The 285,307-nt window shown below is 44.0% G+C and overlaps 7 protein-coding genes across 8 annotated transcripts in view; 2 read left to right on the forward strand and 5 right to left on the reverse strand.

Annotated features, from left to right (window-relative positions):
- Nucleotides 1-11,407, reverse strand: part of LOC117732839 (spondin-1-like) — an 81,365-nt gene extending 69,958 nt beyond the window's left edge. Inside the window, exons 1-2 of the mRNA XM_034536043.1 lie at nucleotides 10,710-11,407; nucleotides 9,625-9,731 (exon numbers count right to left, since the gene is read on the reverse strand). Of these exons, the coding sequence (XP_034391934.1) occupies nucleotides 9,625-9,731; nucleotides 10,710-10,935 (333 nt within the window). The 5' untranslated portion in view covers nucleotides 10,936-11,407. The remainder of the gene's footprint in view (nucleotides 1-9,624; nucleotides 9,732-10,709) is intronic.
- A 91,065-nt stretch (nucleotides 11,408-102,472) lies between these two features.
- On the reverse strand, nucleotides 102,473-181,144 carry kiaa1549la (KIAA1549-like a). The gene is made up of 24 exons (XM_034535509.1): nucleotides 180,794-181,144; nucleotides 149,807-150,448; nucleotides 146,947-147,786; nucleotides 146,310-146,425; nucleotides 141,261-141,483; nucleotides 139,238-139,371; nucleotides 137,911-138,079; nucleotides 134,355-134,414; nucleotides 133,536-133,696; nucleotides 131,624-131,795; nucleotides 129,526-129,686; nucleotides 128,294-128,329; nucleotides 123,681-123,874; nucleotides 117,355-117,500; nucleotides 112,786-112,910; nucleotides 110,962-111,182; nucleotides 110,079-110,220; nucleotides 107,756-107,991; nucleotides 107,452-107,617; nucleotides 106,343-106,440; nucleotides 104,282-104,427; nucleotides 104,034-104,188; nucleotides 103,806-103,875; nucleotides 102,473-102,820 (listed from the first exon to the last, which is right to left on the reverse strand). The coding sequence occupies exons 1-23, from the start codon at nucleotides 181,041-181,043 to the stop codon at nucleotides 103,846-103,848; spliced, it is 4,623 nt and encodes a 1,540-aa protein (XP_034391400.1). The 5' UTR covers nucleotides 181,044-181,144; the 3' UTR covers nucleotides 102,473-102,820; nucleotides 103,806-103,845.
- A 3,556-nt stretch (nucleotides 181,145-184,700) lies between these two features.
- Nucleotides 184,701-209,721, reverse strand: LOC117732600 (homeodomain-interacting protein kinase 3-like). Of its 2 annotated transcripts, none has more exons than XM_034535643.1 (18): nucleotides 209,612-209,721; nucleotides 205,222-206,225; nucleotides 204,820-205,011; nucleotides 204,491-204,672; nucleotides 198,717-198,840; nucleotides 196,921-197,040; nucleotides 196,411-196,497; nucleotides 195,887-196,071; nucleotides 195,574-195,739; nucleotides 195,097-195,211; nucleotides 194,820-194,911; nucleotides 194,541-194,689; nucleotides 194,138-194,278; nucleotides 193,713-194,057; nucleotides 192,698-192,859; nucleotides 192,318-192,595; nucleotides 189,657-189,805; nucleotides 184,701-189,130 (listed from the first exon to the last, which is right to left on the reverse strand). In XM_034535643.1, exons 1-18 carry the CDS (start codon nucleotides 209,634-209,636, stop codon nucleotides 188,582-188,584), a joined length of 4,065 nt encoding a protein of 1,354 aa, XP_034391534.1. In that variant the 5' UTR covers nucleotides 209,637-209,721; the 3' UTR covers nucleotides 184,701-188,581. The 2 variants fall into 2 exon arrangements, with proteins under 2 accessions (XP_034391534.1, XP_034391533.1); XM_034535642.1 differs by having other exon boundaries at nucleotides 194,541-194,692.
- Nucleotides 209,722-211,441: 1,720 nt separating this feature from the next.
- Nucleotides 211,442-218,574, reverse strand: tcp11l1 (t-complex 11, testis-specific-like 1). Its single transcript, XM_034535644.1, has 10 exons — nucleotides 218,245-218,574; nucleotides 217,668-217,821; nucleotides 216,664-216,796; nucleotides 216,452-216,572; nucleotides 216,061-216,281; nucleotides 215,622-215,758; nucleotides 214,946-215,118; nucleotides 214,683-214,864; nucleotides 214,240-214,412; nucleotides 211,442-214,140 (listed from the first exon to the last, which is right to left on the reverse strand). Exons 2-10 carry the CDS (start codon nucleotides 217,810-217,812, stop codon nucleotides 213,917-213,919), a joined length of 1,509 nt encoding a protein of 502 aa, XP_034391535.1. The 5' UTR covers nucleotides 217,813-217,821; nucleotides 218,245-218,574; the 3' UTR covers nucleotides 211,442-213,916.
- Nucleotides 218,575-219,096: 522 nt separating this feature from the next.
- On the reverse strand, nucleotides 219,097-224,076 carry LOC117732424 (DEP domain-containing protein 7-like). The gene is made up of 12 exons (XM_034535359.1): nucleotides 224,010-224,076; nucleotides 223,533-223,718; nucleotides 223,212-223,353; nucleotides 223,021-223,116; nucleotides 222,645-222,829; nucleotides 221,904-222,105; nucleotides 221,674-221,825; nucleotides 221,395-221,580; nucleotides 219,825-219,967; nucleotides 219,580-219,705; nucleotides 219,388-219,463; nucleotides 219,097-219,308 (listed from the first exon to the last, which is right to left on the reverse strand). Exons 1-12 carry the CDS (start codon nucleotides 224,074-224,076, stop codon nucleotides 219,097-219,099), a joined length of 1,773 nt encoding a protein of 590 aa, XP_034391250.1.
- A 2,778-nt stretch (nucleotides 224,077-226,854) lies between these two features.
- LOC117732061 lies at nucleotides 226,855-241,624 on the forward strand. Its single transcript, XM_034534672.1, has 20 exons — nucleotides 226,855-226,899; nucleotides 227,234-227,374; nucleotides 229,360-229,431; nucleotides 229,574-229,645; nucleotides 229,746-229,781; nucleotides 229,963-230,037; nucleotides 231,608-231,646; nucleotides 232,840-232,975; nucleotides 234,163-234,242; nucleotides 234,448-234,570; nucleotides 234,681-234,740; nucleotides 234,916-235,020; nucleotides 236,281-236,391; nucleotides 236,515-236,655; nucleotides 237,129-237,330; nucleotides 237,520-238,913; nucleotides 239,298-239,397; nucleotides 239,574-239,698; nucleotides 240,967-241,037; nucleotides 241,450-241,624. The coding sequence occupies exons 1-20, from the start codon at nucleotides 226,855-226,857 to the stop codon at nucleotides 241,622-241,624; spliced, it is 3,303 nt and encodes a 1,100-aa protein (XP_034390563.1).
- A 22,986-nt stretch (nucleotides 241,625-264,610) lies between these two features.
- On the forward strand, nucleotides 264,611-282,325 carry wt1a (WT1 transcription factor a). Its single transcript, XM_034535145.1, is given in 10 exon segments — nucleotides 264,611-265,091; nucleotides 269,068-269,190; nucleotides 270,719-270,821; nucleotides 275,333-275,380; nucleotides 275,382-275,405; nucleotides 278,350-278,449; nucleotides 280,142-280,286; nucleotides 281,081-281,170; nucleotides 281,589-281,672; nucleotides 282,002-282,325. Coding segments are annotated over 10 exon segments (1,320 nt in total). The 3' UTR covers nucleotides 282,124-282,325.
- Nucleotides 282,326-285,307: the final 2,982 nt, after the last annotated feature.

Raw genomic sequence — 285,307 nt, forward strand, 5'->3', positions numbered from 1 at the left:
ATACGTGTATTTCTGTATTGACACAGTGTGATAACTTGGTGTCACCAACAATGTAGTTTTGTCGGTCGAAAGCAGACACAAACAATTGGCTATAAGGCATAAGAGAGATATCAGGAGAGAGAGAGATACACTATAGAGCTACGGGAAGAGAAAGTGGGAAAAATAAAGCAAATGGAGGGCCTAGGATTAAGGAATAGACGAACAAGATTTTGTGAGAGAGGAAAGTGGAGATTGATAATACTTCAAAACAGAAACGGCACAAGCATAATACTTCAAAACAGAGCAGCTGTTTAGACGAAAAACACAGCTTAATTTGTGTAATGATGCCGTCGACTCAAATGTACATAATTAACATCCAGAGCGATAGAACGAGAGTGACAGCATGCATGAAGAGGAAAATTGTTCTTCCCGTGCTCCCTCAGACTGGAAATTGTCTACCGGATAGCACAGCAGTTTGTTTAATATAATGATACAATTTATTACAGTCAGGTCCTAAATCAAGATCACCGTCACTATATTCCAGTCCCAAGTAAGGCTCCAAGTTAAGACAGACAGGAACATTCTAAATTCAAGACAGACATGTTTGAAGGGAAGGCAGTCAAGTCCCGAGTCAACAGTCAATGAAACGAAATCACAAGTTAAGAGAGGTTATGTCCCTATTGAAGTCCAAACCACTGGGTTCCTTGTCCGAAGAGTAAAATCCAAACTCAAGACAGGTGAGTCCCACATTAAGTCAGTCCCACAAATGGAGACAAGTCGACATTCAAAACAGTCCAGTCCCACCAGCCGACTCAATCAAATCCCAAGTCAAAGCAGTCGAGGCCCATGTCGAGTCCTTAACTCTGACAGTCGAGTCAGATTTCAGGAGAGTCAAGTCCAAAATGAAGTCCCAAGTCGGGACAATCAAATAACGAGTCATGTTAAATTGAATTCAGTTAAGACCCAAGGCAAGATAGACAAGCATATATTAAACATGGCCAAGTCCCGAGTCAACAGGTCTGGACAGGTAAGTCCAAAAGTAAAGTGGAAGAAAGCTGACTCATTGGTTTTAAAGTCACACCAGCCAAGTCCAATCTGAAGACAGGGAGGCCGCATGTCGAGACCCACGGCAAGACAGTCGGGGCAGGGGTTCGAGACAAGTCCCGAGGATCCCAAGTCAAGACCGAGATGTAAGTCCCAAGGTGGAGGCTTTAGATTCTGAGTTGTGAACGCTTTCTCTCTTTTTTTTCATTCCAATTTGCCATCTATTCAAACCTCCTGCTTAAAATCAGTAGCTTTGCCTGCTCTCCCTTTGAGTATGCCATCCATCAAGTCTCCTCCATTTTGGGCTAACGGAAAGATCAAGTCTTTAAGGTCATCAGACTCGGGCCTAATGACTGGAGTCAGTGGTGTTAAAGTCAAAATTGCATTGACAGTCTTTTATGTAAATTGTGTCAAGTCGAGTACATAAATTATAGATAGGTCTTGCTGTCGTGACTTTCAAACAAAGGAACCAGACACCAGCTTCAATACCAAATTTTTTGATTACTGGTAACAGAGAATATGTGAGTGATGGCAGGACAGACGGAGAGAGAGAGACGGACAAAGCGAGGACAAGAGGCAGTGTGGGAAGCCTGGCAAAGGAGCGTTTGTTTTCACTGCAGAGGAGGCTGGCATGTCTGTGTGTGTCCACGGTGTCTCTCTCTCTCTCTCTCTCTCTCACTGTTGAGATGGTAAACACAGATGCTTCAGAGTGCCTGCACAAGCAAACGCAGAGCCCTGTTCAAACAACACACACACACACACACACACACACACATCTCACACACACAAAGAGAAAGAGAGCGGGAGACAGACAATGCAAACCAGAGAACCCTGGAGAAAACTGTCAATAAGAGTGATGTAAGGGTTTGTGTGTGTGTGTGTGTGTGTGTGTGTGTGTGTTAATGTGTGCACACACATTGCAGGTTTGTAATCAAATGCACGGCAGCTACAAAAGGAGTGAATACAGTTAAAACCTTTGGGACCACGGTGCGGAGATGAAACTTTTTCGGAGGATGAAAAACAACAACACAGCCAAGGCGGACTTAGATTGAAGTGTCACGTCGACACTTGAAGATGAGCTTATTTCAGAAAAGTAACAGAGTTCTCTTGCACGATGAAGACCTCGAAGGCACCCGACGTTTCGCCTCGAGCTTTCCATCTATCAAAGCCGCACTATTACTGCAGGACGCCGCCGAGATCTCAGGGCCATCACAAATATTGCATCATATTACATTTTGCGTCTGAGCCACCCGACCACGGCGGCGGTGTCACATATCCAAACATCTCCTCTGCGAAGGAACTGACTGTGTGTGTGTGGGGGTTTATTTCCTCGCAAATGGGAACAATTCTGTGGCTTTTGGCATTCAATTACACAAAACAACATTGCAGGAGAGGGAGCGCATTGTTCATTGTGTCTGTTTAATATCAAAATGACCCCAAAGCGCTTTTTAAAATCCTTCTCTTTTTTACAGCTACAGACACATTTTAGTGCCATGATGCTCCGTAGGTCAATTTACGAGCATTTTCAAAAGGTTTTTATGAGCTGTAATGCTGCCATCTCAGACTGAGGAGCGTCTGTGTTCACGCAGATGAGACACGTAAATGGACTCTCTCTCTGTTACTAAGGTGAGTTCTGTTCCGCCTTTCTTTCAGTCTGCCGTGCCCTTTTCTCATCTCTCTTTCCTCGTGTGAAAGCTCGGATGTTATCGGGGCTTCGGCGTGAAAAGCTCTGACAAAAACAAGACGAGTCTGTCACCTTGACTAAAGTGCACACTCAGTTAACACGCAAAGGGAAAAGACTTTCTATGAAAATTGGGGCTGGCCATTTTTACCACATCAGAAAGAAAGGGCTAACGATGGACGGTGGTATTCATTTATTCATTCATGTTAACAATTTAAACCTTAACAAAACCGCAGGGTCGTTATCATTCTGAGCAAGGAAACTCAGCCATTGTGTGTGTGCATGTGTGTATGAATAGGGTTGACTGTGTGTGTGTGTGTGTCTATGAGTGTGTGTGTGTGTGCCCCGCTCAGTTTGTTTAGCCTATTGTCAATGAGAAACAGCATGAATAACCTAGCCGAGCTCCTGCTCAGATCAAGGCTGAGTCACAGAGCTGTTGAGGCTCCAGCAGTCATACTCAAAACCAAGCGGTGACATGTTCTATGACAGCGGCACTAGGTTTCCATTTTTCTTTACAAATGGCCATGGTTTGTGCACAGACGGCAACCTCCGGTTCTGCTGACTGAAGCCAATGCAGAAGTGTCTCAAACTTGCTTCTCTCTACTGACCAGCAGACTTCTTTATGCGACGGGAGGTGTCGCCCCCTCCCCCCCCCCCCCCCCCCCCCCCCCCAAAACACGAGGCTTCAAAACGGCGGTCCACAAACCAACGGGTGACATCACGAGGACTACGTCTACTTCTTATATACAGGCTCTGTTTGTGCACTGCCCAGTGCAGCAGGGGACTAAAACCGCCCAAAACCTCATTGGTACTCATCTACTGAGCATCAGTGATATTGGTGAGGGGAGGGGCCTGCACAAGGGCCAACGGATAATGGGGTCAATACCCGCCCAAGCCACAGGCTGTATCCGCTGTCGTACCACAGGACTACAGGGCAGGTTCTCTCTTTTATTTCTTCTAGTGTGGCATTAAGGGACTACAACTTCCATGTTGTTGTGCAATCCTGTGTTGCAGAATGGACCTTAAACCTTGAAATAGGCTTGACCTATTGTTCCAGTGGTGCATATTGTTCTATAATTTCAGAAAATACAGCTTATTTTGGCCTTTATTTGGCAAAATACATGGTGACTTTTTGTATTCGTCGATTGAAGGTTGGGATCATTATAAAGTCCCTAGAATGGAGGTCTCATCTTCAGCTATGGTGCCTCCAGCTGGATCATGCTTGCGGCCCATCGAACACAATACTAATTGCTTGGGTGGAAAACCAGTGGGGGATCAGGTCCTAGCTGCTACATTTGTGACTTCAGCTTGTTGTTTGGAGATGACTCATTGGGGGGGGTGGGACCTTTTGGGATAGCATAAACCTGTTTTTGTAAGTTTGGTCAATGATGTCACTGCTCATGGAAAACAAGAAGCTTTTCTGTTGATGAAAATGGAAATGCACTTCCTGTGCAGTGCCAAAAGTCACCAACGTGTTAAGAAGAGCAATTGTGAAAGCTTTGGGTATATTTAAAATATATATATATTAATTTTATTTCAAAGTAGATTTGTCACCTGCTTGTGCAAACTCATTTTTCTCAGCCACTTAAAGAGCCAAAAGTGAATCCCTCGAGAATCACATTAGTGCAATTAGTAAGAAAGAGTGTCCTGACGCTACCAGTCTTGAATGCATTATGTATACGTCATAAGTAAGAGTACGATATTAGAAACCTCAAGCATCTGAAACAACCAGCTTGCCAAGCATCTGAAATGAAGATGTGCGAACTGCCTTCTCGGAGGGTCCTTGAAGTAAACAAGGACATAGTCGTCCTCGTAAACTCCTGTTAAACAGAAAAACAGGGGGGCTTGGGCTCCTGTGTGTCTGGGTACTTAGAGAGGCCATAATTACTTTAGGGTCACATTGGAGTGTGGTTATGCTACATCACGGTCACCATCATTTCCAACTCTACACACATCCTTTTCTTTCGAGCCCTCTAAGCACTACTTTGCTGATGTAATTGCCTCAATTTGCAACCTATGACTTGCCTCTGACACTTTAAACTGATTGGGTTTGTTTATCCCCGGCTAAACTCAGAACCCCAGATAATCCGTGCAGGGGAAGAAAAAAAAGATAATATCTCATGTCTGCTCATCTCTCCCCTTATCTAAACAAGCCCATGTTTGTCTCCCTGAGCAATAACACGTCGCTGGCCTAGATAAATATGACCCACGTCCCACGCTAACGCAAGGAGGGCTGGGAAAAACACACATGCAGACCCACACGTATGCACACACACACACACACACACACAGATATATACCCACATGCCCGTTGGGTGCATATTTAAACACAAAGGCACACATTTACAAGTGCACAAAAGCAGCAGACTAGGTGGGATACAGAGTTGCGCGCACACAGACACACTTTAGGGTCTGACACATTAAAACAGAAGTCCTTTAATGCCCGGTATTGGGGGACAGAGAGCAGATTATTGCTTCAGAAAAAAAAAAAACTAAACAACAATAAGCAGCAACTCTCAATTGTGCCGTTTTAGTGAAACAACCGGAGTACCGGAGAGCGAAAGGAGCGAGAACAGGCGCAAAGGGAACCGCACCGGGCTCGTTTTGCCCTTCTCCCAAAGCACAATAACAGTCCTGACATTGCAAAAGTAGCTGCGTAATTAACTTGCGGAGAATAAGCTGTCAGAAATATGAATTGCTATGTAAATTTATTCCAAGTATTACGATGTAAACCGCTCGGATGAAGAAAAGCAGAGTTTGATAGATTGAGGTTGTTTAAATTCTGTTTCTTTTTAAAGTCTCATGCTGCATCTTCTCTTGGCGGCCCCGGTAATGTGACCGGGACATAACGGAAGGCGTATTTACTAAAAGGCAATCATACTGAAAAGTAATTTCTGTGACCACATCCATCCAAGGTATCCAATGCAGTAGCGTAGAGTCCTTAGAACGATTGTCACATCTTACAGGAGACATCTTATTTCGTGCGGTCAACTTCTTAGAAACCAAAAATATTCTATTTAACGAGCAACTGTACACAAATATATATATTTTATTTTAACTAAATAAAATAACTACTGTGACGAAAATAACATTTGACATTTCTGAAAATCTAAATCATGAAATAAAAGAATGTACACGCCCCCTAATCCTGCCTCTCCCCACTGCGTTTATCCTTTTTATTTTGTATTACTATTTCCAAAACTACTGTGTGGCATTACAATAACAGCACCCTTCGCGTACTGGGAATTAAGCCAACAGCACATCACAGAATCTGGTGAATCAGTGTTAAAGTATTATCTAGCAACAGCAATGGACTTTCCTACACTGTGACGAGAGTGTGTAGATGAAGCATTAAGTTGTTTCATTTGTTTTAATTTAGCGGCTAGCTAACGGTAGCTAACAAATAGCTTGCCAATTCCACCATGTTTTCATGCTAACGTTACACCACGCAGGGTCTCTCCTCCTGGCTATAGTCTCAGCTAAAGGGGAGTCATCAAATCCAGAGCCCCATGCCATATCGCCATTTCCCAAGCTCCTGGTCATATTTGTTGACTCTGACGCAAGGCTTTTGTCGCACGGAGATTCATCTTTGCATTCATATGTAGAATCTGTAGGCCGCTGGAAATGATTTTGGTCTTGGAAGTGTCCTCGATTCCGCTGTAGTCCGACTTGTATTGACAAATCACGTTTGAGCAGTCTTTGGTTATATGCAGGTAAACAAAGTGCAATCTGGGAATCCACCAGCTATTTCTTTTCAAAATGGTGCGGTTGGCAGCGTTAGGCTCCGACCTGGGGGCGAAGTTAAACTTTAAACACTTGGCTGCAGCTTATCTTTAGAGGCCTTCGTTATTTTTACAAACGTGGATAATAAGTGTCAATAAAAACTGTGGATTACGCAACAAAAAAGTGTCCGATGGATTTGCCAATATTTAATAAAACAGATTGTCAACTTAAATTTCAGTTCAAGCTCCCACACGTTTCCAGTTTCTGCTCGCCGCCTTGTACTCCGCCGGGACTCTGAGGTTCGAGACTGGGAGGTTCGAGACTGGGAGGTATTTATTGTGCGGGGAAAGAAAATCAAATAGAGCAGGAAGTGATGAGATGTTTGAATGTTTCAACCATTTTAATCAAATTTAAACAATTTAATTAAAAAAACATTCACAAATCACTCTCAATAGTTTGTGAGAAATGTTTTAAATTGCTGCCTTATGTATGTGTTTTTTCATCCGGTCGCAGTAATGTATTTAGTAATTTGTAAGGCAGTTGTAAAAAACTAAAAGAGGCAGCCAAACAAGCGTGCAGAGACAGGACGATCGACAGCGAATGAAGAAATGAGCATGTCAAGAGCCTGTAACTCTGCCGAGGCTGCAAAATCCTTTGTTTGTGATTGTTTTTTTGATGGAAGAATATATTTAGAAAAGTGCATTTGGATTTGCATAAAAAGACACAAGATGATAGATCATCATGGGATACATTAATAAAAAATTGCCCATTTTGCGATTAACAAAATGACATTTGACTTAGTTAAGTTTAGGCAACAATACTACTTGGTTAGGTTAAGCTGGTTTGGGTTAAAATGACTGGGTTTGTTGTATAAAATAAGTACCTTTGTTACACAACTTCCATTAGTTGCGTTAGATGAGTATGCAGGTTGTGTGAAAAGGAATATAAGTACTTTGGTTTCACACAGGACATGAACAGCAGACTCCTGGGTGAAAGTCCTGTGTTTGTCAACCCAACCCCCTACAGCTGGGCTGTTTTTCTCTTCATACTACGTCACCTGACTTCTTTAGAGGCAGCCCTGTTTTTCCTGGTTCACAATTATGTGGGTAATGAATTATAGTGGATAACTTTCTGTATGTGTACGTACAAACAGTGACAGAGAGCAGCCTGAAGACTGATACAGTCTAATGCAATCCTCCTGCAATGAAGCCCACCTTCATGAAGGTTATAATGTTCTGTTTTTTTGTCAATTAAACTTTGTGGATGTTGTAGTTTGTAGTGCTGTTGAATTTTATCAAAAAAAAGACTGTGATGTTTATATTAATAATATAATATCCACCACATATATTTCCACAGGAATGCCATTGTGACAGTGAAGAACTTCAATGGCAAAATATCCCTGACTATTTATTTGTTTTGGTACTTGTTTTCTTAAAGAGGCTCTGTGGAGTTTTCCTGTAAACCAGTAAAAGTTGTTTTCTTCTATCCTCAAGGGATGGCCAAGTCTAGTTCAACAATTACGGGATCTACTGCCATGAATAATTCTTATATAATATTGTTCCCTCTAGTGCTACCATGATGAAATGCATGCAAATACACATGGAGATGGATAAGCACGGGATCCATGTACAATGTTTTCATTTAATTAAGGGCAGTAGCTTAAGAGGAAAACGCCTACAAGATTTCCCATTTTGCAATCAAAGAAATCCTATAAAATCTTCTGGGTGCACTAATCGTTTCGCCAATAGCTAAAAATGCTCCAAATCTTCTCTCTTTTTTTAACACCCCCATATTGTTTTAACATGATATGGCTCCTGTGTGCAAAGGCCATGAATAATTGATTTTACCATTTTGTGTTTTAGAAGAACTGGTAGAAATGAATGGAACAGCAACTGGGAGCTAGGCCTCATAACCCAACGTCAGAGCCTAACCTCACTTTTGATCAGTAGCCAGGTTCCAAAAGCATAGAACAGAATGTTGGAACGTGCACATTACACCGAGTGGCCCCGTTTATTAGGTGCACACGTTTTGTGTATCATACGCAAAGCGGTCATCATTTTCTACACGTTCTCCCGGGCGAGCCCTTGCAGGGCAGAACCTGTCTAGGCAACAAAACTATTTCGGAAAAAAATAACTACTCTGTCAAGTTTAGGAAAATGTCGTGGTTGCCACCCGCCAACCGTCCAACGGCAGAAACAATCCGAAACCGGCAGTAGGAAAGTTTATGTTTATCTCATTGTGTTTGTGCTTGAACAGGCGGCAACTCTTAAAGGCATGGCACGACCGGTGGTCAAAAACTCCACAGGGTACCTTTAATTAACATGTCCTTGGATTGATTTCATCAAGGGATGTTGATGATGAACCGTTTAACCATTCAATGAAAGAATTTTCGACATATTAATGCTATCAGTATATATTTTAAAAAATATATTGAATTGATTTTTTTCTAAAAAAGCCAAGCAAAACTTGGGAGGGGTGGCACGTCACTAAATACGAAATGCTGGTCCACCTTAAAAAGGTCAGCCCACCTTAAGTGAGCCTTGGCGGGAACTGTTGCCAACTTTTAAGGGGCCTTCACTTCAAATCAGCAGGTGGCAAGCAATACACAGGAACATGGCGCAACTGGGGGTTCGGTGTCTTGCTCAAGGACACTATGACATGCAAACTATGGGGAGAACGGGGGTCGAACCGGCTACCTTGTGTCTCAGGACGACCACTCTCCCCATGAGCTACAGCCGGGCCTATGATGAAGTCGGTGGGCTTCGTGGAAACAAAGAGGCGGACTCTTGCCCGCTGCTGGCCACATTTGAAACAAGCCTCCTGCTCCGCTTTTGGCGAGAGTCTGGTTAGCATCAGGGCGTCGAGACTCAGCCACGGATGTGTGTTCCTGTTTACACTGAGCTGGAGGGTATTGAGGAAGTCTGGCTCTCTCCTCGAGAGCTCTAAGCCGCTCAGCGGGAGCCATGTTACTACTGAACCAAACATCTCACATCTCCCTACTGCTTTCTCCCTCGACTCTCGTGTGTTTATCTCTGTCTTCACACGCCTCCCTTCTTCTCTCTGACCTCCCCTGCTGCCTTCTCCTTCCATTCTTCTCCCGCTGTTGGAGGGGGGGGGGGGGGAGCAAAAATGCCTGACCATAACCCAAACAAATGAACTCATCTGTTGGAACCTTCCCAAGAAAACCCCATCCTCACCTGGAACTGGCCGGTGTAGTCGTCGTCCGTGGTGCCCTCTCTGCCCTCCTTCAGCGCGATGAGGGTGAAACCCCGGAAATAAGCGGGGCTGGTTGCCAGGAGGACCACTGTTAAAGAGGAGGAGAGCGAGTGTGGTGTTTTTAATTCCAGACGGTAGACAGTAAAAGCATCTGCACACATTGGGGTCACGGCGCTTGACACAAGAAAAAACATGAACCCGACAAAATGTGATTGGTGGAAGAGTGAGGGGCGGGTTTGAACCGAGCTTTAGCGTCTCTCACACTAATAACAGAGAGCCTGTCAATCTCACGTGGGGAACAGGCCGGAAAAAGGATTTGATTTGGCTCACTCTTGTGCCCTAACCTTGGATTTTCAAACCAGCCCATTTATCTTAAAATCTGACAGGGAAGATGTCAATATTTTCAACCTCATCCAGCAATTTTTTAAGTGAACTTATTTGCTGCTTAGAGGCTGTGTAATAACGTATATTGTTCTGCCCCTGGGTGTTGTCCTTCACAGATCTGTGATAGCTGATTAAAATGTAGCCTTGGATTGCTAAATGTGGAGTCACATCCCACCCCAACCGCCCGTTTAAATGTTTCTGTTAATACATTTTGGATTTTAAAAATCAGAGAACGTGAAAAGGTTGTTAATGATTGTTGACATTTTCTAGCAGTTCTAAACGTCCCTCTGAGTAGACAGAAGTTGTGTGTTTTTTTCTTGGACAACCAGACAGGATAGGGACTTTTCATTTGTAGGGGTCGGTTTAATTGGAACCAGATCTGTGTGCCGGTCTTCAGTGAGCGTGACCCCCTAGTTTGCAGAGAGAGGAGAGGAAGTGGATATAGGTCAGACAGTATAACACCAAGAAGCCCGATCAGGCCACAACTCTCCCCGCAGGAGCCAGAGGTGCTCATGCCAGCTGGTTGTCTTCCAGGCTGAGATTTTAGATTACTTTACATACCCACGTTTTCTCTTTGAGAATACTGTGAATTGTATTGTGCGTATGCCCTGTTTAACTTGACACACACTTCATGTGGCGCAGCTTTACGCACTGATTGCGCAGACGGGAAATAAAAGTCTACCTCTGTAGGTGCTGCCCGGCAGATAGGTTTCCGGGTCCCCCTCCACTCTGAGCCTGAACTCGTGGTGCCCATCCCTCCGGGTCCCCTGGGTCTGCGCCCGGAGGATCCGCCCGCAGTAACCGTCCAACCTGCCGCCGGCGGGCTCCTCCAAGAAGGAGACGGCGTTGCACACGAAGCTCGAGAAGAAAAAGCAGAGCAAAAACTGCACGTGGAGGTACATTCCCATCTCGGAGTCCGGATATGAGTGTGTTCAACCCCAAAAGAAAGAAAAGAATGAAAAGCACTCAGTAGAAAATGCAAAACAGTGGACAGAGGATCCGCTCCAGCCCCCTTCCCACATGAAGTCCCAACCCGAACTACGGCGGCGTCACAGTCAGTGGTAAAGGTGAAGAGAAGGAGACGAGTCCATCCTGAACTGGAGAGAGAGCGAGAGAGTGAGTGAGTGAGAGAGAGAGCGAGAGCGCGTCAGGGGCGCACCACGGCTGAGTGGGTGTGAGAGAGGAGCTGCTGCTGCTGCTACTGCTGTTCCCAGATCAGTGTGCAGCGTTGACTGAGAGCCTGGGAAGCAGCGGGGTGGGTGGCAGCGGAGTTGGTGGGAGGGGGGGGGGGTGCTGCCAAATAACCGAGCGCGGGTGCACGCGGCTGTCTCCTTGGTTTTTAGGCGAGGGAAAGGTCCAACGCTGGAGCTCCGTACTTTTAATAAGAGCCAGCCAGCCAGCCCTCCCCTGTCTGCCTGTCTGTGTGCAGGTCGCTCACGCGCCTCCTCGGGAAGCATACAAATGTTCTGCTCGCTGTTCAAAAGCGACATTGTGTACCGACATGTGTGTTGTACTTCCCGTACTGTCCCGTGCGTATTTACGCATCGTCTGCGTCGCTGTCACGAGAGTTCAACGTGTATTGTATGACCAAATGAGCAATGGGCATCACTTAGTATCACACAACACGCAGTACTGTTCAATATTCTGAAGTTAAAAATACACCAGAGTACAATATGAGCCGCGTGCCCCATTTATTAACGGAAGAAAACACGTGATTTCATGAACTGCACACTGAACCTAAATTAATTTAATTCGGTTTGGACAAGAGCTCCATTATGAGCTGCTGCTTCTTCCTGTAGATTAAATGCACACTTTTCTCTCTGGACATCTGGCGTACACGACGCTTTCTCCTCACGGGCTGACCTCAAATCCCTCGTGGACACTTTCTCAAGACAGACACGCATGTTTACAATAGGACTTGTGGCCACTAGGTGTCGCCCCACCATCTTTGCGCCGTGGGGTGCTCCAGAGCTACTTAGTAAATGTGTCACTCTCCTCATCACTGCCCCCTTTACTCTCCCGTCTCCTCACGTTTTATTACAGCGCGAGGGATTATGGCGATGGAGGCTTTAAAGTTTTGAATCAGACAAAGCAATCTGTTTTAGGCAGGTAGTTGTTGTTGTTGTTGTTGTTGTTTTCATCCATTTCCTTTTTTGGTAATTTATTTTGTTCCCTTTTTGACGTTTTATTATCCTCCTTGAGTCTGTCTGAATCACAAAGATGAAAAAAAAACTTTTTATTAACTTTTGCCTGAATATTTACTACAATCAAATGGTGCGTGTGTGTGTGTGAATAATAAAACCTCATGGAAATGAGCTGGAGCATGGCTTTTCTGTGTGTCTGTGTGTCTCTGTGTGGGTGCGTGTGTGTGTGTGTCTCTGTCGGTGTGTCTGTGTGTGTGTGTGTGTGTGTGTGTGTCTCTTGTGTCTGTGTGTGTAAACCTGAGCAGTGTTTCCCAACTGAAAGCACAGAGCTGGTGATGGTTAAACCCAACAGCCTGGATGTCTCCGCGTGATGGATCCCATCTGGAGTGGCTGAACTATAAACAGTCTGACGTCTGTTGCGAACACCCTCGACCGAGAAGTGGCGTCAAGATCAGGATGAAAGCAACCTGTTTGCACACCAGCCAATAACATTCCTCCACTTAAAAACATCCAATTCAGTTCGAGGACATCGGCGTTGCTGTGAAACCTTCCAGCTTCCCCCGATGAACAACATGTGAAACAATCAGGAGGAGTCTCGCCGTATTCAGCTGCATGCCTTATTACCCTATTTATTAGTATGCAGATTTAAGTTAGAAAAAGTAACATTTTATATTTTATTGCTTTTTATTATCAAGTATTATTTTCAATACATTTATTTTATTATTATTTATTCATTTTATTGTTTCATTGTCTGATGCTCTTTGCCGATGAGAGTTTATTGACGTTAATACATAAACTACACACGACTAAGACATGCTTTCCATGGTTTTTTCTGTCTGTGTTGTTCATGAAAATATAACTTTTGGGGAGATATTTGTTACTTTTGATAGTGTATTTATACTTACATCTCCAGTAATGATAATACCTTTTTTGAGAAAGAAAATTCACAGCAGTATCAGTATTAAATAAATGTCTGATTTTATGTAAAATCTGTGTTTGCTGCAACCCTAATAACACGTGCATTTGTCTTTAGTCAACTTGCCTGTTTGAATAAAACTTTCATTAAGGGTAATAAGGTTGTGAAGCAGGAAGCGCAGGCCAAAAGGGTGTATTAAATATGAAAATTGCACTGATCTTCGTGGGTGGAACTCATTTTCTCTAATGGAACGGAAAGCCTTTAATATTGTGCTCAAGTCTGCAATAGAAATTCATTTTACAAAGCTTTTCAAAAATATTCTGCTCATACAAGGCATTTGCTTTATTTAGGTTCATATTTCTATCGCAAGTAATGAAAATGGATTCCATGTAATTAATATGTGTGTATTCAAGTTCCTCAACTTGCCAAGTAGGCCTTACAATCAGAGTGACCCTATCCTATGGTTAGTAACTGGAAAGGGTTTAAATGATGGTTGGTTGGTTTATTTTAATCCCAGAAATCTTAACCTGCCAGTCTTGACAATGGGTTTAGTGAAAAAACATGACGATGCAGCACTTTCCTGCAATACTTCAAGGAAGTAGGTGGAAGTGGAAAGGTGCACTCAGTAGCGTACAGATCTCTGTCTGTATGATGTGATTGAATAAATACAACCCAATGGCTCGTAACAAGCAGCGATGTATGCAGCTGTAAGTGTGATGTAAGTGTGATGTAAGCGACGTATGTCGGCTCAAAGTTACTGGGTCACACATTTCATAAAGTCTTGCCAAGACTAAATTAAACTCTGCAGGGTGTGTGCCGGTAGTTCCGTTAGCTGTTAGCCAAACAAACCGTCCTAGTGTGCAAAAAGGTTTCCGCCCTCTGTGTCTCCGGGCCCACAGTCGCTGAAGGGGAGTCAGCAGGCGGTACAAAACAGGCAACAAAAGGGGCATTTTGGAGAAAGTGTGAGTCACCGCGACCACGAGAGGTCCTTGAGCGTGCAGCTTAAACTGGCCACCTGAATTATGACGCCGTTTGCCACAGCAGAATGCGAGACTAGCCGTGGACAGACACAGAGGTGCACACTCACTCGCAGATGCACGCGACTGGTGGCACGAGAACACTGACGGTGTGCCGACTGGCTCACGTACAAAACGTGCACATTGGTCACAGTTTATTCAGGTGACTCCTTTAACACATTACTCAATTTAATAGATGTGGACAGATGATACTCCTAAATTATAACAAATACCTTTGTATGACTCCTAAAGAAAGACTTTTCATTTCGGCTGATATTAACCTCTAACAGCTCTTCTGTGAACTTAAGTTAAAAGGAACATTCTTCATGAAACATTGCCCCAGAAATGTTATTTATTTGATCAACATTTCCCATTTGTTTCCACTGAGAAATTAATTGCTTTCCATATTGACTTGACTTGCTGTTTAGAGCAGGGTGAATTGTGAAAAGTCTGTTCGATAAGTTAATTTACATTTGAAATGAAAAGGTAAGGTCTTTACTCCTTCCTGTGGGAGGAAAGCCTCCTTTAACCTGTTGTTAACATCGGCTCCTTCTCTTTACTCATTCTGCCAACACAATCCAGCGTACTTCTTAATCCATTGTTAGCTCCGTGTAAAGGGAATGAACTCTTCTGCCTCAACGACGCACATCAGACGTAGTCACAGATCTACTGAGTGAAACATGGCGCTGAATCTGGCGGTCAAACTGATAACCAATGACGCACTGCCGTGTAGTTCTGTGCCGTGTAGTTCTGTGCCGTGTGGTTCTGTGTCGTGTGGTTCTGTGCCGTGTGGTTCTGTGTCGTGTAGTTCCGTGTCGTGTAGTTCCGTGCCGTGTAGTTCTGGGCAGTGTAATTCCGTGCCGTGTAGTTCCGTGTCGTGTAGTTCCGTGTCGTGTAGTTCCGTGCCGTGTAGTTCCATGTCGTGTAGTTCTGAGCCGTGTAATTCCGTGCCGTGTAGTTCCATGTCGTGTAGTTCTGTGTCGTGTAGTTCTGAGCCGTGTAATTCCGTGCCGTGTAGTTCCGTGTCGTGTAGTTCCGTGTCGTGTAGTTCCGTGCCGTGTAGTTCCATGTCGTGTAGTTCCATGTCGTGTAGTTCTGTGTCGTGTAATTCCGTGCCGTGTAGTTCTATGTTGTGTAGTTCTGTGCCGTGTAGTTCTGTGTCGTGTAGTTCTGGGCCGTGTAGTTCCGTGTCGTGTAGTTCTGGGCCGTGTAGTTCTGTGCCGTGTAGTTCTATGTTGTGTAGTTCTGTGCCTGTTGTGTAGTTCCGTGCCGTGTAGTTCCATGTTGTGTAGTCCTGGGCCGTGTAGTTCTGTGCCGTGTAGTTCTGTGCCGTGTAGTTCTATGTTGTGTAGTTCCGTGCCGTGTAGTTCTATGTTGTGTAGTTCTGTGCCGTGTAGTTCTGTGCCGTGTAGTTCTGTGTCGTGTAGTTCCGTGCCGTGTAGTTCCGTGTAGTTCCGTGTTGTGTAGTTCCGTGCCGTGTAGTTCTGTGCCGTGTAGTTCCGTGTAGTTCCGTGTCGTGTAGTTCCGTGCCGTGTAGTTCCGTGTCGTGTAGTTCCGTGTCGTGTAGTTCCGTGCCGTGTAGTTCCGTGCCGTGTGGTTCTGTGTCGTGTAGTTCTGGGCCGTGTAGTTCCGTGTCGTGTAGTTCTGGGCCGTGTAGTTCTGGGCCGTGTAGTTCTGGGCCGTGTAGTTCTGGGCCGTGTAGTTCCGTGCCGTGTAGTTCCGTGCCGTGTGGTTCTGTGTCGTGTAGTTCTGGGCCGTGTAGTTCCGTGTCATGTAGTTCTGGGCCGTGTAGTTCTGGGCCGTGTAGTTCTGGGCCGTGTAGTTCCGTGTCGTGTAGTTCTGGGCCGTGTAGTTCTGGGCCGTGTAGTTCTGGGCCGTGTAGTTCCGTGTCGTGTAGTTCCGTGCCGTGTAGTTCCGTGCCGTGTGGTTCTGTGTCGTGTAGTTCTGGGCCGTGTAGTTCCGTGCCGTGTGGTTCTGTGTCGTGTAGTTCTGGGCCGTGTAGTTCCGTGTCGTGTAGTTCTGGGCCGTGTAGTTCTGGGCCGTGTAGTTCTGGGCCGTGTAGTTCCGGGCCGTGTAGTTCTGTGCCGTGTGGTTCTGTGTCGTGTGGTTCTGGGCCGTGTAGTTCTGTGTCGTGTGGTTCTGTGTCGTGTGGTACTGGGCCGTGTAGTACTGGGCCGTGTAGTTCTGGGCCGTGTAGTTCTGTGCCGTGTGGTTCCGTGTCGTGTGGTTCTGTGTCGTGTAGTTCTGGGCTGTGTAGTTCCGTGTCGTGTAGTTCTGGGCCGCTCCAATACTGTGAGGTGACTGACAAACACACACACATTCTTATATGACAGTTCTATGACCAGTCATCAGATATTCATCAGATTTAGGATTGCATAATGGCATAAATCAGATTTCTGTGTCCACACCACAAAACAATGCTTGTTATGGTAACGTAGTGTATAGTATGTATAATAGTGTATAGGTGCACTTATGTGTGACTGTGTTGTAATTGGAAGCCCTCTATAGTCGTATATTAGTTTGGTAAGAATTGTAAATCAACGAAAATTATTACCAAGCAACACATTTAATTTGACATGCGTTAATATCCATAAGCCTGCTTATTATCCAATGTCATTTATTTACACTCCAAGCTTGGATTGAGCTATTTGAATGAAGCTTTGAATGTCTGTTGTAATATTTATTGACTTTATCACCTTTTAATAATGGGGTACACTATGACTTTGTGTTATTGTGGTTAAAGTTATGGTTCTGTTAGATTGCTGCTAGACTGCCCCTTAAATACAGCAGTGGGCCTCGTTGACTGTCCTTTGACTGCTGAGAAAATGTATTTTCTGAAAGGCTAAACGCCAATTAAAGTATGGATTGTAGCAGAATATTTTGTTAGTGAAAAACATGTTCAATAAATTTGGACTGAAGATAGACAATTACAGAGTTGAGGAGCACTTATTCCAAATGCGTTTGAGAGAGAGAATGCTTGACATTTTTCTTTCAGCTGTAACTAATAATTATGTGAATGTCTTATAAATTAAGCTTCGAAGCTTCGAGCTGTTGGGTACAGCACTAGTTAGAGATATGACTTGTATTGTGACATTAAAGGCCAATATTAAACGGAATATGATGCTGTGGTATTGTCGCAACAAGGACAGACACACAGACTTTCAAAATAGAGCTCGATTTTTTTAAATGTTGAAATATTTGAAATATAATGTTCACACTCTTTTCAATATGATTATTTACGTGACTTTAAAATTCAAAGCTTTGTCGAACTTTCCCTGCCGACCAGACCACCGTGTGATTTCTAGAGTAACCATGATTGGACAATACGACCCCCGAAACGTCAAATTCATCAAATACATCAAATATGTCGGGGGACAAACCATGCCATACAAAAAAATAAGAAGTAAGATAGACATATGGAGGTTATAAAATACTGGACATGTGTGTGCAACCTAACTTGACACAGTTTTAAAGCCACGTGTAACTCTGGGAGCTGCACAAACTGTGCCGCAGTGCTCCGGCTGAAGAAATGAGATGGAAATGATTCAGAGTTTGCCCGCTCGCAAACGAGATTGAATTCTTGAGATGCATGTGGAATCACGGAAGATGATGACATGCCAACGACACGCGGCTCGGCTCCTCTGAATGCACACAGTCCAACATTAGTGCCACTTCCTTGTCCTCTAACTGGAGGAAACGTCTGGTCGGCCATGCAACAGTGTGTCTGCTAAGTGCCAACAAATTATAAGGACTAAGCTTCTACAACAAAGTGTCAGTCTGCTGCACTTATCCAAAATAATGTTAAAGCACGGGGCATCATTTACATGAACTTACATCCCCTGAAGCAAAATGAATCATTCATGACAGATTGGTGGAGATATAACAGGGTGAAAGCACAATATTACTTTGATGCAGTCCCCCTGCATGGACATCTCTGTTCCATTTCCAAACCCCTCACTGCCCTGAAACTCACCACAGATATCTGGTCCTGTCAATCAAATTTAACAAGCTACAGATGGAGGGAGGCAGTGTCGGGGTGGGGGAGGAGGTGGGTTAGTCGCGGCCCTCAGAATCCGACAGGGAAAAGACTGGAAGTAAAGAGATTCAGATTCAGAGGATGTGACTGAGAACTGAATGAAAGTAACGGCAGGTAGGGCGGTGCTTAAAGACACCCAGCTGTGTACATTCTGCGTCCACGGAGCCAAAGGCTTTACTTCAGGTTGTCCGAGCCGTCTGATCAGCAATTAAGGACAGCCAGGAGCCAAGTACCACACAGTTGAGTCACTTCACTGGAATAAGTGCTTAGTCGGGGTGGGAAATAATCACCCAGCTCACAGTCCTAATGAGAGGAAAGCGCAATGTTTCAAATGTAGTTCGACCTCATCAAATCTTGAAACAGCATCTGCCCCCGCGTGTCCACAGCAGGACGGAATAATTGTGCTGACATTTGGAGCAGGCAATCATCTCCTCTGTGTTCTGTCCGCTGCACCTTTACCTCCAACTAAACTGCACTCCTTTTAATGCATTCTAAGTGAATGTGAGTCTCTCTTCTTCTGTTTTTTTTCTTCCACTTGCATCCTCTTCCTTGCCTCGCGTCACACTTCTGTTGAAAGGCACCTATTAGCCACAACAGAAGTGTGGCTGTATGGAAGTGTTGGTGGATCTGTCCATCCACTTTTTGTCCATATGGTTTCATTTATTTGGTCCAACAGAAACACAAAGTCCTGCCACTTTTGGTGGACTACCGTTGGATCTTATCTAGGGAGAAAAAAACTTTTTGATCCTGTTTTAATTGTGCCATGAATTACACTATTGATTTGGTCAATTTAACCAATAATTCAAAAGTCAAGAAAGTTGCGCATTTTGTATTTAGAAGGACTAAAACATGCATTCTCTCTACTGACCAGCAGGGGGGACTCCTCTGGTTGCAAAAACAAAGTATGATTGTATAGAAGTCTATGAGAAAATGACTCTACTTCTCGCTTGATTTATTCCCTCAGTAAACATTGTAAACATGAGTTTATGGTCTCAATCTTTAGTTCCAATTCTTCTTAAATACAGCATGATGTTCACTGAGTAAACTATGGTTAATTTAGCAGGGTCTGCTTTAGGGCGGGCTTACTGTGGGTTGATGCCGCTACCAGAGCCGTATATCGCGTCGCTACGTCACTCCTCCGCATTATAAATATATAACGTCCAATCACTGGAAGCAAAAGGCCAAGATGGCGACGCCTTCAAAACAGCAGTCCACAAACTAATTGGTCTCTAATTATTCCTATGGCCTATTATTCCGAAACCCCAATACACCAGAAAAATGTACGATGAGACGAAAGGACTATTTGTTCAACAACCACTCCCTCTGCTACAAACCAAAGCATATAGCTAATTATTTTTGCTAAATTATGTAATACGACCTTCCTAGTTGCAATATTTGTTTTCCAACCATGGGGAAGGCATAATGTGTCTCTCTTTTCCCTTCGATTGTCTTACCTTAATATTCTTACCCTAAACCGAATTTTAAAAAATCAGGAAGATCCAATATTGTAATTTTGCATAATATTTAGCCATTTGCTTATGTTTGTTGCAGGGAGAGTGTGTATTTTTTCTTTTAGAGCAATCCAAATTCACTCAACCCAAAGTGTTGATGATGATGATGGTGCCATATGTGAGCGTAAAGCAGAGCTAATAGTTATTGAGTCACATTTCACTCAACACCACAAATGTCCACCTCAATATGGTGGTGTACAAATAAATGTCTGGAGCTCACCAAACTTGTTTGGACTCATCCTCTGAGACCATGAATGTCTGTACATAATGTCATGGTTATGCCTCCAATAGTAGTCCGATAGATGACCGACCAGCATAGCTCTCCTCTCCCTGGAGCCGGCAATACCGTTAGCTAGAGAAGCAGAACACGATCAAGGGAAAGCTTTGCAAACTAAACCATGCTGGTTTCAAAGACCAGAGCTAATCTCAGTGCCATGTTGGAGAAGTTACATTTTGGAAGTAATGCTGCCCGTTTAACACTTTAACTCCTGTTTAGCTCTGGCAGAGCCGGGCTGACTGACACATGTGCCGTCTTTCTGCAAAAATTGCTATTATAAGTGCCATAATATCTAGCTTCTCCATTGTGTCGGTTTTTCAACGGTAATACAGTGCAGATGTGTCTGGAACATTGCTTAGACTTTTTCATTCAGGGTTGAGACTTTACATCATAACACTTAGATGAGTCAGTGGCAATGGAAATGTTCTTTAGCTTTCTAAGGAAGACCTTACTCTCCACTTTTCTTATCATTCTTTAAGGACATGGTGTTTTTTTTCTTTAAAGATAATGTTTCTTGACCTTCTGAGATCTATTCAATGCTGTTTTAAAAAAGAAATGCAGTATCCACAAAGTCAATGTGGAGGAAAAACAGCACTGCGAATGAATTGCTCAATTGCGGCAATTTGCAACAATTTAGGATGTAGTTAAAACAATTGGATTCACTACACAGTAGTTCCATTGAAAATGTGTACGCAGCCAGCTCTATAGATAAGGATAATCCTGAATACCCGGAGCACTGATGCCAGAAAAACTAAAAAGAGACCTATGCTTTTATGGAGAGATAAGACCAGAAGTTATGTTTTTAGTAACTTGGGTGAACTGACCCTTTAATAAATGTAATTATCATGGCCTCTGCATAAAGACTTGTCAATCCGCCATGTGAATTAAATTATGGCCTGAGGGAACTTCAAATGGATGTAAAAATGACGATACATACCTACTTTGCATATCACGCAGCCCTATTCGATGTCCGTGCCCATAAGGCTGCGTGATATTCTGGAGATTCATAGATTTTGTATACTTTATTCTTGTGACTATATATTTATTTAACATTTTGTGTTTTTATTGTTTGTAAAAACATTACCAGTCATTAACTTTATTGGAAGTGGTCATTACTGTGATGACGGAGGGCAGAACTGCCACCGGAGACCCCGACTCACAACGGACCGGCGAAGGACTCCGACAGACCGGAAAAAAACAATGATGTATGTTTGACATTTATTCTGTGACATATTTAATTAGATTATAGTGCAACGATTCATTGTTGGATTATAGTCAAAAGCGAGCAAGTTATGTACAACAAGGTTATGTTTCACTGATTGTCAACTCAACCCAAACATTTCTGCTTTCAGTGTGAAACTGTGTTTATCAATTTAACTTATACATACATGAACATGAAATCTGTGTAAAATTAAGAATATAAAAAATATACATAAAAACCCGGCAAATTACTCATTCATGTGCAATAGCAGTATCAATATCAATGTATCTATGTGCAATACAAACACTTTATATTTCCCTACCTCATATGTGCAATAATATGTATCACAACCACTCAATCCGATTATATTATATTTTTAGCTTTTGTTGTTTTTTTGCAATTGACCTATTTATCATACCTTTACTGTTTGAAGATGTATTGTAGTTGTTTGGTTTTCTTCTGCTGTCTCTTTGTCCCCCTGTGGGACTAATAAAGGATTATCTTATTTCATAGTGAGTCCCGGTATGATAGCATTGAGGCAGCAAAGGAGTATTAGTGACACGTAGGGGTGTCCCAGACTAATAAATGACTTAGTAAAGTTTCTTTGCTTATTCATTGACGCTGTTTGTTGTGTGCAGTGGACATTTGTAGGTGCAGCGCTCTCCGTAGTTCTGAAATGGAGCCGAGATCTCTGACAGACAGACAGACACAGCACAGTTTCTTAGCCTGCCCTAATTACGTTTTCCCCCAGTGTGGCAATCCACAGAGAGATGGGAAACGTCACGAGAGAGGCAACAAAGAGCCAGAGTGCTCTACAAGCCACAAACAGCAGTTTCCACTCACCTCTCCCTGCACATTTTAATAGAGAATCATCCATAAATAATAATTATACAAATGCTTAATTCATGAGCGAGTGCTGTATTCTTTGATTTTAAAACAGTCCTGCAACTTTCTTTCTCAAAATTCTCTCAAAATGGGGATATTCATACCAAAATAGGCTATATTATGATTTATTGGGAGAAACCAAGCAATTATTTGTGAATCAGATATTTAGAAACCCCCAGACTGATCCTTTGCCATGTAAGCACATTTTTCAGCCGCTGTGACTATTTGGCAGTTAAATCCATCCCCTTTGATCCAATCAACGATTAGTTTACTATTCAGGGTCTCGCCTAGTGTCTGTTTGTCAGGTCTGTGGATACATTTTTTTTCCAGTGTCAGTTGACTTTTCATTCATAACTAAATAGTTTTTGCATTTGTCACAGTGTCTTGAGTGACACAAAGAGACGAAGACAAAGAAAATATGAAAAATCTGCCGCTGCTGCTGATGACTTTTTCAGTTTGTATATGTCGCCAACGCACTTCAAGTTATTGGATGGTATTTTGCTCTTGGTGCCACAAGTAATAATAGCATGAATGATTGAGAGGTGAAGATGAAGCTGGTGGGTTAGTGTCTCTGAAGGTCTTAGGGTTTGTCTACATAGCAGAGTGCTGCTGAGTTCATCCAGGAGGAACAGACAAGGATATGTAAACGGAAAGGTTCATGACAACATATATTTGGTCCAGAAAAACGGGTCTCCATCAGAACTATAGCTGACGCATATACATTAATACACGCACACACAGAAACAGACATGTGGACGCACAAATATTTGTAGCACATTGTCACTCTCTCTCTCTCACACATAATTCCTGTTCCACGTCTGACATAAAAATAATTCTTTTTGCTTGGTCATGATTCTATAAACAGCATTTCCTGCAAGAATGAATGTAAAGATGTTGCAACTAACGGCACATAATTGGTTTCTGGGTAATGTTTGTCGCAGCTCAGTTGATTATTTCACAATCCAGCTGAAACTAGGAATAGCAATCATTGCATGATGAATGGAACAAAAAACAGTCAAACATAAAACAAAAAAATGGAAAAGGTTGCTAACACATAGAAGCAGAAACTTCATAGGAATATATTTTTGGAGGTGGCTCTGAAAAATATGTTGTAAATATGCTGCAGTTGTAGTCTGTGAGATGCACTGTATGTCATAAAACAATAATCTATGCCCTCCTTATTTTGGATTATTGTGTTTTATCGACAACACAAAGCTGTTAAGGACGTCTCCATTAATGTTTCTTTCTTAGGTCGGCAGGCTGAGCCTCTATCTATCAGACGTGTTGCAACAGCATCGTCCCGAGAGGGGGACACGTTCTGGAAAGCCATGCTAGGAAATCATTTGGAAAAGGACTGGGTCAGCAATCTGTGAAAGAGAAAGTAAACTTTCCTTAAGTTGGAATTTTCTTCCTTGCAACATTAGAGAAAAGGGACGATGTGACTGGAAGAGGTAATGTGGGGTCAGTGGCCCATGATTTCAAGTTAAATACACAAATAGGTTAAATGATCACTTTCAGATACTATAGATCTGCCTGTGCTGTAAGTTGACAGTGTGTTATGAGTATTACTTTATATGTACACAACAGCATGTCATATTAGTTTGTACAAGAATCACATTTAGTTTATTTTCCAACCCCAAAATGATGATGTGTCATGGAATTCAAAAGGTGCAATTCATAACATCTGGCCAGAATGTTAGTTCATAACGAACTAAAAAAAAATCATCAGAATGTGAAGAGGTTACCAAGTAAAGGAGTCTCTGGACTGAGTTGCAGAGATATCCTTAGAAATCAGCATGCTAACCAGCTAGCCCCAGTCCCAACCGGTTTGAATAAATACCACTTGCAGCTCGAGGGGCAACAGTCTGTCCCTCGTGGCACAAAGCCACAGATGACATAAACTATATGCCGACGACATAGTGACATTTATAAGATAGCAGTGTTTGTAAGAGTTTCAGCATTGTGGTCACATGTTTGTAATCTGGCTGTGTTGTTAGTTAGTTAGTAGCTATCTTATTACATTCAGATTGTATTGACCCAGTGGTGAAATTCAATTCAATTCAGTTTTCAATTCAGTTTATTTTGTATAGCCCAATATCACAAATTACAAATTTGCCTCAGAGGGCTTTACAATCTGTACACATACGACATCCCTGTCCCAGGACCTTACATCGGATCAGGAAAAACTCCCCAAAAATAACCTTTGACAGGGAAAAAAGGGAAGAAACCTTCAGGAGAGCAACAGAGGAGGATCCCTCTCCCCGGATGGACAGAAGCAATAGATGTCATGTGTACAGAATGAACAGCATTTACAAAGTTACATAAACACATTACATGAATATGACAATGTATGAATGGAACTCCAATCCATGAAACAGAAGGAGGTAGAGAGGAGGGGGGGCGGGGCATCAGCAGGGCCAACGCGGGAGGCCGGCTCACCAGGCATCAGACACCTCCAGGTCCAATGGACCCTATGAGACGTGAAGTCACAGCGACTCGAAATGATTTCCCCCTATTGGTGCATGTGGCTAGGCATTACACAATGCACCTTTGAAGTAAAGTTCCATGGTTTTCAGTCAGACAAACATCTTCCGCTCAGGGAAACCCCCGGGAATTGTGTCCATATTGGACAACGCTTCACCTTACAATGTACATAACATCCAACAACAATGTCCAGTGCCACAGCAGGAAGTAGTGTTACCCTTATACCGAGAGGCAGGATGTGAAATCAGGGGGGTGGATGGCAAGTAATGTGGCTACGTACATTTAATACAAGACATCCTCTGTTCCCTTCCTGTTACACACCTGCAATTAATAGTTCCTTTTCCTCACTTTAACGCTGTTGTAGTCTCCAATGTAGAAAGCGAAACATTGACATTAGACAATATTCAGAATAGTCCGTTATGGAGAACTTTGTCTGAAGACTGGGTTGAAATCCCTTGATGCCGTTACAACATTTTCTAAATGCATTCAAAAAGGATACTTATGGAGACTGGTCCCAATCTGAGTAAATCACAAACATTGCTATAAAGTTCTAATTGAAACTCGTTACTGTAAAGATTCTCATCCGATATATTTTGGATACATAAAAGACATAATATGAGAATAAACCTTTATTGTTTTAATGATCCATAACTCTATAAAAAACACATAATTCCTCAGTGCCCTGTCAAATTCATATTGCTTTCTCTAATGAGCATTACAGCTTGTAGGAGCTGCAGTCAGGTTCCTTGTCTCACAGTTGCACCAGCTGTTGTTGCCCATTGTCGTCTCACAGGGCTGTTGATTGGCAGTCCTTCACCTTCATGAAACTGTTTTCAACTGACAGCCCAGCATTGCCTTCAGGTGAAGAGCTCGTAGTGGCAGCAGAGGCTTTTGCTCCTACGGTTCTGGCTAATGAATTTGGGGCATGTCAGCTTATTGGAGACAGAAATCAAACCTGTGCTATTTTAATACTAATCGCCCTCACCGCAAGCCTGGTAGAAATACACTAAATCTTCACTCTGTCATTACAAATATATCTAATGATCAGTTTATTCATGCCTTGACAACGTTGCTATACCACTCCTCTGATTGCAAAAAGAAGTCCACACTGTAAAATGTAATTGCTGACCTTACTTTAAAAAAATAGTGAGCTTAACTCATGTCTGCTTACTTTGTTGACCATACTTAAAGAAACTTGGTAAAGAACACTTTCTGGTGAGTAAAGTTATTAAACTTATCATCTTAAGTAACCTTTACTTAAAAAAAACGAGTGAGGAGGACCCATTTGCAAAGTTCGGAGAAACTCGGCCACACTCAGCAGCGCTCGACTCGAATACGCATGCGCAGTCGACCACTGAAGACGTTCTTTGAGAGGCGGAATGACGAAGCGGAAAGAAAGCGCCATTGTGTCAAGTTATTTTAAGGTAAGTTTAAAGCTTGATAATAAAGCACTACCGTTCATCTATTTAGCAAACGTCGTCGTCTCTTCGGCGTATTCTTCATATGTTAATTATTGGTTGGATGTTAACTTTGCGTCTTCTATTTCGAAAGCTAACGTTAGCGAGCGTTTAAGCTAGCTAGCCCGTCAAGTCCACCGTGTATAACCATATAACATATAACCACAACTTGTTTCAGCAAACTTAGCGTGCTTATTAGCGGGTGCAATTATTATTGTCAATATTTCAGGGCCACTCTTGAATTCGGTAGCTAAGCATGTCTTTTTTTTTATTGTCGTGTACATGGGTTAACGGTGGAAGGGACCTCGTCGGGAAACAAGTCAAAATTCTAAACCAGTTTATCCGTTTATCAATTTAAAAGTAACGTACTTAACATATAACGTCACGTTAAGCATTTTTTTAATGGCAGACAGGATGTTAGCGGTTATTAATAACCGTGGCTGTGTCACTCGTGTGCACTGAACGCACCGCATTACGGGAGTCGCACAACGTTACTGTCATTGAATGAAGATGACATGTAATGTTAAGTTGAACGAGGAGTAATTCAACAACAACCGTATGACGGCGGACCTCTCGGCCACAGCGAGTGGCACCGTGTCCCAACAGCAAGTGGTACTCTACGTTTTGTATTGTGTAGGTAATGTGACTAAATCTTAAATGATCATACTCTTTCCTTTAGATTCTGGCTGAGTTCTGTCGCTTATCAAGCCAAAATCTGCAAGCAGAGTGCTTCAAAGAACTCGACAAATGCACTCCTCCTCTCTTCCTGGAGATGTCCAAGTCCAAGGAGGGAAGTGGCAGCCAGAAACTTAATGAATACCTGCACAAGTCACACCAGGAGTAAGTTTCTCAAGCAAAGTCATTTTTCTTTATGTGGTTACTAAAGTAGTACCATTGCATGCAGAGCTGTCAATTGATTGTCCTTTAACACTTAGGAATTGAGTGTGTGTGTTTGAGATATTTGTTTGAGTACAGATGTCCTCCGTGGCCTTCCTGTCATCCTTGGAGATGTGAACGCACACTTCTTCAAGACAGGCTTTGTAAGTCTTCAACATTATTTAACTGCCCAATCTATCTCTCTTGATTCACTGATCACTTATCCCTGATTGGGGCCCTTTTTGGTGGTATCTCATGTCTTTCCAGTCGGGTCCAGTTGCAGCTCTCAAGTCGCCCCATTCAAAACCCAAATGCCTTCAAGAATAATTTTAAAAAACTCATATCACACTCAAACGGGTATCTGTACACCGTCACATGTCTGCATGATAGTAGACGGCTTCTACTAATATCTCCTGTTACAAAAAAAAAAAAAGAAAAGGATTTTCCCTTGTAACATTATCACCATTTCTTTGTTGCCTATGCTTTTGGGCAATATGCTCGCTATACTGCAACAGGATGTTCAGGAGTAGAGTGCCAATATGATGCAGGTGTGACAGCTGAAAACAGTAGGCCGCAAACCTGATCAGCCTCCTGTATTTGAGTTTTGGATGGCGTGAAGCTGCGACTTGACCTTACGGAAACACAGCAGATGCCACCAAAGGGTCCTGATCAGGTCTAACGAGCTGTCATTTCTATTTCAATTAGTGTCTGATGCCACTGCATCAACCTGTTGTTCTCAGGCTCTTCTACATTATGTTGTATTTACATTTGTGCTATTATTGTTGTTCCATTCAAATATCATCCTTGTATGTAAATACCCCAGTCCTTGTGATCCATATTCTTTATTAGCTTTTGCAACCATTCAGTGAATCATATGATGAATGAATGAATGAATCAAAGCACTCACTCTGGAGGAGCATCTTCTTTTACTTGATTATCTAATAATATCAGAATTTAGCTTTGTCTTAGTGTCTGTGTCTCTTCAATGCTTCGATTGGTTGATTTTGTGGAGCCCTGTTTTTGCTGTGAGGCACAAATATAACCATTGTGTGTTCTACCATAGAAATGCAAAGTGACATTTGATATGTAATTGTGTTTTTTATGCTGATATTGTTGTTAGGACTCCGGGGACCTTCTGGACATGTCCCACACCTCCATGGGGATCCTGACAGTGAATGCTGAAGACACTGTGGCCTCTCCTCACTCGCTGCACCTGGAGTACAGCTACTGCCATCATTTAGGACGGAACAGTAGTGATGGGTTACCATGACAATCTTCCACATGCCATGTGCCTACTCTTCGGACTTATTACAATATGGATTGTGGAGGTCCGTTCATACATTCTGTCATATTCATTGAATGTTTTGTAACTCTAACGCTGTTCATCTGTACACATGACATCTATTCCTTCTGTCCATCCGGGAGAGGGATCCTCCTCTGTTGCTCTTCTGAAGGTTTCTTCCCTTTTTTCCCTGTGAAATGTTTTTTTCTATTTCTTGGAAGTTTTTCCTGATCCAATGTGAGGTCAAAGGTCAGGGATGTCGTAGTGTACAGATTATAAAGCCGTCTGAGGCACTCAAACATCTACTGATGCAGTAAGGGACTGTCTTCACGATGTGCATGGTATGTGACATGCCGGGTTTTCTGTAGTGGAATTTTGCAAATGCCAAAACTGTGTTTATCATAGTCTGTTACACAAAACTTAATTTGGCAACACGTCAAGCATTTTAAGCACGTTGTTTGAGCTTAAGACAATGTGTGAGGACAAAAACTCAAAAATACATTTGTTTTTCTTATAAATAAACGTTGTCTTCCATTATAACTGTTCTCTATCTTTGTTTCAACAGCTTATAGTAGATGTAGTTCAGCTTACTTGAGAATAATAGTTCAGCTTACTTGAGAATTTTAAGGCAATCGGTTTCCTGATTATTTCCTAGTAATGTGGACGCTTGGACTAGTAAAGATAACTCTTTCTTATTAGTACCGCTTACTTAATATAACTTGGATCTTTAAGTTATCTGAACTGACTATTTATTGTCAACATAATTAAAGATTTTAAGTTAACTTCACTCATATCTTTAAGTTGTCTGCATTTACATTTTATAGTTAACCTAATTAATAATGTTGAGTTAACTATACTAATGTTTACTGCAATTACATGAGTTGCCTAAACTCAGTTTTTTTCAGTTTTAAGAACTTAAAATTATTGAGCTACTTTACTTAGAAATGTTGAGGCAATCGGTTTCCTCACGTTTTTCAAGTAAAGTCAACTTATTACATTTTACAGTGCAATTGTTTAGAAGTTCATGAGAAAATTACTTATTACTATAAAGGGCCATTAACTCAGTAAACATGAGTTTATGGTCTCAATCTGTGGTTTCAAGTCTTCTTCAGTACAGCGTGATGTTCATTTTGTAAATTATGGTCCCATTAAGCCGAACTTGAGGTTTCAAACGGGAGTCCACAAACCAATGGGTGACATCACGACGTCTATGTCCAATTCTTATATACAGTCTAAAACAATGTACGGAAAATGTCATCCCAAACTAAACTGAAAAGTCGCCAGCAATGTTTTGTGGTGTGGCTCGAGGAACGTTTGGGCCCACTACCAGAGGATGAGACTTAGTGACTTTGGAGATGCCGAGTTTTCATCTAGCAGGTCAAAGCTTCCCCATATCCAGTAAAATATCTCATTATCTACTGTCCTGAATAGATTGTTGCAAGATTGTTCAATAATTCAGGTTTCCAAGACGACGGATTCTAAAAACTCCCCTGTGACTTGGTACGGGCACAGAGGCGCGAGCGAGGCTGTAGCCTCTTAAAGAATGAGGCAGCGTGCTGAACTTTGACTCATTCACCTCAGACACATGTGGAAAATAACCTTTCCCCAGCTACTTCTGCTTTCATTTCACAATTTTATACAACACCACACACAATTACCTGAACGAGTTTCATGCTTATTTCTTTTTGAACCAATGTCTTCCCTCTTGTACACAAGGGTCACCAAGTATTTACCATGACCCTGAAAAATGTCTAAATGTCAAATGTGTCAAAATGTTTTGCTAAATCCTTTTGCAGGTGCCGTGTCCTTGAGGAATGCCACAGACACTCCACCATCTCTGAGGTGATTCTTTTGATACCCCTATGGTGTTCTGTTGCTAGGTAATAGTCAGATAATAATGTTTTTAAAGTTTTACATTAACGTCCTTGAAGATCCCATTTAAATCCTCACCGCTAAGTACCTGCATCGTAGTGTGTGTGTGTGTGCGTGTGTGTGTGTGTGTGTGTGTGTGTGTGTGATGCTGAAATAGTTGCAGCCTTCTCCTGGAGCACATATTGTCTTTTATTACCTCTGTAAAGGGCCTTCCAGGCTTAGAGCAGTTACAATAGCTGTGCCGCCCTAAATTGCCTGGTGACAGCCCTCAGCAAACTCATCCGTTTTGCTGCATGTATTATCATATTTACAAAAAGAACACCCAATACACTTTAGGAACTAATTGACCACCTGACAATGAAGCATCAAGGACGTACCAAGACCCCCATCTTCCTTATTTCCGTGAACACTTTCGGTATGGCCTCAAGAACCCATCCACACATGCTCGTCCACACACACACGCACACACACACACACACACACACAGACCTGCTGAAGCCTAAAATCTTCCAAACTCTCTGGTGAGCAGACTTCCCTCATATGTATGTTAATAAATCACTGTCTCAGCAAAACACACCCTTAGCAGCAGGGGAGTTTACAGACCGGGGGCCCTGAATGAACCTCACTGTCCCGGGAGATTCCCCTTCCAAGGCATGCCTCCACACACCGTTCTGAATCTTTTCTCATTCATTCCTCAGCATTCGCAACAACAGGCTTTGTCCAACGCTAACTGCCCGAGGCAATGTGTGGCCTTTTCTGTTTCGTGATGCGGATAGACGTATGTTTGTCAGACTGTGAGCTTTTTTGTCTTCATCGTGACTGACACCTGACACTGTGAGTGGCGGATTTTGCATAACGCTGGCTCAGCGTGATGCCGCCTTTCCAATTCAATGAGGAAAAGTTTTTGGGAAACTCGTTATCGCCAGGAGTAGAGCAACCGTCTTTGTCATTTCACATATTCAGATGGATATAGGCATAACGGGACACTTTTCAATAGGCTACCAACTCAGGGTCAATTGAGGTTAATAGAATTGTCATACTACCTACGGCACAGGGTTTCACAACAAAATGCCAGTTGTGGCACATTTATGCTGCACAAATAAAAGAACGTTTGCGATGGAGTTCGGAGCATCCGTTGAGGAGTCTTAGAGTCTGAGGAAAGAGGCATGCCACTAGTCTGGTGGTACCACAGGGGAAACTGTGGCACTTGCCAGTCGGTAGCAGGGTGTGTATCGTCTTTTAATGTCCTCTGGGTTCTGGGCGGGGACTGCCCATTGTTCTGACAGCCCATGTTTACGAAATCCCAATAGTCGAAATTTCCCATTGGGCTTGAAGCCCATTTGTCTGACAGCACGTTATCCCGAAATCAAGCGACCATTGTTGCGAAGGCGCATTGATCCAGATACGCTCTCCCTGCAACAAGCACAGGCACTTGGCTAGTTTTTATTCATAGTTACGTCATCAAGCCTTCCAGATCAAACGGCGTGTTGATCTTCATTGTCATCTGAATTTACTTAGTTCAAATACGACTTTTTAGTTTCTCAAAAAGGTGGATAAGCTCCTGTGGATGCCAAGCTTGGCCTCAACACGATAACGGTGGCCATGTTTGAGAGAAAATGGTGGCTGTCCTATGAGGCCATTGGAAGGCTCCAATTGTACCTACTTGACCAAGCATCTGTTAACAGATAGCCCTTATGTATTCATAGACTAGCAATACAAAGAATGTGTTACACTTTGCTATACTGTTTTATCACAGTAGTGTACTATCACTTTATACTATATTACACTGAAATTACACACTATTTATACTCTACTCTACGGTCAACTGTGGGTCAGTGGTTAGCAGGTCCGTCTTTCAATCAGGGGGTTGGTGGTTCAATCCCCGCCCTAGTCGTTGTGTCCTTGAGCAAGACACTTGAATTGCTCCCTGTAGCTGTGTCTACAGGGTATGGTTGGTTGTAAGTCGCTTTGGATAAAAGCGTCAGCTAAATGACATGTAATACTATATGTTTGCATACGGTTACCACCACTGTCACTTTTATTTATTTGTTCCTTTTCTAATAAACAACGGATCCTTTAAGATTGTTAATGCTTTTATTTGATTACACAGCGACTCCTTTGAGGGATGGGAGGAAGTTAGACTATTCTAGTTTTAAATGTAGGAGCTTCTTGCCAATGCTTTCTTTTTAATTAGTGTCAAACGCTGCAGGAGAAGAGGGGGAAAAAAAGGAGGCGGCAAAAAAAAGAAGAAGCATGTGGCAGGAAATTAAATCAGCTTGATTAAGTGATTGTTTATGAGCGACCAGAACCATTAAGTAGAATGTTATTTCCCCCCCAATCCTTTTTAAATAACCCTTGTCTTTACACATTGCTTCATATCCTGCTCCACAGCTGTTGTTTGGAGCATCGCTTCAAAAGCTTACGATTATGCGAATGCGTGTTTGACTACGATTTGGATATCTATTGCTACAGATGGGTGTCTTTAGACATGCACTTCCTCTATCCCAATACAAAAGGCTTGATTTCCGCGTTGCTTCGTTATGATGCTTGTTGTTTGTCTATGGAGGATTGCTCGACAAACTCATTATCCAACAGAGGGCTCGTATCTAGTTGTGTTCCTGGTAATGAGCTATTTCCTGCTCTTCCATGGTAGCCCTATACTGTCCACCACAATACCATCTTGGTCTGCATTGTTGATAGCATTGGTATGTCCATTGTGGAGACAACTGGTGGGAGTAAGAACATGTCAATACCCCATTAAAGTATTTTCGAGATGACTCATATAGGAGGCAAAAGCTCATATTTGCTGTGTTTTAATGTATGAAATTATATCTTGAAACCTTTGTATATGAATGTGTGAGGCCTCAAGTGTGACATTTGCCTGTTGAGTGAGTGTGAATTGTTTTACCCAGAAAATAAAAACTGGAGATTATTTTTATTCATTGCAATGTTTTGTGCCTTTTATTAAACACAATTATCACGACAATTTAAGAGATATGAGAGGAGTCAAGTGTTTTAGAAAAAAAGCCTTGTATAGGAATCAATGGATTATGTCCACTTAAAGAGTGTTTTATGCTGAAACAAATATAGGAAGTGTTGAGCTTGCATTATAGCATTATACTGTAACAAAAACATTAGCGGGTAAAATAAATACATAAATAATATGAGCAATTACATTATTGGCTGAATCTGATCTAAACCTAAATGAGTGTCCCTAAACATTACAATCAGGAGAGACTCAACTGAAAAGAGAAAAGTTGAAGAAATATGAGAGACAAATAAACAATATCGTGCCATAATTACCGTATTTTAAGGGAATGGTGATGCCTTGATCTGAACAGGAAGAAGCCCGTGAAGAGTCTGCAGATACAGAGAAGATGACACGTCAAGATTACAGAGGAAGGGAAAGCGAGGCTGATGCACAGCCCCATTGTGTCATCTTTTCCTCGTTTCTGTACCTTGAGTGGAATGAAAAGTAATGTTTTTAATTGGTTGTGACATTGCCATCCAGTAAGTGAATAACGGCACGCATCTACGCGCCAGAAAGTCACACCGGGTCACTCCAATTAGCTTTGATAACAAATGTAAAAGAGAAAGAAAAGTTGCCGCAGTGACAAGGCGTTTGCTGAACCCCAGCAACTGACATTTAAGGGCGAAATGTGTGCGGTTGAGCGACTAAATCAGGTGACTTAGTTGCCCTCGAATCGCTATCACGTAAAAGAACCACCATGAGAAGTTTCCTGAGGCACATTCCTGTTTTTATTCCTCTCCAGGGAGCGCATTTCGAAGGGTGATGCTGTAGTAGAGGAACACACTGCAGATAACCTCCGAAACAACAGTGGAATAAATTAGATCTCGCGAACCAAACCAGAGAAAAGCATTTATTAGAAACACTTTACGTAAGCACTTGACAAATGCATTAAAGCAAGACGATACCTTGGTACCGCTGTAAACAAGAACACACTGTTTGTCATTGTCTCGTACCTGAACCACAGTATATCAAAGTAGAGCCGAAAAACAATTACAGCTGCAATTACTTCTTCTACTGCTTCTTATAAATGCAGCCATGAACACACGCACACACACACACACACTAACATAAACCTAATCCCCAATCAGTGGTCTGTCAGTGGAATAATAAGATGCATTGCCTCCAATCCAGTGTTATTTTTGCCATTCTTTAATTATGCTTTTTAGGGTGCAGTAGAAACACAATATTCAGGCTGCAGGCAATTTGGCTTTGCTTGTTAAACCAGATTAATTGTGTTAGGAAGAGGAAGCGTTTTATTGCCTTGTTTCAGGCCTACTGTCTATTTCCTGTAGCCTCGGTTTACAAAAGAGATTCTGTGTTTCTACAGTACGTAGGCGCCTGTATTTAATGTATTTTTAAAACAGGGCCGCGGCAGCGGAGCTGGTGTCAAACCAGTCACTCAAACACCCTGAATACTTGACGAAATGGCAGCGTGGCTCGAAGATCTTTTTCAATGTGCGACGAAGTCGGCCAATCATCCGACTATTCTTGGTTCGAGTCTCGCCGAGACTCACATGGGAATTTGGCCGAGTTTCAAAGCTCGACACAATTCTCTCTGAAAAGCGATCGAGCGAGGTGTTGCTAGGTTACGGTGCCGGGATGCTGGCAGTTGAGTGGACATCCAGCGGTCAGTTCTTATAAAGGGTCTGTCACATCAAAAATTCGATAACGGGAAATATGCTAATAGGACTTTTGTGGGAAAAGAAAAACTGTCCACGTTCATGTTTATGTGATTGCCAGGTTGGATCAATAGCAACAGCCGCAGCAGCAGCTTTCAGCAGTAGTCTAAATATTTTTTCCTCAAAGTTTAGACTTGTTTAGATAAATATTGAGGAAAAAATATTTAGACTACTGCTGAAAGCTGCTGCTGCGGCTGTTGCTATTGATCCAACCTGGCAATCACATAAACATGAACGTGGACAGTTTTTCTTTTCCCACAAAGTTTAGACTTGTTTAGATAAATATTCCTCGATGGACTGGCGGCCTGTCCAGGGTGTCCCCTGCCTTCGCCCTATGTCAGCTGGGATAGGCTCCAGCGCCCCCGCGACCCTAATGAGGATAAGCGGTATTGAAAATGGATGGATGGATGGATAGATAAATATTGAATATTATAATTCAACGTTTTTCCTTGGATCTATCATGCATCTATAGCCTTCACAAAAACAGAAGATGTATGTACAGTATATAGTAGAGCACAGCGGAACACTAAAGAAGCTAATATTTCCCTCAGAGGGCCACGGAGACCAAAACAAAACTACAGGTACAGCGAATATGGGCAGTCCCTACACGGCACGGCACAAAAGAATATGACATTGAGCTAGTCACGGCAGGTGTTTCATGAACTCAAACAAAATGTCTAAAATCTCAAAGAATAATCTGACGTATTGGCCTCAAACGCATTCATGCTCTGACACATGAGTATTTGCAATCAGATGCAAAAAAAAAAATTTTTAAAAGAAGGGAAAAAAAGGCAAATTGAACAAAACGTTCGGGGTGAGTTTGCACTGTAATATCATCAGAGTAAGAGCCAGGAGACATTTCAGGGAAACAGCGGTTGCAAATGCCGCATTCCGCATACAAATTCTATGCTCCGTGAATTTGCCCCTCAGTGCACTGATTTGTTGAACTTCTTGAGGATTCTTTGTCCACCGTCAGGAAACTAATCTCCACACACTCACCCAGCACATCTGTCCCACTTCATCCACATTAATGAGCCTCCTCCTGCTGTAAGCTCTGATTTACACACCGCCTTGCTGGGAGCTGAGGCAGCACAATTCTTGCCCATCTCCACCGTTTCTGCTCAATAAAACTAGGATAACACGACAAATATTCATCCCAACAGTGTTTTAGCCATTACGGAAAAAAGAGGCAAAGACAGAGGACGGGAGAGGGGCAGTGAAAGAGAGATGAATGGGAGGGTTCAGTATCCATTATGATTGACTACCTTAGTGCTCCCCTTTATTCAAAAATGATTTTTATAGCATCATGCAGTGCTGATGCAGTAAAGGTGAATTGTGTGAATGATCAGGGACAGTCTTTAGAGGGAGGCCGAGACTCCTCACTGCACCTGAGGATACTCAGTAAGCCCACTGAGCAGATGTTTCCAATAGGTGCTGCGGGAGCAAACGGCACCTTCAGGGCCTGAAACAAAAGAGGCGTTCAAGAGCGACTTGCATTTTGCCCGCCGAACACAAGTTGGAACAAGAGGTGTAATGAATCGTTAATATTAAAACCTTTTTCTCCCACACACGGGCAGATAAACACAAGCGCATACTCATCTGCTGAGGGTTGGCAGTCTGTAATGTAACCACAGGGAGAATAATTATGATCCTTCAAGATAATGAACCATGTGACCGTAGCCAGCGGCCTCAGTGGGAACACTGCCCTAGTGTGTGTTAAGATTTCCTTGAATGGATAGTTTAGATGTTTCAAAGTGGGGTTGTATTGGCCGGCAACCTCCGGTACTGTAAAGTGAAGCCAACGCTGAAGAGCTTTCAACTTGCAGCATTCTCTCTAATGGCCATCAGGGGGCGACTCCTCCGGTGTGATTGTTTGACTGTTTAAACCTCAGTAAACATTGTAAACATGAGCTTATGGTCTAAATCTCTAGTTTAAAGTCTTCTTAAATACAGCATGATGTTCATTTAGTAAATGATGGTCCCATTTAGAGTCAAATGGATCATTAATCATGATATGCTCTAGGGTGTGACTACTTTGTGATTGACATGTTGCTACTGCGATCAGACCCATATGTATATGGCATCCCTACATTACTCCACAGTCCAGGTATGGTCACTTCCGGTCACTGGTTGCGAAAAAACAAGATGGCGACGACCAAAACCCAATATCTTTTGTGATATAGTCTCCATGGTCTTTTCTGCAGAGCTGTTGTGAAGCTCAAAGTGGTTGCCTGTTAGGACTAAGCTTAGCCCACCTCTCACTCAAAGCGGCCATGCCATTACATGTCTGACTTTAAGCCTTGATATACCCTAAACTGGTGAGTTTTATAGAAAATCATCCCCTGTACTGTTGTCATGGATGGGGATATTTGCTATAGAGACCGAAACCTTTTTTTATATAACAGGCTGTAAACGTGTTTCATTGTGCGGTAAAGTTGGCTTTTTTAACATGGGGGTCTGTGGAGATTGACACATTTTTGGAGCCACCCTCAAATGGTCCAACTGCAGTTTTTTTGACCTGCGTTGGATAATGCTGCTGTGTTAACTAGATAGATAGAGAGATAGATAAGTACTTTATTGATCCCCTAAGGGAAATTCAGGATCCAAGTAGCTCCAAACAACACACAAACAAATATACACATACACACTATTAAACTATTTAAAAAGATTGTCCAAAAAAATAAATAATTAAAACACACATTACTAGGAGTCCTACAAACTACAAACTACAAACCCAGCCATCCAGTAGTTGTCAAGATATCTCACTGAACCCCAAAATGTCCACCTCATGTCGGCTCTACAGGAACTGTCATGGGATCGGACTTATTGTATGGGAACCATGAATGTCTGAACAAATATCAAACTAAGATTACATTCATCCCATCGACTCCGTCTGAAGGCGCCTCTGCCTGTAGCTGTTAAATGCAATAAATGTCAGATTTAATTTTTTTTCTTGTTAACGAGAGATGTCTCATTTCCGATACTGTTCAAACACTGTTATTACTCAGACAGTCGATTTGTGCGCTGCACTGGTTCTGAGAGTGCTTTTTTTTTTTTAAAGCATAAAAAGCCTGAGTGGCCAGATTATTACCTGCAGTGTTTTAATCAGTGAGCCAAGTTTAAGGGAAGCGGCACGCTGTGTTCCATCCCTACTCTGATTACAAGATCTTTGCATAAGGCCGGTGAAAATAGAAAACAAATTTGCATCAAACATGAGAGGAGTGTGTTAAGCCGGAGGTAGTTATTTGCATTTTATTGTGGAAGAGCAATCTGATTTCATGGTTGATAGTGGTGTAAATCAGACATGGACGATACCTTTCTGGGATAAATGTGGGCGCAGGACATTTTAATGCAACAAACACTCAACAAACCTTCAGGTTTGTCTTGTTTTCTTGTCATCGTGTTGTTTCAGTCAGGGATTGCTATGAGAATTGACCTATTGTACACCCACCCACACACTCAAGCTCACATTATCATACAGAGGACGAGAGACAAATTGGAAACTTCCATCATGCATCTTGTATTTGTCAGCGGGTTGTCATTCCCAGACCTCCCTGGCCTCTGAGGATGTGTGGACAAGGAGCAAAACTGCCTCTGAGACAGTGGTCGGCAACTAATCTGAGAGGAAGTTTTCCTTTCAATCAGTGTGCCATATATCAAGGTTAATTCAAGTTAAACGGTCTGTCCTTCGTTTCGTCCATAAAGACATCGTGCATCGCAACATTCAAAAAAGATATCTTCCTGTCCGCACATTGTAATTATTATTATTACCTCCGCCATGAAGATCATGTGATCGTTAACGTGCGTGCGTGCACCTCTGTGTCTGTCTACCACCAATCCCGCGTTCTGCTGCAGCAAACTGCATAATAGATTGTGAGGCCAGTTTTCGATTCCAAATGCATTGCTTGCATACATCATCGCTTGTTTTTAAAAAAATATTTGAAGTGTGTTTTACGATTGTGGGGTTGTATTCATTCAATCGCAATACAGCAGTGGTCATTGCAGAAACACCTGGTAGAGATTCATTTTTAATTGTATATGAGAGCACTAAACAAGAAGGCTGCCATCCTTATGAAAACATGCAAATCATAAACCCTCCTGAACTTCCACCTAACCTGTGGTGGGACATGGTAGGACGTGTCCCACCACAAAGAATGACCTCATTCAGCACGGGGATTAAAGAGCCCTTCAATATTTCCAGAAAATTCTCATCCGCACTTATTGCTAGCTACAGCAAGAGTTACAGTCAGATTAAGAAGGCATTTCCCGGGATTAGATTTAAATGTGTTGCTTCAAATGCTTACAATGACCTATGCTAGTTATGGATGATTCTTGTACGTCTGAAGCAAAGGCAGAAAGTAGCTAGATGTTGTCAGCGCTGCAGAACGTCTTACGGGGGACGTGTGGGTGGATGCTGTCATCCCATTTCCTGCCAACAGTCAATGTCAGTCTGTTGTAACAATGACCATGCTTGTTCCCCTTTTAAATAGCCTTTTTACAGAGCCCATTGGTGACCCACCCGGAATATAATGTTAAAAGAAACATTGAGGCATTAAATATTAGAGGGGAAAAGTGTTAGTCTTTTTTAAGTTGGAATACAGCGGAGAATAATTAAAACACTGCTGATAAATGAATAGGACATCAGTCCATCTCATGTGGGACTCTTACAACTCTATAGCCTCTCGGCCCACGCAAGCATACGTTTTCGTGATACCACGACGCAAGAACAGTTGTTGACTCCGCCCCACTCTGATGAGAGGGGTGTGATTTGTCCGGTCTTCAATGTGTTTATTCAGTTAGCATTTTTGCAATATGGAGGCACGTCAATGCAATTAGCGAGAAAAGAAATGTGTTGCCAAAGAGCGAAATACCCGACGCAGGTCCTCATATTGTCAGAGAGAATGGAATGCAGTTAAAAGCTCTGAATGCGTTCAACAGAGATCTTGGTCTGGGAGGCAGATTGAACCCCCCCCCCCTCCCTCCCCCCGGGCCCTACATGACATCTGTTTTAATCTGCTCGGCATATTAACATCTGATTTACCATCAAGGTGTTACGGTGCTAGCGATACACAAGATGAATTCACACAGATGTTGATTGCAATATGCTTTGTCATGCCCGGTAAAACAATAAGTGTAGCCGTGATTAATTGCGTTATTTAAAACTGGGTAGCGTCGTCAGATGGGATCACACCAGCTGCGGCACCACATCGGGCCAGGGGAGTGAAGCCAATGGCCCCTTCCCTACCTCCTACCTCCTTTCTTCTCAACGGCACACCTGTGAAGGTTCGTGGCGCTGGAGGGTTTCACAAAATCAGTCAAACAGAAATATAAACACCTTCAAACCCTCCGCTGAGGTAGTTCCTGCTCCAGTAGGTTCACATTTTGCAGTAGAGAATATAATTCTTTTGAGTAACAGATGAGGTGAGACGATAAGGGAAACAATAACTTGTGATTACATTCCTCACAGGCATGAAGGACTGGACTTTACGGGGGGAAAGCCACGTCAGTCTGCAAGGTTTTCGGCATGGACGTTGCTAAATATGACCGTTACGAGAATTTAATTAATTTGTTGCAGGTCATTTTCCTGGCCCCGCAGCCTTTTTGTGCAGGGGGGGGAAAAGACAGTTTCCTTTATGTCCTCCAATGATCCTGGACAGTAGCTTTCTTAAGCTCATAAACCAATATTATCAAAAGCTTTTCTCCGAGCCGAGGATCAATGGCATGAAAATTCCCCGGGTTCAAAGCAAGTCAAAGCCTAAATGTTGAACCAAATCCCTCTGGCTGCATGTGTGCCAGAGGGATTTGGTTGAAACGCCGCACACACACACAGTGACTCCCGAAAAGCCTCAACTTATCTTGGTCCTAATCCATTAGTCAGCTGTTTGGCTTCGGAATTCCTCTCACAGCACATGCTTATTGATTTAAAATCACTCCGAAACCTCCTCTCAGAACTTCTTTGGCTCGATCACTTCTGTCCTCCTTTCCAGAAACATGCACTCATTTGTAAGTGAACCTGATGCTTCAACGTGATCCAAGGTAGGGAGCAGGTCTTATCCCTCTCCCTTGTGCCTAATAAAGCTCTCGGGTGATGTACAGCACTCCCTTAAAAGCCTCATCAGCTCTGGAAACCAGAGAGCAAAGGACATCATCCCGCTGCAGTAAACGTGAAAGATGTTACCGCTTTGCTCTCTCAGTTAGAAGCCCTTTGAGTCACTTGTTATTTCAAAGGAAGAGAAATAAAAATATTAAAGTGAGACGAGAACCCGTGGGCTGTGTTTAGGCTTTGATCTGCAGCTGAGGTATTAGAGCTGGCAAAGTCTCATTAAACAGAAATCAGCACTTTATGAGACAGATGCAGAGTTGAGATACAGTCCTTACAGAAAAGGTACGTTGATGTGAAATGCTGCTATACCTCAGTTTGTGGAAACCTTAAAGATGCACAAATCAATATACAGTAGAACCTTTGGCCATATGTGTCACATGGAAGGATTGTCTGTGGCTTCCAATCGCAGTGGAAGCCACAGACAATCATCGCGTGACTCTGCTGTCATTTGCATCGTTTGGGTTTTCGGTTTTACGGCCCACGACTTTCCAACAGCGGAAACCACTTATGGTGATTATTGTTGCCCATTTTTATTCTGTGTGTTTCAAGCAGATTACCATTTATGACACGAATGCAAAAGAATGAAACAACAGCTTTTATGACACTCGTTCCCCCTCCCCTGTGTCCATCTTCCCCCGACTATCTAAGAGTTCCAAAATGTTTAAAATGCAGTCGCAGCTAAACAAGCAGCAGCTGAGCGATTAGCTTTCATGTATTCGTCTGTTCTTGTTATCAAACTCCGCATGACGTCACCCATGTGACCAGCAGCGGGCGGCTGGTCACCAAACAGCGTTTTTTGCACGAAGGTCTCACTACGTAAAGTACTGATAGCAGAACCGTTGACTCTTGACCTCATCGATACCATGGGTATCCACTGCTATCTTAACAGGTCCCAATTAGAACTGGGTTTAGGGGGACATCACTGAAGACTATATGGAGTTCGAGACCGGGGTTGGGCTTCAAAGAATGACACTTTGGACACGCAATGTCCGACACTGGGTGGGTGAAAGTCCTGTGTTTGTTGGACCTTTCCACCTCCCGACCCGCCCACCATAAGCGTTCTTAATCGATATTTAACACTCGGTCTGACCGGTGCATCGTCACATAGATGCGTTTGATCCCTCGTTTTAGACTCCTAATTGACTTTTCCTTTGGCATTGTTTTTTTATCCGGAGCAAAGAAAAATAGCCAATCCGTGTCCAATGTTCACAAAACCAATGGATTGCATTTCGGGACTATTTGATGACCTGCCGTGACACTGGGCGGGATCAGGTTGGTTGGGCAAACACGTCAGATGATGGAGAGAGCCCCAAACAGCAAAGTGAACTTGATTAAAAGTAGAAGTGGAACCAATAACGATACGCTAATCACTCCATTTGAATCCAGTGCCCCACTCTACTGCAGTGGGGAAAGCAATTTTGAGTAGAGCATACATAAGCTCATTGTAGCAGATCGATACAAATTATGGAGCAAGGCATGGCCTGCTAATAGTTTTTTTTATTTTTTATCAATTACCTAATTAATTGGGTACAGTACTGTGAGGAGTTTACAGAAAACAGTCAGAACACTGTGACAGAGTTTCTTGCTTAGCATCCATCAACAACGGTAGTTTTTCCATTGCAAAATATTACACGTCATTACCCTGACATATGTCATATGTCATATGACATATGCTCCAGGTGTGGCTGATATTACCGTTAGATGTGCATTACATACACGCACACACGTGCATGTGGTCATAAGCTCACAGACTCCATGCACTTCCCCATTGGCACACCCCGGGGTCGATTTACAATCTCCAAGATGACTCTCCAATAATCCAGTGCTCCGGGTGTTGCCCTTCCATGTAATTTGATTTCAGGGAAATAAAAAAAAAACGATTGGACTGTGATTTTGCTCCATGCAGACTACCAATGCGGCAACACACACACACACACACACACACACTCACAGTTACACACGCAAAGCGGTGCTCATAGTAAAATGTGAATCAGTTAAAGAGATGATATGCACAATATTTCTCATCATTTGATGATGTCCCGTCGAAGATTAAGCTGTCTCGTAGAAAAATCTTTCCCAATTTCCAAATGACTCACCAGCAAGGGTTTTTTCCCACGTGGGAGGCAGAGTACTTGTCATGCAGCCGTTGAACTGATGGCATACAGGATGAATTGCTATTAAAGCATGAGCTAATGGATGCTAGCCCATACCTGAATAATACCTCTGTGTCGTCAGGCTCTTTCCGTCAAACGCAAAAAGAAAATAGATGTGTTTTTCCATCTTTTCTCTTCTCTAAGCAGATGTCCTGCTGATTTCAAAAGCCTTCTTTAAGGTGTGTGTGTGTGTGTGTGTGTGTGTGTGTGTGTGTGTGTGTGTGTCTGTGTCTGTGTTCTGGTACTGCATATAGGTGTTCAATGGATTTAGCTTTTGAACTTGGTAAAAAAAAAGAAGCTTTATCTAGCCAAGAACTTGTTCATTTCTTTCCCCTTAGACCGGCTGTACATTATGATTCCAGACAGATTAATGTTCATCCTTTTATTATTGGGAGTTATTATGAGAGAACGAATAATTTCCCAAGTATTCTGAGGGAACTAACTCAATGGAAATCATGAATCCTTTGTTTGAAAATAGTGGATTGGGCAGATGTTTGAAGCGACACGGTGCTAATGGTCCACGACACAATAAGTACTTCATTTTAAGCAAAGTGTGCTAATGTCTGAGCTTGTTCAGCCTCATCTTCAGCACAAAGCAAAGCAATTGCATTAATCTAAAGGCCGAATATGACACTGCTGTGCCCTACCAGCTTCAGTTGTCACATCACAAAATGAGCTGTTTCCAATCAAGTGTCGGGCACATTTTTGAGCAAACTTTTCAAATGTCGCCAAAAGCAAAATGCAAATTAGGCTAGTTTCCATCAACTGGTTCGGAGCAAATTAACTGTGCTCTGTAGTTTCATCAGAAACTTTACGCATGGTTGTAATCTGCCAGTAAAGAGCGGACCGTAAAACAAAAAAGAGAGAAACAAGTTGACTTGGCTCAAAATGTATGTTGCCTTTGCTAAATTTGTGAATTTCCAAAAAGCAAAGATAAGTCTAATCTAAAAGTATAATTTAATGAAGTTTTTTTTTTTACTGGGAAGCTACCCTGGAGTTATTTTAAAATGTTATGAATTGATCAGTATGCATTTGGAATATAAACTTTCTAAAGAATTGCACATTTGTAGGAATGAGCTCTGAAACCTAAAAATGTGTCAGAATTGTTGCACTTCTGGTTCCTTTGTCTCTAAGTCAATGGGTTCTCCGAATGGGTTTTTAGTGAGATGCGAAGTGAGAAGTTCTGTGGTTAACACAAGCTGAGGAGATTTTAAAGTGTTGTGCTACAGTATAACACACACATCCATACGAAAAACAATGGATGTTAACAAGTGGCTAAATGAGACTACTGAAAGCCATCATGGCGACTAGTCCGCCTTTACGGTGACAAGTCCACCTTTACGGTGACAAGTCCGCCTCTCAACAGCGACTAGTCCGCCTTTACGGTGACAAGTCCGCTTCTTAACGCCGACTAGTCCGCCTTTACGCCGAGTAGTCTGCCTTTGCAGCGACTAGGCCGCCTTTACGGTGAGTAGTCTGCCTTTACGGTGAGTAGTCAGCTTTTTTTACGGCGACTAGTCGCCGGAGTCGTTGTGACTTCACGTCTCATAGGGTCCATTGGACCTGGAGGTGTCTGATGCCTGGTGAGCCGGCCTCCCGCGTTGGCCCTGCTGATCGCCCCGCCCCCTCCTCTCTACCTCCTTCTGTTTCATGGATTGGATTTCCATTCATAGATTGTCATATTCATGTAATGTGTTTATGTAACTTTGTAAATGCTGTTCATTCATGACATCTATTGCATCTGTCCATCCGGGGAAAGGGATCCTCCTCTGTTGCTCTCCTGAAGGTTTCTTCCCTTTTTTCCCTGTCAAAGGTTATTTTTGGGGAGTTTTTCCTGATCCGATGTGAGGTCCTGGGACAGGGATGTCGTATGTGTACAGATTGTAAAGCCCTCTGAGGCAAATTTGTAATTTTTGATATTGGGCTATACAAAATAAACTGAATTGAATTGAAAATATCATTGGCTTTTTGTTGATGGAACCAGTTCGATGCTAACTTCAGGGTTTACAAAAATACGTCATCCCTGCAGCACTCTATTGCAGTTATATTTTCATAGTCATAGATTCAGGGTGATGTTTAATTCATTCCCCTTTTGAAAAATCCAAGCACTGTACTTTCTTCGGTGAAATGCAATGTAACCCAAAAGCAATGAGCATTGAACACATCACGGCGTGATTCAAATGCACCATCGTTCATTATACCGCTGTCTGAGAAGGTCTCGGAGAGAGAGCTATAAAAACAGCAGTCAAGGAGCTGGAATGATATCAGTGTCATGGGCTCTTCTTCATCTGGCTGGATGGAAAATCATCATAAATACCAAGCATGAGCCCAAATGCTCAGGTGAAAGCAAGCCCTCCCTGGACCAAAGGCTTCATATTCCACTCTCTTCCTTCTCATTCAAACTTATATTACCTGGCTCAAAGCTTTTGGACTGATTTCTATCATTAAAGCTTGGTTGTGGTATCTGACTAAAGGCTAGCATCAGATTAAATCAGTCTGATGTTCCAATGAAAGCAGTGATAACGACAAAATATCAGCTATGTCTGGTCCCTTTGTTGTTTGTTTGTTTACCTCCCTTTCCACGGGCAATGATGGTGAATCTCAGTTTTATGTTGCAGCCCCTCAGGAGGAGGTTTATCAGATGATGAAGAGATCACATCTGTGAATTTTTGGAGGAATACAACTTTGTATCTATGATGTTGTGCTTTCACAACATCATATCGTTTGGGTGCAGTTCAAAAGCGAATCCTGGTACAATCCAATCAACACAACTGAAACTGTGGTGTGGTTTGTTTGTGGTGTGAAAGCAAACAAAGGATTTTAAATCAGCTATCGGATTTAGGCATGATTTGAGTCGAGCAATTAATTAATTCAGCTGCTTATGTACCGTGTTCAGGAAACGATCTCATGATTTATCTGTATTAATGGCCATAAATATAAGCATGTCATTGCCAGGAAATAAATGTCAACACAGGTGTTGGGAAAAGAAATAAAGGGCCACAGGTGATGGCCAAAGGGAATACCAGACTCCTCGTTTCTTTCCGCACACCTACAAGCACATCATTGCCAGTAATTTCCACGATTGATAGGTAAAAAAGCTGCTCTATGAAAAGGTTTGTGACAGCAATCCCGCAGTCCCGATTTTCGCAATATGCGTTCGCTCACTGCGGTCATGTGAGCCGGCATCCGCGGATACTCTATTCATGGTGTTACGGAACGGAGGCTTGTACGGCCCAAAAGCACGGAGATAGACCCTTATTTAAGCAATATTTTGCCCAAAGTCAAAAACAACATTATTTTGGACATTATATTAAATAATATTTTAATAACATATGAAGTTACACTACTGTACTGTTTTTAATTAAAAGTCAGCTCAAATTCAGTGATTATATTCATAATTTCACAATATTATGTGTGTGAGGCCGTGTCGCTAAAGCCTCTCAGCGTTGAGACGTCACTGACGTCATGCCGTGGTTGAATGAAGATTGTAAAGCCCTCTGAGGCAAATTTTTAATTTGTGATATTGGGCTATACAAAATAAACTGAATTGAATTGAATTGAATTGAATCAGAAACTATGGAGGATAAGTTGATAGTCTGGAAGTGGCCGTTATCCAGACGCAGTTCCTGGAGAAGCTGTACTTGTGCGGCTACGGATTTAATATATAATATTAATATCAGGAACCATACACGAGGGCTTTTGATGTTGCAAGGTTTTTGGGACTTCCACAAGATGTACAAAGCAGAAATAATGGTTATTTTTTCCATGGTGGACGGCGGAAATGAACTGTTTTTATGGCGATAAGCCACTCATCCTCTCCGGCGCGAATGAAAGCTATTATATTAAGTAAGTAAACAGAAGCAGTGTTCGGGGTGTAACGTTATGTGTCGGGGGCTTTTATTGTGAAGGGAATAACGGAAAGATAAGAGAAGTAGCGTTAATGTTATAAGAATAAAGGCGGTAGGCCCACAGAGAAAGGCGGCTCAGTTGACTCAACTAAAATTATAAATATGCTCCAACCGGACACCTCAAAGCTACTACTTTATCTAAGACCGTGTTTTGTAAGAGGTTTTGTAATTAATTTGTGGCGGACCACTGGGCAGGTCACGTGTTTCACAGCCATCACGGGAGACAGCGCCTGTTGATATGGATATTTCTCGTGAAGTTGTGTTTGATTGACAGTTAAGCTGAAGATTCCATGGTTGCCATGGTTCCGACCTATGAGTGACGAGTATCACGTGTGATTCTATGGCGCATTCTGTAAACAGTTCTTCTGTTCACAGAATCATCCAACGTTCACTTATTTCTACGACGACATCGCTGAAAAAGCCTTCAAACGGTTGAGTTTTTCTACTTGGACCCTCCCCTTGGCAACTTGTTGGAAGAAAATTTGAGATTTGTACACTTTCTAGACCACTGTGTTCAATGTGTTTTAACAGAGAGACTTTCTGAACCTCCAAAATACACAACCGTTATGCTAACATTGCTAATATTTGTTAGCATTAGTGTATATTGATCCACTAGGACTGACTTTTGACCGTTGTGGCCACATTTAAGAGGTTTGTCTCAACCAAAGCTGCTTTCTGTCTCGGTTTTATAGAACAGCACTATCCAGCATTAGTAAATACTGAGAAATACTAATAAAACATATCGTTGATTTGTATTAAATATAACTTCCAGGTGATACCAATCACAAGTGATGCAGGCATGACAATATATGTAATCCTTATTGTTTGAACGTTTTCATAATTCACATGTTACCAACAATCGTGTAATGTTTTTCATTTTTGACGATTTGGCTATTTTACACAAAAAGACGTTCATAAATGTGTCACTTTTATGTTACTGTGCCCCAAACATTAACGCGATGAGGAGCAGAATGAAACAACCTCAAAAATATATTTTTTTTATAGAAAAAGTGCCGATATGTTTTCGGAAAGATGGAAAGATTGACATTTTTTTAAATGTCGTATAGTGTAAAATTCACTATGTAAAAAGTATCTGATTGGAGATGTACTCTGTGTAAACTGTAATAAAGCTTCCAGACTGATAATAATAGTAATTCTCTTGTTTGCTGTTTGTTTTTACCCTAAGATACCCAGAAGGTGCACATATACCAAAGTCCGGATCCCAGACCCTTTCTGGCCTGTCATCACACAAACCGACCTCTGGACCACAGGACCAGCCTCCCTGATTAGCTCTGTACCTGTTCCCCTACCTGACTACAACCCTGGCAGCCCGGTTACCGTCAGTGCAACCAGCAGCAAGGTAAGAACCTGAATGCGACATGATCCAAATGATGGAGGATATTGAAACCTGTAACAACAAAAAATGAAAGTTCTAGAAACGGTCAGATTGGCAGTTTGATCAAGTGCTCAGCATCAGCAGCTGTCGGTACTTTCTCTGCACAGAGCGCTTGTTTTTCCTCTCTGTACGACTTGATGGTTATGTAACACCCGTCCCTAACATATAACCTCACTGTAACTCCACTTCATGTCTCTGACCACTTATTCATCTCGTACTCTCTCCCACTCTTTGGAACTGACAACCCTCCCACTCCGTCGCAACATCCGCACCCTCTCACCCTCCTCTCTGGCCTCGTCTGTTCTGTCAGCCCTCCCTTCAACAGATTCCTTCTCACTCATGCAGCCTAACTTTGCCACTGACACTCTCCTCTCTACGCTGTCGTCCTCTCTTGATTCTCTCTGTCCTCTTATGACTCGAAAGGTCCGCAAGTCCTCTCCGGCTCCGTGGCTGTCCGAACCAGTGCGCGCCAAGAGAGCCACTATGCGAGCATCGGAAAGGAAATAGCGAAAATCCAAACACACCAGCGACCTGCTCGCCTATCAATCTCTTCTCTTCTCCTACTCTGCGTCCATCTCTGCAGCCAAAAGTCTGTTCTACCAATCCAGAATCGAATCCTCTTTATCTAACCCCAAAAAGCTCTTCTCAATTTTTTCCAAACTCCTTGACCCCCCTGGTCCGCCCCCTCCCTCCACCCTTCTACCAAGCCACTTTGTTGACTACTTTACAAAAAAGATAGACGACATATGCTCTTCATTTACTAATCCATCTTCCATAACTACACCTCCAGTAACTTCATCTTCTTCCCCCTCGTTTTCCTCTTTTATCCCCCTGTCTCCCAATCAAGTTCTTACCTTGGTAATCTCTGCCCGCCCAACCACCTGCCCCCTTGACCCCATCCCGTCTCACATTCTCCATTCTATTGCTCCTGACCTTCTTCCCTTTCTCACCCATCTTATCAACACCTCCCTCTCAACCGGCTGTTTCCTTAACTCACTGAAGGAGGCAAGAGTCCTAAAGAAACCCACTCTCGACCCATCTGAAGTCAATAGCTACGAACCTGTCTCTCTCCTCCAATTCAATTCAATTCAGTTTATTTTGTATAGCCCAATATCACAAATTACAAATTTGCCTCAGACGGCTTTACAATCTGTACACATACGACATCCCTGTCCCAGGACCTCACATCGGATCAGGAAAAACTCCCCAAAAATAACCTTTGACAGGGAAAAAAGGGAAGAAACCTTCAGGAGAGCAACAGAGGAGGATCCCTCTCCCCGGATGGACAGATGCAATATGTCATGTGTACAGAATCAACAGCATTTACAAAGTTACATAAACACATTACATGAATATGACAATGTATGAATGGAACTCCAATCCATGAAACAGAAGGAGGTAGAGAGGGGGGGGGGGGGGGGGGGGGGGCAGGGCGCATCAGCAGGGCGCATCAGCAGGGCCAACGCGGGAGGCCGGCTCACCAGGCATCAGACACCTCCAGGTCCAATGGACCCTATGAGACGTGAAGTCACAACGACTCCGGGGAGGAAGCAGAGTTAATAAGGTGCAATGGAGAGATGTAAATTCATCCATAAGGAGAGAGAGAAGAGGAGATAGGTGCTCAGTGTATCCTAAAGCATCCCCCAGCAGCCTATAAGCCTATAGCAGCATATCAAGGGGCTGGACCAGGCCAAACCTGATTCAGCCCTAACTATAAGCACTATCAAACAGGAAAGTCTTAAGTCTATTCTTAAATGAGGTGACTGTGTCTGCCTCCCGGACTGAAAGTGGAAGCTGGTTGCATAAAAGAGGAGCTTGATAACTGAAGGCTCTTGCTCCCATCTTACTTTTTAGGACTCTAGGAACCACAAGTAGCCCCGCATTTAGTGAGCGCAGCTCTCTAGTGGGGCAATATGGTACTACAAGCTCCTTAAGATATGAAGGTGCATCACCAATCAAGGCTTTGTAGGTGAGGAGAAGAATTTTAAATGTGATTCTTGATTTTACAGGGAGCCAGTGCAGAGCAGCTAATACAGGAGTAATGTGATCTCTTTTCTTAGTTTTTGTGAGTACACGAGCTGCAGCATTCTGGATCAACTGGAGGGATTTAAGAGACTTATTAGAGCAGCCTGATAATAAGGAGTTGCAGTAATCTAATCTGGAAGTAACAAACGCGTGAACCAGCTTTTCTGCATCTTTTTGAGACAAGATGTGCCTGATTTTTGAAATGTTACGTAGATGAAAAAATGCAATCCTTGAGATTTCCTTCACATGGGAGTTAAAGGACAAGTCTCGGTCAAAGATAACGCCGAGATTCTTTACAGTGGTGTTGGATGCCAGGGAAATGCCATTTACAGAAACCACATCACCAGATAATTGATCTCTGAGGTGTTCAGGGCCCAGTAAAATAACTTCAGTTTTGTCTGAGTTTAACATCAGGAAGTTGCAGGTCATCCATGTTTTTATGTCTTTAACACATTCTTGAATTTTAGCGAGCTGGTTGGTCTCCTCTGGTTTGATCGATAGATATAATTGAGTATCGTCTGCATAGCAATGAAAGTGTATGCAGTGTTTCCTGATAATATTGCCCAAAGGAAGCATATATAAGGTAAATAAAATTGGTCCAAGCACAGAACCTTGTGGAACTCCGTGATTAACGTTGGTGGTCATTGAGGCTTCATCGTTTACAAATACAAATTGAGATCGATCTGATAAATAGGATTTAAACCAACTTAGTGCGGTACCTGAAATGCCAATCGACTGATCCAGTCTCTGTAATAGGATGTCATGATCAATGGTGTCGAATGCAGCACTAAGGTCTAATAATACCAGTACGGAGATGAGTCCTTTATCTGATGCAATTAGGAGGTCATTTGTAATTTTCACCAGTGCTGTCTCTGTGCTGTGGTGTTTTCTAAATCCTGACTGAAACTCCTCAAACTATTCTGATGTAGGAAGTCGCACAACTGATTTGCGACTACTTTCTCAAGGATCTTAGAGAGGAAGGGAAGGTTAGAGATTGATCTGTAGTTAGCCAACACCTCTGAATTAAGAGTGGGCTTTTTCAGGAGTGGTTTAATTACAGCTACTTTGAAGGAATGTGGTACATGGCCTGTTAGCAAAGACACATTAACAATATCCAGCAGAGAGGTGCCAATTAAAGGCAACACGTCATTAAGCAGCCTCGTTGGGATGGGGTCTAAGAGACAGGTAGACGGTTTAGAAGTAGAAACCGTTGAAGACAATTGGTCTAGGTTAATGGGAGAAAAGCTATCCAAATATACACCAGGGCATACAGCCGTTTCCAAGGCCACTCCTCTTGATGACAGATCTGCAGTAGTTGAGGGCAAGAGATCATCAATCTTGCCTCTAATAGTTAAAATCTTTTCATTGAAGAAGTTCATGAAGTCATTACTACTGAGGTCTATAGGAATACACGGCTCCACAGAGCTGTGACTCTCTGTCAGCCTGGCTACAGTGCTAAAGAGAACCCTAGGGTTGTTCTTACTTTTCTCTATTACTGATGAGTAATAGGCTGCTCTGGCATTACGGAGAGCCTTTTTATATGTTTTAAGGCTGTCTCGCCAAACTAAGCGTGATTCTTCCAGATTGGTTGAACGCCATATGCTTTTGAGCTTTCGTGATGTTTGCTTTAGTTCGTGGGTCTGAGAGTTATACCAGGGAGCAAACCTCCTTTGCCTCACCATCTTCTTCTTCATTGGGGCTATCGAGTCTAGTGTCATTCTCAGTGAGCCTGTAGCACTATCGACAGTATGATCAATCTGGGACGGACTAAAGTTAGCACAGGAGTCCTCCGTCACATTGAGACGTGGTATTGAATCAAATGCAGAAGGAATCGCTTCTTTAAATTTAGCTACAGCACTGTCAGTTAGACATCTGTTGTAGAAACTTTTGACTAACGGTGTATACTCCGGAAGTATAAACTCAAAAGTTATGAGGTAATGGTCTGATAGAAGAGGGTTCTGTGGGAAGACCTCCAAATGCTCAATGTCAATGCCATATGTAAGAACAAGGTCGAGGGTGTGGCCAAAGCAGTGAGTGGGTTTCTGTACTCTCTGACAGAAGCCAATCGAGTCCAACAATGAGATAAATGCAGTACTAAGGCAATCATTATCAATATCCACATGAATATTAAAATCTCCTACAATAATAACCTTATCACTTTTAAGGACAAAACTTGATAAACACTCTGAAAATTCAGATGTAAATTCTGAATATGGACCTGGTGGCCGGTACAGTTTAACAAATACTAATGCCAGGCTGTAATGTTTTACAGGTTGGATGTGAAAGACTAAGAACAAGGCTTTCAAATGAGTTGTAGTTTAGTTTAGGTTTAGGATTCATTAATAGGCTTGAGTCAAAGATGGCTGCTACTCCACCTCCTCGGCCGGTGCCTCGAGGTATTAGTATGAGTATTAATATGACTTGGAGGAGTTGATTCATTTAGGCTGACATATTCTTCATTGCTCAGCCAGGTTTCAGTAAGACACAATAAATCAATGTGATTGTCTGATATTAAATCATTTACTAATACAGCTTTAGATGACAGAGATCTAATATTTAGGAGTCCACATATAATTCTCTTGTTTTGTTGCACTTTTGAAATAGTGATGTTAACCTGTATGAGGTTATTTTGTATGACTCCTCTTCTGGTTACTTTTGATTTAATTCATTTAAGTGGCCGTGGGACAGACACAGTCTCTATAGAGTTAAGGTTAAGGGTGGGTAACTGCTCGAATGGAAGTGCAGAGAAGGGTGGAAGACTACAACTCTGCTTCTGCTTCCTGATCTGAACTCTGGGTCATGGATTAAGTCCGCTAATCAACTTGGCCATGTTCGCAGAAATTAGACACGCTCCATCCCAAGTGGGATGAATGCCATCTCGACTCATCAGATCAGAAAGTTTCCCCAGAAAGTCTGCCAGTTATCTATGTAGCCCACATTGTTTGCTGGGCACCACCTGGACAACCAGCGGTTGAATGACGACATGCGACTATACATGTCATCATTGATCAGATTGGGGAGAGGGCCAGAGAAAACTACGGTGTCCGACATTGTCTTGAAGGGGAGGCGACATGCCTCCCCTTCCTTTCCAAAACTCTAGAGCGAGCTATATTTAACCAAGTCTCCTCCTTTCTCCACAGTAACAACCTTCTAGACCCCCACCAGTCTGGATTCAAGGCAGGCCACTCAACAGAGACTGCCCTCCTTGCTGTCTCTGAGCAGCTTCACAATGCTAGAGCTGCCTCTCTCTCCTCTGTCCTTATCCTTCTAGACCTTTCCGCTGCCTTTGACACAGTGAACCACCAGATCCTCATGTCCTCCCTCCAGGACCTGGGTATCTCAGACACCGCGCTCTCACTCTTCTCATCCTACCTCACCGACCGCTCTTACCGGGTAACCTGGAGAGGATCTGTGTCTGAGCCTTGTCCTCTGACTACTGGGGTCCCTCAGGGCTCAGTCCTTGGTCCTCTTCTCTTCTCTCTGTACACCAACTCTCTCGGCTCTGTCATTCGCTCGCATGGCTTCACCTACCACAGCTATGCTGACGACACCCAACTGATCCTCTCGTTTCCCCAATCTGAAACACAGGTGGCAGCACGAATCTCTGCCTGTCTGACCGACATCTCTCAGTGGATGTCCGCACACCACCTGAAAATTAACCCGGACAAGACTGAACTTCTCCTCCTTCCAGGAAAAGGCTCTCCCACCCACGACCTGACTATTACCTTCAACAACTCAGTGCTGGCTCTGACTCTGACTGCCAGGAACCTCGGTGTGACACTCGACAGTCAACTCTTTCTGACTGCCAACATTACCGCAATAACACGCTCCTGTAGGTACATGCTGTACAACATCAGGAGAATACGACCTCTTCTCACTCAGAAGGCGGCACAGGTTCTGATCCAGGCTCTGGTCATCTCACGGCTAGACTATTGCAACTCCCTCCTGGCAGGTCTACCTGCTAATGCCATTCGACCTCTACAGCTCATCCAGAATGCAGCTGCTCGACTGGTCTTCAACCTCCCGAAATTTACCCACACTACTCCGCTTCTCCGCGACCTTCACTGGTTACCGGTGGCCGCCCGCATCCGCTTCAAAAAATTGGTTCCTGCGTACCGTGCTGTGAACAGATCGGGTCCGGTCTACATCCAGGACATGGTCAAACCGTACACCCCAGCTCGTTCACTTCGCTCGGCTTCTGCCAATCGGCTTGTAGCTCCTTCATTTCGAGCTAAACACTCAACAAAATCACGACTGTTTGCTGTGCTGGCTCCTCATTGGTGGAACGAGCTCTCCATTGACATCAGGACAGCAGAAAGTCTCTACATATTCCGTCGCAAACTAAAAACACATCTTTTTCGACTATACCTTGAATAGGGAAGGTAGAGCCGTAGTAGCACTCTAGTAGCACTTAAATGTCCCTTACCGATAGCACTTTGTAGTTTGGCACTTTAATAGCAATTAAATGCCATTTACGCATAGTACTCTGTAGTTTGACGTTATTGAAGAAATTGTACTTGCTTGATTCTTGTTGTTCTGAGTTTGGACTAATGGTTTGATGCACTTATTGTAAGTCGCTTTGGATAAAAGCGTCAGCTAAATGACATGTAATGTAATAATGTAATGTAGCTATTTAGTATTATCTGAATCTGCACGGTGTAGTAGTGCTATGGCGGAGCCCTTGGGTAGTTTTAAACGGGATGGCGCTATTACCTGTTCTTATGAATTAATATAATGATTCTTACAACCGTTCTTATTCTGAAAACTGAAAAAAATGGCGTTGCCTCCAATAGTATTAAGGACGTAAAATAAAAGGTCTATGCCTCTTATTAATCATGACTCACGATTAGCAACACAACATTGTTTTACACTATAACATTTGGTCACAGTATTAAAAACAATAAACAAACATATTTACCTCCTTGACGTCCACACAAGTCCAAACGATAGGATAACTGCTCATCAGCCACTAAGTTATGAAAATTATTGCTCTCATGCAATATTCACGGTTCATTTGTTTTTCTGCATTCCTCGAACACACGATACCTCGTAATATGCTTAGTCTCACCCCTCTACCAGAGAATGAGATTTGTTTGGCTGTGAGTTTCAGGAAAACCAAAATAAAACAAAGAAAACAAAGATTGACATATTACTCTACGAAACAAGTTAGGTTGTTAGACAGAATTCACATGCTGAATCATGTAGATATCACACAAAGTATGCTAATTTGCATGAACTCTAACCTTTGAACTGTAAATACAGACTCTCCTACTTCTACACTTATCCACTTTTAATTTAATTTTTAGAAAACAATTTACATCCTGATGTATAAAAGATTATTTGTAGGGTTACTGACTGAGACAGAGACTGACTGACTGAAACAGTCACTGGCTGACTGAGTAAGAGACACTGTCTGACGAACAGTGACTGACTGACTGAGACAGTGGCAAACTCACTGACTGACTAACTGACAGAGACTGACTGTCTGACTGACTGAGACTGTCTAACTGAGACAGAGACAGTGGCTGACTGGCTGACTGACTGACGGAGACAGCCTGACTGACTGACCAAGACTGACCGAGACTGACTGACTGAAACAGTGACTGGCTGACCGAGTAAGAGACACTGACTGACAGAGACAGACTGAGACAGTGACAGTGATTGACTAAGACAGGGAGACTGACAGTGACTAACTGACAGAAACTGACTAACAGAGAATGACTCACATTGACAGTGACTGACGAACAGTGACTAACTGACTGAGACAGAGCCTGTCTGACTGACAGACTCACTGAGACAGTGAATGACAGAGACTGACTTACAGAGACTGACTAACAGAGACTGACTGACTGAGAGACACACTGACTGACATACACTGGCTGACAGAGACTGGTAAACAGACTGGCTGACAGGAACTGACTGACTGTAACACTGACTGACTAAGACACTGACTGACAGTGGCTGACTGAGACATGGGCGAACTCACTGACTGACTAACTGACAGAGACTGACTGTCTGACTGAGGAAGAGACTAACTGACTGAAACTGACTGAGTAAAGGACACTGTCTGAGACAGTGACTGACTCACTGACTCACTAACTGACAGGGACTGACTGTCTGACTGAAAAAGAAACTGACTAACTGAGACAGAGACAGTGGCTGACTGACTTACGGAGACAGTCTGACTGAGACAGAGACTCACAGAGACTGACTGACTGACTGAATGAAAAAGAGAAAGACTGACTGATAGACAGTGGCTGACAGAAACGGACAGACTGCGACACTGATTGACAGTGGCTGACTGACTGACAGAGACAGCCTGACTGACTGACCGAGACTGACTGACTGAAACAGTGACTGGCTGACTGAGTAAGAGACACTGACTGACTGAGACGAACTGACTGACTGAGACAGACACTGGCTGACAGAAACTGACACTGTCACACTGACTGACCGACCGAGACACTGACTGACAGTGACTGACAGAGACAGTGGCTGACTGACACTGAGACAGTGACAGTGATTGACTAAGACAGAGAGACTGACAGTGACTGACTGACAGACAGAAACTGACTAACAGAGAATGACTCACATTGACAGTGACTAAAGAACAGTGACGAACTGAGACACACAATGGCTGACATAGACTGGATGACAGAGACTGACAGACAGTGACTGAATACAAAAGAGAGACTGGCTGATAGAGACTGGCTGACAGAAACTGACAAACTGAGATACTGATTGACAGTGACTGACTGAGACAAAGACAGTGGCTGGCTGACTGACGGAGACAGAATTGACTGACTGTAACACTGACTGACTAAGACACTGACTGACAGTGGCTGACTGACACTGAGACAGTGGCCGACTGACTGACCCTGACTGACTGAGAAAGAGACACTGGCTGACTGACTGAGACAGAGACTGACTAACCGAGACAGTGACCGACAAACAGTGACTGACTGTCTGAGACAGAGCCTGACCGACTGACAGAGACTGAATGAGACATGGGCGAACTCACTGAATAACTGACAGAGACTGACTGTCTGACTGAGAAAGAGACTAACTGACTAAAAAAGTCACTGGCTGACTTAGTAAGAGTCAGTGACTGACGAACAGTGACTGACTAACTGACAGAGACTGACTCTCTGACTGAGAAAGAGACTGACAGACAGAGACAGTGGCTGACTGACTGACGGGGACAGCCTGACTGACTGAGACAGACTGACTGAGACATGGGCGAACTCACTGACTGACTAACTGACAGAGACTGACTCTCTGACTGAGAAAGAGACAGTGGCTGACTGACGGACGGAGACAGTCTGACACTGACAGTGGCTGACTGACACTGAGACAGTGGCCGACTGACTGACCCTGACTGACTGAGAAAGAGACACTGGCTGACTGACTGAGACAGAGACTGACTAACGGAGACAGTGACCGACAAACAGTGACTGACTGACTGAGACAGAGCCTGACCGACTGACAGAGACTGAATGAGACATGGGCGAACTCACTGAATAACTGACAGAGACTGACTGTCCGACTGAGAAAGAGACTAACTGACTAAAACAGTCACTGGCTGACTTAGTAAGAGTCAGTGACTGACGAACAGTGACTGACTAACTGACAGAGACTGACTCTCTGACTGAGAAAGAGACTGACTAACTGAGACAGAGACAGTGGCTGACTGACTGACGGGGACAGCCTGACTGACTGAGACAGACTGACTGAGACATGGGCGAACTCACTGACTGACTAACTGACAGAGACTGACTCTCTGACTGAGAAAGAGACAGTGGCTGACTGACGGACGGAGACAGTCTGACTGACTGAGACAGAGACTGACTGATAGTTACTGAATGAACAAGAGAAAGACTGACTGACATACTGAGACACTGATTGACAGTGACTGACTGAGACAGAGACAGTGGCTGACTGACAGAGACTGCTTGACTAAAACAGTCACTGGCTGACTTAGTAAGAGTCAGTGACTGACGAACAGTGACTGACTAACTGACAGAGACTGACTCTCTGACTGATAGTTACTGAATGAACAAGAGAAAGACTGACTGACATACTGAGACACTGATTGACAGTGACTGACTGAGACAGAGACAGTGGCTGACTGACAGAGACTGCTTGACTGAAACAGTGACTGGCTGACTGAGTAAGGAGACACTGACTGACTGAGACAGACTGACTGACTGAGACAGACACTGACTGACAGTGACTGACAGAGACAGTGTCAGACTGACAGAGACAGACTGAGACAGTGACAGTGATTGACTAAGAGAGGGAGACTGACAGTGACTGACAGACAGAAACTGACTTAAAGAGAATGACTCAGAGACAGTGACTGACGAACAGTGACTAACTGAGTGAGACAGTGACTGACTTAGACACACAATGGCTGACATAGACTGACAGACAGTGACAGATTGTCTGACAGAAACTGTCTGATAGAGACTGACAAACTGAGACACTGTTTGACAGTGACTAACTGAGACAAAGACAGTGGCTGACTCACTGACGGAGACAGCCTGACTGACTGACAGAGACTGACAGAAACTTACTCAGTCAGCCAGTGACTGTTTCAGTCACTGGCTGACTGAGTAAGTTTCTGTCTGAGACTGACTGACAAACAGTGACTGACGAACAGTGACTGAGACAGAGACTGACTAACCAAGACAGTGACTGACCAACAGTGACAGGCCAAGACTGACTGAGACAGAGAAAGTAAATGACTGACAAAGACTGACTTTAACAGAGACAGTGGCTGACAGAGACTGGCTGTCAGACAGAGACTGACTGTCAGTGACTAACTGAAAGAGACAAAGACGGACTGACTGAGACGGACACTGGCTGTCAGTGACTGAGAAAGAGACAGTGGCTTACTGACTGACTGAGACAGAGACTCACAGAGACTGACTGGCAGTGACTGAATGAAAAAGAGAGACTGACTAACAGAGACTGACTGACAGTGACTGATTCACAGAGACTGACTAACAGAGACTGACCAACAGAGACTGACCAACAGAGACTGACTGACAGTGACTGATTCACAGAGACTGAAAGAGACAAAGACTGACTGAGACTGACTGAGACGGACACTGGCTGACAGTGACTGGCTGACAGGAACTGACTGACTGAAAACAGTCAGGCTCTGTCTCAGTCAGTTAGTCAAACTTTAAATAAAATAAAGCAGCACTCACTTCAACCTGAGGTTGTGAAATTAAGAATATCATCTTTTCATTTGAGCCACTTTTGCTTTTAATTTTCACAAAACCTGTACAGTAAAATCTCAATAGAGAATATACATGAACATAGCAGGGGACCTCACGAACAACACTCCAGTGGAAATAGAATATAACCTTTTAAGGATCTGCTTTAACAGTTATAATATTGTGAAATTATTAATATAATCATTGGATTTGAGCTGACTTTCAATAAGAAAACAGTACTGTAGTGTAACTTTACATGTTAGTATAATATTATTTCATATAATGTCCAGAATAATGTTGTTTCTGACTTGGAGAAATTATTGCTGAGAAATGGGTCTCTCGTCTTGCTTTTTGGGCTGTACAAGCCCTTGTACCGTAATACCATGAATAGAGCTGCATTACATTTCAAGCGGCGGCTCACGGATGCCGGCCCACATGACCGCAGTGTTCGCACCAGTCATCCAGGAGGCATTTGTACAGTCCTGTCTCTACCACTATCCATCAGAACATGTGGTCAATTCTTCCCCAAGTGGGTCCTGATGATCCAAATGATAATCGCCAAAACTGTCCAATCAACGAGTTATTTCCGTCAGTTTAGAGTTGTTTTTTAGTCCCATTGGTTCATTTATAAAATGTTAGAGGGAACAGGAACTGGACTAGAACTAAAATGCAACAATGTATCATTGTATCCCTTTTGGCCCCGACCAAGTAAACCACAGTGCAGGTGTGAAAGCACCCGAAGTGTTCTGTGCCAGTGAACAATAACGGGTGCATGGCTTCAGTATGCAATACAGTCAAAGTCCTCTCGTCATTATCAAAGTACCACAAACGTTTTCTACACTTAATCATGTGACGGCATCATGCAGCTGGCGCGAGTCAAACACATGAGGAGGACTCCCTTAGTTCTCCACTTGGACATCTACAATGTGATCAACAGGACGGAAAGCAACAGTGTTGCGTGAGAGTAGCAGGGTGTGTGGGCCAATTCACCACTACGTTGCTCCTTAATTAAATGAGCCAAAGCTACTAGTCTCGTAACAGGAAGCCTGGGTTAAAATAGGTGGAATTCTTGAGGGTGCAATTATAGTGATCCCTTTTACTGTAATTGTGATGCCGTTTCCTGCATTTAAAGTCAAGACCCCAGGGGGGGCGAAACAGATCTTTTGCCTTTTAGATCTGAAGCTTTTCTTAAACCCAAAGTTTGCCAGTATATTATTGTAGTAAGCAGCTAATTAGCACACTATGCTACAAGGTATCTCTACAAGGCAGTCGACATGACATGCAATGTGCTTGATAAGCACCGCAGCCGGAACCAATTGTTGTGACAGAGCATGACAGGACTACGCAGTGAGACCAGACTGGAATAAAGAAGAGTTTTATTTCATATTCAATTCCTGGCTGGTTGGATGGTTTGATCGATGGGATATTTTTGCATTTATTACACCAGAAGGCTTGGCAGAGATTAGGAGCACTGCAGATTTGGGTGATAATTCCCTGCTGGTTCATCATTACAGGCAACCACAACGGCGTGGCATATTTGAGCAGCTACTGTCATCGATTAACTGTTCTGACTCGTGCTGCAAGCTGCAGGGATGGCAAATCACTTATTTTCTTTCCCTTTTGGCAATTATGATTCATGACCTTTCGTTCCACCCCAGTTCGCAGAATACAATTGTTGGAATCATACGTTTCTGCAAACCACGGATACGTTAAACACTCATGGCGCTTTTGCTTTTAAATTTACAAATTACATTTAGGCTTCAAAACTACTTGATTGGGTTTAGTATAAGAGGACCGCGAACAAAGAAATTCTTAGTTCACTCGCACACATTTTTCTGTATTTTTTTGGGGGGGTTAATTTGTCAATGAAGGTAAAAAATAAAATAAAAAAGTCATTAAAAAACGTGTCGATTATTCACTGAGTTGATTTTATTGAAATGTCTGTAAAGCTCTCTCTTCAAAGGATAACACAAAACCACCACAACCAATCCTGTGTATCCAGACCGTAAATAAGTCATTCAGCATTTGGCGTAACGGCTGACTGTATCCTAAGATTGGGACACGGTTAAATAAGCACTGCAGCTTTACTGTACAGATCCACAAATAACTTTGCATCCTTCAGTAAGCTCCTTGACACAAGCACTGATGAGACTAATTATCAGACTGAATCCATGAGGATTAAGAAATGCACACTGTTTAACACAAGACATCTGAATGAACAGAAGTTCAAGTTATAGTCTGCGGCTGCATTCCAGTACTTACAAGAACAACAACAGCTGTCATCAGGCGTGTGGGAGCAGGAAGGAGTTGAAGTTATAATAAAAAGTTACAAAGGTTGTTCAGTTGACAAATCCATTGAAAAGGTACCCAAATACCAAACACACACACACACACACACCCTCACACACACCCACACACACACACACACACACAGCATTGTGCAAAGACTGGCAGAGAATAGGTTTACAAACTGGTTCCACAAAGAGCCACATCCCCAACACATTGACGGATGATTGAGTTGTTTGGCCTTCAGACTAACTGACATCAACCTATAGGTGTGAGAAAGAATAGAGACATTTAGGAATAATCCACAGACCACAATGTCAACAGTGTTCATATGGATGATAGGAGTATTTCTTTGTCAGAAAGGTCAGTGGTTCCAATGAAAGCTGTCCAAAGCAAAGTGTATGAATTACCCTGAGTAACCAAGACACTAAGTTTGACCTCAAACTCTAAACCCATCGGCTATTGGTCTGATGACGATTTTGCCTCTGGGGCCGACGGACACTATTTCTGGGGATCTGGATGACTGATAACGGACATTTGGGTAAAGACTTCCTCACTGATTACACTCTGATTCGCAATTTGAGACACAAGAATGGAGTTGGGGTCTACAAACGAATTGTTTTATGTTTCAATGCAAATCATTCTGCAACCAAAGCCGGCTCAAACCTGATTGGTCAATACTACTTGCCGTACAAACGGAAAACAGAAGGCTTCCGATACCAAATCCTTTCCCCGTTGCCTATCGATTCAGCGTTCAGATATCTGTTTTATGAGATTAGACTTTTTTCCCAACCTGCATTGTTGTGTTCCTTCTGTTTTGTTATAGTCAGACCCCCCATAGGCTGCTGGAAGATGGACATCTTCTCCCCTGCCCTGCCTGCTATGCTGCGTGTGAAGTCCACCTACAACTCTTTAAGTAGCTCTTTCAATTTCAAGCAGAAAGTAAGGCTTTTGTGTGTGCACGTGAAGCAAACGTGTGACCTGTCTTCTGTCCCTCTGCTGTTAGGTGTCCAACATCTGCTTAAGATCCATGAAATGTTAATGTGAAACTGGCCCTCTCAAAGAACTTTAATTGAATGCTGTGTATGTGTGTGTGTGTGTGTGTGTGTGTGTGCAAATACAAATAGTTTTATTTAAGAGCTTTGCTGCATTAACATTGAATTATTGCACTCTCTCTCTCTCTTCCTCTCTCTCTCACAGCTGTCTGTGACCTTGAGAAAGTGGTATTATTGTTATTCAGCGATGTGCACTGCTAGAGAAATAATTTCCAATCAAGGTCTCTGAATACAAAAGACATAATGTGCACACATCATTCAATCTGAAGGTAAATGGTAAATAGTAAATGGATTGCATTTAAATAGCACCTTTCTTTCGCTTTACAATTGCCTCTCATTCACACACACACACACACACACACACACACACACACACACACACACACACGCTGCCATGTAAGGCGCTGGTTCAGGGTCTCGCCCAAGGACACTTTGACATGCGGACACAAGGAGCCAGGAATTGAACTGCCAACCTTGCGATGAACTCTTCTAGAGCCCTGTCTGACAGTGATGTGCAAAAGTGAAATTAGTGTGACTACTCGACCTTTTGCGGTTTCTAAGCGCTAAGAAGCGTAGCGATATGCAGTACATTACCGTAATGGTAAAAAACAGTATCGGGATTGCCTCTGGGGGAGGGGTGGAACTGAGCAGAGCAGCAGGTGAGAGTGTTTGAGAAGTGTATGGGCTTTTAGTGGCATTTTCTTTGTAGATAATACTTTGATGTTGTAAATAATACTATTAGTATTGCATTCTCAATGGCCGACTTTCCTGTCCCCACAAACCAAAAGAAGGACACTGTGAAAAGAATAGACAGAAGGCCAGCCTGGGACATTAAAAGTGTATTCTCTGACATAAAAGCACTCCTGGATGTGTGAGGAGTGCACGGTTGGGTTCTGTCTCCAGCTCCACCAACATCACAGCGTGTAACATGGACACTGAAAGCTCCAGGAAAAAAGATGTAAAATAGGTTCAATTTCATTCTTGTAATGTAAAACGTTTTATACAAGTTCATTTAAAATGGTTTATAAAGAGAAACCTGATGAAAATTAAAATACGTTTCTTTATTTTTTAGACAATGTTTTCAGGAGACAAGAAAGCCATCACAGATAATTGACTGAGTGAAATAACAATATTTATAATGGACTTAAAACTACTCAAAGTTCTTTATTATCACAAGCACAACAATTGGAGTGAAGCAGTCATTGGCAATGAACATCTTGGATTGCAGGCTCCCTCCAACAACACTCATTTCTAACACAAGCGAAAGTATTCTTGTACTTTTTCTGTAGCTGCCGAGCTATTTGGCACTCCATCACTGTGATAGAAATTGTTGTATCAGAAGGACTAGATGATTTGCCTTTGCATGGGAAAATGTCACAGGGTCAAAGAAAGATGTGAAGGAGAATTTATTAGGATTGAGGAGTAGACAACTGAGATGCTCAGAGAACCCGACTGCACATACACTCGGCTACATAATTACGATGCAGTGGTGCGCGGAGTGATATCGACAGAATAGTTGATCCCTCGAAGATATTACTCAGATAAGCAAGGGCCCAACACTACTGCATTCAATGAATAGCCAATAACTCTACCTAGCTGAGGAGTGGACATCCCCATGAGCCAATTTCAATTAGTGGCCGATAAAAGGGCTGCTGGGGAGTAGCAGAGCAAAATGGAAGATGTGGAGCTTGCTGCTGCTGTATGGCTCACCATGCAGCGAATCCAAAGAGTCATTCACAGGAGGAGCCCTGAAGGCAAACTACTACCGCATGCTTTCTCAGCAATAATGCATCATTAGTTTTTAAAAGGAAAACAAGAAAGGAAAAACTATTCACACTTTATTTAGTCTTTTAGAGGAAAGGAGCAAAATATATGCCACCCTAAACACCCACCTTTGTAGAGATTTATTTCGATGCATCGAAAGACATGCATTTTGTCTAGCGCCTGTTTAGGCCTTCTATTGAGGCTGGGTGCAGTATATGAAGGCCATCCTGGTGGTCGACTGTCTGGCTCATTTTCCGTAGTACACTGTTGTCTCCCGGGTCTCCGATGTCCCACGGACGACCGTGCTCAACATCGCAAGTGTCCTTACATGTGTGACGCAATCATAGACATAGAAGTGGTCCCATTCCATCCGCCATGGCTTCCAATGTCCACAGCCCAGCCTTCAGCCACTGTGATGGAACAATTGATGGATGCCACGTCCGCATCAAGGCTCCCCATGATTTGTTTGGACAAGTTTACCTGAACGGGAACATTTTGCAATCGGTCAAGCTTCAGTTCAGTCAAAGTAAATAAACAGCCTTTGTTTTGACAATAGTTATAGTTGGACAATAGTTGGTCATATCTAATGATGCCGATCTTTTTGTGAGAGATGGATAAGAAACATTAAAATCATTCACTCTCTGTAAAACTAGTGGTCAAAGTATTCTAAATAATAAATGTAGTATCTGTATGTAAAAAGTATTTATGAAAAGGACAGCCTACATGTGCTGCTAGACTCCTTTCTTCTTCTGTGTGGTCATTATGTTTAGCCAAGGAATCTTTCATTTGGCTCCAAAAAAGCAACATCCCTGACTTCACGTCCTTCTTCTTTGTGAAGGCCAACACACCCTCACCAAAAGTGGGTGGGTGGAATAAGTTGGTGGGCATGAACTCTTCATCCTTACTGTCTGTGTCAGATAGGAGGAACATTGGTGACTCTTTCCAGGATGAGGCTGAATGGGCCGCGTCCCTCAAAGTTCCATTCATGAGAACATTTTACCGACAAATAAAGGTCTATATACTCCGAGCAACATTCCTCTTCCCACTGAAGAGCTGATCCAGTTAAAGCCTTTGTTAAGGCTTCTGTGACTGCATTTACTTGAGTTAATGATATTCCTTCCAGTCCTTCCAGTTGGCCTTTGGGTTCTGACATATAGTTTTCAACATCTAAGCATTACCAAGTTATGGCAACGGCAGCTTACGTGATCCTATCAGTCATGATCGTTTGTTTCCGTGAGCCGACGAATGTTGTGTTTCTTCAATTGGACGTGTGGGACGAAATTATCTTGTTTTCTTTTCCTAAAGGATGTATCCTCTGCTAAAGGAGATGAGAAAGGAAGCACTGACACACCTTTACTTAGCATTTAGAGAATTGGAACATTTCAACAACAACATTTCAACAACAACTTTTCAACAACGTTGTCCATTTCAGTGAGGAACCTTCTTGTTGAAACTTTACATATACAGTACTTGCCCAACAATTGTATACTGTATTGATTAATGCAGTTGTTGTTGTTGTTGGTGTTTTTTTAAACCAGTATTATATTCACTTTATTTTTAAAAAGTTATCAAAAAGTTATCAAACTCCTGTGACCAGCTGGAATGAATTGCCTTCACATCGAACAAGCAGAACAAACCCTTCTCAATGTAGATATTTTGACATGTCACAGCAGGAAAAAGCACATCTGTTAACTGGTACCGTTGATGGCTCTGTTCCATTCGGGTGTGCCAGCCAGCCATGGGCGGGAGCCATCGTGCACAATAGCAGGACCCTGGCACAGAGTACCGAAATGGAATTTAGTCATCTTAAGTAATGTTATTACGTGTTAATGTTATACACACATGTCTGTGTGAAAAAGGTCTGTGCGAGAGATGCTTTGATTCATAAATGCTGGCACACACAAGCAATACCAATGTGCAGGTACACACATATATGAACATACATAAAAAACCCAGTATGGCACAGCTGTCATAACATCCGAGCCGTAACAAAGACTATGAGCATAGGTGGTGTGGGAATGGGCTTGAAACCAAGATCTACATGCAAACTTATCCCTGTACACACAAAAACACGTCTCCACACATGTAGGACAGTGACGAGGTTCCTTTCCTGGCATAACAGACAAAATACATTTTCAGTTATTTGCTAAACTGCAGTGCTGTTTTTAAAGGGATGGGTTGGATGTCTTGAAGTGGGGCTATATCCATAGTCAGTGTATCATCTACAGTAGTTCTATCAGGAGAGACTTGTTTAGAGTTTAACAATAATGTATTACCATTGCTTATTTTTGAATAGTGCAAAGTCTTTGGCGATTGGACTCCATCCTGAATTAGGATAAGCAAGGGGTAGTGATGCTGTCCCATTCTCGTAATATCTCACGAATGCTTGGAGTGAGTTCCTTCAAGTTTGGCACAAACTTCCCCTCGCACTAAAAGTCCAACAGATTAGAATTTGGTAGTCAAAGGTAACTGAGACCTCACCAACACACATTGTTGGCTATAACTGGAGGATTCATTATGCAGGTTAAATTTCAAACACATAATATTTTGGACAGAAAACTCTTGTTTTCAATGGAGTCTTAAAATGATATTGATGGTCTAAAATACATTTTGCTGCTCCCATTCACAGCAGTATATTGCTTTGCCTGCATGCTGGTACTTCTGCCTGTCTCTCCAAACTGAAGAAGTACCTCATACAACCCCACTTCAAAATGTTCAAACTATCTCTTTAACATTACTGTAGAATGTAGAGGAGAGCGCTTGGAAACCAGTCAGGCTATAACAAATACAGCTTTTGCCAAATGAGCAGCTGCCGGTCCTGGCTCCTGGTGTCACGACCGGGGTGTGGTGGGGAAAAGGCTCAGGCGCAGAGGAACAGACAGGGGTCAAGGTGAGGTAAAGCAACAATTAGCTTTACTGGGCAGAGTACAAAACAAGGGGAAAAAACGAGGACTGAAAAACGAAGACTAGAAACTAAGGCTTGAAGGCGATGCGAACACGGGGGTATTACAAAGACAATCTGGCAGGGGCCAAGGGAAAGCAGGGGAGACACTGGCTCCTGGGCCCTGCCCCCTGACTCCTTGGCCCTGCTTCCTGCCCCTGGTCTGTGCCTGGCCCCTGCCTCCTTCGGCGTGCCTCCAGCCTCATTGGCCCTGCCTCCTTGGCCCTGCTGATGCCCCTCCTCTCTAACTCCTGTTTACATGTGGTTATCTGGATCGTGGTCCATGCTACTAAGCACTATTCATACATTTCTGTCATATTCATTGACTGTGTTGTAACTCTGTAATGCTCTTCCTCTGTACACATGACATCATTTGCTTCTGTCCATCCGGGGAAAGAGATCCTCCTCTGTTGCTCTCCTGAAGGTTTCTTCCCTTTTTTCCTTGTGAAAGGTTTTTTTTCAGTTTTTTTGGGAGTTTTTTCTGATCCGATCGTATGTGTACAGATTGTAAAGGCAAATTTGTAATTTGTGATTCTGGGCTATACAAAATAAACTGAATTGAATTGAATTTTCCCTTTAAGCATCCTTTAACTCTAATAGATTGCATATTGAAGCAACTGTTTGTCTTTCCATTATATACATTTTTTCTCTTTCTCTTCTTCAAAGTAAGCGCAAAAAAAATAAAAATAATAACGTAAAGCCACTTGCAAGATGAAAAACGTTCTGGTTGCAATCCAAGAGAAAAAAAGATTGCTCCCCAAGGCAGAACATCATCATAAATATAATCCATACGTGTGAAACTTTGAGTCTTAGTGGGAACTTCCATGGCCTTGTGGGGGACATTGAAGCTGATATAACCTGTGAGCATTAATGCAACCCGCAAAGAGAGGGAGACACGAACAGAGGGATGGAGGAAGAAGGAGGTGTGAGATAAAAAGAGGAGAAACTCGAGGCATGCAGAGAGATTTTGATGTGCACAGCTGTCTTTTAGAAAGAGCAGGCTTCTCTTCAGGATGGCAGTCGAAGATGGATCCATTTTGCATCACGTCCATGCTGCCTTTCTCGCGGACACTTTCCTCACAGTGATGAATCACACGGTTTGTTAGTCGGAGAGTAATGCCTATTTCATTTCTTCTTTTTTTATTCGATATTTGTCTTCGGTTTCAACACCTCAAGAGATTCAAAGGCTGTTATTCATTTTTAAGGGCCATATTTTACTGGCATTCTTGCATGGCAAAGAAACAACTTTGCATAGAAAGTCGCAGTTCTTATTTTAATAAAACAATAATAATTGATTGTGTAAAAGAAAAAAAGATGACTCAATGTTTGTGTAATGTGGATGTGTGTCATCGTTTGAGGGATTTATCAACCTGGTCTAATGCTCAGAAAGATCTAGCCACATAAAAGGACATTGGCACTCGCATGACGTCACAAATGACTGCCCGTATGTGCAGCTCATGATTTGATTTACGCCTCAAAAGGTAAACCACGGTCTAAATGCTGAAACAAAAGTAACGGTTAACCTATGGTCTAAGGCAGAATACAGGTCCAAGCAGGACAGAAACACAAGCAGTCAGCCCTTTTTTCGCCAGATAACTGCAATCCTACTTCGTATTCTGCTGTGGTGCCATTTTATAATCAAGAGGCTCATTTTGTCCGTAAAGGGTTCCTCATTCGGACTGGGAAAATAGAGCGGGAGACCGAGGAGAGAAAGTCATGGGCAGAAGAAGAATGACGCAGGAGATTTAGCCACTTCACTATCTGTGGACCGAAAAACACATCAGCACTTAGTGTGGATGTGAGCAAACTTTGAATATCTCATCTTAGATGTCAATCTTATCTGCGATTGTGACAAAAAATGATTGTCTTTCTCTTGCAGTGAGATGGCTGCCCTTTTTAAACTTTCGATCCGTCGTGATCCAGATAAAGCCCACACGGTGGGAGACTGTTATCATCACTTGACATATTGGATGCTCGAAAAAATAAAAGCAGACTGATCCAACATTCTTTGAATCAACATCGGCAGCTTGCCAATTAAAATGCCATGACATCGCAGGGCTCGAAACCCCACCTGCATATTATGTGTGGTAGTGCACGTCAAATCTCAACTGTGGAAGTAATTGCAGGGCTCCTAACTCTTATGTGATTGACACTTTTCACAAGCTCTCAATAAAAACAAAAAATTTGTAGCGCATAACGTCAAGCCAAACGCCGCTTGGATTTCTTTTTAGGATGTCAGAAATCAATAATTGTTACACAGAAGTTGTCTTGTTAAAAAATGTCATGTCAAAAACAAAAAACATTTCCATTCTAGGTTTGCTGAGAAGCACAATGGATTCCTGCTCAAAATGTTCCTATGACCATGTCATGGCGGCCGGTTGGAAGAGCAGGTACACAGAAAAACATATTTTGAGTCTGTTATCATCACACAGTCCTACATATTCACTGTGGGTCACACACAAATTACAGCTTTTATATTTATTCTTCACTGGTATTGTTTACGGCTCTGAATGCACTTGGACTAATGAACAATCTCGTAGATGATGCATTTTCTCCACCATTTGGAATATTTCAAGTAAACGTGAGGATTCACACTTAGAAACGATGAGATTGGATATTCTTGTCTTTCTGAAACGGGCCACAGCCGCCATACGATTCCACCTAGCTCGTAGCGTACAGCTCGCTAGGCTATGTGTTTAGTAGTGCTGGGCAAAGATGAACAAATTTAATCGATTAATCGCATGATTTTCTGTGATTAACAGCGATGAATCGCATTATGCGCAAAATTCAATAATGGTTTAAAAACTAGTGTATTGCACGTACAGGTACCAGAAGAAACATTAGTCTTTTATCAGGGAACAACATTACAGTGTATGTTCAGTAGTTAGGGTCCCTGTTAGAGTGACGTTAAGTGGTCGAACACTAAAGAAAGTACACAGCTGTAATTTACTGTGCAGGGACCTTTTAGTCTGTACAGCCTGTGGATTTACTTTGGAGAATCTCAGTCAAAGAAAGATAAATGCAGGTTGAGCAGTCACCCACAGAGAGTTTAAGTGGACCACAACCTTTCTGCATTTGTTCAGGACATTGTCAAACGCACTGCAATCATATTTCTTGCACTACTAAGTGTGCTGACTTTATTTTTTATCCACTGCTGTGCAACATGAATACAATGTTCCGCACATGTTTCTGCAACATGTCTGTCTTCTGTTGTCATGACAGTCAAAGCACGTGAATTTAGCTCACAGTTCATCACTATAATGAACTCTGAGATAACTGTGTTACCCAGCGATGTCCAGTCGTCTCCAGTGAGAGCAACAGTTGGTGCACGTTGTAACGCCGCCATCTTTGTAGTCCGCTCCGTTTCATACAAATCGACGGTGCGTCTTGAGGCTCATATTTTCTTTGTGATTCTTTCGTTGTCTTTCATTGTGATTCTATGGACGCTCCTCAGACCGACATCTTCCACGACAGGAATCGGCCTGCAGTCCGCTGCTCTCCACTTGGCCGAGGCGTTTGTTCATTTGTCTTGCGTTGGTTTATCTACAGTTCTCCCGCACGCCGCATCCAAAGTAGTCTGACGAAGTTTCGCTCCACTGGTTGTTTGGGTAGCTCTTGGCATCAATACTGTGTGACGCCTTTAAGACGTAGTTCATGCTCGTGGTCCTCCGGTGATGAGATCATTCCAGTTTGCAGTGTTTACAAATAACTTTGCTTTTATCAACTACGCCGTCTGGTTGAGATTTAAAATGAAAATGTCCATTTAAAAGTACATTTCTCCATGTTCTCGGTCAATGTGTGCAGCAGTGTTAAGCCCCTCCCAATGCAAAAAAAATAATGCTGTTAACGCATGATAAAATTATTGTCGGCGTTAATGGATTGCTGCGTTAACGTATTGCGGCGTTAACGGATTTATAACGCGTTAACGTGCCCAGCCCTAGTTTTTAGCTTTTTATACAAATTCTATATTATATTTTGTTTGTTTTGAGCGCGCAATAGTAGCCTAGGTTTCCAATCACGTTGAGTTTTCATAAACACTGCAAGTCACTGAACAAGAGGCCGTGTCTTTTGGTGTGTGATGGAAAAGAAATGTATTAAACTTGGTGTAAACGCAACCATAGCTAACGGATATGTCCAAAGTAAAAGGAGATGGGCTCGGATAATGGAAACTGGTGGAGACAGAAAGCAGATTGATACCAGAATATGGTTATTGTATCGTGTGCTTAAAAAAGCCATTAAAAAAAAGTACTTCTTTACCACAATGCAGATCCGTTGTGTGCATGGCAATACAGCACCATATTACAGATAGCTAGCGTGTGTTTGACCAGAAAATATGTCGACCTTGTTGATTTGTGCAAAGAGCTGTCAGAGGACAATAAGGCTTTGTCAGGAACCACTGTTTCCAATACTCCAGCATGCTATAACACCCATGGCATTGGCCCTCAATTCAGCCACTGCTTATCTGATAGGTTTAAAAAAAAGGAATGCTTTCCTTGAATGCTGATTAGTCTACAAGCCTGCACCTGGATAGAATCCTGAAAGTTTTGCTTCGATTTTATGATGATGAGCTGGGCAGAGTTATAACGCAGCATCTCGCCAGCAGGAAAGTAAATATTGCTGATGCGACGGCCTTTATGCTGGAACTAGGAGAAGTAGGAGACCACAGTCTAATGGTATGTGTTGGAAGCCAGTCATCAGTATTCTAGTGGACAACTGTGCAGTAATAAGGGGCAAGAGGACTGGAGTGGAGACACGATACAGGTAATACCAATTTAAATAGTAAAGGCCAGTTAGAGGCAGGATTTTGATCAAGGCATGCACTAACATCTGAAGTAAAAAGGCTTGGGTACCGGCTCCGGGAGCAGCAGTGAACAAAAGCCGTAAGCAATGAATGAAACCTTTTATTGCCCCTAGGGGGATTTGCTTTGCACGAAGAGCATAAAAGAATATCAAGAGAACGTCAACAAACGTATGCCATAACATAAATCGTTTGGGAAATCGATAAAAGGACATCAGCGGCAATTTCAAAAAAGATGTGCAGAGTTCAGAGTCCATGTGTTCAAAGCTTGTTGAGCAGCTGGATGTTGCGAGGGGAAAAGGATGTGATCCCCCTTTCGGGCTGCACCCTGGCCATGCTAGACCTGGGTCTTTGGCACCTCGCAGAGTTCTCCAGGTTACTGTTTGTTTCTCCGTGCTTTGACATGTATGTCCTCTTCGGCTTTCCTGTTTCATTTGGTCACTCACCTCTCCCTCTCGTTTACGATAACTTTACTTCCTGCCCTTGAGTGTTACCCGCCAGTGTGATTACCTTCCCCCGCCATGATCAGCTTCACCTTCCCGGACTAAATGATCATTTCTTTGTGATTAAAATCAATGAGTTATCTGAACACCAGTCGTATAAGTGGTTGATCTCTGCTCTATGACTGGTCTGTGGGGTGGTGGAAAACACAGGGGTGAGGTCGGATGCACCTGTCGGTGGTTTTCTTGTCCTATTATTGCTATAGCACAGATCAGTAGTTTTTGATACTTCCAAATCAAATTTGACGTATTGCTATAGCAAAGTTGATCGTAATGAGCGCCCATTTAAGTCATTGTTTTTGCACGTTGGTAAATAGTCTTTTTAATTTGGTGGAACACCAGGATCATGTGTGGGCCTTGGTAAAACCAATAGGAACTGTATGTTGGGTGTGCTCGTGGTGTGTCTCCACATTAGGTTTTTCCACCAATTGTTGTTTGCGTACAAACGCACACCTCCGCCAAGTCAAGGATCTCTGTGCCATTCTCAGACTTTGACGAGTTGATAGAATTAATTAACATGTTCAGAGGTATCTTTATTGAACTGTCAATAAAAAGAAATGAATTTGTTTGGTTGGATAGCTCTAAAAGACTTTCAGGGATCCCTCCAGATCAGCCATTGAGGAGCTCCCCTCTGTCAATATAAGACCTATCGGCACCTCCTCAGGAGGCTCGAGAACCTCTTTAGGAGTCCCGTTGAAACAGAGGGGCTTCGCTTACGTTTAAAATCCCAAACCAATTAGAAAAGAGACGGTGCACTTTACCTCTTTTTGTTTGTTTTGTGCAATTTGTCATTGTTTTCATTTTCAATTAATGAATTTCTTCCTTTTGTGAATACTACTTCTCCGAGCCTCCATTTTTAAAACACATGTCAGGCACTTTAAGCCCTCGTGACAGAGACCAAACCCAATCTGGCAGACGTATTCAATTCAAATTCAACGAAGTCCAGTTTGAGAGAATTTCCTCAGTTAAAGGAGGCTTGCAGTTTCATTGACGGCTTTATGTAGTCAACAACTGAAAGTTCAATTGAATAATTTCTCAATATTTATTGTCACATTTCAAATTGAACTGGATGAATTATGAATAAAACCTAATCTAATAATAAATCAATGATCTTCTCTCGTTTCAAGTCAAATACGAGCTGCATTTAGGAATAAATTACATAACAGAAAGCTTTTGAAAAGTGAGAATCTTAAAATAAAGTTATTTAATTTTAGAACAATCTTAACTGATTCAGTTCATTCAGTTGTGAAGTGAAGTCAGTCAAAAAAGCCACGATATTATAATCTTCTCATCTTCTGTAATTGTTGGCTGTGTTTTCTGGACCGCTGAACTCAGCTCCGTAAAGGCTGGGCAGTTTGAGGCCCAGGTCCGGATACGAGGACGTCTGGACCTGGACCCGAATGCTTCAATATGGGGTAGCATGCCACTGCGAGAACAGGGATTAAAAGACACTGATACAAGAAGAATAAAACCGCTTTTTTTTTTACATTAATGACCTTCACCAGGGTACTAACGCCTGATAAAGCTCCACCAGAGGGAATACATTGCAGTTTGTCGTTATTAGCTGTCACACTTCCAAAAAATAGTACACTATCAAAGCCAGTGTGGGATTCTTCATTTTGAAGTTACTTTATCTGTGCGGACACAGTATGTGCTATTTATGCAGTATACGCTACTTATCAGATATGCATTAATCATCCACATCTAAACGTTTATTTGCCTCTATATTAGACCAACACTGCTGAAAGGGGAACGGATTCTTCACAAAGTCAAGACTTTGGGTGACGAGGGGGACCGCTAACAGAGTCCCGGTTCTGATGAAGAGCCGTTCATCAGCAGAGAGGAGGAGTGTTGCACCGACATGCTCACACTCCGTTGCGACTCAACTGCACAATGATATGTACAGACACAACAACACATGGCATTCAAAGTGCAAACACACACACACACACTCAGTTGTCTGATAAACCATTAAAGTGCAGTAGTTCATATCATGACATGTTAATAGACTCAATCAGGGACCTCAGAGGGTCTCTGAGGCCAAAATAACAAACAAAACCCCCACACTAACTGGGAAATGAGAATGTCAACTGGCCTACAGGGACAACCAGTACTGAGCTCCCTAACTAACCACCAAAAAGCAGAGGACAGACATGACTAAAGTAAATGGCAGAGAAACCCTACTTATGCTCCGGGGGGGGAGACCTGGAACACAGAGTCAAGTCAGTGGGCGTAAGCAAATTCATAAATGCATTTCATGGATATCTAATGCTGATTTATATGATACAACAATTATTCAAGTTAAATCTGGGTTGTAACATCTTTATTCCTGGTCAGAATACCTGACAACTGTTTGTCCTCCCACATCTATGAGTTCCACATAAATGTCACTCCTAAAATACACTTGGTGCAGCAGTTCTCAGACAAACCTGATGTTCTAAAAATAATGTGTATATTTGTATCCGACATTTTGGAAAGAAGAATATGAACCAATTGTATAGCATATTAATGTAGAATACCCCCTTTCCTTCAATGATAAAACTAATTAAATACATTACACAAAAAATTACATAAAGACAATTTCAACAGTAATGACATGTTAAGTTGGGAAGTATTTCAAAATGCATTTCTTTTATGGCACACACACACATATCTTTTCATCAAAGTGACTCGTTCGTCTCCCGTGTTAAAAGTAAAGTTGACCCTTTGTCACATAGTTGTAAGTCACTTAATTCGTTAACTTCATTAGTCATTAGCCGCTGGTCACGTGACTCGTTTGTCCCTCGCTAGTCGTGCGAGTCGTAAGTCAATCAAGTTAATGGCATTCAACGCTCTTTTCCTTAACCTAAGTGGTTTTAATTGCCCAAAAGCTAAAGTTCCTGTGAAGGCGCCAGCCGTCCAGAACGGATGCATTGGTGTTACAATGGGTTGGGCTTGACACGTGGAAGTTCGATATTCACTCCCCCTTTAGCTCTGTTTTGGTCTGTACCAACTCCTGAGTAATATATCTTATATTGATCACTTGCTAGATGCTATCTTCACCAACACTAGCTGATGTCTAAGTGTATTCTTCTGCGTGAAGTGAGATTAGGTTAGTAATAACAGTAAAAGTTACTGAGAGTTGCATGATGGAAAATCAAATTATTCAGCTGTCACTAAGTTTTAGATTGTCACATGGTGATAACAGCAGGGAGAAGTGTTATTCTGATGCACAGCTAAACTCTGAATGACGTGATCAAATTAATTTGCATAGGACCAGCCCTTTTAGGCAGTAAAGACCGGCTAAAAGCTGTTTATTTCTGAGCTGATGCAAAGCCCAAGTAATAGTCCCATTGAGGTGAATAGGTATCAGCAGCTGCCATGGGGGCAAGTTTCCTCTTTTAGAGAAAACTGTCACCAGATAGTAATTGCACCAATAGAATCTATTAAGAACATTTTTTATGCCATCCACATCCCAGGCAATTTTTTATAAACATATAAACATTTACAATTGTATCCGTGTCTTGAGGCACATAGTGTCAATTTACCTTTTCTTCCGTACAAATTATACGAGTAAATTATGCAGGATTGCCCCTCGGGGCTCGGTTTTTCCAAATTCCTCAGCCTGCATCCACTAACACCCAGCTCTTTATTGATATGGAAAGTATGAACACTTTCCTGCAGTCACTGAACAATTCAAATTATAGAGGTTGCAGCAGCTTGCCAAGTCCTTTCTTTTTCATTTGAAACTGCTGAAAGCAGCCAGCCTTACTAATAGTGCTTTGATGGCCCTGATATTTACTACGGTTGGTAAAGCCGTGCAGCTCTGGGTATCCAGCCAAAGTCACCACAATGAGAACACATTCTCATGATGTCGAGCGCTTTTATTTTCTCAACTCAAGGCGTTCCTGCAAAAGTGTAAAACACGGGTGTTTGGCAACACGGGGGCGTTCGGCGACACGGGGGCGTTCGGCAACACAAAACGCTTCTCGCTCATTGAAAACAATTCACGCTGCGTGTGATTGAGGCCTTGCTGGGTGAGAGTGGGCCCACTGAAATAAGGTTGCGCTGGTACAGAGGATGGATGCTTTGACTTTTGGTTGAAATACAACTGGATATCAAATGACTTCAGTGAGGGGCTATTTGGCCCTGTTGCCAGCAGGTATTTCTATGGTGAGGTCTGATCTCTCAATAAAGCCATCCGATGGTCTTAATCACCAACAGTCAACGTTTCCAAGACAATCTCTGCGTATATATATATGGTCTTCTGAGTGCCACCATATGAGTATCTAAATGTAGTCAGCAGTTTGACAGGAAGTTTGCTCTGCACATATTCATGCTCCCCAGAGCATCTACAAGCTTTCCTGAACTTCTACTGGTCACCCTTTGTCCAGTTCTTTGTCCAGTTCTTTGCAAAGGACAACCACTGTGTTCATGTGAGCACACTCAATTGTAGAGCCTAGATTGAGTGTTTTCACTTCTGGTTCCCTCGTCTCAAAGTAAGTGGGTTTTTGGTTATGTGGCAGAAATAAGGGCTGCGGTTAACACAAGCTTGAGATATTTCTAAATTATATTTTATTACGTTTTGTTCTAGGACATAAAATATGTCAGTAGATGAAGCTTTTACGTGTCTTTCAAAAGGCAGTGGATAAGTGGATAAGTGAGACTATAAAACATTATCAGTAGTCCTCCTTGTGTATGCTCGCTCTCATGCATACTTTATGATAAACTTGTGTTTGCCACAGATAAACAGCAATAATCCAAAAACCAATGGATGCAGTTCAAGCATTAACAATAGGCCAGAGCCTTACTATGGAGCATTACATGTACATCACAGACATTTGTGATATTTATTTTTTGTAAATAGTGCTTGAAGATGAGGTTTTGTGTTTACAGTTTTGAGAAAATGGGTGACCGTTTCAAGAAATGTGTCTTAGCAATCGAGAAAAACTGTAATCAATGACATGTTTTCTCTATTTGTATTTGATTGTTTACCAGTATGGATGACATATGGGCGACTGTGGGTCAGTGGTTAGCAGGTCTGTCTTTCAACCAGGGGGTTGGTGGCTCAATCCCCACCCTAGTCGATGTGTCCTTGAGCAAGACACTTAACCCTGAGTTGTTCCCTGTAGCTGTTCTACAGTGTATGAATGTAAGTCGCTTTGGATAAAAGCGTCAACTAAATGACATGTAATGTAATGTGAATTAGAGTGCAGAATGTGTTTTTAAGACTGAGAATGTGTTTAGAGTTTTGCTGAAAAGTCTAAGTGAGATCTGCGAATTGTGTTTTACCATGTGAACTAGTTTACGGTATTGACAGCAGACTGCACAATTAGCTAAATGAGTTCAGGCAACTGAGAACTTTGTTCAGCCAATGGGTTTTAGTGTTTTAGCAATTGAGAAAAAACTGTAACAATATGCATGCAGTTAACTAACTGTAACAGTAAGAATGATGGCTACTGAGCCACTGTTGAATGTTCTCAGTGTAACATGCAATCTGGTTGAACCAATGCTAACGTGAACTATGCGGTTACCACGCTAAATCAACTTGAGCTGTCGCAAGTCATTTATACTTTTGTCTGAGCACTGGAGAGTATCTGCCGTCATCCATCATCCTCTCCGACAACCGCAATTAAATCCAGAAATATGCAGACGGCAGGTTTGCGACAGAAATGTGACAGCAGGCCAGCGATCTAATTGCATCCTTGATCGTACGGTAGTCGTGTCCCGCTCTCCCATCATCACGTCGTCTTAGTTTCCCCTCAACCCGCACACCAGTCCAGGTGGCGTCTGGTACGGAGGACGGAGAACAGCATCGGCAAAGTGAGAGATCACAAACGTGACACCATCTGGTCTGGTTTTCACATCTAGTTGTGCTGGATTTGGCATGTTTTCATCTAAGTGCTGAATCACATTATGATGTGCTTTATGTCAGCTACCCGACAGATGGGCGTTCAGATGCAGATCCATCTTTCCGAGCTGTTCATTCACAGTGAGTGTCGACTAAGTCTTGCACAGCACTCCACTCTGCATGCTGATAAGATCTTTATTTAGAGATGACTTGCGAGAAACATTGAGGGAGTACAACTTTTAAGGAGCGAGCAAGTGGTCCTCCTATTCATTATAAAGAGCAATAATTGAATGGAAAGGAGGACATGAAAGCCAGGAGATGTTGATGTGTTGATGTTTGAGACAATAGGTATGTTTAATACACTAATTATTCTCAATGTGTTGGGTATTTTCTACCAATTCTCTTTTTTAAACCATTGTGTAAGATTTAGAAGGATCTATTGGCAGAAATGGAATACAATATTAAATTTGAATGTTTTCAAGAATCATTTTTTGTTTTCGTTTCATTAGAATGACTCCTTCATGTCTAGATAGGGAGCTGGTCCTCTTCCACAGAGTCCGCCATGTTTCAACAGTAACCCAGAATGGACAAACCCAACTCTGGCTCTAGAGAGGGCCTTTCAAGTTTTTATGATGTGGCAGCTGGAATTTGGTGCTTTGCGAAAGCACCGGTTGGAATATGAAGAAATAAAAAATAAATAGGAATAGTGCTTCCTGTTGCTGGCTAAAACCATGTTGTGTTATGTGAAGTTTGAGAACACAAATCCTGACAAATCCTTATCAGCATCGAAGCAAAACATGAACAAGCAAAAACAAAATTGGGACTGGCGACGGCATAAAACAACGATAAACACTGATGAGGAATTTGCTGATGAGGGCCAATGTTTCCGGAACAAACAAACAAAGTTGTTGGTTTTCTGCGCAGGGGGAGGGGGGAGGTCAGAAACCTATTTGGGATCAGGAAAAGACGAATTCCTTCCTCAATAAACACACAAAATCCTTGGTGGTAAGCAGCAGTTACAAGATTCATTCTGCAGCAACTCCTTTAAACTTGTAGAAAGGAACAACTTCCGCACCTTATTACATTCCCCAGAATGCCTTTTGGCAACTTCTAATGAGCCTAGTTTCATTCAAAGGTGGGTGCTTTGTAATGCAAATGTCCACGGCAATCTGATTGTGAACGCGGACCACGATATGTCTTCAGGGTGCATTGCATTGTGGGTGGTGAGGCTGCTGGTGGAGTTAATCGCTATTCTTCTCTGCGATGGATTCCTCTGCGGTGAGACTACGGACATCATCGTAGTGTTTGATTCTCGGGGACAGACACCAAAACTTGACATTTTTACGTCAGGGTTTGATGTTTGTCCACCGCCCGTAGCTGTTAAACATTATTAAAGTGTTCCAGGGGGTTGTCAAGAAGTGATAAGAGCAAATCGACACATACTTTCACACAGAAAACCCAGCGACATGCATAATTAAAGGCTCCCCACAAAGTATTCACTATGAAGTTGTTGTCTATTGACTTTACACACACATATACACACAAACACACAAACGCTATAGATCAAAAAGAAAGGGAGCAAAAAAACAAAACAAGGCTATGCTCTGTGATTTATTGACTCAATAACCAGCAGGACGCTAATTTTTTCTCATTTGGCTGCGTGAGAAAAAATGTATAGAAATAAGTAAATAAGAAATAGTGAATGGAGACAAAAAAGAGTAGAATTACATTATTGAATCTGACCTTCTACCCGCTGATAGAAATGATCACTTGATGGTCAAATCCACAGTGCACATAAATCATGCCAGATGAAAAATTTAAAAAAGGCATTGGGCTACGGAAATGAGGCGGGAGAAAGGTTTTCCTGAAAAACTGCTGAGTGAGATGCAGCTGAAGACATGTCCCCGATGCGTGTACGATTTATGTCCCTCCTTACTCCCTGCATCCCATTCCTTTTATTCATTCTTCGGCCCACTTCTCTTCGAGCTTCACCTTTTTGATCCACCTTCCTTACCTCCCTTTCTCACATAAAAATGAACAGCGTTCTTCCTATGATAATGTCTCACCCTTTCTTAGCCCATCACTCCACTTCTTATACATGAGGTTTTGTAACAATGTCACCTGCAGCGTGACATTGTTACTTTGATTAAAAAAATATGGACTACAGGACTGATTTTAAATGTAAAAATAGATGCATATTTAGCAATTAACAAGTCTGCGGGCCGGTTTTGTCGTGCATAAAATTCAACTTTTCTTATCAGCCGTATTCATTGATGTAACAGTTGTCAACAGAACAAACAACATTGTATTAAACAGTTGCTTTAACCTTTTCGCATCCAGCACGCATGGGGCATTTGGACTATAGTGTGAAAAGTCCACCATTCATTCGTATGTCAACCTTTTTGTCTCCTTTTAACTTTGTTTTGGTCTCCTCTAACTTCCATGGTTCAGTGTAAATGTGTCCGTCCTTTCCCCCAGCACTTTGGTTCCAAACTAAAATATTAAAAAATGTGGCGGCTAAAAGAACCTCTATTACATTTGGGGTCACTGGCGGCTGGGGAAATTATTTTTTGGTAGGGCCATCCAATCAATTCAGCAAATATCCCAGTATGATTCAATGCAATAAAAGTATCAAACAAGATTTTCTACTTTGTAGTTAAATATTTAACATTTATTCCAACACTGACATAATAAAGACATCTTATTCATACAATTCAGTATATTAATATATATATATATATATATATATATATATATATCATATAATAATACTCATTCATCTTGTATATGAATACATGTAAATATACAATATACATATCATAAATATATTATAATAACATATAAATATTGTATAATATGAATCACATATATATATATATATATATATATATATATATAACATATAATAGAACATGTTTATATATTGCCCTCGATGGACTGGCGGCCTGTCCAGGGTGTCCCCTGCCTTCGCCCTATGTCAGCTGGGATAGGCTCCAGCGCCCCCGCGACCCTAATGAGGATAAGCGGTATTGAAAATGGATGGATGGATGGATGTTTATATATTAAGATGCCCCTATGACCCTTGTTAGGGTTAAAGTGTGTCTGTTTTCATCCACCTCCTCATGTATTTCTTCACCTCAATCTTGTGTCCTTCGTAGTGACGTTCACTTTGTCCAATATGGCTGCTTGAGGAGTTATCCATGTGTGTGCTGGTGTTCTCATGTTCTCTTAATTCTTCCAGCAAGTGCTTCGTGTCTCTTACTCCTGTAACTGTCCATGCTGGATCTGTCCCCGTTGATTTTACCGGCTCGGGTCTTGTTGGAACAGAAGTGTTCGTGCTGGCGCTCCCGTTGTCATGTCGGGCCAGATGACTTTGGCCCAAAGTTGAATCTATTTTAGGACGCTGATAGGAAAAATATACATCACTCATTTATATCTTTAATCCGTAATAGGCTAAACTACTTCTTAGACCCGCCTCTTTTGGGCCATAACGATTCGGCCCCAGCGCAGACAGGCAGCGAGGACGTGCAGGAAGTGCAGGAAAAGCATATATTTTGCGCAGATATCCTATTTTACAAATATTACTGGGTATATTCCATACCTCCAAAACACAAAGTTTGACAATTTGTATAATTTATAAATATAATTAATATTATTATTATACTTTTTTGTGGCTCAAGGTGTGTGGGGCCCTGTGGCCCTCTATTGGCCAGCCGCCACTGGTTGGGTTTATATCTATATCAGGATAAACTACCTTCTTAGCCGCAGAGGGACGGAGAAGCCTGCAGTCTAACCCACTCATCTTTCACGTGTTCGACTCTATTCTATTCTATCATATATTCATACTCATCTATGTGGATGAAACTATTCTGTTAACTAGTTCATTCATAACAACAGCGTGGTTAAAACTCAGAGTACCACATGTTCGCGGCCCCAGCAGAGCATCTCTCTCTGTTCCTTCTCGTAAAAAGCTGCAAAAATGGCAGCGCTAATAAGCTTTTAAAAAAGCAGAGGGAAATTAATTCCGAGACACTCAGCTGTTGAAAAACTAAAAAGCCAGATTTATTTTTTTTTTTCTTCTTTCTTTCTATTCACAGGGCATCACATTGTTGTGATGGAAATGGAGCCACGGTGGAAGTTAATTAGCTGACTGCTGCTATACCCTTTCATTTTTTCTGCGTCTTTCATTTTTGAGTTCTATTATCCTGTTAACATTTTCATGCCTTCTTTAGAAACAATTGCCTACTTGCTGCTTCTGTTAAAAGCCGTCATCTTGTCACCTCCGTCACACCACCTCCAGCAAAGCTCAAGAGAAGAAGAATCCCTGACGCTGTATTCACACCCAACGTTAACGCTGTCTGCCTCAATGTATGCCAGTGAGGAAATGTCATGAGGAAATAAAACTGTCGCAAGGGAAACAATGCTGCGACAACGTGGCGTTGCCTCTTTTTTTTGGTGCAAAATCTGTCACTCAAGCTTTAAATTCAGGAAGCAAATAAACCCGCTGTTTAGACGTTAAATATGGTAAGCAGTGGGTGTTTGAGGCAGTCAGTTGGTAGGAAAGTAAGTAACAAAGTAAAAGAGTAAAGACAGGGAGGAAAGCTGTTTTAAAGGAAGTGAACTGTGGGGTGCTTTTTAAACAATGTTTAAATAGGCCGGTCATATGGATATAACAGATTATTTCACAAGGTTAAATGGAACGGTCACGTATTATAAAACTGCCACAATGTTTATAATGTTTAATAGAATTGTCTCATTTATAATGGCAATATTTCCACACAGTTCAATATTACAGTCATATCAAAAACTACAATATTTCCACACAGTTCAATACTACAGTCATATCAAAAACTACAATATTTCCACACAGTTAAATACTACAGTCACATTAAAAACTACAATAGTTTCAAACAGTTAAATGCTACAGTCATATTAAAAACTACAATATTTCCACACAGTTAAATACTACAGTCACATTAAAAACTACAATAGTTTCACAAAGTGAAATACTAGTCACATTAAAAACTACAATAGTTTGACACAGTTCAACACTACAGTCACATTAAAAACTACAATAGTTTCTCACAGTTAAACGCTACAGTCACATTAAAAACTACAATATTTCCACACAGTTAAATACTACAGTCACATTAAAAACTACAATAGTTTCACAAAGTGAAATACTAGTCACATTAAAAACTACAATAGTTTGACACAGTTCAACACTACAGTCACATTAAAAACTACAATATTTTCACACAGTTAAACGCTACAGTCACATTAAAAACTACAATAGTTTCTCACAGTTAAACGCTACAGTCACATTAAAAACTACAATAGTTTCACACAGTTAAATACTACAGTCACATTAAAAACTACAATAGTTTCTCACAGTGAAACGCTAGTCGTGTTAAAAACTGCAATAGTATCAAGACGTTTATTAGAACAGTCTTATTCTTTTGGGAATCTTTGGTAAACAACCTATTCTGTCGTTCATGAGGATGTGTTACATTTGAATGTGTTACATTTGAAAGTCACATTGGATGAAGCCATTGATTTCTAATCAGCAATGTCTATTAATGAACAAGCCACGAGCTTATGTGTGGCTTATGACTTATCACCCTTTATTTGCCATGAACGCAATCTTTCCCTCAACCTAACCATACCGTGGTTGCTATGGTATATTTACAAGTTACAAAATATTTTTGGGGTCCCAAAGTTCTCCACAAGAATGCTTCATTAAGAACTTTTGATTGATGGCTATGGCTGCTTTGTGCTGCATTCATAATGACACGGTACATCATGCTATAATTAGTGTCTTTTTTGATGTGCTACAAGTGTTTCTTTGTGAATTGTATTACCAGCACTAATTGCTATTAATATGACAACTCTCTTTTCATCGCATCTGCCCCACTGCTGTCCCACATTTTGTTCTGCCTCCTGAAACAGTCACGAACCGATGTGACGACGACGTCAAAGAGACTGACGCGCTCTCACCAAGAGGATGCAGCTCGAAAGGGATTGGCCACCCGAACTGAGGAGCAGAGAGTGGGAGAAAAGAGCCGAAAGCACAGAGGGGACAGTCTTTAGAGTTCATGTGGTTCAGAGGGGAGCTGTGATTCACTTAACTCTCTCCAGAGGGATCCATTTACCCCCTTCCTGCAATTGTGGGAACCTTGTTTCCTCTCTTAATCCATCTCGATGTTTGTTTTTTTCTGGTGACTAGAGTGCGCATATACAGATGTGTGGACACACACACACACACACACACACACACACACACCACAAAGCCATTCTCCTCTGTAATGAATCCTTCATTACTGGCAGTAGTGTTTTTTTCTTCTTTTTCCCCTCTGCTCTGTTCTGGCAGTTGGAGCTGTTTTCCCTCGCTTCGCATTATTAGCTTTGTGCTGTGGAAAAACAATATGGGACCTCCGTCACCCCCACAACATCGGGATACAGGGAGGGAGGGAGGGAGGGAGAAGGGAATTACAGACTCTAATTAGCGAAGCAATGCTACTGTCACCACGAATAATAATTCTGCTACAATAATCACGACAACTTACATCAGTGGTGTTAGAGGGCAAGCGTCCTGATGGGAGTTTTACGATGGCAACGTCCGCCATTAAATAGCACTCAAGCAATCTAGTATCGCCCTTACATAAGGAGGCATACTTAAGAAAGATTGGTCCAAATCAAAGCAGCACAGATTGTGTTTGGACTCTTTCGGTTCTCCGTTCCATGATAGATCAGCTTTGATAATACTTTTGGTTTGCGTGGGACTTTTTTAAAGTCTTTGCAGCACAAGCCTCCATCGCCGGGGCACGGAGGAACAAAATGCTTCGATATATATATATATATATATTATGATAGTTAAAACGAACCATTTGGCGGTACACTGCGGGCCACTAGATGGCGCTCTGGGGCTTATTGGTTGAGAATAATTCAGGTTTGGGAATACAATAGTTTGAAGCTTTCTTCGAGGTGGAGATCGTACAACCGCTAAAGTTCTGGTCATCAAGTTCAGTTCCACATAACAAACACACAGTGCATGCAAGTGAGATCAGATCCATGCAACGGCTGAGGTCACGGCTGAGGTCAGAGCAGCTGGTCCTTTGGCAGAAGTGGAGCTTTCTTGTGGACAGTGTGCTCAACAGAAACGGTTATTGGATATCTTGGATAGCTGAGACGCTGCTCTCCCATTTCAAACATCTCCAGAATGAGTGACGTACTACTATTGAAACATTTACAGGATTTATAGGTCAAATCTGGCCTAATTCCAAATGGGAAATATCCGTCAATCACACATTGACCCGTCTGTTTCTGCTCCCGTCATTGAGGGGACTCCGAATCTTATCTGCAGCTGCTCCACCGACGACGAACAAGAGACTGTGTAAACTTCAACTCTGGGTGAACTTGTGGGAACTTTCAGCCGGGCTGGAACCACATTTGACCACACAGATTTCTTGGCTGACGGTGCGACATGAAAGTATTCGCAGCTTCTCTTTTGGGACGTTATCCTTTCAGCGCCGGATGGCACCATCCGATGGATGTTGACGTACATCATGGGCGATTGCTATTACGTTTAATAGAAATGATTTACGTCCTCGAGGAACTTACCTGAGTTTTTCCCTTTGCATGCTGCTTCATGCTTCGACCCGTACCTCGATCCCCTGCGCAATTAGCCACACCAGCTATTCGTCGCTACTCGATCAGTGACCAATCACTCTTGTGCTGCTCACTCCGGGCAAACTGCTGTTGCCGTGGAACGGAATCTGAAACGGATGGCTCCCGTGGGTGCTACAGCAACACCTCTTCCGTCAGCTGTGAGCGCTTTGAACCAACTTTATGTTGATGGTCGAAAGGCAGCGTGAAAGTATTTGGTTTGTTAGTCCAAGCTAAAAGAAAACAAGTTTCATTGGAAGAGGTTTGTAAATTCTTAGGCTGTTTCCTCCTGATAAGATAGTGTGTGTGTGTGTGTGTGTGTGTGTGTGTGTGTGTGTGTGCGTGTGTGTGCGCGTGTTTGTGTGTGTGCGTGTATGTGTGCGTGTGCGTGTGTGTGTTAACAACACAGCAGCGACCTCTCCGGAGTCCTTCTTGACACATGCTGTCCGCCCAGAATAAACTCCACAACCCTGAAACATGATTAAGTGGCTAATGAAAATGCATGCTTTCAAAAGCTGTTTCAATGGTTTTCATTGTGTGTGTATCTGTGTGTGTGTGTGTGTGTGTATGTGTGTGTGTGTGTATGTGTGTGAATGTGTGTGTGTGAATGTGTGTGTGTGTGCGTGTGTGTGTGTGTGTGTGTGCGTGTGTATGTGTGAGTGTGTGTGTGTATGTGTGAGTGTGTGTGTGTCATGTCCAGGCAAGCAGGCGATGGAAGTGAATGATTTGACGCAATTAACGCGATCACACCGCACCTTGTTGTCAGAGCGCCAGTCAGCCTCCAGGTGAGGACGCAGCTATGAAAATAGAGGTGCAGAAAAACGACGTGTTGCACCGATGGATAGATTAATAGATGGTGAAAGGTGAAGGAACGGAGGAGTTGTGTGTGTGTGTTTGGGGGTGGGGGGGTTAGGGGTTTGCCTCATGGGCAAAGAAAGGCCAGTTTAGACGGAGGGAAAGAGTATGTTGTCAGTCAAGGGGGGGCGGGGGGGGGGGGGTAGATTATGGCATTCCATCACAATTTCCGCAACATTCAGAAATCCAAAGTGGATGAAAGTATATCTCAGCTGAAAAAGTCCCACTATATTCATTCAAACATGTATGTTTTATATTATGTCCACGCACAGAGGCGCGTGTTAGCCGAAGCTCTTCCTGTCTCCATCGAGCTATTTTAAGGGCTCCACGTACGTGACAGCTGTCAGCGTCTGGAGCCACTTATCTGACTCCGGGGAAACCGCTAAGAATCATGGGATAATGATCCATGATGCATAGTGTGACAATATGAAAGAGAGTTTTGGGGGGGCGGGACTTTTCTTTAAGTGGTGGTGGTGGTGGTGGTGCAGGGGATTTCTTTCTCCAAGTGTATGACACAGTGCCATCTACTGTCGGTCTCCTGTGATTTCAGCATCAACTTAAAATGTGCAGATGCCCTGAGGAGCCTGAAGGCCACAGCTTTTTGTACAGATGCAGTGTAATTATAATCAAAATCATGGAAAAAGGACTGCAGGGCCAGAATAAACAGGTGGGACTGGTTTCAGTGTATATGGTGCTGTTGTATTGTCCAGTGAAGCATGGATAATTATGAATCCAGCGTGCTCAGCGAGCGTTCCTTTTTGTGAAGGTACAACGAGCACAATGGTTTCAAGTAAGACACATTCTGCTTCAGCACAGCGAGAACAATTAAAGCATTAGAAGGAAGAAATACCCTGACCTTTAGTCGGTAAAATGGTCCCAACTCCACAAACACTTCCCACAATGCACCGTGATAGCAGCTTTTCAAGGTGTTTCGAACACGTTAATCCAACGCATATGAATGTGGAATGTGCGGGTGTCTGTTTGTGAAACATTAGTTGACAGCGCACTGCATTTTGGCACAAGGAAAAGTACAATTTCTCTGTGCTGTCACATCCTCTGACACGTGTCATTGTGGGACCACATCACCCACCAGTACCACTGTTACAAAATAAAGAAAATAAATGTAGCTGCTGTGAGTGATAGCTTTACTGGCAGTACGACAGACGAGAAAGCTCTGGGACTGACCAGCGGGGAGCGTGTGTCAAGCCGGAAGGAGGAAATGAAGTATCTGTCTTTGCTCCTACATCAGGTGTAGACACGGCGGGGGGTGGGGTGATGGGGGTGTGTGTGTGTGTGTGTATGGGGGGGGGGGGGGGGGGGTCATTGGGAGCAGCACAGACTTAAAAACCTTGTGGCTAACACAGTGTTCAAGAGGAGCAGCAGGGTTGGATTGAGTGTGTGTGTGTGTATGTGTGTGTATGTGTGTGTGTGCGTGTGTCTGTGCGTGTGTGTGTGTGTGTGTGTGTGTGTGTGTGTGTGTGTTTGTGTGTGTGTGTGTGTGCGTGTGTTCCTGCCTCAGGGCAGCAGAGGAACAGGGGGCTGCTGGGAGACTCACTATAACCATCAGACCGCGGACGGCCGTGTGAGGAGGAGTGAGGAGGAGGAGCTGGCAGACACAGAGGTTTATTGAGTTCACAGGGTCACTTTTAAGTTCTGGGAACTATTTCTGGTGGGTAACTATGTTTTTATTTTTATTTTCTGCACTGCATTTTTAAGCTGTGGATTCTCTTTCTACGTTCTTCACTGTACATTATTTGGGGGAGAATACACACATTTCAAAGATGAGTTCCCTCGTATCAAAGTCAGTTGTGTTTTTATGGGTTTTTGTGAGATGCCTGAAATCTAACCACATTTCACTGCACACAAGTTTTTAATCATAAATAAATAACAACCGAATGTCTAGTGTATTCAAATAGAGCTTTTAGTTTGAACATATAATTAGAAGGACCCTATTATTAGTAATAGTAATATAAATAATTATACAGATCTGTACAGAAAAGGCAAGGCAAGTTTATTTGAATAGCACATTTCAACAACAAGGCAATTCAACGTTAAGTATCACATAACACATTAAAAGCATCAAAACATAATGCAAAAGAAAACAAAGATTTAGACAACAATTAAGAACATTCATTAAAACATTTCAAACAAAAAGCAAGAAATAGAATAAAAGTTGCAATGCAGTAAAATAAATAAAATGCAGTAGTGAAATGCAGAAATTGATTGATATCCTTGAATCGTGTTCAATTAAAGGCAACAGCAAACAGAATGGATTTAAAGGAGCTGAAGGTCTCAGCAGACCTGCAGCTTTCAGGGACCTTGTTCCAGATATGTGGAGCAGAAAAACTGAACGCTGCTTCTCCATGTTTAGTTCTGACTCTTGGTCCTCACTAAGACCAGGAAAGTGGTCTTAGTGAGGACTCAAGCTGCAGCTTTCTGATTGACTTTTTACAGAGACCTGTGAACGCACCGTTACAGTAGTCAAGTCTACTGAAGATAAATGCATGGCCAAGTTTCTCCAAATCCCGTTGAGACATAAGTCCTCTAATCCTTGATATATTCTTCAAGTGATAGTCGGCTGATTTTGTCTTGATATGGCTGTTCAGGTTAAGGTCTGAATCCATAACTACACCTAGATTTCTGGCTTGGTTTGTGGTTTTTAACATCAGTGATTGAAGCTGAGCGCTGACTCTCGATTGTTCGTCCTTGGGACCAAAAACAATTACTTCTGTTTTATTTTTATTTAATTGAAGAACATTCTGGCACATTTATTTCTTGAATGCATTTAGCCAGCCCCTGTATGGGGTTATAGTCCCCTGGTGATATAGTTATGTAGATGTGTGTGTCGTCTGCATAATAATGATAAAACACTTTGTTGTTTTTCATAATCTGAGCCAGTGGAAGCATTTAGATGTTGAACAGAAGAGGCCCAAGTATTGAACCTTGGGGAACACCACATGTCATCGTCGTCAGCTCTGATGTGTAATCAGCTACAGACACAAAGTATTGTCAGTCTTTCAAGTAGGATTCAAACCAGTTAAGTGTTGTGCCAGAGAGCCCTACCCAGACCTTTAGTCTGTCCAGTAATATGTCATGATCGACCGTGTCGAATGCAGCTCTGAGATCTAGTAATAAAGACTTAATTCTGCCACTGTCTGTGTTTAAGTGGATATTGTTGAAAACCTAAACAAGAGCACTTTTGTGGTGCTAACAAAAGCCGGACTGGGAGACATCCAAACAGTTGGCCAAGAAGTTGTTCAGCTGTTGAAAAAACACTTTTTCCATTATTTCATTTTTTATTTTATAATGTCTTCTAGGCTTCTTTGGTTGATTGAATGAAATTGTCTCATGATATTTGATTGGATGTTATTTAAAGATGGGGAAAACACATACTCTATGGTTGGTGTGCCCCAGTCCGGGTCAGCAGTTCCCCCCCCCCCCTGCTGAGAACAGCCTGGGGTAGACCCTGCTTTCCCTTCGTGAGCCGTCGGATGGTTTGCCAGAACTTCCTTGAGGCCAACCGAAAGTCCTTCTCCATGGCCTCCCCGAACTCCTCCCATGCCCGAGTTTTAGCCTCCACGACCATCGCCGCTGCAGCCCTTCTGGCCCGCCGGTACCCGTCAGCTACTTCAGGAGACCCCTGGGCCAGCCATGCCCAAAAGGCCTCCTTCTTCATTTTTACGGCTTCCCTCACCCCCGGTGTCAACCACCGGGTTCTCGGGTTGCCGCCACGACAGGCACCGATGACCTTCCGGCCACAGCCCCGAGCAGCCGCGTCCACAATAGAGGCTTTGAACAAGGTCGACTCGGATTCCATTTCCCCAGCCTCCCTCGGGATTTGTGAGAAGTTCTTCCGGAGGTGGGAGTTGAAGACCTCCCGGACAGGATCCTCTGCCAGACGTTCCCAGTTCACCCTCACTACACGTTTGGGCTTGCCAGGTCCCCCGCCATCTGATCCAACTCACCACCAGGTGGTGATCAGTTGACACCTCTGCTCCTTTCTTCACCCGAGTGTCCAAGACATACGGCCGCAGATCAGATGATAAGATTACAAAGTCGATCATTGATCTCCGGCCTAAGGTGTTCTGGTACCAGGTACACTTATGAGCCACCTTATGTTCGAACATGGTGTTTGTTATGGACAAACTGTGGCTAGCACAGAAGTCCAACAACAAAACACCATTCGGGTTCATATCGGGCAAGACGTTCCTCCCAATCACGCCCCGCCAGGTTTCTCTGTCATTGCCCACGTGAGCGTTGAAGTCTCCCAGGAGAACTATGGAGTCGGCAGGCGGCGCCCTTTCCAGGACCCCTCCCACCGACTCCAAGAAGGCCGGATACTCCGAAATGCTGTTCGGTGCATAAGCACAAACAACAGTCAGAGCCTTACTCCCCGCAACCCGTAGGCGCAGGGAGGCGACCCTCTCGTTCCCCAGGGAAAACTCCAACACAGCGGCGCTCAGCCGGGGGCTCGTGAGTATCCCCACTCCCGCCCGGCGTCTCTCACCCTGGGCAACTCCAGAAAAGGACAAAGTCTAACCCTTCTCCAGGAGCTTGGTTCCAGAGCCCATGCTGTGCGTGGAGGTGAGCCCAACTATATCTAGCTGGTACCGCTCCACCTCCTGTACCAGCTCCGGCTCTTTCCCCGCTAGTGAGGTGACGTTCCACGTCACTAGAGCTAGTCTATGCCGCCAGCGATCGGCCCACCCAGGTCTCCCGCCTGGCCCGCCGCCCGGTCTTCATAGCACCCGACCCGAGCGCTACAAATGTGAGTAATTCTGTATTTTTGCATTGCGGGTGAACCAACCTTTTACATATAGGGCACAGACAACTCCTCTGGGTGTGCCCACTCCACTGGGTGGGATCCACTGGGGAACACTGGATGATCTGTGGCGTGGAAGTGCCCGACCCAAACCTGCTTCCAAAGCCTCTCTCCTGTCCTCTACTCTCTCTCTCCTCTCCTATACTCTCTCTCTCTCTCCTCTCCTATACTCTCTCTCTCTCTCTCCTCTACTCTCTCTATTTCCTCTCCTCTCCTATACTCTCTCTCTCCTCTCCTGTACTTTTAAAAAGGTGGTTCCAGGGTCTTGGGGAGGTGTTCTTGTTTGTATTGTTTATTTTTGGGCCAAAATACACTGCAAAGAGGAAAACGGAGCTGCAAAGTTGGCCATTTGGCTGACTCGTAAGAACCGGATTGCAGAGTACCGGCAGTGTGGAGCTGGTCCCGGTCCTGAAGGGGCTGCTGAAGGCACGACTGAGGGTGGAGCACACTTATTATAAAATGATGAATAATGTGATGGCTTTCAGCCGTTTTTGGGCGGTAGGGGGGGTTCTCTGCTCTGTGGGGGATGAGGGGGAGCCGTGTGTTAGCTTGTAAAGATGGGGTGTGTTTTGTGTTGTTGTTGTTGTTGTTGTTGTTGTTGTTTTTGTTCTGTGCCTGGTTTTATTATATTTATTTTTTGTTTCAAGGCTGAACTAATATGATGATGTTTTGTGTCTAACTGAGTGAGGAGAAATAAACGGACTTCAAAAACGAAAAACCTGTACTCTCTCTCTTCTCTCCTATACGCTCTCTCTTTCTCTCTCCTGTACTCTCTCTCCTTCTCCTGTACTCTCTCTCCTCTCCTATACTCTCTCTCCTTTTCCTGTACTCTCTCTCTCCGCTCCTATAGTCTCTCTCTCCTTCTCAAGGTTCTCTCTCTCCTCTCCTATACTCTCTCTCCTCTCCTAAACTCTCTATACTCTCTCTTTCCTATACTCTCTCTCTCCTCCTGTACTCTCTCTCTCCTTCTCCTGTACTCTCTCTCCTCTCCTGTACTCTCTCTCTCCTTCTCCTGTACTCTCTCTCCTCTCCTATACTCTCTCTCTCCTCTCCTGTACTCTCTCTCCTCTCCTAAACTCTCTATATCCTTCTCCTGTACTCTCTCTCTCCTTCTCCTATACTCTCTCTTTCCTATACTCTGTTTCTCTCTCCTGTACTCTCTCTCCTCTCCTATACTCTCTCTCTCCTTCTCCTGTACTCTCTCTCTCCTTCTCCTGTACTCTCTCTCCTCTCCTATACTCTCTCTCTCTCCTTCTCCTGTACAAGAGCACTGATCTCTACTCTCTGGAGGATATAAACTCGTTTCTGGATGAAACTTTTAACAAAACAGCTAAAGTGAGCGATTTTTTTGGGGACACCAGTAAATTTATCAGGTCAGTGGGCATGCTGAACAAACTGGTCGGCGTTGACCTGCTGGATGAGAGGAAGCGCTACAGGTTGAAGAAACACATTCCGAATATACGGCGTGCACAGAAGGGGAAGGTTGTGAAGAAAAGAGCTAAAAGGTCATGTGTGTCACAGTCTTTTTTTTTTGCTTGTTACTTCTGGACTGACTCTCTTCTCTGCCACCGCCATGCAAAGTATACAAATAGGAACTCTAAATATCAACGGTGGAAGGGATCGAAATAAGAGGGCGTTGATCTCTGAAGTCTGCTCTCAGAAAAAGGTGGAGGTTTTATTCTTGCAGGAGACTCACACGGTGCCAGCAGACAAGGTGGATTGGGGTTTGTGGTGGGACGGGTCGGTTTCCCACAGCCATGGTACAAATACGAGTGCAGGGGTAGCAGTGCTGTTCAGGAGAACACTGGGTGCCACCATCTTGTCCTGCACTGAGGTGGTGAAGGGTCGGCTTCTTATGGTCAGGGCAGAAATAGAGGGCTCTATCTTCTGTTTTGTAAATGTATATGCACCGAACCAGGGAACAGAGAGCGTAGGTTTGTTCAGCACACTGGAACATGAGCTGAAGAACCACAATCGGGAGCACTTGGTTGTTGGTGGTGATTTTAACTGCACGGTGGAGGCCAGCATCAGGGCTATAGAGGAGGGTCTACATAGGACATCAGAGCAGGGCCTGTCCTCGGAGGAAGGCTGGTGGACCGGGCGACAACAGGGGGAACCCCAAAGACGGAGCAGCCCAGAGGACACGGAGGGGGGTCGGGAGCAGCAACAGGAGGAGGCGGGTGGGGTGAAGCAGGTGAGCACGGAGGGGGGAAGTGGGGTGAAGCAGGTGAACACAGAAGTGGCTGAGGTGGGTCAGCAGGAGGAGGAAGAAGAGGAAGGGTCAGAAGTGGGTCAGCAGGAGGAAGAAGAAGAAGGGGCAGAGGTGGGTCAGCAGGAAGAGGAAGAAGAAGAAGGGGCAGAGGTGGGTCAGCAGGAGGAGGAGGAGAAAGAAGAAGGGGCACTGGTGGCCCAGGGAATGGAGTGGGAGAGGGCAGGTGTAGTACTGCAGGTGGAAGAAGAAGGGACAGGGGCGGCCCAGGGGGGAGCACATATTCAGGAGGACAGCCAGGGGTGCACTGGAGGACAGGTGGAGGTGGGTAGGGGGCAGGAAGGAGGAGGGAAGGAAAAGTGTGGGCAGGACAAGGAGGTCATGGTAGAAGACAGTGAGGTGGAAATAGAGGAGGGTGAGGAGAAGCTTCATCCTCTGAAGAGGAAGGCCAGGGGAGACGAGGAAAGCTCGAAAAAAAAGAAGGGAGATTTGGGCAAAGGGAATGAGTCCGAGTCCAGTACGGATGAGGACTCTGTGGTAGAGAGTGGGTCCTCTGATGACAGTGACTGAGAGTGACTGGAATATAGTCTGGCCAGGCTGAAGTGGTTTCTCAAAGACACGAAGAATAGGAAGTGTGAAGTAGAGAAACACTTCACTGATCTGCCAAAACTTCTCAAATCTATTCGGCTTCACATGAAGGACAAAACAAAGAGGAGTTTTACACGTCAGGAGATTTATAGACTCAAGAAGATCAGGACAATAATAAATAAAGGGCTGAAAGAGGAGCCAAGCACAGGAGGCTGGAGATCCGTAGGATCAGCCCGGAGGAGCGACCCGGAGGAGCGACCCGGAGGAGCGACCCGGAGGAGCGACCCGGAGGAGCGACTCAGCCCAGAGGAGCAGCCCAGAGGAGGAGAAACTTTTACCGAAGCTATGACATTGAAACGGGATCTCAGGACCGGCGGACAGAAGTGTTGAGTTTGTTGTTTTTGTTCTTTTGTTTTGTTTTGTTTTGATGTGATTGCAATGTTCTGTTTGTTCGTTTTTTTATGTAAAATAAAGGTTTTCTAAAAATCAAAAAAAAATCTCCTCTCCTATACTCTCTCTCCTTCTCCTGTACTCTCTCTCTCTCTTTCTCCTGTACTCTCTCTCCTCTCCTAAACTCTCTCTCTCCTTCTCATGTACTCTCTCGCACCTCTCCTATACTCCCTCTCTCTCCTTCTCCTATACTCTCTCTCTCCTTCTCCTGTACTCTATTTAGAACTGTAATTACGGTGTCTTCTTTTTTCTTATTAGCAGATACAACTTTCACAATGGTTCCCTGGAGAGCCTGTCTAAACTTAATTAACGGTGGCTAAACAGCCCCCGCTCTCCCTCTGTCTCTCTCTTCCTCTTGCCCTCTATGTCTCTTGCTTCCATATATACCCCCACCCCTCCCTCCATCTCTCTCTCTATTTGGCTCTCTCCCTCTTACAGTAATAACAATGGCAGCTGCAGGGAGAAGGAGCCGTAGAGAGACTCGTAGAGAGGCCTGTGCAGCGGGTGGGGGTGGGGGTGGGGGGGTAATTTACTCATTGAGTTGAATAGTGTGTGTGTGTGTGTGTGTGTATCTGATTCCTCTGTGCGGTGTAAGCCCTGAAATCGTCCTCTGATCTTCGGCTGAGTAGCCTGCTCTTTTAATTCCCATTTGTTTGACTTAGGGAGATTAGCCATTAATTACTGGCTAGAGGAATTAAGCACACTCAAGACACACACACACGCACACACTATACCTCACGCAGAGTGCGGTATAAAGCCGTTAAACAGTGCTCATTACACCGGCCCTACGGCATGAGCCAAAAAATATATAGAGCTGAGATAGCATTGCCGAAACAGGACTCTCTCTCTCTCACACACACACACACACACACACACACACACACACACACACACACACACACATATACACACACACACACACACACACACACACACAGCTGCTGTGGAAACTCTCGGCCAAAAGATGCTGTTCTGGGAGGAATCTGGCAGGCTTTAGCTGAGTGTAGAACATCAGCCTCGCCGCATGAGAGCGCGAGGGATTAGCGGCGGAGAGACGAGCTGACCGAAGCCCAGACAGGATGGAGACGGCCACGAGCACAAAGCCGGCTGCTTTAGTGCTCTCAGAGCCCATCAGGGCTTTCCTAAAGGCCTTTCCATGACGTTGAGCCTCGCTTCACGTTGTCACAAACGAACAGAATAGAACAGTGACACGTTGGAAAAGATGAATTTAAAGCTGCGCTAATTCAATTTTGTTCAGTGTCACGTTAAAAAAAGGGTGTATATGTATAATTAATATTAATGTATTATTTATATTGCATTATTTGATAATTATTGATTTGATCAGTATCGTCTATCTTGTATTTTGTTTTGTTTTTATGTTTTGTCTAATTGTTGTAATATTATATTATCGTTGCCTCATTTGAGCCATTTCACATCACTGGGGGTAAAAGGTCTCACAGAACATTGGATCATCTTACATGTTGTCCATTTTACTGAATTAGACAACACAAAGTTGTAAAAGAAATAAAATAAAATAAAGGACAAATACTGTGTAGGAAAGTAGTGCCCACCCACACAGTATATGTAACACACTGTATACAAAACAATGATATGAATAGGGTCCATTAACCACAATGACCACTCATAGGGTCTGTCAAAGCCCACATTTTGCCTCTGGAATGTGATTATTCTAACACGTACACTCATCTCAATGATTTCATGTTTGAATGAGTTTGCCTTCCCGATAGTAATCATGTCATGAATTGCGTTTTAACATTTTGAGCGGCCGTATTCCTCCTATAAGCCCTGAACCAGGACTTGTTTGTCAGGGAACAGGTTGTGATGGAGGGGGGACTTCTTGTTACCTCTGATGAAGGCTGAAGGGGGGAAGGGTGAGCTGGGCTCCCTGACAGGCTTTTATTACAGGGGACAAATAACTAATGTATCATCGTGTAGATCGATTGATGTATTATGAAAATGTTCATATGCTATCTGTTTCCAATAATAATAATAAAAATAGTAATAATAATAATAATAATAATACTATCAATATAGTATTCAAACATCAGCCCTCCTTTCTGCTCCTCTTTGTCGACGAGCTAGGACAGGAAGTCGGCTCCTCAGAGACTTCCTCCTCGATGCCTTCTTGAAGTCGATGTCTTTACTTGTACAGATCATGGAGTCCCCCTGATGTGGTTTCGTGATTTTGAGCGACACAAATGAAATTGGATTTGAATGAAACCTTTAAGAAAGCCTGTTGTCATTGTATTGGCAGCTTTTGTCGTTGTATTGGCAGCTGTTGTCGTTGTATTGGCAGCTGTTGTAGTTGTATTAGCAGCTGTTGTAGTTGTATTGGCAGCTGTTGTCGTTGTATTGGCAGCTCTTGTAGTTGTATTGGCAGCTGTTGTCGTTGTATTGGCAGCTGTTGTAGTTGTATTAGCAGCTGTTGTCGTTGTATTAGCGGCTGTTGTAGTTGTATTAGCAGCTGTTGTCGTTGTATTGGCAGGTGTTGTAGTTGTAAGCTGTTGTTGTTGTATTAGCAGCTGTTGTAGTTGTAAGCTGTTGTAGTTGTATTAGCAGCTGTTGTAGTTGTATTAGTGGCTGTTGTAGTTGTATTAGCAGCTGTAGCAGCTGTCGTAGTTGTATTAGCAGCTGTTGTCGTTGTATTAGCGGCTGTTGTCGTTGTATTAGCGGCTGTTGTCATTGTATTAGCAGCTGTTGTCGTTGTATTAGCGGTTGTTGTCGTTGTATTAGCGGCTATTGTCGTTGTATTGGCAGCTGTTGTAGTTGTATTAGCAGCTGTTGTAGTTGTATTAGCAGCTGTTGTAGTTGTATTAGCAGCTGTTGTAGTTGCATTAGCGGCTGTTGTAGTTGTATTGGCGGCTGTTGTAGTTGTATTAGCAGCTGTTGTAGTTGTATTGGCAGCTGTTGTAGTTGTATTAGCAGCTGTAGCAGCTGTCGTAGTTGTATTAGCAGCTGTTGTCGTTGTATTAGCGGCTGTTGTCGTTGTATTAGCGGCTGTTGTCGTTGTATTAGCGGCTGTTGTCATTGTATTAGCAGTTGTTGTCGTTGTATTAGCGGTTGTTGTCGTTGTATTAGCGGTTGTTGTCGTTGTATTGGCAGCTGTTGTAGTTGTATTAGCAGCTGTTGTCGTTGTATTAGCAGCTGTTGTAGTTGTATTAGCAGCTGTTGTAGTTGCATTAGCGGCTGTTGTAGTTGTATTGGCGGCTGTTGTAGTTGTATTAGCAGCTGTTGTAGTTGTATTGGCAGCTGTTGTAGTTGTATTAGCAGCTGTTGTAGTTGTATTAGCAGCTGTTGTCGTTGTATTAGCGGCTGTTGTAGTTGTATTAGCAGCTGTTGTAGTTGCATTAGCGGCTGTTGTAGTTGTATTGGCGGCTGTTGTAGTTGTATTAGCAGCTGTTGTAGTTGTATTAGTGGCTGTTGTAGTTGTATTAGCAGCTGTTGTAGTTGTATTGGCAGCTGTTGTAGTTGTATTAGCAGCTGTTGTAGTTGTATTGGCGGCTGTTGTAGTTGTATTAGCGGCTGTTGTAGTTGTATTGGCGGCTGTTGTAGTTGTATTAGCAGCTGTTGTTGTTGTATTAGCAGCTGTTGTAGTTGTATTAGCGGCTGTTGTAGTTGTATTGGCGGCTGTTGTAGTTGTATTAGCAGCTGTTGTCGTTGTATTAGCAGCTGTTGTAGTTGTATTAGCGGCTGTTGTAGTTGTATTGGCGGCTGTTGTAGTTGTATTAGCAGCTGTTGTAGTTGTATTGGCGGCTGTTGTAGTTGCATTAGCGGCTGTTGTAGTTGTATTGGCGGCTGTTGTAGTTGTATTAGCAGCTGTGTGCTACACATGACCCCGAATGACCACTTGTGACCGTCTGGTACATTCATCCAGTGACGAAGAAAGGATAATAAAAGTCGTATAGTAAATTAAACTATTTACTGAGAAGAAAAATGAGGTGATGGATTTGTAAATAGCTGGTGCACGCCAGTCATGGAAAGCTTTCCTTCATATTGACTACACAAAACAAACTTGGAACAACCTTTATTTTTTTATGTCATTCTCTCGGGTTACAAATTACCATCCCTTTCGGCTGCAATCAGCAGTGCTGGCTGCATTGTGATTCATGGCTGTGTCGTTGTAATTTACCAGAAGAAGAAAAGGCCCTCGGCCGCACCGCAGCCACATGTCGTCCTGTTGCCTAACAGCTTGCACGCATCGGAGGAGCCAAGGTCACTGGCAGGAGGCGGTTATCTGGAGACATAAATGATTCTCCAGAACATGTTTTATTCATAACAGAATGCATTTCCCTTCTTTTGCGTGTGGCTGCCAGCACAGACGGCACAAACATGAACCGACAGGTACTTTTGATCACCTGGCTCCTCCATCGCCAGGCAGCGAGGAGGAGAGGCCTGTGCTGCGTGTGTCTGCTTCCCCCTGGTGGCACATGGGAACCATGACCCACACATCAGCAAGGCGATATCTGAAGCAAAAGAGCCAACGTAACACACAAACAGCAACAACAACAACAAAGATAATTGTAATCTGTCTTTATTGTTTAAATTTCACCAAAAAGTTTTTCTTCATAACTACATCCAACAGCGTTCACCGTTGTCGTCACTGCGACCTCATCGAGGACAGCGTGACATCATCGGCGGAGAAAAAGAACCACTGGCTGTCAGTCCATCCCCCGAGTCCGTCGTCAATAAAAGCATCTCGCCGCTACCCGTGTAAAAGCACAAACATTGCACATCAACTCATAGCATAGCATCAAGTCTCCCTTCTTTAGATCACCCCCCCCCCCCCCCCTTCCACATGAAGTGAAACGAAATGATTGAGTGAAAGGTTGTTTGTTTTTTCCCTCTCGTTTCGGCCACACACGGTCGTATGATTGCAAATATGATAGTTGCTGCAGATCTCCGGCGATGACGAATGAGGATGATTCCAAACACTAATAGCACCGTGTGCGCTCATAATGATACAGCGCCACCATCTCATAACCTCTCATAGTTGTCTTTCCTCTTAATTGTCCATGTCTAATATTCATCATGCGCAGGCTTAGATAAAAAATAAAGAAAAAAAGAGCTTTAAAAAAACAAAACAATTATCTGAACTTCGTATCCATATTAATTTATATGTAAAGGCGCAGGTTAAATGTACGTAGATATTAAAACAAAGGAATTTAAACTTGGAGTCATAAATAGAGGCAGGATTGTAAATAAGTCAAGAGGTCAAAGTTTCCCAATGCAACCCTGTCCCTGAAGATATTTTCTGAAAATGTTTCCTTTTATGTATCAATTGAACGGTCCAAAACGTATTTCTGGAAATTGTATCTCGTTTCATAACTGTCACAATGCTGTTTCATTGCAAGCACTTTTTTTGTTTTATCATTTCACTAGAAATAAAAATAAAAAGGATAATTCAAAACTTTTTCTACTTTGATTTTGATTATGCCTTTACGGTTTGCGGCTTAGTTGGAAGCAAAACTTTTGTAGATTTATAGAATCTGAATATATAGCATGCTGTACAACAGCATATTTGCATTGCTTCTCCTAAGGTTTGGGCTCTTTATAAAAGTGCTCATTTTTATGTTAATAAATTACGCGCACTAATCTATCTTCACTATCTCTCATCATTTCCTATCTAATAAACTCCCATTTGGTTTCATGGGCCTCCTTTTAACCAAACAGTTATTGAAGTTATCGTATGGCCATAACCTCCTCTTGTCCCATCCAAGTGATGAGGAGCCTTACACACAAGTCTGTGCCTTCACAATTCCAGTTCTCCTCAGAAAAAATGAGGGTAAATATAATTTAGACTGTGACATTCTTTGTACTAAAAGCTAAATATATAATTGCTTATTTTCAACTACTATGGCTATTTTAGCTTTGTTTCATAAAGAACACTGAGATCTGCCTTTTTACTGCTGCATGTCACTCAAAACCCTCCATCTGTTCCTTCATATCCAGATGATGTGCCGTCCCTCAGAAAGCCCCGCCCCCTCCATTCAAAAACGCAGTGCAAAGAAAAGTAAGGAAGAATGGCGTCAGAAAAATGTTGCGCTAAGTATTATCCCTCCCCACAGTACTTGCATAAATCTCTTCGTTAAATCATCTGCTATGTACAGTAATACACTTAATCGTTACATATGCGGCTCATCTGAACCCGGCAAAGTCTCTTGAACAGTACTGAACCATAATCCGAAGACCAAATATGCATCCCTCTCCATCAAGACCAAAACAAAAGTCCAAATCCATATACAGTAGAATACAGTAGACACCTTTTCAAGTCAAATAACGGCTTTGAATACTGGTGTGCGTTCACATCATCTCAACAGACCCGAGTCCGACCAGAATTGGAATCGGTTCAAATCCAAGTCATCATGTAGTCTGTGGTTCTTTTTTTGTGTTGTTTCTTTTTTTGTTGTTGTTATCTCTAGCTTAAACTGTGCAGCGGCTGCAAAGCTACAAAAACACACAGCACTGCACTGATTGGCTCCCCCGGTCTGCCTCGTGAGACACCAACGTCACAATCGGAGGACCGACGGAACACGGTGACGTCTTCTTGTTTTCATTACTGAATCGGATGAAGGAAGTAAACAAAGTAATTCTTTTTTTTCTTTTTTTTAAAGTACAGAAATGCCATCATGACCACGGACGACTAAGCCGGCGATTTCTCTGTTTTGAACAATGAACTTGAAGTTTTTTTTAAGTAAAAGGTGAGTGAAAGAGAAACACTCACTACGTCTTTTCTTTTTTTTTTTGTACAGTAATCCATTGATAACAACGCACAAAAGTAAAAGACAAAAGCACACATATCCAAAAACGGAAACTGAGACAGCTCAAGACAAAGTTTGTTTGTTTTTCCTTAAATCATTTTTTTTCCCTCACTTAAGTTTAAAATACACATATTAACCAGCTGTAGAATGTTTACATACAGTAGGAATTTGGATTCATCGACAAAAGAAAAAGAAGAAAAAAAAGCACAGTTTTAAGTCAGTCCAGCTTTCCTGGCTTTAATGGTGGAAATCAGGGTCAAGTCCAGGAGGGTCCAGTCCAGTCCAGTTCCGGAGGACGAGCGGACTTGCTGGCCACGGCACTTATACCGTACCGATAACGCAGCGCCGTGTGCTGCTGGCAAGATGGCAGTTACCGTATGATGATTGCTGGGGGAAGGAGGCCCCCCTGTTCATCCACACTGCACACGTGTGTGCGGCATTATGCAGGGAGGCGCGGCACCAGCTCCACTCGGCTCGGCTCAGTTCAGTTCAGCAGTGTGAGGGGGGGCCTCTTGCTGTACAAAGGGGTGGTCACCACAGAGGGGGCAGTCTACGTAGAGATGGTGACCATCGGCTCCGGAGCTCATGGAGCAGAGCGAGAGAATCATGGGACAGGGAAGTGAAGGGGCTTGTGGGGCCTTTGAGCTGCTGATGAAGCGGACTGAGAGAGGGGAGGTGAAGGGGCCGTGGTGGAGGAAGGCCCGGGCCGAAGTGTAGGAGGGCCGATAAAGCTCCAGAGTTTTTGGTGGGGCCCTCTGCCGATCCAAAGAGACACCTGAAGAAAAAACACACGGAGCACATGAACCTGCTCTTCCATTACAGATGTAGGAAGCTACTATTCCACCCAAATGTCCTGCTGACCAACAGCAGGCCATCTTGACAGTGCTGACCTTTGAGGGGGATGCGAGTCCAAAATTGTTAGCTGTGTTTGGCACATTGTTTTGACGGACCAAAATAGTCCGAAGATTTTTCCATTTGTCCGACGGCCCATTATCCCGAAAACAAACGCCACTGCTCAGAAAATATGTGCCGTGCCTCTAATTGGCTGGTACCCGCTGCCTTCCTTGGTTGGGTTGGTTAGGTTTCGGCGTGAGGAGGGAGATCCGTAAGTATATTCGGGTAAGCTAACCAGAGGCAGAAATAGAGGCGCCATGGTCAGATGTGCTTCTGTTTGTTTCAGGGAGACTGTCGGAGCAAAGGGCCTTCAGAACAATGGCTGTTAGTTTTCAGGCCTTCGGACAAAACTTTTTCTCCGGACTATTGGTGCCCACCAAAGCGATGTCATTTGAACAAAACTATGTGAACATATTGTTCCGTTAGCATCATTGCCCCTGTTCAGAACTTTTCTTTGCAACAGTGGACACAATGCCAGAGATATACATTGAGGACTGCTAACTTTGAAACTCCTTTCAACCTACCAGGTCCACTCCTTCCGTTCATACCTTTCAAAATAAAAACCAGAGACATATTTTCAGGCGAATATTTGTCCATCACGTAATGTCATGTAAAGGCATTAGTCTGGTCATTTGCCTCAATTATTTATGATGGACTGTTGCAGGCTGACATAGGCCAATAAGGGAGGTATATTTTCAGTTATTAAAATCTAACACCTTCACATATGATATCTAATACTCAAATGTTTTCTATATATATATATATATATATATATATATATATATATATATATATATACACACATTATCCACCCGCTATACAAGCATGACAACATAACATAGCAGTTCTGAGATTATATGACCCACCGAGCTATCAGCTCCCACTCAGTGTCACAGGCAGACGACTTCAGCAGATGGTTTCAAGATGACGTGAGTTCTGCGGGGAGAAAGAGAGGAACTGCTTCACACCGGATAGAAAAAGAACAAGAAAAAGCAAAATTGGCAAAGGTAAAGTGTGTTAGAAAGACATCTCAAAGGCGCTGTATGTGTGTGTGTGTGTGTGTGTGTGTGTGTGTTTGTGTGTGTGTGTCTCACCGGCGTGTCGTTCCACTGCCGCGGCAGGTCTTCTGGCTCGGGTGGGTAGGACATCCAGGACGGGCTGCGGTACGAGGACGGCGGTGACATGACGAAGTAGTCTGAGTAGCCCGGGCGGTTGGCAGATATAGCGTAGACTGCTGTTATTGGGTTTCCTGTGAGAGGTGAAGGCGGATTTAGCCAATGACTTTCACTTTCACTGCATCACAGCTGCCGTCTGCGTTTCAACGCCGGCGCTCCGTCAATACCTGAGTAGGCGCTGATGGACTGGTCGACGGTGACGGAGGGGAAGGGCGCCCTGGACAGCGGCAGGTACGGGGCCCCGTTGTGCTGCTGGGCCTGCAGGTCCGAGGCCTCCGACATGCGGGGCTTCAGACTAACGTCGGGGGTGGAGCTGTCGGAGGAGAAGAGAGACAGATGTTGAGCCCGCGTACGGTCATCACACAGCTGTGACATGTACAGCGTCACAAAGCTAAAGCTTCACGTATCCCTCAAACTGAGGAGGAAATGTCTCCGTACGCCCACGTTTCTGCTGCCATGAGGTGGAACAAACAAGTTAAATTGTGTGTGTGGGGTGAGTGGGGGGGTTGCAGTTTAGGTTGAAGTACAGTTGAGGGTCAGTCGCGGTTGAAGCACCGAAGAGGGATTTAAGTGAGTGTTGGAGGTTAATCTCTGAGAGCGTTTTCGTTTGCCTGAAGCAGTTCAGTTGACAGACTCAAGTCAAGTCTATTTCCATAGCACATTTAAAAGGACAGGAGCTCAGCAGAGTGCTACACAAGCAACGGCAGAGTAAAGCCGGTCAACAGAGCACACGACACCTCGAAGCGGGCGACCTTACCGGAAGAAGACCAAAGCAGCTCAGAGGTCATTTAAAAGTAGAACTCGTCATTATCCGATTCCCTTTTTCAACCGCTCCAGTTCCAAAAGTCAATTCCCCATTCATTCACTTCATTGACGTTTTAGAAACATAAAGACATAAAGAGTTTTAAAACGTGGAACCGAGCCAACGACTTGTGAGTTGAATTGAGGACCAATGAAAAAAATGTATTGGAAAATGTAAAAGGAAAAAAAAGTCAAGGGTACTAGTCTTTGTACATCATTCATCAACATCTTTTAAAGGAACTACTCATCCCATAAACCATTGTGAACGGCGACGAGCCGCCTCTAAGACCGACTATCGTCGATCTAAAATGAAGACTTGGGAGTCCGGGAGCCGACCACAGAGCAAGCTCCATCAATCAGATTACACTGTGGGATTGTGGGTAACGTTGTTTTTCTCAAAACAAGGTGCGTGTCCTTGTGGCTTCCACAGGATCACATGCCGTCGTTCCACAATCTCACGGCTCGTGATGAGTCCACCGTGGATCATAACGACGCTGTGACCGCTCATCGAGAACTTCAGCTTCAATGTATATTTTAATCTGCTGCCATGAAAAACATGGTCGTTGACGACGTCTGTCTGGGTAATGAGCAGCAGGATCTCATGTGTACAGCAGGGTATGCTGTCGGACATGTCTACAGTGACAGCTGGGGAGGAAGATAATATTTACTTTCTGGCCTGGTTTAGAAAGTAAAGGATTTTGTAAAGATTGGTATTTTATATGCTGATTCCAGTATATTTAGATCCTTTGTTTTGGCCAACATAAGTAAATACACTGTAGAAATACCAACCAGTGTACATGTAACGCTACGGAAAGGAGGACAGAGGACGGAGGATGTCGGTGCCAGGGCTCTCAGGACCATGATGCACCATGGTAATGATTCACAGTGCATACTAAAGAGGAATTAACATGCTTCCTCCCAGAGGGCACAGAGGAACTGATGTATGACGAGCTGACTTATTAACCACTTACATAGTTCTGTTTCTGGTTTTAAAGCAAGTGTAACAGTCACACACACACACACACACACACACACACAAAAAACCAACAGAGCTGTTTCTGTCATTCTCAGTTTGTCCACTAGATGGCAAACACGTCCCTCCGGGCGGTGGATCGCTCTCTGATAAAGTGCCCAGCAACACAGCGGCATTCAGATGAAGAAGCTGCTCAGTTCAGATGATGCATGCTAACATATGGGATGGGGAGGGAGGGAGGGAGAAAGAGAGAGAGAAGCGTTTCTCTCTCTCTCTCTCTCTCCCAATCTCCATCTATCGCTTCTCCCTCCCTCCCTCCCTCCTTTGCGTTGATTGGCGCAGCGTTTACTCCAACGCCATTATTCCACCTCTAGTCCTCTACCGAGAGCGTCTTCATTTATTCATATTTGTTTGGAATGTTTTCTTTTGTGTACAACGTGAGTGAGTTTGGTACCGTCGCAATGAGGTCCCAGGCGGCAGTCCCGGTCTTGAGGGGATGAGCGGCGGCGGGGGCCCGATGCCCATATCCGGAAGCTGTGTGAACCGGAAGCCCTGCGGGAGGCAGACATGTAACGCAGACACACACATTCAAGTGAAAACTCCGTCTCTTTAATCTCCCTAAAGCTTCTCCCTCGCCGATCAGCCGTCGGCAATTCACACACTGAGAGCACTTTTCTGTCTTTTTGTTGTTTTGGTAGCAGCACTGTTAGCCAACATCAGCGCTACGCTGTGATCCCCGAGTGACGACTACATAAAAGCTAGAACTGAGATATTTAAGAGGCGTAACAGGATGAAGTACATTAACGCAAGTGATACACATTTACCATGTACAACTTTAAAGTACCGTTTCATTTGAGTTTTCTAATGTTGTGGAACATTGTAAAGATGCACTTTCATATATAGACTTTACAAGCAAAGCCCGTGGGAGGGTCATAAAACACCACACCAAGCAAGTCCAAGATAAGATGAGCCTGACACGGACCTGCTAATGGATTTATTTATTCATTTGACATTATAAACTCGTACATTTACTTACAAGCGTCTATAACATTTTCTTTATATTAGCAGTAGATTGTGTGTAGACTGTGTAATCTAAAAAGTGTGGTTGAGAGGTGAACACACAGGAGTGTTTTACTTCCTTTTAGCTAACCGTTTGTTTCCAACTGCACGCAACTGTCTTGTTTGCTTTTGGTGGAGACCAAAACGGAGCTAGAAGGAGGAGCGAACGTCGGACCAACTGAATGCTCATCCTGTTCCGTTTCTAGTGGATCTGTACAAAGGCACTTCAGCCACACAGACCGTATACGGTCCATCATTTCTCACCACTGAAAGATAATATGTCTGTGGCCAAAAATGTAATCCGTAGCTAGTTAATGTACATTTAGGTACATTTTGCTCCTATGAGTAATACTTCAAATGTGTTATTGCCACTTAACTCAAGGAAAGGATTTAAACACTTTTTTTAATTAAATGTTAAGTGTACCTTAATCATGAAAGAGGCATTGGTTTGTATCATATTTAGGAGTACATTTTTACCCCTTGAAACTCCCTTCTAGTGCTCACCGGTTTGGGCAGGCTACACTGGTGCATGTCCTCGTATCCTGCACTCCTCTGCCTGCCTCCACAGGGGTGGTTCATGGTCCCCGGGGCGCTGGTCACCCCGTCGCTGTAGTGGCTGGTGTGGGACGGGTTGTAGGCTCTGTGGGCATGGTGGTGGTGATGGTGGTGGCTGTTGGCGACGATGAAAAAACCGAGGAACATTTCAGTTTGGTTTGAGGCAACTCGTTCCCACACAATACTGTAAACAAATGCAGATGTGCGAAGGACTAAAGTAATCAGTGAAATGAAAGAAAAGAAGGAAGCTCACTTGGTCGGCGGAGAAGGGGGGTCGTGGTCCGGAGGCGCAAGGCTGAAGGCGTTGCCTAGCAACATGTGCATCTGCGTGCGGACCTCATCAATGGATGGCTGGGAGCTGAGTGTGGAGGAGTCGGAGCCGCGGTGAGCTTTCACCCCCAGGCTGCCGGTGCCGGTGGATCCGCCTCCGTAACCCAGGGAGCTCATCAGGCGGTCCATGTTGGTCTCCTCAAACGGCTCCGGCTCGCCCTGCGGAGCACACGAGCGCTCAGTCAGAGAGAACGGGCGGTTAGGAGGAAGGAGAGGGGGGGGGGACGGGACATGGACACCGAAATCACAGGCCTTTCTAAGAAATAAAAGTTTTAACCACCCACTGTTTGAACTTCCGGTTTCCTGAGAAACAAGATGTTCCAAGGGATATACGAGGGATGGAGGAGCTGAAGGCAGCACTCAAAAGAGTTAGTGAGTCAAGATGCAGTCAGGGAGTTGAAACTAAAGTCTTCCCAGATTTCGCTCCCATCATCAGGTAGAATAATAAAACCTACGATCGTTCTGGTGGATGTAGTTTGTGGTGCTGTTGAACTGTATTGTGTTATTTTGACAGTGTTTCTGTTATTTAGTCTACCCTCACTGATATAAACCAGGTGAATAGAATAATGTGAACAATACGGTACAGCAGCGCAAACTAATCCTCCAAAGACTTGAATCTCTGAAGAAAAAGTTTCCACATTTTAACCTTCATAAAAAGGTGGGATTATATTTGATTCATTCTTTTATATAATCTATTTCAACATCGCCAGCAGGTGAAAGCCAAACCCAGATTCAGTCTTGTCCCCGGTTTTGCCGCGCTATATACGTGTCCCGCTATATATTTGTCGCGCTATATTTTCCGCGCTATATATTCCGCGCTATATATTCCGCGCTATATATTCCGCGCTATATATTTTCCGCACTATATTTGCTACGCAATATTTGTCGCGCTACGCTATATTTGCCTTGTTTTGACGCATTTTTGTAGCCTTCCGTCGGATCCCTGCGTTCGATCTGGCACCAACGTTTTTATAGAGGTCGACGCCCCAAACACTGCATAACGAAAAGAAAAGAAGAAAATACAGGTAGAGGGCGGAGTCTCTGCAGATACAGACACCGCCACACACGTGTGCTTTTTGTATGAGTCAGTTATCTTTTACTCATTGTGCTGAATGTTTTCCAAAATGGATAGATATTACATGGTGTGCCAAATGTATGCAAAATCACAAATAATGTCAAACAAATAAAAAAATGTCAATGCATTTATTGTTGATGTACTTTACTTAATTATCAGATGTGTAACAAAAACGTCAGTAAGTAAATGTGTCAGTTTTTAATAGAAATCTGTATGGATTAAGAGAACGTAATCTGTTCACATCATTCCACTAATAATTGATAAACAATAATATAAAATGATTACCCGGCCTGACCCCATTGAAAACCCTGATATACCTGTACCAACGTGAATGCACGGTGTGCTGAGGTATGTTGCATGAAAACTAAAGCAACTGGGTTTCACACTCCTGCACACACACGCACACACACACACACACACACACACACACACACACACGCACACACACACACTCGGCTCTCCCGTGTGCCTTTTGGTGCATCCGAGGCTGTTCTCCGCCATCCCGCCTCCCATCTGTATCTGGGAACGGGCCATAATCATATTCAGAGCCATTGACATTCAGCCGAAGCGCGGCCACTGCTGTTACCGTGGTGCAGCAGAGGAACGGCATAAAGAGATCTCACTCTATCTGCGCCCATTTTATCTCCCCCCTTTTCTTCCATATTCTGCTGTCGTTTGAATGAAGAAATCGCATTTTTTTCCTTTTTTGATAATCCCCGAGGTGTGAGCGCACGGCATCAGAGAAGGCGGGGGAGAGAACGGATTAAAGTTATAAATGCTAGCAGGAGATTATTTTTATTCATTTGACAAAAGTGGAACGGGCTTTACTTCGCCGCACATGATCAGCCGCACATCGTGTAAGCCTCATCACCATCCCTCTGTGTGACTCACCGGGTCAGAGGTCGGACGTCAGCTGCTGTATTACAGTTTGTTACAGGATCCAACTTCTAAATTCCTCAAATGGTCTTGCCGCTGGCTATTTTCTTTTCGACAGTAAATCCCTCACAAACTCAAAGGAAGTGCCTCGAATCAATGAAATGTTTTTATTCGCTGTCTTTTCCAGCTTTTTCTGACGTGCCCTCCTGTGCACCTCTGACCTATATTCTGGTCTGAGAGTTTTAAAAGTACAAGGAGGAACGTGGACTCATCTGAAGGCCTGTGACCCCGCCACGGTACTCACATCATAGCCGTTGTTCCGGATGCCCCTCCTGGATCTTTCTCTCAGCACCAGCAGGTCCATCTCCGCCTCCACTGGGCTCGGGCAGGTCAGAGACTGCCGGCTCCAGTAGGCCGGCTCCCGTGGGTGGGAGTACCTGATAAGACAGGTGTAAAAAAAAAAAAAAAAAACAGGGTCATATTGTAGGTACACTTACTGAAAATGTCAACGCTTGAATTTCAGGAAAGTCAGAAATCTAAAAATTGCAGAAAATAAGAAAGTGTTTTGCTGTCGTCCAAATACAAAACAACAGTCACGGTTTATTACATATTTACCCTCAATTCACTGTAAGGAAATCTTTATTTTGACAAACATTTTTAAGAAAGAAGTCACTTAAGTAACCGGCAGGGTGCAAAAGCAGGAATTAGTTTCACGGAAAAATTCTCATTTTCAATAAAAAATCCTGTGTGTGAGGCGGATGCTGTGGCGCTTCTGCAACATGAATTTTACTCGGAACAGATTGCCTGTTCATAAGTGCTGTTTCTTTTCTGAAAGTATCCATGAACTGTGGAAAAGGTCGGATGTGTTGAATCAGTTGGTGACAAAGAGAAGCAAAACAGACACTTATCTTTATGAACTGTAAACTAGTACCGTGTGCTGACCAAATATCACCCCTAGTTGCTTAGCAACTGTGCTCCACAGCTACACATCTACAGTGGATCTATAATACTTGGAAAGCCTTCCAAGCAGTTTAATAGTTCACTGCTTAAATAAAGATGACATCACATGTGAAAAAAAAGAAGAAAACTTTCATATGCTTTTATAATGAAAATAGGACTTAAGGGAAGTGGAATCCTTTAATTCTGGGACTGTCTAACATTTCTACACGACTCCATACCTCTTATGGCATCCTGCGAAGGAGGCCCTCTTCTCCTCAGCGGTCATCGGCTCCTTGGCCCCGTTGTCGTGCCGACCGTGCCTGCCGTTGCGGTGGTTGTAGCCGTGGCTGCCGGTCTCGGACAGCGAGAACTCTCCGTAGCCCTTCCTCCGGGCCTTCTGCCGCAGTTTGTTCCTGTAGTGCTCGATGTCCGACTTCTGCTTCAGCCCGCCGTGGTTGGCCTGCAAAGCAATCCATTCAAGTATCGAATTCCAGTAATTATTTTGTCCGTTGGCTTAGGGAGCTGCTGCCATTTCTTCTGACGAACTGTAAAGTTTCTTTTTGTCCTTTCTCCCTTGCGCTGAGACGGATCGATGCGCTTCAACAAACATTCTCATACAGCTCGATAGCCAGAGAACGTGCCACAGCCTAAACATGATATTTGTCTGCTAATGCACACTCAAATCAATTGCAGATGAACTGGAGAACCAGAGAGCCTTCCTCCGCCAAGGGGATTTCTTTCTGATCTTATATTAATAGATTGGTGGATAAGTTATCACCAGCTATTAGATATGGAATAAGGAGAAGTGACGCCCCGGGTGGCCAGGAAAGGGACAAGGGAACGAGATTAGAAGGGGAGAGGCCGTAACATAAAGCAGTTCTAGCATAGCGCTGATCAGATGAACTGAAGTACCCCTTCCCCGACACCACCCTTCATACTGCAAATGTTTTCAACCCGTAGACTGTGTGTAAGAAGTGGACGACGTCCTGTAGTATATATATTCCGAGTGACGTAGATCGTAGATGCATACGGGTCTGCTAGCGACCAGTCAAAAGGTAGCCACGCCTCAAATCATACCCTGTTTATGGTCTCTAATTGAACCATAAAATACTAAATGAACATCATGCTGTATTGAAGAAGACTTGAAACTAGAGATTGAGACCATAAACTCATGTTTACAATGTTTACTGAGGGAATAAATCAAGAAGTAGAGTCATCTTCTCATAGACTTCTATACAATCACTTCTTGATGGTCAGTAGAGAGAATGCAGGTTTAAGGCACTTCCGCATTGGCGTAGCTTTTCAGAACTGGAGGTTGCTGCCTGGTTCACTGCAACCTTGGCACTCTATGTGTTAAAGGGACAGTGTGTATGATTTGGTGGCATCTAACTAGCCATCCTCCCCATAATAACACTACTCTAGGAGCCATGGAAGTCCATGGCTTTGCACTCCACGGCTCACGTTACCGCAGTTTCACAATCTTGTTGAAGAACTGCGGTGGTCAAAATCAAGAAAAGCCAGTATTTGGGCCACTGTAGAAACATGGCGGTGCAACATGGTGGAATCTGTGCCCGCCCCCAATGTAGATATGAAGGGACTCATTCTGAGCTAATGAAATACCAAAGACACACATTTTACACACTGGCCCTTTAAGGACCAAAGTTGGGGCAGAAGTGCGGCTAACAGCGAGGCGTTCTGCGCGCTCTACGCAGAGGACGCTCAACCTTCAACAGTATAGTTCATACATGAGCAACTTTTTGCTAATAATGTCAACCGTTTGTCTGGTAATTAACTCATCCGACTCTCAGTCACAGCAACTGGGGCGATATCTTTCTTTTTAAATTGTAATATATTTTGCAACACACGGCCAAACAGTAGGAATGGAAAACATCGGCCAAATACTGCACTGCTAAAATCTGTGTGACTCACGATGTTCTAGTTTTTGCTCTGCCTTGCACTGTCAGTGCTGCGCTCTCACCTCACAGCTGAGTGCGATGAAGCCTGGAGGGTGTGTGTCCATCACGTATATGTGTGTGTGTGTGTGTGTGTGTGTGCGGACTTACCTCCCCGTTGAGGACCACAGAGTCTTGGCTGTGGGATGAGGAGGTGGGGTAGGAGTAGGTTGGCTGAGCGGTCATGGGTTTAATGGTGATGAGACGCAGAGAGCCTGAATGGTCTTCGTACGGGTCTGAGAAGGAGACAAATAGGTCAGCAAGGGTCAGACAGAGGCTTTATCACAAATTCGGTCCGTTCCCACATTATTCACGTAGCAATTCTGTTCAAAACTCTGAGTATAACCGTCAAATTAGGGGAGGGGGAGGCTTGCAGGTGGAGGAAAATATGTATTTTTAGATTTTGGGGTGTAATGTGCCGTTAAGTGAAGCAAAGCTGTGTTGAACAGACACATATGAGCGTGTTGCTGGTCCTCACATGTATGATCACATCTGGTCCTCACATCTAACGCTTCCTTTAATCAATCACGGTAAAGAGACGCGTGTGGCTGCTTTTACGAGTTTTGGTAACTCAGGTATTGTTTCATGACGAGCAGAAAAGGATTATATAGTCATGTACATTCGTGCTGCAAATTTATACACAGCAACACGCACAACCACGCCCACTCCCCTTACACCACTGTCCTGAAATTCCACCCGTTCTCATCTGTTAACCATAACTGTTTATACATGTTTTCTACATGTCTATAAAATTAGAAATACATATTTTTTTCTCTCTCACCTGCTATTTTTCAATCTAGATTGTTTTGGTGTGAGGTGTAGAGACGACGCCTTCTCTACAACAGAATGGAACTAACTTGTTGTGCTCAAAGCTCAACAGCAATGTCTCTTTCCAGGAATCATGACCCGAACTGAACACAATCCACAGACCTTGTTGTGAGCAGTTTCAACTATGTTGTAAAGGAAACATTAAACGCAAATAAAATAATTTAAAAAATAAAATGTGTATTTTAGATTTTGGGGTGAACTGAACGTTAAGTGAAGCGAAGTTGACTGCAGCCTTGTGTTGAAGAGACAAATATGAAAGTATTGTCTATTATTTCCCAAAATGTCAAACTCTGCCTTTAATGAGTCACGAGCAGCATGTGACTGCTTTCACAGGTTTTATGTTTTATTAAAGTAAGGTACAGAACAAGGCATGTGTATTTTTTTTAGCAACCAAACAAGAACCCAACTATGTAGAATATAATAGGATCGCTTGTATGTATCGCAGGTGTGATTGTGTGTGTTTGTTTATGTGTGTTAGAGACAATTTTATGTATCTGTAATAGGATCTTCATGCACAATTCTGAAAGCTCAGCTTGCTTCCTGTTGTTTCTATGCTTACGTTGGCCCTGCTATACACACTCATAATGACATTTGTCTACATCTGTTTGAAATGAAAGTAGCAGGACAACCATCCAAATTAAGATCGGAGCAAAGCTCTACTCATTGTGTTTAGGTCCCACGGCTCAGAATTGTTTCACGTTGTTTGGCTTGATGAGAAAAGCATCAGCTGTGTGGCGTGTGTCCTGCTTCTTACAGTACACAAGGTGCTATGCGTTCACGTGTGCATGTGATGTCATGGAGCAGCAGATGGACAAGAGCAGCGCTGTGCTGGCTTCACTGTGACTCATTCCTCTGACTGACATCATATGGCCGACGGCCTCGTTGTATAGGGCCACAACAGTCTGCCATTAACTCGGCTCCGAAGCCCCCGAAACTGTCGCCATTCGCCCCTAATGCAGCTCAATTTGCTGCCTCCCGCACCGCCGCCCACTAGGCCTACAGTGTGACAGCGAAGGTCGGCACAGGTGGCGCCTGCGAGCGGAAGACGCCGTGACCCCGGATTGGATGCCGCGACGCTGCGTGTTAAATAACGTGCACTCTGAACACCGGCGGCTGCCACGGGACCATTTCAACTCCTGTCACAACAGACGGCGAGCATCGGCCCGTTGTTTGAACAAAACACGCGTTTCCCCGAGACGGCTGAGTGGGGTTGGAGCACATTTGTCCTTGTTTCTAGTTGGCTGAAGTCTGCATTTCTGCAAATAAAATAACTTCATTGTGCATGAACTGTTACTGAGGACATTTCTTTGTGAGTGTTTTCTGTACACAAGGAGGTAAAGTGCCTCGGTGTCCTGGGTGCTTTTTGGGTCTTTATTTACACCCTGAGAGCAACCATGTGTCCACATTTCTTTAACGGCTGATGTTTCTGCAGCCTCTGTGACTGACTGGCGAGACGTGCCATGTCTCCATCGTCTGCCACCATCGATGCGCAAACTACACCGCACAGATGCCGGTGTGATTCAACATCTTAATCAGCGGCGGAGTGGACACCACTTTCATGTCCGTGCCCTTGTTCGCTTTATTTGAAATTGTACATTTGAGCCCAACAAATGAGATGCAGTGTGTTAATCAACAAGCTTCAGAGGTGCTGACATTTATTACTTTATTAAATTTTTTACTAAAGCTAACAAGCTCGTGGCAGAATTATTTTATCGAAAGTGGTATTAGTCGTCTCATCGAAGCTTATTATCCAAAATGTCAAACTATTTCTTTAATTTGGGGCAATAAAATCACAGCGACCGATGCAAGAAAAACTAAATACGATAGACAAGACTAAATGAATGTATAATTTGTTTTTAAATCAAAAACGTAACCTGGCAACGTGTCCAATGTTCTCCTGTTGTATTCATGTTATTTTCTTTTTCTTTTTCTTCTTGTTTACGGTCCTTCATATATTGTTGCACATCTATGCTTCTGGTTTGATGGACTTAAACTTTTATTAATCCGTCATTTTCTTGAACAGCGCTCCAGTCGGCTTTTACCCCGTCTCTCTTTTCATTTCTCATTTCTTTCTCAAATCTGTCCGGTAGTGAACAGTAGTGAGAAAATTAAACAATTATTCATCCTCCCCTCCAGGCATCCGTTCATTTGCTTGCATAAACACTATAACTCACGCAAATTACTGTGAACTTTAGCTTGCTGATGCAAAAGAGATTTCTTTTTTTCTTATGACAGCATCCGAGAAATTGCATGGAGCATAAGCGATGTCGCGGCATCATCAGTGCTTATGCAACCGATTGTGAGCCCGCACCGCTGGGAAAAGGTCTGCTGGGTAATCTGTTGAGCAAGTCATGTCAAAGCAGTATATCTACTGCCACCACTGATAACAGGTGCTGCAGATAAAAGGGAGTAACTAAGTCGGTACGTACTTACGTCAGTACGTAACTAAGTCGGTACGTAACTAAGTCGGTACGTACTTACGTCAGTACGTAACTACGTCGGTACTTACTACGTCGGTACTTACTACGTCGGTACTAACTACGTCGGTACTAACTACGTCGGTACTAACTACGTACGAAACTACGTACTTAGGTCAGTACATAACTACGTCGGTACGTACTTACGTCAGTACGTAACTAAGTCGGTACGTAACTAAGTTGGTACGTACTTATGTCAGTACGTAACTACGTCGGTACTTACTACGTCGGTACTAACTACGTACGTAACTACGTACTTAGGTCAGTACATAACTACGTCGATACGTACTTACGTCAGTACGTAACTACGCCGGTACGTACTTACGTCGGTACGTAACTACGTATGTTCGTAACTACGTCCCGTAGTACATCATGTCCGTAACACAGTAACTACGTTACGTAACAAACGTACTTATTCAAGGTTATATGTTTCAAACTGTTTCATTGGGTCATATATGTTGTTTTGGGAGTCACTGACAAACACCCTATTTTGTCGTTAAGGTTTGCAGAGAAGCAGCATTTCACCGCTCGCCCTGGTTGAAAGTTCACTGATGGTGTAGCTGCAGAGCACACTCTCCACTCAGTCGTGGGCTCTGTGGCACCGTGCGGTGTATTCATTATGTATGCCTGCCGTGTGATCTCTTCTGTTTTGTAATTGCTAATATCCCCACAACCCCAATAATAACGATGGGAGGAACATTCCAGTACTAATTTGTTTTTAATATCTACACAGCGCATCAATGTCTTTTCTCCCAGGATGAGGAGCCCTCTGAGTGTCCCAGGTTTAACGATTCATCATCTTTTTCTGAAGCACTGCTGTGGGTTATATGGATTTGAATAACACCTAATCTGACAGCATGCTGTTACAAATCACCCACTTTCCTGACTTTCCTCTGTGATTCTACTCAAAAGTAACTTAATGCGGTGCGTAAGGCACACGGCACTGCCAACCGCTGGCTTTTATCTCCGTACTACATGTTTAGCTTTGTATCCTGGAAGGAAGGAAGCTAAATAAAAAGAACTAAAAAATGAAATACCTCAAAACAAATAACTGTCACGTCCGCTTTGATTCAGTTAAGACCGATGACCACAACTTGTGTGAGTTTAAAAGACACGTGATGAGTACACGTCTCGTCACCGACCGTTACAAAGATGCAGCAGCGGGCTGAGTCACTGCATGTGTGAGTGTCTTCACTCTGTTCTCATGTTGGTGATTAACTTTGTGGTGGGTACAAAAGGAGAGACAGGATTCATTTCTTACTCCTTTCCCTCTTTGTACTCCCTCACTTACTGTTTCCCTGTATGCTTCCTTCGCTCTCTTAACCCCCCCTCCCCGTCCTCCACCTTTCCTCTCCGACTCCATCTCCCTCCTCACCGTTGGTGCTCCTCTTGTGGAGCTCCTCCTTGCCGTTCTTGCTGCTGCCGCCGGTCGCCGTCCTTCGGGCCGAGGAGCTCTTGCTTGTGTTCAGCTTCCCGGAGCCGCTACTTGACACCGAGCCGTCCTCCTCGCTTGGCAACCGCCTGTGGTATCCATGGCAACAGAGAGAGGCGAGGAAGGAAGGAGAAGGGAAAGGCTCGTGAATCTCTTGTGTGTACACAAGCAGTACATCATCAGTCATTGCTGGAAACTTTGAAAAATAACTTAAAAAATACGACCATGAGTATGATGGATAAAAAACACGTACAAATAATAGAAACTAGAGGCCACCCCTTTTCACCCCTCTTGTCCCGCCCCTGGTTGTCACAAGCATCTCTGGCTCATAAATCCCAGCATCCCATGCTAACTGGACAAACTGTATAACTTCTACTGTTGTACTGTACTGAAGTTCTTTGTAATATTTAGTAGTGATAATAATGTAGGTGTTTTTTTTTATCAATAAAATGGCATGCTGCATGAAAGCACAGAAGATGTAGGGCCAGACAAGGCAAACTGAAAGGACAAGTAGAGCAGCAACAACTCTGATTTTGTCGGGCAGGTTCTTCAACAGCCAAGGGCCTTGACGGAAACAGCTCAGTATGCATGTATGACACACACACACACACACACACACACACACACACACACACACACATACACTCACACACTTGACTCGATAAAAGTCAATACACTCAAGCAGAAACATACAGGTATACGAAAACATAGTTTGTTCTTGCCTCAGACAAACCAGGCACGTAAACCGCGTTCAGGACACACACAAACACACACACACACACACACACACAGCCTTGGGGCATGTAAGCCGCAGCAGCTACACAACGTGACAGGCCTGTCTACAGGTAGTGCGAGATGCACAAATCAGCGAGACCGGACATTACAGAGCCACAGGCGAGGCCAACACCCCGTGTGTGTGAACACACACACGCACACACATACACACCATTTACACAGAGTGCAACCTGAGCAGCATTCGATCGCTGGCCCCAGTCACAAGGTTTAGGGCTAAAGGGAGAGGTAACAGCGTGTGCTCCATGTAAATTTGTGTGTGGGAAGGCCAGAGAAGAGAGGAGCAACAGAATCGATAATCACGCCGCTGGAGAGTAATGCTCATCTTCTCTCTCTCTCTCTCTCTCTCTCTCTCTCTGTGCCTCACACATTGTAGCTCCCGTGGTTAGCATTCAGCCTGCACCTTTCTCTTCCCTCAGACAAGTGAACAATCTGCAGCCCCAGCTGTTGTTTCACCTGCTTGAGGTGCCGATCACATCCCTCCTGCAGGAGTCGAAGGCGCAGCACGGCTGAGTTGACTACAATTATCTTTGTAGGGAAACGTAACTTGTTTTTCATGAGAAATACAAGACACATTCTCATCAAAAGTAAGTATTTTTTGAGAAATGTACAGATGGAGTACCATGATATTACATTATGTCAAGGGCCATACGCTTTTTTGGAAACCATATATGGTTTATATTAAGAAATAAGTGTCCAACATATTGTATAATTTGTCAAAGTTGTATTATGGGGAATGTCAAATCTTGTACTTTTTACTTATTTTACTGTATTTAAATTATTATGGGAAGGTGTGGGAGACATACAGTACATACCAACATATTTAATCAAGAAACGTTACCAAGTTATCATTCATGTATTGCATTAAGATGAATTAATTTGATGATATGAACTATATATAGAGTGGTATTTATGTTTAGGGGACTGCCATTGGTTGCGTATAGTTTCAGGGAACTGGTGTTTTTTAATGCCGACTGGGCTGTTTGATTAGTGCAAAGCACACGTTCATGTCATTAGTAACAGGCTATCTCTGGTTCCCATCCAAATGTATTTTTGAACGCTTGTTTCCATCCAAATGTATTTTTGAACGCTTGTTTACATCCACTGCCAGCATGTGATATGTGAGATAAGCAGGACGGGTTATCAATTATCCAGTCGGAAAACCATGAAACCCAGACTTTGGTTGTAAATATGACATTTCTGTTTCATTTAATAATAAGAGGAAGGTCACATCAGATCTGTGTTGATGAAGAGGGTATTTTAATCTGACGTCATTTTTTCGTCCCTTAGGCAGAGCAGAAGCTTCAGTGGATGCTGTGGAAGTCGCTCAAATTCAAGATTCTTTCACATGTTCTGCCTTTCCACTCATTTATGCGCAAATTGAACATTCAAATTCTACCAGCTTCCGTTCAATCATGTATACGTATCGTATAGCTGTATATATATATTTTGTATTATTAAATAAATTCTGTTTAAAATGGCATGGAAGTATACACTGATTTAAATACAGAGATAATTAATATTTTCTTTGACAGTAATTATTTTGGTAATCCAAAAACTGTACCTCTTTCTTCATCGACAGATTAATATTCCAGTCACCAAACGCCTGTAAAACTAAAAACTACATTCCCATCGGCCTCCACTTTAATGCTCAACATCAAATGTTAGATTCTGAATTCTCTGTTTCCTCCTCAATGCTTCTATTGAGTATCCAACAGGGAAGCTTAATGAGGCAATGAATTCAGCTTTAATTTTGTTTTCTTATCCAACTCATCCGTCTTTACCGCCTGTGGGCGCTTTCCTTTTCTGCCTTATTTAAAAAAATGTGATCTGTTTTCCCTCTTCTGATCGAGCCTGTTTGTCCACGTGGAGAGAAAACACAAAGCCTCACTCTCTTGTTCAGTAATCACAATAAAGTGCAAGAATAATTGCATCCCTTTGTTGTTTTTCTGGTGAGATTTCTCTCCCCCTCTGGTCCCATTGAGCTCCACTCTGCACTGGTTAAAGGATGAGATACCTCCTCATCTCCTCATTAGTGGACACCCAGGTGGTAGAATAACCTACGATGCCTTCTTTGCAAAATGGCTCCCCCATAAGATACGCAGAGTGTGTGCATATATGTATTATATATACATATATGCACACACACAGGTTGGCAAAGCTGATTATTGCAACACGACAGCTCTTCCGGCGTTTTACACCGTCATCATCGTTATGCTGAAAGGCTCCCTCTGGCATGCGCTTTATGAATATACATGTGTTTATCATCTTCCAGAAGCAAAGCGCAGCGAATCCCGCCCCTATTTCCCTTTTCCGTTTAGCGGCGTGCAAAAAAATCGTGTGTGCGTTTCTGAATTGGCATTTCGTGTTACGTCTCATTTATGACTCCAAAACTTTCCCAGAAGGAAAAAGATGTCACTGCAGAATGCGGGGTCCGGTGTGTGTGTGTGTGTGTGTGTGTGTGTGTGTTTTCAGGTTCCCGGTGCCCGTGAGGATAACGGGCATCTGTGTAGCTGACAGTTTAGATCACCGCAAGCATTAGCTCCTTTTTGTTTGTTTTTTGGGGGGTTTGGAGCTGGCAACTGATCGGCTGGCTTGAATTGTGTCTCCACTTTGATAAACAAAACAACTCCAGTATCACTCAGACCACTTTGAAACTACTTCAGTAAAATGAGGCACCTACGCTTGAATAGCGAACACTTCTCGTCTGCCTCCTTATTGTTCATCAGGCTTGTTTCATCTAAAGACAAATTATTGTCTTAAACTCTTTTTTTCTCCCCCCAATATCAAAGTCAGCCAGGGGTGCAGGATTTGGCAGCATCTAATTCCATCTCACCCGCATATGTGTGGGGGTTGAGCCGAGGCTCGGCTGTCATTAGTGTTCAGAGAGTATTAAGATGTAGTGCTGGTGATTCTAATGAGGACTGTTTCCTTTTCTCTTTTTCTTCTTTTATTTACAGAAAATGACGAGAAAAAAATCGTTGATCCAAATTTTTTTATTTAACTAGAGAATCAGGCTTAAAAAGGTGAATCTCAGTGTGTACTTCCCCCGTCTTACACAATCTTGACACACCTATGCAATGCATTACATTACATTACATGTCATTTAGCCGACGCTTTTATCCAAAGTGACTTACAATAAGTGCATTAAACCATGAGTCCAAACTCAGAACAACAAGAATCAAGCAAGTACAATTTCTTCAATAACGTTAAACTACAAAGTGCTATCAGTAAGAGCCATTTAAGTGCTACTAAAGTGTTAAACTACAAAGTGCTATCAGTAAGAGCCATTTAAGTGCTACCTTCCCTATTCAAGGTATAGTCGAAAAAGATGTGTTTTTAGTTTGCGACGCAAGATGTAGAGACTTTCTGCTGTCCTGATGTCAATGGGGAGCTCGTTCCACCAATGAGGAGCCAGCACAGCAAAAAGTTGTGACTTTGTTGAGTGTTTAGCTCGAAGTGAAGGAGCTACAAGCCGATTGGCAGAAGCCGAGCGAAGTGAACGATCTGGGGTGTACGGTTTGACCATGTCCTGGATGTAGACCGGACCCGATCTGTTTGCAGCACGGTACGCAAGTACCAATGTTTTGAAGCGGATGCGGGCGGCCACCGGTAACCAGTGAAGGTCGCGGAGGAGCGTAGTAGTGTGGGTACATTTCGGGAGGTTGAAGACCAGTCGAGCAGCTGCATTCTGGTGCAAGTGCATCCGTAAACGATCTTTTCACTGGAGAAAAGCCTCCGGTGTCCTTCTTTGCTCTTCGACCAACGATGAAATACTCTGATATAAGTGTTCTTCACTTCCGTGTATCTAAAATCTCTAGGGCTGAACCAGTAAACATCTGTTAAAGGTGCTTTAAGGAAGCCTTTCCTACCCACCAGAGAGATGGACCACGGCTCATATGTGAGCCTGTTAACACCTCGGAATGACTGCAGTTATCTATTCATGCTAAAAGCGCTCCACGTGGCCCCTCCGCTTCCCTTTCGCTCCAGCACTGTTGGAACCAGCAGTTGTAAAATCCCGTCGCTTTGCTTCATGTAAATATGCGTGTCAGTAGCGTTTGTCCCCAAACAGCTCCTTGTTAACACTGGACTCATCTTCTCATCGTGTCAGTCTGCTGCGCTGCTTGCTGTCGGCCTCTGTCGGGCTTAGCGCCGCGATGCACGAACAAACACTGATGTCTGGTGCCGACAGTAGAGAAAAGCTCGGGGTGGCGTCGCCGGCTGAAACAGCAGCTGCTCGGGAACTTTGTGGTTCCCTCTCCGCTGGGACGCCCCGGCCAGGAACCGTGTGTCTGATGAGCTCGGGGTGATTTGAACGGGCCTGCTTTGCCAAAACATCTTGGTTTGTATTGAATTATGTATGTTGTCGGCAGTGTGATGGGAGTGACCTCTTTTCTGGCAGTCATCACAGTGACGGTTTGCTGCAAGCCCCCCCCCCCGCCCCCCCGCCCCCCCGCCAACTGTCGATTGATCCGAAACTCTCTTTTTTTTCAGTTTTAGGCCTGAGACAGATTGTGAAGTCTTTCTTTAAATATGCAAATTGGTGTTCTGTAATGTTTCCAAACTAAGTTATTGCAAACAATATTTGGGCCTCGAAGCTGACCCCCCATACCAATGATTTTAGTGAGTAGGAATTTCAGCTGAGCCGATTGTTTCTATATCAATAATAGTTTTAATGAAAGGTGTATTGTGTTGCCCCGTGTCTGCTGGATGTGTAAATAGGCAGCAGATGGCTCCATAACATAACTATAATAGTTGTCATGGCTAATAAAAACGGTCATAGAGTCTACGATTAGCCATAACAACCAAAAGGGTGCAATAGTTCATAATAGCATGATGATTTATCTTTTAATGCCAAACAATTCCCTCCAAAATGAAAAGGTTCACTAACACCTATGGCTCGACCTCGACGACTATCTCTAGTAATGCTAAGTAATATTATGTGTGAAGGGTTTCTTAGCCAATGGATGCACCAATGACACCTTGTCTGCTGTGTGAAGGGACAGCACAGCTGCTATTTGCAGTGATTGCTCAGCGTCGTAATGTGAAGAGCAGCCAAACTGCATTCCTGCCACGCTCCCATTTTAATGGTGAAGAACAAACAGGCATCAGTTAAAAACATATGGACGTTTTGTTGAAGTAGTTTTCTTAGTGTGCCACGTCCATGTGAACATTTTGTATTTTCTGTATCTGCCAGGTTCAGGCAGATGCAGAAAAAAGGCGGAATCATATGTTAGGAAAGCATAATAATAATAATGTGAATTCCACCACAGGAGGAACTTGATTTTAGGTGGGAATTATTATTATTATTATAATTGTTGTATATTGTTATCGGCATTTGGACAAAGTGAGTTGGAAGTATCGACATATATCAGCAAAAAATCAAAAAATAAATGACTTGCTGATATCCAATTCGGGTGCTACTCTACTATAAACTCAGTAGATCAGAAGACATTTCAGCCTCCGGGAACCCTTACCCTCCTTTGTGTATGTCAGCAGATGGAGGCCTCTTGCTGCCGGTCCCGTCCTGGTGGACCTTCTTGTCCAGTGACAGCGACAGCTGAGCGTCTCGTACAGGCAGCCCCAGCACCAGCGTCTCCTTGGTGACGGAGACGGCATCGTCACCGGTTCGGCCCATGTGCTTCTTGGCGTAGTCAAAGCCCTGGACAGGCTGGGGAGGGGAAAAAGGATGACACGCACCAGGGGTCAGAAAAAGGCCCTTAGATTTGTTTACGAGGTCACAGCTACCACAGCTTGGAGATCGATCCATGCAGGAGCTGGACTGTGGAGCGCACTGCCTTTTTTTGGATTGATGGACAACAAGCTGCTCGATGCATGAAAACAAGCAGCGGATTTTCAGGAAATGAAGCACATGCAAAGACAACAAAACACAAGATCCATGTTGCCGTTTTCCATCTTACAAGCCACCACAATGGGCGATAAAGCTGACACAACATATCCATCACTTAGGCCACAATGCATGTGTAGCAAACTGTAGCTAACGTTGGTCAGAGTCTCAAAGCGGTATGCAGGCGCAAGATAAACGCGACAATCGGAGCGCGCGACGGCACACAGACGCACACACAGTGTGAATGTTATTTCCCCACAAGACATTTGTGAGAAAATGGCGTGCGAAAACATTTCATAAAATTCATTTCATGCGATTTGCTGCAGCAGAACATACACATCCATCGTCAAATTCGGTATTACCAAATAAACGGATCTCATTTTACGACATAAAATGCAGTTTAAAAAACAAAACAAAAAAAACGTGAACCAGTAATGCGTCAGTAATGCAGGTGAGGTTATAGCGTGATGTAACGCCTTCCTTCAAAATGAAAATAAACCCGCCGTGTGGCGGAAAATGAAAATTAAACTTTTCAACAGCAGCAGCAGCAGCAGCAACAACAAAGGGATTAAGTCCGTTGTAACTGCCATCTGATCAACAGTGAAGGGCTGGACAGCTGAGCGGATGACAGAGCGGCTTACAGCTAACAGGACTTGGTCTCCTGCATATTAAAGTATAAACCTCCAAGATAAGCGTTGCCTCCATTTCAGATAAAGGTAATTGAATGAACCTCGCTCCACGGAAAACCACGTTTTCTTTTATCGCTCTCCGAACACCACGGCTGGCATAATGAAAAAGTTGGGTGAAAAATAAATAATAAAGCTTAACAGCACCTTTGAAGTCAGGGGTTTTGGCATAAAGAGACAAAGAGAGAGAGAGAGAGAGAGAGAGAGAGCGGCAGCAAACTAAGTGTTTCGCTAAAGCCTCCAAGGCCTGGACACATTCTTTGTATACTAAATGCCTTTCGAATTACGGAATAGAGTAAGAGAGGAGGAGGGGGGATAAAGGCCCTATTTAGGTTACACAACTAATCAGCCGAAAACCAAGATTTTTTATTTATTTTTTTGGGCCTCCGCTTTTCTATTTTTAGCAGCCCCCCCCAAAAAAAATTGGGACGCCTAATGCATTTGATGATGCATGCTAAATTCTGAGTGCGTGTGAGGTTGAGGCAAGCGCGGGCGGCTGACGGCGCCGTTAATAATTCATCAGTCACACACACCGCCGTGCCATCGGCTCGCTCCGACACACGTGGCTGCAGCCGCCTGGACGAGTGTCGGGGAAATTGATACGCGCTCGTATTGGAACGCGTATTGGAACCTGATGCACGCTGCGCATCGACAGGGAAGAGGACGAGCCGCTCAGTGGCTGGCGGGTTTATGGATGTCACGAGAGGGGACGGTATGGATTCTCAGAAATGACAGGGACCGCCGGCCGTAACCTTGAACGGTGCGCCTGACATTTCGCGCCTCGTATGTCACCGAGCACTGGCTCAGGGTCTTTCCTCGTTCCTTTTCTCTTGTCTCTCTCTGTCCCATTTGTCTCTCCTAACCTCCTTTCAGCTTCCCCCACCACCATCCCTCCCTTCCGGTTCCAGCGGCCATCTTTTAACGGTGGCTTTTATCCACCATCTGTTAAGACCAGCGACGGAGAGGAAATAAAAGAGAAGAGAGAAGAGTCCGAGGACGTCTTTTTTTAGCTGCGCGGTGCCACGCGAGGTGACCGCTCGGCGCCGCCAAATTAGCCACGCTCATTTTCTCCGCCCGCTCCGTCAAACAGAAGCTTCTCCTCTCGTCTAATTTTAACTCGGAGCAACAGCCAACAGCAGCTTGATGAGGTACAGCAGATGGACAAGATACGCTCTAATCGCCCCGCGGACATATTGATTTTGATTCAGCATGTTTGAAAAGTGAGTGGGAACATTAAAGAAGTGAGACACAGGGCCGGGTGGCCCGGGGCGCGTGGCAGCACCGGTTCGATAACCTCCCCCCCGGAGCAGGTGTCGGACATGATGCAGCAAAAATGGAGAAAGTAAATACATTGAGGCCTTGAAATGGCAGCCATTGTACTTCCATTGAACAGCTTTACAAATGAAAAATGGATCGCCTCTACTTTTTTTCTGGCGATTCCGCCCTCTATCGTGCTCCACGCGGAAGCCGGCTGTCTTAAAACTTTTAACGCACGCCCACACAAGGAGGCACGGAGGGAGCAAAAGCCATTTTGAACAATGTTCCGGTTGCACAGCGGACGCGCAGAGGGACAAGGTCCGCCGCACTCGACTGCAGAATCACTCTTTGAGGCTTAAACACACATGCAGACCTAACATAACCCGGATTATCGATCAGCAGCTTTAGCTTGTCCTGCGTGGTGACTGATGGCGAGGGCGGGCCGGGAAGGAAGACACACAAATACGCACGGTAGATCAATTTAATGGAGTCTACTAGTTTTGCTTCGGGTTCCGGTCAATATTCATGCACCAGGATTAATTCTGTTTTTTTTTTGCTCAATGATCCCGTTCTGTTTAAGCTTCATGTATCGTAAAAGTAAAAATTATAGTTAAATGGAGAAAATGAAACAGCAAAAGATCCGCTGACTCATGGAGTACAATCCAAGTCTCAGGAGGCAAATTGAAGGTAACACGACGAGTAGCCGACAAACAAATCATCATTTTTGGGGGCGACGTAACCCAACGGCAAGCTGAAAAGCTCCGTTTAAAAGCTGCAAGTCTGTTTCACCTCACACTACGGACCACACCCAACCACGAGTGGCGCCGGGTGTGGCTGAAGCGCAGGTCTTATTTTCCCGCAGCTCAGCTGCACAGAGCGACACAGGAAGAGGGACATTGTGGCTTCTGGAAGATGAAGAGGACTGCGGATTGTTTTGCGCCCCCATAATCCTTTAGAGAAGGGATCCCCGTGCCTCTCCTGGTGGCTGAGGGGGTCTAACGTGCTGACACAGTTTGGGTAGAGCTGGTGGCCACACGTGGGTTCTTATATGAAAACAAGAAAGACGGTTAATCAGGACACTGGAAGTGTTTAACTCCACTTTGCCACATAAGCTCTTCCCAACTATACATATAGCGCTCACTTGCTCATACGTGCCCCTGCTTGGGCTTGGAGGAGGGTAAATACCGCTGTGGATAAGGACAGTGATTGCGGCCTCGCGGGCGCCACTTAGGAAATGTTATACTTTGGGACTCTTTAATATTTGATGCGCTCGCTCGAAAAACACAGCGTCATGTTAAATGTTTACAAAGGACTGTGAAGGCAAACAAAACCTTGGAGCGGGGCAATTTAAATGTAAATGTCCATTAAACTAACGTAGTAAAAGGAGATACAGTGAAGCGGGGAATGTTAGGGACTCGACCGCGGACATGTGTTTGGGGGTGTTTACACCCTGCTGTGCTGTGCTGAGTTGTAAACACCAGCTCTGGAACAGAAACAAGTCCGGCCTTCTTCCATCCATCCTCTATGCGTTATTCGCCTCACTTTGCCTCTCGAGGGATAAAGACGGGAGAGGCTGGTCTGAAATAACCTGCAGATCAGCTGACCGTTTCAGCTTTTTAAATTATTTTTTTTATACATCCCTTCTCTGTGGCCATTGCTCCTGCTTTCGGGTGAGGTACATAAGTGGAGAGCCTCATATATACGAGGTCCGTGTTGGGTTCCTGCTGAGCCAATGTGGGATGAGAGTGGCTTCATCTGAGAGGATTAAACGGCTGGCTTGAAAGGGAAAGGAGCTGGCAGAGAGGCCGTCTGGGCCGATGACACGCGCCTGAGTCACTTTTCATGGCTGCTACACAAATAAAAATAGATTGGTCTGGTTCGCAGGTTTTGAGCTTCATTTCCGCCATTCATGTTCACGAGCCCCCCGGTGTAAAAAAAAAAAAAAAAAAAGGCCTCTTCTTATTTATATGTTTTTACAAGCTAGACACTCTTTGTTAATTCAGCCAATCGACTCGAGCCCAAACTATTTACATCTTTAGGGACGTGCCCCTATGATTGTATGATTTTTTTTACACCTTTCCTCACTGCCCCCTCCTTTCTCCTCCCATTGATCTCCTACAGCCAGTGAGGATGGAGGAATAAGTCATGTTGACAGCACAGTAGCCACATGCACAAGTTTACCCAGCAACAGCGACAGGCAACACATACAGAAATAAGCAGCCAACGACGCGGCAACTCATTCACTCATTAATGCAATTCAGTCAGTCAGTAATCCACCCAGCCAGGGTCCAGTGAATACCTGGTGGTGGTAACTGCCCTCCCTTCGATATGACGTCTACACAGGGAGAGAGTTGGAAGGTCAAGATCATGCAGGGGTTAAGATCATTACAATAGAGTAGAACAAAAGATGACAGGATAGGGTAGATTAGGATAGGATCGTTTTCATAGTGTGATCATCACTCCTTTCTGTGTTAATAACGTTGTACTCACCAAATAAACTGCTGGCATCTGGGAAACGTGCTAACAGATTAACTCTTAATTTACAGACTGGCTTCACTAGTTCAACTTGCCGCACCATACAGACTGTAATAGTTTGAGATTAATAAGATTGGATAATCTGGTGAGGCAGTAGTTGCATGTATATAACTGTCAGTCTTTACTGTCACAATGTTCCCAGATTTGAGTGATTTATTGAGTGCAGTATCCTATTTGACAGAAATGATGGTCAAAACTGTGAAAATGGTGTTAAGGGGAAGTTGATTTATTCATAATATTGAGAAGATTCCTCTGCTGGGTATTAAAGGTTTGACCAACTAGAGCGCGGGTTAATCTCACCAAAACGGAAGTCTAATCATGATATCAAATGTGAAACACACTTCAGGATTATGATCAGAGCTGAGTCACGTCGAGTGCCCCATCAGAACAAAATGGGGTTGGCAACCTTATCGCTTGTTTACCACTTTGCTGACAGGCAGCTGTTGTTCTGGCGCCGCGACCCGATCCAGCCAGCTGGTGGCAATCTATTCCACACACGCTCATTGAAATGATTGATTCCTGTTTAACCTCAAATGAGTTGATGTCGAGTGAGCGCTGTCGCTGCGAAAGGGCCAACATCACCCTAAGGTTCTCTTCCAGTACACTGAGCCCCCCCCCCCCCCCCCCCCTCGGCCGATTAGCCTTCAAAGCATGCATGATTAGCGATGACCACGGGCTATTGCAGCTGGGAGAGAACAAATGAGGCGGGGCCCCGCGCAGATTGGACTGCCCTTTTCTGAGCCCGGAGAAACAACCAAACACGGCCGCTTGGCCTGTGTGACGTGTCACTCATTCGGAAGTGACGTCATACATCACTGCGGAAGTGGCTTCTGGGACACGTCAAAGTGAAGCAGTGCTGTCTGAATGTTTTAAGGGGGGGGGGAGGGGGATTATTCTGAATAGTAAAAGATAATAGAAAGAAGAATAAAAAGAGAACACGAAGACGGAAAGGAGAAAGGGGGTGCAGTCGGGCGAAGCGTGTTTCGGCGGTCTTACCTTGGAGCGCGTTTTGAAGTTCCTGAAGGCGCCAGTTTTGAAGATGACCCGGTTCCTCTTGCAGAGGATGAAGGACACCATGACGATCACCACCATCAGCAGGAAGAGCGGCGTCAGTACAGCAATGATCCAGAGGTTGCTGGGCGGCGTCTTCACCACAGCTACGAACACACAAATATCACTGCTCAGTATGTTTCCTCTGGGGAGTGTGTGTGTGTGTGTGTGTGTGTGTGTGTGTGTGTGTGTTTGGGGGGGCGGATTTCTGTCCCTCTCGCTTTTCTTGTCCCAGTTAAGATTTTCAGTTTCCTTATGCTAAGCTATGCTTCACCAGCTTCATATTTAGCGCACAGGCATGAGATATGTATCAATCTTCTCGTCCAGAAAGCTAATTAACGTCTTTCCCAAAATCTCACAGTTTGTATTTAGAGTGCACAAAAATTGTGTAACACGGACTGAAATGTTATGAAAGAAAACACATTCGTGGACTGTAAATCCACATTCAGAAATAAGCATTGACTGACAACATTAAACAAATTAAAAGGTGCTTGTAGTCAAACGTTTTTCACTTGAATTACTTTCATAAAACATCTTTCTTTGCCAAACTCAGCTTGCCAAGGGGATGTGTTTTCATTGGAAGGGCTAATGCGGTTATTTTCCACAGAAACTAAATGAATTCTACGAGAACACCGTGTTCGGGTCCCGGCCTGAGCGCTGTTAGGGGGAGCCGGAAAGGCCCGCTGGTGGTTGTTGGTGTCTCCAGGTTCTTAATTATTGTTGGGGAAATCTGAGAGAGGAACACGTTGTTCTCATCAGCAGCGAAGTATACACAACTACAATTTTTCTGAACGCAAGTTTGAATTTGTTACGATATTCGGACGCTGGATGGGGAGCAACACCGCCGGGCATTATGGGAAAGTACGGGGAAACGAAACGAGAACCTACGTAATGTCACGGCGAGCCGGGGCGGATAAATCCTGCAGAGCCTTTTCAATGGGAATGTTCTCAGCAGTGTGGTGTCTCCACAATGGCAGCGGAAGGAGAAGTGTGTTCAGTGAGTTGACTGTGCATCTAAAATATGTATGGACCCCTATTTGCATAATGGCCAAATGCAAATCTGTGTAAATCTGTGTAAATATGCAAAAGGGAAACAGAGAAGCGTCCTATTTTTAAGCCTATTCTTTCCATAGCGGGAATAAATCAGCAAGTACGTGAACAAATGGGAATAGAACAAATGTGTATATTTTTATATTGAATTTCAATATCAATAAACCATGCATCCATTTAAAAAAACATTATGAATAACTGATATGAATAAGACTTGGATTTCAAGGAAGAGAACATTTTGGGAAATGTGCTCGTTTGCTTTTTTTAACAGGATGGAACAGGAAGATTGATACCTCTCATATATCTATAGGGGAAATATGGAGCTGCAGCCACCGGCAAGTCAGTTTAGCTTAGCATAAAGACAAACAGACGTTTTGTTTGTTTGTTTAATCTGCACAAACAACAAAATGTAAAAACAAGCATTTGCCGGTTAACAGCGGGTCACTGAGACTGCACCTCCTAGAGAAAATCTTCACGGCTAATAGTAATGTTTTCCATCTGATTAAAGGTTCAAGTATGTCAGATTTAGTGGGATTTATTGGCAGATATTAAATATGATATCCATAACTATGTTTTCATTAGTGTGTATAAAGAGGCAAAGTCCCTCCACTCATCCCCCTGTGAGACTTTATTTTGGAAATAATATGAGGAGGATGAAGCTATTTGTTTTTGCATTTTAAAAGATTTAAAAAGCAATTTTTCAATAACTTTTCAATCAAGAAGGACGCAGTTTTTTGTACGTTTTTCATGGACACACAAAAGAAGGGGCGAGCAAAGGGGTTTTCATTTGGTTGCAAACCAAACTGATGCCACTAAACCCTTACACAGCGCTCCTTTAAGTGCAAAGGCCTGGAAGTTCCCCTTGAAAGAGCTGAATTATTTTTGTCCTGTTAAATGTGTTCATAACCACGTTAATGGCCACTGGTCTCTTGACCTGCTTGGTCCTTCACACATTATGACACATAATAATGTAGCATAAGATAACCAAGCTCACGTTCAGCCTGCACTTGGACGAAGTATCCCAGTGTCAGCGCCATGGTCTGGGAGTCCAGGCTGCTGAGGGTCTTGGCGGCGGCGGATCCAGTGACGGGCGCCCCGTTCAGCTGGGCGTAGTAGGTCATCTCCGCTGGGCTCTTGGGACCCGGCAGCCGCCGCATGCTCACCATCTGGAAGAGCACAAATAAGGTGTCCAACATCTCGAGCCTTTTTGTAAACAAGTGTCTTCGGCATCAATTCCATCTTTTTTGCAAGTGCAACTTTTCATCTGCAGCCAGACTGAAGACGTACACAATCCTTTCTCTCACCAACACACCCACGGCCATATCTACAGTGGCCCAATCAAAATTCAGAATCGGCCCGGCTGCTTTGATCACGATGAACCATTTGCTGCACTTGGGGAAGACACTTGAGGATAACTGAGTCACTTGAAATCTCAATTTCCTTTCATCATACATCAAACGATTAAAATAAAAATTAAAAAATATATATATTTTGACGAACACGGTTTAATCAAGTCTGGTAATTTGATTTTGTCATAAAAATAAATGATGTGTGATATTAAATGGCTGGATGATTCTGCCCCTCCCAGTCTCCTTCTCTTCTGCAGCAATAAAACTGGTCATCTGTGACTTCCCATAAACCCTTGAGGGTGTGTGAGGCATAAAGGCCAGGAAGAGTCAATCGTTGTCTTCATTTACTCAGTATGGACAAGCGGCCGGGGGAGGGGAATAACATACACACACTTTGGGCGTTCAACATAATGCTTATCTTTAAGTGACCGTCCTCTCTTAGAGCGGTACAAACATGTCACATGCGTGTTGTTATTTTCCATGCTGTTCATCGGATGCAAGTGGTTTCTTTTAATAAACAATGAAAATCTACTTGAGATCTGTTTAGCGTGTATTAAAAAAAACATGTTGTCTCATCCTCCACTTTACGGCCACAGCTTACGATCATTTTCATTATCGATTCATCTGCAGAACATTTTCTGAATGAATGGGATGAATTGTTTGGTCATTAGATATTAGAAAAAGGTGAATCATGTACATGGCTATTTAAATACTAGATATTATTATTCTGGCTGCACGGTGGTGTAGTGGCTAGCACTGTCGCCTCACAGCAAGAGGGCCGTGGGTTCGATTCCCGGTCGGAGCGGTCCTTCTGTGTGGAGTTTGCATGTTCTCCCCGTGGCAGCGTGGGTTCTCTCCGGGCTCTCCGGCTTCCTCCCACAGTCCAAAGACATGCTGCAGGTTAATTGATCTCTAAATGTCCCATAGGTGTGAATGTGAGAGTGAATGGTTGTATGTCCCTACATGTGCCCTCGATGGACTGGCGGCCTGTCCAGGGTGTCCCCTGCCTTCGCCCTATGTCAGCTGGGATAGGCTCCAGCGCCCCGCGACCCTAATGAGGATAAGCGGTATTGAAAATGGATGGATGGATGGATATTATTATTCTGTAATATGACATATTCTGTACACATGACATCTATTGCTTCTGTCCATCCGGGGAGAGGGATCCTCCTCTGTTGCTCTCCTGAAGGTTTCTTCCCTTTTTTCCCTGTGAAAGGTTATTTTTGGGGAGTTCTTCCTGATCCGATGTGAGGTCCTGGGACAGGGATGTCGTATGTGTACAGATTGTAAAGCCCTCTGAGGCAAATTTGTAATTTGTGATATTGGGCTATACAAAATAAACTGAATTGAATTGAATTATCTGTTGATCAATGAATCGTTTCGGCTCTAATTATTTTGCAACATGTATAACTAGAAGGGCACTCGGAGGTGAAAAAGGATGTGGTCACTTGTAAAAAGCGCAGGCTGGTTCTTTTAAAGCAGAGAGTTGTACAAACGCAGACCCCGCCATCGCCACTATTAATCACAGTGACACACAAGAATCCCGCTCCCACCCACCTGTACGGTGTAGCTGCCCACGGTGGTGGCCCGCCGAGGTCGCGCCGTCCGAGGGCCCTGCCTGCCGGCCACCAGGAAGAGCTCAGCCAGCCGCTGCTCCATCAGGCTGGCGAAGCTCTGGTAGTTGGCCTCCAGGGAGGAGTTCTCCACATCCTGGATCACTGGGAGCAGAGACGAGAGAGGGAGAAGGGAAGCAGGGTGGGAATGGGAACACACAAAAAAAGGAGGAGACGGGGAGAGAGTGAAGACGGAGGAGTCGAGATAATATTAAAAGGGAGGCATTGATGTTAAGGGGAGAACAAGGGAGGAGAGGGGGAGAGATGGAGATAGACAGGAGATGAGTCAGATATTAGACAGGACTAGATGATCTTCCCTTCCGTCTGAAAGCTGCCCAGAAAGGTCTATTACAGCTGCAGCGACACACACACACACACACACGCACACACACACGCACACACTTCAGAATCATTCACACCCGGCCGTGATGTGATTTGAAGTGATCTCCCCCTCTGCCCCAGTCAGGAAGCCGTGAATTATACATCAATAGGTTTTCCCAGGAACAGAGCAGACACTCCGGGCGCGGAGATCGCAGGAGAGCAGAGGAGTGTGTGTGTTTGGGGTTTGGAGGGGTTGTGAGGACATGGGAATAAAAATGAGAGAGCCAATACTATTCTGCTGAATTGCACAACAACCGGCACCAGGGCTAATTGCTGTTGTGTCCGATCAATGCGGCTCTTGATTACCGCTGATCATCCGGCAGCACAGCGTGTATGCGCGTGTGCGTGTGTGTGTGTGTGTGTGTGTGAGAGAGCTATTTACCTGTTATCACCCAATAGTTCTTGGTCACCATCGACGTGTTGAGATTATGGTATTCAAGGGCTGAAGAGAGAAAGAAAGAGAGAGAGAGCGAGAGAGAGAAAGTTACTGGTATTTGCCGAATTTATAAAACATCATATCGTACACAATTATCTAAAATTCTAGTTTTTAAAGCTACTACGAGCAACTTTCATTGAGTGTTGATTTTTGGCGGTCCCTGTGGACAAAAGCACCAGAGTCCTAAAGTGATTTAATCTAGTTTGAATTCAAATGCGATCCTGTTTCCCTGTAGCACCTCCTCTGCTGCCGTACGGTGAGACTGACGCTCCGCAGCGTGTGGAAGGTCGGATTTTATTTGACCACGACACTTTGTTCGGGTGTTTTGATTTCACAGACGATGAGCAAAGGCATTGTAGAGTTTTATAGCTCAAACACAAGACTCGGGTCGGCTGGAATTGCGGTTTGTGAGCGGAATGTATATAAATATATGTAATCATAGGTAAGGGGCGGGGGGTAATACTATTGAGGGTCCATATAAGTGATATTTGAATGCAGTAATCGCATAATAATCTCAGGTAGTATTTCCTGTTTTGTGAACACATTCAGGATGTGACGGAAAATAAAAAACATATATTAGTCTTCACTTCATCATATTGGCTTTAGCTGAACTTGTAAATGCATTTTTTTTCAAAGAACTGTATTTTTTTTATTATTTAATAGCATCCACATGAAAGTTTGAAAAGGGAAACCACAATAATGTGTTTAATTTAATGTGTGTATTTGAATAAATCCGAGTCAAGTGTAGGCATGATTTGATATTGGTCTATTTATAAAAATTTATTATCTATTATGATTTGTTAATAATACGTTCCTTTGTGTATAGGCGACATATCTGCAGAGAGGGGGGGGGGGGGGGGGGGGGGGGCTTCTTGTCAGGTTGCATTGTGACCTCTCCTTCCTCACCGCTCACCGTCTACTTCCCCCTTCCTCTCCGCCCGCCTCTCTCTCTCTACCTGTTTACCTGTCTGCTCCCTTTCCGTCCGGCCGACTGTCTCCTTCCGTCTTCATCCACCCATCATCACCCTCTCAGTCCATCGGCCTCTCTCTGCGTCCTGCCCCCCCCCCCCCCCCCCCCCCCCCCCCCCCCTCTCTCCTTATTGCCCATCTGCCTGGTTCACCACCGGCCCCCTCCTAACTCCTCCGAGCTGGCGGTCTGCCCAGAGTTGTGTTTCGGCCCGAGTCAATGGCTGCTGGAGTGTTTCTGCTCAAACCTTCCTCGATGCCCTTTGCGCGAGCACATTTACATTCACCGAGCTCTCCTCCTCTTCCTCCTCCTCTTCCTCCTCCTCTTCCTCCTCCTCCTCCTCCTCCTCCCCCCCCGACACTGACGAGCTCGCATGAACACTAAAGGCGGCTGATGTGTGAGGGTTCAGTGGCCTTTCGGAGAATCAGCTCAGCGGGCCGACGAAATCGAACACATTCATTTCAATAATGCTGCAGACGTTGTGGCACAGTACAAATCTAATAATAATCAAATAGAAAAAAGAAATGTTTAAGGCTGGTGTTATTTGTCATGCTGTCAACAAACCAATGATGAATTGTCGCGATACTTCAGCAGCCCTACTTCCTGACTTCCCGCCGCCGCCAAGCTCATTCATTCATATCTTTAAAAAATTGTTGTAAAACATTATAAAACAGCTGGGCTCTGTAGTATTTAACAAATGTTACTCAAACAGGAGTAAAGAGTGCCTTTTTTGCAGTGTACACATTCTCTATTAGGAAGCCGGGAAGAGGGCTGCACGTGTACCGTTTTAGTCTTAATTATTTATTTATTAAACACTGGAGATCAATATCCAGGCGGCTTTCATCGCACGAGAATTGATCACTGGTTGATGCTCGATGCCTGGACTATTCCCCCGTTGTGTACGATACTGTAACCGGTTCCTCACTGTTTCACCTTTTAGTAAAAACCACAACAAAAAAACTGCTTCTTTAAGAGAACAGACTGGGTTTCCGCGGTGATGCCAACTGGGTTTGGATGTGACCGAGTGAAGTGTGGTGTTTTTCGCCCACTGGGTGTTGAGAGTACGCGCAAATAGATACTAATCTAATCTCGCCGGGATAAAATTAGCTCATTCGGGGGGGACGTGGACAACAGATTGCCCACGGCGTGATTCAGATGATAGGAGCCGTGCAGCTGTTTGCCCTTTTTTTAAATCTCGCAGATGGCATTAGAGGCCGGAGTGGAAGATGAACAGAGCTCACGTCTGTAGTCGGTCACTTGGGTTTGTGGTTCGGTCACTGGACCGTTACCACAACGTGCACTGCTGGGTCTCTTGAGCCGACCCATGCTGGAGACAGTCATTATTGTCTTTACTAATTCAACTAATTGCACAACCTACCAACATTTCTTCAATATAAATTATTCGGGAGAATTTCCCAGAAATGTTATCCATGTGCACCTAATGTGCATTATCTTTCTATTTAGTCTGGAGCCCATAATATATTCTGACATCCTTCTATACTATACTATAATCTTGAATTCCCCGCGGGTCAAACATACGAGACGGCATGAATCATGCATTGCTCTGCAGTGGACTCAATGGTTCTCAGGAGCTCTGAACAAGCTCTGTGGTAAGAAAACAAACTGCACCAGTGGCCTCACGACCAGGTCGGGTTCGAGACAAGTTAGAGGGACGAGCACAATGTCGATGTCTCAAAAGTCACCCTTTGGAACAATAAAGGAACACCAGACAACACAATGCGACACATTGCGACTGCCAGAGCCACGTGCCTCGTCCACAGATAAATTACTTATTTTCTTTTCACTTACGGGGCTCTCTGTGACTAATTACAGAGGCATCACAGTTGCCCGGCGGTGCCTCTGAGAAGATGGCTTGGAGGTACATCAAGCGAATGAGTATCAAGCACTCTGACTGGACTTTAATTCGTTGGCCATGCACCATTAATCGCGGGTTAGACGATACCGGCCAAGTCTCTCCGTGCAGCCGTGAGAGCGGAGCGACTCTTTTTTGCCACCGTGACTGCTCAGAAACGAGCGATGAGAGATGAAATGTTCACGAGCGACGTCGCCAACTCATTTAGCTGCTGGCTGCTCAAAATATCACTTGCTTGCTCATTTGCATATTAGAATATTTGTGACCTTTTCACTGTCCTGTTTGGATTCAACATGGAATTTACATTCAATAAAAGTATGTTGACTGCTATTAACCATACTGAGTTGCTATCAAGTGAATTGGAGATCCGAACTTTAACCCTCGAACACTAACGCCGGGTGATTTTCGTTTTGAAATTCTTCATTAACGATTCACTAATTCACCAATGTTTTCATGAGTGGGCGTCCATTTTTTTTTTATTATCGTGCACAAGTAGTAGCCGGGGCGACTTGATGTGTGTCACGCTATTTCACCGATCAACGTTTTTTGCAGAAACGTACAAAGAAACTGTCGAGTAGACATTACTTGGATAAAAAAAAAAAACGAGGATCAGATCTAGCTCTCCACCTTCGGGCCTCAAGGTGCATCGTGGTTTCACTCACGCTCGGCGATGACCATGGGTGGGTAGAACAGGAAGTAGCCCACCAGCTCCGCGGTCAGCTGGTTGAGGAGGCCGCTGGAGATGGTCCCGTTGAGAATGGCATCCTGGTTCTTCACCACGTACACCAGGGAGACGGACGGGGAGCCCGGCTCCTGGGACACGCTCTGGATCTGTGGATGAACGCGTCTTTCTTAGGGGCACATTTCTAATTTAAACATTCATACAGAAATATCTAATGTAACATACCAAACATCTAAGATGCGCCATAAAGAATTCATAGCGGAGCTCGAGACACAGTATGACACTTTCAATGAACAATGGGTATTTTCCTCTTCCGTCGCTCTGGAAACAACATGACTGAGTAAAGTAAAGCAGATGCCGATGCGAGATATGAGGACCTCCCATCGCATTCCTCGGTGAGCGTTAATATTTCAGAGGATGAATTATGAATGGAGCCTATATCGGCCAGCGCTTGCCGAGACCCACTTTATGATTATGACGGTGCGTGCGTGTATGTCCTGCAGTCATGAGAGCACCTCGCCGATCGGAGAGAATAGAGACGGAAAATGAGAAAGAAGCCGGGAACAAAAGGAGTGAAAGTAGCTGGAAAGGGTTTGGACATAAAACGCCACTGGAGAAGAATGAGGACTTTTGATTGTGTCTCTGGAAATAAACCTGCATTATTCCGCTGCAAGTCACTCCCTCCTTTCAGTGCATATTGCTCCAAATGCTTTCGGACTAGTGTGACCTTACATCGAATTATCATTTTTTTGCACTGAGTCGCTGTAATCTAATCGTTTGGACCTACAGCGTTGTGTTATTGGCATTTGCCTGATTGGCCTACATGACATGCGTACATGACACGCCTACATGACACACGTACCTGATACACCTACATGACACGCCTACATGACACACGTACCTGATACACCTACATGACATGCGTACATGACACGCGTACATGACACGCCTACATGACACGCGTACATGACACGCGTACATGACACGCGTACATGACACGCCTACATGACACGCCTACATGACACGCGTACATGACACGCGTACATGACACGCGTACATGACACGCCTACATGACACGCCTACATGACACGCGTACATGACACGCCTACATGACACGCGTAAATGACACGCCTACATGACACACGTACATGACACGCGTACATGACACGCCTACATGACACGCGTACATAACACGCCTACATGACACGCGTACATGACACGCCTACATGACTACATGACACGCGTACATGACACGCGTACATGACACACGTACATGACACGCAGCCTCCGTGAACCCGACAGCGTACCTCCACGGTGAGCCGGTTGTAGGTCTCCAGCACTTTGTCCTGGGCCTCTTCGAAGGCGTTTTCCAGCCGCTGCTCCAACATCTGGACGAAGCTGCAGGAGTAGACGTTATCGGTCGGGCCGACGAACCTCAACACTGCAGGGGAAGGGGGGAGAGGGGAAATTATGTGTAATTGATGTTGAAATGGCATTTGATTTTAGTCTGTGAATAATTACAGGACAACAACAAGCAGGGAAGGAAAGAAAACAAAAGAAACAGACAAAAAAATGTCAACTACTCCCTAGAAATCAGTAATGTAATTGATGCAGTTTTAAAATGTCAAAACCTTAAAATATTACAGCCTCTAATTTAATAAACGGTTGGTTGCTGTTTCCAATTATACCTCTACAATATAAATTGTATTTGTTTTCTAATCCCCATACGGAAGTATAAGTGAGCAATGTAAAGTGTGTAAAGATGCTTGATTTTATCACGATAGACCTGGATGTCTTTTCTTTGACAAAATCGATATTAGTTTTCAGTACATATTACATATCATTATTATTAGTATTTCAAGTTCAAACGGTTTATGAATGTATTCGTAGCAACAAAACAATCTGTTTGTGTTTTTGGAATCAATGAAAGTGTTGCTCTGCGTAACCGACAAACCTAAACCAGGATTATCGCCACTATCTAGAATGAGAACAGATAAGAAGAGGAGTTGTTCGGCACTGAAGGGGGAACAGGGTAAACAATGGAGAGCCCATCAGCAGATTATGGTGGATGTTATTAATGTTGTCTCAGCCCTCCATTCTCTCCCTGCACTCCGTCTTTCGCTGCTTTTTTAAAGAAACTCTGAGAGGAAGAGGTGGAACAATATTCTGACCTAAATTCAAACGCGGTGGTGCTTATGAGCGCAGGACTCTGCCCCCTTCCCTCGTCTCGTAGGCTTCGACACATTGGAGGCACAAACAGCGCTGACCCAGTTGATAATCGTATGCAAATTTGCGCTGTGGATGGTGAATTGGCATATGCTGTGTATTTATGGTTTATGAGCTGAACAAGCCAGAAATGGATTTTTATTCTCGCCTAAAGGGCCCACTTGATACACATCTGCACACTAGCACGGCGATGGTCTTTACGGTGGTATGCATCACACTGAAAGCGATGAAATATCTAACGTGGCCATTTAGAAAACGTTGAGGACACAAAGCAGATATTTATTGTTTCCCGTCGGTGGTTAAAGCTTCCGTGTTTAGGGCTTCCCACTATGCGCTAAAGGAAACTGTAAATGTAAATGTGCATTAAGGTTGCAGGCGATGAAACCGAAACAAGGAGCTGAGAAACACTGCAACGCTCAGTCAAGCTGGGTGATTATTCGTGTACTATACATCATTTAAATGAGTAATGCACAGATGATTATTAATGCAGCTTGAAATACAAATAAATTACTGTATGTGGCTTTAAATTCATTGCAAAATCGACCAAATTCTGTGTAGTGAGCTGCAACGACACCGGCATGATTTAAAAAAAATAATGAATAAGAATACAATTCCTAGTTTAGAAATGGGTTTCCAATCCACGCCTGTATCTTTGAAAAAGCAATGTGTTAATTGCACCGACTTCCTTTCCCATGTTCTCACAAGACTCGACTGAGACGTGTGTGTGCGCACGTGCCGAAGTGTGTGTGTGTGTGTGTGTGTTTTTAAGAGGCTTAAGAGGCTGACTAAATGAATCGACCAATTTGCCTTTGCTCTGCAATCATGGGAGTTTGTATGGGATTTAGGGTATCAGAGAAGAGAGAAGAGTAAAGGAGAGCGGACATGTAATCAGAATTTTCTAATTTTGTCTCTGCTCTACTCTTCCCCTGTGTCTCCCTCCCTGTTCTCTCATTGTGTTTTCTATCTCCCTGCTCTCCATCCGCTCATATCCTCCTCCTCCTCCTCCCTGCATCTCTAACCCCTGCTATTGCTCATCCGTTTTCCACTCCACCTCCGATATGAACACTATCTTAACTTTTTTTTTTCTCCATCAGGTTGCATCACCTGTTTTCAGCTGCAGGTGGATGCTCGGAGAGGGCACCCAGCCTGCCACGGGAACCAGGACCGCCTTGACCGACGGGGTGTGCTGCCGGATGTCCGACAGCAGCTTGTCGAAGCCGTAGACGTGCAGCGCCTCGACCACCCGGGAGGAAACGTAGACGGTCTTGCCGCTGGCCACGTAGTAACCCAACGTCACGTTGTGGGGGCTGCAGTCGTCGTGCTCCACCTGCGACGGGGAGAGTGGGGGTGGGTGGGGGAGGGGAAATTCAAGTTTGTTGTTGTTTTTTTTAAACGTCGCTTCCATCTGTATATCCTAAACACATGCGGATGCTCGTACGTCTCGAAGAAGAGAAATCAGTGCTAGCAGGTGAAACAAGAAAAAGGTGGGGGGTGGGGGGATGGAGTGCATCCGGTTCAAATGCATGTCGTACTCGCTATGGGTTCACTAAGGATATTTATAATATCCTTTTTTCTCCTTTTTTCTGTTGTAATCGGCCTCAAGGGCATAGTTTAGCTTGAGCTAGCTTGAGTGATAAATCGGACTAACTGTGTCCTGGAAAAACACACACAGACAACAATCGGCGGTGAGTCAAGGCTCTTATTTCTGGAAGCATTCACCGCCCACCTGCCTCTACCCTCCACCTTCGTCCAGCTGCAGCTGTTCTTACTATGACTCTTTCCTCTCCTCTCCTCGGCGTTCACATCGCTGTGTTTATTTACGTCTCCATTAACAACTAGAACTCATCCCATGCAGCATCCATGACTGGCCACTGAGCGTTTAATACCATTACGTGTAATCATACATATTTTATTAACCTGTCTGGGAGTTATTTGTCCATGTGTATAAACAGATCCTGTAATAAAAATAAATAAATAATTAACTAAGCCTATATACATGGATATTGTGTCATTTGTTATTCATAAATCACTCGTAAATTAACAGCTAATAAACAGATTTTAAAGAATAGACTTGCATCCGGTGATGTTTCAATCGTAATGCAAAACGTTCTCCATGGAGGCAATTAAAAACAGCATGTATTATTAAAAACCACAATGTCCAATCACACGCTCATGAAGTCATCCACATTCTATCAGCACTCTGTAAGGATTAAACTGCATTAATGGCGCCTACTTAACAACCAGGTTACGACAACAATAACATGTTTGTATCAGCGCATGCATGCGGTTAAATGAAGTGTAGGGATAAGTGGCTGAGTCATGCCCCAGAACGGGCCTTTTCTTTTTCACGTGATCAAGGTTTGCATTGATCCGCAGAGTTATCCAGAGGAATGAGTAAACCTGCTTCCTGTTATAGACCCTGCTTATAAATATAATGAATAATCTATGTCCGACAGTGATCAATAGTTACAGAAGGTGGACAAATCGTCAAAGGAATTGCCTTTTCAAAATAAGGGGAAATGAAGCGTTTGAATTGTTCATTAAAAAATAATTAATTAACACATTTAAGGTGATTTTAAGATGCACCTCAAGACCCATATTTATTCTCTGGCTGTTAATAGTTTGAAATGATGGTTAATTTATACTTCCGTGGAAAAGCTGGCGCAGAGCTCCGAACAACGTAACCCGTGACTCCGTGCCAGGATCCTCAGAAGGTCACCCACCTCAGAGCCTAGAGGTGGGTGATCTCACATCTGTTACAACATCAACAACATCATCAATGCCAGGCTCACAAACTCCCCCCTTCATCGTCCAGCTCTCCCAGAATGTCCTGTTCCAGCCATGGAGTTGCCGTAGGCCAAACCTATAAGGAACTATTGAATCACACCTATCCAATCAATCAGAGACCGCCTGAAAAAGGATTTGAACACCAAAGGGCCAAATCAAAAAGAAGGTGAGAGGTTACCGACAGGGGTATAAAAACCAGGCATAACTTTTGCAGTGTGTTAATGAATCTGTGGCGCTGTCCATGGTGCTGAAGTAGCAGATGAATAAACTGCAACTTTTCCTCTGAGTCTCGCTCCTTCTGCCAGTTTCGCCTTGGGTCTATTAGACCCTGCACCCTGCAGAAGCCGCAAGGTTTTTATTTCACCTTTGTTTTGCATACTCAAATCCATTAAAGCTGAGCAGACCTGCCCTTGGCCCCCCTGCTGTCACTTCTATCTCCCCGCCAACATTTTGCAAGCTGTAAAACTAGCCAATTTTCACACGCAATTATAGTTAACCACATTGTTCAATGATGAAACCCATCAAATACCGCTGCATGCTAATTTCATGCTGTTTGGCGATCCCCACCGCTGCTGAAGAGCAATATTTGCCCATCAACAATGCCTCAAAACACTGCCTGCATATCGTGGCTTTTTCTTTTCTCTGAACATACAATAAATATCTAATGGAGGGGATAAGAACTAAGGAGAGTGAGTGTGTGTGAGTGTATGTGTGTGTGTGTGTGTGTGTGTGTGTGTGTGTGTGTGTGTGTGTGTGTGTGTGTGCGTGTGTGTGTGTGTGTGTGTGTGCGTGCGCATGTGTGTGCGCATGTGTGTGTCGCAGGGGGTAGATGAAAGTGGATGGGAGCTTAGAGACACTGAGTCACTCTCGGTGCAGGCTCACAAACAACTGGATAAAAATAGAAAAAGCAGGCGGATGATAAAGACAGAAGAACAGACAGCGACACGGGGGAGAGAGAGAGAGAGAGAGAAAGAGAGAGAGAGAGGGGGGCAGGTGGACAGACAGAGAGGCGGGCTGGCACAAATAGACAGGCGAGACAGACAGGTTGGCAGAAAATCAATCGACTTAAACCAAGAGAGTGATCCGACCTGATCTGATCCAGGAGTTTAGGGGGGGTGAGCAAAACACTATTTAACAGGTTATTTCTATTCAGACTAAAAACGCTGTCTGCATTAGTCACCCATTCATTTTCCTTACGAGGAGAAAAATTAACCCCAAAAAATATACTGTGAGATATTGTGAAGTGATGACAAACTCAACAGGAGGTCTGCACAGGCGGAGGGCCAACACTGTGGCAAAACTACAATGTAAAGATTAATTTATGAGATGGGAAAGCACTTTTTCTCAGCATAATAAAGCAGACAGACTCTTGATGTCATCTAAAGCTCATCAAGAACTTACAGTCGGGGGTGAGTACATCGAATGCAAAGGTAAAATGTGTGTATTATCAGCACTAGACCTAATGGAGGGCCTATGAGCCCTCCTTTACTAGCCACTGACCTGTGTTTAGTAGCCAATGACCAGTATTTACAAGCCTCTGACTATTTATTAGCCACAGATCTGTGTTCACTATCCGTAGACCTGTGTTCACTAGCCACTGACCTGTATTTACTAGCCACAGCTCTGTGTTCACTATCCGTAGACCTGTGTTCACTAGCCACTGACCTGTATTTACTAGCCACAGCTCTATGTTCACTATCCGTAGACCTGTGTTCACTAGCCACTGACCTGTATTTACTAGCCACAGCTCTGTGTTCACTATCCGTAGACCTGTGTTCACTAGCCACTGACCTGTATTTACTAGCCACAGCTCTGTGTTCACTATCCGTAGACCTGTGTTCACTAGCCACTGACCTGTATTTACTAGCCACAGCTCTATGTTCACTATCCGTAGACCTGTGTTCACTAGCCACTGACCTGTATTTACTAGCCACAGCTCTGTGTTCACTATCCGTAGACCTGTGTTCACTAGCCACTGACCTGTATTTACTAGCCACAGCTCTGTGTTCACTATCCGTAGACCTGTGTTCACTAGCCACTGACCTGTATTTACTAGCCACAGCTCTATGTTCACTATCCGTAGACCTGTGTTCACTAGCCACTGACCTGTATTTACTAGCCACAGCTCTGTGTTCACTATCCGTAGACCTGTGTTCACTAGCCACTGACCTGTATTTACTAGCCACAGCTCTGTGTTCACTATCCGTAGACCTGTGTTCACTAGCCACTGACCTGTATTTACTAGCCACAGCTCTGTGTTCACTATCCGTAGACCTGTGTTCACTAGCCACTGACCTGTATTTACTAGCCACAGCTCTGTGTTCACTATCCGTAGACCTGTGTTCACTAGCCACTGACCTGTATTTACTAGCCACAGCTCTGTGTTCACTATCCGTAGACCTGTGTTCACTAGCCACTGACCTGTATTTACTAGCCACAGCTCTGTGTTCACTATCCGTAGACCTGTGTTCACTAGCCACTGACCTGTATTTACTAGCCACAGCTCTGTGTTCACTATCCGTAGACCTGTGTTCACTAGCCACAGCTCTGTGTTTACTATCCGTAGACCTGTGTTCACTAGCCACTGACCTGTGTTTAGTTGCCATTGACCTGTGCCTACTAGCTACTGACCTGCAGTCACTAACTTGTGGTTAAAGCTTGGGTAGTTTTGGGTTTTTTTTCTGGCATTATTGGGCCAAAATTCCATAATAACCTTTCATCATATAGCATATTGTTATTCAAGTGGTACCACATAATGGCTAAACTATTAGAGATGGAGAGAAAATATTGCCATTGCCAATGAGTATCCTTGTGTAGCTGTGAGCTCGCAGAAAGCTAAGCTATTACCAACATGTTGTCTCAACCCCTGAAACAGAACAGAACTAAATAGAGCCAACATAAATGTCAGAAGGACACTTGAATTACAATAAGCTGAATGACTTTTGGCCTGATGACGAGAAAAATAAAGTGCCTGACTTGTGTTTATTACCCACTTCCACTGATCTGTGTTAGGCGGCGTTGTTTACTACCCATTGAACTGTGATTACTGGCCCCTGTGACTGAAGCCATGTGTCCAATGTTTACCATCCATCGACCTGAATTTACTACCCATTAACCTGTGTTAACTAAACACTGACCTATGTTTATTAGCCTATGATGTGTAGTTACTGGCCACTGACCAGTGTACTACATATTTGAAGAAGCATGATTAATCTAATTATTATGATACAACTGCTTCTTATTATTGACTAATTTATGAGCTTTTTTATGAGCCAATGACGCTGTTTTTTTTCCAACTGCTAACTGGTCACTGAGCCACAGTTAGTACCTGTGGTTACTGTAGCTGAACCTGTGAGGCACACTGACCTGTGCATTGGCTGTGGAGTCATTCAGGGCTCTCTGCAGGGCGTGGCTCAGTCCTTTAGAGAGGTTCTGTTTCAGGATCAGATCCAGGCAGTTCCTACGCAGCTCAATGGACAGAACTGTAAAGGAAAACATTATCAAAATTGGAAGTCATTGACTGTGTTCATATTTGGCTTATTGACCTTTTGTGAAAAATCTCACTTTGACCCCAATTATTAAATAATAACATGGGAATAATATTTCCATAAAATAGGAGCTTGGACGTTGGCCTCTGATCACTTTGTAGCTGCTGCAGTAAAGAGTAAAGGCTTCAGTACTTCACAGTATCACAGCATCTCTGGTAAATGTAATAAAAGGCTACAGTCTCCAGCTTCCTATCGACAGAAGTGTTTATGCTTGAGGAATATCTGACTCTGCTTTTAGTTCTAATTCATTTCTGTGTATGTAATTACATCTTGGACATAAAAAGGTCTATATGAAATGGTATTTCACCTCTATTCATCATTACTTTGTGTCTTTTGGGGGGAAATGCTCTGATGTTTAAGCCATTCAACTCTTTCTCCCGACGACACAAACTATTAGAAAGATGGGCACACAATTACTCCACATTTACTGCAAGGATGATGTTTTAGTCTCGTACCAGTTCTGACCCAGAACTTCTCGGTCACGTTGCATGGTAGAGGACTTTCCTCTGCGCTGGTACTGGACGGAGGTTCAGTGGTCGTGGTGGGAGGCGGCGTGGTTACGATTGGGATGAAGACAGTGGTGGCCGGTGCCTTTGTTGTTGTGGTCGTAGTGGTGGTAGTAGTGGTGGTGGCAGCAGTAGTAGTAGTAGTAGTTGCAGGCGTAGTGGTTGTCGTAGTGGTGGGAAGCATAGTGGTGGTTGTGGTGGTGGTGGTGGTAGGGGGGGTGGTCGTCGGGGCGACCGTAGTAGTGGTGGTGGTGGTGGCAGGTGTGGTCGTGGTGGTGGTTGTGGGCTGAGTTGTAGCCGCCGTGGTCAGTTTGAGGCTTGTTGTTTGCCGGGCGGTTGTAGCAGCAGTTGTTGCATTTGGTGATGCTGTTACAGCGCTCCTAGTGGTCGCCACCTGTGTCGTCATCTCAGCGGCGGTCACGGTAAGAGTGGTCGTCGAGGGCGTCGTCGTGGTTATCGTCGTCAGCTGAAGGCCCTCATTGGTCACAGATTCCGGGCTCGAGGTTGGTGAAACTGTACCGGGCCCCGATGGTGTTTGTGCTCTCGTCGTGGTGGATAACGATAAAGTGGAGGTGGTGGGTGATAGAGACGTGTTTACGGTGGTGGTTAATGTGGTCGCGTGACGTGAGGTGTTTCTGGTGCGCACGGGCATGGTGGTGTTCCACTTGTGGGTGGAGAAAGGGCTGGTGACGTTGGCAGGGAGTGTGACGTCGTGGTCGCCCACTGTGGACAGGAGCGACTCGGGGACAGTGGGGAGATCCCAGGCTGGCAGGCTGCTCACCGACTCCTCTGCAGGGAGGGAAACAATAGGAAAATCAATGGTAATGTCAAGCGGTATTCTTCAGTGTACTTATCTGACATTTAATCCCTTATGAAGACCAAAACCAACAACGAATCGACCCTCAATATGAAACATCTGTGGAGCCTGACGCAGCTTATTCCACTGTGTTGCAGAGCAGCACTGTTGTCCAACACGATCAAAAACACAGCAATGAGTCACGCTGTTGCACTGGATGACTTCATTACCATGAACACACCGCCCCGCCGCCATGAACACTCACGAAACCAAACACGCAGCTGAAAATAGTCCCCAACAAATGCAGCATTTCCTTCCGTTTGAGTAACGTTTGCTACAAACTACAGCTGTTTTGGGAAACCAGTCAACCTGTTTTTAGAAACAAAATGAAGAACTAATGCGTTCGGAAAGTCAGAGCATGTTGAGTCGGTCGACCGAATTGTTGGTTTTGGTCTCCGGATTGCATTTATTGAAAATCATAAAAAGAAACATATCACAGACCTTGTCCTTCAACATATAGAACATGATACAATGTGACGGGTCTAACAACGAAGCTGGTACACAAGCAATAAGTTGTATTGCGTGAACTTAATAAACCCCAATACCCTGCTCCCATCTACACCTAGCTTAGACTCGGAAATCTGGATTCTATAAGAACTTCTTTTTAAGGTGCTAATGCATTCCAGATGCACACGAAGATCCATTTAACATTCACCCATCCTCAATTTTAAGTACATGAGATGAAGAACGCAGCAGTTCAAAAAGGCCCGTAGGAAATGGAAATCCAATTCTGATGTGTAAACGAGAGGAGCATTTTAATGTCAGGGGTTCATTTAATCCATCTAAATCGCCTCTACCGCGGCGAAATCAGACGCATGTCGATGAGAGGCGTGACGGGGGCTGCAGCGAGCAAGGGGGAGGAGATCAATCCTCTCAGGCTTCGAGACATCCACATCTCTTCTCTCACCCTCCCCGCCCATTGCCACACGAAGACGTGTGGTACTCCATGTGACGCTAGCATTTGTTTGCATCGGACGCCAAAATGACACAAAAAGTAATTACCTTGTTGCTGATGTTACCGCTACGGTGGTGATGGCGCAGCAGGAGGTGGGGGAGACATGGAGGTAGTGGAATGGGACGGGACATGGTGGTGAGGACGGCGAGGAGGGCAAAGATGAAGGTGACAACGTGATGACAAAATGATGATGATGATGATGATGATGATGATGATGATGATGAGGACGATGGTTGTTTAGGTGGCTATGATAATGGCGAAGGCTGAAAATAACATTGGGATGACAACGGTTATTGACGAAAACAACGGACTGCTCGCTAAGCCACACCCCCTTTTGCACTGTTGCAGCGCTGTCAAGCTTTTATTTCTCTCTGGAATATATTCAGTTTACAATTACATTACATTTAGTTCTACCATGAAAATTAGCCCCTGAAAGTGCGCCAGACAAATGATCAGACCATAAAGACAGAGTTCAGTGTTGGCAACACAAAACTAGCGACACAAAAGTAGCTTGCAGCGCTAGCTGTCAAGCAGGCGCTTACTCCAGTCCTGCTACAGCCACAGATATCGTAATGTGTCCTTTCACCCTTGATTGCCATCAGGATTTTTTTGAAGAAGATTAGCAACACTGGCTAATTATCCATGAAATTGTGCTAAAAGACTGAAGGCTAACGCTACATGTCCCAGGTAAAAACATTGCTCATTGCTCCTGTGTGCTCCTAATGATTAGGAATGAATGCCTTTCATCACTTTTGCTCTTGTCTTTTTGGGTTGAGAGAGACGGCGCCTCCACTCTCCTCTAACGCGCAGTGCAGCTCTAATTAGAGGCCCGTGTGCATCGTCTCTGCATGTGGAGAAATCAGAGCTTGACAGGCTGCTGCTGCTGCTGCTAAGCTACGGTTGATGTTCGGGGTGGGAGAGGTTTGGCGAACGATTACTGACAATATGAAAGTCATAGTTGAAATTGGGTTAAATGACAGAACAACCGTGCACCATACCCAAACTGGAGCTGTTATTGCTGCTGGAGGAGTTGCTGTTGGCGACGACCAGGGAGACGTTGTCTGGTCTCGCTGTCTGAGTGTCTCTTGTGTTGGCCGGAGAGGAGGAGGTGGAGGAGGGCAAAGAGGATGCCTTTGTTGTGGTTGAGGAGGAAGAGGAGGAAGAGGAGGAGGCCTTGGATGAGGATAAAGAGGTGCCTTTGGTCCAAGCAGCTTTAGACAGCAGCCCTAAAGGTTTTCTCTGCGCTGGTGCTGAGAGCTCCGCCGTCCCATTGGCGAGGGCCGATGAGAGGGCCGCCCGCTCTCTTTGGCCCTCGCCGCGCTGCCCCGGCCAGGCAACCGTGTCCCTGGGCACGCTTGGCATGCCTCCCCCCTCCGCCTCCACGGGACTCCATTCCGCCCCGACTTTAGCCCGGGTCTCCGCGAAGACGGCGCCATCTGCCCCCGCGCGCACCCCCGCTTTCGCTTGGGTCCAAACCGCTGCTCGGGCCATAGCGAAAAGGCTTCCCCCGGGCCAGCGTCTGGGTTCGCCGTCTTTGTCTTTCGCCCCAGCTGTGTCTCCAGTCAGGGGGATGGCTGAGAGGTTGGGGGCCGCCGCAGGGTCCACAGCCATGACAGCCCGTCCCAGTGACTCGTGGTGGCCTCCCTCAGCTGTAAAACATGAAGGGCAGAGAGATGGAGGAAGGGGTAGATGAGGGGAAAAGAAGAAATAGGGTTGAATAAGGAGTTCTGAGCAGTCTCATCTGTGCCACGGACCAGACAATGACTTCAGTCTCAGATCTTCAGCTACTCATCTATCATGTGGCCCTACACATAAGCACACACACACACACACACACACACACGGCTGGAGCCCTCAGTCGTCGTAATGCCACTGCGACTTTCCAACTGCCAGGAGATTTAAAAGGGATCTGCTCTCACACACTCATCATGACGGCATACACACTTCTAGCAAGTGCACACATGTGCATATTCTTCCTCTTTCTCTCCTCTGTGTCAGACACACAAACACAAACACACACTCACACTCACACACTTATCCAAAGGGATTAAATAAAAAACTGCGATGATGGAAAAATAGTAATAATGTCTAAAGTAGGTCAGTTATGTTTTAGAGGATAGAGCATAGGGAATTAATTTAGATGTTCCAGAGTGCATAAATTAGGACACACACACACACACCCTAATCAGCTGTGATTTTGCAGATACTAATCTAATCTGTTAGGTTAGCCATGCAAGCCCCATGGATGTATTATTCCTGGAGCATACTCAACCACTCGGACTCACAGCTCAGACCAATACGGATGAGACTGATATATATTTCACGAGGAAAGTTTGGTCAGAGTAATGCAAATAATGGCAGCTTTATCGATTGTTTTCTTTTTTCTTTTTCAATTTGACATCAAATGAGTCAGGTACATGGAAATGGAGGAGCAAAGAAGGCATCCAATCAAAGCCTTTAGCTTCAGCCTTCATCTCCATTCTGTGAACTGTCTTCATCTTCTGTGTGGCCTGAAGGTTTGGCAGCCTGAGCGAATACATTCGGTCTCAAAGGCACCTTGAAAAGATAAGGACAAAAAATAAGAAGAAGAAGAAGAAGAAACGCGTCTGACCGTCTGACTGGCCGACACGGTTTATCGCATCTGCCCATTTGCTCTGGAGCACAGAGGTTCCAGTTTCATCTGTTCTCAATGTAAAAAACGAAAGCTGGTATTTATTCTTTTTTTTTTTCCTATTGGATTTAAGCGCACACTCTTTCAGAATGGTTGAGTGTGCTCCCCCAAGTCTCCACGGAGGATTGGTTAATTAAAAGACTGATTCTGAGCGAGAGGGGCTTTACAGAAGCAGCTCTGGGCTTATCTGCTCCATATCCTCGGGACACCTGCTATGCAGCATTTTACCACCCCGCTTTTAACTACCACCACTGAGCAGTCCCCCCCCCCCCCCCCCCCCCTGCCGCCGCCGCCGCCGCATTGGGTGTCACATCACAACTGTCATCAAGAGAGGAAAGGAGTGTTGTCTATTTAAATGTCTGCCTTTATTTCCCTGGTCAGCGTTGTGCGTTCGTACCGGCATCCGCAGCTCCAGTCCTCAGTTTGAGGAAGCAGAAAACGACAAAGCTAGAACCGGCAGCGGCGCACCGCAGGGAGAGCACAGTTCAAACTTAACTGTCACATTTCCTTTTGCGGCAATTCATCACGACCTGAACCACGACAGCTTTTATCTGCACCTAGTGCTTCTTTGCTTGGTTGTAAACAGATGGTGATGCATAATAATTGCTGCTCACATGCATTTCATCAATTTTGGAAAATAAATATGCTTCAAGAAAGAGCGTCTGATATGCTGCAAACCCTGGACAACATGTGGACCTCTCTGTAATGTAACATCACTGTGTGTAATCAATGCATCAAAGGCCTCATGTACATGTCACATGTAGTTATAATCCTGCAGAGAGTTTTGATCCAATAATGCCGTTCCCCTCTCCGGGGAACAAACGTTTTTCTTGCGTCAGCATCGTTTCCAGCAGGAACCATTTTCAGCAAGAAAGACTACTTGCTTCCCATCAAGCGCCACAAATATGGTGGCGACTAGCTACAGAACGGAGGGGAGCATTCAGCAGCTGAAGAGTCAGATATTTCCCTCAGGAGTTGGTGGAGACCAAAAGCAGAGCTATAAGGAAGTGAATATTGGACTTTTCAGGCATAAAGAAACAAGACTCCAAAATGAATGCTCATGTGTCTGCTGGATGTGTAAATAGGCAATTGTTTGCTAACATTTATCGTAACATCTAAATGGTGATAGTGTGAGAACGTTCTGCTGCCTACAAGTGACCCCTTTAGAAACGTTTCTTCATTCAGAATATCTCACTATGAAGCAAGGAATCTCTGTGTGTGTGTGTTCTCGAGAATACACTTGGTGGGTGTATTGCGGGGGACCCCATGGAGTGCAGTGTCCAATTTGGACCAACATTACCACGCTTTAAATAAAAAAGGATGCCGATGGCGTTCTGTGCAGCGGTGGGGGCGGGGCTTCAGACTGAGTGGAGCATTTTTGTTTGCAGCGAGCCTTTCCAGGCAGCGGCTCATTGACGGCAGTTCACTTTTGCTGCTGGATGCTGTATCTGCTAACGATACGACTGAACTCTTCCTCACTTCTCGAAGAGATGAAACTTAATTGGTCTCCTTGCATTTCATTGATGCTCCGATTGAGCTTTTTAACTCACACTTTCTTGGATTTTGATCCAAGTATTATTTGTACAAACACTGTACTCGTGATTCTTAGGACCAGCATAAAACATTAGAAATAAAACTGGGTTGATAATGGGGCCCCTCATTCAATAGTCATTAGCTCTTTACGAAAATGAGCATGTGTGTGGAGAACTATTATTATCAATTTGTTTGAAGGGAGTAATAAAAAAGGATGAATGGATAAATGGAGGGATGAATGAATGTGTCGATTGGTGGAAGGACTGCTCCACATGCCTAGCAGGTTAGCAGTGTTTTGAGTGTTTTCTCCTCCGACAGCTAGCCACCTGCTCTGGCTGAGAGCAACATATGTGACTCCACCATTAGACCTCCGACAAAACGCTAGGAGAGAAGAACCTCCACTGAGAACAAATATGGACTGGATGGATGGATGGTTGGGGGAACACAAAGTGTGGATTAAAGATGGATGAATGTGGATCAGGGCAGTACTGACCTGCTTTATCTATTTGGACACAAACACACGCCGAGTTCTGTGTGTGAACACTCCGCTTATAGTAGATTATGAGAATTATTACATGGAAATGGTGGACAAAGCGCTGCTGGCCATTTACAAGGCTTTAGGCTAGTGTCATTTATTTGTATTGACCAATGTGCTCTGTCAGGTTGGCATTGTGCCCACTGGTGCCCTGCCAAATCTCTGTAAATGCCAACACAACCCTGTAAAGCCTTGCCAGGTCACTGCCAGATTTTGGACCATTCAGAATACTAATGCCCAGGGGCCTGTGATAATATAACGGTCAACGTCTATGGTCCATAGACATAGCTTTGCCCTGCTCGGTGCTGTGTAGTGTACGTATGTGCCAAGCAGAGTTGATCCATGCTGCCACCCCGACTGTGAGCAGGACAGGTGGTTAGGAAGTGTGAGAATGGTCCGTAGCCAGCTGGTCCTCAGCTCCGTGAAACTCAGTCAGGAGGGGGAGTCTGGTTGGCTGAATCTGCCAACTAGCCAACCGGTAGGCAAGTTTTCATTCTAGTAATCATCAAACAGGCCAAATATATACATATATAATACACGTCTTAATCTAGGTTTGTTACCAGACTGTCGAGTCTCTTTCACAAGATGTAGCTGCAGCCCAGAAGACGCATGATCCATAATAATGAAGACACTGTCGTTTCACCTCATTAGTCCAAGAAAGGTAGTGGTGCTGGCAGACATTGCTCCAGCCTCAGAGTGGTGAAGCTAAAAGAACACAGTGTGCCAAACAAAATGCACAAAGCTGAGCACACTAACAATGCTAAATAGTTTTTCACCATCCCATTCATAAAGTTATTGAGATGGTGTGAAAATAAGTGTACAGACTAGCGGCATCCTATTCCAAGATTTGGAGTTATTGAAAGTGTCAAACTTTCAGGATCTAAATTGCAGACAACTGGCACTATAGTTGAAAAGTGAAGCTCCACGTCTCATCTCAAAGCCACGCCAGGCGGCTTTGATATCAAGACTGATTTGAATTTTCCATTTCAATGTTGTACGTCCTGTGCTGCATGCGGTGTAAGAGTCTTTCACATGTCTCTCTCTCAGTTAGAATTGACACTTTTTATAAAAAATATATGTTATTTGTAAGATCTTTGGCCACACTAGCGGTATGGCTCTACGGGTGATTATGTTGATCAGCTGGTCAGAACTGAAATATCTTTGACAAATAATGGACTTTGAATTATGACCTGCAAGACTAACGGCATCTTTGACTCATGAGTGTTTTTATGCTAACACACCAAACTAAGATGTGAACCATGGTATACCAAATCAAATACCAGCATAACAAAAATAGATTTCATAAATACATTTCGTATCAGCAGTTGCACAAACGCCCAACGCCATGTGGGTAATTATTAGCATGTGAACTGGAAAAGGCTGCCTATACGTGTATGATTTAATATAGAGCTCATTTCCGAAAGGCGTTGGAAGATGGAGCAATAGGATTCTTTTTACAGTGCCAATGTGTTTAAATGACTATGTTTTACCTCAAAGAAAGCCTTTGTGGTTAGAGTGGGAGTTTCTGGAAGTCAAAGCGATGTAGTACGATACTCAGCGGGAGTAAGGATGGTCCCAAGCCAGTAGGCTTTGTCCAACAGTGGTGATGCTGTCCAACAGGATGGACATATAACCATTTCCTGGAACTATTCGGGGCATCCATCTGTCTGTGTGGAGGCAAGGGCAGGAAGCAATTTGGATCTATTGTCAAATGGATGGATGGCCAGGTAAACAGATCAATGGAGGATAATGAGAGGTCTACGTCTCTCTAGGATTTTGTGAGTTTTCATATTTGCCAACAGATTCCTGTGACCTGGACTGTTGCTCCGACAGCACCAAAGTGATCCATCTGTTTGTGTGAGAAAGAGCGGAGAGTATCCGTCAGGATGGATGAATGGAGTGTAACATCAAACCCTTAGTATTATACCGGAGTGTCTCTGACATTGTGTCTCTTTTAAAAATACTTTGATTTTGTTTAAATAGAGGTATTTTTCAGTAATATTTGTGATTGAGAACATTAAATGGTTCATTCATACATTGTCATATTCATGTAATGTGTTTATGTAACTTTGTAAATGCTGTTCATTCTGTACACATGACATCTATTGCTTCTGTCCATCCGGGGAGAGGGATCCTCCTCTGTTGCTCTCCTGAAGGTTTCTTCCCTTTTTTTCCCTGTGAAAGGTTATTTTTGGGGAGTTTTTCCTGACCCGATGTGAGGTCCTGGGACAGGGATGTCGTATGTGTACAGATTGTAAAGCCCTCTGAGGCAAATTTGTAATTTGTGATATTGGGCTATATAAAATAAACTGAATTGAAAAAAAATAATTAACATTGCAGCATTCAATTCATGCTGAAACCCGACTCTACCTTTTAGGATTCTTCCACTCATCATCCTCTACTTGACGGCATTTCTCTTGGGGCGTCGCTTGGGAGCTGCTTTGAACTTGCCATGGCACTTGGTCTGATGTGGCCCGGACTTGATATTAGAAAGCCTGATGTCAGACTCTGGCCTCACGTTGAGCTCGGTGGAACGCAAATGCAGAACAAACACTTTGTATGCCGCTAACATTACAATGTGTGTGCTTTTATCTCTGGGACGTACTGTCCAGATAACTCCTAACAATAAAATAGAGGCTGTCCTCCCCCCAAAAAAACAAACCATAGGTGATTTGTAAGTAGCTTATTATTACCCATATACCCAGGAGGAGACTTCTAGTGGACGTTGGAATTATGACAGGAGCAAAGGAGTCTGGTGACGTTGGCTGGTATAGAGAGCCGAAAGAGAGCGGAAAGTTCCCTACTTGCTGTTGTCTACATTGTATGACCAGGAGGCAACCTCCCCTTCTGCCGAGTGAAGCCAATGCGGAAGTAACTTAAACTTGCATTCTCTCTCATGACCATCAGGGGTCGACTCCTCCGGTTGTATAGAAGTCTATGAGAAGATGACTCTACTTCTCTCGTGATTTATTCCCTCAGTACCTCCTTCTGTTTTATGGATTGTGGAGGTCCATTCATACATTCTGTCATATTCATGTAATGTGTTTATGTAACTTTGTAAATGCTGTTCATTCTGTACACATGACATCTACTGCTTCTGTCCATCCGGGGAGAGGGAACCTCCTCTGTTGCTCTCCTGAAGGTTTCTTCCCTTTTTTCTATTTCTTGGGAGTTTTTCCTGATCCGATGTGAGGTCAAAGGTCAGGGATGTCGTATGTGTACAGATTGTGAAGCCCTCTGAGACTTGGGCTATATAAAATAAACTGAATTGAATTAAACATGAGTTAATGGTCTCAATCTCTATTTTAAAGTATTCTTCAATACAGCATGATGTTCATTTAGTAAATGATGCTCCATTTAGAGTCAAACAGACCATAAAGCAGGGAATGCTTTAGGGCGGGTTTACTGTGATTGACAGATAGCTGCCACTACTAGAGTTGTATATGCCAAGATGGCAAAGCTCGAGACTTCATAACGGCAGTCCACAAACAATGGGTGACGTCACGATGACTACGTTCACTTCATATACACAGTCTATGGTCCATTTCAGTAAATATCACAATATAAAGGTGCATTTTTTGTGTAAAAAGTAAAAACGTCGGAAGGCAGTACTACGACTCAGACTGCCCATCTTCTAAGAGGTTACATCTCCACCCTGATCTCAAACGCACAGCTGATGTTTGTTTACATGCTTGCTGTTTGGATATGGAGTCCTGATACGGTTGTTGTTGAACTATGACTCATTTATAAAATGAACTTTACCTCACGTTGAAGTTGGGGAAACAACCTGTTTGTGGTTTACGTTCAAAGTTACAGAATTTAATGAACATTTCCTTTGAGCTCAACTTAATGCCCAACAGGCCTGACAAGAATAGAAATGAAAAATAGTATGTTCATTTGCATAAATATTACTGACACGGAGGGGAATGTTTCTGAATAATTGAGAAAGTGAAGCTTGCAATCTTTAAAACTCATTCAGTTTTCAAAGGTAATCAATCAATTAATCCTAGCAGCTCCTGTACGTGAGATTGAGTTTGAGTGTGTGAGTGGGTGGTATGTGTGTGCGTGTGTGTGTGCGTGTGTGTGTGTGTATTGTGTGTGTGTGTGTGTGTGCGCGTGGTTTTTTGGACTAGCATGAGGGGGGTGGTGGAACACAAAAAGTCACAGAATGTCAAGCCGAAATGCCCTTTTTCAGCTGTTTAAATTAGACATTCTGGGCGTTTGGGTCAACTAGTGCCCGAACATAGAAGAATTTGCTGTGTCATGCTCTGTGTGCAGTTTGTACCGATACCTCACAGGACATTTGCCAGGCGCGCATAAAAATGAGGGATGATCGCTCCTTCTTTTGCCTCTCTAGCTTCGGACATGTTTTATGCAGTTAACGAAATAAGAATCCGGGCGCTTTTCGAACCATTCATGTCCTTTGAGACGCTGACAGTGTAACAACACTCCTCCCAATCAAAGAGGAAGAGAAGAAAAGAGGCATCATTTCCATCTCATACACACATCCAGTTGCACAAAACATACTCAATATTAAGACGTAAACCTCATGCACTTATTCTATGACAAGAAACAACGCAGAGATGCATGCTCCTGCTGCTGGCTCTCCACCGTCCTCCGCGGGGATGCTGTCACCGGGGCAACCGTCGCCGCGGACAGCGGGAGAAAAGGGGAAGCAGCGTGTGTCTGCTGGATGCAGTTTCATCAGTGACCTGCATTTGCACAGCTTATCATAAGAGGCGGCGGCGTTCAGACATTATTTTTAATGGCGGGATGTAAACGCATATGAGGGCTTAACACACTGTGGCAACAGCACAGAGATAAACAGGGCCCATAAATTGTTTATTAATCCGTCATAATAAAATGATGATCGCTGAGGGATTGTGAGCGTGAGTTGACTAGGAGACTCAACAGAAACACAAAAAGAGAATAATTGATTATGTTGTAGCTATAGAATTCATGAGTGGGGTCAGTGGTGATGAAAACAAAAGTAATACGAGTTCAGCTGTAAAATATTGAGTATGTTTTTTATATATTTTAAATATTTAGACCTCTGGCTGCTGTATTTCAAATGCCTCTTACACTCTTTCATGTGAGAGGCCAGTTGGCCAGCTACTGAGCGACCCGCATCAAAATAAAATACCTCCATGTTATGAATAGCAAGCCATCATCACACACACAGAGTTCCTAGAGATTCAGACACGTCGACGTGAGAGAATCTTAAATATTCACAGGCGGTTTTCACCATTTTCGCCGCCCTGAGGTGTGGACTTTAAAGACAGCATAAGGAGAGGTGGTACAATATATGACAAGATTAAGTGAGAAGAAAGGAAGAATAACCTGACCTGCTATGAATTAATAAATGCGACACCCGGACACAAACTGCAGTCAAAGTGATTCAGGTGTATTTAAGGTGCGACAGCACCGTTGGTGGTCCAAATAAGCACTTTTGTGTCAAACAGCCGGTGGCAAATTATCATTACACTGCATTTGGCAAGTTGGCAGAAAAGCAATAATAAATTGGCCCTGTAGGCTGCTTAAAAACGTCCAGGTGTCAGTAAGCAAACTAATGCGGGGCGGTCTGTTGGGATATGTATTATTGCTCGGTTGGTATCTAGCTGCCTGGCAGACGGCCTCTGGACTGCTTTGCTTCTTATCAGGCAGTGAGTGTCTGGCAATATGGAGGCCGCCTGGCTGTGCTACCTGCTCCTGAGGCTTTAACATGCCGTCCTGGTGCCCATTAGACTGTGCCCATCAGGAACCTGTAGTTACTCGGTTAGTTAGTGTGTTCATCACCAGTATGTTGGCTCACCGCGGAGAGACGAGGACACTTGTTGCTGATGGCATCAAGAAGGCTGGTATTCATGTTTCATTTTCTTGTTCAGGATTCATATCCGCAACGAATGTCCAACGAATTGCTTTACCATTGTGTCTCGAGATCTTTTCCCAAGATCTTTTTTTTTGCTCCAGAGAATTATTCAAGGAGTGTTTCACAAAAAGTCAAGGTTTAGTTAGTGAAAGCGAGACTAGCGAGACGGCCGCCGCTGCGGCCACAAGTTGTCATTATAGGATAATTGAGACTTGAATTTTCCGGAATTCTCTTTAGTTACTTGCTAAAGCTGAATCAAGCGGCAACCTCCGGTTCCGCTGAATAAAGCCAATGCTAAAGTTCCTTAAACCTCCATTCGCTCTACTGACCAGCAGGGGGCGACTCCTCTGGTTGTATAGAAGTCTGGTTATATAGAAGTCTATGAGAAAAGGACCATACTTCTCTCATGATTTCTTCAATACAGCATGATGTTCATTTAATACATTATGATCCATTTAGAGTCAAATAGACCATAAAGCAAGGTATACTTTAGGGCGGGGCTTACTGTAATTGACAGGTCGAAGCTGCAGTGACTCACTATCTCGTGGTACAAGACATGTTGGGGTCAGAGGCTAGCTGGGTTAGCATTCTCATTTACGTAGATTTCTCTGCGACGCATTGCACCTCAATGTGAGAATTACGGTGGTGTAGTGGCTAGCACTGTCGCCTCACAGCAAGAGGGCCGTGGGTTCGATTCCCGGTCGGAGCGGTCCTTCTGTGTGGAGTTTGCATGTTCTCCCCGTGGCAGCGTGGGTTCTCTCCGGGCTCTCCGGCTTCCTCCCACAGTCCAAAGACATGCTGCAGGTTAATTGATCTCTAAATTGCCCATAGGTGTGAATGTGAGAGTGAATGGTTGTATGTCCCTACATGTGCCCTCGATGGACTGGCGGCCTGTCCAGGGTGTCCCCTGCCTTCGCCCTATGTCAGCTGGGATAGGCTCCAGCGCCCCCACGACCCTAATGAGGATAAGCGGTATTGAAAATGGATGGATGGATGGATGGATGGATGGATTATTATCATGTGTGAAGAACTTCAACCTTCTCAGTCAAAGTGTCACAATATTAGATCGGTCTAAAGAATGCTACGCCAGTAATAGAAAATTAGGACAAACTGATTTAAATTGTTGTAATAGATTTTGTCTCAAATAGACGATGATAAACGATGCACAAAACACGAAACTGGAGTAGCGGAGAACAACTTTAATGTCTAGGATGTTTGATGATTCATGTTTTGCACACATTTTTACCGACGGAGAACCTGAGAACGACACAAGCACACAATAACATCAGTGAGGCAATAGTTATGCAGCCGTGCAACAATTAAGACTAAACACACACACACACACACACACAGGCAGGCAGAAGGCAGCGCGGTGCCTCATCTGTGCTGCTCTGTCGCTGGGTGACTGGCTGGACACAGTCATGTGCCAGCTCCGGGGCACTCGCGGGTCAGCACAGTCTAGCATAAAGAGAACTGGGTTGCTGCAATGCAGACCTCAATTGACCCATGCACTTTCAACACACACATACACACACACACACACACACACACACACACACACACACACACACACACACACAAGCCAGTCGCAGAAGAAGACTCGGGCACTCAGACAGACTCACGTTTTCACTCTGTGATTAAAATAGACCTCTATACTGTTACACACACGCCCACTTTCTCCCTTCACACCCAGATGTAGACAGACACAAAACACCACTCTGTCTCGGTTTTTATTTGTGTGTCTCTCTCACACACACACACACACACACACACACACACACACACACATTCAAATGTTTCAGTTTGTGTAGGAAATCTGAAATCCTTCTCAAAAAGCATTTTGGATCATGTTGAAGCCTCTCAGGAGACCAAAGAGATGAAATGCAGAGAGAGTAGGGGGTGTGGAAAAGATCACAAGGCAAATCCAGGTGTATCAAGAAGCCTATTGATGCAAAAGGCAGCAGCAACAGCAGCAACAACAGCAACAACAACAACAACTCTGGGAAGCTGTATGGAAGGCAGGAAGCTTGATTTCAACGTATTTGATAGCAACAAGACAAGCTCAGACCATACATCTGCGTTATGTATATTCAAATATGTGATCATGCAGAAAGTAAAAGTAACCTCCCTTTGAGCTGGCAGTTTTCTTGAGCCCTCAAAGAAGTATGTACTCTTACAACTAAGAAGTTATTTTCATTTGGATATTAAACACAAGATTTCTCAATTTGACACACTCAGTGGTTTTGCTGCTACAGCCTTAATTGACCCGTCGATGAGCCCCGCCCACTCGAATGCGGACTGGCCAATCATAGCCAGCTCTGACCAGGGCTCTGCTCCACAGACTCTTATGCAGTCGTTTCAGCCCGTCACAGTTAAACTGTGTGTAAAAGTGAAACTCATTACCCGGAGAGGTTGGAAGGAGATATAAGTTTCTAAAACGTTACGTTTCTACGTAAGAAACCTGTGGAGCTAACGTTAGCAGAGTATGTTAGCATATCAATAAGAAGCGGTGGCGCTTCTATACTATGCTAGCTGCTTAAGGTATACTGAATGTATTTTGCTTTTTAAATATTGTAACAGTGAATAAAGCCCAACCCGGCTTCACAGGAACAATGTTGCTACTTAATTTCATGGTCTTCCATCTCGATCACCAGGTGATGTGATCAAATTTGGCTTCTATCTTTATCTTTCTAACTTGTTTACACTGCTGGATCAGTTTCACTTCCTGGATATATCCTTCAAAACCTTTCTGTCTGCTTCTCTCTGAAATCACCCTTTTGTTTCCCCCAAAAATGTGATAATATCTCTTCAGGGATTGCAGTTAGTTACAGTGTGGGCTCCATCCTAATTAGCAGTGAGCTGGTGTTATCCTTTTTTAAACAGATATTGCTCTCTAACTGACATCACTGGGTCACTTTGTTGACTTGATGATGATTTTTATTTGTGCTATTGTTCCACAATGATTTACAATTTAAAAACATCCCATAATTGTATTGTGTGGTCCCAGTAGTCACTGTTCAAACTTATATAGGGCCTACTTTTTTTTTTACTCATTCCATCTTCAAACTCATTACATGTTTTTTGTAGTACTCAAAACCTCCTCTGTAGTAGTTCCCGCTACATTGGGTATCTCCAGGCCCACATTTTGCCACAATGACTGGCACGCTGGTAAAAATACAGCTATAAACTTCAGCTATAAAAAGTCATCGCAAATCAATATGTGAACCTGGTTATCGTGCATAAAGCTGCCGAGCGGGGAAACTGACATAAAAAGGTTGAGAGAATTCTGGATCCTGTTTTTCATACACTCTGAGAGCAAGCAGTCGGGTATTTCTGTTGAAATCTAAATTAAATATTTTATGAAGCAGTTGCCTTTTACTTTTACCGTCCTGGTATCTTAAAAGGCGAAAGAGAAAAAAAAGTCTACCACCCCAAAATATCAACCAGCTAATATTGAAAAAGCCAAGCGTCCCAGCTTGTTGCTATTCATTGGTTTTTGGGGTCATGCAGAATCTTCTACAGTTGTGGGGGCTTACAGACTCTGTCTATAATAGTAGACACCATCAGCGCCTTCACACTTGCTGCCTTACCCAACAACCCCCTAGCAGGAAGGGCTGGATGCACTTGGAAGAAGCAAAAACAAGATTACTTATAATATATATTTATTCAAATGGCGGTGCGGCCCGTGGAGCAGGCAGATTATGGCGCTGTCTCCCTGGACATTTGCAGTCACACTGAGCGAGACTGGAGAGGACTTTTAGAAGAGTTATAAGTTCATCCATCCATCCATCCATCCATTTTCAATACCGCTTATCCTCATTAGGGTCGCGGGAGCGCTGGAGCCTATCCCAGCTGACATAGGGCGAAGGCAGGGGACACCCTGCCTTCGCCCTGTCAGTTATAAGTTCAAGTTTTCTAAAAAGAGAAAACTTTACCAGACACTTTCCTTTTTAAGAGCTTGAGTCATTTTCATATTTTTACACTAAGTTGTATTCACCCATTTCTCCAAACTGGATAGACATATAAATATAGTCAGTTGTTTCACCACATGGTCGCCTGTTCATGAGTAGGTGTGCGTTGGCGAGGAGTGAGCATTAGCATAATCAACACTGACAAACTAGCTACCTGCTCTGCTCTGCTCTATTAAGTTCCACACCACAGTCCTCCGGGTCCTGCTTTCGGAAATCAGCAGCCGAAAACTGCATATTTGGCCGCGACGCATCATCAGAGCAGCACTGAAGAGGGAACCGTTTGACATGAAGTCATATGCTAACAACACATCTCTCTAAAGCAAAATGGTTCATGACTTAGATTGGCCTTTACGTGACAGTAAAATAGATGAATATGAAAGAAATATGCAATCACACATGAGGAGCTGTTACAACATGAAGATCACATGGCACCTGTTGGTGTAAGACGACGGATGCTAACAAAATAGAGCCATGCTAGCATCTCTTTGAGGCAATACTTAGGCAGGGTGGTGCTTTGAGCTGAAGGCTAACATCAGCATGCTAACGTCAGAATGGTAATGCGCTGATGTTAGAGGTAGCTGAAATGTTTACCATGGTCACTACCTAAGTTTAGCATGCTAGCATTAGATAATCAGCACTGGAAACAAAGTACAGCTGAGGCAGATGTCATATATTTTGCGAGTAAAAAAACAGTGTTGACCAAAATGTTGCGTTATAGAGGAAAAGTCACCAAATCAGTGTTCAATCGCCCAATAAATCAGGAATGTCTGCAGACAATTTCACTAAAATGTATAGCTGTTGAGATTGTTAGGTCTGGACCACAGTGGTAACTGACATTGCCACAATGTCACAGCTTAAAACAAAACTAGCAAGTTCATTTTAGCTATTTATTTTCATTTAAGTTGATTTGAACAAACCTAAACTTAAACTTTAGTTGGAGAAATGGAGACTATCTGTGCATGACTCGTACGACGTCCATTTTGAATTTCATTTTTCTCCATCCCGCTGCTAAAAAGTCCCTCGTAATCTACAGAGCAGCACAGAGGCACCATCGTCTCTCATGGAAATGTTACTCACATGGCTGTAAAAAATGGGAGCAGCAGAGGTCAATTGATTCTCTCTGTTATCTAATGTGTTCTAATCCGTCTCTCTGCTGGAAACGCTGCACTGTGGGTCATACGCTTATTGAATTAAAAAGAAATGGAAGACCGTATGTAGCTGTATTTTCACAAACAGCACAACTCCACACATTTCCTTTGTCCTTGCAGCTCGGTGACTGCAGAGCAGCGGGCCAATAGAATACAGAGAAGCCTGATGAAGGTTCAGGATGAAGGATTTCACAGATTTTCCTGCAGCGCGATAAGTGATGTCAGCCTCGATTAGTTATTTGTTTCATTTATTGGCTGTAATGGTTGTTAAAATGCAGACCGCTTGGCCCTCGAAAGAATCCATCTATAAGGGCGGTCTCAGCTTTTCCAGCTCACTCTAAGAATAAACCACAAACACCATCAGATACATCACTCTGCATTAAAGATTACATTTTAATACAGCACTTTAAACAATTAAGGATTATGGTTTCGCTAAGCTGATCACCTTCCTGTCTTTTTATTATACAAGATGCAGCTCATTAACATTGCCTGCCTGCCTGCCTGCCTGCCACACACACACACACACACACACGCACACACACACACATCAGTGAACTCCGGAGCTTTTAGCTCATGTGGAGCGACACACAAGGGGACAAAAACTGTTACATCATCTGCCTAAATCCATTTTCTCTGGCACACAAAAACAGAGAAAGAGCTGCACATACAGTGTCAGGGACAATCAATCATACAGACACACACACAAACACACACATACACACATACACACGCACACACACACACAAACAGTAGACAAGGACAGAAAGCCGGACATTCATGTGTGCAAACAAACACGCCAATGAGCACATCCGAGACATACAAACATGGTAAATACTACTCACACAGGAGCACAGACAGACTTAAAGAAGAAAAAACGCAGAACAGATAACACATTCAAACCTAAGGAAAACACACACACACACACACACACACACACACACGCCAGCTTAGATCCCATCTCTCGCTTCATTTCCCACAGCCAACCTGCTGCTACTGAGGCCTCGCTTGCGTGACAGCAACTCCGTGGCGACAGATGATGACGGATCACTGAGGAAGTGTTCACATAAGTGTATGTTTGTGGGTGTGCAGTTGTGTGCGTACCATAAGGAGAATGGATGGATGTGCCTGAGGTCTTGTTTGGTTTCGAGCAGTTTGTCCTTTTCAGGCATCACCTTGTCAACAACTCCCCCCATCCCAACTTGTCAAATACGGCAGCTTGGTAAGTCGCCCTACAGGTCAGACTATGGTGCTCCAGGTACCCTTCTAGCGTCATTTATGCATGTGCAGGGCTGCCTCCAGTGGCAGTGGTGGTTGTAACGGTAGCAAAGGAGAAATTAGGTTGATAGGTGGGTCGTAGGTAACGTAGGTAACACAGGTAACACAGGTAACACAGGTAACACAGGTAACGTAGGTAAGTCGGGTAACGTGAGTAACTCGGGTAACGTGAGTAACTCGGGTAACGTGAGTAACTCGGGTAACGTGAGTAATGTAGTAACACAAGAAACTTAGGTAACACAGGAAACGTAGGTAAGTCGGGTAACGTGAGTAACTCAGGTAATGTAGATAACTCAGGTAACGTAGGTAACGTGAGTAACGTAGGTAATGTGAGTAACTCAGGTAACGTAGGTAACGTGACTAACGTAGGTAATGTGAGTAACGTAGGTAATGTGAGTAACTCAGGTAACGTAGGTAACGTAACGTAGGTAACGTAACGTAGGTAACGTAACGTAGGTAATGTAACGTAGGTAACGTACCGGACTACCCTGCATATTCAAAAATGACGGTTAAGCAGACTTGACCAGCTGGGGCTCAACACCTCGCTGTGTAACTGGCTGCTGGACTTTCTCAGTGAGAGGCCACAAGTAGTACGTGTTGGCAACAACACCTCGAGCAGCATCACACTGAGCACAGGGGCCCCTCAGGGCCCACTGCTCTTCACCTTGCTGACTCATGACTGCAAAACCACCTACAGTACCAATCACATGGTCAAGTTTGCAGACGACACAACTCTGGTCGGTCTCATCACCAAGGATGATGAGACCCACTACAGGAAGGAGCTTATCCTTCTGACCACTTGGTGCAGAGACAACAACCTCCTTCTGAACAACAGCAAGACCACAGAGATTGTTGTTGACTTCCGGAGAGGCCACACTGAACACCCACCACTGACCATCAATGGTGCTGACATAGAGAGAGTGAGCAGCACCAAATTCATGGGGGTGGACATCAGTGAGGACCTCTCGTGGACAGCCAACACAAAATCCCTGGCAAAGAAAGCACAGAGGCGCCTCTACTTCCTCCGAAAACTCAAGAAGGCAAGAACACCCCCACCCATCATGTGCACCTTTTACTGTGGCAGCATTGAGAGCCTCCTGACTAACTACATCACTGTGTGGGGCGGAAGCTGCTTGGACTATAACAAAAAAGCCCTGCAGCGCATAGTAAACGCAGCTGGACGCATCATTGGTGCCCCCCCCCCCCCCCCCCCCCCTGCAGGACATACAGTATATGACACCCGACTCACCTGCAAAGTGAGCCTCCTGCTCGTACCACCAGACTGTCAAACAGCTACATCCACCAGGCTGTCAGGAAGCTGAACTCTCTCCCCACTCCTCCCACTCCTCTTTTAGACTCATATGTCAAAATGCTGCTAAACTCCATGTCTGACTGCTGCTATAATACAGACTTAAAGTTGTTATAGTTTTTTTATAGTTCTTAATTTACATGTTCTTTGTTGTTGTTGTTGTTATCTGTTTTGCACGTTATTACTTTATTATTATCAGTAGAGAACAGGTGAGAGAGAAATAAAGTGGACTTTGGCAAAGTTTAAATTCTTAAACAAACAGGTTTGCCCATTTAAAAATACCAGGAGAGATATGAGTCATACATTTGGATCCTACGATTTTGCAGCTGTGTACCAATAAAGTCAGGAAACATGGCATTGCGGGCAAAATGAATCACAACTCCAGCAGGCAAAGATTTGGATTAAAAAAATAAATAAATAAAAGCAAATGTAACTTGACAACCAAAGTGTAAACAGGGTATAATTAAAGGCAGGAGCTGTGTGAGAAAGGCTAAGAAATGTAAGTTGCTCTAGAGCAGCGGGGGAAATCTTTAATGAACAGACTGTGGGGAAAAGCAAAGCAGGTTTGAGGGAAGAGTGTGGAGAAAATGAAGCAGCTTTTGAAGCGGAACAAAGAGCTCGGCGTGCTAACCACGGAGGGAAGAGGAGCCCTGGTGCATCACTCCTGTGCATCCTCTGACACGGAATTGTGCAGCACCAGTGGCCATGACGCTCAACAAAGCAACAGACAGGGCCCAGAAACGATACAAGTTATCTCAAAGTTTGGGCGAACCTCAGAGGGGGATTTAGAGCTCATGTGTCGACAACGCAAACATGCACAAAGTTAAATTCAGACTGTCAGGAAGAATGCTTCCTTAAGTTTCATGAGTGACCAAAGAGCTCTCTCTCTCTCTCTCTCTCTCTCTCTCTCTGCTGCACTATAGTCACTGGAACGTGGTCAACCGAATGTGAAGCTACGAATATATCCCGGCTGCATTATTGATTTGTCAGAGTATTGTTTGCTGCTGCACGCTTGCATTATAGATAGCGTTGTCTTGGGGTAGAGGAGTTTGTAAATGTGACATACCTTTTAGCTCCCAAAGAGAAAGAAGCCAAGTCAAGAAGTTTTACTTTTTGCATTGCGTCTTTTTACTTCAAGATGTTGTGTCGTGAAATTTGAAAGGCTTGAGGCCATTGAAGCATCTGGAATCTTAATTTAACAAATGCATAAAAGGACGACGTGTACGAGTAACCCGTAGTGACGAACTCATGGATAATTATCACCCGACTCTGCAGGTCCCCTCAGCTCTACAGGTAGACGGCTTTACAGCAGCACAAATACGGCTCTGTGGGACAGTTAACGATACATACAGTTATGACGCGATTGTAGCAAAAGCAGCTTTGAAAGTCAACATAACTGGAGGCAACTGAGTTCAAAACTGTCTCAAAGTTATTGCGCTTGAAGCGTAGATTGTTTTTCGCTTGTTAACGAGGCCTTCAAGTCAAATTTCTTGAAAGGTGTAAGTCAGGATTTTTACAAAGTGCACATCTCCGAGGTGCAACGGACAGTTCTGACTCACTCGGCTGCGGGAAAACGCGGGCGATGATTCGCAATACCTCGCACAGGTCAACGGGGACCCCCGAAATACCTCTTAGTGGCTTTTAGTGGAGCTCTGCATCCACACAACGTCAAAACGCAGAGCGGCTTGCTTTATTTTTAGATTTCAATTTCCAACCCTGGGAAGGGTAAAATGGAGAGAGCGTGCGTCTGTGAGATTAAGTGGCGTCTGCTTTTGGAGCAGAGATCTGACACTTGGGGGGGGAATTCAATCTAATTTTATTGAATCCAAACAGCAATATGAGAGATGCGCAGTAATTAAATAGTTTAAGAGCCTTAGTTTAATCTCATCAATGGGAGGTGCTTTAATTTTAAAAACTCATAAAAACTAATATATATATATATATATATATATATATATATATATATATATATATATATATATATATATATATATACGGAATTCTGAAATCCATTGAAAATGCATTGTTTTTATGTTTTTTATCTGACGAATTTGCAAAGGTGCTGTGCTAACAGAAAGTGACTGAATTTTATTTTTAATCACTGTTCATATAACTGTATAGTTGTGGAGATGAGATGCTACTTAAGTTGAAGAAAGTGATAAAAAGAATATTAACCGGAACAAAACTGACAGTAACTAAAGTATTTAGGTCTTTTATCAATGTAAAAGTACCAATATCTTAACATAAATGTACTTCATTACATTCAGCACAAATGATATTTTAGTATTAGTATTCTTGGGCTAATTAGGACAAAACGCAACAAGCTGTAAACATATCTGGCGTATTGATTTTAATTCGGTCCAGCTGAGGGACGGAAGCCCCACTATTCACTCTACTTCTCCCTCTGTTTTGGTCTCCACCAACCCATAAACAAAACAAAAGTCTTTGGTACCGAGCCCGGTGGGGTTTTGCTCGACTGACGCTGCCTGACGCTGGTGGAAATGCGGTTGAGATAAAGTGATAGATGATGCTAGTGAAAATAGCTGAAAACTGAAACTAAAACAATGTGCTGTGGCGATCATTTGTTCATTGTTACATTGTTAAACGCTGCAGCTTTAAGAATCTAAAACGGCTCATTTCCAGCAGAATGGTTGCTTTTAGACTGTTACATGACAGGATTAGCATCACGCTGGGTCCCTCAACAAAAAGCCAATGGGAATTTTTTCATTGTTCCTCATTATTGCAGAAAATAAGCTATGCGGCAAACGACACTCACACGTTTTGTTCGGCAAGATAATCTTCACTAATGAAGACCACCTTTAGGATTTTTTTTAAGCGTGAGTGTGGTCGGCAGAAGTAAAAAGCTAACGTTAAGGTGGACGAGTGTTGGCCGTCAGGACGTTCTGTCATCTCATTCAGAGAGAGGAATTATCTTAAGCTCGTGTTAACCACAGACCTCATTTCAGGCAAACCCGCTGACTTCGAGACGAGGGAACCTGAAGCGAAAAAAATGCCGACTCATTTCCGGGATGTAGGACCTCAAGCGCTCTATGAGCCGACGATGGACGCCCATGGGGGCGTGTCTTAGCGCCCCAGGCCTCTCCCACGCTTATCTGCCATTGCCTTTTCTTTATCTTGTACTTAATTCAGGTTCAAGAGGCTTTTCTTATCTTTTATTCTTTCCAGTGTAGAGGCACTCCAGCTTAGCTTCTCTTTAAACGCACAGGAAGGGAAGTTCAAAGCTCTAATTCGCTCATATTTTCCTATTTACTAAAGTGCGCCATCAAAACGGAACGCACTTGTGTCGTCACACAAGTGAACATTCGCTCACTCACTCAGAGACACACACACACACACACACACACCTTAATGCAAGGGCAGAATCAAAGTTTTTAAACATTGTGTGCCCCTGTATGTGTGTATGTGTGTCTCTGTATCTGTGTGTGTGTGTGTGTGTGTGTGTGTGTGTGTGTGTGTGTGTGTGTGTGTGTGCGAGTGTTCAAGGCAGTATTGATTTGTCCAGCAAAACACATGCCAAAAACTGCTGCAGGATGCACCATGTGACTGCACGAGCCAATACGTGAGCTGGGTGAGTTGGATTGGCCCCCGATGGTGCCTGATGTGTGTTTGCCCTTACTGTGTCCCCTGTGGTGTGTGTGTGTGTGTGTGTGTGTGTGTGTGTGTGTGCGTGTGCGCGTGTGTGTTTGGTAAGACACATATGGTGCGAGTGCAGAGTTCCATTTTATTACCGACACAGATATTAATCTGACTGAGCGCAGTCGTCCTCATCCCCGGCCCGGCTTGCTCGCTGCGTTCCATCCGCGTCTCTTTAAAAACTACAGTAAAGAGAATAAAGTCTCCACTAATTAGTCTCTGCCCGTTATGTAACCGTCTGAAGCATGAAAATCCTACTCGGAGTGCAAAATCTCCACCGACAGTTTGTGCCAGTTAAGAAGACAAAAAGTGGGATTTAAAAAAAAAAAAAAAGTTTTAAAGATACGTTTCTCCACCTTTCATCTCAAGGCTCTCGGGGCTCAAACTCCAGGCTCCTGGTTTCATAACGCGTCTGCTGCAAAACCACCTCTGATCTTGCAGGGAATGTCAGATGTGACAACAAACGGGTACATCTCCTTCACACGGACACCCATATCTCATCTGGGCTGCAGAGCCAGTTTACAGCTTCCTAACACCTCAAACTAGGTCTTGAACAGCATGTCTGATTATGTACAGTTATGAATATTTGATGTACATTTTCTTTTTTTCCTCCTTCTTCTTCTTGGGGACGGTAAATAGACAGCGAGTGTGTGCAGTCAGGAGCGCGCGGGTTGACTTTGATTCACCCGGGGGTTCACTGCACCAGACAGACCCTAATGAGGAGAATAAGCTGCCATGTGGAAATGGATTGTGAGATCTTTTTTTTTTTCTTCTTTTTTTAAACAGGCGCATGAGATGGCTTGAAATGCATAAACCTTTCTTTTTTTTTAATGATAAGACTGCCATTTAAGCACTATCTCATTTATGAATATTACTGTTTATTTGCCACGCAAATATGTCGCCGTGGCCCTGAATCACCACGGTTTGGAAAGGCGCCTTAGATATTCGCTGCTATTTAAAATGCAGTGTGCAGGATGATAGACGAAATCCTGGCCGGGGTCACATTTAGATAAGCTGCTTTATGCGTCATTCATGCTGAAGAGAATATTTCAAGCATCACCAGAGAAACGGATGAGAGTCGCACCGAGATAAACACGAGCTTCGTGGGGAAAGAAACGTGTATTTCACCGTACGGTTATACCATCACAATCCGAAGGATTTGACGCCAACACAGGAAGTAGTGCGCCCTTTACGCAGTGAAGATGAACAGCGAGACAAATCGCTAGGCACGATTACGTCGTCGTCAGAAAGATCCCATGTGAGATATTTGGAGGGAAGGTCATTCGATGGGTTTCACTCGGCAAACTGGACGCCAAATGGCAACCTTCCAGTCACAAGCTCCTGTAACCTTTAAGCTCCATTAGCCCAGAACTCAATAGCTCGTGGCAAACTTATGGAAACGGCCAACTTAGATCACAAACACAAGCGTGTATTTAAAACCGCTGCAGTGAATGAAGCCTCTTACAGCCTAGCATTCCTAGAAAAGAGAAACTACAGTTACCGCCTTGTGGTTTTATGCCTCTGCCAACTGGAAAAAGTTGCCGTTTACATCCCACGTGTGTCCAAAATGTCATCACGACATCATTTTGTCTTATTAGCATTTGTGTGAAATGTCAAAATTAGCATATGACCTCTTGAGTTATGGCAAGAAAATGTGTTTTGTGAGAGCGCAGTGCCCTTGACCTTTCAACTTTCGCCACTGAATTCCAATCTGTTCATCCTTAAGTCCAAATCGACGTCTGCGACAGATATGAAGTAATCCCCTCGAGGCGCTTCCGGAGACATCGCGTTAACGAGAACGGACGGACAGAAAACACGAAGCCTCCGGCCACGACTGTCGCCGGCGGGGCGACGTAACAATGCAGCTGTTACCCACACAACTGTGTCTTCAAGGCCACACGTCACACACACAAATGGAAAGACACTTGGACAGATGTCACACACACACACACACACACAGTGAGTGATGGTGTGAGGGGTGGAGGTGAGCAGCTGCAGTGATACATGGCGAGTTGAAGGAGGGGAGGCCAAGCGGCTGTAAATCCTTCTCTCTCCCAGGCAACCCGTTGGATTCAATTTTCATTCTGCTTCTCGTTTTCGCTCCCCCCCCCCTCCTTCTCCCCCTCTCCCCTTCCTTCTCCCCCTCTCCCCTTCCCTCCCTCCCTCTCACCCTCTTCTGCCTCTCTCAGATGCTGCAGACGGAATATAAATCCCTGCCGTCGGCCTGTCGGCCCGTTTGGAGGCTGAAGCAACCTCCTGTGGATGCAAGAAACTCTTCAATATTTAAGTTTTTAAAAAACCATTAATGTTTCTAACAATCATCGCAAGCCGGGTTGCATTTTCTCTTCCCAAGCCTGATGATGATGATGATGATGATGATGATGATGGATGAAAAAATACTGGGATGCTCCATCTGTTAACAACCACGCAACCGACAAGGGTCTCTAATTACTGCTCGCTTTAGAGTGAATTATTGAGTGGCTGTCGTAAAGCGAGTCGTGAATGAGGGAAGGAATGGTACACTATGTATGACATTTATATGTGGTGGTAAAAAATGTGTTGTGCACCCTTTAATTCAGTCTCTGGAAGTGGACCACAGGTCACGTGTTCCAGCTCACTAATCAAAGGATTAGTGGTGAGAAACTGGAGGGAGAATATTTTCATTATTCAATTCAATTCAATTCAGTTTATTTTGTATAGCCCAATATCACAAATTACAAATTTGCCTCAGAGGGCTTTACAATCTGTACACGTACGACATCCCTGTCCCAGGACCTCACATCGGATCAGGAAAAACTCCCCAAAAATAACCTTTCACAGGGAAAAAAGGGAAGACACCTTCAGGAGAGCAACAGAGGAGGATCCCTCTCCCCGGATGGACAGAAGCAATAGATGTCATGTGTACAGAATGAACAGCATTTACAAAGTTACATAAACACATTACATGAATATGACAATCTATGAATGGAACTCCAATCCATGAAACAGAAGGAGGTAGAGAGGAGGGGGGGCGGGGTGTATCAGCAGAGCCAACGCGGGAGGCCGGCTCACCAGGCATCAGACACCTCCAGGTCCAATGGACCCTATGAGACGTGAAGTCACAACGACTCCGGGGAGGAAGCAGAGTTAATAAGGTGCAATGGAGAGATGTAAATTCATCCATAAGGAGAGAGAGATTATTACATCCATGTAGCTTCTCTTCAGCATATAAGCTCAAATGATTGGGTATCTCAAACCTCTGCATTAACCCAGGTACTACAAGATATCACCTGGAAGTGAGAAATGATCTATTTCTGTGTGCATAATTGGAGTGTGTCGAGCTTTTTAAAGAATATCATTTTCCTCTCTTCCCTTAGCGCAGAGGTCCCCTGGTCGACGCACGTGGTGATTAAAACGCAAAGCCTTTCTCTCGTTGCACAACATCTGGAGGGAGGCATACAGATGTCTCTAGTTCTTGCGACATTCCCCCGCAGACGTGTGAAGTTCGTACACACTTTACTATGAAGGCAAATCACTGTCAAAGTCCGAGAGCGCAAATAAGAGGCGCGCGCATAATTTACTTTAACGAGCGCTTTGACATCACTTTTTAAACTGCTCGCTCGCGAAACTTTAACCTGCTCGCTAGCGAGTCGTCTTTTTGACAGAAAGTGGGCGGTACCTGTCACCATTGTATCTCTATATCTAATTGGTTACAATCCTCGTCTTTGGATTGGCTGGATATCACACCCGACAGCCGATTCACGGTCTTCTGATGGCGTGTAGTAACCCAAAGAGAGATATTAAAATGACAAAGAACAGGATAAACTATGTTACACCAATCACTTACTAAATGAATAGGTTTTATAATATATATATATATGTATGTGTTACTTCAATGTGGTCAGCCATGCCTCAGACTGGCTCTCCCGTTTTCTGTAATTATTGGCCGATCGCAAAATAGCTTCGTCCAGCCTACTAGCAACTTTAGTCCAATTAGATGTAGAGATACAATGGTGACTAGCTCCGCCCACTTACTGTCAATAAGAAAAACTGCTCGCGAGCGAGCAGGTTAAAAATTCGCGAGTGACTTTTGCTCGCGGAGTGATGTAAAAGCGCTCGTCAAAGTAAATTACACGCGCGGCCGTTTGATTAGCGTGCGCGTGGCTCTCATTTGCGCTCTTTTTGACAAAGATTTGCCTTCATACTTTACGTACAACGTAAAGTGTGTACAGCGCCAAACCGACTCCATGTTGTTGTACCGCATGAACGCACACGCACACACACACACACACACACACACACACACACACACATACAAGCTTTGAACATGAAAATGATTAACCTTTTCCTAAAACACACCGGGCAAACCGAGTGTGTTTAATTGTGTCTTATTATAAGGATTATAAGAATGTATTTATCCAAGAAAGCTTCAGCCTAGACCCGTGTGATTTGTGATGGGCTGCCATTAGGGAGCCAGGAGAAATATTTTATATTAATATATAATATTCCTCACTCTCTAACACACACACACACACACACACACGCTATTTGTGTTTCACGGAATTATTATGTGCGCGATGGGAGTTGAGGTGTAGAACAGCTCAGATATTCGTCAGCCTGGTTGGCTCGGTCACAATCACAAAAAAATTACAATAAAAAAGCATCGAGATCCAGAGCAGTGTCAAGAGATACCGAGAACCACTAAATGGAGGGCAGATGACCTCACCGTGGCGTCCCTACTCTGGACCCGTTGGCGACAGTACGGGTGTTCAACCCTTTAGGTCCTTTTTCACCAACATTTCTCAAAACTGCGGTGTGTGTGTTCATGGTAATGAAGGAACATGTCACCCTGTGCAAGATTGTGACTTTTTGTTTATCGTTTTTGGACAACAATTGAGCTCCATGGCATAGAGGAAGAAGATCCATCAGGCTTTGACAACCCAGGCAACACCGCACTTGGGAGTGGAATTCATCAAGAGTCATACAAATAGAGACTATCACCAGCCTTGTTCTTTGAAATCATAGACTGCCTTCAATTAATAGAATCCAATCAACCTTATTGTTCCAGCTGAGTCAGGAAAATACAAACCCCGAAAAGGTCCACATGGCATTACCGGAACAAAGACCCCTCAAAGCCGATGCCTTCGTGCTACAGCCTCGACTCTCATATTTAAGTTTACTCTTCTTTGTTGACCGCTTTAATTGCATTTGCAGATCCTTATCTTTGCCAAAGGTTGCTCTGTAGCGTCGCCCCGAAGGGAGCAACTCACACTGGAGGGGGAAGTGGTTCGTCATTGACGACGACAGCTGTGCTGCAGAGGTCATCGAGTGGCTTCTGTTGGCGGCCTGCTATCTTCCCTGCTGTCTCAAAAACCCTACAACTTAATTATATCGAAGCCAAGTGCCCCGACAGAAATATTAAAAACAAGGACGACAAGGCTGACGACGTCTGACAAGCAGGCGAACACTTTAATTAACGACGACTTAAACCGTCGCCCTGGCCTGGGAAACAAACTCCACCACTTTTTAGGTGGTTCTTCTTCTCCACTTCAGTAAAGTATTCGAGTAGATTTGATCCTCTTGATAATCCGATGCAGCCACCAGGTTTGGCCTGCGACACAATCTGGTTTTAAAATCAGCTTCGCCGGTGTAAAAGCTGGATCCCATCAAGGTCATCCGGATCCGACTGACCACCCGCTCTCGTTCTCGCCGTCTGTCTCGCTCCCCGTGTGTGAGGCAGGTAACACCGTCTGACGTCTGACGAGATGCCAGAGAGCTTCTTTTTTTTTTTTTTTAATCAGTTCCACAGAACGAAAGCTCTCTGCGCTCTGATCCTACGTCCTTTCACTCTCGGACACCGCAGGAGACACGAGAGGAGGCCCGGCCACGCTGCACCTAATCAGCACAATCGATCGCTCTCATTGACGACGACGGATAAATGATGATCCGCAAAAAGGATCGCTCAGCGACTCGGAGGCCCGGGCCGTTCAATTGATGAAAACGTGAAGATGGTCTGCGTATCGAGAAAGTCGTGAAATCTGGACTGTTGCAGTTACACAGAAATGGGAAAAGTTAAACTAAATTATTCTGAGAATCTGTAGGTATGTTCATTAATTGCCACGTGTGCTCTAGAGGTGATCTATTGTCTTCAGACGAAGCGAAACAGTAGAATCTGTGAATCTCAACCAGGGGCAACCCCCCCCGGCTCTGAAAAGTGAAGCCGATGCGGAAGCGCCTTCAGGGGGCGACTCCTCTGGTTGTATAGAAGTCTATATAAAAGGACTCTACTTCTCTCTTGATTTATTCCCTTGTAAACATTGTAAACATGAGTTTATGGGCTCAATTTCTAGTGTCAAGTCTTCTTCAATACAGCATGATGTTTATTTAGTAAATTATGCTCCATTTAGAGTCAAACAGACCATAAAGCAGAGTATGCTTTAGGGCGGGCTTACTGTGATTGACAGGTCGCTACCAGAGGCAAAGTCCTAAAAGAAGGTGAAAGCTTTGAGATGTCATGTGACGGCTTTCTGGCTTACAGTGTTGCTGGTCCAGTGTCTTTAGTGAAAGGTTATTCATAGAAGGGGCTCTGATGAAATGCGAGCCCAAAGTTGACAAATGGGTTTGGATTGGATTATTACCTATTCACATAATTCTGGACCTTTTTCTTTTTGTCAAATTATAAATAAATAAAAAGAAGGTTATTATAGAAGCAAGTTTTTACTTTCCGTACCGGAACTCTGGAATTAAGAAAAGTATAATGTTTTGAATAAAACCCAGCCTTATCATTACTTAAATCTTTTTTTACTCTTCATTTATAATGTGATTATTTATCAGGACGTCATTTTGTTGTCTTTCGTGGCCATACAGTCAGACTATTCAGGGGGAAAAAAACAACAACCCAAAAACAGAAAAGCTCCCTTGGCTCCCTTTCCGTTCCACTTTGTTCCAGATTTACGAGAGGACGGCCACGAGAAGAAAAGACAATCTACTATCTCTTGTTCATTTTGAACAAATTAGTTCCTGGCTGCGGCCCAATCCTTTTAATCTTCCTTTCTTCCCCAGAGCACTCTCTGGACAACTCTGGCATACGTCTAAACTACGGCGAGAAATGCCGCCGTGCCACCGGTTGGACTTGAAGTGTTCGTAAAAAGACATTTGAGTACGGGAAGAGGTGGAGGGAGGTGGGGGTGAGGGGATGGGGGGAGCTGGGGTCACGAACACAGATGGCGTTTTGATTCGAAGAAACCGAGAGTTTTAAATGGCAACGAATCTTCCAGTGCGTTCAGCGTGTGTCATCCGACGCTGATTATCAGGCATTATCAAGACTGGAACCTGGCACTTACTCAGATGTTATTTCAATCCCTGACTGACAAACGCAGTCACCCACTGTGAGAAAAGTACTAGCTGCAGATCTGTTCCCATGGTAACACGGACCAACAGATCTCGCTATTGACTGAGGATGAAGATCTCTGTAAACCTATCGGTGGGAAAAAAAACACCTACACACACACACACACACACATACTGTATGTGCCGGCAGACTCTTGCGGCTCACACACACACACACACACACACACGCATCCATAACACACGCACACACCGGCTAGGCGTCAGCCTCCAAAACATCCTCTCTTTTTTGTAGTTGTTGTTATAAATGGAGACGGAGAAAACAATACAATAGAAAGGTTTTCACTCTAAAGGGCCTGAAACGGCTGAATGCTTCAGTAACGGGGAGAAAGTCAAACCTCCCCGAGCCGTGCCATGGAAGGGCTTGCTCTTAAGTGGCACAGCAGCATGATATACGAGGGCATGTGTGTGTGTGTGTGTGTGTGTGTGTGTGTGTGTGTGTGTGGGCGGTTTGCTCAGATTTAACTGGGGCAGGATGGGCAGATGAACTGTCTTTTTAAAAAAAATTTAAAATGTTATCCCAAACCATTTTGTCAGTCGTCTCTCAGCGTTCTGTATCGCTGCTTTCATTTGCTCATTTTTAATACGCTTCCTTCAGAATCACACAACCCCTGTGTAGTGGCGGCGTCTAAGTGTGTGAGTGTGTGTGTGTGTGTGTGTTTTCCCAATCGCCGTTTACCAATCTCGAGAGTCAGTAGGAAAGATTGCCCGTTATCAAATAATGAAAAGAAGGTCAGGAAAGCAAAGCGAGCAGCCAGTGATGTGTGAGTGTGTTGCCATGTTACTCGGCCGGTCCTTCGAAAAAAAATGAATAAATAAGCACCAACTATCCGGAGCGTTTGTATGGAGGCAGGGGACATTGTCGTGTGGCGCCAAATTATGTCTCCCTCCGAAAGTATTATTGGGTTATTGGTCATCCATGAAAGCAAATTATTAATATGGGCTTTTGAAATATTCCCTCATGAATAGATTTGAAGGTACATCCAGGCAGAGGAGAAGAAACCTGAGAGCTACTCATCACTTCATTGCCACTGCATAACACTTATGAAATATGATGTTTAGCAAACATGAGCATATTAACTTAAATGTGATGTTGACGGATAGGAGAATGTTTTTTATCATCTTTATATTATTATTATTTGTATGTCGACAGCTGAGGTATGTACAGACTATAATGTTGTGTTGTTTTGGTTTTATTGGATCATTAAAATGTGGGGAAATAATTATAAAAAAAGAGATAATCTAAAAAATCTTTGAGTGCCATGCATGTCTCACACTGAAGACCTTTCCAGAAAGAAAAGTCCCCAAAAAAAGAAAACTCCTGAAAAGAGACATTTGACATTTTGGGTTTTTTCAAATGTCATCTTCAGTGCAGCCGGCGCCACCATTGAAATTGAAGAAAAAGAAGGAAAAAAATCATATATTTGAGAGAATTGATCTTTGATAGCAAGTTCCATCAATGGATTCCAAGTGAATGTATTTACATCTCGACTTTATGGATTTCTGATTCTTGTAAAGGGCGTTTTATTGAACATTTATTACAACTGAATTTACACTTGGTTTTAATTTGTTTTCCAGAAAGTGTGAAAATATTTTTTTTAATGAAAGCAAACTTGCCAATACAGTCATGGCCTCCTCTGAAGTTAAACCGAATGACAGCGATGCCTCAACGTTTATGGTGGTTGAGGTCTAAGCAGCCATAAAGCTCAGTTAAGCCCCTTATGGTGCTTTAAAAAAACACACACACACACATTATAAACTTTTTCCTTTAATAAAAAACGAAATAACATTTTTAAAAACGCAAAACATTTTTTTTTTAAAGGGAACAAACATACACATTTGTTTTTTGTTGTCTATATTATATTTAACAATTTAATGTTTACTAAAATATAAAAAATGCCCTGTCCTCTTTAAGCAGTTATGCCTGAGATATGGAACCATATCGACTGCTACTATTTTTATGTTTTCCTCGGGTGGCCGTAAAGACGCGGGGACCATCAATTATTGATCTGTGGCCGACTATGAAAACGTCCCATATGGATCTGGTTCGAGGTTGACGAAAGCGGGGCTCAAGGCTCCACGAAGGAATGGATGAAAAAGTTTCCTCGTTTAATGCAAAGAATCGTGCGCGCTGTGGCGGCGGATCGTCTTTTGTCGTGGGGGGGGGTGGGGGGGGGGGGGGGGGTGTAGGGGAGTGGGGGTCGTGACATCGGTGGTTAGGGGCCCGAGTGCTACAACACAGATTACAAAAAAATACCAAAATAATGAATGCACGGACGTGTATTAAGGGGCCGTCAGAACATCCATCCCAGCATCCAAGCACGCGCATCACACATGACATCCACATCGTCTTACACAACACGGCTGCTGCTCCAGCGCCTATAGCAGCTCCACCAAACAAGAGTGTGATGACATCTCCTCATGAACTGGCTAATAAAATAACTGCTTTATTCATATGCTGAATCAAGCCGGATTGAGACTGGAACGGGACTCATGTCACGTGTCTTTGTGTGTGTGTGTGTGTGTGTGTGTGTGTGTGTGTGTGTGTGTTTTGTGTATAATGATAAGGAATACAGGAGTGCTCTTACAGGTTGGATCATTTAAAGATAAAAAAAACACGCATCGCTTTCTTACCGTCGGCGGCCAAGGAGCTCTGCAGCATCAGCACCAGCACCGCGCTGACGGCCACCAACCGCCGGGCCGGCATCCCGTCCGGCGCGCGCGTCCTCTGCCCGTTCATCGGCGAACAGACGGCCGCGGTGCCCGCCACAGGGATGCATGCCGTCGGCGAGGAGGAGCGGCGGTCCCCCGTCTTATTTACCCCTGCGACCCCGGGGCCACTGCCGCCGCCGCCGCCGGAGAGGAGCGCATGTTTTGGAGCCATTGGTCAACCAATTAATCCCGAGCGGAGAACGTCTAACGGCGCCGCTGCGGTGAAAGGCATCCGATCAACCTGCCCCCGGTGCGGACAAGCGGGGATCCGCTCTCCATGAGCCCGCTGGGGGGAGGGGGGTGGCTGCGGGGATCGACAAGCAAACAAAGAGGATTTATAAATTATTATTATTTGTGCTTGTATTGTTCCCTTCGCGTCTCCCCGTTTCTGTTTCTGTGCGTGGAGTCCGATGTCCCTCCTGCGACCGCAGAGCGCTCTTCTCCTCCGCCTGGCTGCTGCGTCAAGACGCAGATGCGATACCGGAATCCAGCTCGTGCCCGCCTTCAAAATAAAAGCGTTGCATTTGTCTGGGAGTGGATTTGGGTTGCAGTGGATAAAGGGGCACGCCACTGCTCACTTCACAGTGAAGTCTGTTCATTTCAATTCAGTTTATTTTGTATAGCCCAATATCACAAATTACGAATTTGCCTCAGAAGGCTTTACAATTCAATTTCAATTCAGTTTATTTTGTATAGCCCAATATCACAAATTTGCCTCAGAGGGCTTTACAATCTGTACACATACGACATCCCTGTCCCATGACCTCACATCGGATCAGGAAAAACTCACAGGGAAAAAAGGGAAGAAACCTTCAGGAGAGCAACAGAGGAGGATCCCTCTCCCCAGATGGACAGAAGCAATAGATGTCATGTGTACAGAATGAACAGCATTTACAAAGTTACATAAACACATTACATGAATATGACAATGTATGAATGGAACTCCAATCCATGAAACAGAAGGAGGTAGAGAGGAGGGGGCGGGGCATCAGCAGGGCCAACGCGGGAGGCCGGCTCACCAGGCATCAGACACCTCCAGGTCCAATGGACCCTATGAGACGTGAAGTCACAACGACTCCGGGGAGGGAGCAGAGTTAATAAGGTGCAATGGAGAGATGTAAATGTATCCATAAGGAGAGAGAGAAGAGGAGAGAGGTGCTCAGTGTATCCTAAAACATCCCCCAGCAGCCTATAAGCCTATAGCAGCATATCAAGGGGCTGGACCAGGGCAAACCTGATTCAGCCCTAACTATAAGCACTATTAAACAGGAAAGTCTTCTGTTCAGTATAAGTAGCCAACCAGGCCTAAACAAAACCCTGCTTGTATAATGCAAGGACGGAGTTATAATATATATTATAATTCAATGTTCTCAAAATATCCCCGTGGTAAATTAATAGACATAAATAGATAGTAAATGGCCCCAGCTTGACAGCTGTAGGTGAGTAGAGGGACCGGAGGCCGTCTGTGTCTATTTCATTACTTTCAAATGTGTCAACAAATGGGGTTATGCGAGTGTGACGTCGGCTTCATCACTGCCGATCATGATCGTTTATTGAAGTGTATGAAAAGAGAGGGTTATTATGGTGTGTGGAGACTCCACATTGCCTATAATAAAGCGGTTCCAAACTGGGGGGGGGGGCTTCACTTCCCTTAACTTATCATTCTGCCATGATCACGTGAGATCACGTGATGATCACGTTCAGCGGGTTGGGGTCGTCCTACAGATACAATAATATAATAATTCATATTATTCCCTAATGCAAACGGTCCAAGATGTCTGTAGCATCCATTTCGAAGCTAGAGCGCGAGTCTCTCTGTGTTTCCACGCAGAGTGTTAATATAAAGGGGCTTTCGATCCTTTAGTGGCAAGACAGTGAACTTTGTTTTCACGGGTAAATTACCTAACTTCCGGTCTTGTCTTGGCTAGCCGCAGCTAGCTTGACGAAAGCTTCTGAGCAGGTAGAAAACGGCTCGCGCGGCGCGTTCTGGTGTAATTATGGGGAAATGACAGCGAACAGCCGGGGCACAGCGGGCCGGCTAACAAATGTAAATAAATACAAACAACGACTCGCTTGTGCCTCTTTTTCGCCTGTAATGGTGCGTGCGGCTACATCAGTAAAAGGACCGACACACATCGATGCCACAGCGCTGCTCTGCTGTGCCGCTTTGGCAGACCTGAGATCAGCAGGAGGCAGGCGGCCCCTGGTGGGCGGAGTCCACGCTGCCTGTGCGCACGGTCCCTGGAGCGGGACGGCATCCACGCAGCGGAAGGGGGAGCAGTCCGGCGAGGGTCGTGGCTGCCGAGGCCCTGACTCTTCTAAAGTGACATTTACTAATATATTAACACAATATCGGAGCGTAAATCACCATTCAACTGGCAGCTTGCACATTGACTACTGATTGATTTTTTATACATATTTCATATCAGCATTCTTTACACACACACACATATATGTACATATTTGATTCCACCAATGTGCCATTGCAATTCATACTCGTTCAATACAAATAGGCTATAAAGCCTACTGTAGCGTATGCATGGTCTTACCTTCACTTGTCAATGAGGTCTATTCGTCCATCCTTCTGGACACAAATATCTATGACTTGTTAAATTCCTCTTTTCTTCTTTTAGTTTTAAAAGTGTAGAAGCAACAAGCATAAAACCCGACCCGGGGGCTCTCGCACGCCCCCTTCCTTGAGGCAGAGGTACTGTTTCTCCAGCCCTTTGTGCTTTTCCACTAGGGGTTTAAAGTCAATCAGCATGACTAAATAAGTTCTACACATACGTGAAATACACTACCGATTCGATGGAAAGAAAGGACGTTTAATTAAAGTGTAGCACGAGAAAGCAAAAGGCACACGCTCGACCCAGTCTGTGAGGGATTGCACAATCTGAGATGAGGCACAGCTCGTCGCCGCCTCACGTGTCTCCTCCTTGTTCATTTGATCATCATGTTTTTCACTTCAGGTATATTCATCTCTAGACCCGTTGTCATAGAGTCCAGGAACAAGTGTTGGTGAGAAACAGCGCTAGATGGTTGTCTGGAGGACTTCCACCAAAGTGGAACTCGACATGGTGACCTTCTGGTGAGGAAAAGGGGTTTTATGTCCGTTGTGCTTCAAATTCAACTTTGTTCTCATGGACAATGTTGTGTTTGCATGTTTCCTATTAAAACCACTGCGCACCGCAGTAATAACACGCCTCTTGTAAATACACTGTTTCACTCAGTTGTCACGTCATAGTTGTGTCTTTGAGTACATTTAAGGCATTGGCAATCGCATGTAGCCTTCGTAGGCATGAAGTCTCCCGCTTAGCAAACCACCAGCTGACCAGAGAGAGCTAGTTTAGCCGTTAGCAGCTGGTAGGGGTCAGGTTGCAACCTGCGGTTCGAATGAAGCCGATGCGGAAGTGTCTTGAACGTGCATTCTCTCTACTGACCAACAGGGGGCGACTGGTTGAAAAAAAGAAGTCAGATTGTATAGAAGTCTATGAGAAGATGACTTCTCGATTTATTCTCTCAGTGAACATTGTAAACACGAGTTTATGGTTTCAAGTCTTCTTCAATACAGCATGATGTTCATTTAGTATAATATGGTCCATTTGAGTCACATAGATCATAAAGCAGGGTATGCTTTAGGGCCGCATACCAAATATGGTAACTTCCCATTTTCAGTTGCAAATAAAACAAGATGGCGACGGCAAAATCGCCAAACTCGAAGCTTGAAAACGAGTACGTCCACTTCTGAGCATCAAACGTTTCAGACCAACACTTGTAGAAGTGTTTAATACCTGGACACGACATGTATTCCAATAAAGACAACACTGACTGAAGCAAAAGATCTTTTTTTTTTTAATTCAAAGTGAATCTTGACATAGTACACCATCAATTCATAATTTGACACTCACCAAAAAGAGTCACCAAGAAGGAACCCGCTTTTTGTGACAAGGTACATAAGGCTTGGTCACATTGAAACTCACTGAGAACTAGAAGGGGGGGGGGACTACCGCAAACTGGTAAGACACACATTATCACATCCAAACAATAATCATTTCCCCAGTCCTCATATTGTTGTATATTGCACAGTGCAGTTTGCTACATGTCAAACTAGTGTAGCATTTAAGAATAAAAATAATTAAAATCAACAAAATTAAAATCATAACGCCACACAGATCTACGCATACTTAGAACAGTAACAGTTTTTCAATTTAACAATCGTGTCTACATATTTGTGTATAAATACAATAACTGTCAACCAGATGATTAGATCGGTGTGGTACAAAAATCAACCTAAAACGGGTCTTAGGAGTCAACATTTTGCACAAGTCATTCCTCAACCCAGATCCCAGATCAGATGTCCAGACCCACGCCTGTTCAATGGGTAGTTTTGTCACACGAGGACCCAGGAGACACAGGCCTTCTTGGTTTTTTGTTTAAAAAAATTAATTAAAAAAAATTCAGAAATAGTTCCTTGTTTATCCCCTTAAAATATGTTTTAGAAGTACTTTTTAAAGAGTCCTAAGGCCTGAGTTGTTATTTAAGGCTGCTTGGCTCCATGTGCTGGTTAAGATTTTAGATCCGGGACCCTCTAGTGACTTGGCCGGGGGGGTTATTCGATCATAAAGTGATTGTGGAAGGGGGGGGGGGGCATCTCATCACAGGTACTGAGCTGACAGACTTGAGCCATCTCGGGGAATCAACGAGAGGCTGCACACCACATGGTTAAAACAACAACATTTTGAGGAAAGAAAAACACAAAAAAAAGAAACATTTTCCTTGAAGGGATATATTACTGTGCCACACAAAACACAGGCGCGCGCACACACACAGTTATAATTCTAGGCGGTTCTGCAAGCTGAACGGTGCACCCTCTCGTCCAAACAGTAGCCTATTCAGAGACCCTCCATTGCTTTAGCGATACAGCAAAACCATTATAATGCAAAACATTTAAGAAGCGCCGTGACAAAAAACTATTAGCATTTCTCCAGAAGCTTTTCTTGTTTTGTTATTTTACAAGATCATTTTTTCGCATGGTTCTTGACATTTTCTTGTTATGACTTAACAGATTATTCGTCAAATTACACTGTAGCGCTTTATCTTGCATTATCCCAAAACAAGTTTTTTTTAAAAACATGTTTTTTGTCAGACATCCGAGCAAACGTTGTTGTTTTTTGTTTGTTTGTTACGGTGGCGGCCGTAGAGCAAAACTTTAGACCTAAACTTTTAAGTGTGATTGACGGATAAAGCCTTTTGAAAGAACACCTGAATGGAACACACAATGATATCTACTTATGGTAATGGCTGCATACAGGAGACTGTCAACATGATGATGACGAGAGACAAACAGCAGCCATCAGTAGCCATCACAAATACAACAAAGTAACTCATTTGCAAACAAAAAACTGGATGTGTCGAGTTCCACAACAACATTCATGTGTGAGGATAAAGCTTTGCATTTGTGAATATTGAGGCCTGATGTTTGTTTGTTTTTCAGTGAGCGCAAGATAACATTCCCTGACTTGTACTTTCTTAGGATTCTGTTAAAAAAAACAAAAACTTGTTTCCAGACCCATTCTTAAGTCTAACAAACAAACAACTTTGGGGTTTTTCGTGATGTGAAAAATAGGAGCTGATCCCCTCCGGAGGACCTCGATCGCGACGAGTGGACGTAATCTGCCGGCCACTCGTTTGAAGAAAGGCACGAGTTGTACAGTACGAAGAGTTGCAATACAGTTGGGAGAAAAGCGATAACAGGCCGGCGACGACACGCCGGCCACAGAATCTAACGGCCTACATTTGAAATACTGACACTAAACGCACCCGCATGGAAACACACAATGCAACTAAAAGCAACGGAATAAAAAAAACTCATAACTTCCATAGTACAGCAGTTTACACTTCAAAAACACAGCCAATATACAGAGGCACTAGCATATAGGAATAGCATTCAATATACTATGTAAGAAAAAAACAAAAACACACACACACACACACACACACACACACACACACACACACACACACACACACACACACACACACACACACACACACACACACACTTCTATTGTATCCGGAACTACAATACAGAGAGAAAATGCAGGCTAGAATGAGTTACTCCTCTAAATTCACAGCTACGAAGTGGCAGATAATCAGTACATAGCAGCTTATTATCTATACATTTCAAATACAATTTGCCCCAAAAAAACAGCTCAGAAAAAACAACAACCTCTCAAATTTTTTTTCTTTGTTTTTTTTTTCTCCTTTTAAATAGAGATTTCACAATATATATATTCCAATGTCGATAACTGCAAAAGTACGCTGGAGATCAAAGGAGAAATAGTCTCGACCGAGCTTCAGAAATGATTAACGAACAGTCTTTGGTGCTGATTTGAAAAAAAAAAAAATACCAGCTGAGGAGACGGTAAAGACGCAGCTCTACTACACACTGGAAAACAAAAACGCAAACAAAACCACAAGGCTATGCATCCACCCTGAAGGAATGTATCAAAACAGACTTCAATACATGGACAAAAAGGTTCGTTTCCACAGATATTTGAAACAATTACACCGATAACACCTCGAAACACTCAAAAGGCCAGCGATGATACTGTAAGTTGATAGGTTATCTTAAACACTGAGAAGCATTTAAAACTGAAAACACAACAACAACAAAAAACACACAAAAAAAACGATCGCGTTTACGTCAACGAAAAACTAAAATGCATCGACGCAAGTCTAGCCTAAATGCCAAAAGATATGTTAAAATACACGGCAACCCAGAGGCCAATCTAGATTGTATTGCAGTTACAGTAAACAGTGACAATACTGTTATGAATTAAGTACTATAGTGAATAGAAATCGATCATCAAAATATCAAATCACTCTTTATGTACATAAAAAGTTCATTCAGTCAAAGCCCTAAATGTGCCGCCGCTAGCTAAAGTAAATCCATTCTCTGATTTAGGAAGCAAACTGAAATCCAACATTTGCCAATATTAATACATGACCGCAAGCGTTAGTTATCCAATGAGCGTCCAGAGTCTAAGTGCTGCAAGCTCCTTTTTATTAAGTTCTGTTTATGTACAATCTATAAGCTCCTGAAGTAACGTCAGAGACTCTGGTTTTTAAGGCACTAGGACGACGGCTGCAGCGAGGCGATGGCAGCGCTCCATCCTGGTTAATACGCTCTACGATGGCTTCAACACACAGATCACCGGCTAGCACATGCTACAAGGCAACAAAGATATAGGGGTAGGGGGGCGGGGGCAACAACCAACGATTTCACCGCCCTCTAATTAGTTTAGAATCTCTGAGCGTTACCCAGTGAGGACGCTCGTCCTCTACGTCGTCCTCTCTCTCGTGACGCTTCCTCAAAAAAAAATATATATATATTTCCGCCGTCTTAAATCAATCGCTGTTTTCTTCGTGCACGATTTTTTTTGCAGGAAGTCTCTCAGTTGCACTGGCAATCTGAATTAATTTGTCCTCGACAACACCATGAAACATCAACTCACATTTTCTTCTTCTTCTCCTTTTTCAATCCCCTTAGATATATCTCTCCTCGTCGTCGTCCTCCTCGTCCTCCTCCTCGTCAAAAGTGTCCGTTTTGTACTCTGCTGCCGGCTCTGCCTGCCCAGGTCGCAGCTCCGGTCCATTTCCCGTGGCCCTTCCTCACCAGAAGGCACTGCTGCGGCCCCGTCCTGCTCCTCAGATATAGGAGAACTGCGGGTGGTGGCTGAGCTTGGTGGGGCTCAGGGGGAAGCCTGTGTAGGCGGCCGGGGAGGCCATGTAAGGGTGAGGGGGCGGGAAGGGAGGCTTGAACTGGTGGGGGTGGTGGCCGTAGCCGGGCTGGTGGTGCGGATGGACGGTCGGGGAGGGGAGGAGCCTGTGCGGGAGGGGAGCCGGGTGGCCCGGGTGGTGGTGGTGGTGGTGGTGGGGGTGGGCACTGATGCCCAGGGTCACCTGGTGCACTATGGCGCCTCCCTGGGGATGGGAGAGGCCGTAGCTGTGCTGCAGGAGAGTTGGGGGAGGCGGGCGGGAGGGGAGGATGGGGTGGGGGTGGTGAGCGGCGAGCGGGGCCCCGGGGGGGTACTGCAGCAGGGCGTGCGGGACGGCCGAGGTGTGCGTGGGGCTGCTGTGCGGCAGGTGGGTGAAGGCGTGCGTGTGGACCGTGGGGGGGATGTAGGCGTGCGGCCGCAGAGACCCATAGTTGCCGTTCCACTCTTTGCCACTGTGGTTCGAACCGTACAGCTGCACCTGAAAAGAAAGAAAGAAAGAAAGAAAGAAAGAAAGAAAGAGAGAGAGAGCGATGGGGGGTGGGGGGGCTCAGTGACCATCCGATAACAACAGGGTTCTACGCAGTCTTGTTGTTTGACAGTTCTTTTTGGAGGAAAACTTTAAATTTGCTTTCTTGCCGAGAGTCAGATGAGAAGTGGGCGAACACGCTCTAGCCGTTAAGTATGACGCGTGAGCAGGCGACCAGCTCAAGCTCGCTAGTGAACACTCAGGTGTACAAAAAAACACCACATGGAGGTTTTATGGAGTTTACAGAAACTTCCTGGAGTTTTCCTGTAAAAACTGATCCTGGTTCTCAGCCTATGTTGGGCTTTAGAGGCGGTGGTGGTATCAATCTTCTCATTTAACTCTCGGCAGGAAAGCGGATTTAAGTTCCTGCTGCGTGACGCAATAATACAAATGTACCTCGCTGCTCTAACCCCAAATAAATAAATAAATAAGCAATTGAATTGAATTCAAGAACTGAATATATAAGAACTGAACCGACCTGTCCAAAGCCCAGAGGATGCTGCTGCTGCCCTGTAACTTGCTGCCGGGCTAGAAGGGGGGCGGAAGGGAGGAGGGGGAAGGAGGAGGGAGTGCTCTGTTGTCCTACGAGGCTGCAGCGCCCTTTGGACCGGGACCAGGACTCTGAGACTGGGACAGAGAGAGAAGGCATAATAATTGAGTCAAGCAGACTCCACAAGGCCTGAAGACAACCAAAAAACAAACTACAAAGACTTCAAACCACAAACAAGAGTGCATGCCAGGAAGAGATGGGATACGGTCGTTCCATAAAGAGTATGAAGGGGGGCTCAGAAAAACGGCACCTGAGGAGCAAAGCTGCTCCTCGGACTCTGATCTGCATCAGTTTAAGATTCACTCCACCATTCAAAACAACATTTTTTTAATCAACATCTGAGGAGAACAAAAAAGGTGAAGCTGATCTCAGATCAGTGCCCGCGGACAACTTTTGCTGCACAGCAAGAACCAGTTAAGAAAGCGTAGGCTCCGACTCAACACCACGTCGTATGCATCCACCTTTCCCTCCGAAGCAGACTCAGAAAATATGTTTTCTGGAGTAAACGTCTTCTGTTAAACTCTTCTTCCGTTGTTTGTCAGGTGTGGAGGGATTTGTTTTTAGATACTTCAAACTCCAGTTAAGATATTGGTTTGAATGGTTGAGTCACTGAAGGGGTTAACAGGTAATTGCTCAACGAGCCGGTTCACTGAAGCTCACATTAAATGTTGCCAGCTTATGCACACAGATAAGAGAGAAAAAAAGACATCTGTGCATGGGTCTAAGCCAGTGGTTCTCAAACTGTGGGGCCGAGGTATTACAGGTGGGGCGCGGGGGGCAGTGCGGAGAACTTCACATATTACAAAAGTACGTGTAAATGTTAACGCTGCGGTTACAGGTTTACAGGCGTTAACAGGTTACGCTTGCGCATGCGCGATCGCGACGTCCAGGCCCCTATGCGACTCCCGTGTAGCTTAGTAGTGTGCTAAATGAAGAGCTCGTTGGGCTTCTGGACAGTTACCTGACAGAACACGGGCTGAAATGGGAGAGTTGTGGGTTCCTGCACAGACGGTGGTCAGACCACGGCAGGGAAAAAGAAGGCAGATAAAGAGGGTCTCTTTAAATGTGCACTGTGTCATACACAGAGAGGGGCTAGATGTGCGTGAACTACACAAGGTTTTGACCGATGCTATCAGCGTGGTCATTTTCATAAAAACACCCCCGAAAACACGACTGTTTTCTGCACTCTGGAGAGACGGGAGCGGAGCTTTCAGCTGCTTCACAGCGAAGCTCGGTGGCTCTCACGAGGAAAAGGGTAGTCGCGAGTCTTTGAGCTCAGAGACATTAAACATCCGTCTTATACATGACCTCATACAGGACAGTACAATACAATTGAACATATATTATTTATAACATTACACATGCATATACTTTGTGGAGTCAAATTTATTAATTTAATTATAATTATTAATTTGCCCGCAAGTTTGCTGATGAATAATTTCTAATGAAATTAGCCTATCAGTGACATATAAGGAAAGCTGAATGAATTAAATCTTCAAGGCAGAGAGCAGCACCTTCCTCAGGAAGCTGGAGATGTGAGTCAGGCGATCAGGGGAATATTGATTCCTTTAAGAATGTGTTGAGTGAATTTGAACTAATACTGATACAACTTGATGGCTCACGCATATCTGCATTAAGTTTGTTTTGCACGTTATTGTTTTGAAAAGATATTTAGTTAAATATTTGAACTTGTTTTGTTTAGTTTTTCACAGGTTGCATTTCATTTTCATTTTATCCCAGCCCTATGTCAGCTGGAATAGGCTCCAGCGCCCCCGCGACCCTAATGAGGATAAGCGGTATTGAAAATGGCTGGATGGATGCATTTATTTTATTTATTGTCATTATCTTGAAAATATATTCAGTGCCAAACATGTTAATTGCAGCCACAATAAGCTATTTGCACAACTTTATAGCAATCTGGTTTAATTAAAAGTGATAGCAATTTTCTTTATTCTATTAATTTTGAAAAAGCACAGATGGAGGAGGAGTCACAAAAAGTTGTCATTTCAATAAAAATTCAGTATGGACCATTTAGTTACAATTTTGTTGGGGCGGTGGGGCACGAACATTTTTCTTCCTCCGAAGTGGGGCGCGACAGAAAAAGTTTGAGAACCACTGCACTAAAAAGGTGAGGAGTGAACACACCAGCTATTTGAACATTTGCTCTTTATTCCTTGGAAACTTTCCTGGAAGAAAACCACTAATTTGATGGAGGGAAAGCCATAAAAACGAAACAAAAAAAGGACTCTCTGGGCAATGTTAGCATTGCCTGCTATGGATGCATCTTTGAGGTGTTGGTACAACGTGGCCAGTTCCATTGGTTTCTCTTGATCACCTGTTAAAGCCTCTATGAGCCACTAGGGGGCGGTAAGTCCCTACTGCTTCCACATGACCTGCAAAAGCAGACACTGCCAAAGTGCAGGTGACAGACCGAATGACAAGGTGGCGAGAAGGACACATTTATGGGAGGGGACGGGGACTTGATAATGACAATATTTTCATGAGAGCATCAATTAAAAAAATAAAATAAAAATGGAGATTTATGCACTAACAGAAATATTTGTTTCCCGTTGTTCTATTCAGACTGACCTGCCCTCTGAACACGCTCCTCTGTCCCGTGGCCGTTGTTGTTCTGCACTCTCATCGGCGGAACCACCATCGTCCTGACGCCGCGGGGGCTCCGGCCCTGCACCGCAGGGGAAGGCAGCGGCGCCACCACGGCGGCCAGGGGCGGGCGGTTGTTGCAGTTGCGGTTGCGGTCGAGGTAACGATAGGGGCTGTTGGTGGGCGGGGAGGTCGACGCATCGGACGCCGGGGAGCCTTCCACTGTGTCGTGGCCACTCTCGTGCCCGTCGTCCTCCGACATGCTGGACACATGGGGGGATAACATGAAGATGACCGGAGGATAAGATTGTTATTATTTTTTTTACATTTCTTCCTCAGTTAAAACACCTCCACGGACGACTGACCTGTTGGGCCTCTTGCACGGTGAGAGGGAGGGGCTGGACTGAAGCGAGTTGGAGGCGAAAGAGCTGGTGCTGAGGCTGCTGTCGGGGCTGCTGAGGGAACACACTCGCTCCATGGACACACTGGTGTTTCGGCACGCCTCGCACGCACACTCCGCTTTACACCTACGGAGATCAAAAGTCACGTCAGCATTTCTGAGCAGAACGCATTTAGTCACATTAAACTTAAGGTTTGGATTTATAATCTGTGGAGGGTGCAATGGGAACGTGAGGTTGGAGTCACGGATCAGCACGGAAGAAAAGAAAGGGAGCAAATGTAACTTTTCGAGATCTCCCATGTTATTTTGCAGCCGATACCGATTACGGATGATCCATATTTTCAGATACAGATCCCTTTCTTGTTTGGTCAGTGTAAACCATCAACAATTCTAAATGTTATCCTTTTACTTTGTTATAGTCACCTCTAGTGTGTTTTTCTCTCAAAGATCATATTTTTATTGATAAAGAAAGTTAAACGGCTCATAATTCCATCTCTTATATCGTTCTATGTCCCCTTCAAACAACTGAATCCAACTTTCTCTACAGAACTACATTTTACGAGATTACATTTGAACAAATCATGATCACGTAATAATTTACCTCTGCCCAAAACTTGTTTTAACTGAACAGAGCTTGAAATCATCACAATGGAACTAAACCTGAAATCGGTGCTGCTGCTAATGTCACAAGCTCGCCTGTCAATTTAAAATAATTTGTAGTTCACAACGTAACATCAGGCATCTGCGAATGGGAGCAGAAAGGCCGATGTCCTGATCGCATATTGTTCACTGAATATCAGCTGATAACGATGGTCAGTAAAACTTTATTGTACACTTTAATGTTGAAATTTAGCAATCCGTATGGATCACAGAACCAAAATGGTCCGTTACACCACTAATAATTCCAATAATCTGCCTATAATCCACAGAGGCTCATTTGGCTACTGACAATTTATCAACCCAACATTTTTACTACTTACCCACTCAGATGGCACCTGTGAGGGTCTTCGTCCTCTTCGTCGGTCAGTTCGCTGCGGATGCTGATTACACTGGCAGCGGGGCTCGGCGTGTCCCCCATCAGGACCGCCACCTCTCGCTGTTGCCGACTGGACAGGTCCAGCTGGCTGTTGGCGTTTGGCACCGCCTCTTTCAAGCAGCTCACTTCCTCCACTGCGTGGTTTCCCTCTGCGTCTGGGTTTTGAACTGCCGGTTGCCCGGTCCCCACCGGCGGCACCTCCCTCTGAGGCTGCTCTCTGAGCGCCACCGCCTGCCCAACGTCGGCCATCTTGGCCGGCATGTGGACGTTACTGGGGTGGGACAGGTTCCTTTTAACAGAGGAGTTAACATATTACATATCAATAAAACGGCAGAGCAGTTTAACTACATGTGAGGAGCAGAACCTCACCTGTTGTGAACATGTCGGTTCCTTTTGTTGGCCGGCTGGGGCCACACGACATGAGCTATGCCGATGTTGATTGGCTGATGGGCAGAGAGGGCCTGCATTTGATTGGCCAGGAGAGGCTGTTGCATGACCGAGGTGTAGTGGCTGTTGGGGGGGGGGGAGACACAATTTCCTGTTAATATATCTCACAAGAAAACACAAAGAAAAGCAGATCAAGAGAAACTTAACGCAGCAAAAACATGTGACAGGAATGGATTACATGCTATTCTGTGATGAAAGCAGAACAATTCATGAGAAGAATTCTAAAAAGTGACCACACACACACACACACGACATGTAACAAGTCGTTGCCATGTAACGGGGAATTTCCGTTCAGATACTCAAAACTGAGGTTTAAGTGACTGACCCCCAGTCGCTGATTCTCTGGGCGGCTGCAGCGTCGTTGGTAAGGGAGGACGGGGGTGGTGGAGGTGGGTGAGAAGGAGGAGGACCCACCGGAGTCATCTGTTGCCAGGCTGCTGGGACGAGGAGCTGCTGCCCTCGGCTGGACCAAGCCTGCTACAGAGACAGAGCGGAAAAATACAATCATCTGTCACTAGGCCTGATTGGGGCGGGGTCAGCGGTTGCCTCGGATACAATGGACACACGCATGTATTGAGAATCCATATTTGGGTCTGCGTCTCACCTGAGCAATGACACCAGGTCTCACTGGTAAGGGCTGTATGGGAGCCTGAGTTACCATGGGAACAGAATACCCTGCTTGTTGGTTAAGGTTGCCTTTCAAAAAAAAAAAAAAAAAAAGGAGGGGAAAAAGGCATCAAATAAAGAATCATGGAGCTCAAAAAGGCTAAATGTAATTATTTTAGAAAAGGTTGAGTAATGTTTTTTTAATCCCTTTCATGACGATGTAAACATTGTTTAAGTATTATGTAATCATTGCAAGCAGTTTGCAGTCTGCATACCTTGCATGGCAGGAGGACAAAGAAGAAGGGCAGGTGGGAAGGAGTCAGTGCACCCAAACTGACCGTTCCCAGTTGTCAGAGTTATCCCAGGATGCAACACTGACTGGTTTATAGCCTGTAATGGAAAAGAGGAGGAAGAATAGTCATATTTAGAGGAAATTAAGCAGAGGTGCAGACGTGGAAAGAATATCAGCGATAACTCGTCTGACAGCGCCCCAAGTGATGGAAACACGCAGTCCAGTATTCAGAGTTGATGTTTCGTAGCACCTTCTCCCCTGAAGAGGGCAACGTGAACAGTGCACAGAAACATCACAAAACACACCAGAAACGTAATACTGAAGCAAAATGGCATTTAAAAAGAACTGACTGTTGTGTCTGTGCATCAAGATCTTTGTCAGGCTGGTATAAATAATTACTGGGGGTTAAGCGGAACGTATCCTGGTAGCAAATGGCAAACACACGGCTTCAGTGTCTCACCTGTGTGTGAACTGGCATGTTGCTGTAGCCCAGAGGGAGGCCAGAGGAGGGGGCGGGGGCTACAAGGGGCCTTGAGAAGTGAACGGTGTTCTCATTCAGAGCGTCAAACACTGCGTTGGCGGGTCGAATGTGGCACATGTCCATGATGTGGAAAGCTGACTGCACGCTGGAGAGAATAAAGAGTAGTGAGGTGAGGGGGAACAGCATTTTATTTCTTTTGATATACGACTGGAATTCAAACAAGGAGAAGAAACAAAGAGCGTGCACTCCGGCACATTAGTTGTTTTTTCAGCTCCAGTAGTGGCGACCTTACTGGTTACTGTGCGGGTAGTCCAGCAGATGGGTCATGGCGAGGAAGGGGTGACTGAGGACGCTGGCGGGGACGGTCCGGTGCTCGGCGTCGATCAGCAGCATGCTCTTCAGCAGGGACACAAACTCCCTCCGGTCGGCCTTCTCCGCTTGCATGTCGCTGCCGTCGGGGCTCAGCACCACGTTCACCTGGTGGACGGAGGAGGGCGAGGCGCACAGGAGAGATGAGGCTTGGAATTCGCACCAGTTGTCGTAACGCTGTAGCGTGCTTGTTGGTTTAGCTTATTTGTGTCATTTATTTATTATTGCCAATATGCCAGCGTTTGACCAACGTAACTGGGATTCATAATATAAAGTTAGATTCATGGTCAACTTTGGATTGTTATCATTTTCTAAATAAATGTTTGTTTTCCGCATAGTACCGAAACAAGGAACGTACTGCACCGTGAATATTGTGTCACACACACAAACGATTTATTTGGCATGGTTGGAGTTCGCTCCAAGTAATATTGATGTGGTTGGACTCACGTGTGCGATGTCATCCAGACAGGTGAAGACGTACTTTCTGGCCTCTTTGGATTTCAGGCCCGTCTCTTTCTCGTGCTCTTCGGTTGTCTGGGGGAGAACAAACGATACGCAGGGGTTTTATTTAAAAAAAAAGAGTTGTTGTTTGTTTCTGTGTGTCGAAAGCTACCACTGGATTTGACATGTTTACATGACAGGGAATGAAAGGTCAAAGTCCACACACGCGCACATGGTTTGGTGTTTGCTGGGAAGCACACGGGCGGATGAACGTTAGGTTTGCGTTCATTGAAAATGTATTGAGAATGTGCTCAGCAGCTAGTCCAAACAGTTTTTCTTGAGCTTGTTCCTCGAGGCATGCTGGATTTTGATCTCGTTTTGAAAAGCTTATGCATCAGTTTTCCTTTCGCTTGCATTTAAAATCGACGTGCATCAATCCGTTTACCCCATCGCCACCATGGGAATCAGCTGATAATGTGTGCTTATTAACATGCGCATCTCGAGTGTGTGGATTACTTTTAGTCTCCAGCAGGCGTAGGGAGAGTTGGACTCTTTGGAGAAGAAACGAGAGGTCTTGGTCCCCTTGTTGAGCAGCTGCTCGGCCGGCACGCCCTGAGTCTGAGAGATGTACCGGATCTGCGCAAAGAGAGAACAGAAAAAGTCAAAGTGGGAGCGTGGAGAAGACAACATCTCCATAATGCGTACTTCAATACACATATGAGAAATATATTTGCCCAGCTAGGGCAGTTGACCTGCAGAGTGACTGGAGGGTTTCAGACATGGCTCAGATGTTAAACTACATGACCCGTAGTGGTAAATGGACCTGTAGAGCGCTTTTCTAGTCTTCCGACCACTCAAAGCGTTTTCACACTACATGACATCATCCACCCATTCACACACTGATGGGAGGGGCTAAGGTGCCACCTGTCCATCAGGAGTAACCAACATTCACACACACAAAATCACACACACTGTAGGAACAGCAACGGAAACAATTTTGGGGTCAAGTGCCTACATTTTCCTACCGATATGTTTATACGGTTTTGTGTTTCAGTTACAGAAAGATTTACTACTCTTAAAGAAAAAAAGGTGTGGTTTCCAGCAACATTTGGTTTGCAAGTTATAACATTTACATATAGTTAATTTCGCAGAAGTTATGGACAGGAGATATGTGCTGACATTTCCCAAGAATTCACTCTGGCCTGCCCCGTCTTGATTACCCCTCTTGAAATTCAGGCACATGAAAACAAGCCTTTTGGCTAATTCAAATGCATATTTGTTTGACGATTGATCAAAGTAAATTGTCCCTTTTCAACAAAAAAAAAGATACTCCAGAAATTCCATGACCTTTGGAAATCCTCCAGTGGTGCGTTTCACAGGCTGTATGCGCGTGTGCACGTGTCTACAACCCAGAACAAACACACGACTGGCCGGAACCTGCTGATGGTGCACTGAACACTCACCGCAGTGTGCGTGCGTATCGTGCGTGCGTGCACATGTCTACCATCGGGCTTATGCTTATAAATACATTTTGCTGTGTAGAGTGGAACTGCAGTGAGCCTTGGCATAGCACGGCATACTTTTGGGGGGCTCGATATGCACACGCCAGAGAGTGTGTGTGTTCTGGCATGGCCCGGTGGTTCAACAGAGCTGTCGGTGCTCAGCGAAGCTCTGTAAGCCCCTATCTTTGATTGAAGATTGTCCAAACAGCTAGCGGCTGCTGGAGGCACAACACAAACCAAAAGACAACAACTCTGAAAACAGAACAAGCAGTCAGTTTATTCAAAAATGTTAATGACGTTTGGTACTGGCGTGTACTATCGAAATGCAGCCAATTTCAATTTTGTTTGGTTTACACGGGGTAATCCTGTACGGGTCTGTGAATGCGGCGCGGGCCTTTTCCCATGCTCCCTTTGCTTTGCCGTTTTTTTAAAGTCCCAGTTGTGTTGCTCGGACCTCATGACCCTGTGGGAAGATCGCCGCACACTGCCAAGAACAATTTCCTGATTCGCTTGGATCAGATTAGCATTAGGTGGATTTCACGCTGCATATGTTGGACTTCACACGTACAGCGAGATCACGGAGCAACAACAAATACAGGTTTAACTACATAATGAACTCACTGTGGAGTTTTGGATAGTGGCAAAGCGGAGGCCGAAGAATTTGATACGTTAAATATGTATTCTGTAATCTCTGAAAAACAATATTTTGTTCTCTTTACTTGTTCTTGCTTGGCCTTAGGGAGGGGTGATTTTTGATCTCTACTTGGTGTGTGTGTGTGTGTGTTAGTTCTTGAGCGTGAAGAATGTTACCTGGTCGTACTCCAGCGCTCCAGGGTAGAGGGGCCAGCCCAAGAAGAGCTCGGCTATCACACAGCCCAGTGACCACATGTCTATGGCCTCGCAAAATGGCAGGCCCAAAATAATCTCTGGAGCCCTGTAGAGAGGAAAGAGAGGCACAATAGGTTATTTTTGGGAGAGTTGGTCTGGTGTTTGGTACCGTTTATATTTAAAAAGGGGGAAATACATTTGAACTGAAATAAGACTAAAAAAAGATGCGTCAGTTGTGAAAATAAATCCAAACTTTTCAATTTTGTTATTTATTTAGAACCATTTACACCACACACCCAATTGATTTAACGAGAGGCTAAACAGAAAATGCAAGTAGATAGCGTAAACCCTATAAAATCAATGGTCAATGGTGACTCAACAGTAAAAGAGGACATGAAACATGGATGTTTTGGCAGTGGCCATATTGATTAGAAAAACCACCATGCCAGAATGATATGAGGGGAACTTAGTGCTGGCCATGATAAGCAGAGTCAACAAAAACTAAACATGGTTAGGATTTCAGTTTACATGTTAAGCACCATGCTGACAAAAAGGGAGGTTTTATGTGGCATTCATGGAACGGATTAAAAACGTTAACCCCCATCCTTAGAGTTAAAAGAGTGTCTTGGTCTTACAGATGCTGCTTTCTGCGGGTCAAGGTATCACCGTTGCCTCATTTTGAATTTCAAATGTTCACTAATCTCATCTTCCGGTAGGTTTTACATTTTACAAAACCCCATTCCACCTCTTAAATCACATTTAATCTTCAGGAAATAGAGTTCAGTTCATCTTAAAAAAAACAGCACAAAGCAAAGCACACAACAGCCGGTGCTAGAAATTACACTTTCATTAACGGTTTAGTTGGGTGTCACAAATTGACCATTACGCCCGTATGACGAGCTGCAACAAAGCACTAAAACCTTCCACCGAGAGAACTTTGCCACTTGCACAACTCAAATGGGACCGGTAATCTTTGCAGCCGTGGTGTGGGGCGGCAGATGAAAACAATGAGCCATTAGGCCTGAACACAGCCGCCGAGCAACAGTGCTGCAAATAGTAACCACTGCTGTGACGACAGCGGGGACTGTTGCCAAGCAACGGACGCAAGACCATAATGTAACAGTATTACAGAGGGATAAATGGGGCCATTGCTCAATGTTCTATGTGTGTGTGTGTGTGTGTGTGTGTGTGTCTGTGCGTGCGTTTCTGTGTGTGCAAATGCACAATTGTAGATGTCAGGCCCATCATGTTTACCAGCACAGCCCATGCCCTCCTTGGCCTGGGGGAGGAAATTACACTTTGCCATTTTCTATTGCTCCTCAAGAGAAAGAAGCCCAAATCATGAAATTATGTCTCAAACGCTCACAGAAAAACGCCCGCAAAATGGGGCGTAAGAAACGGGTTCTGGTGCTCACATTTTTAAGTAGGTTTTAAGTGCTAGGAGAGATCGAGGCGGCTCTGCCCCAGAGACAATGACCACAATAGAAAACTGTGTTTGGACACAAAGAGGACACTTACGCAAAAAGGACAAAGGGCGGTTCGAATACAATTTAAAAAAAAAACTAAAACACACACGATAAAAGCTACATAATGTAAAAATAAATACATTTAAAGAGCATAGAAGAAAATAGACTAACACTGGACTAACTGGTGTTGCTTAACGTTTGAGATGAAAGCAGAAACAAGATGGGCCGCGACATTGTCGAAAAACCTTTTTGTTCCTTCTTTTTGCAGCCATGAAAAATATTAGTTAACTATATTATGAGTATTTCTTTGCGTATAAACTCAAGGAGGAGCGCAGCAGTTAAGACAAGAACTAACACTGCAGGCTGTATGGCAACACACCCCTGCTGCGTGCAGAGAACCGAGATAACTGACCGTGTGCACCTCGGGCGCGTGTACACATCAGAGTGTGTTTGACGTGGTGAGGGTGGTTGGGTGGGGTGGGGTGGGGGGAGGGGGGCTAGCTACGGGACGTGTGAACACAATGCTTCCGTCGCCTGTGAAAGAAAGTTGGTCACAAGTGTTAAAACGCATCCCTCTGCATTGCCGAGGCGTGGGACGGTGGGTCGAGTTACGCAACGGCAAACGCGCATGTGCCGCACAAACTGAAGCGTAATGATCAGCTGAGAGACTACTACTAGAATATCGTGCACAAGAGGCACGTTTGTACATATGCTGTAATTAAATTGTTGATGAGAAAGGAGAAATTAAAAATAAAAGATCCTTAAAGCACTACATACGAGCAGCAGGTGCGGGGACCTCCGTCATACGTGGCTTCCCTATTGATCATTGGGACAAACAGTGATCCACAAACACAGCTACATGTCTTCTCACTGTTTTACGTCCCAAAACCACAAAAAAATAAAAAATAAGAAAGTCCCCAATTGTGTCAACTGCTCTTTTTCTAGCCTTGTATTGTCATTTAATTTTTTTACTGTTAAGTGAAACTAACATTCAGAATAGCTCCATGCATGTGTGGCGATAAGGCCAGAGGCTACATGTCAAGGCACCTGGATTGAGGCGACCGCCATCATTCCTTCCACCCGATATGCTCAGCTGAATTATTCACGCACCCGGAGCTCCGTTTTCATTGTGGGAGCCTGTTTTTCTTTTTAAATACGTCACCGGCCCCTGCAGGAGAGCACAGTCACCTCACCGGGCCCTGCTGTGTCACGCTGCCATGGCAACGACACATCAGAGCATGACAAGCATCAGAGGCAGCTTCTGCCAGAGACTTCCATCTACAGCGTTGTGCTCTCAAAACAAAATCAAACGCGTATCCATTACAAAGCATTATCCCGATGACTAAGCAAGGTCGCACCGGTTTGCTGTCAGGGGGGAAAAGGCACCAAGGGTCCACTACGGCATAAAGCCTCAATTTCTGTTTGCATTGCTGTGGACTAACAAGGTACATTAGAGAACAATAAAAAAGTAGATAAAGAAAATTAAACACTGGTTCATTAAAAAATGAAAACCATAAGCCATTTTAAATACGCGAGTCCACTACTTGTTAAAAATTCCATTTAACTGACATTATTTATTTATTTGGCAAATTAATTGTTATACCCTAATGATTTGAACACCTTAAATCTGCTCATGTACATGCTGCTCATTCTGGTAAACAAACCTTTACGAGCATCAGAAACAATGTTGTCTGGCGATGATCTGACCATTAGAACAAGTCCAGTAGCAGTTTGTGATGGAGTCATGGATACAAACATGTATTTATTCTGCCCTTAATAAGTGTTAAGATCACCATTGTACGGCCCTGGAGGGGTTGTTGGTTTTTCGCACTTAAAAAAAAAAAGAAAAGAAAAAAGCTGACTCTTTGCATCAAACCCACATTGCTGGCGAATATTACCTATGGCTCTGGAAAATCCAGGGAAAACCCCAGCAAAAAAATAAAAACAACCACACTCCTACCCTCTGCGGTGAGGCCTGCATTTCTTTACAGCTTCACCGTGGTAACAATACAGTAGAGCCATTATGCAACATGAGCGCTGGAGACGGCGAGACACTGTGTCCTGCAAACCACTCTCCTGATAACCCGCTGTACAAACAAAATGACACACTCGGTGCTCTGGGAGTCAAATTACATAATCGTATGGGTATGGGGGGGGCGTGGTGACATCTTCCTGTGAATACAGACGTTTAACGAACCAGGATCGAGCAACGCACGGTGCACAAAGTAAACTACGACTGCGCAGACAGACCGCTATCGTCATGGCGAAACCGACACACACACGCACAAACAAACACGCCTTGGGAAGCAAAAATAGAGGAACGGAAGCGCTCCGTCTCCCATTATAAGCCAAGCGGTTACTGTGTCTGCGCTCTTTGAATAAACTTTAAACCCAACAGCCCTTTATTATAAAATATGGCGCCTTGCAAAGCAAAAAATAGATTGGGACTGTTGGTGGCCACAGAAAAACACAGCCAGCTGTTAAGACCACACAAGCTTTATTGAAGTTAACACCAACTTTCTTTCCTTTTTTAAAGTCCCATCCGAGTTCAGTTATTGTGATGGATGTTAGGGTACATTGTGTAACCTACATGAAGTATCCAGCCCTGGAAGTTGTTGACACTAGCACACATACGAGCACACTCAGACACACACACACACAGGAATGTCTGAATAGTTTTTTTTTTCTCCTTCCCTTGGATCTAAATGTGAGTTTTCACATTCTTCCCAGACCGTGCGTGTCCTGAGCGACCTCCCTATAACACAGTGCCAGCCTATTTTAACTCCACTGTGGGCTCAGCCTTGCCGATGCTGCACAAAGACAAAAGCATGCTCCTACTCGCACTTAACCGGGTCAACTGTGGCGCCTTAATGTTATATAACAACTATAGCCCCACTCTCCTCGTTTCGTCTCATCTCTGTGAGGGGGGCAGAATGTGGCTCTCTTTTAAAGAAAAGAAAAAATGAAAAAGGGATGGCATTTTCGTTTTACAGTTGGTCCAAAATTATTTGCTTTGGGACGGGAAGCCCCCACTCTCGTTGTCCTCTTTACAGGGCATATAAAAAGGGCATTATAAAAGAAGGGCGGGAGGAGTGTAATGATGGGTGTGTGCAGCGCTTCAGCTGCAGAAACACATCTCAGAAATACAAGTATTTGTCATGAATTGCACAACGTCATGCTTGATGGAACTTGCTGATGAGCGGAGGAGTCTCGTCCAGTGGTTGGTAAAATAGGAAGTACTTTGGCTAGGAAACGAGCACAGACGTCATTTAACGTGTCACCTGCCACTAACTTCTACAAGCGGTTGAGTCCACAAGGAGCCAACAATTTAGGCAATTTCAAAACGTGAGGACAGGTTTTTAGACGTTCAACAAATGTTCCAGTTTGTACAATCACTCTTTTTTTAGTTTACAGCTTAGTAACTAAATTAAGTTCTTGCGTGTCTCGAACGTTCACGATCCCGTTGCATTAGCCCGTTCTCCCTCTCAGGCTCTGCCCACCAGACATGCCAACCATTTCATGACGCCACTCCTCGTGTAAACATCTCAGTTCCTCTGCACGTTATGTAAGAGCAGCAGAGTTTGGGGCGTGACGCACTGAGCGCCGATCTGACACACATGCACGCACAGGTCCAAAAGTGAGCATGTGCGGGGAAAGGGCAAACGGAAAGGACAAAAAGTGAGAGGCAGATGCAGAAAGAAGGGTGGGCTTTGCATGTCGTGGAGCTCCCAGTGAGAGTGTGAGGAGCCTCAACACATAAAGCCGGGGCAAGACTTTACTAAGCCATGTGGGAAACACACAGAGACACGCACACATAAACAACCATTACTTTGGAACTACGTCAGCTAACGGTGTCTGGATCGCACTATGATAAATGGCATGACATATCTAATCCTCCTAAAAATATTCCAGCCTGCATGTTTCAAATAAATAAATAAAATGTTGTTCCATTTCAAACTTACTCAGTTCCTTTTGAGGTGTGCAACTTTGTCTTTCTTGTGCCATTTTTTGGTTTCTCTCACACCAAAATGGGATAGATAACTCAACTACGCTATTCCTCATAAATACCGCATCCGTGTTGTGAAAATATCACCATCTGTAGTACTTTCTATTCTGTAAAAAAGGGAGTCCAATGAATTCACTCAATCACAAATTAGTGGGTTTTAAAAATGGCTTTGATTAGTACCAAGAAAAGCACCCTTCCTGGGCTTTCAAGGTTTGTGAGAATGGAGAATAACCCAAAACAAAGTCTGTTCAATGAATTCTTGAAGTGAATGTGGAAGTTCTCACCTGTAGTATCTGGACTGCAGGTAAGTGGAGCACACGGCCTTGGAGACGTGGCTGGCTGAGCCAAAGTCGATGACCTTGACTCTGTACGGCTGCCTGGAGGGGTCCACCAGCATAATGTTCTCCGGCTTCAGGTCAGCGTGGATCAAACCCATACACTTGAGCTTCTTTAAGGCTGTCGCCACCTGCAAAGAGTTAATGAATAAAAGATGTTGTTATGAGTGAGTTTGGCACTCTCTAACTCAAGAAAACAGTCTTCCATGAGCTAATTTACATGTGTGGGTGAAAGGCACTCTTTACTGCGCATGTCCTGGGACACACTTTGACTTTACCTGCTGCAGAACGGGCCTGATGATTTTGAGCGGCAGCGGACTGAACTTGTTCTGCTTCAGAAAGTCGTAGAGATTTTGCTCCAGCATCTCAAACACCAAGCAGGTGTGGCTGCGGTGCTGAAAGCACTCCAGGGCGCGCACCACATTGTGCTCGTCAGCATTTTCGCTGCTCAAGCGGGCCAGGATCTCCACCTGGGCGGGTTCAAAAAGAAGAGCAGAAATAGTACAGGTTCAGTTCAGCCCATCACAGCCAAAATGCTAATCAAAAAGGAAAAACAGTTCATTGCCATCTTGACAGCTCAAAAGCAGTCTCTGTTGTGATCAAAAATGGCATGAGAAGCAGCGCTTCTCAAACAATGAGAAGGACACATTTGCCGCCACAACAAAAACACACATTCTCACCTCAATCTGTCCCTGACGTGCATAGGATGGGTGGTTCTTCAGTATCTTGACAGCCACCACCTCACTGGTTCCCCTCTTCCAGCACTTCACCACCTGACCAAAGGTGCCACGGCCCAGGAACTCCAAGACCTCATAGCTGTTCTTCAGGGAGCACAAGACCTCATGCTGAACTAACTGATAGTCGCCGTCCCCTGAGCCGGTTCTGGTCACCGTGGCTCCCGCCACAGCCTCGGTGCTGCCGTTAGACCTGGTCTTGGTCCCTTCTGCACCGATTCCCATGCCGGTCACTGCCTCAACTCTGCCGTGTTGAGTAGACAGTGTCCCTACACCCCCTACTCTGACACTGTCTGCATTGTTCCCGGTGCTCGTTTGCAACATGGCCACAGGGGGAGGAAGTGACGGTAGAGCAGATACCTCCTCCACTATCTGCATGGTTCCTGCGCAGCTGTTGTCCCGGGGATGCTCTCCACCTTCGCCTGCCTTCTGTTCACATCTCTGGGGGGCACCTGTGTCTAGAAGACTGACGTATCCCCTTCTCACTTGCGCTCCTCTGTTTCTGCCCTCCTCCTCTGCTCTAATGCAGGGCCTCCTCAGTAGCCCGCAGTCCAAACCTCCTCCTGGCGGAGTTCTGCCGCTGTCTCTACGAAGCCTCACTTCCTGTGGGCCTCCGCACTGGATCCCAGAGGGACCGTCTCCTCGTATCTCCCAGCTCTCCTCTCTCTGTAATCCCGCGGCCTGCGGTGTACACTCCTGTAGTCCCCCGGGCAGACTTCCTGGATCACCACAGCCTGAGGATAAGATCACGTTGTTCGGGTAGGCGATACCGTAGTTGACGCCGATCACATAAGTCTTGGGCGTGGGTCGGTGGTGAAAGGCTCTGCTGGTGTTGTGACCGCGGCAAGCGTAGTCTTTGTTTCTGCTGGTACTACTGCTGCTGGTTCCTAAGGCACTTGTTTGAGCTGAGTGCAGGTGTGATGGGTAGACCAAGACTTGTGAGGCCATACCTAAATAACGGGGAGAAATAAAGCACAGGCCACATGTATCTTTTAGTCAAGAGTGAAGCAGAGTTGAAACAAGTAGGTTTAATGCTGTGCTCACACCAAACATGAAGCGAATTTTTACGTTTCATTACTCGCAGAAGTTTGACCGCGGAATCACGTGCCAGAGAGGAGCGGGGGCTCCCTCCGTGTAGACACCGTTTCATCAATCATGGCAGACATAACTACCAGTGCTGCTTTGTAAAATGTAGTACTAGATATCCAGGGAAACGAATGCTTTCACCAGTAGTATTCATTGTATCTAGCAAGCCACATGTCCACATGGTTTACTACAGCTGTATGAACCCAAAACAATCGAATTCACTATGATTAAATTACAATAAACTGATTTTTTGTTAAAGTATACTTTATACGGTCCATCCATAAGACGACAAGCAAACAACGTTTAACATGCATGTTTTCTTGGTGCTTGGATTGATCGGTGCTATGCTTTGCTAACATTGTAGCTGATATAACACTCAAGGTAACATCATACAGGCGTAAATACGGCAGCGTTATCGTTTGTACCATAGACTGTCTGTGGTTTATACACATACATTTGGGCATAGTTTCGTCTGGTCTCTGGGTGCCCACCTATGGCGAAAATATATTTTCCCTCCATATCTGATTCAACAACGACACAACGTCAGTGATGACGGGAGGAGAATCTCAACACAGCTGGGCTTTCTCAACACAAAATCACCCCGATTTCTCGCTCAAGTTAAAATATTTAAACTACACTTTGTGTTTGGTGTGAACCCAGCATAATACCTTTATTAGGATTCATTTACACGATTAATTAACATGTCGACTTGAAAAATGACTCGCTGGACAAAGATTTCGTGGACAAAGAAGTGAACAGCTTCCTTATCACCATACTTCTGAGTAAAATTGCGGTCTATATAAATGGTATTAAAAAAGTTGCCAAAGCGAATACACATCGAAGCCATCCGTGTCCTCCGTACTTAAAAGAGGAACTGTAATAGGAGATGGGGGAAGCCTGTTGCATCTCTGGCCTGTCCCCGCACGCCACACTGGAGGGTCAGTTTCACACAAAGTAGACCTGCAAAGAAAGCAGTGACCCCAGGGGGAGGGAGTGAGAGGCACAACATAGCCTGGCGGGTTTTAACTGAGTGACATTTTACACCTATGAACTCAAATGACTGATTCCACTGATTGGTATCCAACTGGGTTGCTACTGAAATATAACTTAAAGCACATCAAGCAACATTTCTGATCTGATTCGAAGGCCCTAAATCTGAGTAAATCAAATGATGGAGTAAATTAAAACTGTGTGAGATCTCGAAGATCAGTGACGATGTTATTTATATATGGTGTATAAAGCAAAGCGGAGTTTTATCCATAATAAATTTCAACCATATCTTGACATCTACTTTTGAAAGGGACCCACATCCCGATCTCGAAACAACCCGCATGAATACGATAATACAGTCTAATAGTTTTCTGCAATCAACAAATGAGAGAAAAAGATGCATCCTTTCTTTAGCCCTCAGTGAGGAACTAGTAGCGTTTCTCACCCTCTCTGGTAGAGAGACAAAAACAGGCACTGCGACCAAATTGTAGCGACCAGACAACTCTGATCTCAACCACGTGCATTTTCTTTCAATAGCCAACATACTGACACACACGTTACTTTCATTTAGCCAATTAAACCAAATAGAGTATGTCATCTACATGGTGTCTCACATGTCAGAGTATTTCAAACTTTTGTGAACGCAAACACTACTTTCAAACAATGTCAAATTTAAAATCCCCCTTCAAATTTCTTCATGGGAACACTCTTCTAGTTGCAGCAAGTCATGACACCATGATAAAAGGCAGAAACAGGCAGAGGCCAAGCCTGTCAGCCACACTTCCTGATTATTTCCAAACAGAGACGGCTTGTTCCCGACTGGGCTCGTGCGCATACTCTGGTGATTCCAGTTTTTACGGCTATGCGCACGTGTTGCACAAACGCACTTATGAAGCTGGTTCTCTTAAGCACAGCATCTTGTCCTACAAAATAAAAAAGGCCTGCTGGGAGACATGGGCCCTCCTAACTAACGAGGCCGTCAAACACAGGCTCAGACAGGCTGCGGGGTGTGCCTCGACGTCAACATGACAATGCAGCACACTAGGTTACTCATGACTTCAAAGGGCTGGTGAGTTCTACCAGATATGCTGGAAGTATATTAGAAAGTACTCTCAATGAAACACACCGACTTCACCATAGTTAGAACGATATCACCAGTAGCCTTCTCAAAAGTGCCAAACTGAACTACTATTACACTAACTGGTTACCATATATGCGAGTTTACCTGTAACTTGGAGGTTGTAATCAAAATTCCTGCAAACAACAAAACTGCCCAGAGACACGGCAATGACGTTGCCATTGGAGATCACTGTACGCGTGGTAGAAAACCCCTTTCTTCGCTCACCGACCGATCAAAAGCTTGCCGATGCAACTGACCATTTCACAAGCAATAAAGCAGCAGAACCACCACAATCCGACTCGCTCAGCGTAAACACTTCACCCCTGTGTAGTGTATGCTTGACAAGGTGCCGTGCCCATCAGTCATTGAGGGATAGGCTGCTGGCATGGACACAGCTGCCCTCTCAACGCCAACCTCGGTAGCCCGATATCCCAGTGCAACGAGATCCAAGCCTGAAATGGAGAGCCATGACAGAAGCCTACGTGCTATATATATATATATATATATATATATATATATATATATATATATATATATATATATATATATATATATATATGCGCGTGTGTGTTGGTGGTATGTTTCAGTTGTAAAAGAGGGCCAGCTGTAAACGCAATTTGTTACTTATCAATCTCAAGGAGACAGTTGACATATGGGAAGGGGCGGTGTGCGCATGTGTGTGTTTGGGGGAAGGGCAACACTAGCCTAGACACCTGTTGAAACTTATGTTGTTAGTGACAGGCACCTCAATAATGGTATTAACGAACTCAAATATAGATTTAATAAGCAAACTAGCCAATGTATACTTTCTGTAAGGCCAGTATTGTAGTATTTGTTGGAGAAAAATTATTTGCGTCACTTTAAAACATTGTAATGTCCGTATTCTTTCACACAATACGTAGCTTAAGTTATTCAATGTCAAAACGCAAACAAGTGCATGCTCTTTGAAACGACTACCCGTCGTCAGAGCAAACTAATTAACTTTCCCTGCTAACACTTGAACTGAAGTTGGCTAGCTCGCCAGTTAGCAAACCCGCTAGCGACGGGCGAAGTAGTTCCGACGTCAAAACGACGAACCAACTTCACCGCGACACCGAACACGTATGTGACCACCGGTCCTGGTCGGATAAGGCAACGTACCTTCAGTAAGACCTGTAAATTGCATCACCCACAGCGTAGAGGAACAGGCTAAAGACGAGGACCCGCACCACAGTCAAAACCTGCGACGACGCTGCTGCTGCCGCCGCCGCCGCTGCTGCCATCTTGTTGTAACGACGAGGTGAGAGCGAGCGACTTTACGCACATTTGAAGCTTCAAAATAACGCAAATAACGAGCCGTTACGAACGCCCGCCGTTGCCCATGGTGTCGACAGCCGTCTCGGGATTCGCCCTGCGTCGCTCTCGTCTCGGTTCAGCACCGGGAATCCGTGTTTCCAAACTTTTGCATGTTAATGCGCCCCGTCTGCCCCCCTCCGACGGAAGTAGCCGCTAGCTGTTGCAGAGAGAGAGAGAGAGAGAGAGAGAGAGAGAGAGAGAGAAATCCTGAGAAAAGATAATATAAGACAGAACTTTAATTTTTCCCGAAGGAAAAAACAGAAGAAGGAAAAAAAACAATAAATATATAGATATAGAAACAATAGAGTAATAAATAAGTGATTACAAAGTAATACTGACACCAATGCAAAATAGCATAGCAACGATATGTATGACTATCCCTATATGTATCACAGCAACATAATCCAAAATCAGCTTTATTGTCAATTTCTCGACATGTACCAAACAGAGTTCAGAAAACGTTTCTCTCTAGTCCAACATATAAAGTGAATACCAAATAATAAAGTGCAGGTAAATAAATATAAACATATATTAGGAAAAACTATCATTCCGTATTTAGCAGCACTCGGACATCGGGAGTCTTAAAGGAGAGGATGGAGAGAGTTCAGCTTCGTAACAGCCTGCTGGACGAAGCTGTTTGAGAGTCTGGTGGTGCGAGGAGGCTCCGGTATCTTCTCCCAGACAGCAGGAGGCTGAAGAGACTGTTGAAAACATTGTGCATATTGAAAGTAATAAAAAGTTATATTGCACATATTGAAATGCAATAGTGCACTGTGAATATCATATTTCACATTATATGTAGAGGATTCTTTTTGTTGGATGTTTCAGCTGTCCTTCCTGCAGAAGTGGGAGGAGTTATACAGTTGGATGGCCTGCTCCGTGGTGGCCCTTGGTGGTCTCCTTCTACGTCCAAAGGTGCTCTGGAGGGACTCCAGTGTGGTGTGCAGAGAATGAGAAGCACTGTCCACAATACAGAGTAGTTCCATTGAGCATCCTCCTCTCTGACACCTCCACCACGGAGCCCAGTTCCACTCCCACCGGGTGCGACGACGGGTCCTTTGCCCCCTAAAATCCACAACCGGACCCTCAGTCCGTGGGACGTTGGGATTCAGTTCACACGTCCTGTACTTTGTAATTCAGGACTATACATCTCCGGAGTACAACAAACCACATGTTAATAACATTCTCGACCTCTTTCCAAATAAAAGGTCTAGCACCCAGGAGACGGCTGTTTCAAAAAGGGCCACTGTTTTATTCATCCCGTCTCCTCATGTTGCTGCACTTGTATTGTTCACATTGTAATATGCTCCTTGTGGCACACATGTTCAAACGCTCCACAATCAATGGTCCGTCATCTAGAGAGTGGAAGTAAGTCTTGTTAAAGGACTATGGTTTATGCAAGTATTGTATATTCTTCTTGACAAACACTGGAATGTACTGGACTCAAGTAATTATTGATACGACCGTTACATCAGATGAAGTTCTGGCTCCACCTAGGTCTCACATGTAAACTGCACGCATGCGGTTTGGTGAAGATGATTGGGCCTCACTCAAAACTCCAAAGTTGTATTGAACCCGAAAAACGTCACGTAAAAACCAACAGCACGTAGAGGGATAGAATAAATGACTCAGCCATGTGGGGCAAACAATGCTTTATTGGCATGTTGGATTGACATTAAAAGACAAATATCAGTGTGATTGGTGTGGCAAGGCGTTATTATTTAATTGGGGAATATGGGCAACGGCATTCTGCCTTGAAGGGCGACGACGCGGTACCACAAGTGTATCGTGTGTGTACAATATTATGGAAAAGCAACAGGCCTCATAAAAAACAAAACAATAGAGAAGCACAATTCTGGGCTTGAACCATGCGTACGAACGACTGTCACGCAAATTTCCGTGATTCATCGTTATTGCCTCGCCTTTGTTCTCACTCTGCGAACAAATTTATAACGACCTTCGATTAAAAAAAAAATAAATTCATTCAAACGGGCGTTAATAGACAAGAATATTTAAAACTGCAAGTATGAAATAACTTAATCTATTAATGTCCTAATCAAAAGTCGGTCGTCCTACTTTATGAAAACCACCACTCAAAAAAAAGAGGCTACGTCATATATATAGTGGTCTTTTCTGACGTCTCATTATTTTGTGTTCTACACGCACATTAGTGAATGAGGCCCAACGTGTTTGCCATAAGTAAGGATTCTTAACATCTTATTAACCATCAGAAATAGTAAGAACGAGATAATTAAAGAGAGCAACAGTTCAAATTGGTCGAAGACAGCAGTCTGGTTCCCCTCCAAGACTCGTCAGTTCTTTCTGATCACTTTCTTTTTTTTTTCCTAATATACTGTGAAATGTGAATACAGTGAATACAAAAAGTCTAAAAAGTAAAAAAAAAACGAAGCTATTCACAGATTCTTGTTACACAACGAATCTGTTCCATCCCAGGTGGATTTATTCAGTGTGGTAATTTAAATACTTCATGGTCTCGGCCCTTTGCTGCATTTCGGACCCTCAAGCAGGCCTTTACATTTTGACATAAATTGAGTGTTCAAAAAAGGTATGTTTTCTTTCTTTTCTTATACACCGCAAGAAATGCGTACCCAAACATGTGTACCGTTACTTTCACCAAGTCGATCTGAAGTGGCATCGGAGTTCCTTCTAACAGCAGAGGAGAAGGCAGCATGCTGCCGTCTGCTGTCCTGATCGTTCAAAAGCCGGTACTGAATACTAAGCCGGGGTTTGTTTGCATTTCTCAAATTGTCGTGAGTCCGTCCCAGCCAAACATTCTATGAGTGATGCATGTTTGGCGCGACTGTGTTCCAGAGTACGAGCACTTTATGAGTGCTCTTGGACCAGGAAATGACTCATCTCCTGCTTACTGAAGGAGAGCTCCAGGACGTACTTGTCGGGCATAGTCTCAAGCTTGTTCTTATTTCTTAAAGATATTTCGTGCCTTTATTCGGTGGTTCAGTCGAGGGAAAACAGGGGACGACAAAATGCAAAAGGCCACATGAACCCAGGCCGCTGCGGTCACCATGGTAACTTGGTTACCTGGGTCGGAGGTTACCAATTCATTTTTTAGGCTGGGGGCCTCTTACAAGATAGAGAATAGTTTTTATTAAGCCTGTAAAAAAGTGTCATTTCTGCACTTCAGTGGACTTTGGACTGAGGGAGACTTCCTGTCTTCCCGCTCCCAGTCGTTGTGCGAAGCTAAATCAGCTGGCCGATCTTCTCGCTGAGAAAAGCCAGCGCATTTCCCCAAATATGGAGCTATCCCCTAAATTGTCAGCAAGCGTTCCAGAGGCTGCGCCCCTCTCATGGAACGTGTCCCTGCATGTCTCTTGTGTAACTCCCGACAGGTTGAGACACCTCAAGAGCACCTTTTTAAAAGAGGAAACGGATGACATTCAGAGTATTGATGTAGCATCAAACAGCTATTTGCTATGTAAAGATACAGTGGAGTGAAGCCCACCTGAGCTGTCAGCACTGTTAGCACACATAGCAGTGCTAACAGTGCATAGCAGTTAAATGCCTCCAGCGATAAAAGACGATAAAGAAATTCACCGAATCTCGTATGATGCCTCTTTGAAATAGATGGGGTCTAGGTAAAAGAAATTAAATTAAATAAAAGATTGACAAAATACTTCTGGGCCTAAACGCAGCAGGACTAAACATGCGTCACTCTGAGAACAGTTGGCTAGTGAGGACTGAGACACTCGATGAATAAAGGCCCTGATTACATCTTTAACTTAGATCTTTAAAATCGTAGTTTTGTTAATTCTATATATTTTTTTGTTGTATAGAAAGAAACGTGTTAATATGCGCTGCAAAGTAAGGTGACAATAACACTTGGTCCTGTTTTAGTATTGGTTCTAAAATACACGGGTATTGTATTGGCTCGGATATCAAGCAGATATGATAGTAATACTGAACACGTCATGGCCAGATGAGCTTATGAGGCCTGAGATATAAGCAAGGCTGTGAGTTAATGCAACCGATGGTTGCAGCAGTTTTTTATTATTATCCTGGTTGAAGGTGAACAGGTCCGTGTACTCAACCCGTTTCTCTAAAACTAAACTCTTACTAGTGTTAGGGGGGGGTTCACGTCCCTGCGCTGGGACTCTCCTCGGCTGTTAGTAGTTTCTGGAGAATCTTTTGGTAGAACGGGGAGAAGACCAGCTTGTTAAAGTTGATGAGGCGACTGAAGCGAACGGCGAGCTCCTTCACCTCCCTGGCGACCGGGGCCAGGCCTCCTGGGAGAGGGGGAGGGGTCTTGTGCTGACTGGACATCAGGGAGGCCAGCAGGTAGTTCTGAACCCGGGACTCTGCGAGGAGAGGAAATGCGTTGATTAAAAAACACACACTCGACCACAGGAAGCCCTCCCGAGCCCCAGGAGGGTCGTCACCCCCCCCGCTTTTCTTACCCATCAGCTTGCGGACGGTGTTGTCCGGCTGCACGATGGCTGATATTTGTCCCCTCAGAGTGCCCTTTCGGTCGGCCGCGAATGGAGAATAGCCATGCTGGCTCAGACACTGACTCAGCTCAACACACAGTTTCTCCCCGATGGTCGCTAAGGCCTCCTGGAGACTGAAAGACCTGGCGACGGGCAACAAGGAAGCATGAAAGAATTAAAATGATCAGACGGAGGGTGTGATATGTGTACATAATATAATTACTATAAAAACATAGTCTTGAAACTTAGCGTTATTTGGACCATTGATAACAATGGTCCAAAATGATGTCAAATTACATAGCTCAAAAACTTTCAAATATTCCTATAGAAAACCTGGATATAGACTCAAACTGCCCCCCCCCCCCCCCCCCCCCCCCCCCCCCTCTCCCCCCCTCTCCGTGATCATTACTCACGGTGCGTGCATGTCCGCGAGCATGGCGTTGACGACGCCCTTGAGCTTCTCAATCAGCCCCGGGAGGCCCGAGATCGCCTCCCCCGTGGTGGTGTAGACGATGAGCAGCACAGAGGAGAGCACAACCAGCTGTTCCTCCTCCCGGTGCATCTCCTGGAACCGGGCCTGATCCATCAACACCGTCTACGGAGAGCAATGGGAAGAAGCATTTTTTTAAAGACATACAACTGACGGCTAGAACGTGGTGACCGGCTTCGTGTTTACCTCAGGGAAGGGGTCGGAGGCGTGGTCCCAGCTCAGCAGGCGGAGATAGGCGCAATTGTGGACGTTGGCGGCGAGGAGGGAGGGTGGGTCGGACGACGCGGCGCCACAGGAACCGTCCTCCCTCAGGCACCTCACCGTGTCCTCGAGCCACTTCTCAGTGTAGTCTAAGGCATCTAAAGAACGGATCATTCTGTCGTTAGATCCTGGGTGTTTTTTTACCCCCCCCCCCCAAAAAAAACACTCTGGATGCCAAAACAAGGAGGTGCCACATCCATCCATTGGCTAATAGCAACGTCTTCCATCATTCATTACGTCGGCAGTCAATTACTTTAATATTTACGCTGATTTCTCTGACGAATAACAAATAAAGATAAAAATAAGAAAAATGTTTGACGTTTGGCGACAAATAGGTTTCAGAATGTAGGTTTGGATCTACCTTTCAGTGCCGGTTCATTATGTGAACCGGATTTTTTTTGCATGGATAAATCATATCCATGATCATATAAAACTGTCACTGTTTTATGTTGTATGTCTGAAACTTTGTTAAATGTGCTTTTGCTGTCTTGGCCAGGACACTCTTGTAAAGGAGATTTTTAATCTCAATGAGGCTTTTCCTGGTTAAATAAATTTAAATAAAAAATAACATGAAAAGGTTTAATGAATAAAGATTCCTTACTGGGGTGTTTCTCCAGAAACCCCTGAAACTTGCTCCTCTCGTACTCAACCGACTGCTGCATCAAGTGAGGCCTGATGCTGGTCAGGGCAAAGTTAGCCATGTCCACCTTCATCAGATCCAGCACGGAGAATATAGCCCTAGGAAGGGGAGGGGGTGGGGGGGGGGAGACAGAAACGGGGAATCAAATGTCGTGAGATTATATCCTCTAAAAAAACGCACCGTGGAGGTGTGAAATTCCAGGTCCGACTTGGCTTCAGGGCAAACTTGTCATTCGCTCTCATTGGGTCTGCGTTCGCTCATCCGCCACGCTTGCGTCGCACCAGAACACGCTGACCTCTGCTCCGCAATGGGCTGGAATTAAATTACACAATCTAAAAATAGGCCGAGCCCCCCCCACCCCCCACGAACATGCCGGGCTCATAATAGTGGCCTGGCTTACTTGAGCAGGGGCACCATGTCGGGGACCTCCTTTAGCTTGCTGATGTCCCCGTCTCTGCAGGGGGCGCACAGCGAGCCCATCATCCCGACGATGAACTGCGACAGCTTGCCGATGTCGAGCGCGCCATTCTCAGCTTGCTGCTGGATCAGGGGCAGATCCAGGACCTCCTCGATGCGGGAGCGCAGGCGGCCGTGGCCCGGCAGCAGGAAGGAGAGCAGGGTCTGGAGGAAGGGCAGGGAGACAGACGATAGGCGGCGGGATAGGGGAAGTAAAACGGATGGCTGTAGCGTGGTACTGCGCAGCCGTGACCTTTCTCAAAACACACAATATGGGGGGTTGGAGAGAGAGATGAGGCGACAGCTAAGAATAAAACCTTGCATCTGAACCTCACCTCTCGGATCTCCGCCAGCAGTTTGATGGCGTGTCCGTACGTCTGCGGCTCCTCCATCAACTGGGCTTCCAAGCAATCCCAGAATGCTTTGTGCATTATCTCCTTCACTTGGCGCTCCAAGCTGTACACAGGGGGAGGGGGGCACGGTTAATTCTACGGCGGGAAAGAACTCCGTCAAAGACGAGGACTCAAGCTGTGAGTTGAACTCTCACCTCCCCTCAGGAAGCACCGCAGGTTTGACTTGAAAATCCTGGTTGACCATTATTTCATGGGCCAAAGCCATGTTGGTGACTCCTTTAGCCGTCTCCATCAGCTCCTCCACGGAGACGAACCTGGGGGGGCTGGCTGTGAGGGAAATCCTTCTTTGTGATTTATTCCGACAAAATGACACATCAAAGTGTACTTTATTCCCACCTTTGTGGTGAAAAACAACAAACAGTTCCACTGCAGTTGAATATACTGTGTGTGTGTGTGTGTGTGTGTGTGTATGTGTGTATATATATATATATATATATATATATATATATATATATATATATATACATACATTGAGATTTTAGGCTATTTTGCTTCAATAACGTGTCTTCTTTCAGACAGATGTGTAGATGTTTATTTTACCACTTTGCCCGTGTGCGTCTGTGGTTTTCTCATAAATTCGGCAAAGGTTAGTATCATATAATGCCTAATTTTCATAATCAAACCCAGCATTTCAGAAAAACTACCATCACAAAACATGCTTGTTCTACATAACCTATGGAAATGAAATAAACTATAAAAACTATTCAATCAAATTAACTTCTTATTTTCTTATATGATTCTTATAGATATGTGCAACAATGAATGCTGGGTAACAGGTATGTCGATGTCGTCCAATGTCGAGCCTCTACTCTACGACACGATACACAGCGGCTAGTTTGCAACAAAGCTGAGCACGTCTGCAGCCCGTGGGAGCCTTTGAAAGCGGCAGCGTGTGCCTCGGGGCCCCGTCTTACCCATTCTACGCCACTGCTTCTGAGTCCACGTGTTCTGTGCTAGTAAAGAACTGGGGAGAGACCGAGCTGGGCGGCTACAGTATGCGATGGGGAGCTGATTGGAAAAGGAAAGCGTGGGTGCTCTGGACCTCAGCTGTCTCCTCTTTGTGTACCTCTTTTTGTTTAGGGACTGCAGGATTAAGTTATATTTGTTACGACTGGAGTGAAATCAATCGGTTCCTCACCTTGAGGAGTGTCCCCCCTTCGGGGGCTCGGAGTAGTGGCCCGGCCCCTCTTGCTCACTGTCGCCTCGGGAGCATCCGGCCTCCTCTCCTCCTCCTTCGACTCCTCGTCTTCTGCACCCTCAAGGCGGTCCGCCTCCTTTGACATTCTCCGGGTCTGCACGGTAACAGATTTATGTGGAAAGTTGCAATCAGCAAAAATGCAGCGAATGGACTGCAGTGCATGTGGAATGTCACATGTAAGTTATAACAAGTTGTTTTTTGTGATTTTATTTTTTCTTCATGCATGCCGTTTTGCTACCATCAATTAACTATAATGTAATGGGATGTTGTTGTTGTTGTTGTTGTTGTCACAGTCTAAACAGGAGATCTGGAGGATATGCAAGTTTGTTGTTGCGGTCTGTTAGGTGATGACGTCACCTAGACTGGTAGGGGGAGGAGGGAAGGGAGGGGATGGGGGAGAGGAGCCGGTGTGCAAGTGCGATGCTAACTGGCGGACGGAGAGGTGGTGAACGCGACAGACGGTAAACGGACCACACGGCCTCGTGCTGCCGTGGCTCACACAAGACCCGTCACTAACCTGAAAGCGGTCGGAAGCCACCGAGGAAAGAGACGGCCGAGCGGCGACGCTCAGCTTGTCGACCGTTAGCTTTCGGTCTCTCTCTCTCTCTTGTCAACAAACAGAGCCTCAGTGACAGCCGCCGCTCCCTTCACAGCGACAACTCTCGCAGTCACAGGTTGATTCGCAGCTCCGCCACCGCCAGGTCCTCAGCGGGAGGGAGGGGTTCGTTTCAGCAGCCTTTCTCGGGTGGATCGCCGCTCACGGAGCGAATCTTCTTTCCTGTATTGGGTGGGGCTAAACGTGACGTGACGGTCGAGCCCCACTCTCTGGCGCATGCGCACACGCACCACGCACCACGCACACGCCCGGAAGGAATGAATCATGATTTCGACTGGCAAGGAAATTCATCAAATTAAATGGTGGTTGTGTTTGAAGTGAGCTAGGTTTATTCAAAGCTTTATTTATTTTTTCTAGTGAAGTCCATCAAGTCATGTTTTTTTCAAAATTTGCCTAACAAAATTAATTAAATTATACACAAATACGGGGTCGACTACCTCAGGACATGCAATATACTACTACATCCATACTTTAATACCTTTTTGTTGTGAAACATAAATTTGCTTTCTTCTTCTCCAAATCACAGGCTCTTCTATTCCATTTAAATGTGTTTCACATGAATCCTCGCATCGGTACAAAAGTGAAGGTGGCCAAAAAGTATATCAACAGTTTATTTATTTCTATCAATAATGAAGCGAATACACATACAGGGGTGCAATCACATGCTGGCGGTATTGTTACAGTCACAAATATGTAAACACTAGCTACTTGTGAATCCTACAGTGGAAGACAGAGAGAGTCCATGTGCCTGTACTACAGCACACTAAGGGCAGATTCACCAAAGTACTGGTTAAATATCTCCGGGTGGGCTTGATTAAACATTCGGAAGAGGCGCTTTCTCTCCTTGGCAGAGATCTCGGTGTCGTGGTGGATGCTGCCCAGCAGCGCACACAGCTCCTGGTTGGTGGTCTTCTTTGTAGACTCAGCAGAAGTCCCGCAGGAGACCGGCTGACAGAATCTAAAGTCTGAAGAAAAACAACAAACAAAAAAAACAGTGTATTGTTTTTTTAATCAGTGTTTTGTGTTGGAGCAACATTTGTTTACCTGTCACATCGGGCTGCTTCCCCTGCGCAAGGCTGGCCAGCTTGTCGCTCACTCCTTTGTGCAGGGTCCCCGGTATCTGGAGCAAAGAGAAGAAAGTCTAAATGATTCCATGGCATAGCCCATGGCTCAATTGGGCGAGTCGAGGTAAAAGCCAGAGGAGCGGACACACAATGTAATGGAACATTGTCTTACCATAAAGATGTCCTTAACGTTGCTAAGCATGAAGACCACCATAAGGTCGGCCTTCTCCTTTGAAAGAACCCTGCTGTGGAGGACTGCCCGAGAGAAAGACCTCTTCACCGCCTGCCTGTTCTCCATCTGTGTGCGGCACATCGTTAATGTCAAATTACAGGGAAAAAACACGGGGTACAACTTTGGAAACAAACCCTTCTTCCTTTTATTCCAAAAGGACAAGTTTAAAAAAAAGTTTGAGTCACCTCCTTGTCCAGTTTCATCCCTTGAGGCTCGGCCGCCAGGCCCATGAAGGTGAGCAGCGTGCGCAGCTCATCTCTGCGGCCAGGGGGCAGCAGCTTCAGGCACAACTGCAGCGCTTCCAGAGCCGTGGCCAGTTTGGCGTTCACTGGGGGAGGCGGGCAAACGGGAGGGGTTTAGGGATTATTGACAAAGCAGGTTTCCCACTCTTTTCCAAAATATTGTTTTTGCGTGGATATTTTCAGTGACGATCTTGGTCGTATGACTGGCGCTAATAACTTCCTCTTTGTGGAAGTCCGATAAAGAAAATATATCCACAACATAACCAAAGCAACCCATTAAAAACACTTAACTTGCACATCTTTCACAACCTTCTCCAGGAAATTACCCCCCCTTAATTGCCACAATACTTTTTCAATGATTGGAAAATTGTTTTTCCAGGACGTGTGGGGAACGCCAAACAGGCTTGGTTACGACCCCCGGTCTGTTTTTTAATCCGACAGCGTGAATCTAAATACGTGAGAAAAATGTACTTTGCGTGTGAGGAACTCCGATGTCCTTAGCGGCATTGCAAGTGGCATACTTTTTACTTTCGTGAATACTGCAACGCTTTACACAAGTACCCACTGTTGCATGCAGCATGTATTCAATTGGCATGTGCTACTTTGAACCCAAATTGGCACCTTGAACTTTGACCTTTTTGCTCATATATCTGTTGCGCAAAGGATTGTGGGTCAGAATTCGTAGTAGAACATCATGGTATTTGTAGCGTGCTGCATTTTACTTTTTTTTTTGCCGTCATGAAGTTGTATGTACCCATTGATTTGTATGTAGACTGCCGTTTTGACGCTTTCAGTTCGTCATTTTGGCCATCGCCATCTTGTTTTGTTTTTTACTAGTGAACGGAAGTGACTATAGCATGACTGTGGTCTTAGTAGTAAGCAGGGTCATTCTTCAAATCAGAGGATGGGTGGTTCGATCCCCAGGTCCGCTAGCCCATGTCAATATGTCCTTGGGCAAGACACTTAACCCCAAATTGCTCCCTTGGCTGTGTCTACGGTGTGTGAATGTGTGTGAATGTTAGTTAGGTGGGCAGGTGGCACCTTGCATGGTAGCTCCTCATATCAGTGTGTGAATGATGTCATGGTGTGTTAAAGTGCTTTGAGTGGACTAGAAGCGCTATACAAATACAGACCATTTACTATTTTTGGAATGTGGAGGAGTGATGCAAAGATGCCGTGTACGGCTCTGGTAGCGGTAGCGACATGTCAATTACAAGGTAACCCCGCCCTAAAGTATACCATGCTTTATGGTCCGTTTAACTCTAAATGGACCATCATTTACTAAATAAACATCATAGAGTATTAAAGAAGACTGAAAACTAGAGATTGAGACTGAGGGAATAAATCAAGAGAGAAGTAGGGTCATTTTCTATAGACCTATAGACAACCAGACTTATTTTTGCACCCAGTGGAGTCGCCCTCCCCCCTGGTGGCCATCAGAGAGAATGCACTTCCACATAGGCTTCCTGCACCGTAGGTTGGTGCCTGATTGGAATGCACGGCCAGTTCTTACCCAGCAGGTCGGTGACGGTCGTGTAGACGTCGGCCATGTGCTGCGGCAGCAGTGGGGGTCTGTCTGTGTGGCTGTAGTGTTTCACCAGGGTCCCGTACAGCAGCAGCTTGCACTGGGCCAGCCCGTCCGGGCAGAGACAAGGCCGCCCGTGGTGGATGGCGGTGGACTCGGACCTAAAAGACTGCACTGAAGCCAGAAACGCATATTGTTGACAGTGATGGATGTGGACCCCAGATACAATCCTCCCACCCCTATTCTGACAGTCATCCGAGAACTTGCCTCCGTCTTGTGAACCGGTACTGGCTAGCGCATGTTCACAGCTGTCCTGGTCTTGCGTGAAACAGTGAGGCAGCTCCCTGCTCAGCTCCACCACTGGCTGATCAGGGAGGAAGTCCAGACAGTCCAGAGCTGCACCGAGCCACTCGTCCTCCCTGAGGGACAAGGAAGCAAAGACAGATTTCATGACATTAAAAAGGAAATGTATGGTTGTATACACTATAGAAACGTACTGAGAGTCCCTGAAGGCCTTGAGGATCTGCCGGTCCAGGTGGTTGCTGCTGTAGATCAGGTCTGGGTTGCTGTGAGCCAGTAGGTTTGACAGAGGCGGAGGTGATGGAGCCTGGCTGCACTGAAGCACTCCTTCCAGCAGGGGAAGCTCCACAAGATTTAACAGCCGGAGCAGAGTCTGCTCCTGCCACACCTCGTCTACCACTGGGGAGTGGAGCAAGACACAATAATATATAGTATAATATATTCTTTTTCTCAAATATAAAAATATGGAATGTGGCAGCAATTGGCGTTACTATTTAAAAAAAGATTAAAAGCATTTATGAAAACACTGAATCAAGTGCTGTTAATGGAGTCAAACGGGCCATTAAAAACAACCGGATGGAGTTTGTAGTTAAGACTCAGATCTGCGCAGAAAAAGTACAGGTAAAGATCAATAACATAAACGATGGCTCAGACGGAGAGTACCCGTGAGCCACGCTGTGGGTCAGCTGTATGCATAATACCAGGGCTCCCCCTAAGTGGAATGCGGCCATCGTTAGTGTTATTAACTTCGTCGGTGCTTTTCCTACTATGACTCTGTGGTGCACTGGTGTCCAATCAGTGGGTTTTCTTGCCTCCCCCCCAGTGCATGCTGAGAGAGAGGATCTAAGCCATGTGACCATGAGTAATTGTCACATTAGAAAGGTAACGGATTTATTTGAGCTTCAACAGATGAAAAAAGTGGCGGTGCAGCGTCTTACACGATTGTGGTAAAACAGCGTCCGTCTGCACTCTGCTGGGACTCAGGCGATCCGCCAGAGGCTCTAGCGACGGACCGGCAGTGGCGGGAGTGTCCAGCTGGTTGGCTTTTGTGGACGTCTTGGAAAGTTTGAGGGCGGTGAACGTCTGAATGTGTGAGCCGGTGGGACTCGTCTGCTCTTCCTTCCTGGAATACAAACAAAAGAAAAAGAGAGAAAAAAAACGGGGGTAGTTGAGCGCTGCTGTATGAAATAGGTTCTCCAACTCTGTGGTCATTTTGGAGTCCGTAGTTAGTAGTGACACTTTTCATGGAAATGAAATACACACGCGTGCTCAGGAAGTATGCCCGAAACATTGAAAGGATTTCTGACTTAGTACCCGTCTGAAGGGGCACTGCAGAACAGTTTCTGGATCCCATTCCCGAGTGCACCCCTCTCCAACTCATCGACCGAAGGAGAACACACGCCTACAAACCTGTGTGTGGGAAGGAAAAAAACAAAAAACATAACATCAATGGACTGTGGCTTTAGGAGTACGTCCGCGCATGTGTGTGTATGTGACCTCCTGACCTGTAAAGAGCACTCTTGCTGTCCTGAAACACATCCTGCTTCTTGACTTTGCCGAACACTCTGGTGCCCACCGCCTCAAACACAGTGCAGTCTAACAGGGCCTGGCACACGCACACCACTTTGTCCCGAGACACGTTGGCACCTTCGATTTGTCACCAGGCAGAAAAGAGGGGAAATGGGCATTGGTTTAATGTCTTTGTTTGAGAATAAAAAGATGGTATGGGAGAAATGGAAACCCTCAAATTGGAAATCCACCCAATTATTTGATATACAATTGTGCAACCATATGTTAAATCCACTTCCCAGCATGCACACGCGCACCCTCAAAGGCTTTGATACAGCTGATGTGCTCTGCCACCACGTCGACGGCCTCCGAACCAAGGAAACAGTCGCCGTGGGACTTGAGGTGGACTCGACGACGCTTTACCGTCACGGAGGACCTCAGGTGGGAGATGAGGCCGCTCCACATGGAGGAGGACCGGAAAGGTCTGACGGTCGCTCCGTGTGCTAAGACAAGGACGCAGAGAGGGTCAAAAGGAGACATGGCGCACGAGAGGACCTGTGTGGCGTTGGGAATAAGGGCACATAGAAGGGTGCTTAGGAAAACAGCGAACTAATTAACTAACTTGGTAACTAGCTAGTTAACTAACTAAGTCAGTGGGGGTGGAACACAACAACTTTAGGGATTTTATTTGTTGTGTGCGTTTAGTTTATCGCAGTTGGCCAGGACAATAAACAGGCCTCCCTGACCGAGACCTCTCTGAAATGCGTGTTTTGAAATAACCTAACGTTACTCACCTCGAGGACGCACACAAAGCTTTTCGGCGAGGTTCAACGCCGCGGCTCTTTCTTTTATTGTCGCCATTTCTGCCGAAAGAAAAGTGGGGTGAGCACTTCCAGGCGGGCAGACGAGCCGGAGAAAGCAGCCGGCGAAGCAGAGCAAGTCAAAGCAGCAGCTCATTCGGGAAAGTGCGCAATTTGACCATTCAGCCGCTAGATAGCGCCAGGGGCCTACTACTTTAACGCCGCCTGATCTCTTTGAGCCGCTGTGGTGCGCTTCATGTTACAAGCCGGTGATGCCTTCACTTGATTACGCGAGTGTCGTTTCTCTTGTCCTTCGTTCATTAAATGGAATACATATTAATCTAATATTGTTCGTTGTATCTATTGTAGCAACAATAGTTCAGAACAGCGCAAATATCGGCGTCACCACCTGTGTATTGGGTGTGTGTGTACGTGAACGTTAAATTAAGTTTTAGGGACGTGAACACACGTCGTCCACTTCTATCGTTTTAGGGATAACCCTCAGACTGTGCTGGGGCTGCAAAGTACGCGCAAAGGGAGAAAACAATGAACGCCCCCCTAGAGAATGAAGAACACTGCCTTCATGAAAAATGAACTTCTGCATGGTAATTTGAATCAGTTAATCTGTTCAATTATACTTAGAGACAGAAACGTTATTAATATGGAGATGACTACATTTGTTTTGATATCTGCCGTGTGTTTTGACTATTGTATTTCAACCAATTAATTTAAGTTTTGGTAACCGTTTTTTAGCGTCCCCTCTGTCAACAGCTAGTTAGCTTACTCATTGGCACCGGAGCCGCTTCTGCTGGCAGGCCAACACTGCGCATGCCCGGAGGCACGAGGGCGCTGTTTGGAACCATTTCCTCTGGCCTGTGGGCTATCTAACTTCCCCAAAGGTAATGAATCAGGATTTGACAAAAATAATTCTCTTAAAACAACAGAGGGATTTTTTTTAACTCCTAGGATCATCAATATATTTTAAAACAACATTATTTTCAATTGAATGGACAAACGGCCTTATTTTCTGTTTTCTGTTAACACATTGAAGGTTCATGCTAGCTAACTTAGTTAACGGTTCATCGTAGCTCGCTAGCATTAAGTTAGCTTTTGGTTAAGGCACATTTTTTAGGTCTACTGGTAATTCTAAGAGGAAACTGCATTTTAGTTAACTTTTCTTACATTTAAGTCATAATTTAGAACACTTCTATTCAAAGGTAACACTATACCAAATTCATTTGGAATATAACTAATGAATGCTCACTTAAAAGGGGTGTTAGCTCAGGTGTTAGCATTAGCTAAAGCTCTTAATTGGCACTTGGAAACAGTTTGAAGAGTACAATTATTCCTTCACTGTCTTAATGATAAAGGAGTCAAAAATTGTCAAGTTAAGAATTACAATAAACAGTGGGTAACGCAAACAATGTTGAAAAAATATTACAGGTTTGTTTGTTTTTCTAAAGAAAAAGTAAAAAAACAAAGGACCTCCTTTTTTAAAGAAAATGTTTGTATTCATAATTGGCCGAATATTGTTTCTTGTCTTAGTGGGAAAAGCACAGGTTTTACTGATAACATCAAGCCAGCACGCACAATACCAGCACTCTGAAACTAGCAAAGTAGCAACATTTAATTTAGCCATCATTCCTTTTTATTTTCCCACCCCTGCTTTCCATACTGTGACATGATAAAATGTCTTCAGTGGAAAAAAAGGCCTATTGTAACTACACTTCTACATGAGTAATTGCAGTAGTCCTGTCATTGTATTGCTGTAACGCGAAACTTGTATTACAATCTGTGGCTGTGGTTTTAACTTTCTTTTCCTCAGTGCACTACAAAGCCGTTCTTAACATAACTCAAGCGAAGGTATTACAGGCATCATGTTGCGTGATAGAAATGCTCCCATTTAATGGATGGCAGTTCTTTTTAATTCATCCTTTCATGGCTCGGAGATGGTAGTTAATACCTGCTCAACTGAAGCACAGCAGGAGAAAATAAGGACACTGCGGTCTACTCCCTCACTCCCAGTCTCACACACACACATTCTCACCGTGCACATAAGACTTACGCACACCATCACTTTGACACACTAACGCACGTTTGCGCTCCCGCCTCAGCCTGGGGGGGTCACACTGTCATTTTATGATAGTAGCCAATTCTAGCAGGGATCATTTAATTCTCCAACGTGATTGATACCAGTACAGGTTAAATGGGAGAAAAAAAAGGTCTGTTCTATTAAGAGATCAGTGGCTAGTGGAGACCTCCCACTTAAATAGTCATATTTTCCCCTAAGTGTGTGTTTCTAGTGTGTGTGTGTGTGTCTGTGTCACTCAGTTTCTTGGTCATATTCAGGGGATAGAGACTGTCGCAGAGGACCATCCGCGGGTCAAATTGAATAACCGAGATAATTTAAAAAGCATTGACAGTGCAATTTGTCCATTCAGTGTTATTGCTCTGACCCGTATTAGTGTCAATGGACTGGTTCATTTGAACCTAGATGGCTTATCAATGTGTTATCTTCTCGCCGCAATGAACGTGGTGTAAAACAAAGGAAGAAAAAAAAACCTAATGGTCATTTCAAAGCCATTAGGTTGCATTATAGTGATTGAGGAACATTACGGGGCTTTAATGTGCTCGCATATTATTTCTAATAAAATCCTTTAGCAGTAAAAATTGCAAATGAGGAAGTAATTATAAGCATGCAAGTGGAAAGGCAGAGTGTCACTGCTTATTAAACAGACAATTCTATTAACCTCTTTCAACTAAATGCTCTTTTTTTCTCTCCCTTGATTAACAGGCAGGAGAGGCCCAGTGGGACCTTGGACTGCCCTGAGATAACTCAATGGATCTCAGTGCTGACTCTGGGACACTCCCCACCCACACCACTGTAAATTACTACTTCTGACAATAGAGGACAAAGCAAAGACCATTGACGAGCTGATTTGTTTATTTAGTTTAGGATTAGATGTAAACTAAAAAAACTTTAATATAAATAATTTCCTCGTCATTTGTTACAGTGTTGTTCTCAGAAACTAAATATGGACACTTTCAGAACAGTTTGTGCTTTGTTGGAAATACTTTTTCCTCTTGTATGCAGGACATGCATTGCCCTACAGCCTTGACATGAAACCCAATGTTGTATCTTTTAGAATTCCCGAACTGACTACTTACAAAGTATTTAGTATCTAGCTACATTAGAAGTGTGCATTTTTCTTTTGCAGGGAGGAGGACCTGCGATGGAGCAGGAGCTGTCTCTGTCTAACACTTGCTGTCAAACAGAAAGTGGAGGCACCATCTTATTACAGTTACTGGAATTTAAAACCCATCTACTTGAGGCTGTTGAGGAGCTGCACATTCGGAGGGTACAGTAACATTTCCGTCAGCGTGCGGCTTTTTAAATTGATGAAGTATTGGAAAAGAAACAGTGTTTAAAGTATCTGATTGTACCTAATGTGATAACCAGCAGGTGTCTGGCTTTTTTGTAATCCCTGAAATGATGCAGTGTATGTGTGTCCCCCATCGTCACTGCTTGTATTTCCACTGATTCTGACCAGTTCACCAAAAACAGATTGTTGAATTTATGAATGAATGAATACATTGAATCAAGTTTCTGAAGAAAAACAATCAGCAAATCAATTTTTATAGTTTAATGTTTCCGGCCAAATGAAGAACAGACTTTTCACACGGGGAAAATGTCAATAGGAAGCTAATCTTCCTGTAATATTTCAAGTTTATTCAACTAGTTTTCTCAAGGTCAGCTGACGTAACTCTGGTTTACCATTTACATTACTGATGACTTTACACTAATTATTCAGCCCACGTTCCGTTCATGGCAGGTAACGTTTATGTCACTGTGTGTTTTGTTTTAAGCAACGCTTACTTCCTCTGAACCTCTGCGTCACATCAGCAACTACAGAGTAGAACTCGGACACTAACGGCTCTTTGTTTGGCTTGAGAGCAGTGTGATTTCATAGAAGTAGGAGGCAGCCAGCTGCCTCTTGGCCATCTAGATAAGAGACAGCTAGGTTCGATGCACATTGCATCAAGATGGGGGTCACCAAAAACCAATAAGTAGGAAGTAAATTTGTTTGAAAAAGTAACACAAAATAAATAAGAATGCTTTCCACCCTCCAGCAAGTACTTCAAAGCACGACAACACATTGTGAGTGTGCTTAAAGGTTAGGCGAGCAAAAATGGGATGTTGGTCGTTTGTTGCCATTTAGTTTTTATTGTTATAGTCGTGTTAACTGGAACACAAGCATGAGATGGTGTATCAGTGTGATCCTCCTCAGGCACTGGCGTTATCAAAATAGCATTTTGGCGTTTTGGCGTTCATGGGGTGGAGAGGTTAAGAAGTGAGAGGATGTCATGATGGTGCCGGACATTCCTGAGCAGGTCAAATTCCAATGTTTTTTCTTTTCCTTTTTTTTCATGCTGTACAACCCGATGCTTTAGTTAGTGAGAATGTGGTACACTGGAAGACTTAACCCTAAATGGGAAGGAAAAGATGTTGTCAATATGTGACAGTTAGTGTAAGCTGAGAAGCTTTTTACAGTGTTCAAATAAATACTAATTCCTAAATGTGAAGACACAGTTTGACTTATCAGAATAACACTTATAATAGAAAACTTTAAGAAAAATCTGATTTTCACATTATACGCAAGATATTATTGGTAAAATATATATATATATATGAAACGTTTTTAGGGACCTCAGCTCTTAGTTAAGCTTTTAATTTTGTATTAATACAACTTTAGTGTCTTTTGAAGCATATACTCTTTTTCTCTCACACACACACCAATAATGATTCCTCCGTGAAAAAAATAACAGCTTTATCTCCTGTGCACTCCTTTTTTTTTTTTTTTCTCTCTCTCTTCTTTTTTTTTAAGTGCACCGCCACGCTGGTAGCATAGTTTAATTGGAACTTATAAAATAAACTCAGTGAGTTAACCAGCTCCCACGTGCACATAAAAGTCCCATGGATATATAGAGAGCAATTGACTTTTACCTGCCTTCTCCCGGAGAAGAGGGAGGATAGGGATGGCTTTCCACAAATATCACCTCACCTCTAATGTTCCTCTTTCTCTGCGTGCTCCTGCAAAACGATACGGAGGGATGAACCGGGAACTTTCTGCAGTTTGCAGTTCTGGCTCAACTCCAACCTATCTTTTTGTTTTGTTTCAGTCTGCGCCATGCCCTGTACCATCCGTCATTGCCACCTCTAAAGTTACTGCGTTGTTATTTAATTCAGCAGGTGTCTGATTGTCAATTACTCCTTGCGCCGTGTGCGCTATTGGAATGGTTGAGTATCAGCTGTTGTGTAAACGATGCCTTTTTTCGTATGCAGGATGCGGAGACGCGGTTTGAGGACCAGATCAGTAAACTGGTGTTGGAGAAACAGGAGCTGGAGTGGGAGAAGGTACAGCTGGGCCCTGCTGGCGTCACATCAGCGTCTTTGATATCTTTATTTTGGTACTTGGATGGGTGGATGTTCTTATTTAACCCATAATTCCTTTTTTATATCGTATAATGTGTTGATTGAGTCTTTTCCTGTGTGACAGGAGTCCCTGCAGCATCAAAATGACACGGTGTTAAACCAGCAGACAGACTCACTCATCAAGGTTAAAAACGAGGTATATTTTGACTGTTCAGGTTGCAGTTTTTAGATCTAAACAAAGACGTTTAACAATTAATTAAAACCCCTCTGAACTAATATCTTTTTTTTTTCTCAAGCTTCAGGCCAAAATAAGAAACATCGAGGAGCAGAAGGTATGAAGGGCTTATTCTCAAAAACTTCAAGACATCTTATTCAATTCATGTTTTCTAGCGGAGTAGTAAATTCACTCAGCTCCGTTGCACAATCTTGGCCCTCTGAGTGGATTCTTTAGTCATGCGCTTTGGTATTTATTGCTTTTTTTTGACACTCGCAATAATAATCTTAACAATTCAGGGGAAGTACCAGGTCAGTGCTGAGTTAAAAGACAAGGAGATTAACAACCTGAAAGAAGAGCTGAAGTCGCTACAGGTACTGAGACGTGTAACACACACACACACACACACACACACACAGCCTTCTCTCTCTGGCTCTGTCTCTGTCTCTCACACACACACACACACACACCAGCCCTCCCACTCGTCCCATCACTTAGAAATCGGAGAAAAAAAACTCTTCAAAGAGAGAAGTAAATAAAGGAAGCTCATGCCCAACCAGAGTCAAGGGCGTCGGGTGTTAGAGCCCAGGCTCGAGTCTGCAGACTTGACACCCCAGAGGTTATATACGGCCGTCTCCACGGTCCGCTGCACTTTAACAACCCAGCCACGTTACAGAGACAATAGAGACTGTTTTTGATATTCTATCTGGGAGATACCGACTGTGGTGTAAAGCGAGGCCTAGTTGTGTGTTAATTCTTGCGACACGGTCTGGTGGGCTCCTTTTTAATTTACCACGCTTTCCCATCAGCGGCAGTTGGGATTGAAGAGATTTGATTGCAGCACCTTGACGATCTGCTAAATTACAAATTTGAGCTCCATTGGAACAGTCTGGTTCAACTAACCTTTAATTAAATCTGATTCACAGCATTGTATTTTAATCTCAATAAATAAACTTTTATTTTTATATATATACTGTATATAAAAAAAAGAATATATATATATATATATATATATATATACTGTATATAATTATGTTTCTATTAGTCTCAAAATCAAAGAAATAATAGGGTCAAACTGCCCATAACTGCACTGATAAAAGGCAAATGTTATCTTTTGAAATTCCATATTTCACTATTTAATTTGGAAAGTCATCATTTGGTAAAATACTTTGTTGTCTTTGAAGGCAGATGTAGACTGCCTCTCAATTTGACCCCTTTTTAAGACATTAAACTAAAAGTATATAATGTGTTATTTCATTCATCATTAGAAGAGGTGATTTACATATTTTATAAAAAAGGAAAACGACACAAACGAGTCTAAAAATCTTTTCTCCCTCAATCCATGAATCAATTTGCAGCCCTTTAAAAGTTATCTGGTGACCCCCCTGTGGGTCTGGATCCCCAGCATGTGAACCCCACTGACACTTGTTAATGAAGTGTTGGTTGTCTGATAAATGATCCCCAAAGTCTGATAACATCCAGAATTCATAGAGCTCTTACACAGACATAATTTTTTATTTTGTTTATCGTTGACGGAAAATGTATCTGCAACAATTTTTGTTTAATTTTTTGAGTCGTTTGATAAAGAAAACTGCCAAATTGTTCTGGTTCAAGCTAAAGATTATCATTGATATTTTTTGGTTTGTTGGACAAAACATGACATTTGAAGATGTCACCTCGTGCGTTTTGGAAACTGGACATCCTTCACTGTTACATACAATACAAAAAAAGATCAACAGATAAATCAATAGTTGCAGCCGTAGATCAATACCAAGGGAGCACATTTTTTAATTCATACATAATGCCTGTTTTGGACCTTAATGTTAATGTGCAGAAAATCTTGTCACTGATGATGTTTTTGATCCTGAGAAGGTTGGAAAACCTCAAACGCTCGACTCTTCGAGTGGAAACTTTTTTTAATTTTCTTTTGCTGCTGTTTCACAGTTATTAAAGTACAACTTGGAGAAGAGATCGAGTGAGCTGGTGAGGAAGGATTTTGTACTTTCTACATACTGTTGACTGTAGGATTGGTGGGAGTGAGAACAATTAAGAGGAGGGGACGGCGCTAAGGAGTGCCGCGTTTCGGAGGGAAGCGCTCATCAGGAGTAACGGATAGGGAGTGCGCGACACTTTGAACTGCCAGCACAGCAGAGAAAATATCTCTATTAAAATGTTTTATAACCGGGCCTCGCTCGGTTTAACCCTCTTCACATAACGGTGGCTCCACAGAGTGAGAGGGGAGTCGAAGTGAGCTGGTGTGCCGGAGGGAGGGAGGGGAGAGGAGGGAGTGGGGGAGGAGAGGGAGTGGGGGAGGAGAGGGAGTGGGGGAGGAGAGGGAGTGGGGGAAAGGAGAGCGAGGCCCAAAAGAATCTGCTCAGCTTGATACAGACAATCAAACGAGAATGGCAGTTTGAAGAGCGATAAAGCGCTCTGGGGCATGCGCTGAGTCCCACAGAAACCTCTCGATCACCTGACTTCGGTTTGCCTTTAAACCTGAGCATTCGTCTTGACATTTTGGGAAATGGATTTCTTCTTCTTTTTTTTGCTGGGATGTGAATGCGAAGATCAATACTACTCTGATGTCTATGTGCGGACCTACAGCGAGCAGCCAATTAGCTTAGCTTGACTGAAAGTAGGGGGAAACTGCTAGTCGGACTGTTTTTAAAGTTAAAACAAATCAGCCAACCAGAACCTCTCTCTTCAATGTCATATAATTTTTGTTTCACTCGTGTAAATGCCAACATTTGGGTTTTTACATGCGGCTACATGAGACACAATTTCTTAGCGGTGACTTCCTGGAGCCTTGACCTCACTTCTGTCACATTCTGACCGAGCCAGGCTCGCTGAGTCCGAGCCAAGTTAACCAGCTGCTGGCGGTCAATTTAAAGCTTCAAAGACAGACACAAGAGTGGTATTAGTCTCTCCATCAAACTCCCAGCAAGGAAATGTGCTTCCCCATATGTTAAACTATCGTTGTAAGAAAAGAAACCTTTTAAACCTTTCTTCCTCATTCCTCTTTGTAGTCATCAATCAATTCATTCTTGCAACATTTCTGCAATAGCAACTTATCGCTGTCGTGTTTTGCACTGTGTCAGTCGAACACTGTCCAGTACTTTTTTTTTTTCTTTTTTTTGCGCTCATTTCTTTGTCTGTTTTTTAACTTTACCCTCTCACAGGAACAGAAATTATCCTTGCAGAGCCGGTCAAAGGACAGCCACTTGAACCAGTTGGGGGAGGTTGAGAAACGTTTCGGTGCTCTGTCCAGACAGTGTGCCACGGTCAAGCAGGCCCACGAGAAACTAGAGCAAAACGGTAATTAATCGCTGTACGGATGGATGAGTATATACAGTCTATGATGTACACTAAGATTTATAGATGCTCTCCCTGTGGTGATAGCTGCAGTTTTATAGGTTAATGGAGGCCATATTTGGCTCAGAGAACAGCCTGAATTCTTTAGGGTATTAATGTAACAAGGTGCTGGAAACAACTCGCAGAGATCTCTATCCGCACTCACTTGATTGAGTAACGTGAATTTATAACAGCACATTGATTCCTACAGATATCCAGTTTCACTTCATCCCCAAGATATCATTTTGGGGTCGAGATGCGGGTAACGAACAACGGTCATGTTCCTTTTTAACGGCTCCTCCAGGACTTCTGATGAAGAGCAAACTGTGGCTATGAGGGCTATCTCTCTGGTCAACAGTAAGCCACATTAATACGAGCAGCCTGTTCTGTTGACATGGCTCCATGCTGTGGAGAACAAGTATGCATCCTGCCGTTAAATTACAGAGCAACCAGACAAGGTTTTTCTCCGGCTGTCGCCCAGGTGCCTCAGCGTTCACACCAGAAGCTGTGTGTTCTGAGATGACCTTTTGCCCAGTATCATGTGGTTTTTTGGTCCCCATTAATGGTGAGCTCTGGACGTTATTCAAAGCTGCTTCAAATGAATGCGTCTTGCCCATCATATGGTCCAGTAAAAGGAGTAAACAAAACTTTAAAAGTATGTGTGAGCAACCATTTAGAGCAGCACCATGTTTACTTCAAAAGGGAGACGGATGTAAGACGGTAGGTTTTCACAGTGCTTATGTCTTCTCATGGATGTTGACAATAGTAGATAGCAGCATCTCTGGAGGCCCACAGTAACATACACAGCGCTGTATACTGTGTTGGAAGTGACATTAGCCTGCTATTAAGCCAACTACATTGTCACAGCTACATAACTCATTTAAAAACACACGTATCCCTTATCTTCTATTTCCATGTCTAATCCACTATCCATTTTTGTAAAGGGTTGATTCAGGTATACAGCTGACAGCAAAAAAAATCATCATTCATCATTTACCTATCAGGGACAGAGAACAACCAGATTGGAGAATCTGAAAGTTATTGTTGCTTATCTGGATCCCTTCCTCTCTTCCCCCATGAGTGTCCATCATTAACAGTAATGTAAGACAGCATCATGCGTGACGGTGTCTCGCCGTGTGTAATCCTTACAGTTGACGAAGCCGTGAAAATACAAAAGAAGCTGACTACTGCGAATGAAAAACAAGAAGCCACCATTGTGTCCCTAAAGAAGGTATGTGGGAAAAGTGCGTTGTCACGTTGTGTTTAATATCGCTGACAAAATGCTCTTGAAGTTCGCCCCCAATCGTCAGTTTGTAATACTGTATCGCAGCCATTGAATATCCATAGTTGCCTCAGAAATCCGATTTCAGATATAATATTGTAAGTATTTAATGAACAGATGAAGTGATTATTATTACTATTTGGTGCTTTGTCAGGAGTTGGAGGAGGTCAGTCACAAGCTGATCAAGGCCAAGATGTCCTCAGTGAGACACGGTGAGGCCCACAGTGCTGCGGGCAGAGAGCAGCACTGTGAGCAGCTGCACCGGAAACTGAGCATGGTAAAGAACAATCAGTAAATAGGATAATAATAATATATCATCTCTGTCACATTATAAAATAGAAGTCTAATCCTGCTTCTTTTTTTCATATATTTATTTTGCTTGTTTAGGAAACTGAAATGAACCAAAAACTCAGGGAGGAAAATGTGTCAGCGAGGGCAGAAAAGCAGGTTAGAAAATAGGGATGAAAATCTTAAACTTGATGCTCTGCTGTTCAGAATAATATCAAAACAGTGTATTTCCATTGTGTGGGCTCTTAATGATTTCAAAGGGCAATAGGAGTGTGATGTTGAACGACTTGATTGTGGATGCCTGTATTTCGCACGTGTACGTGTGTTTGCACAGGAAGTCATGAGGTCTCTGCAGCACAGCCAGCAGCTTTTGTTGAGTCAGACGCAGACAGTGAGCAGAGTTGAGCTGGCGCTGCAGATTCAGAGAGAGCAGTACCAGGTCAGAGACGAGTATTCTTAGTCAATTTATGGGCGTAACTGTTCAAAAATTTATGAACATACATCTGCACAGATTTTGCCTCATTCTACAACACACTAAATTTCCTTATTTTTCATACCTTTTTGTCTTTCCGCCTGAGCCCACATTAATACCACGTTGTCTTGTCCCCCACCAGATAATTTATTTCTGTGTTAGTCTAGATATTGTTCACTGTAGTTTTCGCTGAAAAAGGGCTCGAAAGCAGATGATAAGCAATAAAAGAATAGGAACACAGTTTACAGTGTAACTCTTCCTAAATCATAAAAGGTCACCTAATTTACTTTCAAAAGTAATTTTATTAAAAGCAAGTTTTGACATGCTCAAGTAGACACAATTGGCTACATTGTTAGGGATCTAATAAAGGTGTGAAAGGGAAGGAGTAAATCTCAAAGATGCAAAGAAATGTACAAAAAAATCAAATTATACTGTCACGTGTAAAAGAAAACATAGAATGAAAATTCCTCCTTTTCAGTCATCTGGAGACATATTAGTTTATCTTTTAGGACGAATACATGTGTAATCATCCAGATTAAGACTGGTAATGATTTCAGTTCTAATTTAAGGGCTGTATAAATGTGTCTCTGTAAAATGGGAATAAAATAAAAAAGACAATTGTCACCTCAGAAGATCAACTGCTCTGAGCAATTACTGAGTACTTGTTTTTTGTTGTTGTTGTTTTTTATTCCCTTGGATTCACATTTCCATCCATTGTATGCTTAAACTGATGGAAGCTAATGTATGTCACATGAGCATGTGGTGTATTTCTCTAGGTGAAACCCTGCAACCACCTATTGGCCCACACGGACCAGGAGCCTATTTAAATGATTATGGAGTGAATTTACACACGGACCGAAATAAATAACGTCCGTCGCTTCTTCTCATAAATGTCATGAATGCGGTGTTGTACATCACAACATATACATTAGTGAATATGATCCCCTCCGCGACTGAATGTCAGTGTGTTTATTCTCCATTTACGGCTTTGTAGTTTATTATTCCCCTTTCTTCTCTCTCTACCCCATTTTCAATTTTTTTTAATTCACCTATTCCTTCATTTATTAAAATCATTATTAAAATGACACAAGCCAACTGATTTGTATTGGCGAGAAGCGCTCTCTCCCCCTCTCCCCGCTCTGTTTAAGACCCTCTGTTCACGTTAAATAAACACATAAAAATTTAGTATTGCATTAAAAATCCCATGGGTGATTAATTTTACTGCAGGCCCTTAAGCAGGAACAGAGGGTGATGAGAGAGCAAAGCAAGGCGGCAGAAGACGAGGTGGCCCGACTGATGCAGAGCGACGCAGCTTCCAAGCACAGCTGGGACACAGAGGTGGGAGAGAAACTGTAGTGTGAGAGAAGGCAGTGCGGTGGTTGACATTTTAATACAACGGAAGCAAAAAAAGGGCCATCATGTCTGGTTTTTCGAATTTGTCTCCACGCTTGTTTTAAACAGAAGTCAATGTTTCTGGGTTGCATCAAGAGCGAGCGGCAGGACCTTCAAGCCGTGAAAGAGGCTCACGAGGAGCTTCAACGGCAACACACAGAGCTGTCCGCTCAGGCCAAAGTGCAGGCTCAGCATATATATGAACTGGAGGTAGCGAGACAGACACACACACACACACACGTATAGTGGCCTAAGTGTACCCAAAACACACAGGAGTCAGTAATGTTACCACAAACTGACTCATTCATACAGAGACAAAGCTATTTCAGGCATTTTTTTTGATTTATATATTTATATCAAGAGAAATGTAAACATTCAGCAGACATAGGTCCCATCTGCCTTCCTCTGACAGTTGAACATAGGACTTGTTAGGAAAGCTGTCAGTGAATGGCGTCACGTACTGGAGCAAACATGTGAATAAAAGTGGCATCCAACCTGCGTGGTTAAGAGCAGAAACACTGGACCAGCAGAACAACATTGATAACAGCTCAGTAAAGAGTTGCAATGGCAGAGAACCCCCCTCCCCCATCTTCCAAAAGCCCAGTGCTGTTCACCATCCATGTACCGCACAGCTGCTGCTGTTGTGGTACAAAGAAAAACCTTCTGTATTTCTCTCCACACAGATGAGAGATGGCGGTCAGAGCCCTGGTGTTCCGACGGAGGACATCAGAGGAGAAGGAACTCTTAACGAACCCATCTCCAGCTCTGAGCTGCCTCTGAGCTTTGGCAGTCTGCAGCACTTGGCCTCCGCTCAGACCAGCAACCCAGACGGTCTGGAGGACACAGGGGTTGTGACTGAGCGAGATGCCACTGGAGCAACCGGAGGTCAGCCAGCTAAATATAAACGTACCGTCCATAAACGTATATTGTTCTCTGCTAAGATTTAAACACAGAATTGTACTCTGACATTGACTGACTACAAGATAGTCACAGCAATTGCAACGCTTTTATTTATGAAGACATATCTTTATGACCTGTTGAAAGTGTTTAGTTTTTTGTTTTTTTTTCCAACAGTTTCATTTGTATTAAGCCATTACCACATGTGTGTTGATGGATCTGTGGACTTACTGAGCAAAGAACAGAGTGATGAAGGGAATGGAGGAAGGAGTGAGAGGGAGCAGGGCTGGAAACATGACGAGGGGCAGCAACGGAATGGCAAGGGAGAAGATGTGAAGGAAGGAGGAGGCGCTGCAGAGAAGAGAGGAACACTCGGGCCCCAAACAACAGAGAGAGCAGCCAGACGAGAGGGTTGCCCCGGGTCAACGGAGGATGCAGGGGGCCCCAAACGGCCTGAAGCAGCACCAGAAGATAGAGCCGAGGGTGAAGGGACGCACGGAGCAGAGGAGCGAGGAAAGACGGGGCTGCGTGCAGCAGAAACCCAGATAGCCCAGACGACCACTGATACGATGGCCGAGAAGAGCGACACACAGCCGGCCGTTGACCTCATGGACACTGAGCTGGCCGCCTGCGAGCCCTCAGACCGCTCACAAAGTCTCCTTCAGAGCGTCGGTGAGGAGGATGCCGCCTCCAGCCGCGTGATGGAAGGACATGAGACGCCATCTGTTCTGTGCCGGTCCGATGAGCACCGAGGTGTCGATGACTGGCCGAACTGTGTTGCTCAAGAGGCGCAAAGCCTCTGTCATGATGCGGTCCAAACCTTAGCGGAGTCAGTTACTCCGAGTCCCATTCATCACGTTCTGAAACCCACGGAGGAGAAACCGTACATTAAATCCGCAGCCAATATGTCTCCTGAACTTTCTGGATCTCGGGATCAGTCGGGCGTCTGGTGCTCACAGATCAGTACCGCACCATCAGCTGCTAAGTCGGATGGTGTTAGCCTCCAAGAGTCGGCGACAACACAGACTCGACCTGGTGATCCTTCGGACATCCCCAGCGACATGAAGCAAACGGATGCATCACGTCCAAGTCCGGAAATCTCCCAGCAGAGTGGACCGCTGAAGTCTCTGGTAGCTGAAGACGATGGTGATTCTAGTGTGTTCAAAGGGCAATCAAACGTAGACACGCAAGGAAACAATGCCTGCGAGACCCAGAAACCTACGGCCGAATGTACTCTGAAGAATGCCCGTGCTGACGCCACGGGGGATGCTGCGGGTCTCGAGACCGGCAGCCGTCGAGAAATAGATGGCGCAGGAGATGCGAAGATGACTAAGAGCGATCCTGATTCTCAGCCGCCCGTCCATCCGTCTCACGAGAGTGACGCGACACCAGAGACTGGTGGCACAAAATGCTATGAGCGGTCTCAAGAAATGCTGCCCGATGATGCACACGAGTTGCCTCTGCTCGGCAATGCGTCGTACAGGTCGTCCTTTGACTGGTGCACCGCTCGGGGAAGAACGGGAAGCTCCAGAGATACGGTCGATGTCTCCGTCCCACATCAGTTTGTTCAGGTAACACGGTTCAATATGGATTTTTCATTTTGGGGTGAACTGTCTGGATGCAGCTTTTGAAAGCTTTACCATTATGTATTCCAAACAAACTGTAGGTATGTTTTATTTGTGAACATCCGTTACTTTCCAAGTTCCAATGCAGTTTGGATCAACATTTTCAGTTGATGCTTAAGTGAAACTCATCCGATGGTCTTATTGCTCATTGTGCTGGTCCTACCGGACTAGATTCTAAACCTCTGTCTACGATGAGAACGCATCCCGATAAATATGTTAAAGCACAAACAAATGATGAATACAATTATAAGTACTGGATACAGTAAATGATGAGTATTTTTTATCATGGTTGTTTTTGTCTCTATAATACATGGGTGGTTTTTTTTTCAGGGGTCTCCTGCGTCCGAGCAAAACACAAGCGGTCCTCGTGGACTCCTCAGGCATCCTCCCGGCACAATACCCACGTTCCTCAAGAGCAAGCACAGCAAAGGTGGCTGTTGCATTTCTACCATCCGTTCCATTAACTATATATATATATATATATATATATATGTCTTTGTGCTATCTTGTAACCCAGTAGAACTGCAGTGTTCCACCTCTCACACAGTGAACTCAATATACGTCTGTACTTCACTCGTCCTCACCCTCTCGCCTCATCCCTCCCAGTCCCCTTGGTGGTTACCAGGGCGTCGGATCTGCTGAACGCGAGTGTCTCCGGGGCGACCGCTTCCACGGTGAGACACCGGCAGGGAGGGCGAGACGCTCCGGGGGAGTCGGCAGCGGCAGACACGGTGAGTCACATGTTGTGAAGTAGGGAAGCCGCTCCATGAGGGACCTCGCGGCGTCATACATGAAGCGACCTTTAGCTTGATGATGCCCCCAATGTTACATGTGTGACACTGATGATTTACCCCCCCTCATATGTCATGTGATGTCGGAGCGATCTCTGATTACGATCTGAAGTGTTGAAGCCTGTGTTCGAGTCCCATTTCATCACAGCAACATTGTTCTGCATTGCAGCTTGACGCTGAGCAGCAGGAAAAGGGCCCCAGCCTCACAGGAAGTTTATAGTGACCCCGATAAAATATCTTCTCTATCAAATAAATTGGTTTGAGGTCATTGCTGTTCCACCGATTTCTCAACTCCATCATTTCATAAACCGTGTCCGATGGACCCCGGGGGAAATTTGTGCTTGGGCCTAACTAATACGCCTGTTACATCAACTTGACATGTCCTCATAAGAACTACACTTTGGAATACCTTTTTTTATTTTTTTTGCTTTTTTTCTCTCAACATTTTTGCGGTCCTAACGGCTTAGAATGTGAGAGCGAGCAAATCGTGGCCAACGCATTCAGCAGACTGTGTGGAATATCTGAGAAAAACGAGTAAAACTTTGACAAATGTTGCGCCGGGTGTTGAGTGAAAGGACGTAGCCGATGTGCGCAGACAGCCAGACAGACAGAGAACAAATGACCTGTGATAGAAAGTCGACCTAATGACGCCTAGGTACCCCTCCTCTCTCACTTACTCAGTCTTTATCCCTCTCTCTCTCTCTCTCTCTCTCTCTCTCTCTTCTCTCTCACTTCATCCGTCTCTCACTCACTAGCTCCCTCCATCCGCTCGCTTGCCGTTTTCATTTCTTTTTTTTTCTTTCTTTTTTTTTTACTCTCACACACTCTCACTCTCTCTTTTGTCACCACCACCGCAAACTGCCACTCTGCACTTTATAAGATCCAGGTGCCGGCAATTGAGGGAGATAGAGCGCACGGTGCCTTGAGTATGAGGGGAAAAGAAACTGGTCTGATAGTGTAACAAATTGTACTGAGGGCCAATGCCTTTATTTTCTGCAGACTGGGAACACTGGGAACGTCCCACAGAGTTCAGTCTGGGCCTGGCTACTTTCTGAGGGGCCGGATACGGTTTCACATCAGTTGCCACTGGTTATTGTCAGCTCCGAGTTTGTTTATCGGTCAACGTTCCTTTTACTCCGAAGCGTCAGCTCCATCAGAAGGTTTGGGAACAGGAGCTGTTTTGAGCTTTGGTGTCATTTTATGCACAGGAGAGCGGAGTGTCTCTGTCTCTGTCCACGTCTTCTCCAGTCAGCAGGCTGCTGTGGCAAGCCGCCCCAGGGTAAGTCCATTAACCCGGGTATAGACGCTCGACTGTGGAGTTTTATTTAGAATTTTGATGCTCAAATTCTGTGCACATCACCGGGAAGATGTTCCTTGACAGGGGTTGCCGGTCATCATGCGAACTGTGTTTTTGCACATAATTTTTGTGGTTTTTACAGAACAGTTTAAGCAAAGCAGAGTTCCTTAGTATTGTGCGCCCCCACTCGGGGCAGACAGACAGTGAACACATCAGTGCCTGTCTTAACACCGCTGCACCACACTGGGTACACAAAACATATATTTCAACTAAAACAAGTTCCAAATTCCAGTTTTCGCTGATCACGTGAACATGACATATGAAAGTGATTTCATAAATGCTTCATGTCAAGCTGACTAGCTAACACCATTTTTTATTTATTTTTTCTCCTTAGCTCCTTACCTCCTACCTCAGATGCAGGTCCTAGTTCAGAGTCCAACTGGGAGCCCTTTTGCTCCCAGGAGAAGGAGGACCAACAGTCCTCATTCAGGGCCCAGATCTCTAAAATCGAGCACTTCCTCAACACAGAGAGGCTCCGTCTGACCAAAAGACGAAGAACGGACAACTGAACCAACAAAGGGTTCAAACCGCTGCATCTCATTCTGTGGCACTCGTGTTGTAGAGATAAGAACCTTAGATGTGAAAGAAATATACAAGGGGTCCAGTTTGTGGCTCAATTCAGAGCCTGTTCACATTAATGTTCCAAAGACTGTGTGTGTGTGTGTGTGTTCGCATTGTCATATTAACATAAATAAAATGTTTGGCTTACATTTTATCATTTGAATTTTCTAAATATTTGACATAAGTTATCGCTCAGCAGTGGTTCTGGTTCTAACTCTGACATGTCCCTCTCTCCACGCAGCAGAACTCAAACAGCAAACAGCTGGCTGTCCTTTTCTTTTTTACAGGCACATTTATTGAATCAACAGAAATGAATTGGTTCCAAGCGGTTTATTGGAATCACGTGCTCCCAGCATGTCATGCGTTTCCCAGCAAACAGCCTGATGACAAGCGCTGCTGTGGGTTAGAAAAAGGCCTGTAACTGTTAACACGGCAATTAACATTAATTAGGCCAATCAGGGGCGCATGTCTCAGAGGAGCTCTAATTGTGAAGGCACCTTTTGGTTGACACCATGTTGTCTCTGCTGTTGTTGTTCGGAAACACCTGGTCAGAATCCTTTACAGCCTATTAACATGAATAAACATAACAATCAGCCCCCTCCCAACTCTAAATAACAAATCAATTAGCAAACACGCCGTCTAATTAACAGACGACTAACGAGCCTCTCGTTAACTTTATGTTCCCTCTGAGGATGACGGAGGAGAGCACATGTGGCCCGGTGTGAGCGTCGAGCAGCTGACCACAAACACTCGTTGAGTGCTACATGCACATTCAGAGCATTAATATAGAAGAACTATCTGCTATGTAAAGATATGTCTCCTGTGTGTCTGTTCTCTGTGCTTTGTGTACATGGCCGGCTGTTGGTACCTTTTTTAGCGCCCGTGAGCGCGTCCCAGTGGCTGATGACGCCGCGCCAACCGCCTGCCCCGCCGTCGCCATGTTTAGAGATGTGTGGAGGAAGAAGATATAATCTAAATTTAAATGTTAGCACCTTATAACTGCTGGTATTGGTCCGATAACTATATATTAATCCCAACTTTGAAAGCTGTATAATACCGTGTCGGGGGTGTAGGATTCGACCACAGCTTCAAGGTTTCCCACATGGGGTTGGAAAGGGGCTAACTAGCACAGTTGGTCTTTGGCTCTGCCTGTTGGGGTTTCCGTCACATGGGGGTGTGCAAAAAGAAAATAGAACTGCGAAAGGTATGAAAGTCAATAGAAATACTACCACTTTAGTGTTTTTACCAAACTATATTTTCTAAATCCAAAGCTGTCCGCGTTGACTGGACAACATATCGCCGACATTCCGCTCAAATGAACACTTTTTGGGGGCGGTGGCACAAGGTCTCCTTCTTGGTCCACCTTACTACACTTACTGATAATGAATACGCCTGAATGTTAATGCGCTCATAAAGAAAAGAAATCCGGCATCGTTTGAGTGGCTCTGCCCACCGCCGCTGACCCTTATCCTTATTGGGAGGAAGGGGGAGAGATGGGGGTGGGGGGGGATATAAAAGGAGTTCATTTTAATACTCTGGAGCACACAAAAATACATTCGGTTTCTCTCACATACAGTTTCTGTCTCTTACACACACACACACAGCCTTTGTTATGAAGTGTTGGTGCTTTGAAACAGTCAATTACCCTGCTGCTAGGGAGGATACCTGCTGTTAATTACTGCTCAGTGTTTTAATACGGAGAGTAAATAAAGAGACCGCTGACATTCACATTCCATCAACGTGTCCCCCAGCACACACTCTGGTGTGTGTGTGTGTGTGTGTGTGTGTGTGTGTGTATGTGTATGTGTGTGTGGGAGATGTAAATTTAACCCCCTTCAGAGGTGGGCACCATGGGAGGAAATAGTAAAAAAAAGTTAGACATACATAACATGTATCAGAGAAATGATTTGTCTATCCTGCTGTATCTTTTATTTGTACCTAATGACACTGCAGTATTTGTCACACTTTATTCAGTCTCAACGGAGGTTTTAACCCTCGATAAAAATGCAAATGGAGATGCATTACAATGCAGTAATGGACAGCCCCCCCTCCAGCTAAAAATACTGAGGCCTTCACAGTCAGAGAGCAGTCACAAGTTTGAATTCAAGCCTGATTTACGGCCCCATTTTATTGAAATCCTGTACACTAGAAGGGAGGAAAAAGCAATATATTTGCCAATCCTCCGGCTAAATGGGTCTCGCCACTAAACATTGCGGAACATCCCGGGGTTACGGGGGCCATGCTTTGTCATATTATACCTCTTTGCCTCAAAAGCCATCACAGTAAATCTGGCCCCGGGAAGTCGTATTAAACCGCGCAGTGGATGTCTTCCGAGACGGAGGCTGAGTGCAATCCTGGCACTCCGAGTGTACTCTGCAGTCTTAAAGTGAAGAAGCGCAGCTGCTGCTTTGGCCCCGTAAAAATACTTAAATGAGCAGATTATTATGGGGAGAGAGAGAGCCGAGTCCTCTTACCTTTCGCCGTTTTCTGCTTCCCCTCTTATCTGGAAACCCTTCTGACACGTATTAATTCAGCGCGTATGATGCATTTAAATTGAAGAGCCGTTTCCTGTTTGGATCCAGACATTAAACATGTGTATAGATGCCTTTTTATAGCTGTGAAAACACCTTCTTATTGGTTGCTATCCTAAATAACCTCAGTGTTTGCACATTCTCACTCAAATACAAATTATGGTTACGTGTGCATATCATGTTGTTCTGGGCTATTTCCATTCATTTCTGTCTGATATGAAAATCCATTTGAAGACATTTGAATCGTGCTCTTATTGTTTCCCTGTTCTGGTCTCATCCAGCATTCGTACCTGAACCCACAACATTTATTTTTTAAAGAATGCACCGTAAAAATTCTGAAGGCCGTGTAGTTCTGCAAATGTGAAATCCAAGAGGGTACCGGGGGCTAAACGCAGACAGCCGAACAAGTTTAAAAAACCCTTTTTGTTACGAGAACCCGAGCGGTGACCCTTGTTTTAATATTACCGCATTGCTTGTTTCTTGAGTCGCAACTGACAGGTTAGGGCCCTCCCCTTCCCTGCCTTCGACAGCTAACTAGCTAGCTGGCCCGATCACATCTACCGGCATTAAAACAGGAAGTTGGCGGAAAAGTCCAGAAAGCCCGCCTCATGTTTGATGCGATTGGCTGCCTGGGCCAAGTGTGACATTGAAGAGTGGTTTTGCGCTTCTAAAAACCACTAGCAAAAATACTATAGGAAACTATTGGTATTGTGGGTGATCTGGGCCTTAAGCTACTCAGTACAATTACAGTACAAAAGTTATGTGTACTATGTGTACTATGTGTACTATGTGTACTATGTGTATGCGTTACGGCCACAACACTGTATTGGAGAATTCACACATTCTCCAATGTGTGAATCTACCAATTCACACATTGGTAGAATTAAAAGAAAAGAAAAGATAACATCTCAACTAAAACTCTAACTCTAATACTTTTTCTTTTATTTATATATATATATATATATATATATATATATATATATATATTTTCAGGTTTGAAACATAGTGGTGCCGTTTGTCTTCCGCAGTCTCTTATCTCTGCACATTTTTACTGCGGTGAAACCTCACGACGCTGATAAATAACAGGTTTCACCTTTTCTTAGCAGGGCTCAGCATGACTGACTGCGCTGCAACAGTCTCTCTGAGAGTGTGTCCTCAGCTGTGAATCACTTGTGTTCGACACCTATACGCACGCACGCACACACACACACACGTTCGTCTTTCACCCGCGAGGAGAGCGTGGAGCAGAGTAGATAATCCCTGAAAACGTGGCCCCGCTGTCAAAGGTCAGCAGAGTGGAAAGGTGTGCCCCCCCCCCCCCCCCACACACACACACACACACACACACACACACACACATCATTTATAGGCTCTTAAATAAGCCCAGGCCTCATGCTCCTGCCAACTCTTCCCTTTTTCACGCAGTTATCGGACTCGGCGAGTTATGAATTATCATGCCTGAGGAAGCGGTGAAAGAGAAAGGGAGCATTGTGGGAATAAGAGAAGATGTGAGAGGGGGACGGAAAGAAAACAAAAGGACTGCGGTCCTGTTCGCCTGCTGCTCGTTGGCATTTTATGGCATCAATGCTAGAACATTTTACCATCATCATTTCCACTCGATTATATATCATATCATGAGCAAAGCAACTGAACTCGTTTGCCTGCGCTGTCCACTGACAGCTGTAACTATGGGCAACAACCCCGGGGGGGAAACATGTCGATGAAGACGAGGATAATTCTGATCATCACGTTTTTTGCTCTTCAGCATTTATCTTATTCAACCTTTCCCATATTGTTTGACCCCACATGTGAACATCTGTATGTCAGACTCTTTGGACTTTCCTTGCTGGACACAATTAGAAAGACAATAGCATTTATTCATGTTGATCATTTTTAAAGACAAAAAAAAAAAGACACCTTTTAAGTTTAGAGATTACATTGACACACATTTAGAGAGAGGCAAGGAGGGAAATCTCGATGCATTGACATGAATGGAGGTTGCCAGGTTTGACAACAGCAAAGCCACAAACGAGGCTTCGACCGTACTGCACGAGTTGCGTGAGAGTTTGTGAACGGATATTTTGATATGATTTCGCTGTAAAAAAAAGAAAAAGAAAAGAAACAAAGTCAATAAAAATGTTGTTTTTGGTTTCATCGTTTGCCGTTAGGGTTAATAATGAATATGCAAATTATCATTTTTTTGGGTGAAGTATGCGTTGAAGATAGTGGGGTTCCAACACAAGGAATCTCCCTTCGCCACTTGTTACCTAAAAGCGCCCTGTGACCTCAACGTGAATACAATAAAGGGGTCGGCGTCGTAAAGAAAACAACAAAAAACGCTTTGTGAACGCTTTAAAAAAATGTGTCGGACACGCAAAACGCAGGGAAAGGATAAGCCGAGGAGAAGGAACGATGGGCTGGGAAGAGAGACGTGCGGACCGCGACTGAATTATCCTCCACGGAGGACCACCGGGGCGGCAGAAACATACGTTTCTGATTTCCTGGAAAGGCTTTAACTTCTTATGGGTACATGGTCCTCCCACGCACCAACACTGTCACTGATGCCTATACATCTACAGGAATGTGTGTGTGTGTGTGTGTGTGTGTGTCCGTCCAGAAGATGAAGCCATTTTGTTATTGATGGAGTAGGGCCCTGAAACCTGAGGTCACACACACACACACACACACAGACTACAGGAGGTGTTGGTGTGTGTGTGAGCCCCCTCCCCCTCTCAGCGGGTCGCTGGCGGTCGGTATGATGGAGAACTCTTCTTCTCTCCGGGGGATCCTATAAAGCTGTCACAACAACGATCTCCGTCTATTTCTCTGCTTATCTTTGGTTTGTCTCGAGATGCCCGTTTTGCGTTTGTGCGTAAACGTTACTTTGTCGCACGCCCGAACAGTAAGGAGCCTCACATGCCATCACCGTCTCTCTCTCTCTCTCTCACTCTCTCACACACACACACACACAGACGTGCACTCTAAATCACAGGCCCAGAACGACCTGCCAAGCTCCATTATGCTACAAATGTATTCAGTTACCGGCCTCGACGCGCCAGCGACCGGAGGCCCTTCTGTTGTGTTCTCCTCGTTGTGATGCTGAACCCGTCGATAACGGCTGCCATGTCGTGACCTTGTTCTCCGAGATTTTGTTTCAAATAGACGGGACCTGTGAGGCTGAGACAATAAACAGAGGGCCGCACCACGTGGTCTGGAGTTCAACAGTGCGCATGGAGCGGAGAAGTAATAATAACCGTTAATGACTATTAAAAGGTGCTCTCAGTTCAGATCTCCGCTTCACACACGTCGTACGATATCACGGTGCTTTTTTTTGCCACCCGGTTGCCTACGAGTACCAAGAGATTTCATTTTTTTAAGAAAAGGGAGGATTCTTCCTCTATCGTTGTTATTCGCTCACGAAGTGTAGTTATGTATGTATGCGTGTACGTGCATGGTAGTTTGTTTATTCTAAAATGTGTTTTAATATTATGCAATATATGCAATCCCTGTTTTAACTAAATGTATCGTTAATCAGATTTTTTTTTAATTTTCTTTGCAATCCTAATTACGTAATGCCGTTTCATGTGTTCACCGTGCACGACTTGGAACCGGCCCTCCACGCGCACGCAACTGTCCACGCCACACTGAGCATCTTCTCCTGCATCAACACATACTACCTAGCCAACTTTTATGTTGCATTTTTCCTTTGTCCTAGTCTTCTTTCTTTTTTTTTTACCGGAAGGGAGAATTTAAGAGAGGACTAACTCTTTAATGATTTGGGTCGCTGGCCGCGGTCCATCAGTTGTCCGAGGCGAGAAATGACCGTCTACCTTTTACCGGCCACTTTTAAATCTGGTGAGCTGGGATCCATCCCAGTTTAAATGTATTTCTGTGAACAAACCACTTAAACGTGTTGAGGTTGCACTGCTCCGTTCCCCGTCTCGTCAATCTGTCTCGCACCACGTTTTGGTGCCATTTAAGAAGGCTTTTTTTTATAATGCATTGATCTGATTACCGTCTGACCACTCACGTGGCACTAATGCCAAGTGCACATGGGATCACTGACGCAGTACATCCAGTGCTGCTTGTGGCATAAAGGAGGCAGGGAAGAGCAGAGAAGTGATTGCAGTCATGATTAAAAATGGTCAAGTAATCCCCACTGAGCGGCCCATTAACCGCTCCGATACATCCCAGGTCTGTTTGTTTTGATAGTGAAGCCGTGGGGACGCAGATGAATGTCCTTCTCTATTATGATTCCATTAGAAGAGCCTGTGTCATCTTCCCACTCTCTTCGGCCCACTGGCCTCTGTGGTTTTCCATGTTCTGCCCTGAGACCCACTGCCCTCGACCCGGGAAGGGTTTCCCCAACTGGGGGACACCCCTCCGCTCGAGGGGCAAGACCCAGGAGATGGAGTAAAACCAAAGGGGACATTTTACGCTCTCACTGGAAGGCCATACTTGTGTGTCCTCACATGCCATCGTATCAGTTTGAACAAGGTCAAAGGTACAAATCTAGGAATAACAGGGCAGTAGGCCGATGAGAAAATGTTTAATATCCCTCTGTGTTCGTGACTGACCTCGTACTGGTCTACTGATTGCCAACTCCAAGAATGGTGGAATCGTGAGGTTAACTGTTGATGTCCTCTCACTTTGGCATAACCATTTGCAAAGTAGTATTTAGCAACTGATACCAAGTGGGATTCAAAATGATGTTTCAAAAAGTTACAGTAGAGAGGTACATTACTTGTTTATGTCTGGTTAAAGTTAGATGATAATACAGAGAGCAGGGTCCCAACAGTCGGCAGGGCTGGACAACAGATGTGGAAAGTGAGTTATTACATTATGTAGCTTTGCATAAAACCATCATCTTAAACCGGAACAGGATCCAGCAAATGGCATGGGGTTACACTTATTTGTAAATCCAAAAGGTGAGGCAAAGTCATAGTTCTGTAATTAATAAGTAAGTCTCAAATTTGTATGTCCCAAGTCAACATGAACAAGTCGCAAGTCAAGACTATTGACTTGGAGTCAAGACAAACGAGTCCCAAGTCAAGACTATCAAGTCCCAAGTCAAGACTAACGAGTCCAAACGAGTCCCAAGTCAAGACTATCAAGTCCCAAGTCAAGACTAACGAGTCCAAACGAGTCCCAAGTCAAGACTAACGAGTCCCAAGACAAGACTAATGAGTCCAAACGAGTCCCAAGTCAAGACTATCAAGTCCCAAGTCAAGACTAACGAGTCCAAACGAGTCCCAAGTCAAGACTATCAAGTCCCAAGTCAAGACTAACGAGTCCAAACGAGTCCCAAGTCAAGACTAACGAGTCAATTCTCTTGTCATCACCAACAAGTCCAAAGTCAAGGCAGAGTCCCAATTCAAGACCGACAAGTCCGGATTCAAATCTCAAGTCAATAACCAATGCATCCCAAGGCAGTGGTCTGGTCAAGACCAACACGTCTAATGTCAAGCTCCAAGTCATGTCCTTCAGTCCTTTTTGTCCTAAAGTCACTATGACACAAAAACAACCATCTGAAACACATTGTTGTTAGTGTGTTTCAACCACAGCACAGTCTTCGTCCATCTGGGTCTGTTACCTTAACTTTGAAGGATGCTTGAAGACGCAAAGGACATTTTTCAAATCATTGTTGCCTTTAGCTAGTTTGGCCTCAGGCTCCTCGTGTGGGTTGTTATGGTTGCATATTACTCACCACAACACTGCATATTTAGAAAAGGGTTGCCACGACAGTAGTCGAACCACATAATAACCCTCACCAACTTTAACAAACTGTCGGTCCACAATTCCATCAAAATACTCCAGTTGGTCTCACTTATCAGCCTTATCCCTTGTATTTAAATTCATTAATCTTCCTCCAGCCCTTTTCTTGATAGAATCTGCAGCTGTGTGACATGCATCGCTTATGGTGGAGGAAGCCAAGTTCTCTCCAGGTTGTGCTTTAGTGTTTTAAAGCCAAGGTTAAATTGTCTATTTTGAGGCTTAATGTTCACATTCTGTTGACCGGTCATTTTTAGAAACGGCTCCAGTGGCTGATTTACTGATACACAGAGGTCAGCGCTTTGATTTACTCACTTCCTGTCACGGCTGTCTATTTGTTCTCGTGTTTTTTTTTCCTCTCTTAATGGTTTTTCATAACGGGAAAACATTTTCCGTTGTAGATAACTCTTTTTCCTCTTATAGCTCATTCATAACTATTTAACTATTTAGCTCTTCTTGAAAAAAAATTGAGAATTATACGCAGACATCAGAGGGCTCAAGATAAAGGTCACAAGGTTAAATGCTGTGACGCAACTGGCGGTACCTTTTTCTTCCTTTCTGAAAATAGCCTTTTTGATAACTAATTGATAACATGATGGATAAAGGGTTTTTGCTTTCAAATAACTATTCGGAGGGAGGTAATAATGCGAGTTGATGGTAATCTGTTGGCTGTTGATGGATGGCGTTCAGTCTAGCCCTTAATGACCTGTCACATGGCGGGAGAAATGAGGTCAGAAGTCATCGGACTCAGATCAGCGGAGCTCCTGCCCACCGCCACCGTGGTCATCTCTCCCTCCGCATGCGTCTCTGATAACTACGAACAGTGTTTATTTTCTTCGTGTGGCTTCTTCATGTCGGAAGTGAAGTTGGGCCGTCCGCCAAGAGCAACATGTGGAAATAGAAATAGAAGGTTGAGATTTGCGAGGGAGTCCCGACGGAAAGAAAACAGGAGATAGAAAGAAGAAAAAGTACAACAATCTCCTGCTGGGCTGCACAGTGTCTGTGGAAGTCAGGAACTCGACAACGACTGCCCAACTCACCAAAAAGAACAAAGATTGCTATTGCACCAAACCACAATGTAAATAAAATCTTCTTTTTTATTTTTACACTTGATGACTGAGCCCATTCTCCACCTCCATCATTCCCTGTCAGCCCATTTGTTATTAAAGTGCTGGAATGTGTCTGGTACTTCATCATGGTGGGCAGCGCTGAGCGGTCACTCTGCAGCAGGAGGCCGCATGACTGAGCTACGTCCCTATGACCCCCCCCCCCACACACACACACACGCACGCACACACACACACACACACACACACACACACTCTATAAAACAACACAAGTACACACATCCAGGGTCATCATTAAACACATTAGGTATAGATAAATATATAGAGCATTAAGCATAAGCATTTCTGGAGGCCAACCAGGAAGTTATAGCAGCACACTGGCTCCCTCCATAAATAAAATAGGATTTTTCCTTTGGATTCTGGATTATTGCGAGAGGAAAAAAAGGCCGTGTGTCAAACACAAAGTTTATAATATTTACACGTTTTGTTCGGCAGGATACTCTTCACGAATGAAGTAAAAAGCTAACGTTAGGCTCCACCTCGGACGCATGACTTCACGTAGCCAGCATGAAGCTAAAGTCGTAGACTCGGAGTCTCATGTGTCCACTTGTTAGCAACCACCTTTTTTTTTTTAAAGGCATAAAAGCTTCAAAGGGATTCACACACTGACGTTTGTAACATTAAAATCTCTCGAAGTCGTGTCAACCACGGACCTCGTTTACAGCATCCAACTAAAAAAAACCTTGAGACGAGGCAACCGGGAGTGCGACAATTGAGGCCGTGTGCTTTACTACAATCTGAAGGCAGCAGGTATCTGTTCTACCTGTGGCCTCTAACTGGAGTCAGGCACGGTAGCCCCTCCCTGGCGCCGCCATCGCACCTTCCGAGCAACCCAATAACTCCATGGGGTCTGATTGACATTACAACTTGGCCACGGCATCAACTCGTGAGATAACCTTTTAAGTCTTTTTAAGAGGAATATATAGTGGAGGAATCACTTTCCGGACCAGCATTACTCTACTCGGAGACAAAAAATAAGCAATGCACCTGAAAGTCATTCAAAGGACACGGTGGGTCTTGGCTATCTGGAGAGAGCAATGGCTCCTCGTGAGAGTTTTGACTGAGCGGGTTGTAGATGGAAATGAACCTGGCTATTCTTTATTGATTGTAGTAAGAGGCTTGAGACTCCGATGATGGAAACAGCTTCAATCCTGTTAGGAAAAAGTAGGGAGCAAAGGAAATGACAAGCTTTCATTGCTTCGCGAGATTAAACCTTTACTTGTGGAGAAACCCCCTCTTCTATGTGAGGACGAGCCAAGAATGTTGCCCTTTTTTTTTCTTCTCTTCCCTTTTCTCCGCTTTTTGTGAAACACTTTCGATTGACCAGCCGGTGAACCCGACACATGCAGCAGTCCTTCCTCCGTCTGATATCTGCTGCTCTCAGTTTTCTTGCCAGCGGAGCCATCCGTCCCGCTCCGACTCCCTGTTCGCTACTTTATTGTGCCGGTCGAATGACTGACTCTGGCTCATTATGAGCAGGTGACAAGGACAAGATGGAGACGGAGGGCTGTGTTAGATCACTGGAGCCTGAGAGTCAAGTAGTTAGTCAACTACGGAAGGGTGGGAGGAGAACGGTTGTTTGGCTTTCTACATGTTTGTTAAGGTTTTTGTTCACGGGAGACACACATTTGATGCATTTGTAGGACATATATATTTAGCTGTTTATCGTATTACTGTAGCTCAAGATTTGAGATGAGGAACTACTTTCCTGCGGCGTCATTAATTCAGGCTGTTATCAGTTATCAATGGAGAAACTTGTGAAAGCTCAGGTGTTGGCTGAAGGCAGAAAGAGGTTGCTCTTATTCCTCCTATTTATAGCCTTTGTTTTACCAGTAGACTTATCAGATAAGAGTCCTGGTGTTTATATGAAGTCTTTTTAGTTTTTTCTTCTTTTTTTGCCCCACTAACGTCTGCACTTCCTCTCACCAAACACTACTGGCATGTTTCCCAAGGTTGGAATAAGTGTTGCCCAGTGTCGATAACCGGCGTAAGCGACGTTGAGGGTCAGGATGCGACCGACGGACAGTTTGAAGATGATCGGCACACACGCTTTCACAAGAGACCGACCAATCACAGGGCTGTTTTAGCATCGGCCTGTGGAGTTCAATCGAAGGCACGTCATGGGTAAGATGGTTGGATCTATTTTCAGATGCATATTAACTCTGCTGCAGCTTCGGATGGTGTCAGTGGTTTTGGCGCTGGATATTAAGGAGAGAGCCGTGATTTGTGGCTCCAGTGTTCCGCTATATATCCTCAAACGGGTTTAGAAGTTCTTCCCTCGGCCGTCCACTCAAGAGACAGAGATAGTATCTCTGAAGAATCGTCCGCCACAGCCAGGACATAACTTACTTCACACAGCCGATAGCGAGCCAGCGTCTGAGTGTGTCTGACCATCTCTGTCCTCTCCTTCACATCTGCCCGGACCAAAACATCTGTATAAGCCGACTCGTTTGTTCTCGGAAATCAACACTTCCACAGGAACACAGGACATTTCTCTACATTATTACTGAGTTATTGTTGTGTTTTGTGGGAGGATATCTATTATTCCATTTCATTTGCTCAGATCGTTTTCATAAGAAAATGAGGTATGTGCGAAGTGACGGAAAAAGAGACCTTTAAAAATAAAATGAAAAAATAAATGATTAAATAACACATTGGACAAATGATATTACTATTATATTACTTGCAATAGGAAAAGTTCTGGAATACGCTTTTTTCCAAGAGTGAGATGAGGAGATATATATTTCTCATTCTGTGCATTAAAGCAGCAATAATCAAGATCATTTAATCAACAGTGGATCTAATGACAGCGTGCAAAATGAACAAATTAGCTTGAGCCAACAAACCCAAAGAGAATTAAGGGAACTCTGCAGTTCCCCTTAGCTTTACTAAGTGTTTTAACATCTTTCGCCTCATTATTTTGGTTTTATAGCCGAAACCATTTTTTTTAATTCAGTCTCACGGCTCTCTTCAATCTTGTTTAAAGCCACAGCCGGCAGCTGCTTTTAGCCACGAAATGCTCTGATTAGGGTAACCAGACGTCCTGAATCCTGTCCTGTTTGTCTCAAAAGTTAGACTAAACCCTAAGTTTTGATTAGTTAGAGAACAATAAAATATTGATTACTTTAGTTGTGAAACATTATATTGGTGTTGCCCAACGAAGGGCACTGTTATGTCTGTAGCCTACACAAATAATGGCTGACAAACACAAGTGACCATATTTGGAATGTGAGGAGGGACGTAAGGACGACGTATACGACTCTGGTAGCGGCAGCAACCTGTCAGTCACAGTAAGCCCCGCCCTAAAGCATACCCTGCTTTATGGTCTATTTGACTCTAAATGGACCATCATGTACTAAATGAACATCATGCTGTATTGAAGAAGACTTGAGATTGAGACCATAAACTCATGTTTACAATGTTTACTGAGGGAATAAATCAAGAGAGAAGCAGAGTCATTTTCTATAGACTTCTATACAACCAGAGGAGTCGCCCCCTGCTGGTTAGAGTAGATATAATGCAGGTTTTATAACTCTTCTGCATCGATTTAATTCAGTTGGCTTCGAGCATTTTTTAAAAAGCTTTATGCGTGTAGAAATTTTATCGGCACTTCTAGTGTGATATGTATTCATATGAGTTGTTGAGAGTCAAAGTATTTATGATTCATCCCACTCGCAGTTATTTCAAGCCGTGAATCTTTCTCCGTCATATATTTGTGTTTGTGCACAGTGTGTGTGTGTGTGTGTGTGTGTGTGTGTGTGTGTGTGTGTGTGTGTGTTCGCGGCCGATTCAAGGTTGTCTGATTACCAGTGTGTACGGACAACTGAGACTGCAGCTGGTGGTACCGCTCTCTCCATCGCTTCCTCTCTTGGAGGTCGTCTCATATCCGCTTAACGAACAACCGAGCGCTCTCAGACTCCCTTTCATATTGTTTTACAAAGGTGTCTGCTGCGCACACGAACACCATTCCAGTTCACCACCTGTGTTCGCAGGGTTGTGCGTTTGACCCCAACATTGACCCAAAGAAAAACATTGTTCGGAGGCTGAAGGTCATAGCAGCTGCACTTAGTTCCCTCATTCCCACATTAATTATCATGGTCGATGCAAAGAAATTTGTGAAAGCTTTAAAAAAAAAAGAAAAAAAAAAAGGTTAACGTCTTACTCTTGAATTTTGACTCTTGCTGTCACTTTAATATGCAAAGTGTCCAACCACGTCAAGAAATTGTTGCTGAGTCACTTTTTCGTGACGCCGGTAACTCGTCTCTCTTCATAATCCCATCCTCCCTCTGGACGGGGCGTTTTTGGACAGTTCGTAGAAATGTTCCTCTCTTTCCTAACAGAAAACTACGTAAGTGTTTTCTCATGTGTTGGACTCTCTTTGGACTTGTAGCCTGCTCTATTCTGCTGCTGCTCTATCTTCTGATATCCAAATGCTCATTTTGTAAGGGTACAATATGTTCTTTGTTGTGGAAGTCGCTCTGGGTGTGTATTTCTGAAACTTGTCGTTTGTCACTAACGTTTCCAAGAGGAACTGCTGTCTATTCCCTTTACTGTCGTACAGATGTGTTTTACTGGCATGCTTGTGAAAAAAAAATGGCACTTATTTCAACAAAGTTTTGTTGAAATACATTCATGTTGAAAAAGTAATCTCTTTGTTGCCATATCGTGAGCCAGCTGTATGCGGAATAATCTCATTCTTCCTCCTTCCTATTAATAAATAGCTAAGACGGGAGGGTCGCACACACAAACACACACACACACACACACACGCTCACGAATACGAGCACGCACACACAAACACACACACACACACACAGCTTGCCTGTATGGAGAGCAGAGAGGAACCATGTGGGTCCCAATGATCCAGACTTAACCTGTTGAAACAAATGGGGGCTTCACACATAAAGATATACACAGAACGCACCTGGGGTCACATGACCACACGCACACACACACACACAAACACACACATACCTCAGACCTGTGCTTCAAAATTATTCGGATCGTTAGTTAATGCATTTTTCTCACATTATAACTAACTCCAGAATGTATATTTTACAATATTAAAACATGTGTTGTACTATGGAAAGTAATGAAATATTAGAATTCAAGACACACAGTTAAAGCATCTTTTTGCATGGACGGTGTTTGGGAAACTTAAGGCTTACTTGTGCGATAGCAAGATTTTCCGAGCAGCTGATGTTTAATAAATAACAATAAATGTGTTCTCTCTGTCTGTGGACTCGGAGAGAGGAAAGACAGGAAGAGGCCTGGTGACAGTCCTTAGTTTAAAGGAGTCCCACTCGAACATGATTGGGCTAAAAGAACAAAATATGACCCGGGTCACTGGCATCTCTGTGTTTCTAGAGAAAGCACCGGGGTTAAGGTAGTGGGCTTTTCATTTGAAGATAATTTGTTGTTCATTCCGCAGGAATGTGTTCCATCGGCCGTGGGAGCCATCAATCTTTGAAACCAGATTGGTCGACTGGTCAGATGCCTTAGTGCTCCTCCGGGACGGAAGGCAGCCACGTTAATATGGAGAGTGGAACGGCGTGTGTGTGTGTGTGTGTGTGTGTGTGTGTGTGTGTGTGTGTGTGTGTGTGTGTGTGTGAAATAAGAAAAGAAGAGAAAAAGGAAGAGCTGAAGAAAGAGGAACAGCAGGCCGACTTCAACATGTCCCCGTGGCCGTCTGTCTGGGTGCTGCTGGTTTATTTCTCAGCCTATCAGAGGCCTATCAGAGATCACAGGGCTTATCATGATGGATCAGTGTACATTTATCAGGACAACACGGGGACAAAAAGACACAAACACGTCTTTGTGGTTACAGGTTACTGAATAATTCTCATTAAAATCAGACATATATCAATATGTAAACCACGGATCCAGTCTATTTAAAGGGCCAGTGTGTAGCATTTAGGGGCTTAAACAGAATATAAAATAATAAGTGTGTTAATTTACCTGAAAATAAGAACTGTTGTGTTTTTGTTACCTTTAAAATGAACCGTCCTCTCCACCGAGTTTGCCACATTTCTACAGTAGCCCACAACGGACAAACCAAACACTGGCTCTTCAACATGCTTCGCACATGGGAGGAGTTTCAGTCGGTTAGCTGATGCCGATTCCTACATGTGATGGAAATTAACCTTTCCAATCTCCCTTAAAAAAACAAGTGTGATGTCGAAACACTTAAATGTCTTTAAGTATTTATTAAACAGAACCTTTAAGTTCCCCGATGAGCACGCCAATTATTACTTACACCTGGAGTCTTCCTGCTAATGATGAATATATCAGACAATTTACATGTCCTACTTTCGGACAATGAATGCCTTTGGTAGGCTAGCTGTTTGTAGTCTTAATGCTAAGCTAGGCTAACCAGGTCCTGACTCCAACTCCATACTTAAAGCAGCATTCATTCATTGTTATTGTGGTTGGGGGGAACGGAACAAGCTGTAAACACAAAAGTGACATTTGATCACATATGAGCAGGGTAGCACAGCAACATTAGTATTCATTCAGAGACGCGTTTCTGAATGAATACTAATGTCGAGTCTGCTGTGCTACCTTTGCTACATCTGATGAATGTAAGTCTAATATATACTTTACTTTTATCTGTTTTGGTCTCCACCCCAGCGAACAACAGCTGCAGACCATGAACTTATGGGTGGTAAAAACCTCCGTAGAGCTAAAGGGGCACTGCAGAGTACAATGATAAGTCTCAGTGGTATTGAGAATAAATTAAGTAATTCATTCAAATAAATTGAGAATTACTCATCACAGGCAACTTCCTTCACATTACACGCTGACATTTGATCGATTTGTTAATATAAAAATATTGATGAGGTTTTGAATCAATTGGCATACTGACCCAGACACAATGTTTACACATCAACAATGGTTACAAATGCCAGTTTTGTCATCTCACCACAAGTAATGTAGAATTATTACACACATACATCAAACTCTAATCTTGTCGCTTCTTGTGGGGTATGAACTCATGCCCCATTAATGAACATTACTAACTTTGCTCCTTCTCTGGAGTCTTTGTGCTTTCTCTCCTCAAAGGTTTCCATGGATCGTGGTTTTATCTGGACCCTTCCCAGGTGAAGAAAATATATACTTTATTGTATTTAAAATATACTGTAGTACATTGCAAATATACTATTAAAGAATTGTACTTTCTGCAAATATATAAAAAGTATACAAAAATCAGACTTACACCTATTTTAAAAATACAGCTTTCTTTTTGCAGAGTCGCCCCCTGCTGGTCAGCAGAGAGAATGCACGTCTTCAGACACACCTGCATTGGCTTCACTCAGCAGAACCGGAGTTTGCCGCCTGGTTTTCATACAAAAGCCAGCCACACATGTCAATTTCCACTTGTTACATGCATGTAGTTCGGCAATAAGAGTGCCTGTTTAGCAAAATAATCTCATCCACCTCCCCTCCCTCCCACTGTTTATTTTTAATATACTTCCCGGTTAATGACTACGTGTTATTTTCCATAGGTATAGCTACGAGCGCTGGATGAGACCAGCCTGAACCGAAATTTTAAATGTGATTTTAAAAAATAAAATAAAATCATGAAAATGAAAATGAAAAAAATGGTGGATTATTGGTTTAAAAGTCAAGAGAATCTGTTGGAGGATGACTTTTCAGCCAGTGGTGCTCGTAATGGAGTGACACTGTTAGTGAGAATCGGATGAAAAAAGACGTCACCTTTGTCGTTCAGACTGGAGCGATTTCGTCGAGTCGGTTGTGTTAGTCGAGCGGAACACGTGCACTTTTTTTTTTTTTTTTACATCCACGTTTACCACGGCGTACAGTGCAGAGAGAGTTGCATGTCAGTCATACACGCTCACACTTCATTAAAACAACATCTATTTTATTCCCCACATGTCAGCCACTGTCTGGCTCTGAGGGAAACAACATAAGTCATATACGCGAGTAAAACAGCAAGCAAGTTTGTGTGTGTATCAGCGTGTGTGTGTGTCAGTGTGTGTGCGTCTGGGCTTGTGTTTGTGTGTCAGTGTGTGTGTGTGTCTGCGCGAGTGGACATGCATTCTTATTTCTCCAGGCCCTAGTTGATGGCTGAACAAAGTAGTCTGACTTCTTCTCCTCATGACAAGTACTTTTAATGACAAGCCTCCTGCCTTCTTCCTCCTCCTCCTCCTCCTCCTCCTCCTCCTCCTCCTCACCTCTCTCTCTTTCTGTTCCTTGCGGAGTTGAAGAGTTGAATCATGGGTCAGCAGTTCTTTGCACACACACACACACACACACACAGAGAGAGAGAGAGACAGACTGGATTTCCAGATGGTGAAGTCACCATTTATCTACCCAAACTCATATTTACTTGTACACACACACACACACACACACACACAAACACACATCTACCCGTACCTGCCCTGCTTCCTCTGACGTACTTGTGGGCCAATGCGTAAAACAAATTGAGACTCGTCACAGCAGTAATTGGCTCCAGGGGAAGAGCATCAAGGGAAGAAAAGCGCTGAGTGGACACTTCCGTTAAGGTGGAGGGTGGCGCCCACATCGGCTGCAGGCAGTCTGTGTGATGGCGTCCACCGGTGGCAGCTCGCCAGCGTTTCTGGCCTGTTGAACGTCCATATGTCTTGAATGGGAAGGCGTACAAGCTCTGGGTGAAATGCAAATGCATCCCAAAAAACAGAAGAAAGAATCAAGACATCATGTTCAAGTCGGGGGACTCCCAGAAGGTTTCTGTTAATAACGCTGTAGACAAAATGTGTCCAGCTGTTCGACTCTCAAACATCTGTCCCAGTGGCTTTGCAGATTGGGTTTCCGTCTCAGTGCAGTTGTTTTTTCCAAATGTGATCGTCTTTGACACGATGACAAGGACAAAGATTTGGGTTCCGTTGATGGTTTATTAAAGAAATCATTTCCCAATGAAGTGAAAGTGTTTGTGATGTGTGTGTGTGTGTATGTATATGTGTATCATGTGTGTGTGTGTGTGTGTGTGTGTGTGTGTGTGTGTGTGTGTGCCCGTGTTTGGTGGTTGCCATGGCCATGAGACAGCTGGCAAAACCGGGAGCATCAGTCAGAGAAAGAGAGACAGATAAGCTTAAATACGAGATCAGAAGCAGTGGCATTGCTCAAGGACATCACACACACATACACACACAAACTCCCACACACACGCACACACACACACACACAAAGTATGTAGAGGATGATATCAACACAGGAATTGAGAGGTCAGAAAACAATAATGCGATTCTTTGTTTAACGCGAGTATCCTAGTTTGGTCTCAGTCTCCCAGCTCATATGGACTTCTCCAATGCAAAAATACATTGTGATTGTTAATACAAATATATATATATATATAAGTATATATATATATATATACATATTTGGCGCAGTGTCTCAAGGAGAATATTTAAAGACGGACAATTTCTCACTACATGATTTATGGCCACCATGTGCATGGTCTCCTAAAAATCCTAAAAGTCAACATTGACTTGTTTTCATTTATGTAACTGACGTCCTTATTGTAAGCCAAACCATGATGTTCTTAAAACCATTAAACCCTTAAAGTCATTTTTCTTTTTATTTAATTTTTTTGCATCAATTTACAACACATTTTTAAACTATCAAAGCTATTGTTTTATCAACAATATTATGTACCCATTTGTTTATTTATTTGATTCCTGTCTCTTATAAATGTTGTATGTAATGTTATTTGATTTAATGTTAACTTTGCCTATAATCCATAATAATGATTATATATATATATATATGCTTTTTTTTAAGCATCCGTGTTGAACAGCTTGGTCTGAGTGAGATGCTTCTCAAGCTGCAGTTCATCTAACGGCCACAAGGGGATGACTTTAAGAAAACTCAGTTGAGTTTCCATTCACAACTGGCATCAAGTTTGCACAGTAAAAAAAAAAGGAAAAGTATGATTCCTGTATGGACTGTTTCTTCAGTCGGGTGCCATGAGCGATCGCAGACGAAGAGGACAGAATGAGGCCACGTAATCAGAGTGCCATGTTCAAACCTCAAACAAAACGCAACGCAAATATGTTGCTCACGTATTAATATGAGGAAGGTTACGGCCCCCCTCATCGGATCTGATGTCGTTCATCTGACGCCATTCTTCCTCCTTAGCTCAAACGCTGCATTCTTTATTGGGATTTATCTGCCAAGTCGGTTTCCATTGCCCATTCTTTATTCATTGGCACAATAACTTTCACCCCTCAGCATGCGCATGAACACTCAATTGCAATATTTTCTTCCTTTTTTTCAGCAGATTTTCAAGCAAATTTAAGCTTTCACTTTTGTACTCACACATTTTTAAATGCGCATAAATGCAGGTGGACGGTAGACTGCATGGAAGTCAATGGGCCAGACCTTAAAGTCTCACTTTGGAGCAATTTTAAAGTTGGAACCATTGTTCCAGAGTTTTAGGCCCAAAGGGGAATTACACATGTTTTGTCTATAGTTAATTTAAAAACGGTTGTTTATTATAAGGTGATTAAAAAAAAAGAAAAGAGACTTAAAGTGCACACGTAGGTGGAGGGACAATGCGATGGCCTTGATTGACGGGTGTCTCAGCCAATCCCAGACAGTCGTGGCGGCTTCCAGCTCAGCTCTTTTCTGCCCACATTTGGATGTCCAGGCCGCATGGAGTCCGCTTCACGAAGTCCCCCGACCACAGACACGTGACCTCGTTGTTTCTGTTCTCCGGAGAGCTGACTCGTCTCAAGTGAACAGGCTGCCTGTGTCACAGTGACCTTCTCCAGGAACAAAGCTCTCTTATCGGGCTGTAAGAGTTCTTGTTCGCGAGGACGTTGCTCATCACGGACAACACGTTTTGAATTCATAGAAATATGACGTGAGTGAGCCGTGTCATTCAACTTAAAGAGACATATCTGATGGCATTCTCTTTCAAAATGCAATTTAAGTTTTGGAAAGAAATCAAATGGCTTTTTTTATTACCAAGATAAATCTATTTAAAGAGTGTGTGTTTTTGTTAGCTGAGCTTTTTCTATGAAGATGCTTCATCATAGGTGTCCTCCTCTCGCTCTCTCTCTCTCCCCCCCCCCCCCCCCCCCCCCCCCCCACCCCCCACCCCTGTCTTCGGGTCGTCTCTAAGTGATGGCTGCAGGTCATGAACAGGTCTCCAGTCGGTTGTTAGGGCCGGTCTACTGTAACGTGTTGGTTTGGGGGAAGATAGACGGGAACAAAATAAGATCAATACCCAGAAGCAGAATATTATTATTATAATTTTTTTTATAATAATTATTATTATTGTAGATAACGGCATAATTAAATAATGATCAGTCATTTAGAAATGACCAGATATGTTTTTTTAAATGAATTTATTCAGTCACATTAATAAAGCAGATTTTCGGTCGTTATTGACGCCATATATTACTTAATTCGGACGCATAATTAGATACAAAATAATAAGACAACAGATTAAAAACAAAGCCTTTGAAGTTTACCAACAGCAAAAGCTTGCGCTCTTCAATGATTAATTCATTAATTAATTGTGTTATTTCGGGTGGCTGTTTTAAAAGGTGAAAAGTCTGACTATGTTTATGTGTTTTATTGAGCACTGCAACGCTGCTGGTACAATATGATCTTTGCATTAAATGAGCCGTTATCCTCTTTTCAACACACACGCGCGCGCACACACATACACACAAACACACACACACACACACACACACACACACACACACACACACACACCGAGAGAGAAAGAGATGAATATTGTAACATAAGTGATATTAATAACGAACAGCACGGGATTACGAGGGAAACGTCAGAAACGCCTCGAGCTGAGCCGTAATACAATTATAACACAACAAATTATATTCGGCTGATAATAATAATGATCGCCTAGTAGATAATAATGGAGCGTGTTAAAATAAATAAATTGACTATTTTCTATTTGTTGTTGTGTAAAAACAACTTCGAGACCTATTTAATTCGTTCCACCGCGTAGGTTTCAGATATGTCCGAGGTCTTCACCATTTGGGTTAACGAACAACGTGCCGTCGTCCCCGGCATTATCTAAAGGCAATTCTCCTCCCTCCTATCGGCTTAGTTTGAGTTTAAAAGAATTAAAATATGTAACAAACAAAACGAAAGGAGCCGAAGGCCTTGAAGCCTGAGTCCGACAGACGCGTCGTTTATCTGTGACCGACCATCCTTTTTGTTCTGACAGGCAGCAATAATTAGACAAACCGTCCAATCAGACGACCTGATTGTGGGGGGCGGGGCGATGGATTCAGGTAAGAGGACGTATTTCATTTGGTTTTTGCTCTCTAACATTATCCCTGCGCGGCGCCGGACCTCATTTATCACCTCTGTTTGCGTGCAGGTGAATTTTTTCTAGGGCTTAAATAACCACAATAATATAGTCTGTGACTATAACTGCATTATTAATATTATAATTTTGTCGTTTGTCTTAAATTTGCGTGTGTGATAGTTTATCATTAAAAAGGATATGACCCTGAACAAATTAACCTATAGCTGAATAATATCCACATCCACTCTGAGTGATAAATATAGCTCTCTAACCTTATGAAACAACAGAGTATAGTTCATGGGATTTATTTTTTCTCCTCAACCAGCTGAGAAATAAATGAGGATATATATAGATATATATATATATAGGATAAGAACGAGGAGATGGATTTTATATATATATATATATATATATATATATATATATATATATATATATATATATATATATATATATATATATATATATATATAGGAAATGAACAAGGAGATGGATTTTTATTTAAGGCACTGATGTCAGAATTGTGATTTATTTTCCTGCAAATGTTTGTGTGTGTTCTGCATACAGTAAATGAATGAAGTCAGAGGGCTCCTGTCCCTCATCACCTCCTGGCTCCACCCACTACCCTCCTCTCTCTCTCTCTCTCTCTCTCTCTCACACACACACACACACACACACACACTGGGGCTGAGAGTGTGGAGGAAAAAGAGGGCTACTCCTCCTTCACTCCTCCACTCCTCTCTCTCCATTCACTGAGGATAGCTGTGAGCAGAAGCCTCTCTCTCTCTCTCTCTCTCTCTCTCTCTCTCTCTCCTCCGTGAATGGACTCCCATCTCTCCGAGAACCTTTTTTTTCTCATTGCGAAAGACCTCAGCTGATCGCCGCGCTTCACTTCGTGGTCACTCCTCGTTCTGCTCCTGCCGCCGACATAGGCTGGCTCCTTGTGACTCTGCTGGGTCGACCATGAACTTCCCTCGGACTTAAGGGCTTTTTCCAGATCAGAAGGTAAAGAGCAGTGAGCGGCCGATGGGAGAGCAACAGAGCCAGTGAGAAACAGAGAAGAAGCCGCTCTGTCAGTGAGAGAAAGACTTTCGAGGCTCTCTGGGATCCAGAGGGTGATTTGGGTTTTGGGAGAACCGGACACACAGGCGGGGAGACCCATCCGATTTAAAAATAGCCGACCTTTGTCCCAGCTTCGTCCCCTGGCCCACGATGGGTTCAGACGTACGTGACCTGAACTCCCTGCTGCCCCCGCTCCCGGCGTGCCCCAGCCCCGGCTGCCCGGCCCTGCCCGTCAGCACGGCCCCTCAGTGGGCCCCCGTCCTGGACTTTCACACCGCCGCCTCCCCGTACTCCTCGCTGGCCGCCCCGCACGCCTCCCTGGCCGCCCCGCACGCCTCCCTGGGGCCGCACTCCTTCATCAAGCAGGAGCCCAGCTGGGGGGCCGCCGGCGACCCCCACCACCACGACGCCGACCCCCACTGCGGCCTCAGCGCCTTCACCGTCCACTTCTCCGGGCAGTTCACCGGCACGGGGGCGTGCAGGTACGGGGCCTTCGGGGCGCCGCCGCCCTCCACTCAGCCGCCATCCGTGGCCGCCCCGCACCACCACCAGCCCCCCGGCAGGATGTTCAGCAACCCGCCGTACCTGACCAACTGCATGGACACGCAGCAGGCGGCACGCAATCAGACAGGTAGGGCCACAGGTTTGAGGCCTTCTGGCCTCTCTGTGACAGGGGACAGTGTAGAAGGGGTCCCAGTGGTCGGGACCATCACAAGGCCCATGCTGCCAGGTTGGTGATCTGGGTTTCAGTAAGTCAGCGTCACTGTGGGACTCATTCATCGATATCTTTTGGGTTTTCTTTCTCAAATGTGTTCCTCAGAAAGGTTCTCAGGGAAGTCTTCGTCAGATTCCCGACGTGTTCCTAAACTGCACTTTTTCACGCCTGTGTTCTTAAAACGATCTTATAATGAGCTAATGACATAATAAGTAAACGGCCCGGCCAAGCCACAAAAAGGGAAGTCAATGGATGACCAGTTAAACTCCAAAAGGACTTCTGCAGGAAGTGAAAACAAACCGTCCCATTTAGTAGCGTCATTTGGCCGATACATTATTGATTGTCTCCCTTGATGGTTCTTGATTAACATAGCGGATGTGCGTTGTTTAATTACATTGAAAAGATCATTTTAAAATAACGGAAATTATTTTAAATATGTCTATTTAAATATGTTTAAATGAGAAAAAGATTATAACGTTTTTTTAAATAATGGGAATAAGTATTACAAAATGTAAAAAAATATTGTAATTTAAATACTATAATATTATAATAGTGTAGAATTAAGGAAAATGCAATAATCCAATTATTTTGCGAAAAACACGCCAGAGCTCAAATGTTCGTACACGGTTTATCTTGAGTGAATGGCAGAATATTCAGAAACTGCAGTTTTGAGAACAAATACATTTTTACGTCAGCGAATGAGGCCCCAAATCTTGAAATACATCACAAGTATCGTCTTCTGCAGTTTTATTTTTTGCTGCTTTCTTTCCTCCACACATCCTCCCTTTTCTGAAGGACGACAATGACAGCCAGATTAAATTAAATGTCGACCTCATCTTAATTCATACCTCTTGTCAGTCATCAACCGTAACGTGATGTAAATCTGAAGCACGATCACGTACCGATTTGTCATTATTAAACATATTAAACATATTATAAACATTATATGATTATGACCGGCTGAGAGGTGATGCCTTCACTGACCGGAGGCTTTAGTTCCCCCTAACTTTCAGCACTGCGTCATTACGTCTGTGACAAACAAGGAGATAACTATTAAACATGAAAAATGGCATCTGTAGAGAGGGGATCCAGCTCCAACACTCACAGACAAACCTTCAGTTTAGTGTTCAGGTATTAACGTCTGAGCTGAAGATAAGCCTCGCTCATGGAGTAGTGCTCTTAGTGTGAGTGGACCATTAACGATAGAGAGGAACAACTACAGTCAGTCGTACTCATGAACTTGTTTTGACCCTAACCTGACTCACTTTGACTCAGAGTCACCGTAACGAGGCTTCTTTGTTTTCATCCTGCTATTTTTACTGTTTTTTTCCTTTTTTACACGTTTATGAATGTTTATAGGTATACATTTGAAACAAAAACACGGCGCTGGACTTTATGTGAAACTCTTCTTTAATGACGGAGGTGAAGAAGATCCTTCAGAAGGAACATAAGATCCCTTTTATTGGGGTCGAGCGCTGCCTGTGTTGAAGCTGCTGATGCGGCATTAATGTGACGGAATAACAGCATCTGAAATGTGTCTGCTCGTGGAAAGGTTTGGGGAAATATTATTTTACTTGGACTGGAAATACAAATGAAAAAAAACACTTCAAAATACTTCAAATGCAGAAATAAAATGAGGTGAGGCCACACAAGAATATTAATATTTGTCTTATTAAAATGAAAAAATATATACAATTGTTACTCACTGGTGTTACTCACGTTTTAGATTCCACATTTTAAGTAGTTAAAAAAAAAAAAAAAAAAAAAACTCGATCCATGTTTCTGTGAAGATCCTCAAAATAAAACAATAAAAAAGGTATCTGTTACTGAACAGATGGAATAGCTTAAGACACATAGAATGTTGTAGAATTAAATCCCATCTATTCTTTTTTTCACTTTTTTCACTTTCTTTTCTGTTCAATCGCACTGAGATAATCAAGTTTAATCACGTAATTTCATTTATTATTAGTGTGCATCTTGCACCAAAGTCATCAGATGTGACTTCTGTTTAAAAAGTGAAGGGACACATGGTGAGGACGAGTGTCAAAGGCCAACTAATGGGACTCATGGGATCCCAACATGCTGGGATCTCGGGTCTTCTCCCAATCACCGTTAGAATGAGTCTGTTGGTGCTTTTCTCAACAGATTAATTAATAATAACATGCTTATCAAGCAGATAATTTAGCAATAACATTATAATCAAAGAGCCGCGCCGACCTCTAACCTGTTGTATCTGCTCCCCGCTGTGGCTGGACGAGCAGAGACAAACAGACTCACAGCAGGACGCCGGTCTCTGATAGCGGAGCAGGGTCACAGAGACTGTCACTGTGTGAACTCCCTGCAGGAGGGATTTCATTTTCATATCAGCGCTTGATATTTCACTGTAGGCTTTTTGCGAGAGGCCCAACGGGAGCAAGTCAGAAGTCATTTGTTTTTACGGATACAATTGTGTTTCCAGCGACGCAAGTATTTATGCTCAGTAAAGTGTTCCAGTAGCAGGACGTGAGAACCGGCTAACGTCAGTGCTGCTCATGTTTAAAGACCTCAAGACATGAAACAAGGTGTCAGGATGAAAATAAAATCTATATGAAGGAAGCTCTAAAGTTGTGCAATGGACCTTTAAAACATGTCTCGGGGTATTTCCAGTTGAATACAAATTGACCTCATTGCTTGTCACCTCAGTGCCGCACTTCAAGGCAACAATGGTATCACCCTCCACACACACACACACACACACACACACACACACACACACACACACACACACACACACACACACACACACACACACACACACACACACACACCACACACACACGGAGGAGTCAGACAGGGGTGAGTGGAAGATAAATGGTAATGTTTAATGAGGTTTTCACCCCCAACACCTTCTTCTCCATCCCCTCACCCAATGATCCACTGAGAAAAGTCAGTGAAAGTGCTGCATTTTAATTAATGAGGCATGTATGTGAAAGTGAGAGATAGCGAGTGTGTGTGTGTGTGTGTGTGTGTGTGTGTGTATGTCTGTCCGTGCATGTGGTTGTTTGATGGGTGTGCATTGTGCCCTGTAGGTCAGTCTAAGTCTTGAGTCAGATCTGGGTCTGGGATGTCAGGCACGGATCTAGTCTCCTCAGAAAAACAGTGTGTGTGTGTGTGTGTGTGTGTGTGTGTGTGTGTGTGTGTGTGTGCCCCGGTGTGATGTTGTTTAATAAAACCAAGTTAAAGCAATCATCTTTTCCAGTAGAGGCTGATACACTTGTAAAAAAGACTACATATGTTTAATGTTTTTGTTGCATAATTCGATATCCACCATTGCCAATCAACATTAAATCAATGTGGGATTTGTCAGGTAATTAAGATCCTAGTTTGATTTGCTTATTTGGAGTTAATACATCTTTCAAAATGACTCCAAAGTGTTTGTGAATTTGGAAAGGATCAACTCCAATATATGTCATAGAAGAGCAGTAAAGGAATTACTTCACTGTCAAATAACCTGGAATATTAATTAAACATTTGTTCTCATGAGCAGAAAAAAAAGAGATTGAAAGCAAGTGATAACATGAATGGAAGGTGGCGAGTTAATAAACACAAAGGCCATTTAATCCATCTTGAAGTAGTTTTAATGGTTGTAATCGGTGATAATGTAAATCACCTTTTTTAAATGATGTGGAAATGAAACAAAGACACCAGCATACTTGTAGCTGATGGTCTAATTAATAATAATAATAATAATAATAATAATAATAATAATGCATTCTATTTGTAAGGCACTCTTCATTCAAGAATCTCAGAGTGCCAATAATTAAATAAAATGACCGTAAAGTAGTATGTGTTCCCTGATGGACTTCACTCAAAACGTACCTTCCTGTGACTTCTCTTGTTCTCTGTGTCGCAGGCTACAGCGCGGTCGCATTCGATGGGGCCGGTAATTACGGTCACACTCCCACACACCACAGCTCGCAGTTCCCCAACCATTCCTTCAAGCATGAAGACGCGCTAACCCAGCAAAGCACCATGGGTAAGTGTGTTCCTGTGTCAGAGCGCAGAACCTTTTGCTCCCTTGCACGACAACCGGCAGTTACTACGGCAGAGATGTAAAAAGTGTCAGGCTGTACCTGCTCAAATAACATTATCAGTCATTAATTGTATTAATTGTATATATTGTATATATAAATAAATACATGTGTGTGTGTGTGTATTCTAACTGAGCAACTCATTGCCTCAGCACTTCCATAGAAACACAGAATGTACCAACAATTTGGATTCTTTCAGCTTTCTTTTATCTAAATTAGCGTCTTTAAGAAAATGTGCTATTTTAAAGGTGTGTGTTGCTAGGTGGCTACTACAATACGACTAATTATTTTGCAACTTAATACATTAAAATATGTGATTTAAATGTGAAGTCCCCAACTAGCCACTGATACTGCTGCTCTGCTAAGCTAGTTAGCTTAATCTTCGCTATCATGATTAGATTTAGTCACTGCGTCATCTCGTGACAGGGAATAGCAAACAAAATGCAAATGTTTTCAATTACAGATCATTGCTATTGAAAAAGAAAACATAATAGCTGGCAATGATTAGCTATTAGCTTGTGATTTGCTCAATAGGTATAGCCTACACTTGACGTAGCTCTTTATTCTTCAGTCTAAACTCTGCAGTTAAGGTTTTTGTAGTCACTGCAAATTTTCACAGAATTGTACACATTTTCAGCGGCGTAATTCATTTTGAAAGTAATACAACAGATGTCAGAAAGTCACGGTTTTTTTAACCCCATATTAGCGTAGCTGCTTCATTTTGCCTTAGTAGGGCAGGTCTGTGGAGTTATAAGTCGCGTTAGCTTCTAGCTTCTCCTGCGCAAACCCCCCCCCGAAAAAAAGTTTCTAGTTTGAACTTTCAGCAGTCACTTTTCTTATAAAAATAAAAACACAAAATGTTTCTCTTCAAAGTAAAACACCTCTATTTAAAGCCAGTGTGCGATTGCACAGCTGCGTCTGGATGGCAGCTCCGTGGCCCTCACCTAGGGAGTGCCTTGTCCCTTATCCTGACATCTCCGCCGTGACCTTTGAAAGGTATAAATCAGCCACATCCTGACTCGGAGAAAAACTCCCTCGTCTCCACTCTCTCATCCCCTCTTTCATCCACCCAACTCTCCCCGTTGGATCCCTCCTCTGCAACATGTTATTGGTAAATATTTAAATGTTTGCCGTAAATTGCTGCCCAATTTTAGCAGCGAAGATAAAACTGGTGAGAATCAGAGTTGCGTGGGGGAGATCTTGGAATGCGGAGAAATGTCGAGGGACCCTTTCGCTCGCCGCTGTGGGAACTCGGGGAGAGAAACGGGAAGCCGAGGGTTCTGCACTTGTGCAAGAAAGGGGGCGAAAAGATCGGAGCAAAACAAGAGGAGGGCAAGAGCTTGAAAGGGGATAACATGTGCAGAGGACATCGTGGATGAGCTCACCTTCATCTATCGGGCCTTCATGGCCGCATACAAATGCATGTGTAATATAATATTTGATATGATGTCCGTGTGTGTCCACGCGCCACAGCGGAGCAGCAGTACCCTGTACCTCCACCTGTCTACGGGTGCCACACGCCTTCGGACAGCTGCACAGGCAGCCAGGCTCTGCTGCTGAGAAACCCATACAACAGGTAACACACACACACACAGACACACCTTTCACACGCTCGGCACACACTCTCTTCAAAAAAAAAAATAAAAAAAAAAATCTATTTTCATCATACACAAACAATTAAAGCTGGAAATGTCTCAGCAACCATTGTTGATTGTTCCCGGTCTCGGACAGGATGTTCACCTTGAGCACAGGTCTGTCTGCCTCGGCCGCTTCCTTTTCTGCTTCACCTCTCCTTCCTCTTCGTGGTTTCACTCGGTGGTCGTGCGAGCTCTGACGTGAGAATCGCGCATCCCTAAAATCCTAATTTTAGACGTCGTTTACGCGGCGCTTCTTTTTCTCTCTTTTTTTTACGTAGGTACTTACGACAAAAGTCACGGTGCCTCTGGAGGAAGCGAACCGACGGTATCAGGAAGTTTGCGAAGGAAAGTGGGTTGATTTACTGATCGTAGGAAATAGTCCCAACGTGTCATGAATCAGGTGACAGCAGTGTGCGTTACTTGACTCTTCTCTTTGGTCTATTCGTCTCCCCGCCACACACGACGAGGACAAGTTTCTTTCCAAGAAGCTTTGAGTTTGTTAGTGTTGTTTTTTTTTCTTCATATAGATATTCTGATATCTATTTTGCCTGGAGATCTAAACTGTAGTGTGTCACCAACGCAATTTGTGACTTTCATGAATTCAGATTGATGCCTTTTTGCCAAAACAACCCGTTTTTCCTGCACGATATAATAAATGATCTAATCGTGTTTTAGATGCTGATTTTCATTGAAAAACAAGGGAAATCAGTAGAAAATATAGTAAAAGCCTCGAGTTGATTATTATTCTTTATCCATCCGTGCATTGATTCCACTTCACGGGTCGCTCTATTGGTCCTTGATGACAAGATGAAGTGCAAAGAGGCGATTTATGTATTCTGTGCCGTCGTTTGCGGAAAAACATTGGAGTTCTTTTGACTTTTCATAGTCTGACAACCCTGTTGTTCCCAGAGACTGCATTCTCATTTAAGGTATTCGTGGAAAAATGTATTTATTCTCTCCCTGATTACGGGTTGCGGTTTGTGATGAATGTTGCGAGTTGAAACTAAATCAAACACAAGCGCAAAACACAACTACTTGGTTGGTTTATGAAAGGATCAGAGTTTGGCCTTGAAATGTGTACGTTTGGTACGTTACATCAATTAAAATGAGTCTCCATTAACTTTTGGCGTTGCTAAAAATCGTGACGATGAATCTGATCCTCAAGCGACGCTGAGGTAGACAAAAGAAACAGAAACAAAATCATATTTTTTAAATGCAATGTATCTGAGCATGATAGCGCCGAATGTTGACACGCACATTTTTTCAGCCAGGGCCCCTCCAGCCACACCCTCTCCCCTTCCTCCCTGCCTTACCTCCCTATACCTGCCTCACTCTTTCCTCCCTGCCTCTCCTCCCTCCCTGCCTTCCTCCCTCCCAGCCTCACCCCTTCCTCCCTGCTCTCCTCCCTTCCAGCTTCACCCCTTCCTCCCTGCCTTACCTCCCTATACCTGCCTCACTCTTTCCTCCCTGCCTCTCCTCCCTACCTGCCTCACCCCTTCCTCCCTCCCAGCCTCACCCCTTCCTCCCTGCCTCTCCTCCCTACCTGCCTTACCCCTTCCTCCCTGCCTCTCTACCTGCCTCTCCTTCCTCCCTGCCTCTCCTCCCTACCAGCCTCACCCCTTCGTCCCAGCCTCTCCTCTCCCCCAGCCTCACCCCTTCCTCCCTGCCTCTCCTCCCTCCCATTCTCACCCCTTCCTCCCTGCCTCTCCTCGCTCCCAGCCTCACCCCTTCCTCCCTGCCTCTCCTCCCTCCCAGCCTCTCCTCCCTACCTGCCTCACCCCTTCCTCCCTGCCTCTCTACCTGCCTCTCCTCCCTACCAGCCTCACCCCTTCGTCCCAGCCTCTCCTCTCCCCCAGCCTCACCCCTTCCTCCCTGCCTCTCCTCCCTCCCATTCTCACCCCTTCCTCCCTGCCTCTCCTCCCTCCCAGCCTCTCCTCCCTCCCAGCCTCACCCCTTCCTCCCTGCCTCTCCTCTCTCCCATTCTCACCCCTTCCTCTCTGCCTCTCCTCGCTCCCAGCCTCACCCCTTCCTCCCTGCCTCTCCTCCCTCCCATTCTCACCCCTTCCTCCCTGCCTCTCCTCGCTCCCAGCCTCACCCCTTCCTCCCTGCCTCTCCTCCCTACCTCTCCTTCCTCCCTGCCTCTCCTCCCTACCTACCTCTCCTCCCTACCTACCTCTTCTTCCTCCCAGCCTCACCCCTTCCTGCCTGCCCCTCCTCCTTCCCAGCCTCACCCCTTCCTCCCTGCCTCTCCTCCCTTCCATTAGTGAGCTTGTTAGGTAACAACTGCAACTATCTCCATATCTGCCACAGCAGTATGCACACACATGTTTAATCAGCTTCTACTTCTGTAATAAAGGGAACGGTTTGCTGGTTGTTATGTTTCTAAATGAAACATTCTCCACATACCGCTGACGCTGTGTTTGCCTGCCATGGCAGAACAGGGATGGGAGCTAAGGTTTCTGTGTGTGTGTGTGTGTGTGTGTGTGTGTGTGTGTGTGTGTGTGTGAGAGAGAGAGAGAGAGAGATGTGGAGTGGACACAGACTGTCCCGAAAATCTTATTTGTCATAAACATAATTGATATCGGCTCAGCACATGCGCAACACACACACACACACACACACACACACGCACACACACACACACACACACACACACACACACACACACACACACACACGCACACACACAGTGGGGCTGGGAAGACTCATATGAGTTGAGTCAGTTGTCTAATCTTGCGTCCTGGTACCAACAGGACTGTATTTACTCTGCAGGCCGTCAGCTCGGCCCGCTGGAACAACATGAGAAACATGCTGAGGTCTTGTTAATCCACACACACACACACACACACACTCACACACACGCACACAAACACACACACACACACACACACGCACACACACACACACACACACACACACAAACACACACACACACACACTCACACACACACACAAACACACACACACACACACACAGGCTAATGCCCTACAACAACAACGACAAAAAAACTCTTTAAAAGTCTTTGAACTTTTTGGAAAGTGTAAAGATTTGTTGGTTCAAATCACAAAACACTCCAGTCATGCTGATAGTGTTTGGTGTACTTGTACTTGTACTTGTACTTGTACTTGTACTTGTACTTGTACTTGAGGTATCTACCTCCAACAATGGATTGCTTGAAGACCTTCTGTAGATATTCATGGTTCCAGGAGGATGAACCCTAATGACTCTGATTTTCACCGCACAATTATTGTGGCCAAAAGAATTTGTGACAGCGATATTATCGCAGCATTTGCCAACAGAAATTGTAATACTGCGATTAATGAAATGTTTCTTTGTTGATTGTGGGTTTATAAAAATATAAAGTATATAGGTCTAGGAAGTTGGAAAGAAAGGCTGTAACCTGACTGTACAAAATTGGGAATTGAGAGACGCTGGAGTGTTTACGTGACATTATAATCTTAATTTTTTGATATATTACAGTTATCGTCTGTAGTGGAATGTCACAAAACCTTTACCCTTATACCTTATTTTATTTTATTTTTTGGTAAATGGACCTTTTTAAAGTGATGAATATCCATGATATGTTTCACCTCAGATGTTTCTGTTGATAATGTTTCCAAGGTCGTCCTTTTTTTGTTCTGCCATGGTGAATATGGTGTGTGTCAGTTAGCACATAATTCATATTTAAAAAATTTTTTTTTTTAAATGTTACAAGTTGGTGTGGCTTCGTTGTGAACCAGAAGGGGAGAGGCCTTCTGTAACCATTAGGCGTTTAAAGACAGACACAGCGATGGGCCTCCTCCGTCAGGCAGCGGTGGAGAAGCGAAGCAGACGCGTATTTATTTGAAAATGTCACGGATCATTACTTTAAAGCTTGCGCTCGACTTTCGATCCAACAATACTTCAGCAGAAGCACCGCGTGTGCTCTGCTGGCTGCGTGCCCCATGCTGCACTGTAGAATAATAGTGGCGTAATGAGCAGGGTACCAGGCACCACATCTACCCCCGCCCACACTGCTGCGAGCCGGCAGGTGGTGCGATAGGGGGATGAGAGCTATAAATCCACAGTGTGTGTGTGTGTGTGTGTGTGTGTGTGTGTGTTTGCAACGCTGTATGTTATCATATGGCAGCTCTGACTAATGATTGTGGAGTCTGCTGTGTTTAATGAAAAGTGGCTTTCTTAATGTCTGTCTGAGGCACATTTTTTAACCTCAGCCCCACCTGCAACTTTGTCAGTGTGTATGTGTGTGTGTGTGTGTGTGTGTGTCAGTTGGCATTTTTCTCGAGAGTGCTTCTTTTATAAGTTCAACAAAAAGCCACAGATGGATATACACACATACACACACACACACACACACACACACACACACACACACACAGACACACACACACACAGACACACACACTCAACCAGAAAGCTCACAGGCTTCTCTTCTACGTACCTCCACAGTGGAGAACAAGTTGATGAAATGACCTCTCAGTTGGAGTGTGTGTCATGGAAACCTGGCGTCCACCATGAGGAGGTTTAGGAACATCGCAGCCGTCGGTGAAGTTCGTGCTGAGCGGGTAACAACGAACGGGCAACGACGGCGACAGTTCACGAGACAGTCCTCATTAGTTTCCTTCAGCATCTGTGAAAAGCATGTTTTTGTTGAGTTTAGATAGGCTGTTTGTTTGTGGACACAATCCAACTTAGAACTTAGTTCTTAGAACTTAAACCCTTTCAACGTGTGTTTTCAGCTCACCACGGATAATTGTAACATTTTGGTCTTTTGTTTAATACTCCACTCTCTCGTGTCCCTTCTGGTTGAACAAAAACCAGACGGCAACGTCACGGTGACTACGTCTACTTCTTATATTCACAGTCTACGAAAGCTCGGCTTAATCAACAGCACAAATACATTAGAAAGCAGTTGGACATCGTCCCGGCGGTGTCCACATCCCCTGTTCACACACAGATCAAACAGAAACACTCGGTGCCCTGTACTTTATGTCACTGTGACCCGCAGAGCTGGTCAGCATCTGGTCAGCTCAGATGCTGGTCAGCATCTGTGCCGGCTCACAAATCCCTCTCTACCCCCGAGCCAACAGGCATCCGTCATAGTTAGCAGATGAATGCGTGTTTGCGGGGGACGTGTACGTGCTCAAACGGGTGGTGGCGAGCAGAAAAGTCCTTATGCGTTCGGATATCGTAGCGTTGTTGCTCTTCCTGAATATATTGAAATGAGTTACAGTAGAGACAAATTAAGACCTTTGTGTTTTCTGGTTCACAAGCGCTGAAAAGGATTAAGAGAAGGTGGATATCGTGGCATTTCTGTGGCCTTGGTCCACTCTGGCCGTGGCAGCTACTCTTGCTCTCTCTCCCTCTCTCTCTCTCTCTCTCTCTTTTTCTCTCTCTGTGACTCTTTGTACTCGCGGGAGGAGGTGTGAGGGAGTAGCAAGGAGTCAGTGGGAGACGGGGAGATAAAGCGGGATGGGGGGCGAGGAGCCGGAGATGGGGAAGAGGAAGTGTAGGGGAGTTGAGCTTTGGAGAGGAAGGGCAGAGATATGTAGTGACGCACACGTCACCTGACGAAGAGGTGTTTTCTGCGGACCAATGGGTCTCATTGTTAATTTAGAAAGTTACACTGCTATACATTGTGGGTAAGATAGATATTATATTATATTCTCATTCATCAGATGTATTAGTAGTTTCCCTGGCACAACTTAATGTGTTAGTCCAGTATCATGGCAGGTCATGTAGTCACGAAATGCGATCCATTGGTTTCACGTAAATGGAATTTGGAAGTTGGAAAGTCATCTAGGATTCTTTTTTGTGGTCGACACACAAATAAATGACTTAGTATTCATCATCCAAAAAGACCACTTGTGGCGGGCGGGAGGGGGCCGATGACGGACGCAGCGTTGTGGTTTTATGGTTGTGGTTTTGTTGCACGAACCTGACGTTCGTGACAGTTTGCCTAAAACCTAACCGTGCGTAGTTATTTTGAGCCCAAACCTGACTCAGCAGTTTTGTGGCCCAATCTTTGGTTTTCTAACGTAACGTTGCCTCGGAAAAAAAACAAAAAAACACGCAAAACACGGACAACGCTTGTCCCTGGACATAAAACCAACAGATTATATTGGTGGGGTTTCAGTGGAAGGACCATGACCCCTGACTAACGTGTGCATTACCTGCTACTACAAAATAAACAAGTGGACGTGACTTAAAGAAGCCTTCCGTGTGATTTACACCGCGGCCGTATTGTAAGTAGCGAGTCAAACACAAAGAGCACCTTGTGGCCCGCTCGGCCGTGTGCGGATCGTTCCCACCGCGGCAGCACAGGATACAAAACGGCCGTCCTCCTCCTCGCTCGGACAGACATAAATACAACGCGAGACAAGAGCTTTCTGTTTCTCTTGCGTGTTATCATAAGAAGATAGCGGAGGCAACGCGGGCAGCTGTTGACGAACACAAAGCCGGGTTTGTTCTGCTCTTTGGGTCAGAGGGAAATATTAAAAGCTGTTTTTGTCGAGTGTTTCTCTTGTAGATAATGGGGAAATAAATAGTCCAATTGGTCAATTATCTTGGCAACAGGGAACTTTCTACGTGTGTAAAATACATCAATTATTGTTTTTAAGCAATGTTACACACCTGAATGCAAAATATGTCCTGGTTTCAGCCTTTTGAAGATGTTGTGGTTTGGTTTTGGTTTGGTGAGAAAAGACGTCGCCATTTCTTCAATAGATTCCTCGATAGCAGCAGTAACGATAAAAAGCTTGAAGGAATTATAGCAGATTGATCGTAATCAAGAGTTCCTCGCCGTGATGATAACATTTTCATCCACGAATGAAAGGAAAATAAAAGCTTTTGGATTATCACAGAAAATGAGCTCTCGCACGTTTTGTTCAGCAAGATGATCTTCACAAATGGACCGCTGTCATGATTTTTTCAAGCGGGAACACGATTGCAGGAGCTAATGAAGCTAATGTAGAGCTGAAAAACAAACTACACCAACCAAAACTCACTTCCAGGTTTTAGTGCTCGATCTAAATCCTAAAAGTTGTAAAAATAGATCAATTAAAAAAGCTATTTGAAAAAGTGATTTTCCTTCCTTGGTTCACGAGACCGATTTGGCTGGCAGGAAAGGAAACGTGACAGTAAATGTGCACCGGGTGCCGGCTGATTTTTACACATCCGGGGCTCATTGTGCAAAAGGTTCGACGATATGTGACGAGGTGAACATGTTTGAATGATGATACTTAACTGCATTTCACGCTCTCCATATTTACAGATTTACGCCGTTGAATCGCGACCAAGGGTGTCGTCACACGTTTTGTGTGCGGCAGCCGTCTGTGTGTAATTTAGTGCCACCGAATTTCCAAATCCTTACATTTCACAGTTTAGACGTTTGAAACTAAACGTTTATTTGTTTGTGACCATTTCTATTTTTTTCATCCCTCCTCTCCCTCTTCCTGTGTTGGCAGCCACGCCGCGGGCTACGACAGCGACCCCAGCACCCCCATGCTGTACAGCTGCAGCACACAGTACCGCATACACACACATGGAGTCTTCAGGGGCCTACAGGTAGGACTCACACTGCTGCTGCCAATGGACATTGAAAAACTAATAAAAACACGTATCGGAATCAGTGGACTGCAGTGGATCCCCCCCCCCGAAATATAGCAGAGCAGATTTCCAAACACACACACACACAAACACAGGAATGCCTCCACATACACACACACACACACACACACAGGAATGCCTCCACATACACACACACACACACACACACACACACACACACACACACACACACACACACACACACACACACACACACACATACGTACGCAGAGAATTTTTAAAAGGCAGCTCCAAAAGCCAAGAGGAATCTTTTTCCACAAATCCATTAGCAGTGGAGACACACACACACACACACAGAGAGAGAGAGACACTGGGTAAGAATTCAGTTTCCATACGGGGATCAGCATGTTAATAAATCATTAGATTTTAATTATTGTCTGTCAACAGCTCTAAAGGACAGGAGGCAGAGATTCTCCAGACCCGCTCTTAGTCCGCAGCAGAACTTTTTTGTTGTTGTAATCTTTCTTCATTTTCTTCATCTTCTTCTTCTTCTTCTTCTTCTTCTTCTTCTTCTTCTTCTTCTGTGCATAGAAATGGGGTACGCAAACTGACAGTGCAGAAAAGAATAAAGGAGCTCTCACTCTTTTAGGAAAGCGATGCTCTTCGCCGACATTTACATAACCGGGATTGCACTCATTCTTCATTAATATTGATTTTTTTATAAAGAAAAAGATATTAAACAGTTTGTTGAAGGCGTGACAGCTTTGTTGAGCTCTAATTAAACTTAACGAACACTTGACTACTGCAGTTAGGCTGCTGGATTAGTGTCCGTTACTTTAGAGTGCGCAATAATAAACAAATACAAATGTGAAATATAATACCATGAATAAATTGTGTAAAATACAAAAATTAATTGACCATTTGTGAGAAAGTTCTAAATGATTATTATTATTATTATTATTATTGTGACATGTTTCATGTTCCACCTTGTTGTTTTTATAATATTGGTTTTATTTTATTTCAAAATCCCCTTTTTTCAAATCTTTAGTAGTTTTTTTCCACTATGGCAATTTTCCCAATTATACATATATTACACTTCTAATATTACCTGTGATTTTTTTTGCTCAAAATGTCATAATGTCATCAGTGGATGTCATCACCCTGACTCCTCACAGCCAATCATAGCAGAAGCTGCTGCTGTAAAATAAATCAGTACGCCGACACAGCGACAAACCTCTGCTTTTATTTTGCCTTCACACGCAAAATAAATAAATAAACACGATACGTACGTTTAAAACGCAGAAGATGAGCTGATGAAAAACATGTTTTCTCCAGCCATGGCGTTATTCTTCTCAGCGGTGAGCGTGGCGCTCTGGAAGCGGGGGCCTGTTTAAAAGGCCGTGACTAACAGCTCCCTCTAGGCTGCGGTCAGTCTCGGGGGGGTCATTTTACTGCTAATTCCCATCTAATGAATATACGAGCACTTTATTATAATGATCCCCGTGAGCCAGACACATCACATGCACTTATTTACACACGGGGCAGATTTCATTGCCTGTTTTCTAAATTACATTTCACCGGTTCAATTACTGGTGAGGCTTTGTTCATCTGGCCTTGAGTGGTTTGGCTTCAAATTATAAGTGTTTGGTGTGTGTGTGTGTGTGTGTGTGTGTGTGTGTGTGTGTGCAGGATGTGCGGCGGGTGCCCAGCATCGCTCCGTCCATCGTGCGGTCAGAGAGCAGCGAGAAGCGTCCGTTCATGTGCGCCTACCCAGGATGCAACAAGCGATATTTCAAGCTGTCCCACCTGCAGATGCACAGTCGCAAACACACAGGTGACACCAACATGTGATGTGATGTTCTGCTCATTGTGTATCTACTGACGGCTGCCATTGTTCGTGTCAGTGATTCCAGACCCAGTCATCAACGTGTTCTAACTTCATTCCAAGGTTTCCTGTTTGACCTCTTCAAATTGCCGAAAAAATACTTCTTGGCTTGTGAGCTTGGTTTGTTAACAAAGGTCAACTAACATCGAGAGACCACATCTCAAAGATATTCCGTTGACATAAAATACAAAGAAAAACCAGCAAACCGTGTTGGCATTCACTTAAAAGATTACAATGAGTTGTGGCCCTTTTCATTTTCTTTCAATTGGCCAGTCAGTCAATCAAATCAATTGGGGGGCGGGACCTCGAGCAGCGACCAGCCCGTCGAGGACAGACCCGGGTTGTGGGCAGGAGATGAGCTGTGCTTCGCTGGTCCCTACTGGGAGCCGGTACCAGGCTGCTGGAGACCCAGACCGTACAGCTGGGCACCTCTCGAGGGAAGGAGACACAGGGGAACCAGAACCAGAACCAGCACCTGTCAGAACCCTGCTGCAGTGAAATGGGAGGTTATCTAAAGGGACTCTGACGCTCGGAAGCACCGCCACTTGTGTCCACAGGGGCCGCCAAAATCGACACAAAAATGAAAAAGGCTCCTCGACGTAGCTTAGAACGAGCCGACAATTGAACCCAAACGTTCCTATCGGTGTGTTATCCGGGAAGTCGTCGAGGATGAAGAAGTGATCGGATCCTGTTCAATGTAACTGCATTTAACGGACTGCGTCTTCTCGGTTGTCTTTGTCCAGGGGAGAAACCCTACCAGTGTGAGTTCACAGACTGCGGCCGCAGGTTTTCTCGCTCTGACCAGCTCAAACGACACCAGAGGAGACACACAGGTTTGATCCCTTTTACTCAGTCTGTCCTCTCTGGCTTCCCCCCCTCCCCCTTTCAGTTCCTTGTATTTGCTCTCTCTCACCACTTGTTCTACTTGCCGCTGTTTGCATGACAGCAATTTAAAACGCACAGTTTGCATTTTGTGTACAGTGGTGACCACACTGAACCCCCCCCCCCCCCCCCCTCCCACATCAGATAAAGTTGCTAAAGGCTGGTCAAACTTTGGAATGGCTTCCTTGCAAACCTCTACTCTACTGTATTTTTCTCCCTCTGTCTTTGTGTGTGTGTGTGTGTGTGATGTTGAACATGTGTTTTCTGTGCGTGCGTATGTGTGTGTGTGCGCGCGTCTGTGTTTGTGTGTGTGTGTGTGAACCTGGGCTTGTGTGTATGTGTGTGCATGCATACTGTACATGTGTTTAGGAGTTAAACCCTTCCAATGCGAGACGTGTCAGAGAAAGTTCTCTCGGTCTGACCACCTTAAGACACACACCCGGACTCATACAGGTAAAACAAGTGCGTAAACTTTTATTTTTCCATTTCTTCTTCATCCATTTGATATTTAAGTATAGTAGTTGTACAGCACAGTGTTGGAACAACATGTATTTATTCTTACTTGACTGCAGTAAGTCCATTTAACCTTCCTATTTGGGTTATGATCAGAATAATGTTCTAATATTTCTCCCCCCCCCCTCCCCCCACATTCCCCCTCTTTCTTTTCTTATCTCATTGTTGCTCAACCCGGCCACCTCTCGTCATTGCCATCGTCTCCGCTTCCTCCTCCAACCTGTGCATCCCCCCCTCCCTCCCTCCCTCCCGCCTCCTCTCTCTCGCAGGCGAGAAGCCGTTTAACTGCCGGTGGCCCAACTGTCAGAAGAAGTTTGCCCGGAGCGATGAGTTGGTGCGACACCACAACATGCACCAGAGGAACCTCACCAAGCTCCAGCTGGCCATCTGAGGCTATATCTGAAGCCCGTGACACAGTTCAAAATGTAAACACCTGGGGTTACATCTGCTTATATTTTCTGTCTGCGGTTAATGCAAACCTGGTGACCCCAGTTGCTCCCCAGAAACTAGCCTGTGTGGGAACCAATGTCGTCCTGTTAAAAAAGTGAATAGTAGTTAAGAACTAGATACTGCAGTCTACACTTATAAGACAAGAGAGTCTTAACACGTTCAAAAAATGTGTGGACTGGAAACAGTCTCTATTCGTCCAGGGAGTGAGATTTAAAGGATAAGGCTGGCAATAATCCATACTTTTGTATTTGCAAACAAATCCCAAAACTGAAAATATGTTATGTCGAGTTCAGACAGACTTTAGCACTGTGTGATAGCCACAGCTCCCCTTCAATCAGTTGACTGGGATCACCGTGTTGATTTGGCGGGGGTGCCGACGTAGAGGGCTCCAGACAAAAAAATGTTGAACTATTGAGCAATATTTGGTCAGGTGCTGGGTTTGGCCAATCACATGCGATCCCACATTCCTGGTCGATCACGTTGTATTTCTACTGCTTACCTTAAAATAGTTCTGTTTTGTTATATTTTGTTTTGTTTTATTTCATTTTCCATGACTTAAAATCTCCTTTTTGAGGGAGTGCTTGACAAGACGGCAGCATAAAAGCACAAATAACAGACTGACAGAGAGCAGCAAAAAGAAAAAATACGTACAACTTGAAAGGTTCACATAAAAGACACAAGTCACGGACTAAAGATAAACAGCTAATTGTACCAGTCAATGAATGAGCAGTGTCGTATATTAAGTTGTAAGATCCTTTCCTCGTTGTATTATAAGCCAGTGTGCAATGTGTTGCTGTCTCATAGACCTTTAAACTCATCGTCCCACCAATCCCAATAACAACATGCCCAGAATCTGCTCCGACTGACAATGAATATCTGATGAAATGGGTCACAAACATATACTTTATGTGAATATGTTTATTTTATTTTTTTCAGAAAATGTTTCTCAAATGGGTTTAAATAGTAAATAATAAAAGTTTGTTTGGGACTATTTTTCAGCTGCAGACATAATTGGGTTTAAGTCAAAAATAAATGATGGCGTCCATGTTCATTGTACGGGAGGAACATTTCACCCGGTGCTTATAATAATTGTTGGGCAACCGTGGAGGGCAACTGCATTGAGGTTTGTCACAGAACTTGTTTTGTTGGATCAATTCATAGATATGCTATCAGTAAGAGCCATTTAAGTGCTACTAAAGTGTTAAACTACAAAGTGCTATCAGTAAGAGACATTTAAGTGCTACCAAAGTGCTACTACGGCGCTACCTTCCCTATTCAAGGTATAGTCGAAAAAGATGTGTTTTTAGTCTCCTTCTCTGGCTCTCTCACTTCTTACAGTTACTACTCCAGGGTTCGTTTTAATCGTTACTATAGAAACCTCCCCTCGGTGAGTCTTGCCGTATGTCGGTTTAGTATACAGAAGTTAGCCTATTTCATTTCTATGGATTTGAATACAAATAAACCGGATATCACCAGACTTATCCTTTGAAGAAACCATTCCTCACTTTGAATTATCTTTTCATAAAATCTGTCTGCTGTTTACCAGTCGATTCTTTACCATAAGCATAAAAATGCAGTGTTGGGGCGATGTCTCCATCCTCACTACAATGTAATATGTAATTCATCCCCCAGTTATTGACTGATTTCTTGCTGTCATTCCACCAGCGTGTGTACAGTGACGTCAAAGGTCAGCAATGCGCCTCTCTGTTGGTAATATCTCTTTATGTGGAACTACTTTGGGAAGGCTTATTTATTATCAACCACTGATCTCACTGGAACGATTTAAAGAGAACGAGGCGCCACTCAGTCTCTGTGCTAGTTTTCACACTCTCACCATGAAGGGGTTTGATTGAAAGACATCCAAATTAATTGAATCATTTGCATCAAACAACCCATGCAGTGTGTTTGCAATGCAAGCTTTTGTTTTTTTGTCTGGTCGGCATAAAAATATACATTGCAAACTTAAATACCCGCTGTATCTAAACAAAGCCGATGTTTTTTTGTTTTTGAGTAATGTGAGGATTGGATTTAAAAAAAATTTCAGGCAGCGCTCCTGGGAGTCTCTTGTCTCTGCGGTGTGTAAATATTGCTGGATGTTGGCAGTGTGTTAGACTCTAAAATATGTCTGTTTGGTCACACTGGCTCTGTGGCCGGGACATTATGGTCAAGATGTAAATAATACTTGTTCAACGTGGGAACCGAACTCTTTCCATGGGCAAAAATATGTAACTTAAATGCTATGTTTTAGACTTGTCTTTGGATGGATCCAGGAAGTGTTTATACTTTTCATTTTCTTCTGTCTTCCATGTGTATTCATATTTGAGTCACCAAACGTCAGTGAAACATTTTGTACTCAAAAGTGTGAGATAATTGGACATGATGGTTTCCCTCTCTTTAAATGTATTGTTACTGTTTTGATACAGTGCCAGTTTGCTTCTGTGGTCTTTTATTTATTCATTTCAACGTTTTCCCTGTTTGATATGAAGCGGAGACACCACGGGGCATTTGGCTGAACTTTTACATTTTTAATAGATTCAACCATAAAACTTCCAGTTGATTACTTTACACTAATTATTATTTGCATTACAAGTTTTCTGAAAATGTTATGTTTGAATATGCAAATGATGCATTATTATATGTACACATTTGCATAACTTTGCAGAGCAGAAATCTGAACGTTCAATAAAGCCAGGTCCGTCCAGAAAATCTGAATAAGTAAAAAAAGCACTTCTGAAAAAAGCAAAAAACATTTTCATCCTGTTTTTCGGAATAAAATGTGTTATAAATCAGGCTATGAATGATATCTGAACCAACCCCTCAGCAAAAACAGAATCAGATAGAATATAGATAGGAATGAAACCGGAAGCTGTGGTGTATTCAGTATACTGAAGTGGAGATGTATGGCTCAGAGTCCGAAAGAATATATATATTTTGAGAAAACAACCTTTGAAGATATATTTTGTAAAATTATGTACTTTTTGGAGCCAATACAGGTGAATAGGGCAACAGATTTAACTCACAGATATCACCATGAAACTCCCCCCGTTGAATCCTCACTTGAAGACAAAGAATACAGGAATTGTTATGTGACAATATGCAGATGCAGCATTTTCTAATGCAAACTG

This window comes from Cyclopterus lumpus, chromosome 6, assembly GCF_009769545.1.
Source record: "Cyclopterus lumpus isolate fCycLum1 chromosome 6, fCycLum1.pri, whole genome shotgun sequence".
Taxonomy (NCBI): Eukaryota; Metazoa; Chordata; class Actinopteri; order Perciformes; family Cyclopteridae; genus Cyclopterus; species Cyclopterus lumpus.

Excerpts from the sequence above, each read along its gene's own strand:
- LOC117732424 (XM_034535359.1), bottom strand. The coding sequence starts at position 224,076 with ATGGCGACAATAAAAGAAAGAGCCGCGGCGTTGAACCTCGCCGAAAAG. Across the intron at positions 222,830-223,020 it reads TGCAGTGCCCCTTCAGACGG|GAAGGAAGAGCAGACGAGTC; the intron begins GTACTAAGTCAG and ends TTTGTATTCCAG. Across the intron at positions 222,106-222,644 it reads CGCTGTTTTACCACAATCGT|TGGTAGACGAGGTGTGGCAG; the intron begins GTAAGACGCTGC and ends TCCACTCCCCAG.
- kiaa1549la (XM_034535509.1), bottom strand. The coding sequence starts at position 181,043 with ATGGCTCCAAAACATGCGCTCCTCTCCGGCGGCGGCGGCGGCAGTGGC. Across the intron at positions 138,080-139,237 it reads ACAACCGGCTCACCGTGGAG|ATCCAGAGCGTGTCCCAGGA; the intron begins GTACGCTGTCGG and ends GTTCATCCACAG. Across the intron at positions 107,992-110,078 it reads ACGGCTATGATGTGAGTACC|GGCGAGCCGGAGCCGTTTGA; the intron begins GTGGCGGGGTCA and ends TGTGCTCCGCAG.
- tcp11l1 (XM_034535644.1), bottom strand. The coding sequence starts at position 217,812 with ATGTCAAAGGAGGCGGACCGCCTTGAGGGTGCAGAAGACGAGGAGTCG. Across the intron at positions 216,282-216,451 it reads TGCTGGCGGAGATCCGAGAG|ACCCTGCTCTCCTTCCTGCT; the intron begins GTGAGGTTCAGA and ends CCCTTCCTCCAG. Across the intron at positions 215,759-216,060 it reads GACATGGTGCCCCTGCTCAA|GGCTATATTCTCCGTGCTGG; the intron begins GTAAGCCAGGCC and ends TCCCCTTCCTAG.
- LOC117732061 (XM_034534672.1), top strand. The coding sequence starts at position 226,855 with ATGGATCTCAGTGCTGACTCTGGGACACTCCCCACCCACACCACT. Across the intron at positions 229,646-229,745 it reads TCATCAAGGTTAAAAACGAG|CTTCAGGCCAAAATAAGAAA; the intron begins GTATATTTTGAC and ends TTTTTTCTCAAG. Across the intron at positions 239,699-240,966 it reads AGTCGGCAGCGGCAGACACG|GAGAGCGGAGTGTCTCTGTC; the intron begins GTGAGTCACATG and ends TTTTATGCACAG.
- LOC117732600 (XM_034535642.1), bottom strand. The coding sequence starts at position 209,636 with ATGCAATTTACAGGTCTTACTGAAG. Across the intron at positions 206,226-209,611 it reads ATTTACAGGTCTTACTGAAG|GTATGGCCTCACAAGTCTTG; the intron begins GTACGTTGCCTT and ends CCCGTTATTTAG. Across the intron at positions 197,041-198,716 it reads GAGCGCTGGAGTACGACCAG|ATCCGGTACATCTCTCAGAC; the intron begins GTAACATTCTTC and ends CTCTTTGCGCAG.